At 43.3% G+C, this 288,358-nt stretch overlaps 2 protein-coding genes across 4 annotated transcripts in view; one reads left to right on the top strand and one right to left on the bottom strand.

Moving 5' to 3' along the window:
* The window catches only part of CD40LG (CD40 ligand), a 199,045-nt gene extending 182,098 nt beyond the window's left edge, over window positions 1-16,947 (top strand). Inside the window, exons 7-8 of the mRNA XM_056540320.1 lie at window positions 6,922-6,975; window positions 13,739-16,947. Of these exons, the coding sequence (XP_056396295.1) occupies window positions 6,922-6,975; window positions 13,739-14,115 (431 nt within the window). The 3' untranslated portion in view covers window positions 14,116-16,947. The remainder of the gene's footprint in view (window positions 1-6,921; window positions 6,976-13,738) is intronic.
* Window positions 16,948-45,003: 28,056 nt separating this feature from the next.
* On the bottom strand, window positions 45,004-258,084 carry ARHGEF6 (Rac/Cdc42 guanine nucleotide exchange factor 6). Of its 3 annotated transcripts, none has more exons than XM_056540316.1 (22): window positions 257,897-258,084; window positions 235,973-236,056; window positions 230,286-230,370; window positions 223,170-223,297; window positions 218,451-218,652; window positions 216,375-216,445; window positions 215,412-215,506; window positions 208,784-208,879; window positions 203,591-203,713; window positions 183,131-183,269; window positions 177,427-177,486; window positions 145,350-145,496; window positions 144,339-144,425; window positions 132,514-132,592; window positions 111,832-111,971; window positions 110,425-110,580; window positions 96,462-96,482; window positions 80,957-81,050; window positions 78,348-78,437; window positions 69,500-69,599; window positions 53,052-53,106; window positions 45,004-47,383 (listed from the first exon to the last, which is right to left on the bottom strand). In XM_056540316.1, the coding sequence occupies exons 1-22, from the start codon at window positions 258,059-258,061 to the stop codon at window positions 47,261-47,263; spliced, it is 2,340 nt and encodes a 779-aa protein (XP_056396291.1). In that variant the 5' UTR covers window positions 258,062-258,084; the 3' UTR covers window positions 45,004-47,260. The 3 variants fall into 3 exon arrangements, with proteins under 3 accessions (XP_056396291.1, XP_056396294.1, XP_056396293.1); XM_056540319.1 differs by lacking the exon at window positions 257,897-258,084 and adding an exon at window positions 241,816-241,875; XM_056540318.1 differs by lacking the exon at window positions 96,462-96,482.
* Window positions 258,085-288,358: the final 30,274 nt, after the last annotated feature.

Here is a 288,358-nt window from a genome sequence, read left to right as displayed (position 1 = left end):
GCTTGCCATCAAACCAAGAATGGCTAGTTATTGGAGCGTTTTTTTTTTACATTTATAAATACAGTAACTCAGTCAACATATATGATTGCTTCAGAGGCCGGACGTGCTTTGTCAAATTCTTACTGGACCTTAGTCAAGCACCGGTTCTTTAGTAGGTACTATCGGATCATTATAACTAAGACTGCAGCAAGTTGCGTCTCTTGAACCTTTGCTGGCACAGAGATCCCTTCATTTCTGGTGGTCAAGTGGCCTTAACCTGTTGGGGACGAAAGGCGTATGCATACGCCCTTGCGTCCTGGTACTTAAGGACGAAGGGCGTATCCATACGCCCGTGGGAATTTCGGTATCAGCAGGCACCCCGTGCAAATGCCCGGGGGGGTCATTAGACCCCCCCCCCCCATGTCGGCAATCGGCGCAAATTGCAAGTGAATTCACACTTGCGATTTGCGCAGATTCCGGGTCATTACGGGTCTATGGTGACCCGGTGACCCGGAATAGAAGCGGGATCGCGGTTGTCTAAGACAACTACGATCCCCCTGAAGCGATAGGAGTGAGGTGGCAGGGGTGCCACCCTTCCTATCCCTGCTATTGGTGGTCTAGACGCGACCACCAATAGCAGATCGGGAGCGGAGGGGTTTACTTTCGTTTTCCCCGTCCTGCCCACCCACAATAGGCGGGCCAGAATGGGGAAAACGAAGAGGACCAGGCGCCGATGTCCACTTACCCCTCCAGAGGCTGCGGGCGACGGGGATCGGCGACGGAGATCGGCGCGGGCGGCGTGCGGCAGAAGAAGACGGCTCCTTGGATCCTACAGAAGCCGGTAAGTTGCCTAGCAACATCTGGAGGGCTACAGTCTGAGACTGTAGCCCTTCAGATGTTGCAAAACTACAACTCCCAGCATGCCCAGACAGCTGTTTGCTGTTTGGGCATGCTGGAATATGTAGTTTTGCAACAGCTGGAGGGTTGCAGTTTGAGACCACTATATAGTGGTCTCTAAACTGTATCCCTCCAGATCTTGCAAAACAACAACTCCTAGCATGCTCAAACAGCTCTTTGCTGTCTGGGCATGCTGGGATTTGTAGTTTTGCAACATCTGGAGGGTCACAGTTTGGAAATCACTGTGCAGTGGTCTATAAACTGTAGCCCTCCAGATGTTGCAAAACTGCAAATCCTAGCATGCTCAAACAGCTGTCTCACCATGCTGGGAGTTGTAGTTGCGTAACCTCCAGCTGTTGCATAACTACATCTCCCAGCATGCCCTTCGACGATTAGTACATGCTGGGAGTTGTAGTTTTGCAACAGCTGGAGGCACACTGGTTGGAAAATTCTGAGTTAGGTAACAGAACCTAACTGAAGGTTTTCCAACCAGTGTGCCTCCAGCTGTTGCAAAAGTACAACTCCCGGCATGCACGGTATGTCAGAACATGCTGGGAGTTGTAGTTTTGCAACAGCTGGAGGCACACAGGTTGGAAAATACTGTAAGGTAACAGAACCTAACTGAAGGTTTTCCAACCAGTGTGCCTCCAGCTGTTGCAACAGTACAACTCCCAGCATGCACTGTCAGTGCATGCTGGGAGTTGTGGTTTTGAAACAGCTGGAGGTTTGTCCCCCCATGTGAACGTACAGGGTACATTCACACGGGCAGGTTTACAGTCAGTTTCCTGCTTCAAGTTTGGTCTGCGGCAAGTTTTTTCGCCGCAGCTCAAACTCCTAGCGGGAAACTCACCGTAACACGCCAGTGCGAATGTACCCTAAAAACACTACACTACACTAACACATAATAAAGAGTAAAACACATACATATACACCCCCTTACACTGCCCCCCCCCCCCCCCCCACTCGCCCAGTAAAAATGAACTCCCAGCATTTCTGGACAGCCACTGACTGTCCAGGCATGCTAGGAGTTAAGCAACAGCTGGAGGTACCCTTTTTGGGAATCACTGGCGTAGAATACCTCTATGTCCACCCCTATGCAATTCCTAATTTAGTCCTCAAATACGCATGGCGCTCTCTCACTTCAGAGCCCTGTCGTATTTCAAGGAAACAGTTTAGGGCCACATATGGGGTATTTCCGTAATCGGGAGAAATTGCACTACAAATATTGGGGGGCTTTTTCTCCTTTTACCCCTTTTGAAAAGGAAAAGTTGGGGGTTACACCAGCCAGTTAGTGTAAAAAAAAAAAAAATGCTTACACTAACATGCTGGTGTTGCCCCATACTTTTTATTTTCACAAGCAGTAAAAGGAAAAAAAAGCTCCCCAAAATTAGTAATGCAATTTCTCCTGAGTACGTAAATACCCCATATGTGGGCGTAAAATGCTCTGCGGACGCACAACAAGGCTCAGGAGTGAGAGCGCACCATGTACATTTGAGGCCTAAATTGGGGATTTGCACAGGGATGGCTGATTTTACAGTGGTTGTGACATAAACGCAAAAACAAAAATACCCACATGTGACCCCATTTTGGAAACTATACCCCCCACGGAACGTAACAAGGGATATAGTGAGCCTGAACACCCCACAGGTGTTTAACGAATTTTCATTACATTTGGATGGGAAAATGAAAAAAAAATGTTTTCGTTAAAATGCTGGTGTTACCCCCAAAATTTGTAACCCCATTTCCTCTGAGTAAGAACATACCCCATATGTGGATGTAAAGTGCTCGGCGGGAGTACTACAATGCTCAGAAGAGAAGGAGCACCATTGGGATTTTGAAGAGAAAATGTGTCCGGAATTGAAGGCCACATGAGTTTACAAAGCCCCCATAGTGCCAGAACAATGGACCCTCCCCCCCACATGTGACCCCATTTTGGAAACTACACCCCTCGTGTAATGTAATAAGGGGAACAGTGAGCCTTTACGCCCCACATGTGTCTGACAGATTTTTGGAACAGTGGTCCGTGAAAATGAAAAATTATATTTTTAATTTGCACAGTCCACTGTTCCAAAGATCTGTCAAACGCCAGTGGGGTGTAAATACTCACTGCACCCCTTATTTAATTCTGTGAGGGGTGTAGTTTCCAAAATGGGGTCACATGTGGGGGGGTCCACTGTTCTGGCACCACAGGGGGCTTTGTAAACGCACATGGCCCCTGACTACCATTCCAAATGAATTCTCTTTCCAAAAGCTCAATGGCGCTCCCCCTCTTCTGAGCATTGTATTTCGCCCGCAGAGCATTTTACATCCTAACATGGGGTATTTCCATACTTAGAAGAGATAGGGTTACAAATTTTAGGGGGCATTCTCTCCCATAACCCTTTGTAAAAATTGTAAATTTGGGGAAGAAACTGCACTTTAGTGGAAACATTTTTTTTTCATTTACACATCCGATTTTAACGAAAAGTCGTCAAACACCTGCGTGGTCTTAAGGCTCACTGGACCCCTTGTTACGTGCCTTGAGGGGTGTAGTTTCCAAAATGGTATGCCATGTGGTGGTTTCTGCTGTTCTGGCACCATAGAGGCTTCCTAAATGTGACATGCCCCCCAAAAACCATTTCAGCAAAATTCACTCCAAAATCCCATTGTTGCTCCTTCCCTTCTGAGCCCTCTACTGCGCCCGCCGAACACTTGACATACACATATGAGGTATTTCCTTACTCAAGAGAAATTGGGTTACAAATTTTTGGAGGCTTTTTCTCCTATCACCACTTGTAAAAATTCAAAAACTGGGTCTACAAGAACATGCGAGTGTAAAAAATGAAGATTTTGAATTTTCTCCTTCACTTTGCTGCTATTCCTGTGAAACACCTAAAGGGTTAACAAACTTACTGAATGTCATTTTGGATACTTTGAGGGGTACAGTTTTTATAATTGGGTCATTTGTGGGGTATTCCTAATAGGAAGGCCCTTCAAATCCACTTCAAACCTGAACTGGTCCCTGAAAAATTCAGATTTTGAAAATTTGTGAAAAATTGGAAAATTGCTGCTGAACTTTGAAGCCCTCTGATGTCTTCCAAAAGTAAAAACATGTGAACTTTATGATGCAAATATAAAGTAGACATATTGTATTTGTGAATCAATATATAATTTATTTGGAATGTCTATTTTCCTTACAAGCAGAGAGCTTCAAAGTTAGAAAAATGCAAAATCTTCAAATTTTTCATCAAATTTTGGAATTTTTCACCAAGAAATTTACCACTACCATAAAGTAGAATATGTCAAGAAAAAACAATCTCGGAATCAAATTTATAAGTAAAAGCATCCCAGAGTTATCAATGCTTAAAGTGACAGTGGTCAAATTTGCAAAAAATGCTCCCGTCCTTAGGGTTATAATAGGCTCCGTCCCCAAGGGGTTAAAATTGCTCTCGGTGTCTTGCCAACTCTGTTGTTTTCCTCTAGCTGTGTACCTGAAATGTTTCGTGCTTTTGCTTATCTTGTTACATTTTGCATGCCCAAGCATTTTCTATTCTTTCAATAACTTTATCTAATATATCTAATACAGGAGAAGAATATTGTTGACTGGAAGTATAGTTTTACGTATACATGCAAATTAGCATTTCTATCATAACATACAACAGCATTTTATGCAAAGGTTACACTGTGTCATGATAACTAAACATCCTGTTTGCAGAAAGTTTTAACCAAGATACAATGTGGAAAATCTGAGCATATTCTAATAATAAAACCTAAATTGGCTTTGGTGTCACATCATTTTTAATACAAATACCTTAAGCAATTTTGCTGCTATATTTTTAATTAGGTTAAAATTGTAAGTATTAATATGACTAAAACTTATAATTTTGTTCTGTTTCCCAAACCACTAGTCGCCATAGTTTCCTGTTTATCATCTGTACGCCATGACGTGATGTCCATGAAATGTCATGTGATTGCGGCAGTCACCGCCATATAACGTGATGTCAGTTGGGCCTTCTCATGGATATCGTCACTTACAGATCATAAACAGGAAGGATCGATGACCCATAAGGAATGGGGTGAGAAAATGTCACAGTTATTAACATCAGTAATTTAGAATTTAGTTGGTTTTCCAGTTTTACATTTAACCTCTTTGAGACTCAAAGGTGGAAACTTACGAGGGTGAATTAACACATTGCAGATTTGTTGCGGAAATTATAGCAATTATTCCATTCCTTGGAGCTTGTAGAAGTCAATATTTATCAAACTGTGTGAGAGAAAAAAATAGTTATTTTTCCACAGCAACCAATCACAGTTCAGCTTTCACTTTACCAGAGCTCATTAGCTGAGCTGTGATTGGTTGCTGTGGAAAAAGCACTCTATTTTTTCTCTCACACAGTTTGATAAATCTGGGCCAATGAGTTTACAGGTAAAATAACCCAGGTAAAATAATGCAGATGACTGCAAATTCTGCTCATGTGTGGAAGATGTATAACACATAATCCATTTGTGTGTGCATTTCTCTAACTCAATATATTATACAGTCACATAGTTCTGGTATTATATTGTATGGCACCTCTCGGTTAAATGGGCACTGCCAACATAAACTACTTTTTATTTTTTAATAAATTATTTAAAAAATTATGCAACTTTACAATTTGTTTCTATTAAATATTTTTAAAGTTCTGCCCACTAGGGTTCTCCCTAGTCACTGTGCCCACCAACTGTGACAACACTCCTGCACAGTCGGAACACAGGAAGTGGGGGCGGGCTTAAAACTGTACTTCATGCTCCTGGCCTGTCAGTCACTGTGCAGAGCGAGGCTGAGTGTGTGAGCTGTGAGTTTGCTTTTACTGATAGGGCAGGGAGAGCAGACTGAGAGGCAAAGCCGCTCTTAGTAGTCTGCCATCTCCTACACAGACAACTCTGCAGCCTTTCTTCATGACTGGCGAAAACATGATGGAGATGAGGGGAGGATAGTTGGAGTGATGTACTGTAGATGTATGTGTGTGCAGCAGTGCTTAGTGTATGTATGGCTGCGCTGTGTGCGCAGAAGAGCTGAGTGTGTGTAGTTGAGCTGTGTGTGCAGCAGTGCTGAGTGTTTATAGCTAAGCTGTGTGTGCAGTAGAGATGAGTGTATGTGTACCTAAGCTGTGTGTGTAGTAGAGCTGAGTGTGTGTATGGCTGGGTTGTATGTTATAGTAGAGCCCAGTGTCTATGGCTGAGTTGTGTATGCCGTAGAGCTGAGTGTGTGTATGGTTGAGCTGTGTGTGTGTGTGTATGGCTGACCTGTGGGTGTATTTGAGCTTTTATACTTCCCTCTTCTCTGTGTAGCTACTGTTGAGTTAAGAGAGGAGAGCTGTAGAAAAAAAAAGTCTGCAAATGACTGGTTGGTGCTGTCAGTCTGGCAACTAAGGGACAGGAATTTTACAGCAGTGAGGATATTCATCATCACTGCTGCCTAGGAATGCTTACAGAATTCAGGAGAACAGCAGGTGCCTATACAGCAGTGTTTCCAAACCAGGGTGCCTCTAGCCTTTGGCTGTCTAGGCATGCTGGAAGTTGTAGTTTTGCAACAGCTGAAGGCCCTTGGTTGGAAAAAACTGCCATACAGAAGAACGGGGATGCATACAGCCACAGAAAAAAAAAGACTGGACATGATCGGAGACCATCACCAAGTATCACCATCACCATTATTTTTTTTTTTTTTTTTTTGGCTCAGTACAGGCAGGTACTCTTCACTTAAAATATATTGTGATATAATTATCTAAAAGACGGAACTATATCTTTAACTGCAATATTCGAGGACCTTTTAATGGCTCTTTAATTGGTTTCTAAGAAATTGTCCTTAATGATCAGCTACTAATGATACTCTGCCGCTTATCCTATTATACTTCAAGAATTTACATCCCTTCCTTCTTAGTTTTTCCTCATTGCTTTGTCCTTGGGTTTCAAACAATAATCGGAATGGTTTAAAAAAAATGCGCCTTAGTAGATATTCAGTATCAATCTATTAGTTAGATATTTTTTTTTACTTTGCCGATCTCATCAATATATTATTCATTGCAGGAGAAGTCGTTGCTATACATCTTGTGGGAGACAGACCCAACAGTACCAAAGATGGTAAGTGACAATGTGAAAAATCTACGTAGATAATCATATAACTAGAAAGTGCCATTACTACTCTATTGATCTCAAGGCACCATATTATTCTCTACACTTGACTTGGTATTTGCCGTTAGGCAGCTCTGGGGAATGGTAGCCTGCTGGAATAAAAAAAAAAAATCCCATAAGAATACACTGGACAATGTATGCTCATATGTATAATATTTATTTACAGAGGAGGATAACCAGGGAGAGACAAGCGCATGATGCTAGATGTGCAAGTGAATGGTTATGGCAGTGAATGAAATTTAAATATGCTACAAGTTAGGACTATAAAATGTAAAGGTAGCTCAGTACTTTAACAATGTAGTCCAATCTGCAGGCATCATGTTATAGAGCATGAGAAGGTGAGCAGATTTCTATATAGTTTTATAGGCAAAGATTCGGTGGAATTGGTCTAAATCTATACTCATTCTAGGTTTATAAGTCGAGTGAGTGAGTATCACATATGGGCAGTTAAAAGTGCAGCCTTAATCTGACAGACAACCTCTGTTCCTGCCTTTTGGGGAGCCCACCTCCTTAATAAGGTGGCCCCAACCACGGTGCAGGTCCATATGACACAAAGGTACAGGATGTAGCGAAGTCAAAGTAATGAAGAACACTATATGGACATCAGGGAAAAGGTCAGTTCGGAAAGGGTTAACAATCAACAGAGCAGCAAAAGAAACACAAACAGGAAATGCACAAAAATACATTTAAACAGGATCAGACAAGCCAAGTTGGCAACTGAGAGAGCAGAGCAGTACTAAATCTGAATGCAATAGAACAGCCAAAGGCAAGCAAGGGCCACACAAGACAGACTTCAAGCTGATGAGAAAGGCTCTAGGCGGGGCTGCAGCATGTCCAGTTTATGCTGTTAATGCTTTGATATTCCTGGAATGTAAATAAAGCAAATACATTAACTACAACAGCGAGGGTTGAGAATTTCTTCATTGCAAGGTACAGAACAGCAGGCAAAAGAATAGTCAAAGGTTAGCAGAAGTCAGATACCCAATACTAGCAGGAAAGAACAAATGCTGGTGATAGAGATGTGAGCTGCAATCACAAGCAAAGGCTAGAGGCTAAGCAGGGATTTAAATATACCACCTCTGAGGGTGTAATGGCCGACGCCACAGCTTCGGAGTGCAGCAGGCAATGCCTGGCCTGGTTCGATTGTTACAGTGGGCTTATCAGTGATCGACAGCTATTTCTAGATGCCTACTTATACAGGAAAACCTGTCTATTACTGATTGGCAACAAGAACAAAAGGAAAGAGCTCCGTAGTGTGATAACGTAATAGCAAAATATAATAAAGACCAGAATAACTGGTGCTCACAAACGGTGGTTGTACTACGCCAAGTACAACAATGGTGACAGCGTGTAGATAATATGCAGACGGGAACCTGCAGCCGCTCCTAAGACAATGTACAACAATCAAACGAACACCTTTAGGGGGATTCTCAGGATCAAGCCAGGCGCATGGATCTCATTCAAAGATAAGAAGGTTTATTACCCATGATGCAACGCGTTTCGTGGAAAACCGCTTCAACCTGATGAAGCTGTTTTCCGCAAAATGTGTTGCATTGTGGGTAATAAACCTTCTTACCTTTGAATGAGATCCATGCGCCTTGCTTGATCCTGAGAATCCCCCTGGAGGTGTTTGTTTGATTGTATTACTGATTAGATGGCTAGCTCTACTGAAACTTTTCCCTCAAAACTATATATGAATCTTCTCGCAAATCCTGCTCTGTAATAATACCTGCAGATTGGACTGCGTTTTCAATGTGATATGCTTCCTTTAAAGGAGTAGTATCATAGAATAAAACTTTTAGATCACAGGGGGTCCGAGCACTGGGGCCCCTGCAATCTCCTGTATGGATCCCCAGCTCTCCCATGGAGCAGCGCATCACAACCCCCAACTGAAGCGGGGGCCACCATGCCCGCTCTATATATCTCTATGGGAGATCCATTCGGCGCTGCTATCTTTGGCTCTCCCATAGAGTTATATTGAGGGGGTGTAGCGGCCCCAGCTTCAGGCGGGGGTAATGATGCACCACTCCAGAGGAGAGCAAGGGCTCCATACAGAAGATCCTGCAGATAGGGGATGTTTTACTCCATTTGATATCTCCTTCAAGGATTACACTCCAAAAATAAGGTGTGATGCTCATACATTCCCCATTTCTGTATGTGAAGGTCTATGGACCCATTAATACACTGATCGAAAATAATAAAGGGAACACTTAAACAACACAATGCAACTCCAAGTCCATCACACTGCTGTGAAATCACACTGTCCACTCAGGAAGCAACACTGACTGACAATCAATTTCACATGCTGTTGTGCAAATGGAACAGACAACAGGTGGAAATTATAGGCAATTAGCAAGACTCCCCCAATAAAGGAGTGGTTCTGCAGGGGGTGACCACAGACCACTACTCAGTTCCTATGCTTCCGGGTTGATGTTTTGGTCACTATTGAATGCTGGCGGTGCTTTCACTCTAGTGGTAGCATGAGGTGGAGTCTACAACCCACACAAGTTGCTCAGGTAGTGCAGCTCATCCATGATGGCACATCAATGCGAGCTGTGGCAAGAAGGTTTGCTGTGTCTGTCAGCGTAGTGTCCAGAGCATGGAGCCGCTACCAGGAGACAGGCCAGTACATCAGGAGATGTGGAGGAGGCCATAGGAAGGCAACAACCCAGCAGCAGGACCACTACCTTCGCCTTTGTGCAAGGAGGAGCAGGAGGAGCACTGCCAGAGCCCTGCAAAATGACCTCCAGACGGCCACAAATGTGCATGTGTCCACTCAAATGGTCAGAAAAATACTCCATGAGAGTGATATGAGGGCCAGACGTCCACAGGTGGGGGTTGTGCTTACAGCCCAACACCGTGCTGGATATTTCACATTTGCCAGAGCACACCAGGACTGGCAAATTCGCCACTGGCGACCTGTGCTCTTCACAGATGAAAGCAGGTTCACACTGAACACATTTGACAGACATGACAGAGTCTGGAGATGCCGTGGAGAACGTTCTGCTGCCTGCAACATCCTCCAGCATGACCGGTTTGGCGGTAGGTCAGTAATGGTGTGGGGTGGAATTTCTTTGGGGGCCGCACAACCCTCCATGTGCTTGCCAGAGGTAGCCTGACTGCCATTAGGTACCGAGATGAGATCCTCAGACGTCTTGTGAGACCATATGCTGGTGCGGTTGGCCCTGAGTTCCTTCTAATGCAAGACAATGCTAGACCTCATGTGGCAGGAGTGTGTCAGCAGTTCCTGCAAGAGGAAAGCATTGATGCTTTAGTCCAGGTCTGGGATGACATTCCCCAGGAGACCATCCGCTGCCTCATCAGGAGCATGCCCAGGCATTGTTGGGAGGTCATACGGGCACGTGGAGGCCACACATACTACTGAGCCTCATTTTGACAAAGTTGGATCAGCCTGTAGTGTGGTTTTCCACTTTGATTTTGAGTGTGACTCCATATCCAGACCTCCATGGGTTGATAAATTTAATTTCTATTGATAATTTTTGTGTGATTGTGTTGTCAGCAAATTTTACTATGTAAAGACGAAAGTATTTCATATGATTAGTTCATTCATTCAGATCTAGGATGTATTATCTTGGTGTTCTCTTTTTTTTTTAGAGCAGTGTATTTGAGAGTAATTGTAAGGTTAGAATTTTCAACATGCCTTTTGGACACTTCGCTGCAGCATGAATCAGCACTTGTTATTGGTTTGATGATGTGGATATCTATAAAAAAAAGAAACTATGTCTCTCATTGCACTGATACTTATAGAACTGAGTCAGGTGATTTTGATGTGACAAATAGTCTTCAATATGAGTTAAATAGGTTACCTATCACAAATGTAGAGTGACAACATAGGAAGTCAGTGGACACATGATTACTGTAATTTTCACTTGCCAATTCATGAGCAGAAACACAACTGCTCAAGATATACTGGTCTAGCAGACGACATAAGCTGCCAATCAAAACAAACAAATAATAATGAAACTCTTGATTAAGTAACTAATAAAGAGTAGGGGAGTGAATACATTTAAAACATAACTTTTACTGAATCCCTTTAAAATTATATCAATGCTGCATCCCATTGGGGATAGCAAGGTGCACTTGCCAGACAATAATAATCACTGTCAACTCCAGGCTCAAGTGGATCCGTGGATCATGTGTATCCAAAATGAGCCTCAAGTGGAAAAAATGTAGTTAAATTCGTATTAAATTATGTCACAAATAGTAAATGGTGACCTGACTCAAAGGTTTCTCAAGAAATTATACATACGATCCACAGAAATTATACACACGATCCACTGTTCCACTTGAGCCTCGAGTCAACAGTAATTATTATTGTCTGGTAATTATTATTGTCTGGCAAGTGCACCTTGCTATCCCCAATGGGATGCAGCATTGATATCATTTTAAAGTGATTCCGTAAAATTTCTGTTTTAAATTTATTAACTCCCCTACTCTTTATTGGTTATTTACCAAGAGTTTCATTATTATCAATTCATGAGGAGTATGTACGAAATATAATTCTTGAAATTGTTCATTCACAGCCTTCCCCTCATAGATATGCATTGTTTGTCAACAGCACATTCCCAGTTTAAGTAGAAAGTTGTGCGTCTGTCAAACAACGATTTTAATGTCAATATAAAAGATGCACAACAAACACTAGTTTGTTGGCTGATCTCTGGGATGTGAATGAAGGTTTTGAATATTCACCCACTGGCCCATTTGTGGGGAGCTATTGAGATGTTTTAAGATGCCTTATGCTATAATGAATAGAAACTAAATGTTTGATTCTATAATGAACACTGACCCTATGTAGTGAAAATATATAGTTGGTGTTTAATTGTGTATGTATTAGTCATGATTCATTAGATGTTGTCTTGTTTGTCTTCATCGTAATCTACCAGAATGATTGTTGTGAGTCAGAAGTATGTAGTAGAGGAGATTTATAGTACACATTGCTCAGCCCACACAATGACATGTAAACACTTTCGATTCATGACTACAGTAGGTGGTCTTCAGATACGATCCGAAATTTGGTTTTCATTGTTTGTTGCTAAGGAAGATAATGGTAGGAGGTGAAGCCCACATAGCTTACAGGTTGTCTGTCCATAACACTGGAGACCGCAGAGTATAGTAATTCTGAAAGTATGAAAGGCTGTAAATGGGATTTGCTACCCAGTCACACAGCATGTTTGTTTTATCTGCTTCTATATACCATACATTGTGTAGTTATAGGTACTTTTTTTTTGGCTCATTCTATAGCACAATATTTCAAAGAGGAAGCAAGTTTGTTATATGGTGTCTCATGTTGGAGATGTTATTTAAATGCAAGAAGGCTATGATCTTAGACGTAATAATGAATGCAGGTTGCAGACACAACTTAAACAGTAGAATTTACTCACAGCTGGCAATTTATATTACTTATGACAGTCGTCTTATAGTTGGTGCTAGAATTTGGTCTCTTAAAGATTCAGATTGGTATCCTGTATCTAAGTTAGCTCACCAAGGTAGAGCGGCTTATTGGGGATCCTGGCACCCAGAACCTAGAGAACATGCTCTGCCAACAACCCCGTCCCATCACCATGGCCACTCATGTCCCTAAAGATCATTGTTTGGGCCGATATCAGCAACTTCTCAGTAGACTTTGGATAGTGAATGAGAACACAGAGGAAAACAATGGAAATCATTTAAAACTAGGTCACAGCTTAGATATGTTACCAAAGTGACTCACAAAAATACAAAATGCAAATATGTAATTTGCGGTTGATTGTTTCTGCATGATATCTTATTTCATCCTATCAATATATAGGGGTCATATCAAGTTTACTAACCATGCATTATGTTTCCTGACTGTCAGCTCTTCTGAGTATCCAGGACATAAATGTAGAGTACATGAATGTCTTATACAAACTGGAGTCCATGCTTTATTTCACCATATTACAAAAAATAGCCCAAAGGCTCTGCCAGTGTTGAGGACTAGTAGCCCTCCCTCACGAAAGCTTAAAAGGACCACCTATGTCTTTGTCCAGCCTAAGCATCCCTTAGGTCTCAGAATTTGTTGACCCCCTAGATCATTGAGAAGGAGGCAAAAAGTTGACTTGTGTCCAAGGGCACCCAGAAGAATCTTGGAGGGCGGTCCTACACAGTGATTGACGACTGTTGGTGCACAATTGTGCATATAGAGAGCTGTCAATTACTGAGTAGGTCCATAGAGGAGAGGTTTACATGAATAAATGGCATTTATCCTGGAAATTACACCATGTGAACTAGGTCTTCTCCTTCTAATTCCATCATTCTGCTTTGTTTACAGCAGTCCTGACACTTATGAAGTCCTAGCATACTGTATTTCACACAGCCGACACGTAAACTCTATTCTGATAAAGTGCAACAACTAGAGAGCAGTGCTTTATATAGATGGTGTCTTTGATTTGACTGATCATATCTTCATTGCTCCTTGAAGAATCAGACATGGAAGCTACCTATAGGTGGCACTAGAGAGACTTTTACCCCGGGAGCATTGCCCTATCCACTAGATCTCAATATGGAGAAACAGTATCTTTTAAAAGATAATAATAAAGCAGAAAGCTCAGGATGAGCAATGCAATAGGTCCCCTCAAGCTTGGATAATAAATGAGGTTATGCAGAGAAGACACTGAAATTGTTTGAAGAATGCAACCAGTCCCTTAATATGTATTGATTTCTCTCTTCACAGCTCTTCGCTGGCAAGAAAAAGGGTATCTAACCACAAAATCTCAGATATCACATACAAATGGAAAATTACGAGTGGAAAGTCCTGGCGTATATTATGTGTACTCCCAAGTCACTTTTAGTGCATCTACACAGTTCCCAAAGGCTCCATTTGTGCAATACCTCTATATGCAGAGACCGCATGAAACGGAAAGGCTTTTGTTGAAAGGAGCGAATACCCTTGTATCACAACCCTCTGGCCTGCACTCATCCCAGTTAGGAGCCGTGTTTACATTCAAGAAGAACGATTTTATATTTGTTAACGTGACAGATCCATCATGCATCGATTACAGTCCTGAATATACGTACTTTGGTATGTTCAAGCTCGCAGAAACATCATGATCTGTAACCTACATTCTAATATAGAAGTTCGACGCATCGGTCATTTGTTGTGTGTGTGTTTTAGTTAAAAACAGATTTCTTGGTATTGCTAGATACAAAAATTTCATATGGCAACTACATTGAGTATGACAACTTTTTCTAAGCAGTTCTACTGGCCATAAAATGTTTTACTCTATTAGTTATAGACCTCATGCGCATGGTTACACCTATACATCAGCAAAGTGCCTACAGTTCTGTGATCTGCATCGCCATGCTGCTGTATGGTGGCTCCATGAGGCACCATATGGTTCCATACAAGAATACCTCAGTAATAGGCATGTGATGGAGAATTCAATCAATATTTTTGTAAGAAAACAAATTTGGAAGCATATGGAGGTAGGATTCAGGGTTTTTTATGAGCACCATACTACTGGTCCACACAACATGGATCTGTAACACACCACCATGAGTACTTATCTAGGCACTGTCACTTAAAAAAAAAAAAAAAAAATTTGAAATGTCATAGAGACTAATTACTAGATGTCTTTACATTATGTCAAAGGGCTTTTTTTATGTGGCAGGAACACTTTAACTATGCAAAAGACTCAACCCAGCATGCATGTGTGCTCAGTTTAGAGAGAGAAGAAAGTTGCTGCCAGTTGCAATGGTTTATCTCCCTGAGAATAAAAGCATCAAGCATCAGTTGAGATCACACTGCTTGAGCCTTATCTTATCTTCTTGACATCTGCCATCAGGAAAGAGTTGGAAGGCTTCTATTTACCTTAAATAGTGGCTGACCCACCAAAATGTGTGAATACAGTTGATATGTATCTGGGTGTAGGTAGCTTTCCCTAGTTTATCTATGCCAATCTCTGCCATAAGCTAAGAATGTATTGGGATGTAATCATAAACTTCTTCCTTGGTCTCACCAGTCAAGGCACTTTTAAACAGGCCAATCCGTACACCATAACAAGTGTCAATCTCCGAGGTGGGCAAAGGCTTCAAAAGGCTTGATCAACCATTTGCCCAGGGCGTTGTGCAGCCGATAGCAATGATTTGATTGGCAACACATAAGATTCAATCACCCGAAAAATGAGCATTTCTACAAACATTTCCCAATAATCAGTCCAAGTAAATCCATGACTGTGAGATAATTCTATGTATAAATATAGATCTACATAAATAAGAGCATAGCTATAGAGGTACAGAGGTAGGCCACAGAGGAAAATACCATGCAAATGTTATAGCTGGAGCATTGTAGGTGCCAAAGTTGATAGCGATTTTTCATCGGGGCCCAAGTTACACCTCTGGTTTTTAGGATCCCTAGAAATTAATTTCTAAAGGTGTGGAAAAAATTAGAAGATGTTCTCTTAACATTTTTCTTGCATATAATGTTGTAGTTCTGAATGAAGGGTTGAAATGTGTAGTAAAGAATGTTGAGTTCAGTTAAAAACAAAAACAAAATGAAATTATAAGACACATTCCAATGCCAATGGTGTAAAGTGTACATGCTACCACTATGTGATTGATGTTTTGATCTATACTTTGATAAAGAAATATTGTAAAAAGACATAACATACAGTAAAGAATTCCTTTGTTAGTCTGTATACTTCAAAAGCATCTTTCTCATGACATCTGCCCGCCTCAGGCATCCCTGCATTTTTTAAATTCTGAGTCTTCATACTTTCTATGAACCCGATCAGCCCTGAAGGGTATGCCCACCTATTTGACTCCTTCAGTGTATTTACAGTAAAAGAAACTTTACAAATAGTCTTGACTAAAACTATCCTGAAACTATCCTGCTGATTTGTGCAGATAGCTCCTGTGTTACCATGTCCCTTCTATCTAGCAAATGACTGATTGCAACATAAGACTAAACACGACTGCAAGATTGGACTTAACCCCTGCATTCTTCAAAATGGAGCCAGTCTCTTTCCTCTCAGTGCTCAGTTTCCCACCTTCTAAGACATACTAATCTTGGCAGTGACGGGCCACTCAGTAAATCAGCAGCCACAGGAGTGTCTCACCTCAACCGGTGATTGGTTCACCGGGCCATCACCGCTAAGACTAGTACGTCTCAGAAGGTGGGGGTGAAGCGACAGGCCCTGAAGAAGAGACAGGCTCTGTTCTGGAGATCATGGTTGGTCCCAGTAGTCAGACTCCCCAGACCTTACCCCCAACCGCACAATCAGACACTTATCCCCTATCCTGTTTATAACCCCTTTAAGCATACTGGCCAAGGATATGCCAAAAGAATACCCTTTAAGTGTACGGTGGGATTTATAGGGGCTTATTGACAAATGCAGTATGTGCATCAGAAGCTTTGCCAAACATGAAGTAGAGCATGATGTGAACGGAGTCTTATTCTTATTATTTACACAGGAGATAAACCATATTCTTTTCTCCTGCAGGAGAAATGTGGTCATTCAAATGATATGAGCATTGTTAATGGCTCTCTCTCCTTAATAGAGCATAAGGACAGGGTTTGTCCTCATTGGACCATCCCTTATGCTCTTATATACAGCACTACATTAGAATGTCGTCCCAGAGAAGTCAGATTATCTTATATCCCAGGCTTTGTCAACTGTATTGACACCCACCATTACTTAATAAAAAAGTGAAGAAAGTGTTTTACGTTGGGTGTCCAAAAAATAAATCTGTGCTATGACTAAATGATATGCAATCTCTATGAGATACAAATGCAGGGTGGTTAGAAGGTATATGACAAGTTGTATAGACAAGAATTTCTTTGCTTATTATGTACATTATAACTATTTATAACTTCATTCAATTGTTATATTCTTATCAATGCAAAAGAAATAAATTGTACAGTTTTTAAGTTATTGCCACTTATGTACATACAAATAAAAAAGTCATATATAGTTTATCAGGTTTGCAGTCTTGTGTTGTTTGTCTCACAGGGGTTATGGACTATGGACCTATTTCACTTTTTTTTTTACATGTTCAAACCCTCAGATTTGCAATCTCCAACCTGCTACTAGTTTCAGACTTTTCTCATGTGATGTGGATACTGTGAATCCCGGACCCTTCTAGTTCTCATTTATTAGCTAGCACAATCTTTTTGTTGTTGTTATTATTCAACATTTTCATCAAACAATAAATCACAACACAGTAAACAGGAGGAGAACAATTCCCAGGCAGTGAAACAAATAAAGAGAGAGAGAAACCAGATATCAGGTTTTCCGTAGACATGGCAGAAGAGAAAATAAGGTGTACAAATTAATAAAATACAACAAAATGTCTGATACTGTACATAATATTCATAGTATAAACCCGAAACAGCAATATCTTTTGACAGGTTCTAGGAATATACAATATAGAAAAGGCAAAGCAAGGAGGGTGTTCTCAGATCCAATATTGCTCTATATGCAGCACTTCGAAGGAGTTACATAGGGGTATGACCCCTGATTTTTTGTTCAAGGTACCAAGTTGTATATAGAAAATGTCCCTTAAACAGCTCCACATCTGTCTCCAGGTTGTGTGTTGTTTTACAACTTGACTCTATTCACTTCAATGGAACTGAGCTGCAGAACCACACCCAACCTGGAGACAGACAGGGAGTGGTTTAAAATTGCTTTGTTTTTCTATTCCTGGATAACCCCTTTAATGGTCAATTGTGTGCTAGAAGGGTGGCTTTGACCCAGTCCATGCAGAGTAGAAAACACAGTTTCTCCAGAAAGAGTTTAGCAATCAGGTTTATCCATTTCATCAGGATTGTTTTTCGTGCTGCTGGCGAGACCATGTGTAAGAGTTTTTTGGTACCTTTGTCACACCTGTAGGTTTTAGTTTCCACCCAGCCAAACAGTCCCCACTTGCCGCCAAAAATGCTGGATCAGAGCACATGACCACAAACAAGGAGAAATGTCTGCCGGGGAGTCTGTGGGATAAATGCCCAGTTTATGACCTATGAGTGGGGATATGTACGTACTACGAAGAGTCCTAAGAGTAATTTCTGTATATTTTGTAGAAGGGAGGGTTTTCAAGGAATGTTCTGAATATTTAGCAAGTCTTTGTTGTCAAAGAGTACGTTCACACATGCATATTTATGCTGCAGATCTGCCACTGCAGATTTAACTGCCATTGACTTCAATGGGAACAAAATCTGCTACAGCAGAAAATAACGCACATGTGAATGCACCCTAAAGTAGGGAACTCGGGGGCCAGACAGAGAGGCCTCTTTTTGTGGAAGTATAATCAAATTCAGAGAGCAGGTATTTATAGAAGAGTGATATTTGTCCCCTACCAGGCGTGAGATTTGTCACAAGGGAATAAAAGAATGGATCCAGCTCTGCGGTAGAATAGGTGTAGGTAGTCGCAAAATGCCTGGCCTGGAAATAGGCGAAAAGAGAAATGGTCAGTGGGTCTTGTTTGTCATGCAATGTTTGAAGAGGTAGCAGACATTTGATAGAAAAGTCCAGTATGTGCAATAGTGTACAGAAACCCTTCGCATGCCAATGTCAAAAGACCAGATCCAGACAGCTATTTTGAAATCGAGTGACTAAGAGTGACTAACAAAGATTTGAATGGGTCCAGTGATTTGAGTCTGCAAAGAAGATTGTCTATAACCAGGATTGAAAGAGCTAAATAGGGTGACACTCCCCCTAACTTGCACAGTAAAAAAAAAAAGAAAAATAGCCAGCACAACTACCTAATACAGGTGTGCACGCTGCTGTTGCAAATACAAAGTATACAAAAAAGAAGGTTGCAGCAGCATTCTTGGTCAAAAAAATGGAGGCGCATTCCAAGGAGACATCCCAGGAAATAATGAGGGATCCACACTGCATTATATTATCTGCACTTCAGCTTAAACTTTCTCTACATTTTCGGACCTATAGTTGAAATGCTTTGGAGTTAGGACATAGGTGGTTTGTTTCATCATGATCTTGTCAACGATAATAGTGGGGCGCCTGCCGAAAAGTGACCTCTACAGAACAGGAAGTGTCAGATTATTAGTGGCCAGAATTAAAAAAGCACAAGGTTTCAGTGTTCCTTTTTTTTTTAATATGAAGCAGCACAGTGGCGTTGCGACCCGGGTGCGGGGGGTGCGGCCCCACCAAGACGCTCCGCAGCAACCACCCCCCCTCCCCAGCTACACCGACACCCCCCAACTGTGCCCGACCGGCCTCCCATCCGTCAGCAACCCCCCCCCCCCCGCCTTCACCTGCGCTGTGTGTGCGGTGCGCCCGTCCGTCAGCAACCCCCCCCCCCCTTTCACATGCACTGTTCGCCCGTCCGTCATCACACCCCCCCTCACCTTCACCAGCACTGTGCCCGGCCTCCGCTCCCACGTCTGCGCCGGCCTGACGTCACACCGCATGGCCGCGCAGGAGGACGTCAGTTACGTCACTCGCAGGGCGCCCGGTGAGAAGGAGCGCTGCGCTGGATGGGTGAGTGTGTGTGTATGTCTCTCTGTCTGTCTCTATCTATGTTTGTGTGTGTGACTGTGTGTGTGTGACTGTGTGACTTTGTGACTCTGTGTGTGTGTGACTCTCTGAGTGTGTGTGTGACTGTGTGACTCTGTGTGTGTGTTTGTGTGACTCTGTGTGTTTGTGTGTGACTGTGTGACTGTGTGTGTGACTCTGTGTGTGTGTGTCTGTGAGTGTGTGTCTCTCTGTGTGTGTGTTTGTGTGTGTGTCTCTCTGTGTTGTATGTGGTTTTTTTGTGTGTGTGTGGGGGGTTGAACCAGCGATCTAATGTGGGGAGACTTTGACCCATTGTGGGGAACCTGCGGCCTAATGTGGGGAAAGTACTACCAAATGTGCGGAGTCTATGCTACCTAATGTGGGGAGTCTATGCTACCTAATGTGGGGAATCTGTGCTACCAAATGTGGGGAGTCTATGCTACCTTATGTGGGGAGTCTATGCTACCTTATGTGGGGAATCTGTGCTACCGAATGTGGGGAATCTATTCTACCTAATGTGGGGAAACTGCTACCTAATGAGGGGATTATGTGCTACCTAATGTGGGGAAATTGCTACCTAATGTGGGGAATCTGTGCTACCTAATGTGGGGAAATTGCTACCTAATGTGGGGTAACTGGTACCTACCTAATGTGGGGGAACTGGTACCAAATGTGGGGAATCTATGCTGCCTAATGTGGGGAAAAGATGCTACCTAATGTGGGGAAACTGCTACCTACCTAATGTGGGGGAACTGCTGCCTACCTAATGCTCCCCCCCTGGCAGTAGCACCCTCATCATCCACCAGCAACACCCCCCCCCCCCAGCAGCACCTCCATCAGCAGATCCTGATGGTGGATGATGGCGGTGCTCCTGCCAGGAGGATGATCCTGCCGATGGATGATGGGGGTGATACTGCCAGGGGGGATGGCCAGTAGCACCCTCATCATCCTCCAGCAACACCCCCCCAGTAGTAGCACCCCCATCATCCACTAGCAACACCACCAATACCCCCCTCCCGTGGTAATAGCATCAGCTAACGGATGTTTAGGGGTGTTACTGCGGTTGTGGTATTATATTCAGAGGGTGCACTGTATGGCAACGTTATATTCAGAGTGGTAGTATTATATTCAGAGGGCACAGTTTGTGGTTGTATTATATTCAGAGGGCACAGTGGGTGGTAGTATTATATTCAGAGGGCGCAGTTTGTGGTAGTATTATTAGAGATGAGCGAACTTACAGTAAATTCAATTCGTCACGAACTTCTCGGCTCGGCAGTTGATGAGTTATCCTGCGTAAATTAGTTCAGCTTTCAGGTGCTCCGGTTGGCTGGAAAAGGTGGATACTAAAGATGAGCGAACTTACAGTAAATTCGATTCATCACGAACTTCTCGGCTAGGCAGTTGATGACTTTTCCTGCATAAAATAGTTCAGCTTTCCGGTGCTCCGGTGGGCTGGAAAAGGTGGATACAGTCCTAGGAGACTCTTTCCTAGGAATGTATCCACTAGAGATGAGCGAACTTACAGTAAATTCAATTCGTCACGAACTTCTCGGCTCGGCAGTTGATGACTTTTCCTGCGTAAATTAGTTCAGCCTTCAGGTGCTCTTCAGGTGTTTTCCTAGGAATGTATCCACCTTTTCCAGCCCACCAGAGCACCTGAAGGCTGAACTAATTTATGCAGGAAAAGTCATCAACTGCCGAGCCGAGAAGTTTGTGACGAGTTGAATTTACTGTGGTTCGCACATCTCTAAGTATTATATTCAGAGGGCGCAGTGGGTGGTAGTATTATATTCAGAGGGTACAGTATGTGGCGGTATTATATTCAGGGGTACAGTATGTACCAGATTTATATTCAGGGGTACAGTATGTGGCAGATTTATATCCAGAGGGCGCAGTTCGTAATAGTATTATATTCAGAGGGCGCAGTGGGTGGTAGTATTATATTCAGAGGGTACAGTATGTTGTAGTATTATATTCAGTGGGTACAGTGTGTGGCGGTATTATATTCAGGGGTACAGTATGTGGCAGATTTATATTCAGGTGTACAGTATGTGGCAGATTTATGTTCAGAGGGCACAGTGTGTGGTAGTATTATATTCAGAGGGCGCAGTGGGTGGTAGTATTATATTCAGAGGGTACAGTATGTGGCGGTATTATATTCAGAGGGTACAGTGTGTGGCGCTATTATATTCAGGGGTACAGTATGTGTCAGATTTATATTTAGAGTGTACAGTCTGTGTTGGTATTATATTCAGAATGTACAGTGCGTGGTAGTATTATATTCAGAGGGTACGGTGTGTGGAAGGTTTATAATCAAAGAGTGTAGTGTATAGTAGTATTATATTTAGAGGATACAGTGCCTGGCAGGTTTATAATAATAATTGTTTTCATATAGAGGATGAGAATGCGCTGACATAGTGAGGAGACGTCTAGGTGTCACATTCTGCAGAGAGAAGTTTTAGCTGGAACAAGTCCTGGCGGTATGTACCATCTGAATTAGATAAGGAAAGACTATAGAGAAGACGTCACCTGTAGTCACTGATATCATTGTGTATTCCCCTCACTATAGAGAAGACGTCACCTGTAGTCACTGATATCATTGTGTATTCTCCTCACTATAGAGAAGACCTCACCTATAGTCACTGATATCATTGTGTATTCTCCTCACTATAGAGAAGACGTCACCTGTAGTCACTGATATCATTGTGTATTCTCCTCACTATAGAGAAGACGTCACCTGTAGTCCCTGATATCATTGTGTATCCTCCTCACTATAGAGAAGACATCCCTGATATCATTGTGTATTCTCCTCACTATAGAGAAGACGTCACCTGTAGTCACTGATATCATTGTGTATTCTCCTCACTATAGAGAAGACGTCACCTGTAGTCACTGATATCATTGTGTATTCTCCTCACTTTAGAGAAGATGTCACCTGTAGTCACTGATATCATTGTGTATTCCCCTCACTATAGAGAAGATGTCACCTGTAGTCACTGATATCATTGTACATTCTCCTCTCTATGTCCTATCAGAGCTGTAGTCACTTGTCAGTTCTACAGTTATGGTCAGTGAAACTACAACTCCCAGCATTACCTCACCACTGCTCAAAGGGGTACTCTACTGGAAAACATTTTTTTTTTTATCAACTGGTGCTACAAAGTTAAACAGATTTGTAAATTACTTCTATTTAAAAATCTTAATCCTTCCAGTACATTTTAGCTGCTGTATAAGCGATTCACAGGAAGTTATTTTCTTTTTTAATTTCTTTTCTGTCTGACCACAGTGCTCTGTGCTGACACCTCTGTCCATGTCAAGAACTGTCCACAGTAGGAGCAAATCCCCATAGCAAACCTATCCTGCTCTGGACAGTTCCTGACATGGACAGAGGTGTCAGCAAATAGCACTGTGGTCAGACTGGAAAGAACTACACAACTTCCTGTGAAGCATACACCAGCTTATAAGTAATGTAAGTATTAAGATTTTAAATAGAAGTAATTTAAAAATCTGTTTAACTTTCTGGCACCAGTTGATATAAAAGTAAATGTTTTCCAGTGGAGTACCCCTTTAAGTAATTCTGGGAGCTGTATATTTAAATAGTGAAAACTTCTTTAACACTTTCCTATTCTGTGGCAACTGGTATATCTGATTATTATACTAGAATTTCTCAAAATGCACTACAACAGTGGTGTCTGTCACAACAGGCTAAAAACTTACTGGGGGGAGGGGGTAGGTATGGGGGTGACATCATTTTCTACCGCACCGGGTGACACCAACCCTAGCAACGCCACTGAAGTAGCATTAAAAAATTTTAAAGCACCACTAAAAATGCTTAACCCCATAAGAGCAGAGCCTGCTTTGGCTTTGAGGACACAGTCACATTTTATTTTGGCATATGTGTTTTTTTTCCTCCTCATCTATAAGAGCCATATATATACACTGCTCAAAAAAATAAAGGGAACACTAAGAAAACACATCCTAGATCTGAATGAACGAACTAATCGTTTGAAATACTTTCGTCTTTACATAGTTGAATCACACAAAAATTATCAATGGAAATCAAATGTATCAACCCATGGAGGTCTGGATATGGAGTCACACTCAAAATCAAAGTGGAAAACCACACTACAGGCTGATCCAACTTTGATGTAATGTCCTTAAAACAAGTCAAAATGAGGCTCAGTAGTGTGTGTGGCCTCCACGTGCCCGTATGACCTCCCTACAACGCCTAGGCATGCTCCTGATGAGGTGGCGGATGGTCTCCTGAAGGATGTCCTCCCAGACCTGGACTAAAGCATCTGCCAACTCCTGGACAGTCTGTGGTGCAACATGGTGTTGGTGGATGGACAAGACATGATGTCCCAGATGTGCTTAATCGGATTTAGGTCTGGGGAACGGGCGGGCCAGTCCATAGCATCAATGCCTTCCTCTTGCAGGAACTGCTGACACACTCCATCCACATGAAGTCTAGTATTGTCTTGCATTAGGAGGAACCCAGGGCCAACTGCACCAGCATATGGTCTCAAAAGGGGTCTGAGGATCTACTCTCGGTACCTAATGGCAGTCAGGCTACCTCTGGCAAGCACATGGAGGGCTGTGTGGCCCCCCCAAAGAAATGCCACTTGATGTTCTCTGGCAAATGTCCTGCACGATGTTGGGCTGTAATCACAACCCCCACCTGTGGACGTCTGGCCCTCATACCACCCTCATGGAGTCTGTTTCATACCATTTGAGTGGACACATGCACATCTGTGGCCTGTTAGAGGTCATTTTGAAGGGCTCTGGCAGTGCTCCTCCTGCTCCTCCTTGCACAAAGGTGGAGGTAGCGGTCCTGCTGCTGGGTTGTTGCCCTCCTACGGCCTCCTCCACCTCTCCTGATATACTGGTCTGTCTCCTGATAGCGCCTCCATGCTCTGGACACTACACTGACAGACACAGCAAACCTTCTTGCCACAGCACGTATTGATGTGCCATCCAGGATTAGCTGCACTACCTAAGCCACTTGTGTGGGTTGTAGACTCCGTCTCATGCTATTACTAGCGTGAAAACACCGCCAGCATTCGAAAGTGACCAAAACATCAGCCAGGAAGCATAGGAACAGAGAAGTGGTCTGTGGTTACCACCTGCAGAACCACTCCTTTATTGGGGGTGTCTTGCTAATTGCCTATAATTTCCACCTGTTGTCTGTTCTATTTGCACAACAGCATGTGAAATTGATTGTCAATCAGTGTTCTTCCTGAGTGGACAGTGGGATTTCACAGAAGTGTGACTGACTTGGAGTTACATTGTGTTGTTTAAGTGTTCCCTTTATTTTTTTGAGCAGTGTATTTTATTTTTCCATTTACAGACCCATATGAGGGCTTGTTTTTTGTGTGACCAATTGTACTTGGTAACGACCCCATTTCTTTTTTCCATAAAATGTACGGTGCAATGAAAATATATTATTTGTGGGTAGGGGATTGAAAAGAAAAACAAGTAATGTATAGTGTCAATTAGCTTGGTTGACTTATAAATAAAGTTTTATATTTTATATACAGTTGTGTGGGTAGTTAAAGGGGTATTCCAGGCTAAAACATCTTATCCCCTATCCAAAGGATAGGGGATAAGATGTCTGATTGCGGGGGGCCGGCCGCTGGGACCCCCCGCGATCTCCCTGCAGCAGCCCGTATTCTATGCGTGGCTGTGTCTGCTTTTTATGAAAGCTCCGGGCTTCCAAGACGGGTACGTGACGTCACGCTACGCCCCCTCCATTCATTTCTATGGAAGGGGGCGTAACGGCCGCAACGCCTTTGGATAGGGGATAAGATTTTTTGGCCGGAATACCCCTTTAATACTCGCTTTTCTATGTAGACAAATTACACTAGGGATTACTGTCGTCTCGAGCCTTTGCAAGCTTGCTGTGCAGCTCTAGGCAATGTGTTGCAGGTCAGTTGATCCCAGGGGGGGCTTCACTGTTTCTGGTCTTCCCTGACAAGCCAGTCTGCAGACTGTGCTGAGATCATGTGACAGTGGGGGACGCATTAAAAGCTGGCATGGCGGGATGTAAAAAAGGGGCCATACAAAACAGCTGGCCTGCGACGCGTTGTCTTGGGCGACACAGCAAGCTGGGAAAGGCTTGGGAAGACAGTTATCCCTAGTGCACAAGAGTACAGACGCTCCAGGGGCATGCCAATACAAAAAACGACCAATACTGTGCACATAGAGGAAGGAGATGCGGATCACTCACCACTTCTGCCGTGCTATATTCTTTATTCCATTGCACAGGAATTCAGACGCTCCATGCTCATGACAGGTAATACAAGTTCATTGACACCATACAAAACGTGGCATCAAGGGCACATGTCTTAGAGGTATTCCAGTATTTTTTAAAAACTTTTAAGTACAAACATCAATTTTCTTTCTTTTTTTAATTAAGAAAAAAAAACACTTTTTTACTATTGTCACTGTCCCCATGGGATCTGCTTTATTGTTTCTGCAAAATGTGCAATTACCCTGACATTCTGGCCATTTGTGAAGCTTTTACAGTGCTGCAATGTGACAGCTACCAATGATGTAAAGGTTAAAAGGTTTCCATGTTCCCTCTTATCCAAAATGTTCCTAAAATATAGCCCACATATAAGAGACAACACCTATTATAGGGCTTATATTAATCACATAAATTATTCTGCATCCAATAACAATATTCAAACAACCACAGCAAAATATGCAGAACACCACAGTATAATCCAAATATAATCTCTATCAGTGTCAATAAATAAAAACAATGAAAATGGGTTCAAAAGAGGTTCTCCCCCATAGCTTTATTACCCTGTACATATTATCCAAAGTGCATACATAAATATGTAGATGTAGGTACAAAACAGGTTCAAAATGTGCAAACAATATTGCTACAAAGCACAAATATGTATGTAGAGAAAATAGCAAACTACAAACTGCATAGAAAGGATGCAAAACCTACCAAATGGGCGCAAGACAGGTGCCTGGGAGGAGACCATGTGCCCCAATGTTCACTACATGCTTTGTCAGGGGGTGTCTCTTACCTGTACAACTACCCAGAGGCATAGCGCGGGGGGTGCAGGGGGGGCCGGCCGCACCGGGCGCAACATCTAGGGGGGCGCGCTCACACTCGCAGGTCTCTGCCCCTGCATGGCTCACTCACTCTCTCTGCAGTGCTGGCTGTGCGATTTCGATCTGAGCCGCCGGGACCAGGGGGCGGGGCAATGGGGCAATTGCCCCCCCGAGATTGTTGCCCCTCTTCCTGAACTATTGCATGGTAGAGCGGGAGCTGTCGGCTGTCCTGCTCCACCACCCCTTTCTCACGCCCGTCACCTTGCTATCACACGCCGCAGCTGCTCCATTCCTGCAGTCAGTGAGAGCCAATCACGGCAGGCCGGCACAATGACATCACATCATCGTGCCGGCGCCCGGAGATCACGTCCCCGCGGCTCTCACTGACTGCAGGAATGGAGCATCCGCAACGTGGGAGAAAGGTGACGGGCGTGAGAAAGGGGAGGGGGGAGCAAATTATAAGTGAGAGGGGCAAATGATGAGTAAGGGGCACATGTCAGGGGGGCATTATATGTGGGGGCACATGACAGGACCCCCCCCCTGACATGTGCCCTTCACATATAATGCCCCCTGTCCTGCCCCCTCAGGGGGCATTATATGTGAGGGGCACATGTCAGGGGGGCATTATATGTGAGGGGCACAGGACATGGGGCATTATAAGTCAGGGTCACATGTCAGGGGGGCATTATATGTTAGGGGCACAGGACAGGGGGGCATTATATGTGAGGGGCACATGTCAGGGAGCAATATATGTGGGGGCACATGACAGGACCCCCCCCCCCGACATGTACCCTTCACATATAATGCCCCCTGTCCTGCCCCCTCAGGGGGCATTATATGTGAGGGGCACATGTCAGGGGGGCATTATATGTGAGGGGCACAGGACATGGGGCATTATATGTGAGGGGCACAGGACAGGGGACATTATAAGTCAGGGTCACATGTCAGGGGTGCATTATATGTGAGGGGCACAGGACATGGGGCATTATATGTGGGAGCACATGACAGGGGGGCATTTTATGTGAGGGGCACAGGACAGGGGACATTATAAGTCAGGGTCACATGTCAGGGGGGCATTATATGTGAGGGGCACAGGACATGGGGCATTATATGTGAGGGGCACAGGACAGGGGACATTATAAGTCAGGGTCACATGTCAGGGGGGCATTATATGTGAGGGGCACAGGACATGGGGCATTATATGTGAGGGGAACATGTCAGGGGGGCATTATATGTGAGGGGCACAGGACAGGGGACATTATAAGTCAGGGTCACATGCCAGGGGGGCAATATATGTGGGGGCACATGACAGGGGCCCCCTGTCATGTGCCCATATAATGCACATATATTGCCCCCCTGACATTTGCCACTTACTTATAATACCCAAAGTCATGTGCCTTGGATCATCTCAGGGTATGGTTCCATTTTGATGTTTAGTTTTTGTTCTTGATATTTTTTGTCGTTTACAATGGTTGTGAGACGACATATAATAGCATGGCCCATGCTAGGTTACTACATTTGTAGACTTGTATTCATAGACCTGCTGAAAATGTGGAGAATGTGTAATGTTCGCACTCAATAAAGTGTTTGAAAAGAAACTTGTATTTAGATGCATTTTACTTCAATTACATCAGTATTTTCATAACAAACAATACATGTGCTTAGGGGGTAAGGGTTTCTTTACCTAATCTAGTGGAAGAGACTCGAGTGCTAAAATCCACGGGTTAGGGGGCGCAAATTACTTGCCTTGCCCCGGGTGCTGACAACCCTCGCTACGCCACTGCAACTACCTATTTTTGAGACCTCTTGCCAAACAAAATAATCCAATACAGCTACATAGTATAATTATCCCATTTGTGATGCAGTATTGTGTGAACATCAGCCGACTCTAGTCCCACCCATTTAGAATCTTATATTACATAGATAGTCCCATGGGATGAGCCCCAAAGATGTTCAAATTATTGTAGAATACTGTAGATAATGAGATGCACCCAACTTACAAAATAATTTGGTGTTCGTGCCCCCAGAAATTAAGCTAGTGCGTACCATACAACCACATCATCAAGCAACCCATATGCAGCCATGACAGGGAAATCGTATCACAAAAAGGGGAAAAAATTATCTACGTAGGATTTTACTTTATTAATCTTTAAAAATTGAGTACAAATGGTTTAAATACAGTTTTATTTATTCTTACTAATAAGCTATCTGTTTTTAAAGGGGTACTCCGGCGCTTAGACATCTTATCCCCTATCCAAAGGATAGGGGATAAGATGCCTGATTGCGGGGGTCCCGCCGCTGGGGACCCCCGTGATCTTGCACACGGCACCCGTTTATAATCACATATAATTACTGTCGATCACTGGGCCGGAGCATTGTGACAGCTGTCATGCCCCCTCCCAAAGGCTTGCATTGAGGGGGGAGGAGTGTGACATCACACAGGGCGGAGCCTTGACGTTACAATGCTCCGGCCCTGTGATCGACAGTAATCAGACCTGGAGTGAACACGCTCTGGGGACTGATTATAAACGGGGTGCGGTGTGCAAGATCACTAGGGGGTCCCCAGCGGCGGGACCCCCGCATCAGGCATCTTTTCCCCTATCCTTTGGATAGGGGATAAGATGTCTAAGAGCCGGAGTACCCCTTTAAAATGCCTCTAAGACACGGTGTCATATGCAGACCATAGCCCTCTTCTTCTGTAATATGAACACATGGATATCTACCCTCTACCTGAAATACAGCAAAACAAGTATCCTCTTTTTTTTGCTAGTTAGCCATGGCTCTTTACCCTTCTTGTCTCTTTAGGCAGCATGCTTTATATGTCTAGCAGACAGCAGTATAATAGAGGCATGCTCATGAGTGGAATAATCCAAACTCTACAGCTTTAACAACCTTATTAACGCTACATCTATGTAGGGTGTTTTGAGCTGTGTATCATAAAAACAGAACATCAAGATATTGTCACGTCTGGTAAAGAACAGTGCAGCCTCGTGCAACCACCCGTCAGTCCCTACCTGCTTGTATTGTGGTGTCCTTCATATAAGGATATCCTGGCTAATGTCTCAATTTTTACATCAGTGTTGAGGGTTAGCCATATGTCACTGTTTACATCTACCACAGTAGTGCACCTAAATTTATGTATTACTCCATATGTTACACATCCACACCTTTCATCTGGTGTAGGGTGCCATTGTGGCACTTGTAGTACTTGTAGTCTGCTGCAGGCATCCGCCATTGTATGCATTTTATGCTGGGGATTGCATTTAGCAACGGACCACAAGGGCAGGATCTGCTCCCCCAGTATATATGCACAAACTGCATTTGGGATTGAGCACCTCCTGCTTTTTGAGACCACATTGTTTCTTCTTGTTGTTTAAATCTTATACTTGGAGGTGTGTAAACTCCACATTTAATGTGCCTTGATCACTTTCTAGGCAGCATTAAGGTCCACCTGTGAGGCCGGCAACATATCAGCCAACTTGGGTGGGGCTTATAGCCTTCCTCCCTCCTCCTATTGTATGTGTGCCCATCCATACTGGAGGTAACTGGGAGCAGGCTGTGAGTCGGACCTAATGCCGCTGTAATTGCCCACTGGCCCCTGGTATTTACCCTTCTTGTCTCGGCACAGATAGGTTTAGTGTTAGGTCCCGTGCCACTTGAGAAACCTTGTTGTTGGTGTGCGGGCTCAGGTATGTCCTTCATAGAAGGATATACTGGCTAATGTCTCAATTTTTACATCAGTTTGAGGGATAGCCAACGTCATTGTTTACATCTACCACAGTAGTGCACCTAAATTTATGTATTACTCTATATGTTATACATACACACTTTTAATCTGGTGTAGGATGCCATTGTGGCACTTGTAGTCTGCTGCAGGCATCCCCCATTGTATGCATTTTATGCTGGGGATTGCACTTAGGAACTGGCTACAAGCACAGGATCTGCTCGCCCAGCATAAATGCACAATGGGATTTGGTGTTAAACACCTCTTGCTTTTTGAGATCACGTTTTTTCTTCTTCTTGTTTAAATTGTATTGTGATGTCCCAGCACTAATAGCTGTCCTGTGGCTTTGGACTGTCTCGGGCAGCTTGGCAACACAAGGTGTTGGGCCCACCAGAGTTTCACAAATCAATTATGTATAGTGTCTGATGATATATTTTCTTAAATTAATTATTTTATTGTTATAAGTATATATGTTTTCCATGTTCCTGTGCATTTAATTGAGAGCAGTGAACCCCATGTGACCCTGCCTGTCAATGGGAACCCCTAAAGTCTCCCCTGTATAGTGTAGTGGGGGGGCGAGTTGTCGTCTAGTAGAACGCAAGCTGAGCTAGTGTGTGGTTCAGGTGTGTGTGTCGTGTGCTCTGAGGAGAGGCCTACTTCAAATCTAATCTTTCAACTGTTCATCCTGCAAGTATTACTCACAAGGAGGAAGTTCATGCCCTTGTGGAAAAGTCTTCAGTACCTTGACAGGACCCTAACTACCAGGATTCAATCTTCCGTCACACAAGTCAGTATAAATCTGTTTGGTGTAAGCACCACAAGTCCCAGCAAGGCAACAGGGCTCCCAAGGGGTTACGCTGTTTTCTCTAACCTAAAGACAGCTATTTGTGTAATACCATCTGCACCCAGCTTAGTAAAGACAGTTATCCGTAACCTGATGTCAGTGTGTTCATTTACTCACTGTGTCTGGCCCAGGTGAAGCTGTCCCCAACCTCGGACCATGTATAGAATAATGGTGCCATGGCGTCACAAAGTGATCAGGTATTCATACCAACACCCTGGGGACACCACATAACTTGGTGTCACGAACAGGATAATCCCTCATCGTGCTCTGACGCTACAGTATGATCTGCCCTGAACGAGTGGCCCCCAACTGGGTGACAGTCCCTGCACTGGGATATGTGCCCAGGAGTTTATCATTCAGATAAGTCAGACAAGCTGGGACAAACCCAGCAGACATGTAAAGGACAAAATCAGAGTTCTAAGAACAGAAAACAAGCCAAATTTTAGAAAAATTTGATTCAGCCGATTCGCCAAATTTTCCCAAAAAATTAGGTTCGATCGTCATTTATTTGCGGCAAATTTCTATTAATAACGTCCATTTCTGGGCTACATACAGTGGGGATCAAAAGTTTGGGCACCCCAGGTAAAACATTTTTATTAATGTGCATAAAGAAGCCAAGGAAAGATGGAAAAATCTCCAAAAGGCATCAAATTACAGATTAGACATTCTTATAATATGTCAACAAAAGTTAGATTTTATTTCCATCATTTACACTTTCAAAATAACAGAAAAAAAAATGGCTAACTTTTGTTGACATATTATAAGAATATCTAATCTGTAATTTGATGCCTTTTGGAGATTTTTCCATCTTTCCTTGGCTTCTTTATGCACATTAATAAATTTTTTTACCTGGCTGCCCAAACTTTTGATCCCCACTGTAGAGCCTCCTCAGAGGTGTAAAACACTTTGCCTTGCCGTAACACGAATAGGGAGTGTGCTGGGGTAGTAAAATAATACCGTTATTCAGTATGACATGCAGATTACAGGCATCGCTATTAGAATCATTGCTGCAGAACGGCACAATGACAGAGTCTGGATGTGGCAGCAGGGTTCAGAGACCATATGGTGTCACAATTGAAGATATTAAAGAGATTTTTTTTAATAGTCAATTGAGATTAACAAGTTTAATGTGCAAGCAGCATGAGGAGATTATATGGTGGCACAATGACAGAGCCTGGTAATTGGAATGAGCAAACTTTAAATCCTTTTTTTGAGGACCCATTGGAAGGCATCGAGGTGAGCTACCGCCTGTCCCAGCACCCCCCCCCCCCCCACCGATACTCATGACTGAGTGTCCTGGGGGGCCCGAAGCGTTTCTTTTGAAAAACATACTGTATTACATCAAGATTCAATATAACAGGGAGATCACATGGCGGTACAATGACAGAGCCTGGAGGTGGCAGCAGAATGATGAGACAATAGGGCAGCACTATGATAAAGCCTGGATGTGGCAGCAGTATGAGGAGACCATATGGCGGCACAATGACACAGCCTGGAGGCGGTGGCAAGCTATGTAGGCTGCAGAGCGGCACAATGACAGAGCCTGGAGGTGGCAGCAGCATGATGAGACCATATGGTGTAAAAATGACACAGCCTGGAGGTGGCAGTAGCATGAGGAGATCATAAGGGGAGCAGCAGAATGACACAGCCTGGAGGTGGCAGCAGCCTATCTAGGCCGCAGAGCGGCAACATGAAAGAGCCTGGAGGTGGCAGCCACATGAGGAGACCATATATATGGTGGCAGAATGACACAGTCTGGAGGTGGCGGCAGCGTATGTAGGCCGCAGAGATGCACAATAACAGAGCCTGGAGGTGGCAGCAATATGAGGAGATCACATGGCGGCACAATGGCACAGCCTGGAGGTGGCAACCTATGTGCCGCAGAGCGGCACAATGACAGAGCCTGGAGGTGGCAGCAGAATGAGATCACATGGTGGCAGAATAACAGAGCCTGGAGGTGATGGTAGCCTATGTAGGCCACAGAGCAGCACAATGACAGAGCCTGTAGGTGGCAGCAGCATGATGAGACCATATGGCAGCAGAATGACACAGCCTGGAGGTGGCAGCATTCTATGTAGGCCGCAGAGCGGCACAATGACAATGACAGAGCCTGGAGGTGGCATCAGCATGTGGAGATCATATGGGGGCACAATGACACAGCCTGGAGGTGGCAGCAGCATAAGGAGACCATATGACGGCTGAATGACACAGCTTGGAGGTGGCAGCAGCATGAGGAGAATGACACAGCCTGAAAGTGGTGGCAACCTATGTAGGCTGCAGAATGGCACAATGACAGAGCCTGGAGGTGGCAGCAGCAGCATGAGGAGATCATATGGTGGTACAATGACAGAGCCCGGAGGTGGCAGCAGCATCAGGAGTGAAAGTGACCCAATGACAGAGTGGGGCAGTGGGTGGCAATACCAGTACCCACTGATGAAGGTGGGAGAAAGAAGTAGCACTTGGCATCAGATGTGTGGCATCAGGCGGGTGGCAGGATCAGAATACTTGCTGAGCCAGGTAGGCAGAAGAAACCGGTCACTTTTGTCAAAGTGTTGGTGTGGCACCATGGATATTCTAGTCTCATGCATCAGGCATTGGTGGGTGGAAATCCTGGCTGATCCAAGCCTGATTCATCTTGACGAAGGTCAGCCTCTCCACATTTTTGGTGGACAGCCGCACTAAACAACCATTCTGATGCCACACTACTGGCCAGGCAGGACAGCTTTTCTAGGTCAAAAATCCAGTGGATCTTCAATATGGGTTGGCAGGTTCATGTCCAAGTATGCAGTATTCAGGTCCTGCTCAAGGTCTACCTGCTGCTGCGGATTAATTGCTTCACTATGCAGGCGAAGAAAGCTACTCATCAGCGACTGTAGACTGTAGAGCTGGTACTACTCCTGCCACCTTACCCCTCCCCAGCAACCATGGCATTGGAACGTGAGCGCAGAGGGCCCTGACAAGGCATTGTTTCCACCATCTGTTGTAGGAAATGAAGCAGTGGAATGATGTTGTTCATCCCATAAACCTGGCAACAAAATAATGGGGCTTCCTCAAAGGGCCTGAGCAAACAGCAGGTATCCTGTATGAGCTGCCACTGGTTGACACTGAAGTTACACAGGGGAGTACCCCTATCCGCGTGGATCATCAAGTAATCGTTGATGGCCTTCCTCTGTTCGTATAGTCCGTCCAACATATGCAGGGTGGAATTCCAACAGGTGGAAATGTTGCATACCAGACTATGTTGGGGGTTGCCGTTCTGATGCTGCAGCTCAAGGAGGGTGTGCTTTGTGGTGTACGACTGGCTAAAGTGCATGAAAAGTTTCCAGGCCATTTTTAGGATGTCTTGCAGATGGGTGGAATACTTTAGGAACCCCTTGACATCCATGGCTCAGGCTTCCGTTGTCGGTCACCATGGTTCCCATTTTCAGTTGTCATGGAGAAAGTCATAATTTGATTTCTTGATGAATCACTTTGAGCAGTTACTCCCGTGTTTTTCAAGGCAAACCATGTGAAGAACAGCATGACACCACCATTCCCTGCACACTTGGTATGCTGGAGAGACACAGACTTGTCCGTGCAGTGGAGGCTGAGGATATGGTGGAGGATGAGGAGGCAGAGTCGGACATTGTCGCAGGACCAACGGCGTGAGAGCGTGGAGGCAGAAGCAGCGTGACCTTGCCAAGTTGCTGGTGTGGCTATGCAGGAACCACATTCACCCAGTGGGCCTTAAAGGATTTGTATTGTCCCTGACCGTAATTACAGCTCCACACGTCGGAGCTGCCGTGCACTTTGGTATGCACCGACAGACTCAAGGACTGGCCCACCTTCTGTTCTACATATACTGGCTGGTACTGCCCTTTTCGAAAATAAATTACGGCTTGGGACTCTCCACCTCTTCTCGGCACAAGCCATCAGTTCTCTGAAAGGTCCAGAGTCCACCACTTGAAAAGCAAGGGACTACAGCACCAGCAACTTGGACAGGAGCAGATTCAGCTTCTGCGCCATTGGAGTGGGCGCATACTGCTGTCTCTAGAAAATCGCTTCGGTGATGTATTGCTGCCGGAATGACTGACGAGAAGTAGAAGGAGCAGGAGCATCTGGACCAACAGAAGATGGGAATGACAGAAAGCTCCCTTCGGCTGAGGTGGTGGAGCCATGGCTGGCTGAAAAAGGGAGCAGCATGCCACTGGGTGATGCAGTGGTTGCTGCAGCAGGCTGGACGACCACATCAAAGCCACAGTTCTCCCAGGCCTTTATGGTGACGCTGCACATGTTGACACAGGGCCGTGGTGCCAACATTGGGACCCTGGCCACGCTTCACCTTCTGCCAACATAGCATACATGTGGCCATGTTAACCCCCTCTGGATGCTTGACAAGAAACTGCCACAGCGCAGAGTAGCTGATTTCCCCCCCAACGGTCTGCACTGACAGACTGTTACTGCCACTGACTCTGGAAACCCCTGCTCCACTATCTCCTGGGCAGGTAGGCTGCCGCGAAGCAGGTGCTCTATCCTGGGCACGTTTGGCCCCAGACTTCCCACTGTTGCCACCCTGCTGACTCCCAACCATGCTACCACCTTGTTGGCTCAGCTGCTGCTCTGCTCCTCTTCTCCTAACGATGATAAGCCCCTTCTGAACCCGGCTCCCAAGTGCAATCAGCTTCATCATCATCGAGTTGTGTCTGCACATCACTGATGTCATCCCCAAGTTCCTCATTGGTGTCTGTTTCAGGACCCTGGATGTTCACATCACTATATCCCACACCACTCTCTTCATCACTACTTGCCCGCCTAGCGGAGGAAGCAGCGGATTTCTCCTCCACATCTTAGCTGGGCAGTAGCTGCTGACTGTCCTCTAGTTAATCGTCCTCACTGTATAGTGGAGTTGAGCCTACAGCATACAATGCTTCACTGCGTGAGGGAACAGCATAGGACAGAGGCAGTTGGAGGACAGGGACTGCTCCCAGGCCATGCCAACCGAGGGTTGTGTCTGAGGAACCCACCGACTGTTGACTGGGGGTGTCTGATGTCACTTGGGATGAAGTGGATGACCGAGTTATCCACTCAATGACAGCTGCTGGGTTGCTGGTTGAGACACGATCACTGGCTGACACCGGGAGCTCAGACCTCTTGCTGCGACCTCTGCCTGTGCCTGATAAATTGAGGCCTCTGCCACTCCTCTGTGCATAGCCTGGCACTTCTCTGCCTGACATACTTGTAGGACAGTGGTGTGCGTACATATTTTACTTTTTTTAGAAAGTGTTTGAAATTAGTTTAAAAAAAAATAAGTTTTTTTGTTCGTTTTTGAAATTATGCTGAGAAGCAATTAGATCATTGTGCAAGATTGTAGATGTGCGACCATGTCTGTTTTCTACCTGAATTCACATTGTGTTTTCTACCTGAATTCACATTGTTTTCTACCTGAATTCACATTGTTTTCTATCCCCTCTTTTTTTTATTTTTTTGAACATGTTGTCTGCACTCTTCCCCACCCCCTCAGCCCAACCCTATATAAGTAGTAGTTAGTAGTGTTGCTCACGAATATTCGTAATGCGAATTTTATTCGCGAATATCGCATATTCGCGAATTCGCGAATATAGCACTATATATTCGTAATGATGAATATTCGTTTTTTTTTTTTGTTTTTTTTTCTTCACAGTACACATCACAGTGATCACCCCTCTCTGCTTCAAGCTTGTGCGGTGTAAAGAAGGCTCTAATACTACTGTGTGCGTGAATTTTCGCATATGCGAAAATTTGCATATGCTAATTTTCGCATATGCTAATTTTCACTTATGTTAATTTTGTATATGATAATTTTCGCATATGTTAATTTTCGCTTATGCGGAAATAAAACGAGAATATTCGCGAATATATGACGAATATTCATCCATATATTCGCGAATATTCGCGAATTCGAATATGGCCTATGCCGCTCAACACTAGTAGTTAGCTACACATGGGCCTTTTCTTTTCTGGCAGCCTCCCAGTCTGACTGGGAGAGCATGGTAAGTGAGCTGTAACATCCTGTTCACACTGGTGTGGTGCTGTGCGGCGTCCGTTGCTGCCGTGGCGCCATGTCTGCGGGGAGGTGCGACCCATGGACTGGTTTGAGTGGCATTCGGGCCGCTCTGCCAGTGGGTCGTTCCCCCTGTGGGCACTGGTGTCGCGGCGGTGGTGGTCGCCGCCCGGTGCTACGCCATTTTATACTAGGGACGTTAGGGACCCACTCTAAATAGGTGGCCTTGACGTGGCGAGTGGGCTTGGTACTTTTTGATCAAAACGTATATACTAACAACCTGTTAGTTTTTGAAATTATGCTGAGAAGCAATCAGATCATTGTGCAAGATTGTAGATGTGCACCATGTCTGTTTTCTACCTGAATTTACTTTTTTTTAGAGTATTAAGCATCAGAAATAAGCGCAACAATCTAGTGCGTAAGTCTTTTACTGCTTTTACACGTACTGCCCCCTTGTAGCTTTAACCAAAAAAAACGTAGAACTGCTGAATGCGCCTCAGTACAGTTGCACCAGAAATAAACGTAACAATCTAGTGCTTTTACGCTTACTGCCGCCTATTAGCTTTAACCAGAAAAAACGTAGAACTGCTGAGTACGTATATATTTAACTTTTTTTTTTTTAGTTATATGCCCCAGTACGGTTGCAACAGAAAAAAAGCGTACTCTCTCTCTGAACTATCCCTGCCTGCACTATGGTTGCTTGCAGTCTTTGAATAGGGATTACTCCCAGTTCTGCACTCAATTGGCAGACTCTGACAGAACAACTTCTGAAGTGCTACCACACAGTGCCTGCTCTCTCTCTAGCCAGAAGGAATGTGGGCTTGAGGTGAATGGATTCGCCACTAGACAGATCTGTATTGTCAGTAACAGTCTCTGCTCTGCTCTCTCAGCAAAATGAACATCTTCGGCAATGGCTGCAGAATATATAGGGCTGTGACATCACAGGGCTGGCTGCTGATAGGCTGCATGCCGCCATGTGATTCAGGGTGATCCCGCCTACCCACCATCCCAGAGTTCCTTGCCCCATGTCCTCGTACGTGTAGCCGCCATTTTAGCCCCCCAGCCCGCACAAAATGTAGTAAATGAAGCAAATGGTTACCAAGAAGCATGAGGAAATTCGAATTAATTCTGAATCAAATTTTTCATGAAATGCGGAACGAATTTGACTTCGTCAGCTTCGATTCGACCATCTCTAGATATAATCACTATGTATGGGGTTAAACACACATCACAGTATAACATTTTATCATTGCTTGTGGAGAATTTCCATTCTTATTTGGAATCTCATAAAAGTAAAGTTTATTTAAGGGAGGGGAAAAAATTAGGGGCTTTGTGATTCCGGGCTGCAGGAGGGTAGAACAGAAAACAGGCAGAGGTCAAACCAAGAGAGTTACCTCAAGTCCAAATCAGAAGGCAAGAACAAAGTTATGGAACAGGCAAATGGTCAGGATTCAAGGAAAGCTGAAAAGTACAAGGAACAGGTGAAGGCTGGAAAAAGGCTAATCATGGGCATCTGAGTAATGCAGATGTCCGCTCAAATATCTCGTCATCAGAAAGTGTAAATGTCAGCACCCCAGCTGATTGGCCTGCCACTGATTGACTAGCCAAGCTCTGTGATGCGCGGCTCTGCACCAAACAGAGCAGGTAGTCATGGTGTCTTCAGGATGCTCCTGGTGGCTCCCTGCTTTAATCGGACATGGTGAAGTAACGAGGTAAAGTAAATGTTTGACAGATATACAGTATAAGGGCTTGTTCACATGGGCGGATTAATTTTCAAACATGCAGCAGATCTCCCACTGCAAGTTTGAAAAGGGGCGGGGCCTCCGTGCGCTACCCGCAGCAGATTTGAAGTCAATAGGGTCTGCAGCAGATTTTCAACAACGGAGATTTTGCTGGAAAAAATCTGCTGCGGGAATCGCACAGAGACCCCACCCCTTTGCAAACTCACAGCGGGAGATCTGCATTTGAAAAAAAATTTGCTTGTGTGAATGAGCCCTTAACGACCATGAACGTGTATACACTTCCATGTGCCGTTAAGCAGGTATGGCGCCGGCTACCGACTCGAGCTCCCGCCATACCAGCCGGCCCCCAGCTCATTCTTGTAGCTGTCCGGCTATTAACCCTTTAGATCGCCGCTGTCAAAGCTGATTGCAGTGTCTAAAAGGTACCTTTAACTGCTCCCTGGTCCAGTGGGGTGGATGGCCCCCCACAGCGTGATCACGGGGGGGGGGGGGGGGGCGGGGGCGCGATCCACTGTAGAAGTAGCCAGAGGGCTTACCTCACGTCCTGTGCTGGCTGCGGCTCTGACAATGATGAAGCCTGTCAGGATTAGGCTTTATCAATCGATAAATTGATCTGTATGCGGAATCCAAGGATTCCCTGAAAGTCCTCTAAGGGGAAAAATTCCAAAGTCCAAAATTTCATATTTTTGGTCATTTTGTATAAATTTATAAAAGTGATCAAAAAGTCTGATCAAAACAATCAAACTATCAATACAAACTTCAGATTGTGGCGCAAAAAAAGAGGCCTCATACCTCCATAAACCGAAAAATAAAAAAGTTATAGGGTCAGAAAAGGACAATTTTAAACATACTAATTTTGGTGCATGTAGTTATAATTTTTTTAAAGTAGTAAAATAAAGAAAACCTATATAAATTGGGTATCATTGTAACTGTATAGACCTACAGAATAAAGATATGGTGTCATTTTTGCTGAAAAGTGCACTGTGTAGAATCAGAAGCCCCCAAAAATGTACAAAATGGCGTTATTTTTTTCCTGGGTTCGCCGTAAATTTTGTGGTGAAATGATTGATGTCATTACAAAGTAAAATTGGTGGCGCAAAAAATAAGCCTTCCTATGAGTCTGTAGGTGCAAAATTGAGCGTTATGATTTTTAGAAGGTGATGAGGAAAAAATGAAAGTAAAAAACGGAAAAACATGTGGTCCTTAAAGGGTTAAAGGGGTTACCCACCATAAGGTGATTTTAGTACTTACCTGCCAAAACTGGGTATTTCCTGTTTGATTAGATTTTTTTTCTAAACTACACATCCCATAGTTCCATGCTATCACTTTCCTTCATCCCACACATAAGCCACCACACCCATTGAAACACAGTGTTTTCTAAACAGGGGTCAGACTGAAAAGAAATTCAAAAAGAAAAAAACTTCCTATGTAGTATACAGCAGCTGATAAGTACTGGAAGGATTAAAAAATGTTTTAAATTTGTTTAACTTTCTGGCACCAGTTGATTTAAAAAAAAAAAACTGTTTTACACCAGAGTTCCCCTTTTAAGTATGATGACTACAGTGTTATTGTGTACAAAAATCAAATACTTATACATACATTTATATAAAAAAAAGATATTTATTGAAAATGTCAAATAGCAATAAAAAAGCAATAAAAAAACAAACAAGAATAGTAACCAAACACATCAAAACAGGTAAAACTGCTGTTTACAAAGTTATAGTACAACAGAAACGCATAGTATGTACACATTCTGTAAACAGCTCTAAAGCAATACATATACTACTATTATTATTATTATTATTAAACCCATGGCTTACCTTCCGTCTTAAAGGAGAACTCCAGAATATAAATCTTGTCCCCCATACTGCCGGCAGTAAAAAATAAAGATGTACATACCTTCCTACGCTCCCCCGGGGCCTCCGGTAACCAGCTCTGGCCTCCGCCGCTATCCTCTTCTTGGTTGCTGGTGGTCGGCGAGTCATACTGCACTCAGCCAATCACCGGCCGCAGTGAAGGCCCAACTCGGCCGGTTATAGGCTGAGCGGCAGTGTGACGTTTTCGGCCCCGGCAGCAGGTGCCGGTGTAGTGAAGAATTTTGTGTCTTGAAGCGTTCTCACACTGCCACTCAGCCTTTCGCCGGCTGAGTCGGGACTTGTCTGCGGCCGGTGATTGGCTGAGCGCAGTATGACTCGCTGACCACCAACAACCAGGAAGAGGATCGCGGCGGAGACCGGAGCGGGTTACCGGAGGCCCCGGGGGAGCGAAGGAAGGTATGTACATCTTTATTTTTTTTTCTGCCGGCAGTATGGAGAACAATTTTTATATTCTGGAGTTTTCCTTTAAGTATCTTTGGATTCTAGTGCTTGCATAAATGGTTCTGTAGGAAAATCACCATAAGTGATGTTCCACCTCTGTCATTGGGAAGACCAGAGACCTACATATATTGTTTATAGGATAGCTCTGTCCTAGAAGTAACTTAATTGATAAGAAATAGTGTAACGGTTGTACGTGCAGATTTTTTTTTGTGTGCATTAACACTACGGGATCATCATATTGTACAACAATGCTTCATTTACATGGGTGAGGTTCACAAAACATATCAGTTTGTTTTGTTTTAGAACTGGATACATTACGAAAGAGAAGATCATCATGCAATAAGTCACACAAAGGTAATCCAAGCAGACGCTACATGGTGGTACAGGTCAAAAATCCGAGATCATAAACTTTGTTGACTCTGAGAGTGAACTGGAGCAGGAGTATGCCTCCTTTGAAGACAAACCCTTTCCATGTGTCCTATAAGAGCATAAGAATGTCACAGATGGTGTAATGAGCTATGTAGAGACCCACTAACACAAGGTGGTTCTTATACATGGACCCAGCCCATCTGGGTATAAGCAAAGGACCATCCATGAATAACCAAATTACAATGTTTCCCCAACATTTTCTTTTTACTGTTGAACAACTATCAATGGAACATGGGGTGAGGGCGAACAGCCAGGGGCAGTGGGTGAGGATACCAAGGGGTGAGTGGGCAGCAGGTGAGGGTATGTCATATATAAGTATGTACATGGTTTCCAGGGCTTCTTCACACAAGGCTTCTTGTCACTGCTGCCATCCTCACTGCCAGTCTCAGTGATACATCATCCTCGCAAGAACTGTCATGCTCAGCCAATCACAGGCCGTAGCCATGTCCTGCTTAGTCAGTGATTGGTGAGGGGCCACTTCTTGCACGGACAACACACTACCAGGACGTAACAGTGACAAATTGGGTCCTGGAGGATCAGCACAAGAGCTGTGGGGACTTGGGGTAGGTGAGTATTGCTTCTGTATTATTTTTACATCACATATGTTCATTCTACTTTTTATGTAATATGATGTAATATGTAACATTTTTACCTCCATGTAATCCATTTAATATTTCATTCTTTACCATTTTAAAGCTCTCCCTGAAAGTGAATGGGAAACCATACCCATAGAGCTATTTTTGTACATGCTCTGCCCTGACAAAATTGGCAGGTCAGTTGAATATTAATCCAATGTGTATTGCCAGCCTAAGGGAAGGGCGATACGGTGCGCATCCGCAGCGTATCTCACGCTGCAGATGCGCCTATGGCAGAGGGACTGTAGAGTGAGCTCCCGGATGCAGTCGGGTGACTGTGTGTTCATTTGCTCATAGTGACGGATTTCAACAGTGGGAAATATGCTGACACACACAGAGCTACCTGGCCGCAGCCGGGAGCTCGCTCTGCAGTCCCTCTGTGACTGCTGCCCGGCGTGCCCCATGTGACCCTGCCCTTAATGTTAATAAATGTTGTTCAAGCCCACCAATTTCAGTTGAACAGGCTGACTACTTAAAGGGGTACTCCGGCCCTAGACATCTTATCCCCTATCCAAAGGATAGGGCATAAGATGTCTGATCAGGGTGGACCCGCAACTGAGGACCCCCACGATCTCCCTGCTGCACCCACTTGTCATCAGCCTCACAGAGTGAAGATCGCTCTGTCTCTGAAGCCTCACGATACAGGGGCCGGAGAATCATGATGTACGGCTCTGCCACCTCGTCACGCCCCATCCCCTCAATGCAAGCCTATGGGAGGGGGCATGACGGCCGCCAGGCCCCCTCCCATAGACTTGCGTTCAGACATCTTATCTCCTATCCTTTGGATAGGAGATAAGATGTCTAGGGTTGGAGTACCTCTTAATGCATTTGGGGGCTTCCTGACTGTCCCCTGTTCGCAGATGTTGGAGGAGAGGCGCATCAGGGATATTGGATTTCAACTACTTAATCCTTTTGTTTTGAGGGAAATAAGCTTTCTCCGTTCCTCAATGAGAACTTATGTACACTCAGCTGAGCCTGTCATGCAAGTGCATGAAGGGATCAGGAGAGTGTTTTGTTCAGTTTCCCAACCAGAGTGCCTCCAGCAGTTGCAAAACTACTACTCCCAGCATGCTGGGAGTTGTAGTTTAGCAACAGCTGGAGGCACACTGGTTAGGAAACAGTGGTTTAGCCAACAGTTATCTTATGTGTATGGGCAACTGTACTCCTTGAAGAAGCCAAACATTCAATTACTGTCTGCTGCTGATATATAATTTCATATAATATACAATTTCAGTCAGAGAACATGATGAATAGCTTTTCAAACAGAAAACATAAATCAGAAAAAAGTACATTTCCCTCTCAAAAATAAGTTACTTAAGGACGCAGTCGCCATTTAAATAAAACATGGCTCCTTTCATACAGAAAAGAAATTGTACTTTGTGCCGGAACCCAGCATGCTTTGCTCATATAAACTATTTCAGGACAGAGCTTATGATATGACCATAAAATAATATACATAAAATATGGTGGTTAGGTGGTTACATATAATACGAATACACATTTTATAACTAAGGAAACGAAAGATAAAACATATCACAGTCTCTGAGTGGACATTAAGAGAGAAAAAAAATGGACTTGTTGCCCACGGCAGGCAACCAACCACAGCACAGCTTTCAGATTTGAGAAATAAAAGCTGCACTCTGATTGGTTGCTACAGGCCTCAAGGCCAGCTTTAATAAATGAGGCCTGATATTATTTGAGACCTGCAGCCCCACTAGTATAAGCCATAGGCCTCATTCACACTACAGAGATTTCTCAAGGAATTTACACTTGTAGCAGCCTCCCATTGATCTTAATGGAATTATGCTACCTAGTTTACACCGATTTGGATTCCGCTGGAAGATTTAACACATTCAATCCTTTGGCAGAATCTGGTGCAATCCACTAGAGAAGATCATTTTTCAATGGGACGGCGCTTATAAGTGACTGCCCGTTGCCAGTTCTTGAGCACTGCGAACAGCACAGAACCACTGTGGAATTTCAGAAAATAATTTCCTGGCTGAATTTCCATCATGTAAACATACCCTTAAAGGGACTGTCCAGGAATAGAATGGCAAGTCTGCTTTCTGCCAAATAGAGTACTATACTGGACTACTGGTTGTGTATGTTACTGCAGCTCTAGTCCATTTATTTCCATTGAGATGAGGCAGAAAAAGTGTGGCATTGTATTTTTTTTTTTTTATTCTGCACAACTATTTAAAGGGGAATCTTTAAGGTTTTGGGAAAGTAATTTATACTATAATACCCTAGAAAATTGAGATGAGGCAGAACCCATAGACAAATGTGGCACTGTTTTGGTTTTTGAATTCTGCACAACTTTTTAAAGGGGAATCTTCGAGGTTTTGGGAAAGTCATTTACACTATAATACCCTAAAAAAAAAACCGTTGCTGGTTGTTGCAGTTACCCACTGCTATGTTCACTGTAAAAAGAGGGAACATTGGGAGGAAAGATAGTATTTAGAGGTATGATAGATATCAAACAAGAAACCAGCAGCACACAAAGTAGTAGTGCAAAAATAGTTGGAGGTTTATTGCATCATCCCAGTGTACAAAGAAGCAACGTTTCTGTGACCTCTCGTCGCCATTTTCAAGCTCCAAGCTTGAAAATGGCGACGACAGGTCGCAGAAACGTCGCTTCTTTGTACACTGGGATGATGCAATAAACCTCCAACTATTTTTGCACTACTACTTTTTGTGCTGCGGGTTTCTTGTTTGATATGAAGTTGTGAGCCATTCACCAAGGTCCACATCCAGCGTGCACCACCTTGTTTTTCCTTGTTCAAGCTGTGCTGCTTTTCTGGGACAGTTGTCACGCCCCCTCCCATAGACTTGCATTGAGGGGCGGAGTGTGACGTCACATGGGGGCGGAGTCGTGACGTCACGATCTTCCGTACCCGTGGTCGAGATGGACTCAGCCTGAGGACCTCCAGCGGTTCTGGAAGCCGCTAAAGGTGGGTGCCGCATGGTAGATCCCAGGGGTCCCCAATGGTGGGACTCCGGCCATCTGACATCTTATCCCCTATCCTTTGGATAGGGGATAAGATGTCTTTGGGCGGAGTACCCCTTTAATGCTGTGTAAATTATTGTACCTAAATAGTTGAATATCAAATCTGCAGTATAAGGTCTGCAGCAAACATTGTACATGTGAATGTACCCTGAAAAGGTATTTCTTTCTTTGACATTTATGAAATATCTACAGAATATTCCATAAATGTCTAAAAACAAAATCAGGTCCGCACATATCTCAAAGGCCCCTCAACCTGTTTCTGCCTGCTTGCAGCCAATGGAAATGGCCAAAAAGGCCAAACAGCCAAAATGGCATTAAGCCTGTGTCTTGTAACCAGTGTAGGTAATGGTGCATTATTGTTTACATAACTCCTATGAAAGTCAACTGGAGTGAAGAGAACTACATAAAACAGTCCATTCTCTGTCTTAGTGGGACCAGAGGGGGGGCCTGCAGCAATTATCCACAATTACATATCCTGTGGATAAGTATCCAAATGTCAAAATATCAATGTAAATAAAAACAACAATACACCAGTTTTAACAAAACACTGGAAAGTCTCATGTAGTTCATTTACATACCTAAACTATCTACCCCCAATAAATCATCTTTCACAAGGCACAACATTCAGTCTCCTGTTTTTAAAAGGTCACTTTATGGGTTTAGCATAAGAAGAAGTCACCATTACAGGCACAGCCTGCCATTCAAGAATACAAAGCTCAATGCACATGATACAAGGGGCCAATATATAAAGACAAGTCATGAAATGGATGGGCTTCACCTACAATCCAACCAATAATGTGGTCACTTTTAGGACACGGAAGAAAATTAGAGCTGGGGTATTGAGTATTATGGTAAATATTATCCTTTTTTTTTTTTTTTTTTTATAGGGGTGAGTGCTTTTTTTGTTTCTAAATGACCATTCATATTTCAATTGCAGAGGGAGTCAATATTGCACCTTTGACAAATATATAAATAATCAAATATTTTTGTGCTTAGAACAGTGTTTCTCAAGCAGGGTGCTTCTGGCTGTTGCAGAAAATGTCGTTTTGCCACAACCGGCTGTACCCTGCTTGGGAAAACACCAGCTTAGAACGTAGACAATAAAAAAGAAGTGAAGTTTATCTTAACTACAAAATGGCAATTCCTTCCCCTTACCCTGAGTCAATGTGACTATGTTACACACACTGGATACTTGGTGTCCAGTCAACTAGATGAAGGCCTAAAAATATAGTAACATAATGCCACTGGGTCATATTGATGTTCCATTGTTCATCTCAATGCTGCATTAGATATGGCTTTTCTTAAACTATTTCAGCCAATGATAAGATTATCCTCAGCCTTTAAAGAAGGTAGATTCTTAATGAAGACAACTCAGACCATGCTGAATATTATATTTACAGTATGACTGTAATAATACAGTAACGGAAGCCATTGCCTGGCTGTTCAAATAGTCCAGCTATCAATTTCCTTTAATATTGTTTTACTAGTGATTATGTTACTAGTGATAATGTTGTCCAGTTTACTGTAAATAAATATTATTAAAACAAGCAATCTCTGGGCCTCTACTTTATACCCTCCCGAAGGCTTGTATAGTGTGCACTTATTCACATTAAAATAAAACCAGTGGATTAGATGTATATACGGTATCTAGGTCAATGTAGCACTGTTCCCAATGTAAGGAACTTTTTAAAAGTAGGAGCCCATTGGTTTCAAAAACCAGAAAACCCCTTCAAGAGGCCACACAAGAATTCACCTAACAAAATGGCTGCCATAGTGTGATTAAGGTACACCAAACCTATAGAGGAAGAACAAATGGATTCCGCCATATATGTACACATGGCTCACTGTAACCCTGGCATGCTGAGAAGGGTATATACGACTGCACATTGGGTCATCCAAAGTTCTTTACATAAGGTCCTTAAAGAAAGTGATAACTCTTTAGAAAGTTAGGTGGTAACTAATGTGCCAGGTCATCACGTGCCGTCTCACTAGTTTGTTTCAACATTTTGCGGACCAACTTTTCCAATTCCTTTCTGGACTTCTGTTCTTCATCTAAACTTTGCTTCATCCGCTTATTCTCCTGTAAAGATAAATAAGCAATACATATCACTTTCTGGCAAATCATCATATAGTTACATAGTTCATAAGATTGAAAAAAAAAAAACAAGAGTCCATCAAGTTCAATCTATATCCCTGTATTTTAATTTACTACTTTTAAAAAATTATTACTTTTTTTAATAAGTATGTTTAAAATTGTCCACTTCTGATCCCCATAACACTTATTTTTCCATATATGCATCTGTTTGAGGGCTCATTTTTTTGTGCTGTGATCTGTAGTTTTTATCATTAACTTTTTTGGTTTTTATTGGGACTTTTTGATCGCTTTTTATTCATTTTTTCTGATAAACGAAGTGAGCAAAATGTTGTTATTTAAATTTAAAATATTTTATAAAAAAAATGGGAAAAGGGGGATGATTTAAAATTTTATTAGGGGAGGGGCTTCACATTTAGGATTTTTTAATTTTACATTTTTTAATCACAATTTTTAAGTCCCCATTGGAGATTATTACATGCAATTTTCCCAATGTCAAACACTGAACAATGCTATGACATAGCATAGCATTGATCAGTACTATTGATGTTCCACCTGTATAGGCTGCCGAACAGATGGTACAGAAGCAGGTAGGGACCCTTCTGCTGTCATGCCAGCTGATCAGGACCCTGTGAGCCCCCCGAACAGACTGAAAATACATTTTCCTGCTTTTAGATACCACAATCAAATTTGATTGTGGTGTCTAAAGGGTTACTACAGATTTACTACAGATATGGGAGCCATGTTGTCTCGGGAGTTCCACTTTTGACCCATCAGTCCACAGAACATTATTCAAAATATATTGGAAATTATAAAAGTTTTACTTATTAACCTATTATAGGGGTTGTCCAGCCCAATAACATGTATCATCTATAGATGGAGGATAGATGATGTATGAAATCTGGGGGGGGGGTTGTCCTACTGCTGAATTACTATCAATCACGAAAACAGGGTTTGAATGGAGTTAGAGTTATGTTAAACTTGTGTATACTACAACTTTACTAAGAATGACAGAGATGTACTTGAATACCTCTAAGTCCCAAAGTCCCATAGCTAGTAAATGGAACGGTAGTGGGCAGACGTGACCGCCACTTCATTCAGATGGGGGGGGGGGAGGCTAGGGACCCCTGTACCTGTAACTAATATAAGTCCCAATGGTTGGACCCCCAACAATCATTCATTTATCACCTATCTTGTGGTTGAGAGATATATGTTGTTTATGATTTGATATTACTTTTATATCAGTGGTTACCTGTTTGCTACTCTCCTATGAATCACAATTTGGCCTCGTATTTAGGCTAAAGAGGTTTTCAGCTTTTTGCATATTTTTTCACAAATAATATTGACTTTGTAGGACCTTGCTCTTGAAAATAGTTTTCAGCAATCTAACACTTCTGAAAAGTCTCCTTTATTTTGAGATGGAGGTTTAGAAAGTTCATTGCAACTTTTTCCCAGAATGATATATAATCAGTGTGATAAATGGTGTGTGGTGGTAGGAAGATAAGAAGAGTTTGGTCTGACTTACATTATGCTGTTCAGCTTGCCATGTTCAATAATCATTTTTGAGAAATGTGAAAATAAGTACTACATTTAAAGAGTGTGTGTGGGGGGGGGGGTCTACTGCAAGTACTCTTTTCAGCTAAATACATGTGTAGTGCGGGTGACACTGATGATAATAATACTTTCTTCCAATAATCTGCTATCTTCCATGTTCAGGCAGCAGGCTTGGTGCCCGGGCAGAGCATGCTGATGTCGCTGCTGCTTCCCCAAGCCTGCTTGCAGACAGGCCTAATGAAGCAGCAGCAGAAGCGGTGACGTTAGCATGCTCCTGGAGGTTCACCCATTTACGAAGCCTGCCACACAAACGAGGAAGATAATGGGCAAACTGGACTACAGATTGGGGATAGGCAAGTACTATTATTATCAGTGTCACCCGCACTACCAGCCAGGGCAGGATTAACGTAGGGGTGGATGGAGCGGCAGCTCCAGGCCCCTGCGTTAAAGGCCCGGTGGCCCGCACAAAGGGCCCGCTCAGACTGACCGCCGCAGCTCCCTACTCTCCGGCCCCGACCGCAGGGAGTGAAGTTTAAAAATAAAACCTTTCCTATGGGCCCCAGCGCTGCTTCCGACCAGCACCTCCTGGCCATTTAAGAGAGGGGGCTGATCATGTGCCAAAGACACTGCAGCTCCCTGCCCGCCCGACCCCTCCCCCGGCTGCTCACAGCAGAGCTGAAGAGACAGGAGAGAGACACACTGCCTCACAGATGTACAGCCTCTGCGGTCTGTATCTTCACTCCATGTGAGGAGCTCTGTCCAGTCTGACAGTCTCCGACCTGCAGAGGCGGCCATCAGTGCGGAAAAGAAGGTCAGAAGGTGACGAGCTCTGTAATTAAGTCCCAGTGGCCGGGCCTGGACTTATCCCCTATCCACAGCACAGTCATTGATATACAGCACTGTTTCCCAACCAGGGTCCCTCCAGCTGTTGCAAAACTACATCTACCAGCATGCCGTAGTTGTAGTTTTGCAACAGCTGGAGGCACCCTCGTTGGGAAACACTGATATACACTGACATAATACTGTTTGGCTATATACATTAATTGTGCTGTTCCCACTGCCCTGGCTGCTATATATATGCATGTATATAGTAGCCAGGGCAGTGGGTACAGCACAATTAATGTATGTAGCCCAGCAGTATTATGTCACTGTATAACAATGTCTGTGCTGTGTTCTCTGCCCTGCCTGGCACATATTACGTATATAATATATGTAGTATGGGCCAGTTCAGATGACACAGCACAGTCATTGGTATACAGTGACATAATAATGCGGGTCTATATACATCAGCTGCTCTGTGCCCTGGCTGCTATATATTATATATATATATATATATATATATATATATATATATATATATATATATATATATATACACATATAAACATAAGCTATATATATATATATATATATATATATATATATATATATATATATATATATAGTAACCAGAGCAGTGGGTACAGCACAGTCGATGTATATAGCCCCGCAGTATTATGTCCCTGTTTTCGCTGGCCTATACATGGGGACTAAAAAAGTGTAGAAAAAAAAGTAAATACATGCGATTTAACCCCTTCCCTAATAAAAGTTTGAATCACCCCCTTTTCTCATTTTTCAAATGAAATAATGTAAAAAAAAAACAAAAAAAAAACACTATAAACATGTGTGGTATCACCACGAGTGCAAATGTCTGAACTAATAAAATATAATGTTAATTGAGTTACACAGTGAAAGGCAAAAGCGTGAAAAAATATCAAAGTCCAGAAGTGCGTATTTTTGGTCGAAAAATAAAACACGGTCAAAAGGGGTCATAAAAAAAATGGTCCTGATAAAAACGTCAGATCACAGCACAAAAAAATTAGCCCTCATATCGCCCTGTATGCGGAAAAATAAAAGGGTTATAGGGGGTGAGAAGAGACACTTTAAAGCATTCTCATTTTTGTACAAGAATTTTTTTAAGTAATTAAACAGAAATAACCAATATAAAATGGGGGATCATTTTAATCGTATGGACCTACAGAATAAAGATTAAGAGTCTTTTTACCGAAAAGTGCACTGCATAGAAACGAACGCACCCCAAAAGTTGCTAAATGGTATATTTTTTTTTGCCCTCCTTGTATACTTGTATTATTGGTGATTAGGGTCTCGATGTACTGGACAGAATTGGCATCTCACAGACGATTGGATCACTATGTGACGTCTGCAGAAAATGATGCCGGGGCCTCATGTTCCAGTTACGCCTAAGGCCTCACAAACTCTAGAGCCGTGTCTGGTTAACAGTAAAAGAGGGCTGGCCCTGCGATCTCCCAGGCCGGCCCACAGGCTTACCTACGGCCCTGGTGGTGATGTGGCTGCGTAACCTGCTGACCTTCATGCCCCACATGACATCAATGTGGCGTATGAGACTCCTCCCCCCATTTGGCCAGCGCCCGTCAAGTTTAAAAAACTACTGTGTGTGCTGTAGCTGCCACCTGCCTGAGGTCCTGCTGCCGGCAAACATTACTCTCTGCCTCTGCCCCAGGAGTTTCCCCAAAAATATCACTAGTCCACCAGGCATGAACTGACTTGCCATTCAGGTGCACAGAAAAGCTAGGTGACAATGTCTCACCCAGCTTTTCCATGCTCCTGAATGGTATGTCTGCTTATAGTAGCTGAGCTATTATAAGAAGATATGCCACTCAGGAGTATGAAAAAGCTAGGTGAAACATTGTCACCTAGCTTTTCTGGCTTTGTGAATAGCATATCTGCTTATAACAGCTCAGCTATTATAGACATATTTGCCACTTATAACATATAGTCAAAGCTGTCTATAATAGCTGAACTATGATAAGCAAATATGCCATTCAGGAGCCCAGAAAAGTTAGATGACAATTTCTCACTTGGCTTTTTCATTCTTCTGAATGGTATGTCTGCTTATAATAGCTCAGCTGTTATAGACAGCTTTGACTATATGTTATAGGAAAATCTATCCATAATAGCTGAGCTATGATAAGCATATATGCCATTCAGGAGCATGGAAAAGCTAAGTGTTAAGAGCTTTTCCTTGTTTCTGAATGGCATATCTTCTTATAGCTGTACTACTTTATGTGGTGCTGGGTAATTGCTGCACCTAAAAGGTTTCCCTACCAATTCTGCAGAAATGATATGTCTGGAAGGAATCGTCACAGCCGTTCGAGCTAGATGGAAAATAAAATACAAGAGGACGACGCTGATGAGAGAAGATATTGCCTGTGAGTCCCACTAAGAAATGACATTACCATTTGGGCACTATAGATAGGCGGGGTTCACACTTGTGAAAATTATGCATATGAAATTGCTAGCATAGCCATAAAAGATGTTGGTGTGTGGATACTTTGCATATCCTTATAGATGTTGTTTGATCCTTTATTTCTCTAAAAAAAAACAACATTTTTTAGGGATGCATTGAGTGTGAAAGAGGTGGGGTGTGGCTAGGGTGCCCTAAGGCAACACTTCTCCGCGCCTCCTTTGACACATGCATCCCCTATGCACCGTGAATGGGGATTGTGATGTATGATCAGTCTGACATCCTGTGCATGCACCATGAATAGGGATTGTGGTTCACAAGTGGCAACACGTCACTGGCAAGCAAAGCCCTGCGTGTTAACCAAAGAAGCAGCGGATGTGACGTCACATTGGATAGGTGTTACAGTCTGGGGGGTATAGCAGACCCTCTACCACACCTCACACTTTTTTTTTTTTTTAGCTAAAGAACAGATTCTATAAAGATATGCAAGGTTTCCATACACTAACATATAATTTATTGTGCATGAAACATGTGACAAAATTGCTTTGTGTTGTGTTTTCATTTTATATACTTTGATATAAAAGGCCCATCACAATCTTCAGCGCCAGGCCCATGATGCTCTTAATCCAGCCCTGCTACCAGCCTGTACCAACAGGTTAGTGCGGGTGACACTGATGACAGATTCACTTGAAACAGCACACCATTCACCCAACTGAGGCCAAATCATTGAGTCTTATTGTCACAAATACAGTGATAGGATAGGTTTAGTGATAGTAATACAATATACTATAGGTCAATGTACAGGTTACATAAATAGATGAATTAGCTCATTCATACCTGTTTTAATTCTTTGACTTCATCTCGTAACGCATAAACTGTGTCTACAAGACTCCTGCAAGGCAAAAACTGCAAATTAGAATGATATCAAGAATAATCTATTTTTATTCTAATAGCACATTCACGGCAGCTATACAGCTGGTACCATGAAAAGCCTGGATGATAGTTCTAACTACAGAAGAAAAAAAGCTTTCATGCAGTAATAATCAATACCGAGTCAGAAAAGCCAAGATGCTTAAATGTAGTACTTCAATTGTCTTCTAGCTCTTGATAAATAACACATTTCTGAAATGAACAACTTTTTACAACTTGCTTGTTCAGCCAAACAATGCATCAAACAAATATCGATTATCGATACAACACTTAAAGAGAATGGGATCCATTAACCAGGAAAAGCTGCTGATTCAAAATTAAAAAAAAGCCCTCCACAGTATGAAAGGGGGCAGACAAGCTCAGCATAAATTGTGTATGTGTAACAATGAGCCTAAAAATATATACAGTATGATGAAGGCTAAAATACCTGCACACTGCACAGAGCTAATATAGCAATATAACAATGTTAAAGAGAAATTACTATTTCTCTATTACTATTTCTAATTACTACTCTACTTGCTTAAGCAAATTTTTCACATGCCTCTTTGAAAATGAAAGAAGCGATCTGATTGGTTGCTATGGGTAACTCAGCAACTTTTCCTCTGGACAGGTTTTGATAAATAGCCCCCATAATCTGCAGCAAATTTTACTACCATCGACTTCAATGGGTCTTCGGAAAGTCTGTAAATATGCCACTTTTGCAGATTTTATGTCCACCCATTAAGGTCAATGGAAGAAAAATCTGCTATGTCAGTGTGAACGTACCCTTATAGCTTTGTTCTCTGCCGATCCTCTCCTATTCTTACTGAAAATGTTTGAATAAATTGCCAACTGGGTGTTAGAGGTGTGTCCCTACAAGGTCTGAGACTAACCAATCAAAGCTTACAGTAATAGACAATGTAGGGACATACCCTAAACGGGTAGCACCCTAGTAAGAATAACATTGGCCCAACACTATAGGATTGGCACAACACTATAGCTTGGAAAAAAAGATGCTCCAGAATTGTTATTTCTTAAGAAATACAAGTATTGACTAAAACCGACAGATCAGGAGAGGCCATAGGTCCTCATTAGAGATGAGCGAACTTTTCAAAAATTCGATTTGGCCGATTCGCCGAATTTTCCGATAAAATTAGTTTTGATCCGAATTTTTTCGCGGCGAATTTATATTAAAAAAGGCTATTTCTAGCCTACATACAGCCTCTATAGGGGTATAGAACACTTTGCTGTGTTCTCAAACGCATATGGAGTGTGCTGGGGTAGTGAAATAATACTGTTATTCAGAATAACATACAGATTACCAGCATCGCTTTTAGAATCACTGCCGCACAGCAGCACAATTACAGAGCCTGGTGGTGGCATCAGTGTCAGGAGACCATATAGTGACTGAATGACACAACATGGAGGTGTTGGCAGCAGGAGGAGACCATATAGTGGCTGAATGGCACAGCGTGGAGGTGTTGGCAGCATGAGGACACCATTTAGTGGCTGAATGGCACAGCTTGGATGAGGCTGAAGCATGAGGAGACCATATAGTGGCTGAATGACACAGCGTGGAGGTGTTGGCAGCATGAGAACACCATATAGTGTCTGAATGGCACAGTGTGGAGGTGTTGGCAGCATGAGGACACCATATAGTGGATGAATGACACAGCCCGGAGTAGCCAGCAGCATGAGTAGGCACTAGGCCTTCACAATCCCTAAGATTAAAAGATGAATTAAGAAATTTAAACCGAAGATTTTGGATAGAGGGTACTACCTATGAGAAAATTTGAAATTCCCAGACCCAGGCCCAACAGCGGCATCAGTAACCCATATATTGCCTGAATGACACAGCCTGGAGTTGGCTGATGCACGAGTACACACCAGGACTTCACAATCCCCCCCCCAAAAACACAACAATTTTAGAAATTTTTTAAACAGGGCTTCACAATCCCCCCCAAAAACACCACAATTTTTGAAATTTTTGAAAAAGATTTTGGATAGCGGGTGCTACCTATGAGAAAATTTGAAACTCCCAGACCCAGGCCCCACAACGGCATCAGTAAGCCATATATTGTCTGAATGACACAGCCTGGAGTTGGCTGATGCACGAATACACACCAGGGCTTCACACTCCCCCCCCAAAAAACACCACAATTTTAGAAATTTTTGAAAAAGATTTTGGATAGCGGGTGCTACCTATGAGAAAATTTGAAATTCCCAGACCCAGGCCCAACAGCAACATCAGTAACCCATATATTGCCTGAATGGCACAGCTTGGAGTTGGCTGATGCACGAGTACACACCAGGGCTTCACAATCCCCCCAAAAAAACACATAGTATCCAGTGGATACGATTGTTTGGACTTTGACGGTATGGAGCACCTTGACAGCTTAACAGGTACTAAATTATACAATACTTGGATGCACCTATGCGCTATGCACTGATGAGGGCAGTAATATGCATAACTATACGCAGAAAAACTCTGTATTTTTGTAAAACACCAGCCGGTGGATTCTATTGTTTGGACTTTGACGGTTTGGAGCACCTTGACAGCTTAACAGATACTAAATGGTACAATACTTGCATGTACCTATGTGCTATGCACTGATGAGGGCAGTAATATGCATAACTATACGCAGAAAAAAAGATATATATTTTTTTTTTTAAACAGCCGGTGAATACTATTGTTTTGACTTGCACAGTATATAGCCCCCTTGACAGATTAACAGGTACAAAATGGTACAAATGCACTACAGTCCATTGAACAATCACCTATTTCTGAACAGCAGCAGGACCCAACAGTGCAGCACCACAAAAAAAAAAAAAATCCAGGGATTAAACCCTAAATTGCACTCTGTCACACAATTCTGAGCAGCAGAAGATTTGTGGAACAAATAAAAATAAACTCAATTGGGCTGAAAAATGAGGAGATAAGATGCTTCAGAAAGTTCAGGCAGCTTGGAGATCTGTATGAGGCAGCTGACAGCTATCTGCCCCTCTCTGCTGCAATGCTCAATAACGTGAATAGGAGGTTTAGCTATCAATGATCCTTCTCAGTGTAACAGCACAGCACTCTGCACTCCTGTCTTTCCGTTATGCTGATGTGACTAGCAGTTGCAGTGTAACGCTGTGGTATGAGCTATTCACACACACGCAGTCCCGTCCTCTCCATCTGAGTGCATAGATTAAATGAAGAGAGGCAAGATGGCCGCCAATTATATAGGGGCTGTGACATCACAGGGGTCAGTGAACACTGATAGGCTGCATCTCACATGTGGTTCTGGGTCAGCCCGCCTACCTTCATTCCCGCCGCAGTTTCCCGCCCTCCCATAATCCCCTGCCCCATGTACTCACATGTGGATCCGCCATCTTAGGTCTCCAATAGCCTGGAACGCTGTAAAATGGAGTTTAATGAAGCCATTCGCGCGATCGAACCGCGGCGATATTCGCATTCATTGCGCATCGAATTTTTCATGAAATTTGTAATGAATTCGGGTTCGTCAACTTCGATTTGCTCATCTCTAGTCCTCATCAATGGGAATCTGTCATAAGCTTTAACCCCCTCCAAACCACTACTAATCCCTTATAGTGCATTGAATAGATTTGTGAACATGTGCTAGATGACATTTGACCTTTACTTTTGTAAAAAATCAGCTTAGAAGATGACAGGTAGCTTCTCTTGATACAGATTTCACAAGACAGAGCTGCTATATATAAATATATGCAGAAGAAAGATTAACCCCTTCCCGACCTATGACATACCTGTACGTCATCAGTGGCAAGGTGTTCCCGACCCATGACATACAGGTACGTCATGAACATTACTGCCGCTACTCGCGGCATCCCGCAGCGCCCGGAAAGATGGTGGCTATCACTGATAGCCAGCCATCTTACCGTGCAACCACGGGGGGTTTCATCCCCCACCCCCCCCAGCAGCGTTTCCCTATGAAAATACTTAGCAGCGCGGTGTGTGAGTCCCGATCACGGGGATCGGGACACACACCGCTCTGCTAAGTGTCCCTGACCCGTCCCCCGGCGTCACTTACCCGTCCGAGCGGTGTCCCGAGCGGTCCCGGCGTCCTCCATGCGGTCCCAGCGGCGCTGCGTCCCGGAGGTGAGTTTCCGGCAGCAGTGCGGCATCTTCATTGGCAGCAGTGAGATCGCCGTAAAGCGATCTCACTGCTGCCTCTGGGAGTTTCAATACTGCAACTCCCAGCATGCCCAGACAGCCTTTGGCTTTCTGGGCATGCTGGGAGTTGTAGTTTTGCAACATCTGGAGGTCCACAGTTTGGAGACCACTGTATAATGGTCTCCAATCTGTGCTCTTCCAGATGTTGCAAAACTACAACTCCCAGCATGCTCAGTCTGTCCAGGCATGCTGGGAGTTGTAGTTCTCTAACATCTGGAAGAGCACAGATTGGAGACCATTATACAGTGGTCTCCAAACTGTGGACCTCCAGATGTTGCAAAACTACAACTCCCAGCATGCCCAGACTGCCCAAGCATGCTGGAAGTTGTAGTTCGGCAACATCTGATCCTTCAGATATTGCCGAACTACAACTTCCAGCATGCCTGGGCAGTCTGGGCATGCTGGGAGTTGTAGTTTTGCAACAACTGGAGGCACACTAGTTGGGAAACATTGTCCGTTTCCTAACTCAGTGCCTCCAGCTGTTGCAATTGTTGCAAAACTATAACTCCCAGCATGCACTGACAGACCATGCATGCTGTGAGTTGTAGTTTTGCAACAGCTGGAGGCACACTGGTTTGGAAACACTAAGTTTGGTTGCAAAACACTTGAAAGTTTATTACTTAACTTAGTGCTTCCAAACCAGTGTGCCTCCAGCTGTTGCAAAACTACAACTCCCAGCATGCACGGACCGCCAAAGGGCATGCTCGGAGTTTGCAACAGCTGGATGTTTGCCCCCTCCCCCCAATGTGAATGTACAGGGTACACTCACATGGGCGGAGGTTTACAGTGAGTGCTGCAAGTTTGAGATGGCGCAAATTTTGCGCTGCAGCTCAAACTCCCAGCGGCAAACTTGCTGTGAACCTCTGCCCATGTGACTGTACCCTAAAAACACTACACTACACTAACACTAACCTAAAATAAAAAGTAAAAAACACTACATATACACATACCCATACACAGTCCCCCTCCCCCCAAAAAAATGAAAAACGTCTGGTACGCTACTGTTTCCAAAACGGAGCCTCCAGCTGTTGCAAAATAATAACTCCCAGTATTGCCGGACAGCCATTGACTGTCCAGGCATGCTGGGAGTTTTGCAACAGCTGGAGGCACCCTGTTTGGGAATCACTGGCGTAGAATACCCCTATGTCCACCCCTATGCAAATCCCTAATTCAGGCCTCAAATGCGCATGGCGCTCTCTCACTTTGGAGCCCTGTCGTATTTCAGGGCAACAGTTTTGGGACACATATGGGGTATCGCCGTACTCGGGAGAAATTGCCTTACAAATTTTGGAGGGCTTTTTCTTCTTTAACCCCTTATGAAAAGGTGAAATTGGGGTCTACACCAGCATGTTAGTGTAAAAAAATAAATTTTTTACACTGACATGCTGGTGTTGCCCTATACTTTTCATTTTCACAAGAGGTAAAAGGGAAAAAAGACCCTCTAAATTTGTAATGCAATTTCTCCCGAGTACGGAGATACCCCATATGTGGGTGCAAAGTGCTCTGAGGGCGCACAACAAGGCCCAGAAGGGAGAGTGCACCATGTACATTTGAGGCGATTTGCACAGGGGTGGCTGATTGTTACAGCAGTTCTGACAAACGCAAAACAATAAATATCCATATGTGACCCCATTTTGGAAACTACACCCCTCACGGAATGTAATAAGGGGTGCAGTGAGCATTTACACCCCACTGGTGTATGACAGATTTTTGGACCAGTGGTCTGTGAAAATGAAAAATAAAATTTTTGATTTGCACAATCCACCGTTTCAAATATCTGTCAAACGCCAGTGGGGTGTAAATGCTCACTGCACCCCTTATTAAATTCCATGAGGGGTATAGTTTCCAAAATGGGGTCACATGTGGGGGGGGGTCCACTGTTCTGGCACCATAGAGGCTTCCTAAATGGGACATGCCCCCCAAAAACCCTTTCAGAAAAACTCACTCTCCAAAATCCCATTGTCGCTCCTTCCCTTCTGAGCCCTCTACTGCGCCCGCCGAACATTTTACATACGCATATGAGGTATTTCCTTACTCGAGAGAAATTGGGTTACAAATTTTAGGGTGATTTCTCTCCTTTTACCCCTTGTAAAAATTCAAAAATTGGGTCTACAAGAAAATGCGAGTGTAAAAAATGAAGATTTAGAATTTTCTCCTTCACTTTGCTGCTATTCCTGTGAAACACCTAAAGGGTTAAAACACTTACTGAATGTCATTTTGAATACTTTGGGGGGTGCAGTTTTTATAATGCGGTCATTTATGGGGTATTTCTAATATGAAGACCCTTAAAATCCACTTCCAACCTGAACTGGTTCCTGAAAAATTACGATTTTGAAAATCTTGAGAAAAATTGGAAAATTGCTGCGGAACTTTGAAGCCCTCTGGTGTCCTCCAAAAGTAAAAACTTGTCAATTTTTTTTATGCAAACACAAAGTAGACATATTGTATATGTGAATCAATATGTAATTTATTTGGAATATCCATTTTCCTTTCAAGAAGAGACTTTCAAAGTTAGAAAAATGCTAAATTTTCAAAATTTTCATGAAATTTTTAGATTTTTTACCAAGAAAGGATGCAAATATCAGTGCAATTTTACCAATAACATAAAGTAGAATATGTCACGAAAAAACAATCTCGGAATCAGAATGATAAGTAAAAGCATTCCAGAGTTATTAATGTTTAAAGTGACAGTGGTCAGATTTTCAAAAAATGCCCAGGTCCTGAAGGTGAAAATGGGCTGGGTCATGAAGGGGTTAAGCAAAATTTGTAGTAAAGACCCATAGAATTTTTTTTTTCTTTCAATTTTACGTACAATGGAATAATAAAAATAATTTCAAAGGAGCCCATAGCCATAGGGAACCTGCCCTGTTGAACATTGTATCTGATCTTCAGGCAGCATTATAGAAAAGCACCGGTGTATAGAAAAATATTCACCAGAGGATAGCTTCTAATGGAGACCAAAATCAAAAAACACGGAGCGCTCCCTGTGTGGAAACAATGATGGAATCGCAGTGATAGAGATCTTGTAGGAAACTCGCTCACCTGGTGAAGCACAACGCTCAGAAAAGTGTATAGAATCTGATAGACTGCAGCAGCTTCCCATGCCGGACAACGGACATGAAGACAATGGGGACGAGATGAGGCAGGAGAAGTGGAAGCTGGAACTGTGCTGTCAAGGAAGGAGGTAAGATGGATTCAGGATTACAGTATCAAATACTTTTATTCTTGTAACATGTGCATGCAACGCGTTTCAAACCAATCCGGATTGGTTTTGAAATGCGTTGCGTGCACATGTTACAAGAATAAAAGTATACAAGAATAAAAGTATTTGATACTACAATCCTGAATCTATCTTACCTCCTTCCTTGACAGCACGGTTCCAGCTTCCACTTATCCTGACTCATCTCATCCCCATAGAAAAATATTCAGGACAACTTGGATTTTATTCATTTTCATCTCCGATCATTCTATGCCTAGGAGTCTGGTGGGCAGTCGTACTCTGTGATTGAGTCACATCTCAGTATACAGAGACAGCTGTCAATCACTGATAAGACTGCCCACTTGGCTACTTACTAGAAAGAAAGAACAATCAAACAACAAAGTTTTATTCTTAAGGAAGTCATTAGGAATTACATCTATAAACAACATGTCGGCCTAAATTACTGCAGCCTTTAAAGGGGTACTCCTGTGGAAAACTTTTTTTTTTAAATCAACTGGTGCCAGAAAGTTAAACAGATTTGTATATCACTTCCAAAATCTTAATCCCTCCAGTACTTTTTAGGGGCTGTATACTAAAGAGAAATCCAAAAAAAGAAATGCATTTCCTCTGATGTCATGACCATAGTGCTCTCTGCTGACCTCTGCTGTTCATTTTATGAACTGTCCAGAGCAGGAGAAAATCCCCATAGCAAACATATGCTGCTCTGGACAGTTCCTAAAATGGACAGAAGAGGTCAGCAGAGAGCACTGTGGTCATGACATTAGAGGAAATGCATTTCTTTTTTGGATTTCTCTTTAGTATACAGCCCCTAAAAAGTACTGGAAGGATTAAGATTTTTTAATAGAAGTGATTTACAAATCTGTTTAACTTTCTGGCACAAGTTGATTTAAAAAAAAGTTTTCCACGGGAGTACCCCTTTAACTTATGGTAGAACAAACTGTTAATAAGAACAGAAAAAAGCGCAAGACTTTACATGCTTTCTTCACTCTTCTTTTGGTTTTTACTACCAAACTGACTTTTTTTCACGCAAAAATACATTTAGCTGGGGAATCTATATAACATTCGGTCTCTGCAGGGATGCACCATGTTTGCATAGCCAAGTTTTTCCCAAAGATATTCTACCATGTTATTCGGTGTTTGCAACAGTTTCTAGACTAGATTGTTTCCACACTCAGATACATACAAAATAATGAAATGTGTTCTATACATTATGAATTGTCATATATATATATATATATATATATATATATATATATATATATATATATATATACACTGCTCAAAAAAATAAAGGGAACACTTAAACAACACAATGTAACTCCAAGTCAATGACACTTCTGAGAAATCACACTGTCCACTCAGGAAGAACACTGACTGACAATCAATTTCACATGCTGCTGTGCAAATGGAACAGACAACAGGTGGAAATTATAGGCAATTAGCAAGACATCCCCAATAAAGGAGTGGTTCTGAAGGTGGCGACCACAGACTACTACTCAGTTCCTATGCTTCCTGGCTGATGTTTTGGTCACTTTTGAATGCTTTCACTCTAGTGGTAGCATGAGACGGAGTCTACAACCCACACGTGTGGCTCAGGTAGTGCAGCTCATCCAGGATGGCACATCGATGTGAGCTGTAGCAAGAAGGTTTGCTGTGTCTGTCAGTGTAGTGTCCAGGGCATGGAGGCGCTAACAGGAGACAGGCCAGTACATCAGGAGACGTGGAGGAGGCCCTCCTACCTCTGTCTTTGTGCAAATAGGAGCAGGAGGAGCACTGCCAGAGCTCTGCAAAATTACCTCCAGTAGGCCACAAATGTGCATGTGTCCACTCAAACACAAAGTCAGAAACAGACTCCATGAGGGTGGTATGAGGGCCCAACATAGACAGGTGAGGGTTGTGCTTACAGCCCAACACCGTGCAGGACCTTTGGCATTTGCCAGAGAACACCAAGATTGGCAAATTCACCACTGGCGCCCTGTGCTCTTCACAGATGAAAGCAGGTTCACACTGAGCACATGTGACAGACGTGACAGACTCTGGAGTCGCTGTGGAGAACGTTCTGCTGCCTGCAACATCCTCCAGCATGACCGGTTTGGCGGTGGTCCAGTAATGGTGTGGGGTGGCATTTCTTTGGGGGGGCCGCACAACCCTCCATGTGCTTGCCAGAGGTAGCCTGACTGCCATTAGGTACCGAGATGAGATCCTCAGACCCCTTGTGAGACCATATGCTGGTGCGGTTGGCCCTGGGTTCCTCATAATGCAAGACAATGCTAGACCTCATGTGGCTGGAGTGTGTCAGCAGTTCCTGCAAGAGGAAGGCATAGATGCTATGGACTGGCCCGCCCGTTCCCCAGACCTGAATCCGATTGAGCCCATCTGGGCCATCATGCCTCGCTCCATCCACGTTGCACCACAGACTGTCCAGGAGTTGGTGGATGCTTTAGTCCAGGTCTGGGAGGACATCCCTCAGGAGACCATCCACCACCTCATCAGGAGCATGCCCAGGCATTGTAGGGAGGTCATACGGACACGTGGAGGCCACACACACTACTGAGCCTCATTTTGACTTGTTTTAAGGACATTACATAAAGTTGGATAAGCCTGTAGTGTGGTTTTCCACTTTCATTTTGAGTGTGACTCCATATCCAGACCTCCATGGGTTGATAATTTTGATTTCCATTGATAATTTTTGTGAGATTTTGTTGTCAACACATTCAACTATGTAAAGACGAAAGTATTTCATACAATTAGTTCATTTAGATCTAGGATGTGTTATCTTAGTGTTCCCTTTATTAATTTTTTTTGAGCAGTGTTGAAGACATTTGATTACCTTGTATGTATCTGAGTGTGGATTCATTATTTTTACACCAACATACACTCCTATATATGTGTACTTTATATCAGTTTATATCATGCAGAGACTCTAGGGCAGGGGTACTCAACTATTCTTAACCCCTTAAGGACCCAGCCATTTTACACCTCAGGACCCGGCCATTTTTTGCACATCTGACCACTGTCACTTTAAACATTAATAACTCTGGAATGCTTTTAGTTATCATTCTGATTCCGAGATTGTTTTTTCGCGACATATTCTACTTTAACATAGTGGTAAAATTTTGTGGTATCTTGCATCCTTTCTTGGTGAAAAATCCCCAAATTTTATGAAAAATTTGAAAATTTTGCATTTTTCTAACTTTGAAGCTCTCTGCTTGTAAGGAAAATGGATATTCCAAATAAAAAAAAGATTTGATTCACATATACAATATGTCTACTTTATGTTTGCATCATAAAATTGACGTGTTTTTACTTTTGGAAGACACCAGAGGGCTTCAAAGTTCAGCAGCAATTTTCCAATTTTTCACAAAATTTCCAAACTCACAATTTTTCATGGACCAGTTCAGGTTTGAAGTGGATTTGAAGGGTCTTCATATTAGAAATACCCCACGAATGACCCAATTATAAAAACTGCACCCCACAAAGTATTCAAAATGACATTCAGTCCGCGTTTTAACCCTTTAGGTGTTTCACAGGAATAACAGCAAAGTGAAGGAGAAAATTCACAATCTCCATTTTTTACACTCGCATGTTCTTGTAGACCCAATTTTTGAATTTTTACAAGGGGAAAAAGGAGAAAATGTATACTTATATTTGTAGCCCAATTTCTCTCGAGTAAGCACATACCTCATATGTCTATGTAAAGTGTTCGGCGGGCGCAGTAGAGGGCTCAGAAGTGAAGGAGCGACAAGGGGATTTTGGAGAGTACGTTTTTTTTAAATGTTTTTTGGGGGGCATGTTGCATTTAGGAAGCCCCTATGGTGCCAGAACAGCAAAAATCTCCCACATGGCATACCATTTTGGAAACTAGACCTGAGGTGTTGACCTGAGGTGTACTATGGGTGAACTACAATGCTCAGAAGAGAACTACAATGCTCAGAAGAGAAGGAGTCATATTTGGCTTTTTGAGAGCAAATTTTGCTCGGGGGCATGTCGCATTTAGGAAGCCCCTATGGTGCCAGGACAGCAAAAAAAAAATACACATGGCATACCATTTTGGAAACTAGACCCCTTGTGGAACGTAACAAGAAATAAAGTGAGCCTTAATACCCCACAGGGGTTTCACGACTTTTGCATACGTATAAAAAATAATAAAAAAAATCACTAAAAGGTGTGTTTCCCCCCCCAAATTTCACATTTTTGCAAGGGTTAATAGCAGAAAATACCCCCCAAAATTTGTAACCACATCTCTTCTGAGTATGGAGGTACCCCATAAGTTGACCTGAAGTGCACTACGGGCGAACTACAATGCTCAGAAGAGAAGGAGTCATATTTGGCTTTTTGAGAGCAAATTTTGCTCAGGGGGCATGTCGCATTTAGGAAGCCCCTATGGTGCCAGGACAGCAAAATAACCCCCACATGGCATATCATTTTGGAAACTAGACCCCTTGAGGAACGTAAGAAGGCGTAAAGTGAGCATTTACCCCCCACTGGTGTTTGTCATATCTTTGGAACAGTGGGCTGTACAACATTTTTAATTTGCACAGCCCACTCTTCCAAAGATCTGTCAGACACCTGTGGGGTGTAAATTCTCACTGCACCCCTCATTACATTCCGTGAGGGGTGTAGTTTCCGAAATGGGGTCACATGTGTTTTTTTTTTTTTTTTTGCGTTTGTCAAAACCGCTGTAACAATCAGCCACCCCTGTGCAAATCACCTCAAATGTACATGGCGCACTCTCCCTTCTGGGCCTTGTTGTGCGCCCCCAGAGCACTTTGCGCCCACATATGGGGTATCTCCGTACTCGGGAGAAATTGCGTTACAAATTTTGGGGGGCTTTTTTCCCCTTTACCGCTTGTCAAAATGAAAAGTATAGGACAACACCAGCATGTTAGTGTAAAAAAAAAATAAACTTTTTACACTAACATGCTGGTGTAGACCCCAACTTCACCTTTTCATAGGGGTGAAAGGAGAAAAAGACCCCCAAGATTTGTTAGTCAATTTCTCCCGAGTACGGCGATACCCCATATGTGGCCCTAAACTGTTGCCTTGAAATACGACAGGGCTCCAAAGTGAGAGCGCCATGCGCATTTGAGGCCTGAATTAGGGATTTGCATAGGGGTGGACATAGGGGTATTCTACGCCAGTGATTCCCAAACAGGGTGCCTCCAGCTGTTGCAAAACTCCCAGCATGCCTGGACAGTCAACGGCTGTCCGGCAATACTGGGAGTTGTTGTTTTGCAACAGCTGGAGGCTCCATTTTGGAAAGAGTGGCGTACCAGGCGGTTTTCATTTTTATTGGGAAGGGAGGGGGGCTGTGTAGGGATATGTGTATATGTAGTGTTTTTTACTTTTTATTTTATTTTGTGTTAGTGTAGTGTAGTGTTTTTAGGGTACAGTCACACGGGCGGGGGGTTACAGCGAGTTTGAGCTGCCGCGCAAAATTTGCTGCATTGCAAACTTGCAGCCCGATACTCACTGTAAGCCCCTGCCCATGTGAATGTACCCTGTACATTCACAGGGGGGGGGACCTCCAGCTGTTGCAAAACTACTACTCCCAGCATGCCTGAGAATGTTTGGGAGTTGTGGTTTTGCAACAGCTGGAGGCACACGGGTTGGGAAACACTGAGTTAGGAAACAATGTTTCCCAACCAGTGTGCCTCCAGCTGTTGCAAAACCACAACTCCCAAACATTCTCAGGCATGCTGGGAGTAGTAGTTCGGCAACATCTTTAGAGCCAGATGTTGCCGAACTACAACTCCCAGCATGCTTGGAGTTGTAGTTTTGCAACATCTGGAGGACTATTTTGCAGACCACTAATACAGTGGTTCCCAATCTGTGCCCTTCCAGATGTTGCAAAACTACAACTCCCGGTATGCCAAAACTGTCCAGCCATGCTGGGAGTTGTAGTTCTGCAACATTTGAAGGGCCAGATGTTACAGAACTACAACTCCCAGCATGCCTGGACAGTAAGGGCATGCTGAGGATGTGTAGTTTTGCAACATCTGGAAGGGCACATAGGTCCAAAAACTGTGGACCTCCAGATGTTGCAAAACTGCAACTCCCAGCATGCCCAGACGCCAAGGGCTGTCTGGGCATGCTGGGAGTTGTAGTTTACAGGGTCCTATTACAGCAATTCATGTCGCTTGACGGCCCGACCGCGGCTGAAGATCTACTCACCTGTCGCCGCCGCCGTCTTCATCGTCTGGATCCGGGTCTTCAGGGACGAGGTAAGTACCGGGGCCGGTCCCCAGCACTCCCCCGTCCCCCGCCGCGTCCTCCGGTCTTCCTCCCGTCCTCTCCGGACTTTCAGGGGCCGGGCAGGGCGGGAGGAAGTAACCGCCCCCCCTCCTGCGATTGGTCGGTTAACTAACCGACAGATCGCAGGGGATCGGAGGAGGTGGCAGGTTTACCACCTCGCTCCGATACTTCAGCATGGTCCTGGCTGTCTGTGACAGCCGGGATCATGCGAAATTACCGGGCGGTCGGGTCCCAGAGACCCGATCAGCCCGGTATCGCCGCAGATCGCAAGGGCGATTTCCCTTGCGATTTGCGCCGATCGCCGACATGGGGGGCCTACATGGCCCCCCTCGGCGTTTGCCCTGGATGCCTGCTGAAGGATTTCAGCAGGCATCCAGTTCCGATCTCTGCCCGGCGAGCGGCAGAGACCGGAAAACGCCAGGACGTACGGGGACGTCCTGGGTCCTTAAGGCCCAGGGTGCGGGGACGTCCCCGTACGTCCTGGGTCCTTAAGAGGTTAATGAGGGTCCGATTATCCAGGTCTGCCACTGGTAAAGGTCCGAGCAAAGCACTGAGGCCTGATTCACACCTAGTGGCCGCAGTGCCATGAAGGAAATAGGTAAAAAGGCTGAAGTCGGGAGGATGTAAATGTACTGTTTCCTGTATTTTCTGAATACTACCAGAGACTATACTCCTGATACTCCTGAATAAAATACTGCTACATGCTGTACCCCTGAATATAATACTACTTCACACTGTACCCCTGAATATAATACTGCCACACACTGTACACCTGAATATAATACTGCTACACGCTGTACCCCTGAATATAATACTGCTGCACACTGTAACCCTGAATATAATACTGCCACACACTGTACCCCGGAATACTGCCACATACTATACCCCTGAATATATGACTGAAGAACACTGTGCCCCTGAATATAATACTGCCGCAACCTATGCCCCTGAATATATTACTGCAGCATGCTATGCCCCTGAATATATTACTGCCACACAGTGTGCCCCTGAATATATTACTGCAGCATGCTGTGCCCCCAAATACAGTATATTACTGCTGCACGCTGTACCCCTGAATATAATACAGCCACACGCTGTGCCCTTGAATATTACTGCAGCATGCTGTGCCCCCGAATATTACTGCAGTATGCTGTGCACCTGAATATATTACTGCAGTATGCTGTGCCCCTGAATATATTACTTCAGTATGCTGTGCCCCTGAATATATTACTGCAGTATGCTGTGCCCCTGAATATATTACTGCAGTATGCTGTGCCCCTGAATATATTACTGCAGTATGCTGTGCCCCGGAATATATAACTGCCGCACGCTGTGCCCCTGAATATATTACTGCCACACGCTATGCCCCTAATATATTAAATTCATATGCTGTGCTCCAGGTATATTACTGCCACACGCTGTGCCTCAGGTATATTTCTGCCACTTGGTATGCCCCTGGTATAGTACTGCCACACGCTATACCCCTGGTATAGTACTGCCACACGCTATATCCCTGGTATAGTACTGCCACATGCTATATTCCTGGTATAGTGCTGCCACACGCTATATCCCTGGTATATTACTGCCACACAATATGCCCCCAAATATAATTTTAACACACACTGTGCCATGTACCGACTAATTATACCATAAAACAATTAATGATGCCACTGTGCCCCCCAGAATAAATGATGCCACCTTTCCCCCCAGAATAAACAATGCCACTGTGCACCCCCAGAATAAACGATGCCACCGTGCCCCCCAGAATAAACTATGCCACCGTGACCCCCAGAATAAATGATGCCACCGTGACCCCCAAAATAAATGATGCCACTGTGACCCCCAAAATAAATGATGCCACCGTGCCCGCCAGAATAAATGATGCCACCGTGCCCCGCAGAATATATGAAGTCACTGCGCCCCCAGAATAAATTAAGTCACCATGCCACCACATAAACTGTGTCACTGTGACTCTTCAGCTGCTGCAAATTACAACTCCCATTATGCACAGACAGACTGTAATAATGGGAGTTGTAGTTCTGTAACCTGGAGAGTCACAGGTGTCACAGAATGACTGCTCACCTGACAGCATAGGCTCCCCGTCCCAGGTCTCACGCTGCTCCGGCCTCTTCTAGTCAGGCCTGGCCAGAGCAGATGATGAAGGTAGCGCTAATCGCGCCGCCTGCATCACAAGAAAAGCGCCGGGCAAGGAGCACAGTGCTCCCTCGCTCCGGCCGCGGCTATTCATTTGTATTGGTGAGTTAAGACACCTATACAAATGAAGGAGGGGAGAGCAGCAGGTGGTCCACATGACTGGCGACCGCGGTCCGGATCTGTATCGCGGTCCGCCAGTTGAGTATGCCTGCTCTATGGTGTTGCTCCATTGGCCCATAATTTGTATACACTCCCTCCCTTTTTATTGCTATTAATAAAGATTGGATTTGATTTTATGTTTACAAGTGACTCCCATTTTAACTTTGTTAGTTTAGTGGTGTTTATGTCATGGAGGTCACATCTAGATGCCTTCTGTAATTTTTTGGGGGGTGCATTTTATGCTATTATGCATTAACACAGTGACTTACATTTCCTAATAATTCTCTCTTCTCATTTGCTTGTTTTTTTGGAGATACAGTACATGTTGTTCTGTACCAGTTCACTGTATTCCAATAAGGTAATCCCCTATTATCCAGGTAAAGAACAACTTACTTTTCCTCAGGGACAGTTTGCCCATTGCTCCTCATGTCATCAATGATTAGATTCTCATCCTCAAGTAACATGACCTGTGGAGCAGAATCTTTGCGGGTACCTGTAACAGAATAACAAGTGAGTCATGGTCAAATACAATTGTATAGAAACATACCTTCCAACTACATTTCTTTTCTATTATCTGCCGTTTTCTGGATTCTAGTCATTAGGTTATCATTAAAGCTTATCTGTCATATTAAAGAACAAATAATGCTTAGATAAGTTACTCACTAGGTCATTTCTTTACATATCTTTTTTCATGTGTCTAGCTTCTGTATGTGGCTCACAAATCCATCTGTTCTGCTGCTCACTCATTCTGACATTCACTGCTCAGGAAGGGGCATGTCTGAGGCAAGCACTGAGCCCCACCCTCACTCACCATGCATTCACTTCCTCCCTGAGTCTGTTGTGCTGGGTCTCTTTATCCAATCACTGCAGGCTGCTCTGTAACCTCTTCGCTCTGTTTTCAGACAGGAGTCTGATAGACAGGACAGGAGTAAGTACAGAGGAGTGAGCACTAGACTCTTCCTCACTTACTGGACTTTGTCCATGCCTGTACTTCAGCTGGGACAAAGATGATGCTGCAACTAGGAAGGATTATGGGGTGGAGATTTATCCAACCTGAGTAGAGGAAGAGTGGTGCAGTTGCCCATAGCAACCAATCAGATTGCTTCTTTCATTTGTACTAGGGCCTCTGAAAAATGAAAGAAGCAATATGATTGGTTGCTATAGGCAACTGCACCACTTTCTACACAGGTTTTGATAAATCTCCTATTTTCTGGGTGGTATGGGGACCTCTAGTGATTTGCCGGTAAAGTCTACAGGAATCCAAACAACCCGAAACATTACATCTGCTGTTTCATGGAATTGAAGATTGACATCCTTTGAGGACTTTTACTGAGTCTGCGCGCAGGGGAACCCGCCTTCTCGTGCTGCTTATATACTGCAAACAGTCCTCCTATCCCGACCTCCTATCCCGACCTCCTATCCCGACCTCCTATCTCGACCTCCTATCCCGACCCCCTATCCCGACCCCCTATCCCGACCATCCCGTCCTCCTATCTTGACCTCCTATCTCAACCTCCTATCCTGTCCTATCTCGACCTCATATCACATCCTCCTAACTCGACCTCCTATCTTGACCATCCCGTCCTCCTATCCCGTCCTCCTATATCGACCTCCTATACCCCGACCTCCTATCCCGTCCTCCTATCCCGTCCTCCTATCCCGTCCTCCTATCCCGACTTCCTATACCGTCCTCCTATCCCGACCATCCCGTCCTCCTATCTCGACCTCCTATACCCCGACCTCCTATACCCCGACCTCCTATCCCGACCTGTAATATGCGTACCAGGTATTGAAATATCTCCAGCCATACGGAAGTTATGTGGGAACATACATTTACCATTGATTTGGGACTTTAAACAAAAACCCGACCCTCACAAATGGGGGTAGTTAAGGGTTAAATTAACTATCCTATATTTTAAGTGAACATATAAGTAACATGTGACCAAGTATTATCGAAATATCTCCAGCCGTTTGGAAGTTATGCAGTAACATATTTCCCATAAACAACCCCTTTTTCACCCCTTTAAGGGTGGGATTTCAAAAAATCCTTTCTTATAAAAACAACACCTGTGCAAAAATTCAGGTTTCTAGGTCCAAGGGTTTAGGCTGGGCGTTGATGAGTCAGTGAGTCAGGTCTTCTCCTTTTATATATAAGATGTATATATATATATATATGTATGCATGTTCCCTATGGACTTATAAACTGCTCAACCGATTTTGATTACATTTTCAGGGAAACTATAGTATAGTCTGAGGATGGTTTCTGTAATATTTGGCTGCGATCGAACGAGGGGGACGTGACACTGCTGATATAAGAGAAAACTATGATTCGTCATAGAAGCTTTCAAAAAGAAAATCTGTGTTGCCCATAGCAACCAATCAAAGCGCAGCTTTCATTTTACCTCAGCAGTATAACAAATAGCAGCAAATCACAACTCCGCTTTCATTTTACCTCAGCAGTATAAGAAATGGCAGCCAATCGCAGCGCAGCTTTCAGTTTACCTCAACAGTATAAGAATTGGCAGCGCAACTTTCAGTTTACCTTGACAGTATAAGAAATAAAAGATGAGCTGTGATTGGTTGCTATTAGCAACAACAATTACAGGGGAACTCAGTGATGTGAGTCTATGTAAAAATAGATGTATGTATGTATGTATGTTCCCTATGGACGTCAAACCGCTCAACCGATTTTGATTACATTTTCAGGGAAACTACAGTATAGTCTGAGGATTGTTTCTGTGAATTTTGGTTGTGATCAGATGAGGGGGCATGACAACTACTAGACCGAATTTGATAACATTTTGAAGTATACGTGCTGTGCAAGTGAGACAGACTGTGATTGTGTGAAGTCACAATATACTCAACAATGCCACTAAAAAAAATTTCAATTGGATGAAAACATCCAAAGCAACGAGAATGAGGGGAAAAAAAGAGCCGATGAAATGGAAGAACAACACGAATCTCGACTTGACCAAAACCGAGACAGAGCATGAACATCAAGAGCCGCTGAAACGTAGAAACAACGCAAATCTCAGCTTGAGCAAAATTGCGACAGAGAATCAATTATCCAACAGAATTTTTTAATTAGTTGGAGCCAGCTGGAATGCCACCACACATTTTGACATTAAGGATTACCGGTGATGCTCATTCAAAATTTGAACGCGCCAAAACTGTGCAACGGAACAAGACTGGTTATCAAAAAATTTACATCAAATCTGATCGAGGCAAAAATCATCAGCGGCAAATTCAAAGCGGAAGACGTGCCGATTCCGCAAATACTGATTATTGCCAACGATTTACCTTTCGAGTTCAAGCATCTTCAATTCCCTTTGCATCTTGCCTTCGCGATTACCATCAACAAAGCACAAGGACAATAATTAACTATTGCTGGATTGAATTTTGAAAATTCATGTTTTTCACATGGCCAGTTGTATGTTGCTTGCTCGCGAGTTGGCACACCAAAAATGTATTCATTTATACACCAAATAAAACCCCCAAAAATATTGTGTATCCATTAGCATTACAATAAAATAAAATTGAATTCACAGTTGACGTTAAATATGTGTCTTTTCTTGGGTGCAGCAACGTGTGCCGGGTACTGCTAGTCATATATAACGTTTTTGATTCTGACAGTGCCCATGTAGAGAAGAATGAAAGACGAGTGCATGAGATGACTGTCATCCCAACGGCCAAAAGGAGCAATGCATCATTGTGGAATTGCTTTTTACTAAAGCCAATTTACCATAGTTGTCTTTTATTTCTAGTCCAACCATAAGTTCTGTGAATGAAGAGATTGTGTTGGCAGCCCACACAGTTCAGTATTTTTGTACTGAAAATATTTCAACACAGAACTGCTATGTAGTAGTAGGATATTGTGATGGAGAATACACTTGCATAGATGTAAAGCTTTTGCACACAGCTCACATTGTAAAAGTTACATTTTTGTGGCAGAAGAGCTATTGATTTAGAGATATTCTTGTTTTCTAGCCCACACAGGAAGCAACAAGATTAACATCTCTCACGTGCATATTTAGAAACTTTCTCTGACTTAACCCATCCAATTTCACGTCTCTAAGACCATATTCACAAAATAATACAAAAATAACAAGAAACATTTTTATAGAAAGAAATTTGCCACTAACCTAACAATAGTTCATAGATATGTCTAGTTAGAACGTACACTCACACAAGCAAAAAAAAACTTCTTTTTAAACGAAAAAAAAAAAACAGCTATTCCACAATTTGCTTAAATTTTTTTTTTAACTGTGTATACCATACACTATAAATAAGATGTTTTCTCATTTTTTATACATTTAAAAAAAAAAAAAATATTTGACTTTGTGTCCCATATTCCACGACCCATAACATTTATATTTGTCACCAATATAACTGTATGATGAATAAAAATTTTGCCGGAGACGCCATAGTATTTATTGGTATCATTTTGGGGCTAATGGGATTTTTGGGTTATTTCTTTACCAATAAAACAGCAATTCTGTTTCATTTCTAGGCATACACTGTTCTTATACACAGCAGATCAAGCTGTGGGGGCTCTGATGGGTTTACAGAGACAGCCCCCTCACACTATAAAATTATTTCAATACTGATGGGTGAAGCGGCTGGGATCTGAGTCAAATGGTCATTCCCATCTCAACAGTTATGCCATAAATGCCTAAGAGATTAAAGGGGTTCTCCGGTGCTTAAACATCTTATCCCCTATCCAAAGGAAAGGGGATAAGATGCCTGATCGCGGGAGTCCCGCCGCTGGGGACCCCCGGGATCATGCACGCGGCACCCAGTTTGTAATCAGTCCCCGGCGCCTACAGGGCGGGCGGCGTGTGACGTCACGCCTGCTCCGGCGTGTGATGTCACGCTCCGCCCCGCAATGCAAGCCCACCTCTGTGACTTGAACCCACGTCTAAAATGGCATCCAGTACATGGCTCTGTACAGCCTGGTTGTGATGGGCAGACGTGGCCAGGATTATTACAGTTTGCCATTTACTTACCTACATTAGAAGTTAATGTAAGTTATGAAGACAGCATTGTTTGCTGTGGCAGCATAGAGACAGGCCCCAGAGGTGCAGTGCAAAAGATGTCTGGATTGGAATATCCTTTTAAGGATCCACTATTTGTTCATCCAGCAACCAGCAGGAGAATTTCCAAACTGCCTGCTGCTGTATTGGTGCCTTACCCTATTCATTACAATAAGCCGAATGAAGTCAACTAGATACTCGGCTCATTTTCTGACCATATCTGGCGTTTCACCAGGAATGAAAACCGCAGCAGACCATAGTGTGGTATGGTCTGGATCTGACAGCAGGTGGTTTTGAAATGTTCCCACCAGATCCGGCTGCTGGATGCACAAATCGCGGTGTGCATGCACCGTAAGGGTGCATTCACACCACAATTCTTTCATACGGTGACTGGATCATAGTATACCACGGTTTTCAATCCGGTCACAAAACCAGATACAGGGCAAAAATGAGACGACCGAAGTCACTAACTCCAGTTGGCTCAATCAAATGAATGAAATGCAGACCAGGTACGGCTGGGATACGGAAGCACCCGGTTTTCACATCTCCCAGCCGGATCCGGTCACCATATGAAAGAATTGTGGTGTGAATGCACCCTAACTCTGACCCTAACACCCAAACCCAATGCAGCAGGATGTCAGCTGCATGTTATATTCAAATGAATTGTGTGTCAATAACAGACAATAAAGGGTTTCTATACTTACAACTAGGGATCGACCGATTATCGGTATGGCCGATATTATCGGCCGATAATCACGATTTTGGGCATTATCGGTATCGGCAATTACCTTGCCGATAAGCCGATAATGCCCCGACCCACCGCACCACGTAAGCCCCCCCGACCCACCGCACCGCGTCGCACCCCCCACCGTAGTGCTGGGCGGTATACTGTATTGATTTTTGCCCATACCGCTATACCGGTCGGGCCCCTCCCCCACCCTCCGAGTCAATAAAAAAAATTAAACTTACCCGTAATGGGGGTGGTCCGGGCCATCCATCCTTCCTTCCTGTAGTGTCCGGCGGCATTCCGGGTGGAGGGTGAAGCGGTCCGGGCTGTCCTTCTCCGGGGGTCATCTTCTCCACTCCGGGCAGGCTCCGGCCTAGTACGCTGCATAGACGCCGCTACGCCGTGATGTCAGGTGCGTCGCTGCGCACGGGCGTCACTGCGCAGCGGCGTCTATGCAGCGTACCAGGCCGGAGCCTGCCCGGAGTGGAGAAGATGACGCCCGGGGAAGAAGGACAGCCCGGACCGGTTCACCCTCCACCCGGAATGCCGCCGGACACTACAGGAAGGAAGGATGGCCCGGACCACCCGGACAGGCAGGGTGAGAGAAGCGGATGGTGGCGGCGGCCTATGGCACCGCAAAAGCCACTGCAGTGCATTGATTTAAAGCGCCCGCTTTAAATCAATGATTTGCAGCGATGTCGAGGGGGGATAAATAGCCGATAACTTATACCGGAATATCGGTATAAGTTATCGGCTATCGGCCCCAACCTCCACAGATTATCGGTATCGGCCCTAAAAAATCTATATCGGTCGATTCCTACTTACAACCATTTACAGTAAAGCTCCATGTTCACCCTGAGGTATGTGAACAGAATTTCCATTCGCAGGATTCCACGAGCTGAGAATCTATCTGGCGGCTGCTGCCAAAATACTTTGGCGGTAGGACTGCGCTGCCTTGCGCTGTCTCCACTGACGGCAATGCAGTTCAGCACAAAGAATGAACATGTTTTTTCTTTGTGCACATCAATTTTAGTGGCAGAATTGTCCGCTGCTGAAATTCCGCAATGAGAACCGCAGAAGACCCATTCACACTAACGTTAGGGGCACACACCGCGGCATTGTGTACCAATTCCTCATTGTGAACATACCCTTACTAAGGCACAAGTTGTAGCAATAGTACATATCAAGCTTGTCTGCCTAGATGGGACAGTACCGCTACTACTAAAAAGCAATCCTTGGCTGATGCTGGATGCCTAACCCTAATGGCAATGATTCTCTCATAAATCATTTTCTTGCTCCTGCTTCAACGGGTTTCACCATAACAGTTTAGGTCATCAGAGAGCTGGTATATACAGGATAAAACAGCAAATCTGTACCCCTAGTAGATTGTCATGTTACCAGCTGCCAGCTACTGGAAGCATGCACACTTCAAAGCAATAACCCCACCACATATTAAATTATATATTAGAATGTCAGACTCCTCGCTGATACATGCTTCAACAGTCAGTCTATATCAAACTCCTAGCACTGACACAGCGATCAAAGCAGCACAAAGGTCACTGTCAAGGGAAACAAACTCTTGTTTATATTGACTTGTGTTGACCCACAGATCACTGCCAGACATGGAAAAGAATACAGCCTCCCAATCAAGATTCGGAGAGCACTTCAAGCTCCTCTCCTTGTTGCCTCCCAATCAACCCTTAGTCCTCTATGCACATTGCACTGCTGTTAGCCATTAGTCCCCTGTTGGCCCCATATGCATTGTAGCTACACAATTAATATGAATGCTTTATTATATTTTTTAAACATTGCATTTTATGAATGGATTAGTTTGCCTCAATAGCTTGGGCACTGTCAGATTCAAAATCGTTATGTATCATGTACATCTAGACAAACAATCTTTCTAATATACTTCATAAAGAAATTTTAATTCCTTTTTTATAAAAATCATGGCTTACATAAAAAAATACAATGCAGAACATAATTCTGTCCAGATATAGCATAATCCTTGTCATAGCTGAAGCACAGGTAAGGTGGACAAAATTCAGTAAGTGAGGGCAGGACTAGCACTTCTCTGTGCTTACTGCTGTCCTATCAGATTGCAGCATGAAAACAGAAAATAGGGGGTTACAGAGCAGGCTGCAGTGATTGGATGAATCTGCTGTGCCAGCAGATTAAGGGAGGAAGATGAGTCATGCAGAGTGAGGACACGCCCCAACCAGCACAGAGTGACAAACAAAGTGAGCAACAGAAAGAAGGTATTTGGGAGAGAAATATAGGTGCTAAGCACAAAAATTATATGTATGTGATTAGGATTAGGTACGGAGTAACATATAAAAAAATTTTGTGGGCTATGACACATAAGCTTTAAAATGGTACTCAAGTGGAAAACTTTTTTTTTTTTTTTTTTTAAATCAGCTGGTGCCAGAAAGTGAAACAGATTTGTAATTACTTCAATTTAAAAATCTTAACCCTTTCAGGTGTATCAGCTGCTGTATTCTCCAGAGGAAGTTATTTTCTTTTTGAATTTCTTTTCTGTCTGACCACAGCGCTCTCTGCTAAAACTTCTGTCCATGTCAGGAACTGTCCAGAGCAGCATAGGTTTGCTATGGGGATTTGCTCCTACTCTGGACAGTTCCTGACATGGACAGAGGTGTCAGCAGAGAGCACTGTGGTCAGACAGAAAATAAATTCAAAAAGAAATTAACTTCTTGTGGAGAATACAGCAGCTGATAAGTACTGGAAGGATTAAGGTTTTTAAATAGAAGTAATTTACAAATCTGTTTAACTTTCTGGCACAAGTTGATTTAAAAAAAAAAAAATTCCACAGGAGTACCCCTTTAATTCTGCCCCATTCCTAGGTATAAACAATCATTTATTAAATGGATCAAGAATATGACATGGATAAAGAATACAGTCATACAAAATACAGTGACAGCATTAATTCAGATCTTAGCCTCGAAATAAAGACAAACACTGCTGTAACCTCACAGAACAATAGAACAAAGTCTATTATGAAATTATAAAAAAAATACTGCACAATTAATTATTAAAGACTCATTGCATTGTATCAAAATAGAATATAGCTTAAGAAAAAATACAAACGCTACTGTGACATCATGAATTTAGAACAAGGCAACTAAGACAAACACAATAGTTATGACCTATGAGAAAATGAGAAAACAATCTCTAGGTAAAGACACAAGTTCTCGTTTATGAAAATAGTAAGACTGTCTTTTCTGCCCATAGTAACCAATCACAGCAGAGCTTTGATTTCTTAAAACGCCTTTCCAAAATGAAAGCTGAACTCTTATTGGTTGCTATGGGCAAGAAAAGACAGTTTTATTGTTAGGCAGTGTTTATAAATAAGACCGTCTAATGTGATATTATTAAACTAGAGCAAATGTTATTAATGACTACACAGGTGACATGACAAAAGTGATCAGTGATAATGAAGAAGCACACAATAATGTCCACCTACCCGAACTAAGGCTTTGGTGAAAGCCAGCTCCTGTGCAATATGCCTCAATCACTCTGAGGATCTGTGCGTCTTCTTCTAAAGCTACAGTGCCTGCAAGGATAAGCAGAATAATACATCTCCATGCATATAGAATCAATCTATTGGAGGTTTACATTTTAAACATTTTAGAGATGATAAATAATAGCTTAGCACAGTTTGGACTCATGAAGGAAATCCAAGTATTCATTTAGCTCAGTAAAACCTAAAGGCCTTGGGGGGAGCCATAGGTACCAGTTCCAAAGCTCAGTGCTTAGCAGTAGACCACAGCGTGAAACTCTTGGAGTAGCAGCTTTTGATGTTCAGTTGATCAGCTAAATATCACATACTCCCAAAATTAAAATGAAAAACATCATGTTAAACCTGTTATTTGTTTGCTACAAAGTTGTGTTCATACAGCAGTCAGCATTGGGCCTGACGCGCTGGGGGTTTGTTAACCCTAACGTGGCCAGAGCTGAGTTCCAGAGCGCTGGACAGCTCCTGAAGGTTTGCTATGACAGTGTTTCCCAACCAGGGTGCCTCCTGCTGTTGCAAAACTACAACTCCCAGCATGCCCAGACACCCGTAGGCTGTCTGGGCTTGCTGGGAGTTGTAGTTTTGCAACAGCTGGAGGCACCCTGGTTGGGAAACACTGCCATAGCAAACCTTCAGGAGCTGTCCAACGCTCCGGGACTCACCTCTGGCCAGGTTAGGGTTAACAATCCTCCAGCGCGTCAGGCCCGATGCTGACATCACTATGGCACATGTGCAGATGAACCCCCGGAGCGAGGACCAACCACGCATGCGCCCATCACGGCATCCGATTCGCCTAAAGCAGCCCAATCCGCATTCAGCTTAGAAGAAGCTGAAAGTAAGGAGGGTGCGCGCTGATGACGACAGAGGTTTCCGTCGCGCGGGAGGCGGGCACGTATGGAGCGAGGGGCAGGCCGGCCTCCAACACACCACCCTCCACGGTGACGTCCCGATGGCAAGATGGCGGCGGAAGAAAAGAAAAAAAGTGGTCGAGGCTAGGCAGGAAGCAAATGAAGAAACCAGCTTCCGGGTCTGGAAAAAAGGTAAGTAAAACACCACATACAGAACCGTTAGCAACATGAAAAAAGCCATAATAACATATAGCCACAGAACTAACTAACTGCCAAAAGTAGGTTAAGGCAGTGGAGAACCCCTTTAAGGGCAGGAGGGGTGTTAGGAAATATAATCTGAGTTAGTTTAGAAAATATGGTTTGATGACAGGTACTCTTTAAACTACCAGGGGTAGAGCCCATCTGTCATGCTGATATATGAGCACCCACAATCCCAGCTGTAAAAAGATGGTGGGCTAGAAGCTCTCTTTAAGGAAATATGCAGTGAAAACAATGTATCCCCTATCCACAGATGTCCTTTAATGACCACCATGAAATAGACTGGGCAATAGTGTGGGTGAACATGAGTCCAACGAGGGGTCACTTACTTAAATATGTCCAGTAGGTCCTGAGATATGTCCCCCAGAAGATCCTCCGCTAAATTCACTGAATCGCACAAAGGGGGCGTGGCTTTGCCGACTGAATTTACATATTCATTGTTGGTGACTCCCCTTCACTAGAATATGGAGTCATTGAATATGTAAATTGAGCTGACTGAGCCCAGCCTCCTGTGCACAACTTACTGAATTTAGCAAAGGATCCCCTGGGGGGAGATATCTAAAGACCTACTGGACTTATTTAGGTATGTGACCCCTTATTGGACTCCTGTTCACCCACACTATAACGCAGTGTATTGGGTTTAGTGTGGGTAAACAGGCTGACCGTTTTCCCGTAGGAGGTTAACACAACAAGTTAAGTAATAGCATGCACATTTTGAGACCATTCTTCAGCGTTTGACTCTCCATTGGCACATGTTGTTGTGTAGCGTTTGCCCCGGATGATGGCTGTTCAAAAATACAGTCTTTGTTCTATATCTTCTAGCATGCAGTCTCCAAAAAATTACTAAAGGGATCTGAGCTCTTGTTTCCTCATTAAATGAAATATGCTCTAGTATGAATTGCATTTGAATATCTGCAAATTCACAGTAGGCAGTAAGATCTAACTGTACATCACAGCTGTCAATGCTTTTATGCTGGTGACTATCTTGACTGTCTAAACTTGAATAACATCAGATGTTGTATTTGCATATGAACAGATATGCTTACTTAAGTCTGCTTTGCATAGCCCATAGTGACCGCTCTCCCCTGTATTAGGCAACGTTATGAAAGAATCATATACTTGCTAGCCAGCATTTTGTAATAATAACATTGCTTTTCTTTCTTGCATAATGAGAAACGTTCAGAACTTGCAGAAATGTCTCAAAGTAGTTCAGCCATTTATTTCAGCTTGCCCCAATACTTGTTTGGGTCTGGTGCACATCAAAAGACAGAAAATCGGGTAAACAGATCATGGTAGATTCTAGGGCTACGGCCTCCTCGGCAGTTTCAATGGCATTACATTTTCTATTTTCATAGGCAGAACATGCACAGAAATGAACAGAAACCAAACTTGCAGAACAGTTATACCAACATCAGAGAAAACTACTGGTAAAAAAACAAAACCGCAACATACTTTTCCTAAAGGCAGAGTCATCGTCAGATGCTTTCCTTTCAGGTTTTCGCTTAGGAAGGAATTTCTTGACATTTTTAGGGCTTTTGCTGGAATCCTGCAAAAAGGTTTCAAGAATTAAGAAACAGACATTTAGTCTCCAATTATTCATTCAATGTGATGTGTGAAGTGTTAAAGCGCAGATAGAAAAAGGGTAAGATCTGACAAGCTAAGCGATGCTTTAAGGACATTACTTGTAGTAGGCGAGAAGCCTGCACTCTCTAACAATTCAGAGGATTTCTCAAGTTTTATGTACATATTCTTTAACCATTGTATAAAGTTAAAACAGGTGTTTCAGACTATACACTGGGATACTGGAAAAAAGTTATTCCAATGTATATCGCGGCATATCCATTGTAGGCCCATTGACTTAAATGTGGGAAAGTGTTGTAGACTATATTATAGAGTCTGACAAAAATGATACATTATGGCTTTCAAAATTCTTATATAAAAAAAGCGTGCATTAAGCATATATGTAGGCTGCATTATGGTATTAAGAACTACTGGGATACCATTTTTTTTTTTTTTTTTTAAGTAAAGAAATAATATATAATCACAAAAGAAAAGAAAAAATCCGGCACTCTCTCTTTAATCCTAGTAGGTGATACATGCAGTAATGGGATGAGTGTTTGCAGTTAGGTTTGGTCCTGTGAGTGGTGCTACACGCTGAACAATAGAGAGCATAATGGAATCACATAAAGAAGGAAGCGGAGCAACTCACCCAGGCGGAAGGTGGAACGGGGGAATCAGGCGTCGGGCCACAGCCATATCGCACTTTATGGTGCTTTGTCAGGCCCCTGCGACCTTGCAGGGGCCTGACATAGCACCATAAGGTGCGATACGGCTGTGGCCCGACGCCTGATTCCCTCGTTCCACCTTCCGCCTCCCCGCTTCTACGTCGCTTGATCGTGACTTGACAAGCTATATCATCTTTGACCGGGTGAGTTGCTCTGCTTCCTTCTTTATGTGATTCCAAAGAAATAACAATATTTACTAAAGTTGTAAGTAGCAATGTAATTGTGTAGAATGTTGGAATGTTCCTAAAATATGGTGCAGAGGTGTTGGTTAGGCCACATTGTCAACAGTTGTCATGTAAAACCACTAGCAAACTGCAGGTTGCTGGTTATGGTTTATAGCTTGCCAATTCAAGTGCCATTTAAAGAAAAGCCATTGCCCATCACCCTACTTAAGACATTGCTATTGCAACGAAACATGTAGGGGGTTTGTGTTGTTTAATTTTTAATAAAGTGGATTAGTGTGCTAGTAATTCTGCAGGCTATGAGGACCTTAAAAATACTTAACTAGAGCATATGCCCAGTGACCTTAAGCACATAGGTGACTTATAGCACATAGGGGGCTTGTACCACACTTAATCGCAGTTTTAAAGAGTGTGACAAACATTATATATTTAATTAAGGAACTCAATAAAAGTGAATTTTTAGGGGTAGGGATATATATTAAGGGTTTTGTTTTGACCCCCAGCATTTTGCCTGTGGTCCAGTTGCTCATTTAAAGAACAGGATGTCAAAACAGTCTTTCTTGTACTAAATCTGCAAGAAATTTTAAAAGCTATGCATCCTGTATCTTATCAAAATGCTCAACCAATGGGTAATTCTGAGAATATTTTGGAATTGTCCTTTAGTTTACTCCGATATATATCACAAAATGGGTTGAAGCAAGAGCTGCCTTTTAAAGGGAATGGGTCATAAGAAAATGGCCTTTGGTTTAAATTGAGTTTTCATGTTAAACAAGAATTTGGGGGGATTTTTTTTCAAATTTTTTTCATTTTACTATCTAGATTAAAAAATAATTTGGAAACCTTGCAGTTTTTATTTTGGCCATTAAGCTTTACAATAGGCTGATACTTTCTGTTCTGTAAAGAAAAGTTTTCATCAATCTCCTCCATGTCATCAAAGGCAGGATTACAATGAAAGGTGTCAGGACATTCACAATAGGTGATTGTCACTGCTTCTCTCCTTGCACGCACAGGTTACAGAGTATTCCAGTTTATGTTTTCCTATTTGGCTGCTGTAAAGCATATCTACAAATGCAGTTTACACAGCAGAGTAGAAGCACAGGCAATATGGTTGTCCCAACATAATAATGTACAAATAAATAATATAAAATGATACACCTTTTCAATTTACTGTTTTAGTATCTGACTCTAATCAGTAAAAAAAAAAAAAAAAAAAGAAAGAAAAAGAAGAATAGGTAACATATTCCCTTAACATTCCCTAAACTTTTTTTTTTAACAGAATTTGGAAGAGATCCTTCACTGCAGGATCCATGGTTTATAGACAACATTAAACAGGACCTGTACCATTCAGATGAATTGGTGACACTACTGGGCATTCTCTGAGACCTTTTCCGTGGTCATTCTACAAGGGATGGGGATGCTGATGTCTGCTGTGAATGCTGGTGGAACCATTGTTATCTATATACTGGTGTCACCATGCACTGTAGTCTTCTCTGATGAAGAAAGGCAATACTGGAAAATTATTTGTACAGAACAGGAAGTCTTAGCTTATTTTTAAGCATAGTGGCTAGAAAGGGATCTAAAAGATTTCAAAATTATTTTAAAATAGATTGTAAAGTGAACAATTAGAAAAAACATCACCAAAAATTCTTTAAACATATGATTAACATAATCACATGATTTAAACAATAGTACATTTTTTGATGAAACATTTGCTTTAAAGGTTGGGTTCACAGTAATGAAAACTAAAATATTGCAATTTAATAGATACAAAGGAGCAAAAAAGTATTTAGTCAGCCACCAATTATGCAAGTTATCCCACTTAAAAAGATGAGAGAGGCCTGTAATTTTCATCATAGGCATACCTCAACTAAAGATGAGCAATTTTTTGAAAAAATCAGATTGACATGCAGATTAGAGGCATCGCTATTAGAATCACTGTCATAGACAGCACAATGACACAGCCTGGAGGTGGCATCAGTATAAGGAGACCATATAGTGGCTGTATGACACAGCGTGGAGGTGGCGGCAGCATGAAGAGACCATATAGTGCATGAATGACCCAGACTGGAGGTGGCGGCAGCATGAGGAGACCACATAGTAGCTGAATGACACAGCCTGGAGTTTGGAGCAGCATGAGGAGACCATATAGTGGCTGAATGACACAGCGTGGAGTTGGCGGCAGCAAGAGAAGACCAGATAGTGGCTGAATGACACCACCTTGAGTTGGCGGCAGAATGAGGAGACCATATAGTGGCTTAATGACATGGCCTGGAGTTGACAGCAGCATGAGGAGACCATATAGTGGCTGAATGACACAGTGTGGAGTTGGCGGCAGCATGAGAAGATCAGATAGTGGCTGAACAACACCACCTGGAGTTGGCGGCAGCATGAGGAGACCATATCGTGGCTGAATGACAGGGCCTGGAGTTGGCAGCAGCATGAGGAGACCATATAGTTGCAGAATGAGACAGCCTGGAGGTGGCAGCAGCATGAGGAGAACATATGGTGGCAGAAGGAGACAACCTTGAGCTGGCATCAGCACGAGGAGAACATATGGTGGCAGTATGAGACAGCCTGGAGGTGGCATCAGCAGTGGGGATGAGCGAATTGAATCTGACAAATCCGAGTTCGTTACGAATTTCAGGAAAAATTTGATTTGCAAACAAATGTGAATATTGCCGAAATTCAATCACGCAAATCGCTTCACAAAACTCCATTTAGTGTGATCCAGGCTCCAGGGCATCTAAAATGGCGGATCCACATGTGAGGACATGGGGCAAGGAATCCTTGGAAGGCGAGAACAAGGGTAGGCGGGATGACCCTAACCACATGCAACATGCAGCCTATCAGCAGCCAGGAACCCCTGTGATGTCGCAGCCCTATATAATCGTCAGCCTTCTTGTGGCCAGTCACTTCAGCCTTTTATTGCAGAGAGATAGAGGGGACAGACAGCGCTGTGTGTTGCACAGAAAAGCATTTTTCCAGCAGCGATTCACTTCCCAGTCACATCAGTGTTCTGTTGCACAGAGAGAGAGGGACAGAGAGCAGTGTCTGTTGCACAGAAAAGCATTTTAACAGCAGAGATTCACCTCCCAGTCACAACAGTGTTCTATTACAGAAAGGTACAGAGAGCAGTGTGCTGCACAGTGTGTTCCACAGAACAGCAATTATTCACCTAAATCCTGCCTAGAAGCACTGATAGAAAAGGGAGTGAGACAGAGAAAAAGTGCAGTTTTGGGTGTATTACACAGCTGATGTTGTACACAAATACTTTTTTAAGCGTATTGGTGAGCACTGTCCTCCCCTCATAAGTGCATACCACATACGTACATCCAAAGGGTGTACTGTTCCTGTTAAAGTCTTAAGAGCCTAGATACTGTGAAAGGCCAGCCATAAGTACACACTGTCTGGTGTTGTACACAAAAACTGTTTTAAGCGTAGTGGAATGTATTGTACTCCCCTCATATACGCACTAAGAATGACAGGCAGAGAAGTGCCAGGAGTGGCAGAGGCCTAAATTCATCAGGCAGAGGTCGCAGCAGACTACGGGCTAGTGGCAGCAGGAGTCGCAGCGAGAGGCAAGAGCTGCCAGTATCAGCTAGCGGTTGTGTCTCGACCATCAACCCATCTGCCGTCATCGATTGGTTAACATGGTCATCCACTTCATCACAAGTGACATCTGATACCCCCAATCAACAATTGGTGGGTTCCTCAGACACAACCCTCAGTTGGCATTGCCCGGAAGCAGTCCCTATACTCCCATTGCCTCTGTCCTATGCTGTTCCCTCCCCCACAGAAGTATCTTATGCTGTGGGTTCAGCTCCACTATTTAGTGAGGACGATCTAGAGGACAGTCAGCAGCTACTGCCCAGCCAAGAAGTGGAGGAGACATCCGCCGTTTCCTCCACTAGGCGGGCAAGTAGTGATGAGGAGAGTGGCTTGGGAGGTGGTGTTGCGAGCGTTCAGGTTCCTGAAGCAGACACTGTTGAGGAACCTGATGAGGACATCAGTGACGTGCTGACACAACTCGATGATGAAGCCGATCGCACTTGGGAGCCGGGTGCAGAAGGGGCTTCATCATCATCAGGAGAAGAGGGTTGGAGGTTGCCCATGAGGCAGCAGCAGAGCCAGCAAGGTGGTAGCATGGTTGGCAGTCAGCATGGTGTCAGAAGTGGAAAGTCTGGAGCCAAACATGCCCGGGGTAGACCACCTGCTTCGTGGCAGCCTACCTTCCCAGGAGGTAGTGAAACATGGGTTCCTGGAGTCAGCAGCAGTAGCAGTCAATCAGTGCGGACTGTTGGTGGGAAAATCAGCTACTCAGCGGTGTGGCAGTTTTTCATCAAGCATCCGGAGAAGGTTAACGTGCAAGATGTGTCAGCAGAAGGGGACGCGTGGCCAGGGTCCCAATGTTGGCACCACGGACCTGCGTCAACATATGCAGTGTCACTATAAAGCGGTCTGGGAGAACCGTGGTTCCGATGTGGTCATCCAGCCTGCTACATCACCCAGTGGCACGCCACTCCCTGTTTCAACCAGCCAAGGCTCCACCACCTCAGCCGAAAGGAGCTGTGTGTCAAATCCATCTTCTGTCGCTCCAGATGCTCCTGCTCCTCCTACTTCGAGTCAGTCATTCCGCCAGCAATCCATCAGCAAAGCCATGTCCAAGAGACAACAGTATGTGCCCACTCGTCCAACAGTGCAGAAGCTGAATGTGCTCCTGTCCAAGTTGCTTGTGCTGCAGTCCCTCCCTTTTCAAGTGGATAGTGGTGGATAGTCCCAAGCCATAATTTCTTTCCAAAGAAGGCAGTACCAGCCCTGCACAATTTTGTGGAACAGAAGGTGGGCCAGTCCTTGAGCCTGTCTGTGTGTACCAAAGTGCACGGCAGCGCCGACGTTTGGAGCTGTAACTACGGTCAGGGACAATGCATGTCCTTTATGGCCGACTGGATGAATGTAGTTCCTGCACAGACACAAAAGCAACTTTGACAGGTCACGCCGCTTCCGCCTCCACGCTCTCAGGCCGTTGGTCCTGTGACAGTGTGCAACTCCTCCTCCTCATGCTCCCCCGTGTCATCAGTCTCCACTGCACGGACAAGTCTCAGAGCCTCTACAGCATACCATGTGTGCAGGGCATGGCGGTGTCACGCTGTTCTTCACATGGTTTGCCTTGGCGTACGGAGTCACACAGTGGAGGAACTGCTAAAAGTCATTCATGAAGAAAATGAATCATGGCTTACTCCACAAAAACTGGAAATGGGAACTATGGTGAATGACAACGGGAAGAACATCTTGTCTGTGCTGCGACAAGGAAGCCTGACACAAGCGCCCTGCATGGCTGCATCTAGGCTGCATCATTCAGCCACTATATGGTCTCCTCATGCTGCCGCCAACTCCAGGTTGTGTTATTCAGCCACTATATGGTCTCCTCATGCTGTCACCAACTCCAGGCTGTGTCATTCAGCCACTATATGTTCCCCTCATGCTGCCGCCACCTCCACGCTGTGTCATTCAGCCACTATATGGTCTCCTCATGCTTCTGCCACCTCCAGGCTGTGCCATTCAGCCACTATATGGTCTTCTCATGCTGCCGCCAACTCCAGGCTATGTCATTAAGCCACTATATGTTCCCCTCACGCTGTCGCCACCTCCACGCTGTGTCATTCAGCCACTATATGGTCTCCTCATGCTTCTGCCATCTCCAGGCTGTGCCATTCAGCCACTATATGGTCTTCTCATGCTGCCGCCAACTCCAGGCTGTGTCATTAATCCACTATATGGTATCCTCATGCTGCCGCAAACTCCAAGCTGTGTCATTTAGACACTATATGTTCTCCTCATGCTGCCCTCACCTCCATGCTGTGTCATTCAGCTACTAGATGGTCTTCTCATGCTTCTACCATCTCCAGGCTGTGTTATTTAGCAACTATATATTCTCCTCATGATGCCGCAAATTCCAGGCTGTGTCATTCAGCCACTATATGTTCTCCTCATGCTGCCGCCACCTCCACGCTGTGTCATTCAGCCACTGTATGTCTCCTCATACTGATGCCATCTCCCGGCTCTGTCATTGTGCCGCTCTGTGACAGTGATTCTCATAGCGACGCATCTGATCTGCATGTCATACTGAATGACAGTATTATTTCACTAACCCAGCACACACCCTATGCCTGTTACAGCAAGGCAAAGTGTTCTTCACCCCTATTGAGGTTCTCTGTAGGCCAGAAATATCCGTTTGCAATAGGAAAATTTAGCGAATCAGCCAAAGCTAATTTTTCAAAAATTCGCTCATCTCTAATCAGCAGCATCAGTAGAACTTGGCATCAGATGTGTGGCATCAGGAGGGTGGCAGGATCAGAATAGTAGCTGAGGAAGGTAGGCAGAAGAAAACGGTCTCTTTTGAAAAAGTGTTTGTGTGCACAAGTATTGAGGATATGCATTACGTAAAACGTAACTTTTAATAATATTCTTAGGATAAATTACATGTACCCAACTTTTTAAATCAAACAAAAGGAAAGGTGTGAAAAAAACACCTACACCACCAAGTATTTATGTGTGTACCAAAGTGCACGGCAGCGCCGACGTTTGGAGCTGTAACTACGGTCAGGGACAATACATGTCCTTTATGGCCGACTGGATGAATGTAGTTCCTGCACAGACACAAAAGCAACTTTGACAGGTCACGCCGCTTCCGCCTCCACGCTCTCAGGCCGTTGGTCCTGTGACAGTGTGCAACTCCTCCTCCTCATGCTCCCCCGTGTCATCAGTCTCCACTGCACGGACAAGTCTCAGAGCCTCTACAGCATACCATGTGTGCAGGGCATGGCGGTGTCACGCTGTTCTTCACATGGTTTGCCTTGGCGTACGGAGTCACACAGTGGAGGAACTGCTAAAAGTCATTCATGAAGAAAATGAATCATGGCTTACTCCACAAAAACTGGAAATGGGAACTATGGTGAACGACAACGGGAAGAACATCTTGTCTGTGCTGCGACAAGGAAGCCTGACACAAGCGCCCTGCATGGCTGCATCTAGGCTGCATCATTCAGCCACTATATGGTCTCCTCATGCTGCCGCCAACTCCAGGTTGTGTTATTCAGCCACTATATGGTCTCCTCATGCTGTCACCAACTCCAGGCTGTGTCATTCAGCCACTATATGTTCCCCTCATGCTGCCGCCACCTCCACGCTGTGTCATTCAGCCACTATATGGTCTCCTCATGCTTCTGCCACCTCCAGGCTGTGCCATTCAGCCACTATATGGTCTTCTCATGCTGCCGCCAACTCCAGGCTGTGTCATTAAGCCACTATATGTTCCCCTCACGCTGTCGCCACCTCCACGCTGTGTCATTCAGCCACTATATGGTCTCCTCATGCTTCTGCCATCTCCAGGCTGTGCCATTCAGCCACTATATGGTCTTCTCATGCTGCCGCCAACTCCAGGCTGTGTCATTAATCCACTATATGGTATCCTCATGCTGCCGCAAACTCCAAGCTGTGTCATTTAGACACTATATGTTCTCCTCATGCTGCCCTCACCTCCATGCTGTGTCATTCAGCTACTAGATGGTCTTCTCATGCTTCTACCATCTCCAGGCTGTGTTATTTAGCAACTATATATTCTCCTCATGATGCCGCAAATTCCAGGCTGTGTCATTCAGCCACTATATGTTCTCCTCATGCTGCCGCCACCTCCACGCTGTGTCATTCAGCCACTGTATGTCTCCTCATACTGATGCCATCTCCCGCCTCTGTCATTGTGCCGCTCTGTGACAGTGATTCTCATAGCGACGCATCGGTTCTGCATGTCATATTGAATGACAGTATTATTTCACTAACCCAGCACACAACCTATGCCTGTTACAGCAAGGCAAAGTGTTCTTCGCCCCTATTGAGGTTCTCTGTAGGCCAGAAATATCCGTTTGCAATAGGAAAATTTAGCGAATCAGCCAAAGCTAATTTTTCAAAAATTCGCTCATCTCTAATCAGCAGCATCAGTAGAACTTGGCATCAGATGTGTGGCATCAGGAGGGTGGCAGGATCAGAATAGTAGCTGAGGAAGGTAGGCAGAAGAAAACGGTCTCTTTTGAAAAAGTGTTTGTGTGCACAAGTATTGAGGATATGCATTACGTAAAACGTAACTTTTAATAATATTCTTAGGATAAATTACATGTACCCAACTTTTTAAATCAAACAAAAGGAAAGGTGTGAAAAAAACACCTACACCACCAAGTATTTATGTGATGCAAAGATCTCTAAAAGGTGGAAGGGAACAACGTATTGTAAATTGTAGCAGGTGGGGGTAAAAACTTCCCCTGTAAGGCCTTACTCTCGCCCTATTAATTCCCTTTGTGGCAATTGCTAAAAAGGGCGACCCCACACAGGAAACTCTCTATTTTCACCTAAAAACCCTGTGAACTGGCAGTGTTTGTAGGTGGAAATAGGGAGAGGTTCCTGTGTGGGGCCACCCTTTTTAGGGCGAGTAACACTAGCCAAAAAGGGAATTAATAATGCGAGAGTAGGGCCTTACAGGGGAAGTTTTTGCCCCAACGGTTACAATGGACCATACATTGTTCCCTTCCACCTTTTAGAGGTCTTTGCATCACATCAATACTTGGTAGTGTAGGTGGCACATAGTGTTTTTGGAACACCTTTCCTTTTGTTTGATTTAAAAAAAATTTTGTGTACATATATCTTATCCTAGGAAAAGTTACGTTTTAGCTAATGCATATCCTCAATACTTACTTGTGGTCTGATGCAGAGGAATGTCTAACTGGGGAGCAACACCTTAAATACGTTTTGCACTATCCATATTTGTAAAGTGTTGGTTTGGCACCTGAAGCATCAGGCATTGGTGGGTGGAAATTCTGGCTGATCCATGCCTGATTCATCTTCACAAAGGTCAGTCTCTCCACATTTTTCTACTATTAGCTTTTCAGTTGTTGTACAGACCAGTGCTGCAGCACACAGTTGCTGTGTACTACACCCAAAATTGCACTCTCTCTCTCAATCGCACTCTCTTCCCTATCAGGGCTTCTAGGCTGGATTTGGGCTTGAGGTGAATCGCTGCTGTAAAAATGCTTTTCTGTGCAACACACACTGCTATCTGTCCCTCTCTCTCTGTAATAGATGCTGGGACTAGTCGCAAGATGGAGACCGATTATATAGGGCTGTGACATCCCAGTTGTGGCTGGCTGCAGACCTTTAACTTCTTCTTTAAGAGTCTCCTCTGTCCTCCATTAATTACCTGTATTAATGGCACCTTTTTGAACTTGTTATCATCATAAAAGACACCTGTCCACAACCTCAAATAGTCACACTCCAAACGCCACTTTGGAGCTGCCGAGGGACACCAGAAACAAATTTGTACACCTGCACCAGGCTGGGAAGTCTGAATCTTCAATAGGCAAGCAACTTGGTGTGAAGAAATCAATGGTGGGAGCAATTATTAGAAAATGGAAGACATACAAGACCACTGATAATCTCCCTCCATCTAGGGCGCAATGCAAGATCTCACCTTGTGGTGTCAAAATGATCACGAAAAAGGTGAGCAAAAATCCCAGAACCACACGTGGGCACCTAGTGAACGATTTGAAGAGAGCTGGGACCAAAGTAACAAAGGCTACCATCAGTATCACACTATGCCATCAGGAACTCAAATAATGCAGTTCCAGACGTGTCCCCCTGCTTAAGCCAGTACAGTACATGTCCAGGCCCATCTGAAGTTTGCTAGAGAGCATTTGGATGATCCAGAAGAGGATTGGGAGAATGGCATATGGTCAGATGAAACCAAAGTAAAACTTTTTGGTAAAAACTCAACTCGTCATGTTTGGAGGAGAAAGAATGCTGAGTTGCATCCAAAGAACACCATACCTACTGTGAAGCATGGGGTGGAAACATCATGCTTTGGGGCTGTTTTTCTGCTGAGGGACAAGGACGACTGATCCGTGTAAAGGAAAGAATGAATGGGGCTATGTATCGTGAGATTTTGCATGAAAACCTCCTTCCATCAGCAAGGGCATTGAAAATCAAACATGACTGGGTCATTCAGCATGATAATGATCCCAAAGACACCACCTGGGTAACGAAGGAGTGGCTTCGTAAGAAGCATTTCAAGGTCCTGGAGTGGCCTAGCCAGTCTCCGGATCTAAACCCCATAGAAAACATTTTGAGGGAGTTGAAAGTTTGTGTTGCCCAGCAACAGCCCCAAAACATCACTGCTCTAGAGGAGATCTGCATGGAGGAATGGGCCAAAATACTAGTAACAGTGTGTGAAAATCTTCTGAAGACTTACAGAAAACGTTTGACCTCTGTCATTGCCAACAAAGGGTATATAACAAAGTATTGAGATTAACTTTTGTTATTGACCTCATTTATTTTCCACCATAATTTGCTAATAAATTCTTTAAAAATCAGACAATGGGATTTCATGGATTGTTTTTTCTCTCTATGTACCTCATAGTTGAGGTATACCTATGATGAAAATTACAGACCTCTTTCATCAACTTGCACAATTGGTGGCTGATTAAATACTTTTTTGCCCCACTGTATAAAGATTGGCATTTCTTTTTTAATCTACAGTCCACAAAAGTCTAAGGAAATTTGTCAGTGCACACACTATATATTATATGTTGGAATTACTGCAGGTTTTTTTTTCTATACAAAACGTGCGCATTGACAACTACTTTTCCATAAATGTTAATGGAAAATGTTATTAGATTAAAATAAATAAACTGACCTTTTTTACTATACTGCAGTATTTTTGTTTTGATTCTACACTGTGTGATCACAAACTAAGGGTCTTTTATTTTGGTAGCTTGTTATAGTTGCTTATTGATTCCTTGAAAAAATGTAATTAAATAGGAAGTGTGTACAGTCACTATTTTCACAGTCTAACACAGCATTCGGTGTAGTCTGCACACTGCTTACTATGTGTACTCAGCAGAACATCTTTATGTGTTATAACAAGTTATGTGGGTTTCAAGAATTAAAATAGAACTGTAAATGTCGTCTTCTGCCACTATGACATTTATTGTAATTATACTATCTTTATCTTATAGAATTATTTCCACCATTAAAGGTGATGGTTCACAGGAGAGTTTTACTTTGCTGCTTTTTCAGCAGAGATCAGTAAATGTTAATAATAGTACTAAGAAGCCAGAACTGTATTTAAAGGAGCTACCCATCTTCATCTTCAAAATGCATCACTTTACTGGCTTATAAATTATTATTTTTTTAAATCAACTGGTGCCAGAAAGTTAAAGGGGTATTCCAGGCCAAAACTTTTTTTTATATATCAACTGGCTCCGGAAAGTTAAACAGATTTGTAAATTACTTCTATTAAAAAATCTTAATCCTTCCAATAGTTATTAGCTTCTGAAGTTGAGTTGTCATTTTCTGTGTAACTGCTCTCTGATGACTCACGTCCCGGGAGCTGTGCAGTTCCTTTGGGGATATTCTCCCATCATGCACAGCTCCCGGGATGTGACATCATCATTGAGCAGTTAGACAGAAAACTTCAGAAGCTAATAACTATTGGAAGGATTAAGATTTTTTAATAGAAGTAATTTACAAATCTGTTTAACTTTCCGGAGCCAGTTGATATATATAAAAAAAGGTTTTGCCTGGAATACCCCTTTAAACAGATTTGTAAATTACTTGCAAATAGAGATGTAGGTCTTAGCACCTTCCCCTCAGCTGTACGGCAATCAGGAAAATCACATTTTAGCTTCACACAGTTCTTAAAGAGCCATACCTGACATGACCTCGGTGCCAGCCACAAAGAAGTATATAACATCCAACACGAAGAAACAAGTAGTGGAGCACTCACCAGGTATGCTTCTGTCAGAGGCTTCTTTATTATGAAAGTTCATAGCAGGTTACATGCAGGAGAGACAGATGGAAAGGACGCGGGGGTATACAAATCAGCGACGGGCCTTTTACGCGCTGAGGCACTTCGTCTGGCTGAAGTACTTCAGCCAGACGAAGCGCCCCGGCACGTAAACGGCCCGTCGCTGATTTCTATACCCCCGCGTCCTTTCCATCTGTCTCTCCTGCATGTAACCTGCTATGAACTTTCATAATAAAGAAGCCTCTGACAGAAGCATACCTGGTGAGTGCTCCACTACTTGTTTCTTCGTGTTGGAGATTTGTAAATTACTTCTATTAAAAAAAATCTTAATCCGTCCTGTACTTATCAGCTGTTGTATGCTCCAGAGGAAGTTCTTTTCTTTTTGAATTTCCTTTCTGTCTGATCACAAGTGGTCTCTGCTGACACCTCTGTCCATATCAGGAACTGTCCGGAGCAGGATAGGTTTGCTATGGGGATTTTCTTCTGCTCTAGACAGTTTCTATAATGGACAGAGGTGTCAGCAGAGAGCACTGTGGTCAGAAAGAAAGAAAATAACTTCCTCTGGAGCATCCAGCAGCTGATAAGTACTGGAAGGTTTAAGATTTTTAAATAGAAGTAATTTTAATCTGTTTAACTTTCTGGCACCAGTTGATTACATTTTTTTTTCAGTGGAGTACCCCTTTAACCTGTTGATACTGTTGCAATTCTATCAGAATGTAAGAGCCAGAGATGGGTCATGATTGGCCCTAAATGGACCTGGGCAGGTGACTTCAGTCCTCTATACGCACTATATCAGTGTTTTCCAACCAGTGCCCCTTCAGCTGTTGCAAAACTACAATTCCCAGCATGACAATATTTGGCTTTCCAAACCAGCGTGATAAAAACATGTCCTTTTAGATGCAAGTTTGCATAGCACATATACATTCTTATAGCATTAAAAAAAAGCAAACTTACATTTCTTACTCTACATCGTAACTAGCAACGCTCTTTGTTAATGCAAAATAAGGCAGAGAAAAGCAAAGACTGCCTGCAGACACAGCACTAGAACACATAGTAGACCACTTAAGCAGAGCCATATTTCTATTCTTTTCCATTGACACCCTTTATTAGTACCTAACTGCATCTTTAAAATCCACTTTAAATATTCTAAATAATTTTTCACATTTGTCCTCCCAGTTAAGGAAAAACTGATGCTAGAATCCAAACACATTCATAGAAAAGAACTTTGCCAGGTGGTTTTGTAACCATATAGTTTATGCATGACATTTTATACCTTTATTATTTTTTATTACCAATCACCCCTTGGAGAACAATTTCTTTAAAGCGTACCTGTCACTTAAAAAAATCTTTGTAATGTCCTAGAGACATGTCAAAAGTTTTAATCAGCTGGGGTCTGGGTCACAGCTCGTTCTCCATCGATCAGGAGAATGAGCTGGAAGAAGTCTGCACGGTTATGCTCTCCTCTCCCTGCTATGTGTCATGAGATTGAGATATGCTCCATAGACTGACATTGGGAGTGTATTACCGGGAGACACCATGCTGGGCATGAACTTCTACCAGCTCGTTCTCCTGATCACTGGGGGTCTAAACATTCAAACCTCTCTATGACATAGTTTTTCCAAATGATAGTGCCCATTTAGGGTGTATAAGCATGTACAGTATCTTGCGCATATTTCATGCACAGGATTTAAAGCTGCAGGTTTTATGCTGCAGAGTTCAATGCTAACTAATTAACTGAACAAAGCTTTAAATCTGCAGCTTCAAATCCTGCACATAAAATATGCTCAGGATACTGTACGTGTGAATAGACCCTTGAAGACGCTCAATAAATTACCTATAAATATAAGTCCCTGAGTCAACCTCTTGTGTGAAAACTTTAAAGTTGGCCTTACACTTTTCCATATTTTATGAAGTAAACTGCTTTCTATATTGGGGCGTACGGATGTCACAGGAGTAGCAGGAAAAACTTTGCAAAAGGTATTCTTAACACATATTTACAGTATTTGTAACCCAAGATCTATGGAATGCAAACCCCTGTGGGCATTGTAATGCCTCCCATTAGTGGTCATCCTGCATCTGTTACCCATGTAAAACACAATGATAACTCAGAGATGAGCAAATAAAAAATTTAAGATTTCTTACTAGAAGAGGACTCAGGGACATACATCTGGATTACATTCTGACTTACAGTGGTACTCCCCTACTTAAAACTTATCCCATATCCCCTATCTGCAGGAGGTCCCAGAGGTCTGATCCCTCACAATCAAATCATGTGCATGGAATGGCGCTCCATGCAATGTCTATGAATGCGCTGGAGGTGCCCCAGTGCAGTATCTTCAGAGCTCCCATTGAGAATGCATGGAATGTGTGCCGACACATCGCACCATGCACAGTTCTCCATTCTGGAGATTGCGGGGGTCCGTCCTTTGGGACCTCCTGCAGATAGGAGATTAGTTTTAAAGTAGTGGCGTAATTAATTTTTGGCTTAACTAATTTTTTATGATGATTTGAATCCATCATATTTTGCCTTATTTTGCATGGATCACACTGGGACTGGCTAATATTAAGACAGACAGAAGCAGGAAATAAGCGAGGAGGAGAAGCTTTTTGATTGCAGCGTAATAGTTTGGCTCTACCCTTACCTTTAGGATATAAGACATCCTCTAAAATAAATATGTAGAAAGAGAAAAGAATATAATGTAAGAAGAGTGCAGATGAAAATGACAGTAATTACTTAACCACCTATTCCAAGAAAAGTATGCAGTGATATGAAGAAACAGCTTTCCTGTGTGTTCTGTGGTGTGAAGATAAAGGCGACTCAGCTAGACATTGTTTAACGGTTTTTCTCATTCTTCCAAAGAATATATTGTGTGAAATTGTGAGTGCGACACTATGAGAAGTAACTTCAGGTACAGTTTACCATTCATTTAGTTAAAGTCAAAGACAAAAAGAGACTGGGTGGGCTTGGTACAAGCTTTGATGAATTATATGTACTATTTTAAATTTGAAGTCACTAGACTTGCACATGCATTTGAGCAATCTGTCATGACTTAAAGGAGAAGTGTCATGGAAAAAAACGTATCCCCTATTCGCAGGAAGGGATCGTGGTAAAGGGATCGTGTATAGCTCTATGGGAGAGCTGAAGATAGCCGAACGGCTCTCCCATAGAGCTATACGGAGGGTGTGTGGCGGCCACCGCGTCGGACCCCCACGACACTTCTCCTTTAAGAGAATTAACGGAAACCTACACCAGTTTTATGCTGCCCAAACTGCGGGCAGCATAGAACTGGTGTAGGGATCGTGATTCCCGCACACTATGATTTACTCTGAAACACTCAGGCATTTCAGAGAAACCATAGTTTAAAAATGGCACGGGGACCTGGGTAACTAGTCATTAGAGTGGATCCCTGTGGCTGTGCTCTGTCCTACCAGCGCTAAGTGATGCATTTCTCCCTATCTGAATCACTAAGTACTGGTGGAGCAGAGAACAGCCGCAGTGTCGGCGTGGTGGGACACTACTGTCGAGACTAGTTACCCAGGTCCTGGTGGCATTTTTAAACTCTCTGAAATGCCCAAACGTTTCAAAGTAAACCATAGTGTCCACTCTCTGCACAAGTTTTATCCTGCCTGCAGTTTAGGCAGCATAAAACTGGTAACAGGTTCCCTTTAACAGATATGTAACAGTACCATTATGCAAACAAATGATCTTTAAAAATGATGACATATTGCTAGGATAGTCCATCAAACTGATCAGTGTTAACCTCTGGGACCCCCACCATTCCCAAGAATGAAAGGGACAAATCACTGGTGTAGCGCTGTGGCCTTTTTAATGATTTTCCGTGCACAGTGGTGACCTTGTCTACTTAACTGCTCAGGGAACTGCATCTGGCCCAAATCAATTTACAAAATGTGAATAACCCTTTGAGATACTTAGCAGGTTCTTCTACTCATTAGAAATATGGAGCTATCTGTGCAAGACGCGCAATTTACTTTGACCTGTAAGGGAAGAAGTTACAGAGCCCCTGTTGAGCTATTTTAGGATAAATGTTCACAAAGGCCATTAAGATACTAAGATACTTCCTCCTATTGCTACTATAGAAGAGGTGGATGGAGCTATTTGACCAGAAAAACCTCACTAATTCACCAGCTACACAAAGCAAAGCAATACCTCTATTTTTTACCTTGTAGATGCCGTTCTGCTTACAGACACAACTTTTTTTGCTGATAAAAGGACATAAAGAGGATATCCACTAATGGGCTATTCTGCGGATATCAATGTATTACTGGTGGTTCCCACCCAACAGCATTTCAATCTCAGTAAATTAAACTGAGCGTGGTTGAGCTGCAGTACATGGCAGGTACTGCAGTGATAGTGTTGTAGCCCTAAATCAGAATACTGGGGGCAAGACCCCACTGATCATATTATGAACTCTTTCAAAGAAAAAAACTAGTTGTGTTTGGTGTCAAAAAGTATAATATGATATACTGCAAGTCATAATTCTAATAAGCAGTAATACCAGCTCCCTTCTTTACATCATTGGTGAATGTGTTGGATAGGGTTTGTCAATAGACGTCAATGGATACATCTAGATATAGAATTCTATATGATTTTCAAGAATAGAATCATCTGAACTTGATGGGTGTAAAAATTGTGATGTCAATGCAGCCTTACTTATCACTGTCAATTTTATCATATAATGTACAGTAGTCCCTCAAGTTACAATATTAATTGGTTCCAGGACGACCATTGTATGTTGAAACCAGTGTATGTTGAGACCAGAACTCTATGGAAACCTGGTAATTGGTTCTGAAGCCACCAAAATGTCATCCAAAAATGGGAAAAAGTGAGGATTAAAGAAAAATAAATAGATAACTAATAGAAATAAAGCAAATCCTTACATATAAAAGTAAGAAAGATCTGGTGGGAGCTGTAAATCACTGTCTATTTCAGTGTTTCTCAACCTGAGTGCCTCCAGCTGTTGCAAAACTACAACTCCCAGCAAGCCCGGACAGCCTTCGGCTGTCCGGGCATGCTGGGAGTTGTAGTTTTGCAACAGCTGGAGGCACCCTCTTTGGGAAACACTGGTCTATGTAGAGGACAGGAGCTTCTTCAGGGTCCTGTACACAACACGCAGTGTCCTAAAAAAAGGAAAATGGAGCTGCCCTCACCTGATGCCCAAAGGAGAAGCTAACCCTGGCACAGGTAAAGAGTACAGAACATGTAATACCTCCCTGTACTGTAGGGGGCGCTACCAGACACCAGTCAGTGCATACACTTCAGTAATACAGGGGTTTTACCAGTGAAATATCCATTCTGATTGGTCGGTTCTTCCAGTCATTGACACATTTTGCAGATTCCATAGCATTGTATGTTGAGTCTGGTTTCAAGTTACAATGGTCCAGAAAAGACCATTGTATGTTGAAACTATTGTATGTTGAGGCCATTGTAAGTTGAGGGATCACTGTATTACAAAGGCCAAAAAAAATATTTGTAGGAGAAAATTAAAAAAAACTTTCTTGATATTTCTTTATTAAAAATGTTGCATACTTTCTATTCTACAGCCCATACAGTTTGTTGTCTGAGCTCTACATTCTCTCTCGCTTTGTAAAGGTACGTTCACATGCTGGAATTTCTGAGCACACGGCAGAATTTCCACGGTAGATGTTTCTGCCACGGAAATCCTGATTCCGGAGTCCGCAGAAAGAATAGATATGTCTATTCTTTCTGCGGAGTCCAAACAGAAATGCACAGCACATGAGACGGCAAATTTCCAAGTGGTCCTAGTGCCGACATGTTCTGCTGGCGCTCCACTCTCAGGGGAATGTCCGCACAGAAATTTTCCATGTGGACATTCACCCATCTGAACAGTCTAATTGTGTGTTTTCCTTCATATGTCAATGCCATATGAGCTGTCCTCCAAAGTTTCTCTACCCAGTTTCAATTCTTTTAGTTGCTGTGAAACTCACTCACCCTCCCTGCTGCTGATCTCTACAACCATGAGAGCAAAAGGTCCGTCTGACATATTTATCAGCTAAATGGTAGGATATTTTTAAAGAGTACCTGTCATCACAAAAACTTTTTGTATGTTATTTAATGTATTAGAAACAACTTTCTAATACCTTGTCATAAAAAAATTTATATTTATACATTCACCGTATATACTCGAGTATAAGCCGACCCGAGTATAAGCCGAGACCCCTAATTTCAACCCAAAATCCCAGGAAAAGTTATTGACTCGAGTATAAGCCTAGGGTGGGAAATACATCATCCCCCCCTGTCATCATCCAGACCCGTCATTAACATCCTCATCATCATCACCGCCTGTCATCATCCAGACCCTCATCAGCATCACCTGTCATCATCCCCACCTCCCTTCATCATCCCCTTGTAATCATCCCACACCCCCCCTTCATCATCCTCTTGTCAACATCCGCCCTCAGTGGTCTACAACCTGCGGACCTCCAGAGGTTTCAAAACTACAACTCCCAGCAAGCCCGGGCAGCCATCGGCTGTCCGGGCTTGCTGGGAGTTGTAGTTTTGAAACCTCCGGAGGTCCGCAGGTTGAAGACCACTGCGGCCTTCGACATCATCCAGCCCCCTCTCGCCCCCTTTAGTTCTGTACAGTACTCGCCTCCGCTCGGCGCTGGTCCGGTGCTGCAGGGCTGTCCGGTGAGGAGGTCGTCCGGTGGGATAGTGGTTCCGGGCTGCTATCTTCACTGGGGGCGCCTCTTCTCCGCGCTTCGGGCCCAGAATAGAGGCGTTTCCTTGACAATGACGCAGAAGTACGTTGGCAATGAACGTACCTCTGCGTCGTTGTCAAGGCAACGTGACTATTCTGGGGCCGGGCCCGAAGCGCTTAGAAGAGGCCTCCCCGGTGAAGATAGCAGCCCGGAACCACTATCCCACCGGACGACCTCCTCTCCGGACAGTCCTGCAGCACCGGACCAGTGCCGAGCGGAGGCGAGTACTGTACAGAACTAAAGGGGGTGAGAGGGGGCTGGATGATGTCGAAGGCCGCAATGGTCTTCAACCTGCGGACCTCCGGAGGTTTCAAAACTACAACTCCCAGCAAGCCCGGACAGCCGATGGCTGCCTGGGCTTGCTGGGAGTTGTAGTTTTGAAACCTCTGGAGGTCCGCAGGTTGAAGACCACTGCGGGTGGAGAGTTCACTCGAGTATAAGCCGAGGGGGGTGTTTTCAGCACGAAAAATCGTGCTGAAAAACTCGGCTTATACTCGAGTATATACGGTACTTTGACTTTTATATATATATAGTATATATATACATATATATATATATATATATATATATATATATTTTGACTTTCCGCAAGTCTCTTATAGAGTTGTGACACTGATGAGCACAGCGCAGCTCCCCGCCTGTCAATCAGACGGTAGCTAGCGCTGTGCATGCTGCATGGCACACCTCAGCTACACTGAACACTGCCTGCAGTGAGCAAGGTTTGGAAAGAGGATTATGAAGGAAATACTGGGCAAAAATGAAAAAGAAAGCTTTAGCAAGTAACGAAGAGGGTAACATACCAGCGGCATAATATAAAGCAAAGGAGATGGTGGCAGGTACTCTTTAATGAAGACTATTTATAAAGTTGCTGCATTTTGCCCATAGCCTTTAAGGAGGTATTGTGTCCATCACTGTTATAAAAACTGATATGACTACTAGGTCTGTCACTGCTAGGAAAGCACTGGGATTGTGACCAAGTCTGGATTATTTAATAAAAAAATTTTTTGCAAAAAGGACCAAAAAACGCCACAAATGGTGAAAAAACAATGAAGCCAGATGTTAGCTGTAAATTAATAGGGATTTATGAAACTTCAAACCCAATTGGCTTTTGTTTTATTTCTTTGGCGTTTTTTCACTTATCTTTAGCATTTTTCTGGGGTTTTGGGGAATGTTGAGAGTATGACCATTTGTTTGGGGGACAAAATCTTGGCGTTTCTCTTCCATAGAACTCTATTGGAGGAAAACAACGTCATAAAAAAATTCCATTACAATTGTCGTTTTTTTTAGGGCATTTTATCTCCCCAGTTCTTCAAAAGAAATCCTAAAACCATGATGAAAGAATCACACGACTTGCCATGATAAAAAATCAGGCGTAAAACTGAAACAGATAAAAAACGCCAAGACTGAAACCTACTATTTTTGAAAAAACACCACAACAATTGCATCTTGGGAGTGCAAAAATGACAGGACCGTTTTTTTTAAGGGAATTGTTTTCAGGTTAAAAAAAAAGTGGAAACTTCGCTTTTGGCTATGTTCACACGGCAATGTCCACACGGAAAATCTCTGTGCAGTCATTGCCCCTGAACGCGGAGCGCTGGCAATGCGCTGTTTCATAGACGGCACTGCATTCCGCACAGGGTCAGCAGAAAGAAAGAATATGTCTGCAGACACCGGAATTGAATTTCTGCGCCAGATGTTTCCAGCGCAGAAATTCTGCTATGTGAACAGCGCAGCAGAATCCTATTGAAAACAATGAGACTCCGCTACTGTGGAATCGCCCTGTGGAATTCCAGTGCGGCATTCCACATGTAAATTCTGTCACATGAACATAGCCTTATAGGCACTTGGGCGGTATCATATTGGCTGTCATTTTGTGAGCTCTGAGACTGGCTCTGTTTTTGGTAGAGACGAGCAAATTTTTTTTAAATTTGATTCGGCTGATTCGCCTAATTAAAAAAATAAATAAAATGATTCGATCCAAATAAATTCTCTGTGACTTTTTATTAGTAATGTATTTTAATAATGTGTTTAATAAAGTGTGTGTGTTTCACTTTTTTTTCTCTATTTTTTAAAATGTTTTAGGTAGTACTATTCCATGATGGGAATAGTAGTACCTGTGCTAATAGATAGATCGCCCCGGGTGGCACTCCTGAAACCTGTTGCGATCGTCCTGTATAATGTATAGATGTGGGCGGCTTTCTCGCATCTATTCACAGGATGATTGCATTGGGTGTCAGGAGTGATACCTGCTGTGATCTGTTCTTAACTGCAGGTACTACTGCTCCTAACATGGAGCACACTCTGCTCCATGCTGGGAGCTGTAGTACCTGCATTAATAGACAGATTGCAGCAAGTGTCACTTCTGACACCCGCTGCGATCGTCCTGTATAATGTATAGATGCGGCCGGCCTGCCCGCTCTTCTCTGGTCCCACTGTAGTATATATACCTATCATTCATATTTCCCGCAGAGAGCTGTGAGTGGCTGGAACCATCTGGCCAATCATAGCTCTCTGCAGGAAATATGAATAAGTGATGTGAATTCTATTCACATCACTGGCCGGCTGGAGTATAGTGCAGAGATGCGTGCGCAGGAGAAAGACGCTCCATTTCTGCAATAGATAGGACAATTGCATCGGTGTCAGGAGTGATACCTGCTGTGATCTGTCTATTAGTACAGGTACAACAGCTCCCATAATGGAACACTCCCATGCTGGGAGTAGTAGTACTACCTAGAAAATGTAAAAAAAATTGAGAAAAAAAAAGTGAAACACACACACTTTATTAAATACAATATTAAAATACATTACTTATAAAAAAATGTACAAAATGTATTATGAAAAATATATTATTTTTACATTTAAATGGCCCCTTTCTACATTTTTATTATTGTCGGCTAAATTTTTAGGTCCCTGCCCGCCCACATAAATTGATCCCTGTTTAAAAATTAACATAAACATGAACAATATTAAAAATGGGGCTAAAAAAGTAAAGTGAAAATAAAAAAAAATTATGATTTAGAAAGAAAACAAAAAAAAAAAAAATGTAATGCACTCCGCATTCATTTTTAATATTGAGCACTGAATTTTCTGGTCCCTGCACTTTTTAAAATATTTTTTAGGTAGTACTACTACTCCCAGCATGGAAAACACTGTTGCATGATGGGAGTAGTAGTTCCTGTACTAACTCACTCCCGACACACGATGCGATCGTCCATTCTATAGCAGAGCTGCGGAGTGGCTCTATACAGCGATAGAATCTCTGCACTATACTCCGGGCCAGCCAATGTTGTGAATAGAAATTCCCATTACTCAGTCATATGTTCCGCCCAGAGTGGAGATTGGCAGGATGGTGGCAGTCAATCACAGCTCTCAGTAGAAAATATGAATGAATGAGTGGCCGGAGTACAGAGCAGAAATGCGAGTGCAGGAGAAAGCCGCTCCACATCTCAGGGATGAAGAATGGTCGCAGCGGGTGTCAAGAGTGGTACCTGCTGTGATCTGTCATTAACTGCAGGTACTACTGCTCCCAACATGGAGCACACTCTGCTCCATGCTGAGAGCTGTAGTACCTGCATAAATAGACAGACCGCAGCGAGTGTCCCTCCTGACACCCGCTGTGATCCTCCTGTATAATGTACAGATGCTGCTGGATGCTCTTCCATGGTACCCTACACTGACGTATATATACACCTATTCATATTTCTCACAGAGAGTTGTGATTGGCTGGAATCATCTGACCAATCACAGCTCTCTGCGGGAAATATAAATAGGTGTATATATACGGCAGTGCAGGGGACCATAGAAGAGCGGTACGCCGCAGAAGTGACACGGGTGATCTGTCAATTAGTACAGGTACTACTACTCCCATCATGGAACAGTGTGTCCCATGCTGGGTGTAGTAGTACTACCTAAAGAGTGTTAAAAAAAAAAAGTGAAAAACACACACACACACACTACATTTTTGAGCATCAGGGAATAGAATGGCATGTCCATGCTGTCCTCTGTGACAGCGCTAGAAGATGACTGGGCAGCATGCAGGGAGGAAATCATACATATACACATGGGGGGAATACAATGAATATACTTAAAGGGGTACTCCTTTGCTCAGCGTGCTGAACGCTGGAGCTGGGAGCTCGTGACGTCATAGCCCAGCCCTCTCATGATGTCACACCCCGCCCCTCCCAATAGACTTGCATTGAGGGGGTGGGGCATGACATCATGAGGAGGCGTGGCTATGATGTCACGAGCTCCCACTGATGGCTCCAGCGTTCAAAACAGTTTGTTCCAAACGCTGAGCAGCGTACTCCGTACTGGCCATTCAGGGCTCCCAGCGGGGAATTTAAAAATGAAAGTAAAAATACCCCCCTTGCTTCTCCTTCGTATCCACCCGTACCAATCATCAATGTCTCTTAAAGGGGCCTCGAGGACCCTCTTCCTATTGAAAAAACTAAAGTTGGATTCAAAATGGCTGACTTCAAAATGGCCACCACCCATCTTAAAAAGTTTCCCCCCTCACATATACTAATGTGCCACAAACAGGAAGTTAATATCACCAACCATTCCCATTTTATTAAGGTGTATCCATATAAATGGCCCACCCCGTATGTTTCTATGAAAAGTTAATAAAGACATACTTTGAAAAAAAAAAGAAAGTAAAAATACATTGTATATCGCAGGGGACTGGAGCATGCCGCCCGCTCCCGTTTAATAACTTCTGATTGCATCGGGTCTCAGAAGTGAGACCCAGTGCGATCAATCCCTCAGCCCCTTTACTACAACCCCCATCATGGAACAGAGTCTGTTCCATGATGAAGGTAGTAGTACAAACACTAATGTAGCCTCCCCAGCTGTCGGCAGACTCCGGCAGCCAGGGAACTACTACTCCCATCTTGGAAAGAAGTACGTTCCATGATGGTAGTAGTAGTAGTCCCGGCTGCAGGAGTCTGCCGACAGCTAATACCAACGGATGAAAAACTGATGCAAATGGATGCCACTAAATGGCATCCCTTTTGCATCAGCTTGTATCCTTTATTAGAATGGTCCGTTTAGGACAGGGGTCTGCAACCTTTAAGACAAAAAGAGCCACTTGGACCCGTTTCCGAAGAAAAAAAAAAAACTGGGAGCCGCAAAACCCCCCTCCCCTCTGATGCCCTGGTTGGGATACACTGGCATACACACACAAAAGGGACTACAACTCCCAGCATGTGTCATTCAGGAGTCTTCAGTCTGTGGTATAACACCAGCATGCAGCCTCTATAGTCTACTGGGAGTTGTAGTTCACCAACACCTCTATTGTATCTTAGTAGTCTCCTGGGAGTTGTAGTTCACCAACACCTCTATTGTATCTTAGTACTCTCCTGGGAGTTGTAGTTTACCAACACCTCTATTGTATCTTAGTATTCTCCTGGGAGTTGTAGTTCACCAACACCTCTATTGTATCTCAGTAGTCTCCTGGGAGTTGTAGTTCACCAACACCTCTATTGTATCTTAGTATTCTCCTGGGAGTTGTAGTTCACCAACACCTCTATTGTATCTCAGTAGTCTCCTGGGAGTTGAAGTTCACCAACACCTCTATTGTATCTCTGTAGTCTCCTGGGAGTTGTAGTTCACCAACACCTCTATTGTATCTTAGTATTCTCCTGGGAGTAGTAGTTCACCAACACCTCTATTGTATCTCAGTAGTCTCCTGGGAGTTGTAGTTCACCAACACCTCTATTGTATCTCAGTAGTCTCCTGGGAGTTGTAGTTCACCAACACCTCTATTGTATCTCCGTAGTCTCCTGGGAGTTGTAGTTCACCAACACCTCTATTGTATCGCAGTAGTCTCCTGGGAGTTGTAGTTCACCAACACCTCTATTGTATCTCAGTAGTCTCCTGGGAGTTGTAGTTCACCAACACCTCTATTGTATCTCTGTAGTCTCCTGGGAGTTGTAGTTCACCAACACCTCTATTGTATCTCTGTAGTCTCCTGGGAGTTGTAGTTCACCAACACCTCTATTGTATCTCAGTAGTCTCCTGGGAGTTGTAGTTCACCAACACCTCTATTGTATCTTAGTAGTCTCCTGGGAGTTGTAGTTCACCAACACCTCTATTGTATCTGAGTAGTCTCCTGGGGGTTGTAGTTCACAAACACCTCTATTGTATCTGAGTAGTCTCCTGGGAGTTGTAGTTCACCAAAACCTCTATTGTATCTGAGTAGTCTCCTGGGAGTTGTAGTTCACCAACACCTCTATTATATCAGTAATCTCCTGGGAGTTGCAGTTCATACACCAGTGTTTCCCAACCAGGGTGCCTCCAGATGTTGCAAAACTACTACTACCAGCATTCCCTGGTTGGGAAACACTGGCATACACACACATAAGTGGGACTACAACTCCCAGCATGTGTCATTCAGCAGTCCCCATCCCCCCATCATTCCCAGTATGATATTTATTCCCCTGCAGTCTTTACATCCCCAGCCTGTGTAATATGTCTCCTCACACATAGAAATCTTCCCCAGCCCCTGCAATGCAGTATGTCTCCTCTCCCCTCAACCGCTCTGTGTTTCCCCTGTGCAGACATGAAACCTCCCCGTGAAAAATTAGGTCCTGTCTGTACAGAGCTGGGGGAGGGGAGGAGCTTTTCCCCCCGTGAAAACATGAAACCTCCCAGTGAAAAATGAGGTCCTGTCTGTACAGAGAAGGAGGCGGGAGGAGCTGTGTCCGTCCTCACTCTCTCACTGTCTCCTTGTATTATGCAGAGCTGCGCTCTCGCGCTCTTCATCCTCCGTGAGGGGGCGTGGCTTCATTATCTGCAGACGTGCGGTCAAAAAAATCAAACTCATGGTTCTGCCCTCGATCCTCCCCGCTGTAGCTTCGGAAAACGTGCCCCTCCCTTTTTCACCTGACACCGGAGCCGCGGCAAAGATGTAAAAGAGCCACATGCGGCTCCGGAGCCGCGGGTTGCCGACCCCTGGTTTAGGTGGTAAGAACAGAAAATATGAACTTTAGCGATCCAAAAACGTGATGGACATACCTTTTTTTAATAAAATTTTGTAGGGTACCATTAAAAAAAATATTAAAAAAGATACAGAAGTGATGGAAAAAACAATTTTAATGAATTTTTAAACAGGTATCCATTTATGTGGGCAGGTAGGGCACTAAAAATGTAGCAGACAATAATAAAAATGTAGTGTGTGTGTTTTTCACTTTTTTATTTTTATTTTTTATAGGTAGTACTACTACTCCCAGCATTGAACATATTGTTCCATGATGGGAGTAGTAGTACCTGTACTAATTGACAGATCGCCTGTGTCACTTCTGACACGTTGCAATCGTCCTATATAATGTATATATGGTTCCCTGCACTGCCATATATATATATATATATATATATATATATATATATATATATATACACACACACATATTCATATTTCCCACAGAGAGCTGTGATTAGCCAGATGGTTCCAACCACTCACAGCTCTCTGCAGAAAATATGAATAATAGGTATATATACGGCATATACTCATAATACAGTGGGACCAGAGAAGAGTGGCCACCCGCCCACATCTATACATTATACAGGACGACCACATCGGCTGTCAGAAGTAACACCCGCTGCGATCTGTCTATTAATGCAGGTACTACAGCTCCTAGCATGGAGTAGAGTGTGCTCCATGCTGGGAGCTGTAGTACCTGCAGTTGAGGACAGATCACAGCAGGTACCACTCCTGACACCAGATGTGATCATCCTATCTATTGCAGAGATGCGAGCGCAGGAGAAAGCCGCTCATATCTATACATTATACAGGACGATCGTAGGGGTGTCGCTAATGAAGAAATTTTTTATTTAGAATCGAGTCGAAGTTCGTATTTAGTCCGAATCCAATTTTTCATGAAATTCGGAACGATTAAGACTTTTGTCAGATGCGATTCGCTCATCTCTAGTTATTGGGACACTATTGATACATGGCTGACACAAAGTACCAACTTTCTACATGAGGTAATTTCTTTAGTATACCAGTATGTCACAACACATTTTCCAGTCTACATTAAAGTAAAAGCCACTAATATACCATAAGTGCTGACTAAGAAAGGGCTTAGGCATTTTATCATCTAAAATGTGTTAGGCCTCAGACCTCTCACTGAATGTAAACTGAAAAGTTCACCACATGTGAAGAGAGACCCTCGGGAGGATCCAGGCCTCCCACATACTTACTTTATGGCTTCACGTTTGTCATTACAGACAGGAAGTCTGACACTTTCCATAAAATCACATGTGAGACGTTGTCAGCTTCTAGATGATAAAATATGGTCTAAGCAAAACGAAATGCTTGGGTGACCTTCAAAACGCTTCCTGTTTTCTAGCTGCACAGTAACAATGGGGGAGATTTATCAAAACCTGTCCAGAGGATGAGTTGCTAAATTGCCCACAGCAACCAATCAGATTGCTTCTTTCATTTTTGAAAAGGCCTCTGAAAAATGAAAGTAGAGAACTGATTGGTTGCTATGGGCAACTCAGCAACTTTTCCTCTGGACAGGTTTTGATAAATGTCCCCCAATATGATTCTCCAATTACCATACAAATACTAATAAAACATAAGCAAAACCTTTATGCAATTATTACCACCTTGTATATCTATTAACACGGGGGTAGCTATATAGGTGGCAGAGGTAGCAGTCACACCGGGGCCCTGGTGCCTAAGGGGGCCCCAAAGCACATCTGCCCCATAAGAGACCAGTATTATAATTGGCATATGGAGCCCTGTTTTAGAATTGCATCAGGGCCCAGAAGCTACAAGCTACGCATCTGGCTATCATACTGCTTGTAACCCAGAATTAGCAATTCTATAATATATAATGCTCCCAGAATACCTTCCATTTGCTCCCCACAAACTCTGAAATTAACCCCTTGAGGACACAGACAATTTTTATTTTTTTTGCACCCTGATCTGTAGTTTTTATTAAAATCATTTTTGTTCAGATTTTTGACTTTTTGATTGCTTTTTATTTCATTTTTGTCTTTACATGTTTTTCTGGCACCTCCGGACACTATTTGAACTCATTGGACATCTGCGATCTAGCTTTGGGTCCTATGAGCCCCACCCCCCTGAACCCACCGGCACCTCCATTTTCTTATATATGTCATGATCTGCATTGCTTACAGCATCTAAATAATTTGTGGCTGAGATCAGTGTGGGCGCTGATGTCCTCCATTAGTGGTGAGTTACCGATAATCTTTTGCTATGAAGCAAGCACAGCTCATAGCCCTGTGTGCAAAGTAGCATGCTGCAGCACCTTACACTTACGGCATGTGTGCTTAAGGTTGCATTTTCAGCCCCAAGGGTTATTATTAAAACTCTCTCAGAGTAACAGCATTATGTTAAAGGGGTGTTCCAGCCCTGTACAGGGATAACCCTGGCACTTTCATAGACAATGAATGGAGTGCACGCTGACTCACTGCTCCATTCAGTCAGGAGAGCTGGTGCCCGGTTCTCAAGATCACAGGGAGTCTGACCTCTGTGGATTGTGGATAGGGCATAGGTTTTTAAGGACTGGAATACCTTTTCAAAGAATGTTTCATATAAAGTATTCAGCTTTTTAGGACCTTTAGGTATTTACTGAACAGTCACCCCTGAAGGTGGAGAAATAACGAAATAATTCTGGGCATTACCCATTTTAGTAAGTCACATGTCCCATGTTTCACAAAGTAATCTGGTAATTTTGGTCAGGGTGTGATTACGGTTGTTTTGCAACCTATTCAAGCTGTAACCACAACACAAAGTAGCAAAACTGAAGTTGCAATCTACATTTGACTAAATATTACCAAGTGTATCTATAAAAGTGTGAAATAATCTATATCAGCAGCTGTAAACGTTCATACCTCTTTATAGCCAAGTGCAGCAGAGGGTCTGAGGGGAGGAGCTGGCCGGAGACAACTTAGAGTCCAGGTTTTATAGATTTTGGGAGGCTCCAGGGGACCACGAGGAATTACCGACATGGTGTGATGAGAAGAAGGGGGGTTCTTTCGCTCTGTAAACTGGCACATTAGATACAAGAAGCAAAATCAACATAACATTTCTTGGTCCATTTTTCAAAAAAACGAATCTAATGGACGGGGATGATATATGCTGTGGGTGCCCTTAGTTTGTAAAATAGTATTAGAAGGAGTTGTCAAGTTGTGATCATTTCTTTTTGCTCCAGATGTTCAGCTGATCGCAGGATTTTTGGGTCTCTGCTGTAGTTCCCTGAACAGCCGGAAACACCTCTGTGCAAGGAAAAACATTACAACCCCTTCACATTTAGGATCAGTGGCTTCCTGGCCATCAGACCCCACTACTCACAAAAGATAATACATCTTGGAGCATACTCTCAGTGATCATATATGGCAGTATATGAAGTCTATGGCAGATTTTCTGTTAAGCATGATGGGGGAGATTTATCAAAACCTGTGAAAAGGAAAAGTTGCCCAGTTGCCCATAGCAACCAATCAGATCACTTCTTTCATCTTGCAGAGGCCTTGCTAAAAATGAAAGAAGTGATCTGATTGGTTGCTATGGGCAACTGGGCAACTTTTCCTCTGGACAGGTTTTGATAAATCTCCCCCGATGTGCCTGTGCTTTCATGTTATCTTACAAAGGGAAGAGATGTTTATGTTGTTTTTAAGAATGTCTGTGTAAGATGGGGGGCATGGAGGCGGTGTAAAACTGGAGGAAAAGGAGGTCTGGCATATGGGGGTAGAATGTGTGAAGGGTACATAGGAGGAATCAATGGGAAACGGGGGCATCTGTGAGAGAAATGGGTTTCAAACACAAAGATCACATCACAGAGCTAATGCAAGTGAATGGCTGTGACCCTGACAAACTGTTGCAAGAAATCCATCCACTGATTTCTTACAACTGCTAGGTTGATTTCTTACGACTGCTAATTGTCCATATAATGGAGCTAATTTTTACCCACTATGGCAAGTAAAATCTGTGACAGAAATCCAAGACTACCCTTAGAATTTCTGCCATGTATTGCACTTTGCACATTGTATTTTATACTGTGAAAAGAACTGAATAGAATGGGGGGCATCTGCTAAGAGACAGGTATCATGTGTTTTACCTCCAGACAGATTCACTTTAAAACTTTCTAGCCATAGGTAAGTTCCTAATGTTAAAGTATCTCAGTCAACAATAGTGCTAATATAGCAATTGGTTATACAAGTACTGAACAGGTGAGATGCGAACTAGAACATGCTTTTTTTTTTTTTTACTAACCACTTATTAGTTAGATCAATACTACTTACTGAGTGACCCGGCCAAGATGGCGTCTTACACAAAGAGGTGTGTGAACCAGGAGACTTGGTTAGCCTGCACAGATGTTCAAGCCATTCTTGGCAGTCCTGACTATTATTGCAGTAGATTACAATGCGTTCTACCATATGACCTGAAAGGAAAGTTAATACATTATATTAGAACATAGTCTTACTCAAATGGGTGTTACAGAAAAAGGAACTCTTATTTTACTGGATTTGTTCTGTACTTGTCCTTCTTTGGAATACTTTGTGCTGTCCCGTTTAGTTGAAAAAATTACTGATTTAGGTAGGGTAACATGTAGCGCATCTGCAGTGTATTGCACACTGCATTGATGGCCGTCACTAGAGTGAGCTACCTGCTGCATCTGTGTTTCCTGTGTGTCTGCACATAGCAGCAATCCACTGCTATGAGCAGACACATGGAGATTTGCGAGTCTGTAGTAAACTGCGTGCGCATGCACAGTTTACTCTCACACATCGCAGCCATTCTCCGCCTAGCTCAGGGAGCAGGGGGGAGCGACAATGATCTCTGTAAGTAAACTGTGCATGTGCGCACAATTTACTGCAAACTTGTAGATCCCTGTATGTCTGCTCGTAGAAGCAAACTGCTGCTACTAGGAGACACACAGGACACATGGGTGCAGCAGGTAGCTATCCAGGGACCAACTGATCAGAACAAGAACAATATATGCGAGATGGTCCCTTGATTTCCATTATTAGTGTCATGTGGGAGAAGTGCGCACTTCTCCCAGTTTGTTCTAGTAATTGGTTGGGATCTGAACATTCAGACTCTGATCAAAATTTTTGATATGTTTCTGCAAAATATTTAAAGTGCCAATTTAAATATGTAATTCAGGTCTATAGCACAGATCCTACATATCTTTAAAATGGCCAAGTAATACATGCAGCCATTTTGTAGGCTAAACTTGTTTTTTTGACAGTGTGGCATGTGATTTGATTAAGTAGTATAAAATGTTGTTGTGGCATGTATTGAAAATATGCAGAGACTGTAGGCTCCGAATCAATGGATACAGGCATAAGATAGAAGTTTAAAAGATAATAGGTCGAGGGTAGAAGGAGGAGGGAGGACATATGTGGAATAAAGAATAAAATGTTTTATGTAAATTGGCTTTAATATGGTTGATGGTGTAATGAAAATTTCATCACACTGCTCTAGATAAGGGCAACACTATCAAAAAGGATGATAGCGCAAAAAAAAAAAAAGTACAACTGAAAAAAAAAAATAACTAATTTAAAATATTGATAAAGTAAATTGTCTTTGTAACTATAAGGCTAAGTTTCCACTTTTTGAGCCAAAGCCAGAATTGTATTCAAAAGGAATAGGAGGAAACAGCTGGTTCTGGGATAACCCGGCGAGGCTACCGCAGTATTCCGGCAGAAAAATCCGATTTGGGCTAGAAGGCGCACACCCGAGAGTAGTGACCAATAGCAGACTTTATTAAGTTATACAACTTGCAGTGCTAATGGGACAACGCATTTCAAAGGTTCCTCCTTCTTCTTCAGGTCCTGTAAGTTCTATAACTTAATAAAGTCTGCTATTGGTCACTACTCTCGGGTGTGCGCCTTCTAGCCCAAATCAGATTTTTCTGCCAGAATACTACGGTAGCCTCGCCAGGTTATCCCAGAACCAGCTGTTTCCTCCTGTATCTTCACCGCTGGGCACAGCGGGACCGACAGCCGGCAGCCTCCCAATACTGCAACCTGTTACATGCGATCGCCAGTGTTGTGCCTGCCTGCACAAAACCCATAGGTGAGCAATTTTCCAATTTTGGGACAACTGTCCAATCTCAAAAACTGGGATTAACTGTACTATATAGCGCAATCTCAGTTTTTTTCCCCTCTCCTCCTTCAAAAGGAATAGGACATATAAAAGAAGGACTTACACTTCTCCTCCCTTATGGATCCACTTTTGACTTTGGCTCAAAAACTGCAGTGGCAGTATTCCAAAAACTGCCAGAAAAAAAAACAAGTGGAAACCTAGCCTAAGAGGTATGGTGATGAGTAAAATACACATTCTGAGAACATCTGTGGGCTAGTCCAGACCGATGTGGCTACTTCATAATAGCATCACATCCTCTTGGAGAGTCGGGGACAAGGCTTTAATAATATATACAATACAATGGAAAGGACTATCAATGTAATTGTTATAGAGATTTAAAGTATGTTTTTTTTCTTTTTAACTAATTATATTACATTTATATTTTTCCTCTATAAGAAATAAATTGTAAGAAAATTGTCATCAAGGAGGCCAGAATCCAAAGGTTATGAGGGGCCCTGGTCTAAAGAAAATCTTATATGTAAAAGTGGGAGCTGTAGTTTTGCAAAAGTTTGAGGCACTCTGGTTGGAAACATTGGCCTATGTGCTGCATACATAGAGGTAACTGTAAGTTGCATGTCTATATACGGTGCATGACAGACATGTAAGTAAAAGTCAACACAACAGATCATAACAACTGCAACGGCATTTCCAAAGCTATTAAACCTCGGAGATGAACTTTCTATGCTATGTAAATTCTCCACTAGTTATGTGCTATTCTATACATGTAAATAAATTTATGATATTAATGTAAATTTACTCTACATTGTACTCGCGTCTTATGAATATTATTCAATGACTGTTTCAATATCTAAAATGCATGTAACCAGGCACTTATCTTTTATAAAAAATTATTTGGGATATGTTTCAATATCTATATAAAATGTATTTAACCCTATAAATGTAGAAATGCTTTATTCTATGAAATGTGCTTGAATATATGATTAGTGCTATTAATAAAGCTTTATAAACCCATCAGCCATAACATGAATACCACAGCCAAATATTGTGCACCAACATCCATAACAGCAATACCACCCTCTAATATTGTGTCCCATTAGCCATAACATTAATACCACCACCTAATATGTTTCACCAGCCATAACATAATTACCATCTCCTAATATTGTGTCCCTGCAGCTATAATATTAATACCATTGCCTAATATTGTTTCTGCGGTTGAACTCGACGGCCTCTTGTCTTGTTTCAACCTTACAAACTGTTACTATATTTCCCTTTGGAGCATTCTGGGTTTTGTTTTCTTTCTTTGTAAACAATGATATTCTCAAAATTCACAACTTACAGTTACAGTTATTTTACACTGCTCTATAAGCGCTTTAGGCACTGTATACATGACAAAGTTTCAGAAAAATATTACCCCCAATAATATACATTGCAACCAGGTATTGTTCCAAATGTAAGGAAAAGAAATATATCCAAATCAAGCGGTATAAACAGAGTTTTCCAGCAGAAGCGCATTTTTTCTGTACAGAAGCCACACATTCCACAGAGTAGTGAAACGGGGTACATGCACGTTTTATTCTATTATACCCTTAAAAACAGTACAAAAGCAGCATACATAGCCGTATCAATGAAGAGCTGTATAAACAAAGCGGTTTCCAACAGGCAATCCCCCTATTTCTCACATTAGACACTCATAAAAGTAACACAACTGTATATCTAGGGGCTATATCAATGAATAGAGACGCCTCCATGTAAGGGATCTTGAATTAGTTGTGTGTGGGATCTAAAACAGATCACTTATAGTATCGTACATTGCATAACATTAATACCACACCTAATATTGTGCTTCATCAGACACAACATTAATACGACCTCTTAATATTGTGCCCCATCAGCCATAACATGAATACCACCGCCAAATATGTTTCATCAGCCATTTTTTAGCCTAAAGTCTATCTGCGTGTTATACGCCGATAAGCTGCTGCAGTTCAATGCTTTAAAGCAGGCGCTTTAAAGGAAAACTCCGATGCATCCCCCCCGGAAAAAAAAATTATGCCATAATGTAGCCCATTAAAATACCTTTTGATGGAGCCCTCAATCGCGTAGAAGGGCCCAGCCGTTTTCGCGTTATGTGCCTGGCCCGCGCTGTAAAAACTACATCTCCCAGCATGCCCGCTCGTAACATCCGGACAGCTCCTGCCTGTATCTCCCCTGCTCGGCCCCCTCCAGAAATTATAATAAATCACGGCCCCTCTGCGTTTGCTGAGCTGAGCCTATGGCAGCTCAGCTCAGCGCATATATTAGTGAGGGGGGAGTAGCCGACTCCGGGCTGGGAGGCCGGCAGAGCCCACAATGCCTCATGGGAGGTATGAGTCACCGGGCTATGTTGCCGGCGGAGCGCTCGGAATAAGCGGTCGAGCGTCATCAAATGCAGGTAAAGGACCCAGCTTCCGGTCGGCGGAAAAATGCAGGAGAAGACCGGGAAAAGGGCCATATGGAAAGCGCAAGTATATTAGAATGTTATATAACTTTGCTTGATGCTTCTTTTGCCCCAGAAAAGATTTGCATCGGAGTACTCCTTTAAATCAATGAACTGCAGCAGCTTTTGCAGGTCCAGAGACTTGCCTTCTCTCCCCGATTCTCTGCCCCTGCCTATCCTGGGGTCCAGAGACTGCCGGCGCCGCTGCCCCATTGCCTCCCCCATCCCCGGTTTTTCTGACCCCGCAGAAGCCCCCAGGAAAGGCAGGGGGAGAGAGGCCGTCGCTGCCCGCTTCTCTCCCCCTGCCTTTCCTAGGGTCTAGAGCCCTGTGGCCGCCACTTCTCTCCCCCTGGCTATCAGCACCGCTGCCCCATTGCCTCCCCCATCCCCAGTTTTATAATTACCTGTTGCCGGGGTCAGGTTCGCGCTGCTTCTGGCTCCGGTGTGGCATCTCCTGCGTCGTTGCTATGCGCTGTGCAATGACGAGTTACGTCGCGTTGAAGACGTCACTCGTCATTGCGCTTCGCAGCGCATAACATTTACACAGGAGACGCAAAACCGGAGCCAGAAGCAGCGCGGACCCGACCCCGGCAACAGGTTATAATAAAACCGGGGATGGGGGAGGCAATGGGGCAGCAGCGCCGGCAATTGGGCAGCGGCGTAGATAGCCAGGGGGAGAGAAGCAGCGGCATCAGGGCTCCAGACCCCAGAAAAGGCAGGGGGAGAGAAGCGGGCAGTGACGGCCTCTCTCCCCCTGCCTTTCCTGGGGGCTTCTGCGGGGTCAGAAAAAGTGTATCGGGGTATACACATGCACACACACGCACCCTCATTTTACCAAGGATATTTGGGTAAAAAACTTTTTTTACCCAAATATCCTTGGTAAAATGAGGGTGCGTGTTATAGGCCGATGCGTGATATACCCCGATAAATACGGTACATAACAAAGATTCATGAAAATATTGTGCTAGCCAAGTAATATCCAGGGCAAATGGGCACTGTGCCTATTGTAAGTAAAAGAAATGTGTCCAATTGTAGAAGATTTAGTAACATATAAACTTAAAGAAAATACTATAATAAAAAACAATATTAATGTTATATACAGTCATGGCCGTAAATGTTGGCACCCCTGAAATTTTTCTAGAAAATGAAGTATTTATCACAGAAAATAATTGCAGTAACACATTTAGCTATACACATGTTTATTCCCTTTGTGTGTATTGGAACTAATCCAAAAAGGGAGGAAAAAAAACAAATTGGACATAATGTTTCACCAAACTCCAAAAATGGGCTGGACAAAATTATTGCACCCTTTCAAAATTGTGGAAAAAGAATATTGTTTCAAGCATGTGATGCTCCTTTAAACTTTACTTAGTCCTTGCACTGTGTGTGCCACACTAAGCATGGACAACATAAGAAGGGGAAGAGAACTGTACGAGGACTTGAGAACCAAAATTGTGGAAAAATATCAACAATCTTAAGGTTACAAGTCCATCTCCAGAGACACAAAAAGTTTTGAACCCATGGCACTGTAGCTAATCTCCCTTGGCATGGACGGAAGAGAAAAATTTATGAAAGGTGTCAACGCAGGATAGTCCGGATGGTAGACAAGTTCCAAAGATATTCAAGCTGTCCTGCAGGCTCAGGGAGCATCAGTGTCAGTGTGAACTATCCGTCGGCATTTAAATGAAATGAAACGCTATGGCAAGAGACCCAGGAGGACCCCACTGCTGACACAAAGACATAAAAAAGCAAGACTACATTTTGCCAGAATAAACTTGAGTAAGGCTGGGTTCACACTACGTTTTCTCCCATACGGGAGCGCATACGGCAGGGGGGAGCTAAAAGCTCGCGCTCCCGTATGTCACCGTATGTGCTCCCGTATGTCATTCATTTCAATGAGCCGACCGGAGTGAAACGTTCGGTCCGGTCGGCTCATTTTTGCGCCGTATGCGCTTTTACAACCGGACCTAAAACTGTGGTCAACCACGGTTTTAGGTCCGGTTGTAAAAGCGCATACGGCGCAAAAATGAGCCGACCGGACCGAACGTTTCACTCCGGTCGGCTCATTGAAATGAATGACATACGGGAGCGCATACGGTGACATACGGGAGCGCGAGCTTTTAGCTCCCCCCTGCCGTATGCGCTCCCGTATGGGAGAAAACGTAGTGTGAACCCAGCCTAAGCCAAAATCCTTCTGGGAAAACGTCTTGTGGACAGATGAGACAATAATAGAGCTTTTTGGTAAAGCACATCATTCTACTGTTTACCGAAAATGGAATGAGGCCTACAAAGAAAAGAACACAATACCTACAGTGAAATATGCTGGACGTTCAATGATGTTTCGGGTTGTTTTGCTGTTTCTGGCACTGGGTGCCTTGAATGTGTGCAAGGCATCATGAAATCTGAGGATTACCAATGGATTTTGGGTCGCACTGTACAACCCAGTGTCAGAAAGCTGGGTTTGTGTCCGAGATCTTGGGTCTTCCAGCAGAACAATGACCCCAAACATACGTCAAAAAGCACCCAGAAATGGATGTCAACAAACCGCTGGAGAGTTCTGAAGTGGCCAGCAATGAGTCCATGGGAGTAACATGGATGGGCACTATAGCGCTTATTTAGTGTTGTGTGGTATTTGTTATTTGTTCATATGAGGGCGAAACAGAGAAGTCCTGCTATATAGTACATTACAGTGTTTTGGTACGATATTTTACCATTTAGGGCATACTTTTAGTTTTGCACAGGGTCTAAAATTTGCCCTGCCTTGAGTGTTGTAAGAGACTGAGAGGGATCCCTAGAGGCACAATGTGCAATGTAGAGGAGCAAATCTGAAACACATATATTGGTTATCTTCCAAGTTAGGGTTTTGGAGAGGTCATGAGGCCGATACATAGAGTCTTTAATGTGGTTGATCCGCTGGAGCCCCAAAACTGTTAACATTTGGGGTTGTTTTTAAAGCACCCACAACTAAATGTGACCTGATTGTTATTTTAAAGTTTTCAATTTAATCCTGAATAGTTGGTTGTGTTTACAAATCATTCAACAACAACTAATGGAAAAGCTAAATAAATAAATACATATTAAATATTAATAATAAGGGAATGTTATACATTTTTCATGTGGTAAGAAACAGATTTGTGTTGGTTATTTCAGGAATGGAATACTATAGAGTAGGGCTGCAGCAACGATTATTTTAATAATCGATTAGTGGTCAATTATTTTATCGATTAATCGGAAAAAATTTAAAAATGCCAAAAAAAAAGGGGTTCAGCTGATTCTACTTGAAAAACTATGTGCAATGGCCATATTAAAAGTTTCTAGCATGTGATAAGACCAAACAGCAGCATTTTTTTTTTTTTTTTACGTTTACGCCGATTGCTGTACAGGATCATTATTAAAGGGGTTCTCCCTTGTTTATACAGGTTTTTTTTGTTATTATGTTTGTGTGTATAAGTATGTGTTTTTTTATGTGTGTTGTGATTATGCATAAATGTATTTTCTTACCTTTTGTGAAGATCCGGAAGCTGGCCCTTTTTTCTTCCAGTGGCTTGCTGTGTAACCTCGGCCTCCGCCATGTTGTGTTCGGTAAGTGGGATGTCAGGGGGTGTGTTCTTGCTTCTGTCCTTCCTATCTTCTGACGTCCGAGGCAAATATTTTCTTCCTGTCTCTTCCATGGCTCAGCGACGAATCTGCGGCCTCTTCCGCTGCATGCGCAGGTAGTTTTTTTTTTTTTTTTTTAACCAATAAAGTTTTTTTGTCTAATTGACAAACTGTCTGCGCATGCGCGAGTACGCAAGTGCTACGCTAACAGCGTAGCGTACGTTAGGTCTACGTTAATAGCATAGCTTTGTGCAAGCGCAGACAGTTTGTCAATTAGACAAAAAAAACTTTATTGGTAAAAAAAAAAAAAAACTACCTGCGCATGCGCCGGAAGAGGCCGCAGATTCGTCGCTGAGCCATGGAAGAAACAGGAAGAAATGATTCGCCTGGGACGTCAGAAGATAGGAAGGACAGAAGCAAGAACACACCCCCCGACATCCCACTTACTGAACACAACATGACGGAGGCAGAGGTTACACAGCAAGCCGCTGGAAGAAAAAGGGGCCAGCTTCCGGATCTTCACAAAAGGTAAGAAAATACATATATACATAATCACAACACACATAAAAAAACACATACTTATACACACATAACACACAAACATAATAACAAAAAACAGTATAAACAACGGAGAACCCCTTTAATGATACTGTACAGAAACCAGCGTAAATTTGATACTGCCGCATGGGTAACTGTCTGAACTATTAAAAAAAATGTTAATGATTCCCTAATATTTTAATAGTTCAGACAGTTAGCCATGCGGTAGTATCAAATATGTAAAATAAAAAATTATTTTACTTTTTTTGTATAGCAATAGGAAAAGGGGAGCTAATTTTTATTGGGGGAGCAGTAAATTTACCTTTTTTTTCTTGAGTTTTTTTAATATAGCACTCCTATACACATGTGTATGTGCAGACTGCAGACCATTGCTTTTACAGACCCCTTTAGACAGCAGTTATCGATTTTAATCGATTACATCGATTAATTGTTGCAGCCGTACTATAGAGCCACTATTATAAACTTTTACACTGCCTGCAGTTTCTTCATGGTGTGGCCCTAAACATTGCTACAGAGGTGAGGGCCCCTACGTATGTGTATGGAGAAGCCATTAGCTTACAGTCACGTGTCTCAGCACCTCTAGAGAATGCAGCCTGTTCTTTAATAGTGAAGGTGCAGTAAGTATAAGGCCAGCATTTGTGAGAATGCCAAAGAATTGTGCAGTGTTTAAAGTCAATTCAGTGCTACAGTGTAAATGACTAGAAGCAAATTGCTTCACGTCTCTGGAGGTGTATGGTGGGTCCTGTGATGTTTGTTCATGTGACAATGATTGGCAAAACCTGAAATACTTTTACTCTAGTATTTACTATGTGTTCATACATGTCCTATTAATATTACTGTCACTGACAATGATTAATGCCATTATTTATCATGTGCTATAAATATATAACATCATTATTATTTTTATTATAGTATTATATGTTACTAAATCTTCTACGATTGGACACATTTATTTTACTTACAATAAGCAGAGTGCCCATTTGCCCTGGATATTACTTGGTTAGCACAATATTTTCATGAATATTTGTTATTTACACTCATGGCCGTAAATGTTGGCACCCCAGAAATTTTTCTAGAAAATTAAGTATTTCTCACAGAAAAGTATTGCAGTAACACATGTTTTGCTATGAACATGTTTATTCCCTTTGAGTGTTTTGGAACTAAACCAAAAAAGGGAGGAGAAAAAGCAAATTGGACATAATGTCACACCAAACTCCAAAAATTGGCTGGACAAAATTATTGGCACCCTTAACTTAATATTTAGTTGCACACCCTTTGGAAAAAAAAAATAACTGAAATCAGTCGCTTCCTATAACCATCAATAAGCTTCTTACACCTCTCAGCCGGAATGTTGGACCACTCTTCCTTTACAAACTGGTCCAGGTCTCTCTTATTGGAAGGCGCCTTTTCCCAACAGCAATTTTAAGATCTCTCCACAGGTGTTTAATGGGATTTAGGTCTGGACCCATTGCTGGCCACTTCAGAACTCTCCAGCGCTTTGTTGACATCCATTTCTGGGTGCTTTTTGACGTATGTTTGGGGTCATTGTCCTGCTGGAAGACCCAAGATCTCGGATGCAAACCCAGCTTTTTGACGCTGGGCTGTACAGTGCGACCCAAAATCCATTAGTAATCCTCAGATTTCTTTATTTTTTTTAAACTGTAATTTTTATTAAAGAATTTTCAGAAGTACAATCCAAACAGAAAATAAACATAGCATAGACAGTATAAGGGCAAGGCCCATGAATAATCAGTGCAAAAGAAAGCAAAAAATGAACAAAGAACAGGGCCAGGGCAAGCTAATACAGCAACTGAAAGCGCTTCAACCCCCCAGTACTAAAATGGAGGACCGGGACTACAACTGCAATCAGCATATAGATATGATACAAACCAGTAATCAAACAAACGCCAATACACCAGCAGGGTAGACATAGGGCCTGGGCCCAAAATCAAGGGGGGAATAGGGGAGGGAAGACAAACAGGGGGAAGCACAAAAACCCACGATAAATGACAAAGTCACACATAAGGAAGCAGGCATAAAAAACAGGGAACAGAAAGATAAGGAAGAGTAGAAGAGAGGAAAAAGTTAAGGCGGTTGTCTATCAGAGAAACTATCCCAGGGTTCCCAGTCAGAAATTAAGGAAGCAATAGAATTATTCAAGGAAGCCGTTAAAGATTTCAAAGAACGAATCTCACGTATATGAGATAACAGGTCCAACTTAGTAATAAGAGTTTTCGCGGCTAAAATAGAGCATAAAGAGCCGAAACATCTTCCTAGACAGAGCAGGATGAGAAAGTTGAAGATAAACAAGAGGGTCAATGGGTACCAAGACTCCCAGTACCTCAAAGAGCAGCTCCTGCACTTTAATCCAATAGCCCACAATGATAGGGCAGGACCAAAATATATGAAACACCGTGCCCAAACCAACTCCACAGCGCCAGCACTGAGGAGGGATGTCTGGGTTCAATCGATTTAACAACTCAGGCGTATAATACCAACCCATAAGCAATTTTTATTGGGTTTCCTTATAGGCCATACAGATGGACGCCCTCAAAGCCCGTTCCCATATGACCCTCCACTGAGGAACAGTAATAGTAGCATTGAGTGCGTCCTCCCAATGATCCATGTAACGGTGCAATACTGGGACATCTGGGGGAGGTTGAATAAGCAGAGAGTAGATGTCGGAGAGGAGACCCCTCGTCTGAGGCCCACCACGGCATAACCTTTCAAAACCAGTGGGCTTAGAGACCACCAAGGAGCCGATGGTAGTGGACATAAAATTCTGCAACTGTAGATAGTGAAAGCGCTCAGACGAGGGGAGATCCCAGCGAGATTGCAATTGAGCAAAGGAAAGAAGTGAGCGAGATAGAGGATCCACAACGTCTGCCCAACTGAAGAGACCCCTAGACCCCCACTCCCGCACCATGATTGCGGACCGGCCAGAGGGAAAGTCAGGATGATAGAGGAAAGAACGTAGTGGGGAGGAAGGAGAGAACAGCTTGAATTTCACAGAACAGTATCCCCAGACATATTTAGAAAACGCCATAGGGCTTAATAGAGGAGACAAAGAAACAGTAGACACAGGAAGGGACCAGAGAAGCGTATTGGGGTGCAGAGGGGCCAACCAAAGCTTCTCCAGCTCCATCCAGCGGCTATACGCATGGTAGGAGGACCACGCCACGAGATGGCGCAGATGGGAGGCCCAATAGTACCTAACTACATCAGGGACAGCAAGACCCCCAAACGCCCAACCGGCCATCATTACTGACATAGGGAGCCGGTGCCTCTTCCCATCCCAAATGAATTTAAAGATAGCTGTTTGAAACGAGCACAGGGCAGATAATGGTACATGGACCGGTAACGTCTCGAAAAAATACAGACATTTTGGCAGAATAGTCATTTTCACTGCCGCGATACGACCGAAAAAAAGATATATACTGCGAGCGCCATTTCTCCAAAAGAGCACGGAGTTCCCGAAAAAGGGGAAGATAGTTGGTAGAATAAAGCGAGGAGTAAGTAGAATATAGACCCCCAAATATTTAATAGCAGATGGAGACCACTCAAAAGAGTAGTTGGAGCGAAGGAGAGTAGAAAGAGATAGTGGGAAGTTCAGAGGGAGCGCCTCAGTTTTAGAGAGATTCACTTTATAGCCAGAAACTACACTGTAAGTATGAAGAGCTCTATAAAGACTAGGAAGAGAAAGTAAAGGACAAGTGAGAGTAAGAAGGACATCATCAGCTAATAGGCAGATCTTGAATTCCCTGTCATGGAGAGAAATACCAGTGATGTCCGGATCTCCCCTAATCATGGCAGCTAAAGGCTCAATACACATGGCAAAAATCAGGGGGGGACAACGGACAGCCCTGACGAGTCCCATTAAACAAAGGAAAGGTCGGAAAAGGAGCGTGCAGGAGTTTCAGAGAAGCAGTGGGCGAGGAGTAGAGACCCCGCAGAGCAGTTAAAAAATTACCTGTAATACCAAACTTCTGAAGGTGGCAAAGAGAAATGGCCAACCCAGTCTATCGAAAGCCTTCTCGGCATTAAGGCTAAGAATGAGCGCCTGATCAGTCCTCCGATTAAATCAGGTCAACAAGGTCCACTACCCTTCTGGTGACCGGGGATGAAATCCACCTGGTCTTTATGGATCAGGGACGGGAGAAAGGAGCAAAGCCGGACTGCTAACACCTTAGAAAATAGTTTCAAATCAGAATTGAGGAGGGCAATAGGCCGATAACTAGAGCAATCGAGAGGATCCTTACCAGGCTTAGGTATCAGGGTGATGAGGGAATGCAAAAAGGACTGTGGGATCCCCGCCCCCCCATAAAGGAATTAAAGAGAGGAACGAGCCTAGGTATTAGGATAGAGGCCTTGTAGTAGAGATATGTGAAACCGTCTGGGCCAGGGGAACGACCAGCAGGGAGGGACTTCAGAACCTCCGAAAGCTCATCCCCAGTGATGGGTGCATTGAGGACCTCACGATCGGCCCCCGACAAGGCAGGCAAGCCGTACCGTGAAATATAAGAATCAAGGGCTGCAGCCCGCTCCCCCGGTCAGACGGAAGCTGTGAGGGAAGAGAGTAAAGTTTAGTGTAGTAATCCACAAAGAGACGAGAAATATCAGCCGGATGATAGTGAAGGACATCGGAAGAATCTTTGAGGGCCGAGGGAGATTGAGCAACCACCCAGTCTCGGAGGCGCCTGGGCAACATCGTATGTGCCTTATTGCCCTTTTCATAGAAGCGCTGCTTGGCAAACAGCAGTTGGCGCTCTTCTCTATGGAGGGCCAGGTCACCAAGCCTCGCTCGGGCTGCTACCAAGCTCCGTAAGATTGACAAAGTGGGAGTAAACAGTAAAAGAGCCTCCAGGCGAGCGATCTCCGCACGGAGTTCCCAGGAGCGAGCCAGAGCGTCACGCTTGAGTCGTGAACCCAAAGCTATACAATGCCCACGGACCACAGACTTATGGGCCTCCCAGAGGATAGCCTGAGAAGACACCGAGCCCTCATTATCAGCAAAATAGTCCAGGAGACACTGTTGGATCGACTCCCGGGAAGGCAATGACTTAAGAAGGGAGTCGTTCAGTCGCCAGTGGCAAGAACGTAGAGAGGAAGGAGAGGAGAAAGAAAGAAGAACAGGACAGTGATCAGACCAGGAGCTGGGGTCATGAGAAGCGGCAGAGAGCATGCGCACCATAGGAAGGTTACCAAAAAAATAATCAATACGCGTATGCAATTTATGGGGATGGGAGTAAAAACTAAAGGAGGTTGATTAATCCGCCATAAGTCATACAACGACGAAGCACGGATTAGCCGCCGAAAAATAGAGGCCAAGAGCAGCTGGGCGGGAGTAGGGGAGAATGACGATCCAGGGAAGGAGAAAAGACCAAGTTAAAGTCCCCTCCCAGTAACCAAGCGGAAGAAGAAAGTTTATAGAGCCTATCAAGGACCCTACGTAGGAAGGGGATTTGGGAAGTGTTGGGAGTGTAGACATTACATAGCAGAAGTGGGACCACACCCAGAACACCCGCCATAACCACATAACGCCCATGGGGATCAAGAAAGGAAGAAGAAACCTGCAAGGGGCAGGTCCTAGATACTAAAATAGCTACGCCAGCGGTTTTCCTGTCAGAAACAGCAGAGTAGACCTGGGGGAAAAAAATGTTGTAGAAATTTGAAGGAGCCAGAATGGTGCGTCTCCTGGAGAAAAACAATATCGGCACAGAGCCCGACTAACTCTCTCTGCAGCAAACGCCTCTTAGAGGGGGAGTTCAGTCCTTTAACATTCAAGGAGATGCACTTAACCATGGTGGGGAAGAGGGAAAGACAAACAGAGTAAGAAAGAGCATACTCACAGTAACAGCCAGAACAGGCTTCACAGAGCCACAAGGGAGAGTCCGGGGCACCTGTATCATGAGGAGAGGTATCAGAAGAGAGCAACCTAAGGTAGGGAAAGGACAAAAGAAGAAGGGAGACCAGGAGAAACAAAGGGGGACACATACAGACCACAAACTGACAAGACACCAGAAAACAAATAATAAACAACACTCAGCAACATAGTAAACCATTGACCAATCAGCCAATGCAGAGGCCAAGACCACCTGAGTGGACCATGGACCACGGCATGGGCAGCCCATTGCTATGGCCTCGAGAGGGGAAGTGGAAGAACACCACCAAGGGATAACCGTCAGAGGAGCAAAGCACCCCACTCCAAGGCCATAGCAAAGGAACACTTAGAAACAAAAACCCAGTGGTGACCAAAAAATGCAAGAACATTATAAGAACAGGGGAGAGATAGCAACAGCATAGAGTCTCAAAGAGGCTCGCAACCAGGGTGGATCCAAAAAACCCAAAAAAGTCCAGGATCAAGGGCACCATAGGGAGGACTTTGGAGCTCCATCAGCATCTCAGGGGGGAGCCCGAGGGGGAAGCCCCAGGGGAGGACTTGCGCTGGGTTCCGGCCCTGCAGGGCTGGACAGGCTGCCACACAGGAGGCAGGTGAGGGGGGGGGGATATCAAATCCAAGTCCATCATCTGAGGAACCGGCAGCTCCAGGGTAGAACAAAAGGCCTGGAGGTCTAAATAGGAGCGAAGAACTGGGGAGCGTCCATCTCTGCGGGCATGGAGACCAAATGGGAAGGTCCATCTGTACGGCACATGGTGAGAGCGGAGGACCTCCAAGAGGGGCTGCAGTAGTCGTCTTTTATGAAGAGTCAACCAGGATAAATCCTGGTAGAGTTGAATAGGGGCTCTGTCAAAGTCGAAATTGCATGAAGTTCGAGCTTTAGCCATGATGGCCTCTTTAACTTGAAAATCGTGCACAACAAATGACATCCCGCGGTGCGCCCGTGGTGGATTTAGGGCAAAGTGCGCGGTGGGCCCGATCCAGCTTGATCCTGTGGGAGGTGGGTTTGCCAAGGATAAGGTTGAAGATAGCCTCCAGTGTTACAAAGAGGTCCTCCCCACGGGTAGCCTCCTGCAGACCCCGCACCCTGATGTTATTATGCCTCCCCCTATTGTCAAGATCCTCAACGTGCGCATGTAAATCCCCCAGAAAGTCCTTTTGAGAAGCAATAGTAGAGTGAAGCTTCGCAATATAAGCCCTAGTTTGGTCATGGGCATCCTCCAGGCCATCCACCCGGTCAGAAACATGCTGGAGATCCTGGCGCATGGAGGAGATTTCCGCCCGGCAAGCATCTTTTACTTCAGCACTCAGGGTGCGAAAGTCATCCTTAGTGGGAATTTGAGACAGGAGATGGCCCAGGTCAGGGAATGTGGAGGAAGGCAGAGATACCCCCGCACAGGGCAGGTCAGACTCCAAAGTAGCATCCCAGGGCACGGGTACAGGCACCGTTCCAGCGGCCGCCAGCGGCCCAGGGGGGCGAGGAGTCCCCTGAGGAGAAGAGTGGAGCGCGCCTGAGGGCAACATGGCGGACCACTTCTGCCTCTGTTTAGGGGATCTGAGGGAAAGTAGCAGGCGGCAAGAGGGTCCAGCGGAGGGGGTGAGGCAGACACCCGGGCAGCTTTTACAGGCACCACTGAAGAGGGCTGAGAGGGGCCCAGAAGTCCCAGGGAAGGGCACAGTAGAGGGGGAGGCTGAGCAGTGTGGAGTAGCTGTGGACCGCAGGGAGACCTCAGGAGGAGATGGCCAGGACTTTACTAAGCCTCAGACAGTGCCCCAGGAGAGGAGGACACCGCAGAGGGTGGCGGCAGAGCAGCACTGGCAACAGCTGCAGGTCCCCAGGGTGAGCCCCCCTGCACACTCACAACACGTTATGGCAGCCCGGGGACAGGAGGAGAGTTCACAGCAGGGGAATCAGCAGCCGGGAGAGATTCCGGTCCCTGTGCAGTAGCACAGTGTCCAGGATCCGAGGCTTCAGGCGAGGACGGAGCTCTGGCAGTCTGCAGCAGCAGGAGCGGTGATCCCTCTTCAGGCTCCGGTAACTGCGGGCAGCAGGCAGGTGGGTCCACAGAGTGTGTGGAACGGGAGTGCAGGCCCAGGGCCGGCCCCGTAATGGCGGACAGTGAAGAGGGTGCAGGGACAGAAGGCGGCTGGAGGAAGCGCTGGATGCCCCCTAAGGCAGGGGTATGTAGCCGGGAAGGTGCAGAAGGGTTCCTGGACCGTTTAGAAGTCCTCCCCATCAGAAGGCAGGGTAACCATAAGGGTTTTCAGGCTATTTTCAGGCCAGTGGAGCGGGAGCTCTCTCAGCACACGGCCATCATCATCGGCACCAAGCCCCCCCAGTAATCCTCAGATTTCATGATGCCTTGCACACATTTAAGGCACCCAGTGCCAGAGGCAGCAAAACAACCACAAAACATCATTGAAACTACACAATATTTCACTGTAGGTATTGTGTTCTTTTCTTTGTAGGCCTCATTCCATTTTTCGGTAAACAGCAGAATGAGGTGCTTTACCAAAAAGCTCTATCTTGGTCTCATCTGTCCACAAGAGGTTTTCCCAGAAGGATTTTGGCTTACTCAAGTTCACTTTGGCAAAAAGTAGTCTTGCTTTTTAGGTCTGTGTGTCAGCAGTGGGGTCCTCCAGTATCTCCTGCCATAGCATTTCATTTCATTTAAAAGTCAACTGATAGTTCACGCTGACATTGATGCTCCCTGAGCCTGCAGGACAGATTAAATATTTTTGGAACTTGTTTGGGGCTGCTTATCCACCATCCTGACTAACCTGTGTTGACGCCTTTCATCAATTCTTCTCTTCCTTCCACGAGCAGGGAGATTAGCTACAGTGCCATTGGTTGCAAACTTCTTGATAATGTTGTGCACTGTGGACAAAGGCAAATCTAGATCTTTTAGATCTTCTAGATTGTTGATATTTCCCCACAATGTTCATTCTCAAGTCCTCAGACAGTTCTCTTCTCCTCATTTTGTTGTCCATGCTTAGTGTGGCACACACAGACACACAATGCAAAGACTAAATGAACTTCTCTCCTTTTTATCTGCTTTCAGGTGTAATTTTTATATTGCCCACATCTGTTACTTGCCCCAGGTGAGTTTAAAGGAACATCACATGCTTGAAACGATCAATAATAATTTTGTCCAGACCATTTTTGGAGTTTGGTGTGACATTATGGGAATAAACATGTGTATAGCAAAACATGTGTTACTGTAATCCTTTTCTGTGAGAAATACTTCATTTTCTAGAAAAATTTCGGGGGTGCCAACATTTACAGCCATGACTGTATATAGTACCTGAAACACTTATGGAGTGGGTGCATAATAAATGTAACTATAAATTGTGCACTTTGAAAGTATTTACCTTTGGGTATGTCCAAACAGTGCAGATTTGAAATGTGTTGCAGGACTTGGTCTCATGCACATATTGTATAAACAAACTATTCATCTGTATTGAGGTATTATCAGATTATATCTACAAGTGTGGATATACCATAAGACCTCAAAAGATCTAATGCAGGGGTCTCAAACTGATGGCCCTCCAGATGTTGCAAAACTTCAACTCCTAGCATTCCCTGGACGCATGCTGGGAGTTGAAGTTTTGCAACATCTGGAGGGCCACCAGTTTGAGACCCCTGATCTAATGGAATGTTGAGTGCATTTTTCAATTACCGTATTTATCGGCGTATAACACGCACTTTTTAGGCTAAAATTTTTAGCCTAAAGTCTATGTGCGTGTTACACGCCGATACACCCCCAGGAAAGGCAGGGGGAGAGAGGCCGTCGCTGCCCGTTTCTCTCCCCCTGCCTTTCCTGGGGTCTAGAGCGCTGCTGTCGGCCTTTCTCTCCCCCTGGCTATCGGCGCCGCTGCCTGTTCTGTCCCCCTGACTATCGGTGCCGGCGCCGATAGCCAGGGGGAGAGAAGGGGCAGCGGCACCCATTGCCGGCGCCGCTGCCCCGTTGCCTCCCCCCATTCCCGGTGGCATAATTACCTGAGTCGGGTCCGCGCTGCTGCAGGCCTCCGGCGTGCGTCCCCGGCGTCGTTGCTATGCGCTGAACGGCGCGGCACATGATGTCAGTGCGCCGCGCCGTGCATAGCAAGGACGCAGGGGACGCACGCCGGAGGCCTGCAGCAGCGCGGACCCGACTCAGGTAATTATGCCACCGGGGATGGGGGGAGGCAAAGGGGCAGCGGCGCCGGCAATGGGTGCCGCTGCCCCTTCTCTCCCCCTGGCTGTCGGCGCCGCTTCTCTCCCCCTGGCTATCGGCGCCGGCACCGATAGTCAGGGGGACAGAACGGGCAGCGGCGCCGATAGCCAGGGGGTGAGAAGGGCCGACAGCAGCGCTCTAGACCCCAGGAAAGGCAGGGGGAGAGAAGCGGGCAGCTACGGCCTCTCTCCCCCTGCCTTTCCTGGGGGTGTATCGGGGTATACACGCGCACACACGCACCCTCATTTTACCATGGATATTTGGGTAAAAAACTTTTTTTACCCAAATATCCTTGGTAAAATGAGGGTGCGTGTTGTAGGCCGGTGCGTGGTATACCCCGATAAATACGGTAATTTATTCCTTTTTGTTCTCGTATTGTTTTCCTATCATCTAGTTAGGGACAAACTTCAAATGGCACCTAGGAATATTCTTTTTTTTTTTTGGTCATTTTTGGAATGGAATTTTCCTGACTGTAATTTACAAATAAAGAAAACAAAACAGAAAAATGCTCAAAATAATAGACTCATTGCTAAACCCCCGCAAATTTGTGTGATGTTTATTTTAGAAATTAAACTCTACTATTGGAGTTTAAAACTACAGCAGTAAAATTACAAACACTAGCAGTGTAGCTCACATGGTCTACTACTAAAATATACGCACTCAGGAATTGTATGTTTGAATTGATCCCGCCTGACATAGATAGCGACATTGAAGATGTGTAACCTTACAACTCATCAGAACATTACATGTTACCGGGAGCCTAAGTATATACCATGATTTTCAGCACTGCCCTTAAATTACACTGGAAGTGACTTCATTATAGAATGTGAGCATGTATAATTCTTAGAGATGAGATCCATGCCTTAGATTTATTTTGCCTATGCTACTTACTTGTGTTCTCTAGCCACCCTTTTATTGTATAAAATCAGGAGTTATATTAACCCCTTAAGGACGCAGGGTTTTTCAGTTTTTGCATTTTCGTTTTTTCCTCCTTACCTTTTAAAAATCATAACCCTTTCAATTTTCCACCTAAAAAATCCATATTATGGCTTATTTTTTGCGACACCAATTCTACTTTGCAGTGACATTAGTCACTAGTTTACCCAAAAATCCACTGCGAAACGGAAAAAAATAATAATTGTGCGACAAAATCAAAGAAAAAACTCCATTTTGTAACTTTTGGGGGTTTCCGTTTCTACGCAGTGCATATTTCGGTAAAAATGACACCTTATTATTCTCTAGGTCCATACGGTTAAAATGATACCCTACTTATACAGGTTTAATTTTTTCATACTTCTGGAAAAAATCATAACTACATGCAGGAAAATGTATACGTTTAAAAAAAGTCCTCTTCTGACCTCTATAACTTTTTTATTTTTCCGCGTACAGGGCAGTATGAGGCCTCATTTTTTGCACCGTGATATGAAGTTCTTATCGGTACCATTTTTGTTTTGATCAGACTTTTTGATCACTTTTTATTCATTTTTTTATGGTATAAAAAGTGACCAAAAATACGCTTTTTTTGGACTTTGGAATTTTTTTTACGTGTATGCCATTGACCGTGCAGTTTAATTAATGATATATTTTTATAGTTCAGATATTTACGCACGCGGCGATACCACATGTTTATGTTTATTTACACTGTTTTATTTTTTTTATGGGAAAAGGGGGCTGATTCAAACTTTTGTTAGGGAAGGGGTTAAATGATCTTTATTAACACTTTTTTTTTACTTTTTTTTGCAGTGTTATAGGGACCTATAACACTGCACACACTGATCTTTTACACAGATCACTGGTGTGTATTAACACGCCTGTGATCAGTGTTATCGGGGCTTGACTGCTCCTGCCTGGATCTCAGGCACGGAGCAGTCATTCACCGATCGGACACTAAGGAGGCAGGTAAGGTCCCTCCCGGTGTCCTGTAAGCCGTTCGGAGAAAGGGGGGCGACGCTATGCAGAGATGGGGGCGTAGCCTAGTGAGGCTCTGCTAGAAAAGGGGCCTGGCACCTGTCACTTTACTTCCGGTGGGCGGTTTGACAAAAGGTATCCCCTCTCTCTACTTGTATGCAATACTCCTTTTGTTACAGATTACCTATTCAAATATAAAATAATACAAACTCACCTGTAATCTCAAAAGCATTACAACTTGAATCAGTCTCCTCCAGCTTAACCACTGACATGCCAGTTAGTGGTAATTTCCCCTTTAAAAAAGAAAAAACTCATGTAAGAAGATGCACTGTCATTTTATTAGTTCAGGTATAGTGATGGTGTTTGACAGCTTAGAGACAGTTTACTAAATGCAAGGTACACCAGCCATAAATCACACAGACAAAGCAATCCTCTCTATGACACACTGATGCACATTCATGAATGTGGAGTCAAATTCTGGTTGGTGTAAGCCCTGAGTATGAAGACATGGAGTTGGGGTTTGTAGAACGTGCATACGTGCAAGGAATGGCTGCAACAGTCTTATGGAGCCTATGTGTCTAGATATATATACAGCAACAGAAGAATGCAGCAGCACACTGCCAGCACAAGGATATAGGTGAAACATGAAAATGCAGTTAAAACATGGAGAGCTATACAGCTATGGTGTAATAGATGCAAATGTGAAACTATGAAATAGTGAGGCACTTAGCTCGCAAATTTGTCTCCGCCGGCGGTCAAATAGCTTGGACCTTCCCACCAATATATATATATACACACATACAAACACACAGTATATGGGCAACAATGAGGAAATAAATACACACCAGCCAATGGTCACTGTAACCAGGATTTGTAACTTACAGTTGTAAGAAGCAATATGTATACATACAATTCTCTTTTTCTTTTCATGACTACACAACAAATGACACTTAGGCCAGAAAATTTAGCGCATATTTTAAAATATGCAAAGATTATTCTGGAAAATGAGTCCGCAGTCAGTGTAAATGGGTCACATTTTCCATTATGTAAACCCAGCCTTAAGATTTGTTGGTCAATATACAATCTTATAGCTAATGTGTTGCTTCTCCAAAGTGCTGACCACAATTTTTGATGCATTGCTTTCTACGGTCTAAAACTTGAACATAACAGAAAAGCGAATGATCTAGGTTTGCTTTACTGCCTTTGGGCCACATGAATTGTAGCCTGAGGTCCTTTTGGCCAGCAATTAAAGGGGTAAATCACCCTTATGACTTTAATGGCCTATCTTTCCAGTGCATCTGCTGATCCGCTGTTTGAAGGGGTCATAGCACTCTTCAGACAGCAGATCGGAAGGGGCACTGGGACAGGGGCAACACTGCAGAACCCTGCAATGCCGCTACTAAAAGTTTGGCAATGCAGGTATGAGCAATGGAAAGAGTAAAGTTGAGTGAACAAAAACCAGTGAACCCAGTTTTGGCCAAAACTTTAGGAAAATTTGGATCAGCTTCGGCCAAACCTGGTCAAATGGTGCCAGCACCATGGGAGAATTGGAGAAGAAAGCATTCACACATGACCTCAGGGAAACCCAGAATACCTTGAAAAATGGGAACATTTTAGGACTGCTTGTTAAAAGCTATTGTTCTTTACTTGTCAGACACAAGACCTGTTGCTACTCCCAAAAAGGGATCATTTTTGTACTAATTGGAAAAAGCCATAGCTTCTTGGAATAACTGTGCATGCGTATTAACATCGGCAGGCAATTGCCAACAATAATTTTTCGACCTTTATTTCATTTTAAAAAGGATGCAAGTCCACTAGTGCAGTGTGTTTTTAAACCGGCTGTTAGTTACTAATAGGCACCATTCATTTACCCATAAATGTTGCCATAACTTTGACATTAACATAGCATTAAAACAGTTCAACAGTACTTGGATGCACTTCATAGTGTTGCAGGGATTTTTTTTTTTGAAAGGAGTCAGCAAATTATTACAAAAAGCCAAATATGCAATATGAAATCAAAATGAGAGGCAAAAGGTGTGGCAACGGGGAGAATTAAGCAGGTATAGCGAGCCACAAGGCTCCACAGTTAAGAGAGCATGAGAGTAGAAACATGAAACCTGATAGCATGAACAGAAAATTTACTAGAAAAACACCACACTGTTACAAAGGACGGAAACAATGTAAAACAACAAGCACAGGACCAAACACAAAACAAGAATAGACACGGACAAACAGCACAAAGGGGAAAATGACCACAAAGAACCAGAGACCTAGGAACCGAAAAGAGAGGAAGCGTCTGACCGAGAGGAGGAAAAATAGGGAAAATGCAAAGGAGCAACACATCCACACTACCACAACCCACCTACACAGAGACCTATACCGACAGGAGCACAGAACTCCGCTCATGGAAGTCAAGTGGCTCCTACACGAGCCACATCTACCGGGAGGACAGCCAACAATTCCTCCATATGACTGGTTTGAGCAATTTCCGCAAACCATTCCTCCAAGGTGGGGGGGGTCTGGGGACTTCCACCTCCGAGGAATCACCGTTTTTGCTACCAGAAGCAGATGCCGCGCCAGGGACTGCTGATATTTGGCCTACGCCATAGGGAACATAAAAAGCAATGCCGCCTCTGGCGTGCAGGGAACATGCACACCCAAAATCTCAGAGGTAACCTGGAAAACCGTGCGCCAAAAGGGGGTCAATTTACAGCACCCCAGACACACCAGACGTGTGTCATCGTATCCTCTGCAATCAAACAGTGCCAACAAACACTAGGCACAGAAGGATACCAACAATGTAAGGTCACCGGTACATGGTACCATCTAGACATGATCTTGTAACACGGTTTCTGGGCCTTGGTGGCGATTACCACCTTAGGAGTAAGGAAAATGCTACGGAAAAGGAAAAGTCTTGCACAGCTCAACCTCCCAGGCATGACAAAATGCCGGCAGGGATCGGGATTTGGTAGACAGTAGTAGGTCAAAGACAATAGAAGTAGAGTTTCGAGGGTACGATGAGGCAAGACAAAGGCGTTCAAAGGATGTCAACTCACGATGTAACTAAAAATGGTCCGGAAGTGAGGAGAAAAAATTATGCAGCTGAAGTTATGCAAAGCGAGCCCGCCGAGAGTAAGGCCTGTCATTCAGCAATTCCTCCAGGTATTTAAGTCTCCCACTAATCAAAACATGTCAGAAGTGGAGGGCTTTGCGCCAAAGAAGTCTCCAGCAGAGGAGGCTCCAGGCGAGAACAGCGGGTTATCAGTCACAGGGAGAAGATGTCCCTGACGATCTATCAAACTACTCCCCACCCCTGCAGCATGTAGAGAAGCTAGAGTATGGCATGTGGAATAAGAGGATGGGAATTGATCTTGCCGAGTCGGGGACCAAGTCCATGGGAGAGTGGCTAAGGCTCGGGGGGGAGATATCTTGAGCTAGGCAGACGCACAACTTGGAGCCAGCGTTATGCGACCAGTCAAGGACATGAGCATGTACACAAGCCAAAAAGTACATGCGGCAATCTGGCAGGCCAGTCCCCCCAGATAAGTTAGACCTGGAGAGAAATAGTCTGTTAAGCCCAGGTCATGCCGTTGACCAGACGAATAACCCCAAACACCGTTGTCCAAGGCACCAAAAAGCAGCAGGGATATATATGGGTATAGTCTGCAAGAGATATAATAAACGTGGCATAAGGGTCATTTTTTAAATGCTCATCCGACCGAACTAAGAGAACTCCCTCCTATTCAAAGAAGCCAAATCCATACGAAAAACGTGCCAGCAGGGAAGAAAAGTTTAGGGAGAACAATTGGGAAAGGTCTGATGCGATTTTAGTCCTCCAAGTAGGAGATACTCTGGTAAGGCCAGCTGAAAGGGAAGATAGAACGAAGGGAGGATTCTATATGTCCAGGCAAGGAAACATTAAGAGCTTCAGACTTTGAAAAATGTATCTTAAAGTTGGACCAAGCACCAAACCCACGGATACGCACCAAGAGATTAGGTAATGATATTACAGGGTCCATAAGATAGACCAACACGTCTGGAAAGGCAGAGCACTTATACTCGTGACCACCCACAACCCCACCGTGGATGCTGGAGCCTGCCCTAATTTCTGCCAAAAGATGTTCCATGACCAGGACACACAGAAGAGGGTAGAGGGGACAGCCCTGCCGCGGGCCATTTCTTAAGGAGAAGGGATTGGACAGAGAGCCATTCATTTCCAAACGGACCGCTGGGGAATGATAAAGGGCCATAATCTTTTCCGTAAAAATAGGTCCCAGCCCAACATGGTGCAGAGTTTGTGCCAGGGAGGACCAGGAAATGCGATCAAAGGCCTTCTTGGCGGCAAGGGAAAGAATCATCAAGGGCAATCTCTGGCTTCCCACCCCGGCACAAAAGCCACTTGATGGAACAAAGTCGGGAGACTAGATTTCAGGCAGGTCACTAACAACTTGGAGTACATCTTAAGGTCCACATTTAGAAGGGAGATGGGACGGTAATTCCCACAAGACTGAGAGTCTTTCCTGGGCTCGGGAGGACCACTATGTGGGCCAGGGCAGAAGAGGGAGGGGTAGGATTAGAAATAGAGACAGTTGAAAGCCCGCAACTTAAGCGGGAAGAGGGAATCAAGAAGGATCTTGTAGACTTTGGCCGTATAGTCATCCGGGCTGGGGTTCTTCCCGCCCGGAAGGTCCTTAATGACAAGGCATAGTTGCTCCAGGGAGAAAGGAGCCTCCAATGCTTCCACTATGTCCGAAGACAAAAAAAAAAAAAAAGGCGGTGAGGGAGGAGAAGGAGAAGCAGGAGGAGAAGGGAGATTATACAAATCAGAGAAAAAGGCATGAAAAGTGGAGGCTATATCCTCAGTAGAGTGGACCACAGGGCCGGTAGGAGAACGAATACAAGGGATGTGTGTTTGGGCCACTCTAGTATGCAGAGCTCTGGCTAGCATACGGCCACTTTTATTGCCATACTCATAGAACCTACTGCGACCCATCTGAAGCCAGCACCCCCAGGACTCTTCTAACAAGCGTTTCATCTCAAGCCTAGCCAGTTGAAGGTCCCGAAGAACCAGCTGAGAAAGCGAGCGCTTATGGGACAATTCAAGTTAAGAAACTAAAAGGAGAGCCTTACGCAAAGCCTGGGCCTTGCCCTGTTTAGCTGGGAGCCGTGCTTAATGAGGACGCCACGGAGGACACACTTAAGCACCTCCCACTGAAGGAACGGGGTAGTAGGGTCAGCAGCGTGATCTCTCATAAAATTTGAAACCGTGGCAGTCAGGTCAGCCATACAAGGCAGATCCAGTAGCAAAGATTCGTTCAATATGCACGACCAAGCCAATTTAGTCAAAAATGGAAGATGGAGAGAGCAAAATACAGGAGCATGGTCCGATCACAAAATGTTTCCAATTGAAGAGGACACCACCCAAGAAAGGGCACTATGTTGAACCAATACATAATCCAGGCGACAATAAGACCCGTGTGGGGAAGAGAAGAAGCTATAATCCCTGTCCAAAGGATGCTGCAAGCGCCAATCATCATTCAGCTGCAAGAGAGCAAGAGCCTGTTTCACATGCTTAATAGTAGCATAAGACAAACTGGAGTGACCCGTGGAGTTATCCAGGGTGGGATCCAGAGACAAAGTCAAATCCCCACACAGGACCACAGTCCCCGGTGTCAAAGGCAGGGCTAAATCAACAAGATTAACCAGAAAGTCTACTTGACCCTGATTAGGGGCATACGCATTAATGAAAGTAAACGTCCAACCTCCCAGGGATAAAGACAATATCCAGTATCTGGCCTTCGGGTCTAAAGCAACATTAAAGCGGCACTCCACCCCTAGACATCTTATCACCTATCCAAAGGATAGGGGATAAGATGTCTGATCGCAGGGGTCCCGCCACTGGGGACCCCCGCAATATAGCATGCAGCACCCACCTGTATCTGCTTCTGGCAGTGCTGGAGATTCTGGCTCCCGACCACGGAAGATCGTGACATCACGACTCCGCCCCCGTGTGACGTCACGCCCCCTCCCATTGACATGCATTGAGGGGGCGGGGTGGGACATCATACGTGGGCGGAGTCGTGACATCACTATCTTCTGTTCCCGTGGTCGGGAGCCAGAACCTCCAGCGCTGCCGGAAGCAGATACAGGTGGGTGCTGCATGCTATATTGCGGGGGTCCCCAGTGGCGGGACCCCTGCGATCAGACATCTTATCCCCTATCCTTTGGATAGGTGATAAGATGTCTAGGGGTGGAGTACCGCTTTAATGTTGCTTTAGACCCGAAGGCCAGATACTGGATATTGTCTTTATCCCTGGGAGGTTGGACGTTTACTTTCATTAATGCGTATGCCCCTAATCAGGGTCAAGTAGACTTTCTGGTTAATCTTGTTGATTTAGCCCTGCCTTTGACAGCGGGGACTGTGGTCCTGTGTGGGGATTTGACTTTGTCTCTGGATCCCACCCTGGATAACTCCACGGGTCACTCCATGGGATTAGACATCTTATACCCTATCCAAAGGATGTCTAGGGGTGGAGTACCCCTTTAAGGATCTGATAAGCAAGGAACCTACGAAAAGCAATAGCATCCCCCTTAGCACGCACCAGCAGATTATTAGCATAAAATCAGAACTACTGCCGTAGCACATTCTAAAGAAGACGATGTTCCAAGACCAAGAAGACCAAACACCGAGGGAGAAACCCGGACGGGGTCTCCAACCTACGAGGGGGAAGTGGAAAACAGAAAAGCAGGAGGGGAGCCCAACCCCCAACCCCCCCCCCCCCCCCCCCCCCCGTAGAAAAGGGACAACAGATCAAGGCCAAATGTGGCAAAAATAAAGCGAGAAAATCATGGAGAGAGATAGTGAAGGCAAAAAAGCATGGAAAAAGGAGCAAGAATGCACAACACACAGAAGAGAATCAAGGCATCTCAGGGAAAAGTGCTGCAAATCTCCTCAAACCGGCATAAATGAGGGGAAAAAAACACAAAGGTAGAACCCACATCAGCAATACAATCAAGTAGCTGGAGTAGGTCCCCCGGGATGAGGAGGGAACAGCTTCCCAACAGGTAACCAGCCTTTGACGGCAGGGGGCCCCTACAGGGGAGTCCTGAGCAGGGCTGTTTAGGGGACTTCTGACGAGACCTTTGGATAGGCCACTTAGGGGCAAAGGATGCAAGCATGGGCCAGTCCGACAAGGAGATGGGGGGGGGGGGATATCCAAGTCCTGTAGGAACCCAGGTAGATCATCTGGAGAACACAAAGTGTATATCCTGCCATCCTTCCACACCATGAGGGCGAATGGGAACCCCCAGTGGTAGGAGGTCTTTCTCTCTGAGCACATCCAATAGCGGCCGGAGGGCCACACGTTGAGCCAGCATGTGGCGAGACAGGTCCGGGAACAGTTGAACCTCGACATCCTTGTAGAGAATCCGAAGCCTAGCATGTGCCAGGCATAAAATGTCCTCTTTAACAGCGTAGAAGTGTACCCAGCAGATGACATCCCTGGGGTGCCGATCATCAGGATGAGGGGGGTGCAAGGCTCTGTCTAGCTCAACATGGGCATCTGGGGGTCTGTCTAGAAGATAATTGAAAATAGCCAACAGGGCAGAGTGCAGTTCATCCGGGCCAACCATCTCAGGCAAGCCATGCAGGCAAATGTTATTTCGCCTGTTGCGATTTTCCATATGAACCAAGTGCTGCTGCAACACGAAAAGCTGGTCACTGTGCCGCTGCACCATTTCCTGAAGAGCTTGAACAGAAGCAACGGTAGAGTCATAAGAGGTTTCAACTGCAGTTGACAAAGTGGACACTTCAGTATGGAGTTGAGCGAATTCTTGTTTGCACTCCGCCACTAATTGTTTAGCCATAGAGGAAAAATCCTTTTTAGTAGGTAATGAAGCAATTAATGAGCAAAGGACTGCCAGGGTAACTGGGTGGTCCAATCCAGCTGAAGGAGATTGAGCAGCTGAAGAGGGGCCCCTAGGAGAGGGCACCATGGAGGAAGGGCTCACAGGACCCGGGGGAAGGGACCTGAAGAAAGGCGGTGTGCCCTGGAGACTAAGGGGTGGTCTTCTGGCCCTGGGAGAGAGGCCCCTGCATCATGGCCCATAGCTGACTGAGGCAGTTCAGTGGGGAATGGCATGTCCCCTATACTGGACAGGGAAGGAGGGCACTGTGCAGGGGGGCCATCAGGAGGAGCCCGAGGACCACTGAGGAGATGAGGTGCCACAGCAAGCTGATAGCCTGGGCAGGGTGTGGGCACTATACAGAAAGCCACCACCGGTGGGTGGCTCTTCTCCGTAACGGGGGGCCACTCCAAAGGCGCCAGGGCAGGCTGGAGGTTAAAACACAGGAGTGTGGGGAATCTGAGCAGCCCAGGGGGGAACTCTATTGCTGGGAGAGGCTGAAGAAGGCATATCCAGAGGAGTCTGAAAGGTGGGTGCAGCAGGGTTCCTCTGCAGGGAGGGCTTGTCACAGCCTATGGAGTTGGAGGCCAGGCAGAGTGCCAGCGGGGATGGCGAAAAGCTCACCTGACAGTCCCCGTGAGCCACAGCAGCAGTGTTGGTGTCCCATCACCGTGCTGGGGGAGAGCCTAGAACGAGAGCCTCAGCAGCGCTTCCAGTGCATTTTGCACAGCACGCCCAGTGATCTTCCGGATGTGGCTGCAGAGAAGCAGGAGGTTCTACATGGTTCTACTTGGCAAAATGTACATGTATAATAAAGATTTTCAAGGAAGAGAATAGGTATTTTCCCTCTGCTCCACTTCTGGTTTAATGTGAGACTAGCAAACTTTGCCAGGGTAGCAAACCCTCAGCAAGATTAGCCAGTTTTCACACACCCCTCTCCCCCGAATGCCTCCTCTTCTCGGCTTAGCTGCCACCTCTCATTTTCCCTGAACCTTCTCCACCCACTTACAACTTCTCCAAACGCAAGTCTTGGTGTATTGTCTATATAGATGAGCTTTGCTAACCTTGTATCCAGTAAACCGCATGCTGCGCATGTGCCTAACACCACAAGGCAGACTAGAGAGGTTTGCTAACCAGATAGGCTAAGCACACACACAGTGCCATCACTTTAGCTACTGTTATCCCCCTATCGGGAATCCTTGTTCAGAAATAAATACATTAATCTAGTGCATTAAAGGAGCACTTCTGTGGAAACGTTTTTTTAAATCGACTGGTGTAAAAATAAAAGTAAAAAAAGTTTTTAAAAAAAGTTAAAAAAAATGTGAAAACCCCCCTCCTCCAATAAAAACATAAATTATCCCATTTCCCTATTTCCCCTCCAAAAAGTGTAAAAAAATATTTGATATACATATTTGGTATCGCCGCATGCGTAAATATCCGACCTATTAAAATAAAATGTTAATAATACCGTACAGTGAACGGCGTGAACGTAAAAAAAAAAAATGAGTCCAAAATAGCTGCTTTTTTTTATAACATTTTATTCCCCCAAAATATAATAAAAATATTTTAAAAGTTTTATATAAGCAAATATGGTATAAAGAAAAAGTACAGATCACGGCGCAAAAAATGAGCCCTCATTACGCCGCTTATACGGAAAAATGAAAAAGTTATAGGCCTTCAAAATAGGGGGATTTTAAACGTACTAATTTAGTTAAACAGTTTGGTAATTTTTTTTAGCGCAACAGTAATAGAAAAGTATGTTATCATGGATATCATTTTAATCATATTGACCCAAAGATAGAGGATCTTCCCCTCTCCATAGCCAATTCGCCTGATTTAGACCTACAAAGTTGGTCTGATAGAGATATCACCCACTTCAGACATATAATGAAACACTCTGAGATCATGTCTTTCGAATTGATTCATTCAAGTTATCATATTAATAATAGCGAATTTCACAAATACCTAATTATTAGACACTTTATGAATACAATTAAGCCTACTTAGCTTAAATTGGATAGTGGTACTTTACATTATTTTTCATCCCCTATAAAAGGCATAAAACCTTTATATAACTTGTATACTAAAAATGATACATTTTACAAAAGCTACCCATTCCGGTTATGGGAAGGTGACTTAGGATTAGACATAGAAACAGAAGACGGGCAATACGCCTTTAAATATATACATAAATCCTTTCAATGCTCTTCTCATATTGAATCCGAGTACAAAACCATCATCAGATGGTACTTTACTCCTGAAAAAATTGCGAAAGCTTATCCTGGTTCTTCAAAATTTTGTTGGAGGGGTTGTGGTCAAAAAGGTACTCTCCTTCATATACTATGGAACTGCCCAATCATCCAAATGTTCTGGTTAGAATGCAAAAATCTCTTGACGTCTCTATTTAACTGTTCCATTCTGTGGAATCCCCAACTAACCCTTCTTTATATAGATTTACAAACTATACCCCCTCCACTATGAGAATTATTTTGCATTATCAAGATAATTGCTAAAAACACATTGTTGAGTAACTGGAAGACTCCATTGGTCCCTTGTTTTGATATCATCCTGAATAAAATAAATACTACATATTCATTTGAAAAGGTTATAGCTAGGGGTTCTGGAAAGTTGGACAAATTTAACATCAGATGGTCTTCATGGTCTTTGTCCTCTCATTGTAGAGATATTTAGATTAAAAGTGATTTTTCCACTGACATGATACTTACAAAAAGACATTATGTTACATGGGGCACATTGACATCCATTATTAGAGTAATATAAATAATATATATATATATATATATATATATATATATATATATATATATATATATAACATTATTGGTACGCACGCATTCTACTATGCAAGTTATCTCGGAGAGGTTATATTTCCTTTATTTTTATTTATATTACTTTAGTCTTTTTATTTCTGTTTTCCTTTTGGTTTGGTTAAACAACTGCCTATCTTATATGTAAGATTGAATCGACAATCAAGTCTTCCTATATGCAGTAAACAACTGTTCACTGTTTTTGTTGTCGTAAAATAATAAGTTGACAGCTGCGCCTGTCCTTTATACATGTTTGTTTTTTTATTTTGGTAAAATTCAATAAAAAAACTATTGAAAGAAAAAAAACATTTACAGCGTGAAAACGAAACCTTCCAAAATGTGCTAAATTGTGGTTTTCCTTTTAATTTCCCCACACAAATAGTACTTTTTTGGTTGCGCCATACGTTTTATGGTAAAGTGAGTGATGGCATTCCAACGGACAACTGGCCACGCAAAAAACAAGCCCTCAGACTAGTCTGTGGATGAAAATATAAAAGTTATGATCTTTTGAAGGCGAGGAGGAAAAAACGAAAACGGAAAAATAAAAATTACCTGAGTCCTTAAGGCCCATATTTCCGCTCAATCAGCAAAATCTTCCAAAGTTACATCAGATTACAGGAACATTGACTAGACTGCTTCTCCTGTCTAAAGATGTACTTCCATAAGCTACCTTCAAAGTATATGTATTGCACTGAACATTAAAGTTGTCCACCAAAACCCTGGCTGCAAGAAGTCTCATTCATGGGCTTTGTGTAAGGGAACAGCTTCATTGAAAAAGGAAATGCAGAGGTTCCCAGAGGGATATTGCAGAGGTTCCCAGAGGGACATTGCACCACTCAGCCACATGACATATCAAGGACAATTACCCATATCAGGGACAAGTCCACATTCAGAGGAGCAAAGGCGGCAGAGCTTGGTGGGGAGGAGAGGGGTCTGAAGCAACTAGAACAGATTATAATAAGAGACTATCTTCTGACTTATAAAGGAAGACAAACTCTGGAGCAGTGGTCAGACTAAGATCAGATGATATAGGTGTCACAACAGAAGGGATTAAAATGCGCACAGCTAGTATATTGCAGGTGCATTCCCATTATATGTTCAATAAACTCAGGCATGCACAAACCTTTCCTGAAAAAATTAATAAATAAAGAGTGCTATTGTGGTACAGACCTATTATAAGTCATATGTGTCATGATGGCTACGGTTTTAGCCTTTGTGTTTCCCTGAATCTGTGTGATCTATATAAAAAAAGAGGCAATTATAGGAAGTAAACAAAGAATCTCCACAACTCTCCACAGTACAATACCTGATAAATAAAGCCGCTCATCCGTGGACTGGCAGACAGCATTACAAGTGCATTTGGGAACAACATAAAATAGCGTTCTTCTTTTTCCTTGATTAGAGAAGACAGATAACATACAATCAGGGTAACAGAAATAGACAATTGATCAGGAACATGCTCCGTACAGCGTCAGAATACAAATGCCAACAAAAACACTGGCTGTACTGGGGAGATTTATCATTTAGCTATCTGGTCTAACTGCACTAAAAATGGCATTTGGCATGAAAGGTAAATTTAATTAAGGTCATTGTCATCTTTTCTCAAATAAATGTCTTTTCAATCCCCATTTAGGGGACATTTTAAGCCCATGCAAAGAAATGCCCACAATACACCTCAAAATGCCAATTTGGGGTTGAAACTACAAAAGCCCTGTTCCTCAGAGCTCCGCTTCATGGAACAATCCTGCTACGAACAGCACATTAGGGTAAAGTAATCTCTGATAAAAATAAATCTCGGGGAGATGAATGGAAATGCTTGGACTACAGCTTAAAGAGTACCTGTCATCAAACCATATTTTCTAAAATAACTCAGATTATATTCCCTAACTACTCCTAACAACCCTCCTGCACTTAAATTTTTTTTTTCCAAGCTTTAAAAAGCTGTGTATCATACCTTTCCTCTTACTCACATTGTGTAAGCTCCAGGCAGGAGAAAGTGGTCATTCCCCAGCAGGCACAATGTTACTGAAGCCTGCGAGAGCTATGCCTCGCCATGCACTTCCTCAGGTTGGTCTCCTGCCAGGCCGGGAGGAGACCAAACTAACTGTTTGACTTGTGCAGGGAACAGAAGAGAGCCACCCAGTGGCCGTTTTTTCTATCACATTAAAAACATATAAAGGTTGAGAATTTTAACAGCAAGTAAATAGCGAAGTTTCATATAATTACATAAGGAACAATATATTAAAAGTTTAATTTGGTGACAGGTTCTCTTTAATGCATATGACCTATAGGGAGCAGTGCAGAATCTGTTATGTACCTCATTCGCTCCACATTGTGCCATAACCTGTGACATATACACAACACTTCCTAATGTCTTAATGTCTTCTCCTTCCCAACACTTGATAGGTTCAGAAAGTATCTGTAGTTCCAACTGCTTTCTCTTTCGCAGGTCTTGACATTGTGCCTAAAACAAGGAAGAATACAGATGAGTTTTACTGAGCAATATAATTGACAGCTCACTATATTCACAATCTAAAATTATTATTTATCACTGATGTATGACAACCAACCCTGCCCACATCTGCATAGGGATGAGCGAACCAAATCTGACGAATCCAAATTCGTTACAAATTTCAGGAAAAATTGCGCGAATCGCTTAATTATATTCCATTTAGTGCGGTCAGGTTCCAGGCCATCTAAAATAGCGGATCCACATGTGAGGACATAGGGCAAGAAATCCTAGGAAGGCGGGAACAAGGGTCGGAAGCATGACCCTGAATCACATGCAGCATGCAGCCTATCATCAGCCAGTCACCCCTGTGATGTCACAGCCCTATATAAATCGGCAGCCATCTTGCAGCCAGACATTTTAGCGTTCTATTGCAAAGAGAGAGGAACAGAGAGCAGTGTGTTGCACAGAAAAGCTTTTTTACAGAAGCGGTTCACCTCAAGCCCAAATCCATCCTAGAAGCAATGATAGGGAAGGGAGAGAGATTAAGAGAGAAAGTGCAATTGAGGTGAATTGCTGCTGTAATACACCCGCAAGCCCACATCCATCCTAGAAGCACTGATAGGGAAGGGAGAGTGATTGAGAGAGAGTGATTGAGAGAGAAAGTGCAATTGTGATTTTATTACAGCAGTGATTCACCACAAACCCAAATCCAGCCTAGAAGCACTGATAGGGAAGGGAATGAGATTGAGAGAGAAAGTGAAATTTTGGGTGCAGTACACAGCGACCGAGTGCTGCAGCACTGGTGTGTACAACAACTGAAAAGTTAATAATAGCAAGCCAGTTAGGGTGAGCAGAGCACTAAAAGCGTATTGTCCTCTATTAAGTGTAACCTGTGCGTACATCAAAGTTGTGTACCATTTTGTTCCTGTTAAAGTCTTAAGGGCCTAGTTACTGTGAAAGGCCAGCCAAAAGTACACCCCTGCTGGTGTTGTAGACAAATACTGTTTTGAGCGTACTGAAGCACATTGTACTCCCTCATAAGTGCATACTACATACGTACATCTAAGTGGTGTACCATTTTGTTCCTGTTAAAGTCTTAAGGGCCTAGTTACTGATAAATGTCAGCCAAAATATCACACTTGCCCAAAAGTACACCCTTGCTGGTGATGTAGACAAATACAGTTTTAATCATACTGGAGCGCATTGTACCCCCCTCATGAGTGCATACTACATACGTACATCTAACTGGTGTAGCATTTTGTTCCTGTTAAAGTCTTAAGAGCCTAGTTACTGTGAAAGGCCAGGCAAAAGAACACCCCTGCTAATGTTGTAGACAAATACTGTTTTAAGCGTTTAGGAGCACAATATACTCCCTCATAAGTGCATACTACATATATACATCTAAGTGGTGTACCATTTTGTTCCTGTTAAAGTCTTAAAGGGGTATTCCAGGCATTTTTTATTTGACTATGTTACAGGGGCGGTAAAGTTAGTGTAGTTCATAATATAGTGCCTGTACCTGTGTGTGACAGTTTCATCACAATTCTGTGATTTTCACCCCACTATTTATTTTTAACAGCATACAAAATAACTGTTGTGTCGGATTTTTCCCAGCTTGCAATGCAGCTCAGACCTGACTCACTAGTCAGCTGATGACAGGGAGCCTGTCTGCTTCAATGGGTGGAGTGATCACTTGGTGGGAGAGAGATCAACTGCAACTAATGCAACAGCTGTAGGCACCCTGATTGAAAACCACAGGTCTTTTGTTTCAATGGGTGGGGTGGCTGATGTGTGGGAGGGAGGAAAATGGAATTAAGGGATGTAGTCAAAAAAAGAAAAGTCAAACAGGAAATACAAGTTCGCAAAAAGCTAGCCACAGTGTTATTGTAATCTCACAACATAGCCATTTAGCCCCAAGACAAGTGTAGATCCTTCCTAAGCATGTCCATTACTGCCTGCCAGGTATGTACTAAAATCACCTTATGGTGGGTAACCCCTTTAAGGGCCTAGTTACTGTGAAAGATAAGCCAAAAGTACACACCTGCTGGTGTTGTAGACCAATACTGTTTTAGGCATAGTGGAGCGCATTTTACTCCCCTCATATACGCACTAAGGAGTAGGAGAGGGTTGCAGGTTGCCCGTGAGCAACTTTGACAGGTCACACCGCTTCCGCCTCCACGCTCTCAGGCCGTTGGTCCTGTGACAGTGTGCGACTCCGCCTCATCATCCTCCACCGTGTCCTCACCTTCCACTGCACAGACAAGTCTCAGTGCCCCTCCAGCAAACCAGGTGTGCTGGAGGGGCCATGTCACGCTGTTAGTCACATGGTTTGCCTTGGCGAACAGAGTCACACAGGGGAGGAACTGCTAAAAGTCATTCATCAAGAAATTGAATCATGGCTTACTCCAAGAAAACTGGAAATGGGAAACATGTAACCGACAACAAAAAAAATATCTTGTCTGCGCTGCGACAAGGATGCCTGAGACATGCACCCTGCATGGCACATGTGTTCAATCTGGTTGTCAAGCGGTTACTGAAAAGTTCACCCCATCTGCAAGACATCCTAACAATGGCAAGGAAACTTTGAAAGAACTTCAGCCACTCATACACCGCAAAGCACACCCTTCTTGAGCTGCAGCATCAGAACGGTATTGCCCAACATAGTCTGATTTGGGACGTTTCCACACGTTGGAATTCCACCCTCCATATTTTGGACCAACTATACGAACAGAGAAAAGCCATCACCGATTTCTTGATGATCCAAGCGCATAGGGGGACTCCCCTGTGTAACTTCAATGTCAACCAGTGGCAACTCATAAGTGACACCTACCGTTTGCTCAGGCCCTTTGAGGAAGCCACCTTATTAGTTAGTCGCCAGGAATATGGGATGAATGACATAATTCCACTGCTTCATCTACAACAACACGTGTTGGTGCACTGGAGACATGGCGCCTACATCTCCAAGCCACATGAGCCGCTAGTCATCTGACAGGAGAATTATTGGACCCTCGCTACCGTCCCAGAATGGGGGCCTTTTTTAGACCCACTGAGAAGGAGGACAAACTTACCTACTACAGAGACATCCTATGTAGTCATTTGGCTGATGCCTATCTGCACCATCGCCCATTCTTTCGCAGGGGTGGGGTGGCGGGACCAGTACCAGCTCCATCAGCAGCAGCCTGAGTCTACAGTTGCTCATGAGTAGTTTTCTTCACCCGCATAGTGAAGCAACTCATCAGCAGCAGGTAGACCTGGAGCAGGACCTGAACAAGCAGGTGGTGGCATACCTTGACATGACCATGCCAACACACCTGGAAAATCTGCTAGACTTCTGGCCAGCCAAACTTGTTTTGTGGCCGCAACTAGCAGAGTTTGCCCTTGAAAAGCTGTCCTGCCCAGCTAGTAGAGCGCCTTCAGAGCAGGTGTTTAGTGTGGGGCAGGAACCATTGTAACCCGAAGGAGAACTCGTCTGTCCAAGAAAAATGTGGACAGACTGACCTTTGTGAAGATGAATCAGGCATGGATCAGCCAGGATTTCCACCCACCAATGCCTGATGCATCAGAATAGATTGACCATGATGCCACACCAACACTTCACAAATATGAATAGTGCTTAAAGGTTAGCTCCCACCATCATGTTTTTTTTTTTCTGTCCCTGCCTATTGCCCTTCTATCCCTAACACCCTCCCTGCCTTTATTTATTTATTTTTTACTATTTTAAAATGGCATTTAGTCTGCCTGGTAGTGTGCTCACTACCAGGCAGACTTCCCCAGCAGGCACCACGTCACTGATGCCTGCTGGGGGGGCCAACTTCCGCCCTAAGTTCTCCTAACAGGGTGCCTCCAGCTGTTTCACCACTACAACTCCCAGCATGCCCTGACATCTATTGGCTGTCAGGGCATGCTGGGAGTTGTAGTGGTAAAACAACTGGAGGCACCCAGGACAGTGAGCCAGGAGCCGATGCGGGAGGGACGGGTGCCGGGGGAGCCTCTTCCTGCCGCTCGGTGAGGAACAGCCAAACCCCCCCCCCGCGCGCCCCCCATCCCCCCCCCCCCCCGTACCTTGCAGCAGCGCCCCTCGTACCTTGCAGCAGCGCCCCATCCACCCCCCGCACCTTGCAGCAGCGCCCTCCCCCCCCCCCCCGTACCTTGCAGCAGCACCCCCCGCACCCCCCGCACCCCCGTACCTTGCAGGAGCAGCCAACCCCCCGCGCCCCCCGTACCTTGCAGGAGCAGCACCCCCCGCACTTTGCAGCAGGGCCGTCGGCGAGTGCGGGAAGCCGATGCGCAGCCCTGGCTTTTACTGCGCCTGCGCAAAATTTCGACTGATGCCCTGCCGGAATCAGTCGGAATTTTGCTGTGACGTCACTCCGCACTGTATTCGGCCACTAGGAGGGCGCCCCCTAGTGGCCGAATTTCAAATTGCTTTTAAAATGTTTAAAAAGCATTTTTTTTTTATAAAAGTATATTAGAGATATGTTGTAGTACTTAAGTACTACAACATATCAAAAATAATTTTTCATGACAGTGCCCATTTAACAAATTTAAGGCACTGCTCCCCAGTTACAAACAATTCTCTGCATCAGACCACAAGTAAGTATTGAGGATATGCATTATATAAAACTTAACTTTTAATAATATTCTTAGTATAAAATATATGTACCCAAGTTTTTTATTTTTTTTAAATCAAACAAAAGTAAAGATGTGCAAAAAACACCATGTGCCACCTACTCCACCAAGTATTGATGTGAAGCAAAGACCTTTAAAAGGTGGAAGGGAACAGTGGGGGTAAAAATTTCCCCTGTAAGGCCCTACTCTCGCATTATTAATTCCCTTCTTGGCAAGTGTTACTCGCCCTAAAAAGGGCAGCCCCACACAGAAACCTTTACCTATTTCCCTATACAAACACTGCCATTTGCCAGGGTTTTTAGGTGGTAATAGAGAGAGTTTCCTGTGTGGGGCCGCCCTTTTTATGGTGAGTAACACTTGCTAAGGAGGGAATTAATAGAGCGAGAGTAGGGCATAACAGGGGAAGTTTTTACCCCCACCTGCTACAATGGACAATATGTTGTTCCCTTCCACCTTTTCGAGGAAAGTGTTACTCATCTTAAAAAGGGTGGCCCCACACAGGAACCAATCCCTATTTCTACCTAAAAACCCTGGGAAATAGCAGTGTTTGTAGTTGGAAATAGGGAGAGGTTCCTGTGTGGGGCTGCCCTTTTTAGGGCAAGTAACACTTGCCATGAAGGGAATTAATAATGCGAGAGTGGGGCCTTACAGAGGAAGTTTTTAACCCCACCGGTTACAATGGACCATACGTTGTTCCCTTCCACCTTTTAGAGGTATTTGCATCACATCAATACTTGGTGGTGTAATTAGCACATTGTGTTTGTTGCACACCTTTCCTTTTGTTTGATAAAAAAAAAAAAAAAAAAAAAAAAAAACAACATTTGGGTCCATATATTTTATCATAAGCATATTATTAAAAGTTACGTTTTACGCAATGCATATCCTCAATTCTTACTTGTGCACACTAACACTTTTGCAAAAGAGACCGTTTTCTTCTGCTGTCAGTGGCTGTGTAATTCAGGCACTATATGGTCTCCTCATGCTGCTGCCACCTCCAGGCTGTGTCATTCAGCCACTATATGGTCTCCTCATGCTTCCACCACCTCCAGGCTGTGTCATTCAGCCACGATATGCTGCCGTCAACTCCAGGCTGTGTCATTCAGCCACTACATGGTCTCCTCATGCTGCCTCCACCACCACACTGTGCCATTCAGCCACTATATGGTCTCCTCATGCTGCCGCAAACTCCAGGCTGTCATTCAGCCACTATATGGTCTTCTTATGCTGCTGCCACTTCCACGCTGTGTCATTCAGCCACTACATGGTCTCCTCATGCTGCCGCCACCTCCACGCTGTGTCGTTCAGCCACTATATGGTCTCCTCATACTGATGCCACCTCCAGGCTCTGTCATTGTGCCACTCTGTGACAGTGATTCTAATAGCGACACCTCTGATCTGCATGTCATACTGAATAATAGTATTATTTCACAAACTCCGCACACACCCTATGCGTTTTACAGCAAGGCAAAGGGTTCTAAACCCCTACTAAGGCTCTCTCTAGGCCATAAATAGCTGTTTTTAATAGCGATTTGCCACAAATAAATTCGGACTGAAACAAATTTTTGGGGAAAATTCAGCGAGTCGGGCGAATCTAATTTTTCAAAAATTCGCTCATCTCTAGTCACCAACTACACTATTTCATACTGAAAATAAGCCATTTATGTAGCATTGCATTCTGTTTATAATGTCAATAAGAAATAGATTCAGCTTTTGACATATAGCAGAATCTGTTTACGTTTACATTTGTTTAGCCTTTTCAAAAATATTAACATCATATGTTAAATGAAAACACAAATGCTGAGTGAACATGACCTAAGTCTGCTCCGTAAAATGAGGACTTTTGTAGTTGGATGTTACAATGATGAAATTATGAATTAGGGAATTATTTGTTGGTTTTAATTTTTTCTGTTAAAACATGTTATAATATATGACACAGGAACATCATACAAAATATAAACTACAGGCACCATATCATAGTCCAAAATGACTTGTACAGGCAACAAATTTTAAAAAAAAATTTTTTTTAAACACGCAAATTGAAAATATGAAATACAACTGTTTTGTCATGGCATGGTTAAAGGGGTTGTCCAGGATTGTAAAAACACTTTTTCTTTTATTTGCCTAAACAGCACCACTCCTGTCCACAGGTTGTGCCTGGTATTGCAGCTCAGCTCCATTGAAATGAATTTGACTGAGCTGCCGTACTACACACAACTTGTTGACAAGATCAGTGCTGTTTTTGCACAAATAGAAGCAGCACCTTTCTAATACAGGACAAACTCTTTAAACTGCATAATAAATGAGTGATTTTTGGCTTTGTAATTAGATAAATAATGATAATCGGACACCCGAACATCAACCCCTTCTATCATTCCTCACATCATCCGTTCATATAAAGCAGCAATGATTCTTCTGAGGAGTGGCTGTTCTTAGTGAAATAGCCTCCTTGACATTCTTAAGCCAATGTTACAATTGTATTGCCTCTTCAGGACATAGGGCGTATGGATACGCCCTGCATTCAGAGTCCTTAAGGACCGAGGGCGTATTACCGGCGTTCTGCAGCGTTTCCGGGTCATCAGGGACACGTGTGACCCTGTGACCCGGATATAGATGGTGACTGGTGGTGTAGTATACACCACCAATCACCATCCGTGCTGTAATGGGGGCTGGCATTGTGGCCACCCCCCTCAGTACAGTTGTGATTGGTTGGCCAAAGTGGCCACACCAATCACAGTGTAATGGGAGGGGATGGTGGGGGCTAGGAGCATGTTGCTGCCATTTCACAGAGATCTGGCAAGCAGGACGGAGCCCCGTGCTGCCTACTATCCCCTGACTGTAAAAAAAGTGCCCCTTGCCCCCTTTCTGTGTCCCCTTGGCACAGAAATCCCAAGGGATAGCTTTAGATTTAGGTAGGGACAGGTTAGGGTTAAAAAAAAAAAAAAAAAGTTTTTGAATTTTTTTTTCAGCGTACCTCAGTGGGTGTCCGTGGGTCCGTAGCACCTTTAGCTGCGTGACCCCGGCCCTGCTGGGTCGCTGCAGTCTGCCGCCAGCCTTTTTTTTGGCGCAGATCTTTTTTTTTCCCTAAGCGTGTGTGCGGACCCTCTTAGTTATAAAAGAGCGGTCCGCCACAGTTTGTTAAAGCCCACCCGCCGCTGAGCAGTCCCGTAGTACTGATCAGCGTTTTTTTTTTTGTGGTGCCGGCACTTTTTTCACGTTTTCTAGCGCTTTTTTGCACCCATAGGCAGTCCGTGCCACCAGTAGCAGGCGTGTACTGTGTGGCCGGACCTTACCTGTGTGTGCGGCGTGCCTCACTGCTGTCAGTGATTTATCACTGATCAGTGGTTTTTTTTGTGGTAAAGGCACTTTTTTTGGTTAATGCATATTTTTTTTTACACCCATAGGCGGTCCGTGCCACCAGTAGCAGGCGTGTGCAGCCTACCTGTGTGTGCAGCCTAAAACAGAAAAGGAATCCAAATTGACACCTACAATTATAAATGGCCACATTCAGCTACATGGTGTCTATCATGATCCTTCACTAAAGACGGAAAACTCATATCACAGTATACCACAACCAGAAGAAAAAAAGAGTTTGCACACTAATAAAATATAACTTTTAATATAGTCATTACACATATAAAATATAAACCAACTGGATACAACAAGCGAGGGCCTCCGAGCTTATGCCGAGCAACCATACAGGGAACAATACACCCCACGGATACTTGGGAGCACTACTAGTCTCAATAATGACTATAAACCATGTCTCATCTATATAAGTGGGGTACCTTTCCTACGCCTCTTCAGGATGAAGTGCAAACTGCTACTAACCTCAGATAAAGGTGCAGGATATCCTATTGGAATAAGGTGCTTAACTGGACATAAGTCCTAGTTTTAAAGTGCATGGTGCTGTAAACATAGTCTATAGGTAGGATCTAAAATGCCAATATCTTACCCATTTGTGTATTGCTCTACCGTCCCCAACGCCGTTTCGTAACCTTTCTCAAGGGGACTGCTGCTCTGTAGGGAAATGGCCCGCAGAGCGTTTTCGGCGGAGGAGGCATATGCCATAATTGCCTCCAACACCGAGAGCGGCTCAGAGGACGATGAAGACCCCACCTTCCTTATTTCATCGTCCTCCTCATCATCTAGTTCTGATGATGAGCCACCAAGGCGGCGGAGATGCCGCCGTGCGGCGCCGCAAACCTCCTCTGTCCTTGATCCTGTGCCCCATGCTAGTATGAGTCCCCCTGGCGCTCATACTAGTGAAGCCCCCCTGCCAAGGTCACTGGTACCTCGTACCGGAGAACTTGTCTGGGCTGAGCCAGCGGACCACGAGCCCGTGATTCCTGAGTTTGTTGGCCACTCAGGAATCAAGATTAACATCGCCGGGTTCACTGAAAAGTGACTACTTTGTTAATCTAATGGTTACACAGACGAATCTGTATGCCCAACAGTTCGTCGCCGCTAACCCGGGCTCACTTTTAGCTAGACCCGGCGGCTGGACTCCAGTCGATGCAGCCGAATTGAGGACCTTTTGGGGCTTCGTGCTGCATATGGGTCTAGTTAAAAAACTCAGTGTCAGGCAATATTGGAGTGGGGACGTCTTTTACCAAACACCCCTCTACAGTATGACCATGGCATGTTCCCGGTTCAAGGCCATTCGGAGATGTTTGCATTATGCTGATAATGCGGCATGTCCCCCCCGAACTGATCCCGCGTATGACCGCCTGTATAAAATCAGGCTGGTCATCAATCACTTCGGGGCCAGATTTTGGGAGGCCTATGTCCCTGGAAGGGAGGTCGCTATTGATGTGTCTCTCATCAGCTTTAAGGGGAGACTCAGCTTCCGGCAATACATCCCTACCAAGCGAGCGCGGTACGGCGTGAAGATGTATAAACTTTGCGAGAGTACCTCCGGGTACACTTGCAAGTTTATGGTGTATGAGGGACGAGATTCCCGCATTGAACCCCCAGATTGTTCCTCCACTCTGGGTGTTAGCGGGAAAATCGTTTGGGGCCTTTTGCACCCATTGCTAGAAAAAGGTTACCACCTTTACGTGGATAACTTTTATACTAGTATCCCTCTCTTCACATCCCTCGCCGCCAGATCCATGGTCGCTTGTGGGACAGTCCGGAAGAATCAAAGAGGCCTTCCTTCCTATCCCCTGCAGACTCCTATCCCCCGGGGTGAGTCCCGTGCCTTTTCCCATGAGAACCTGTTGTTGGTCCGGTATAAGGACAAGAGGGATCTCCTTATGCTCACCACTATTCATGGGAATGGCAGCACCCCTGTCCCTGTGCGAGGTACCGTGGGACCGGTCCTCAAGCCCGACTGTATTCTGGACTACAATCGGTATATGGGGGGAGTTGATCTTTCTGATCAAGTCCTCAAGCCATATAATGTCATGCGGAAAACAAAGGTATGGTACAAAAAAGTTGCGGTCTAGATGGTACAGGTTGCCATGTACAACTACGCTGGCAACACAGGGACATACGTGGAGTTTCAAGAGGAAGTTCTAAAGGCCCTCATCTATGGTGACCGCCAAAGAGCGGGTAAGAGCACCTCTGGAACTTCAGGTCCCCGGATCGTCCCCGGCCAACACTTTCCAGGTGTGATCCCCCACACTGGAAAGAAGGTACGATCTCAGAAGAAATGCAGAGTGTGTCACAAGGGGGGGATTCAGAAGGACACCACCACTCAATGCGACACTTGCCCAGATAATCCGGGCCTCTGCATAGGCTGCTTCAGGGAGTATCACACTTCCATGGAGTACTACATTTTCCATCCTACGCCCTAATTTTCATTCCCCACAATTCAACTCCAATGTACCAGTTCAGGGTACATTGTCTTCCAAATTTTATACCAACCCCCCCCCCCCCCCCCCCCAAAAAAAAAAAATATTTTTCCCAATACCCCCAATATCATTACTTATTTTTCCCCCTAAAAAATGGGTCATGGGACACAGAGTCAACAGCATTGGAGGTTTGCAGTTGCCTCAAATGCGCAACGCTCTCTCTCCCCACCTGAACGGGGTGCGCATTTGAGGTAACAGAATAGGGACGGCCCCACACATCCCCTTCCCAGAATGATGCAGAGTATAGGGTTTGGGGCGGGCATCATTTTTACTTTTGGCTGTACTCTGGGTCATCATTCTGGGAAAATAATTGGCATATCAGTACTAAAATTGCAATTTTCTTTCCCCCCCATAGTACACTTCATCCATTCCTGGAAAATAAATGAAGGGAACACCTGTCTGTTCCAAATCTCCACTTAACCCTATACACCTTCCCTAGGGGGTGTACTGTTTGTAATAGGCTCACATGTGGGTGTTCCTTTCTTGTATTTTCCTCTGAATGTATGTAACTGTTAGGTCCGTAACAAACATCCGCCTCAAATGCGAAGAGTTCTCGCTGAGCTCTGTCGTATTTCCAGGCGACAATTCGGAGTCACATATTAGTTGTTCCCATTAAGGTGAAGCAGAGCATAGGTTGAAAATTGCAATTTTCAAAAGCTACCCTTCATCCATTCCTGGAAAATAAATTTAGGAAACGCCCGTGCCTTCAAAATGTCCTCTTTACCCCTATACCCATTCCTCAGGGTGGGTACTTTCTGTAATGGTGTCACATGTGGGTGTTTAATTTTTGTATTTTCCTCGGAATGTATGTAACTGTCAGCTACTGATATGCCATAGGCCACAAATACAAACTGACCTCTATGACTTCTGAGCCTTGTTGTGCGCCCGCCCAGCACGTTACCCCATATGTGGATGTATTTTCATAGTCAGGGGAAAAAGCCCACCAAAATTTGTAACCCAATTCCTCATATTACCCCTTGTGAAAATGTTAAAAATTGGGTAACCCCAGCATTTTAGTGTAAAAAAATCTAATTTTTCAATTTATGGCCCACTTTTCAAAAAACCTGTGAGGTATTATTTCCCACTGTACCCCTTGTTACGTTCATTGAGGGGTGTAGCTTCTAAAATGGTGTCACATGTGTTTTTTTTTTGCTGTTGGGGGCTTTATAAATGCACATGACCCCCGACTTCAATTTCAACAAAATTTTCACTCCTTCTATTCTGAGCATTGCAGTGCGCCCACAGAGCAATTTACATCCACATATGGGGTATTTTTTTTCTCAGACAAAATTGTTCTACTAATTTTGGGGGCATTTTGCCCTATTACCCAATGTGAAAATGAAACATTTGGGGTAACACTATCAATATAGTGCAAAAAAAAAAATCTAATTTTTCACTTTTATGGCCCACTGTTCAAAAAACCTGTGAGGTGTAAGTACTCACTGTAACACTGTTACATTCCCCGAGGGGTCTAGTTTCCAAAATGTAATGCCATGTGGTTTTTTTTTTTGCTGTCCTGGCACCATAGGGGCTTCCTAAATGCGGCATGCCCCCAGAGCAAAATTTGCTTCCAAAAAGCCAAAATGTGACTCCTCTTCTGAGACCTGTAGTGCGCCAGCAGAGCACTTTTCACCCCCATATCGGGTGTTTTCTGAATCGGGAGAAATTGGGCTTCAAATTTTGGGGGGTATTTTCTGCTTTAACCCTTTGTAAAAATGTAAAATTTTTGGGAAACCAAGCATTTTAGGTAACATTATTATTATTTTTTTTACATATGCAAAAGTTGTGAAACCCCTGTGGGGTATTAAGGTTCACTTTAACCCTTGTTACATTCCCCAAGGGGTCTAGTTTCCAAAATGTAATGTAATGCCATGTGTTTTTTTTTTTTGCTGTCCTGGCACCATAGGGGCTCCTAAATGCGGCATGCCCCCAGGAGCAAAATTTGCTTACAAAAAGCCAAATGTGACTCCTTCTCTTCTGAGACCTGTAGTGCGCCAGCAGAGCACTTTTCACGCCCATATGGGGTGTTTTCTGAATCGGGAGAAATTGGGCTTCAAATTTTGGGGGGTATTTTCTGCTATTACCTTTTTTTTTTCATGTAAATTTTTTGGGAAACCAAGCATTTTAGGTAACATTTTAATTTTTTTTTACATATGCAAAAGTCGTGAAACCCCTGTGGGGTATTAAGGTTCCCTTTACCCCTTGTTACATTCCCCGAGGGGTCTAGTTTCCAAAATGGTATGCCATGTGTTTTTTTTTATTGCTGTTTTGACACCCTAGGGGCTTCCTAAAGGTGACATGCCCCCCAAAAACCATTTCAGAAAAATGTTCTCTCCAAAATACCCTTGTCGCTCCTTCTCTTCTGAGCCCTCTACTGCGCCCGCCGAACACTTTACATAGACATATGAGGTATGAGATTACTCAAGAGAAATTGGGCTACAAATACAAGTAAAAATTTTCTCATTTTACCCCTTGCAAAAATTCAAAAATTGGGTCTACAAGAACATGCGAGTGTAAAAAAATGAAGATTTTGAATTTTCTCCTTCACTTTGCTGCTATTCCTGTGAAACACCTAAAGGGTTAAAACACTGACTGAAGTGGGGTATTTCTAATATGAAGACCCTTCAAATCCACTTCAAAACTGAACTGGTCCATGAAAAATAGCGAGTTTGAAAATTTTGTGAAAAATTGCTGCTGAACTTTGAAGCCCTTTGATGTCTTCCAAAAGTAAAACCTCATCAATTTTATGATGCAAACATAAAGTGGACATATTGTATATGTGAATAATAAATTGGAATATCCATTTTCCTTACAAGCAGAGAGCTTCAAAGTTTGAAAAATGCTAAATTTTCAATTTTTTCATGAAATTTTGGGATTTTTCACCAAGAAAGGATGCAAGTTACCATAAAATTTTACCACTATGTTAAAGTAGAATATGTCATGAAAAAACGATCTCGGAATCAGAATGATAGATAAAAGCATTCCAGAGTTATTAATGTTTAAAGTGACAGTGGTCAGATGTTAAAAAAAACGCTCTGGTCCTTAAGGCCAAAATGGGCTTGGTCCTTAAGGGGTTAAAAGCCAATGTTACAATTGTATTGTAATGAACCTTCAGATTGAATGGTCCAGCAGGCTATTCACTCCAAGTAGTTAAATTGTATATATAAAACCTTAGGTTTCCATTCAAGAAATGACAAGAGTAAGTTACTTTTTTCATTTCACATATAAGCTGTCAAATTCATGCATTTTCATTCATTTATTCAGCTTTCAGTGAAATAGATGTTTTTTGACTCACCTTTAACCCCTTAAGGACCAAGCCCATTATGACCTTAAAGGGGTACTCCTGTGAAAAACTTTTTTTTTTTTTTTTAATCAACTAATCAACTGGTGCCAGAAAGTTAAACAGATTTGTAAATTACTTCTATTAAAAAATCTTAATCCTTCCAATACATTTTATGGGCTGTATACTACAGAGGAAATTCTTTTCTTTTTGGATTTCTCTGATGTCACGACCACAGTGCTCTCTGCTGACCTCTGCTGTTCATTTTAGGAAATGTCCAGAGCAGCATATGATTGCTATGGGGATTTTCTCTTGCTCTGGACAGTTCCAAAAATGGACATCAGAGGTCAGCAGAGAGCATTGTGGTCGTGACATCAGAGAAATCCAAAAAGAAAAGCATTTCTTCTGTAGTATATAGCCCCTAAAAAGTACTGGAAGGATTAAGATTTTTTTAATAGAAGTAATTTACAAATCTTATAAAGTAGAGAAAAGATAGTGGCTATGGCACCTAACGGTCTGTTAAACAATGCAATGAATAGAATTATAAGAGGTCCCACAATTATCCAAGAAAATGTATAGTGGTTGTCCATATACATGAAGAATGTCCTGCGTAACATTGGTGCCTGGACAGAATAAATGCAGTACAAAAAATGCCAGTAATAAAGAAAAGGGGTTCGGCAACTCACAGTAAGACGCTAGCTGCTAATCGACACGAGGTCCGTCCATGGGGCAGGAGAAGGTGAGGGAAGCTCAGGAGGCGATTAACCGGTTGATTTCGTGCACATGCACTTCATCCGGCCTCTAAAATTACGTCATCGCAACCCCACTTTTTCCCGGATATAAAAGTGGGGTTGCGATGACGTAATTTTAGAGGCCGGATGAAGTGCATGTGCACAAAATCAACCGGTTAATCGCCTCCTGAGCTTCCCTCACCTTCTCCTGCCCCATGGATGGACCTCGTGTCGATTAGCAGCTAGCGTCTTACTGTGAGTTGCCGGACCCCTTTTCTTTATTACTGGCGTAATTTACAAATCTGTTTAACTTTCCGGCACCAGTTGATTTTAGAAAAAAGATTTCCACAGGAGTACCCCTTTAAGGACCAGGGCATTTTTTGCACATCTGACCACTGTCACTTTAAAGGGGTACTCCAGCGCTAAGACATCTTATTCCCTTTCCTAAGGATAGGGGATAAGATGCCTGATCGTGGGGGTCCCGCCGCTGGGGACCCCCGTGATCTTCCACGCCGCACCCCGTTAGAATTCGCACCCCATTAGAATCCCCCTCCTTAGGCTTGCATTGAGAGGGCGGGGAGTGATGTCACACGGGGGCGGAGCTGTGACGTCACTATGCTCCGTCCCCGTGATCCCCAGTAATCAGCTCCAGGGGCTGATTCTAACGGGGTGCGGCGTGGAAGATCACAGGGATCCCCAGCGGTGGGACCCCCGTGATCAGGCATCTTATCCCCTATTCTTTGGATAGGGGATAAGATGTCTTAGCGCCAGAGTACCCCTTTAAGCATTAATAACTCTGGGATTCTTTTACTTATGAATTTGATTCAGAGACTGTTTTTTTGTGACTTATTCTACTTTAACATAGTGGTAAATTTTCATTCATACTTGCATCATTTCTTGGTGGAAAATTCCCAAATTTCATGAAAAAATAGAAAATTTTACATTTTTCTAATTTTGAAGCTCTCTGCTTGTAAGGAAAATAGACATAACAAATAAATTATATATTGATTCACATATAAAATGTCTACTTTATGAGTACATCATAAAGTTGACATGTTTTTACTTTTGGAAGACATTAGAGGGCTTCAAAGTTCAGCAGCAAATTTTCAAATTTTGCATGGGGTGCCTGCTGAATGATTTCTGCAGGCATCCCGGTCTGGTTTCCACCCGGCGAGCAGTGGGGACTGGAATTTCCATGGGCGTACCTGTACGCCCTGTTTCCTTAACGGGTTAAATATGCATGCTCATATCGGTTTAGTGTTTATTACAGTAGAAAAAAATAAGAGGAAAAACAATGCTGAGTTGCATCCAAAGAACACCATACCTACTGTGAAGCATGGGGGTGGAAACATGCTTTGGGGCTGTTTTTCTGCTAAGGGACCAGGAAGACTGATCTGTGTAAAGGAAAGAATGAATGGGGCCATGTATCTCGAGATTTTGAGTGAAAACCTCCTTCCATCAGCAAGGGCATTGAAGATGAAACGTGGCTGTCTCTTTCCACCCGGGCAATGAAGGAGTGACTTCGTAAGAAGCATTTCAAGGTGCCGGAGTGGCCTAGCCAGTCTCCAGATCTCAACTCCATAGAAAACCTTTGGAGGGAGTTGAAAGTCTGTGTTGCCCAGTGACAGCCCCAAAACATCACTGCTCTAGAGGAAATCTGCATGGTGGAATGGGCCAAATTACCAGCAACAGTGTGTGAAAACCTTGTGAAGACTTATGGAAAACGTTTGACCAATGTCATTGCCAACAAAGGGTATATAACAAAGTATTAAGATGAACTTTTGTTATTGACCAAATACTAATTTTCCATCATAATTTGCAAATAAATTCTTTAAAAATTAGAATGTGATTTTATAGATTTTTTTTCTTATTATGTCTCTCATAGTTGAGGTATACCTATGATGGAAATTACAGGCCTCTATCATCTTTTTAAGTGGGAGAACTTGCACAATTGGTGGCTGACTAAATACTTTTTTGCCACACTGTATATAATCTACAGTGCCTTGTGACATGTATTGTCTCCCTGTTTTTTTTACTGACATTAAAATTGATTTTAATTTGTTTTCAAATGATCAGTTTTAATCCATTTGATTTACACAACATGCCGACCCCTTTAGGGTGCCCAATTCGTTTTACCCTCACATAAAAGAGGTGACATATCCTAGAGACCTGTCATCACGTTATGAGATGAGAATATTTCTTTGAACCAGTTTGCAACCAGCACTTCAATTTTGATAATTTTCGTTAATGATGTACTGTAGGGTATTTAACGTAACTATGTTATGTGTTAGTTCTATTAGATCTGTCATGTTAATCTTAGAAAGGCAATATTCTTTGAAACCAGGACCTGATTGGGGTGCCTAGGGCCCATAAGTAAAATTGACTCTAGGTACCCACCCTAAAGCTACATGCATATATTACCTGTTTTACCCTTTTTAGACCTTCAGGATGCAGCAGAAACACCAGGAATTTACAGTCATTTGCACAAACTGATGTGTTTTTCTACAATTCTGTGCATATCTCAGCAAAATGCAAAGATGTGCCTTGGTGCTATATAGGGGATCTACATGTTCACCTGTGGGCCAGTCCGAGCCTGCCAGAAATGTTATAATTTTTAAGGGCATAATAAAGTTGTATTTAAAGGGGTACCATGCCCCTAGACATCCGCTGTGTACCATCCATCACGCCCCCGCCCATAGACTTGAATGGAGAGGCCTTAGGCTTCCGTGTTTATGAACGCCACAGTTCCAGCCCACAATCCAACATATTATCCCCTATCCTTCGGATAGGGGATAACATGTTTAGGGGCGAAGTATCCTTTTAAACTAGGTTGTGCTGCACTCACAGTACTTTATTATCATTAGATTAGAGATTTATATGCCCAATTTTGCAGCTTATTTTGCTAAAGGTGGCCATACACTTTCATTAACTGTTGGCTGAACAAATAGTTAACTCTACTGACCTCCCCATACACATGAATGCTTAGCATGGCCAAACATGCAGGTTTTTATTACAGAGGGGTAAGTTGCAGTCATTGAGCTCTGATGGTGGGTTATCTCTCACAGAACAATAAGTTTGAACAGTAAAACTCCAACACACACATACATTCAACACACAAATAGTCCTTGCAAATAACTCAAGCAGGCTATTCTTAATAAAACATGGTAATTTATTATTTGTGCGGAATCTGCTCAGAAATGTATTGTCATCTAAGACGGTGCATTTCCGAGAGGTAATAGAGCTGGTTTGTTGCCCACAGAATTTTCTGGCCAGAAATTCCAGCATGTAAAAGGGCCCTTAGAGCATTTCAAAAGACACCAGCTGCTCTAAGAAGTGACCAACAAGGACCACCACACATACGCTACTATAGTTGGTTGTGACTGTTCATAACTATATCAGGTGAGTACTGTTTTTCCGAAACCTGAATGTTATTACCCTACTACTTTTTTTTTTCTTCTTCTTTCTGTACTTCTAGTACAGATAGTACATTGGTGCCACAAAGCTTTAAGTTCCCCCACTCTGGTGGGGGCCGTGATAGCAGCAATATTGGTTGTGGCCCAGCTTTTTCATAAATACATGCTGACACAAAAGTCTTTTTAGGAAAATAATAACCGTACCCATAGTAAGCAGTTTGAGGCTCGCTAGCCGTATAGGAAAACCCAGACAAGTGTCTTCACAATGGGTAAATTATTTCAGCAACAGAAGTCTCTTCGCCTCTATCTGCATCATCACACTTTCCAGCACTCCTATTTTCTGAGAAACACACTTGTCCTGTGATCATGAGGCAGCCATCGCAGATATGTTGTGGTATTTCATACTAGAAAACCCAACCTCATGGGGAAACAGCATTTCTTTATACAAGGGGCAATCCCCCTTGAAGTTATTTTGCACAGAATTACATGTGTCAGTTGAAGAATCTGTCATTAAATGAATGTAGATTTTTTTTAGGACTTGGGAAAATAAGACGAGCTTTCATTTCAGGGTCAGATACGTGCACACATTGAAACACACTTACACCACACATAAGAGTATATAGAACCCTTCTGTAGGTCAGAGCAGCCTAGCAGACTTTGAACATTCATTTATTACTTTGGATGAATAAGAGGGGCCAAGTGGCGGTATGCTATCAATCGGAGGCTGAACGGTATTTGCCATTAGGCATCCATGGACCTGTGCCTAGGGTAGCAGTGCTAGGGGCAACACTTCATGGAGTTGTGACCCCCAAGTTGAGCCAATGCTTCAGTTGGAGTTGTGGTAAGTGAACTTTCTGCAGGACCACCACCAAAAACATCACCACCACCACCAGCCTGGCGAGTATCCTTAGAGGGGAACTACACTGGAAAACATTTTATATATATATAAATCAACTGATGTCAGAAAGTTGAACAGATTTGTAAATAACATATTTAAAAAAAAATAAAAAAATAACCATTCCAGTACTTGTCAGCTGCTGTATGTTCCAGAGGAAGTTATTTTCTTTTTGAATTTCTTTACTGTCTGACCACAGTGCTCTCTGCTGACACCTCTGTCCATTTTAGGAACTGTCTAGAGCAGAAGCAAATCCCCATAGCAAACCTATCCTGCTCTGGACAGTTCCTAAAATAGACAGAGGTGTTAGCAGAGAGCACTGTGGTCAGACAGAAAAGAAATTCAAAAAGAAAAGAACTTCATGTTGAGCATACAACAGCTGATAAGTACTGGAAGGGTTAAGATTTTTAAATAGAAGTAATTTACAAATTTTTTTCATTTCCTAGCACCAGTTGATTTAACCCTATTAACCCTTTAGACGCGGCGATCAAAGTTGATCGCCGCGTCTAAAAATGAAAGTAAACGCTTCCCGGCAGCTCAGTCGGGCTGATCGGGACATCGCGATGAAATCGCGATGTCCTGATCAGCTAGGATGTGAGCGGAGACCCCCTTACCTTGCTCCATCGCTTCCGATCGGCGTTTGAATGCTCCCAGCCTACAGGCTTGAGCAATCGAGCCCCTATTTCGCTGATCCATGCAAAGCTATGGCTTTGCAGGGATCAGGGTAAAAGATCAGTGTGTGCAGTGTGATAGCCCACTATGGGAGCTATAACACTGCAAAAAAAGTGGGAAAAAAAAGTTAATAAATGTCATTTAACCCCTTCCCTAATAAAAGTTTGAATCACCCCCCTTGTCCCATAAAAAAAAACCTGTAAATAAAAATAAACATATGTGGTATCGCCGCGTGCGGAAATGTCCGAACTATAAAAATATATCATTAATTAAACTGCACGGTTAATGGCGTACGCGCAAAAAAATTCCAAAGTCCAAAATAGCGTATTTTTGGTCACTTTTTATATCATGAAAAAATGAATAAAAAGCTATCAAAAAGTCCGATCAACGTTTTCTGCAGCGCTGGACTCCGTGGACCGACTTCCTGTCATCCCCTGAGTATCGGGCCATGTCTCTGTCGTCCCCCCATTTAGTTTCGCTACCATCCACCACTGATACTGCCCTTCCTCTCCTGTGAGGGTCTCCCCCCCTTTTTTTTTTTTTTTTGCTAGTCTCCCTTCCTTTGCTTTGGGCTCCCTCCTTCCTTCTCCTCTTTCCCCCCCCCCCCCCCCCGGACTATTCTCTTTGGGTCTTTGTGGCATCCTTTACCCCCACTCCCCCTCTCCCTCTCAACTCTCTTCCGACTGCTTCTGCTCTGTTCCTTCCCCCTCCATTCTCCCCTTTTGTGTCTTGTCTATGTGTGGTTCTTTTCCTTTTTTTTTTTTTTTTTGGTTTACATTGGTAGTGTATTAGGCCTCCCCACCAGCCTGACCCATTTAGACTTAGGTTGTAATATGCTAGTTTGAGTGGCTGGGGCCTGGTTTGGATGGCATGGGTTCCAGCGGTTGCCTACTCTAGACCCTTAAATGGATACTCGAATGAGACATCGCTCCCCACCACGTTGGCTAGATGTCCTTGATTGTTTGTTTATTTCTTTCACATTGTCAAAGGTTCCCCCGACCTTGCTAGTTATACGTTATCCCCGCTGTCTCTCTCTATCTGGCCTTCACCTATGGCATCATGGCCTACGTCAGTGTACTGCATTGACTGGGTCTTACTAGCCTGCCTATTTAGTACTATCCAGCGCATGATGGTGATTGTTTATGCTTCAGTACTGATTGCATGGAATCCTGATACCAGCTATCTGTATTCGATTGCCCGCTTCTACCGCCCTGGGGCGGATGTTGTATATGTTATCAATGTTTAATAAATCTTTTGAACCGTTAAAAAAAAAAAAAAAAAAAAAAAAGTCCGATCAATACAAATATGGTACGGATAAAAACTTCAGAACACGGTGCAAAAAATGAGTCCTCATACCGGCCTGTACGCGGAAAAATAAAAAAGTTATAGGGGTTAGAAGATGAAAATTTTTAATGGATACATTTTCCTGCATGTAGTTATGATTTTTTTTCCAAAGTACAATAATATCCAACCTATATAAGTTGGTATCATTTTAACCGTATGGACCTACAGAATAAAGATAACATGTTATGTTTACAAAAAAATGCACTGCGTAGAAACAGAAGCCCCCAAAAGTTGCAAAATGAAATTTTTTCTTCAATTTTGTTGCACAATGAATTTTTTTTCCGTTTCTCCGTGGATTTTTTGGTGAAATGACTAATGTCACTGCAAAGTAGAATTGGTGGCGCAAAAGATAAGTTATCATATGGAATTTTATGTGCAAAATTGAAAGCGTTATGATTTTTAGAAGGTGATGAGGAAAAAATGAAAATGCAAAAACGGAAAAACCCTGCGTCCTGAAGGGGTTAACCCAGTAGTCCACACTTACATTATCCCCTGCACACCATGCATGAAAATATAGATATCCAAACTGTATCTGTCAGGAGCCTTCATAGTCATGGGACGTCGGAGTACAAAAGAATGGGGACCTAATTTTAATGTCATCCATGCTCCACCTCCTTTTGACAATGTCATGAAGGGGAGGGGCATAGAAAAAAATCACATAAAGCACAGGCCGGCAAAGGGTTGGGAAACCTGATGCAAAAGCTTAATAGAAGAAGCAAGCTGCCAATTAAATGTTGTAATTTCTAAACTGTTTTTGTGTCAAAGCATATTTGTCATATCACTGAAAAAAAAAATGCATATATATTTGTACTCATTAGCTCATGTACATTCTTTATATGTTTTTTATGGCTTCTATATTTAGCACACAATTCCCTCTGTTCTGCTGCTCACTCATTCTGACATCCACTTCTAAGGAATGAGCATGTCCAAAACAAGCACTAAACTTACCCTCACTTACTATGCATTCACTTCTGTCCTGCTCTGTAACCCCCTCCGTTTTGTTTTCAGATAGGAGTCTGATTGGCATGAGAGAGCACAGAGGAGTGCTAGTCCTGCCCTCACTTCCTGGACTTTGTCCCTGTCTGTGCTTCAGCTGGGACATTTATGATGCTGCAGCCAGACAGGATTAGGTTTTGGATGTATGGGGACTCCTAGTGGTCTTTTGTTATAAGCCATGGTTTCTTTAAAGGGGTATTCCGGGCAAAAACATCTTATCCCCTATCGAAAGGATAGAGGATAAGATGTCTGATCGCGGGGGGCCCGGCGCTGGGACCCCTGGCGATCTCTCTGCAGCAACCCACATTCTATGCGTAGCCGTGTCTGATGTTTTGGAAACCTCCGGGCTTCCGAGACGGGGACGTGACGTCACGCCACGCCCCCTCCTTTAATTTCTATTATGGGGAGTAAGTGCCCCTCCAGCCCATTGGTGCACCAAAATGGTTTTGTATAGTGATCTGGAGTATACCCAGTGGTGCACATTTCTTTTTTTAAATGAGACTTAAATCCATGCCATGGTAACAGCTAAAGCATCATTGTTATGAAGTTCTGAAGTAATTTTCCAAATTTACCTATAGATAAACTTTTCCCTAACTACAGAAGGCATTGTATGAACATTTTTACATACATTTTCATGTTACATGTTTCCATCATAGACCAATTGTCAGTACGTTAGGGAATTTTTATTTTTAGATTCAATAAATATAAAGAAAACCACAAGGTGTGACTGGAGAGAAACGAAACTCCACCCACACAATATACACATATGGGAACTCATCATATCTCAGCAAGAACCGTATAACAAACATAATCCCTGCTGGATTAGTCACTTTCCAGGACACACAACAAGGTATGTGTTATGCTCTATTGATCAGTAAATCAATACAAAGAACTGACTCAAGCATATCAGATGGTTATAATGGCTGAAACCACCTGAAAAAACATCATCATTGGATCATCTATTGAAATGAAAATGTATGAAATAATGTAGGCTTCCCAACAGTCAGGGACGGGTGCAGTGACTAACAGGTAGAAACAAACAGAGCAACGTTTTGCGTTACACGCTTCTTCTGGCTCACTCTGAGCCGGAAGAAGCGTGTAATGCGAAACGTTGCTCAGTTTGTACCTGTTTGTCACTGCACCCATCCCTGCCAATAAAGAAACCGTAGATTACAGTGAGTTGCCGTCCGTTCCATCTCTACTGATCCTTTAACTTCCATCTAAACCATCTCTCTTACATATTTAATTGGGAACCCTTCATTTGTTCCAGGCTAAGCCTGGACAACCTTTAGATGGACAACCTTCTAGCTGTCAGGCTGTTCCATACAACAAATTGTTGACAAACAGAATCCACTCCAGAGAAGTCTTTAAGGCAATGCCAAATCTACTATATTTGAAATAGTCATTTGCAGAGAGGAGTGATTACCTCCTTATACTCTTGCCTTAATCAACCCCCCAAAGAAGAGGTGGGAACAAGACCTAAATGTAAAACACAGGTATTCCCAGGTGGCACCACTGTTGTAGAACAGTGTCAAAGGGGGCCACCACACCACACTACGTCACTTAAAGTTCTACACAGATCACATTTAGTCCCTGAATGCCATGTTTACAACATCTTTTGCACTCGTTGTCCTCGCTCCACAGTTGTATCTTTTTGGGACCAAGTAGTAAGGCAAATTTTTCAAGTCCCAAATTTTCTCAGGGACTTTTTGATTGATGGCCTATCATAGAATCCCCACCAATTAGCTGTTTGGTGCCCCACGCTACACAGTGACCAGGACTTGAAGCCCTGTCCCATTCACTGTATAGTGGTGGTGCTGAGTAACTTGTTTGCTTGCTTCAGCATAGGTAAGGAACCTATTAGACACCTGTTTATGAGGTTAGGGCCATTAATTCATATAATTTGTTGTTAGAGAAGCTTTTGAGGCAGTGTGTGATTTATAGACCCCCTGGTCAAATAAAAGTAAGATATTCTGCTAGATGAGGAAATAGCTAAAAGTACATAAAAAAGATAAAGTTATCATCATGGGAGACTTTAAACATGAAACCTTGGGATCTAGCAATCACCAGTCAGTGTGGTTTAATAGAAGAACAATGAAGAGTCACATGACACCAAAAAAATAGTTTTAGATTTCAGAATAACTGACTGAAGTGGTTTCAATTGAGTCCAGGAGAAATGTGACTACTTAAAAGTTGCATTATTGAAGACAACAAATAATTGCCTTGGGCTTGTCAGTAAAAGTAAAAATAGGAAGAGACCAAAGTAGCCAAAATCATAAAAAGAAAAAAAAAAAGCTAGCATAATGTTTACGTACAAAAAAATAAATAAACCCCAGAGCAATGAAGATACACAATTTGATAAGATTAGGCAGAAAGAGGCACAGCAAGTTATAAGAGCTTCTAAAGCACAGGCAGAAGATAAAGTAGCTGTCAGTGAAAAAAGGGGATAAGACATTTTTCATATATATAAATGGAAAAATCATCTCCGCCTGTCATCATCCCCCCCCCCTTCATCATTACCCTGTCATCATCTCCGCCTGTCATCATCCCCCCCTTCATCATTACCCTGTCATAATCCCCCCATTCATCATCACCGCCTGTCATCATCCCCCCCGTCATCATCCCACCCCCCTTCCTCATCACCGCCTGTCATCATCCCCCCCTTCATCATTACCCTGTCATCATCCCCCCCTTCATCATTACCCTGTCATCATCCCCCCCTTCATCATCACCGCCTGTCATCATCCCCCCCTCATCATCCCACAACCCCCTCCCCCTTCACCATCACCGCCTGTCAATCCAGTGGTCTTCAACCTGCGGACCTCCAGATGTTGCAAAACTACAACTCCCAGCATGCCCGGAAAGCCATCAGCTGTTCGGGCATGCTGGGAGTTGTAGTTTTTAAACATCTGCAGGTCCGCAGGTTGAAGACCACTGCGCCCTTCGTCATCATCCAGACCCCCTTTAGTTTTCTACTCACCTCCCCTCGGTGGGAAGGGAGGGTGAGCTGGTCCGGGCCATCTATGCTGCAGGGACCGTACGGTGGGGAGGGTTAGTCGTTCTGGGCTGTCCATCTTCACCTGGAGGCCCTCTTCTCCGCTCCGGGCCCGGCCCCGGACTAGTGACGTTGCCTTGACCACAACACACAGGGACGTTTGTCCCTGCGCATGAACGTCCCTGTGCATCACCGTCAAGGCAACGTCAATAGTTCGGAGCCGGGCCCGGAGCGGAGAAGAGGGCCTCCCGGAGAAGATGGACAGCCCAGAATGACTAACCCTCCCCACCAGACAGTCCCTGCAGCATAGATGGCCCGGACCAGCTCACCCTCCCTTCCCACCAAGGGGAGGTGAGTAGAAAACTAAAGGAGGGGGTCTAGATGATGACGAAGGCAGCAGTGATCTTCAACCTGTGGACCTCCAGATGTTTCAAAACTACAACTCCCAGCATGCCCGGACAGCCGATGGCTTTCCGGGCATGCTGGGAGTTGTAGTTTTGCAACATCTGGAGGTCCGCAGGTTGAAGACCACTGAGAAGGGATTGACAGGCGGAGAGTTCACTCGAATATAAGCCGAGGGAGGTGTTTTCAGCACGAAAAATCGTGCTGAAGAACTCGGCTTATACTCGAGTATATACGGTATGTAGAATATGATAAAAGACAGCCGACTACCTCAATAAATACTTCTATTCAGTTTTTACAAAAGAAAATAAAGCAAAAGGACCTTAGTTAGGGAGGAAAATTAATGATTCATTTGTCTTTACAGAGAAAGAGGTTTGACGTCAGCTGTCTTAAAGCACAACTGTCATGAAGTTTGGGGCATATAAATTAACCATAGTCTGTGTATTGTGTATAGACCAGTGATTCCCAACCGGGGTTCTGCACTGCCCGGGGTGCTGCGGGATTTTGCAGTGAATTTCAAATTATTTATTTTTTTTATTTCCCGCCACAGCCTGCGCGCCTGTGACTCACGGCACCGCAGGGGGGAAGGGAAGCATGCATGTGTACTGCGCATGCAGCGTCTCTCGGCGTCCCCCAGTGCCCCCCAATGCGGTGCAGTAAGCCAAAAATGGTGCCCTGCTGAAGAGAGGAAGATGCTGTGGAACTGCAAGCTGCGCCCTGTGCCAGCTTGCTTAAGGTACTGTACCCTTTCCACCCCTCTGTTACCACCCCCTCCCTGTCACCCATGTTCACCTCCCCTGTCCACCCCCCAGTCTACCCTGTCACACATGTCCACCCCCCTATTCACCCCTCTGTCCCTTTGTCACCCCTCTTTTACCCCCCCTGTCATCTATGCCCACCTTGGCCACCCCTCTGTCACCCCTGTCCATCCCTTTGTCACCCATATTCACCCCCCCATTCACCCCTCTGACCACCCCCCAGTCTACCCCACTGTCACCCATGTTCACCCCCTATTCACTTCTCTGTCCCTTTGTCACACCTGTCCACATCCCGGAGGCCCTGTCACCCCTATCCACCCCCCAGTCTACCCCCAATCTACTTCCTGTCACCCATGTCCACATCCCTATTCACCGCTTGTTCATCCCTGTCACCGCTTTTAACCTCCTTGTCATCCTTGTCCATCCCCCCTGTCTCCCATGTCCATCCCCCCTGTCTGCCATGTCCATCCGCCGTCTGCCATGTCCACCTTGGCCACCCCTCTCTCACCCATGTCCCCCCCTCCCCCCTGGGCAACCCTCTGACCACCCCCCCAATCTACCCCTCTGTCAACCATGTCCACCCCTATTCACCCCTCTGACCCCCTGTTACCCCTTTTCACGGCCCCTGTCTCCCATGTCCACACCCCCTCTCCCTTGTCCACCCCCCTGTCACCCATGTTCATCCCCCCCTGTCCACCCCCCAGTCTACCCAGTCACCCATGTCCACCCCCCCCCCCCTATTCACCCCTCTGTCCCTTTGTCACCCCTCCTTTATACCCATTGTCATCGTTGTCCACCCCGTCACCCCCCCATCTCCCATGTCAACACCCCGTCATCCATGTCCACCTTCGCTGCCCCTCTATCCACCCCTCTGTCATCAATGTTCACCCCCCCCAGTCTACCCCTCTGTCTACCATGTCTACCCCCCTCTTCACCCATCTGTCCATTTGTCACCCCAGTCCACCCCTCTCTGTCCACAACTCTTTTACCCCCTTGTCACCCTCCTGTCATGTCCACCTTGGCAACCCCCCTATCCACCTCTCTGTCACCCCTGTCCATCCCCCTGTCACCCATGTTCACTCTCCATTGTCCACCCGACCAGATCCTTGTCACCCATGTCCATACCCTATTTACCACTCTGTCCCTTTGTCACCCCTGTCCACCCCTCTATTACCACCTTGTCACACCTGTCCACCCGTCACCCCCTACGCCCCCCCCCCGTCACCCATGTACACTCTTCTACACCCCCGTCACCCATGTACACCCCTCTATCACCCCCTATGCCCTCTGTCACCAATGTACGCTCCTCTACACCTCTCTGTCACCCCTTACAGCCCCGTCACCCATGTACACTCTTCTACATCCATGTACACCCCTGTCATCCATGTACACTCCTCTTCATCCCTCTGCCACCCATGTACACTCCTATACACCCTCTACACCCCCCTGCCACCCATGTATACTCCTCTACACCCCCCTGCCACCATTGTACACTCCTCTACAACCCTCGGTCACCCATGTACACCCCCTCTGTCACCATGTACACCCCCTCTGTCACCCATGTACACTCTTCTACACCCCTCTGCCACCCATGTACACTCTTCTACACCCCTTTCACCCATGTACTCTTCTACACCCATGTACACCCCTCTGTCACTCATGTACACTCCTCTACACCCCTCTGTCACCCATGCACATTCCTCTACACCCCTCTTCCACCCATGTACACTCTTCTACACCCATCTGTCACTCATGTACACCCCTTTGTCACCCATGGACACCCCTCTGCCACCCATATACACTCTTCTACACCCCACTGCCACCCATGTACACTCTTCTACACCCCTCCGCCACCCATGTACACTCTTCTACACCCCTCTGACAACCATGTACACTCTTCTACACCCCTCTGACAACCATGTACACTCTTCTACACCCCTCTGCCACCCATGTACACTCTTCTATACCCCTCTGACAACCATGTACACTCTTCTAAACCCCTCTGACAACCATGTACGCCCCTCTGTCACCCATGTACGCTCTTCTACACCCCTCTGACACCCATGTACACCCCTCAGTCACCCATGTACACTCCTCTACACCCCTCTGCCACCCATGTACACCCCTTTGCTTTGTCACCCCCTAAGCCCCTGTCACCTATGTACACTCTTCTACACCCATCTGTCAACCTCTATGCCCCTCTACCACCCATGTACACTCCTCTACACCCCTCTGCCACCCATGTACACCCCTCTGCCACCCATGTAGACCCCATTGTCACCCCTTACAACCCACTTTCACCCATGTACACTCCTCTACACCCCTCTTCCACCCATGTACACTCCCCTACACCCCTCTTCCACCCATGTACACTCCTCTACACCCCTCTGTCACCCATGTACACTCTTCGACACCCATCTGTCACCCATCTGCACCCCTCTGTTACCCATGTACACTCCTCTACACTCCTCTGTCACCATTGGAAAAAAGAGTGCGGAACCTAATAGGTTTGTTTTGCAGGTTTAATGGTGAAGAATTGTGTCTGGAAGAAATTGTCCTCATGGCCAGGGCAGATGGAGAAGAAAAGGGCTGATTAGAGAAGACTTCATTTGTGAGTTGCTGTCTAAAGCAGCACTTTAATCTACATACCCACAGATAAATAGATATTGTGCATTTTATGTATGGCAGCGATTTTCCCTTGTTTATTTTTTTTTTCTCAACCTTGGTAATTTAGAAAAAAAAATTTTCGGAGGGGTGCCCCGAGCCGAAAAAGGTTGGGAAACACTGGTGTAGACTATTAATCCAGCATTACTTTTACTTTCTTTATTCCAGTTGTAATTACCACAAAAAAAAAAAAAAAATGTCTTTGCAGTCACTGACAGTCGGATAGGCGTGGCCAGGGGTTCGCTATGCCCTCCTGCCACCACGCCTATCCCCTATACCTCAGAGCTGGGACTGCTGTGTTATTGACACAGGTCCCGGTGCATGCGCCCCCTTTTATGTGTGCGCATACGATAGGAATTTACGCAGCAAGCACTGGCTACCCTGGCCAGCACTCGCTCCTGCTGTCTGACATCGCTGCCGGTACAATGATAGAGGCAGGGAGCTCTCTAGCATTGCACAGGCACACGGAGATGTGAAACAGCAGGAGCGGGCGCTTGGTGGGGAAGAGATAACTCCTCTTCTTTGTGTGTGCCTGCATTCACTAGAGGCAGAGCTAACTCGCTCCCTGCCTCTAGCATTGTACCTGCGGCAATGTCAGACAGCAGGAGCGAGTGCTGGCCAGGGGAGCCAGCGCTTGCTGTGTAAAAATCAAAGGCGGCGCATGCGCCGGGACCTGTGTCAATCACACAGCAGTCTCAGCTCTGAGGTATAGGGATAGGCGTGGTGGCATGCGCCCCCTTTAATTTTTACACAGCAAGCGCTGGCTCCCCTGGCCAGCACTCGCTCCTGCTGTCTGACATTTCCGCAGGTACAATGCTAGAGGCAGGGACCGAGTTAGCTCTGCCTCTAGTGAATGCAGGCACACACAAAGAAGAGGAGTTATCGCTTCCCCACCAAGCGCCCGCTCCTGCTGTTTCACATCTCCGTGCGCCTGTGCAATGCTAGAGAGCTCCCTGCCTCTATCATTGTACCGGCAGCGATGTCAGACAGCAGGAGCGAGTGCTGGCCAGGGGAGCCAGTGCTTGCTGTGTAAATTCCTATCGTAGGCGCACACATAAAAGGGGGCACATGCACCGGGACCTGTGTCAATCACACAGCAGTCCCAGCTCTGAGGTATAGGGGATAGGCATGGTGGCAGGAGGGCATAGCGAACCCCTGGCCACGCCTATCCGACTGTCAGTGACTGCAAAGAAAAGTGTTTTTTGTGGTAATTACAACTGGAATAAAGAAGGTAAAAGTAATGCTGGATTAATAGTCTACACACAATACACTGACTATGGATAGTTTATATGCTCCAAACTTTATGACAAATGCGCTTTAAGGACTCAGTGTTTTTCAGTTTTTACATTTTCATTTTTTCCTCCTTACCTTTTAAAAATCATAACCTTTTAAATTTTCCACCTAAAAATCCATACTATGGCTTATTTTTTTGCAGCACCAATTCTGTTTTGCAGTGACATCAGTCATTTTACCCAAAAATCCACGGTGAAATCAGAAAAAACAAAACATTGTAGCTTGAAGAAAAAAATGCCATTTTGTAACCTTTGGGGGCTTCCGTTTCTACAAAGTGCATTTTTTGGTAAAAATGACACCTTCTCTTTAATCTGTAGGTCCAAACGATTAAAATGGTACCCTATTCATATAGGTTTGATTTTGTCGTACTTCTGGAAAAAATCAACTACATGCAGGCCAATTTATACGTTTTAAAATGTCATCTTCTGACCCCTATAACGTTTTTTATTTTTTTGTATCTTGGGCTGTATGAAGGCTAATTTTTGCGCTGTGATCTGAAGTTTTTATTGGTACCATTTTTGTTTTGATCAGACTTTTTGATCGCTTTTTATTCATTTTTTAATGGTATAAAAAGTAACAAAAAATATACTATTTTGGACTTTGGAATTTTTTAACGTGTACGCAATTGACCGTGTAGTTTAATTAACAATATATTTTTATACTTCGGACATTTACACACACGGCGATATCACATATGTTTATATTTATTTTTATTTACATAGTTTTTTTTTTTAGGGGAAAAGGGGGGTGATTCTGACTTTTATTAGGGAAGGGGTTAAATCACATTTATTAACACTTTATTTTCACTTTTTTTTTTTTTTGCAATGTTATAGCCACTATAACATTGCACACACTGATTTCCTACACTGATCACTGCCATGCATTAACATGGCATAGATTAGTGTTATTGCCGCTTGACTGCTCCTACCTGGATCTCAGGCACAAAGCAGTCATTCGGCGATCAGACACACAGGAGGGATCCTCCTCGTGTCCTGCAAGCTGTTCGGGACGCCGCTATTTCACCACGGCGGTCAAGAACAGCCCGAATGAGCTGCCAGGATGGTTTCGGTTTCACTTCAGACACGGTGGTCAACTTTAATCGCTGCGTCTGAAGGGTTAATTCTGGGCATCACCGCGATTGGGGATGTCCGGTATTAGCTCTGGGTCCCGGCAGTTGGTGGCCGCCGGGATCGACCCGATATGTTATATCGCGGGAGCCGGAGCAGGACGTAAATAAGTACTAAAGGATAGGCTTGTGAAACATGATCAGAGCCCTTCAGTTTCTTTGCCCTCCATCCAGACACAGGTGGCACATTCATTACACCTTTACTGCCCAGACCATTTCCAGGCACTTAGAAGAAAATTTGATGTCATGGTGCCCATCACATGTCCTGCCATTGACAGCCAGCTACAGGCACCACTGTTTGCTGTGGTGAACGAGAAACCTGGAATTCTATGGACTGGGGCTATTTCGTCTTTAGAAACTAATCCAGGTTCTGCTTGGAATCCACGTATGGTCAGGTTCAATTACGGAGGCCTCATGGTGAGCACTTTAATCCTGTCTCTGCTGTGGAGTGACACACTGCCCCAACTCCTGGCGTGATGATCTGGGGAGCAATTGCATACAACAGATGGTCCCCCCTCATAGTGATACGAGGGACAAGAACAGCTCAGTGATACGTGCTTGGTACCCTGTGGCCACATGTGTTGTCTCTTAGCAGGGCTACCAACTGGAATTTTTCAGCAGGATAATGCTGACCAACATACAAAATGCTGAGAACTGGCAGCTGCTATCCTGGAGAAGCAGCTACCAGGGTGACATCAAATTCTAATTACAAAATGACTAGTAGAATATATGGGAGTTTTGCCTTAGTCAGACATCCCCTCACAATAGAAGTGAGCATCCAGCATTGTTTCACTCTACGTAAGTGGTGAAATGTCAGGTGTGATTCACTCTGCTCAGAACCCAATCACTATATATAAACATGTGGCTTCTGACGACAAACTAATCTTACCACAAGAGCCTTGAATGATGCAGTGCTTCGCAGAACATCTTTATGATCTGGATGTGCTTCCTATAAGAAGAAGAAAGAATCATTGCTAATGTTTAGTTTTTCCTACTGATGGAGACAAGATAATGTGTAATACAACATATAAACCACTATCCCCATACTGTCACATACAATTCAACAAAAAGGACAAATTTAAGGGAGGCTTTGATCGTAAAATATTTTCTCTCATCTGGCCAGATGTTTAACATTAACATTTATACAATGCAGCAAAAAATAAAAGTAAACAATATGTAAAGCCCAATCCTGCGAGGCCAGTTGGCACAAATAAGTACCCATTGGATCAACTAGACAGAGCAAAGGATACACACTTTGGTGGCTTCGCCAGATACAGGGTCAATGTCTCAAGATGCCAGCTGCTATTCTTGAACCAGACAGTATCTCCACAAGAGAGGTGATACAATCTTACCAAGCTGGAAATCAAAACCAAACAAACTCATTCCTCTTCGTGTCCTTTAACTCATAGTGCTAAAATTCAGAAGGTACAGTAGTACAGAAATTGCAAAAATGGACTAAACTCCTTCTCTCTTTGTTTGGATTGGCTCATTTATTGAAAATGATGAGCTTTGCAAAATAGCTTTACCTATTGCAGACCCAACGCCTGCTCTTAGAACATGCAGATGTCCAGAAACTTCAAACAGCTTCTGTCAAATTCTTTTGGCTGAAGAACAGGCCTCATATATCTTATAACAAATTGACTCTGCCAAAAGACGAAGGAGGGCCGCAGTTTCTGTGTATCAGAGAATATAACTTGGCAGCCTTAGGCAGGTGAGGGATTGGATCTCGAACACAAACAGATTCTCCAATTTAGAGAGCAGAAACGAGTTAGCTTCTTGAGTATTACTCCACATGAAATATAGTCCGACACATTTTATCAGAGTTTGTTACTGTGAGATACAGTCACTTTTTGGAAGGCAGTGTGAAAAATGTATAAACTACCGGATTGTAGGACAAAATACAAGTGGATCCTGCAGGAAGGAGAAGTAGAAGTCCTTTCTTTTATATTTCCCATTCCTTTTGAATCCACTTCTGGCTTTGGCACAAAAAAAAAAAAGAATTTATTTACCAGAAGGCTAATATTTCTCAAGAGGTGCAGGATAAATTCCAAAACAATAGAAAAAAAGATGTGGTGTGCCACGGGGGTGCAATGTGAAGTGTATGGGGCAGATGTTGTAGCCCAGCGGCAGATGGTATTAACCCCTAAATGTTTGTGACGCCAGGGCGAGGTTTGCCTATGTAACCACCCGAAGGTAGCTCCGCTAGTCCTAGTTAGGCAGGGCAACTAAGAGTGCAAGGCCAGGTCAAAATGTCCAATTTACCACAAAATAGCACCAGTACAAGAAATAAAGCAAAATAGTGCCCTTGCACTGCTCTGTAGAAGGAAAAATAGTTTTTTTTGTAAAGGTTGTAAAACATGACAGAAATTATATAAATATGGTATCGCTATAACTGTACTTTTCTCTCACTGTAGAATTGCATTTTCCCCTCTCCAGTCCACAAATAATTATTTTGGTTTCTAAATACATTATATGGTAAAAATAAATGGTGCATTTAAAGGGGTATTCCAGCACTTAAAAACATATCCCTTATCCACATATATTTTATCTCTTGAAAAAGGGGTGAACCCCCGAAACGCATTAAAGGGGTACTCCACTCCACAGCGTTTGGGACATTTAGTTCCAAACGCTGGTGCAGGCTTCGGGGGTCACCACAACCCCTTGTGACATCATGGTCTGATCTCCTGTGATCTCCCTGCTGCACCCAGCGTTTGTTTAGAGCGTCGGGTGCAGCGTCGGAGGCTCATGACTTCACAGCCGTGCCCCGTTCCTGACGGCACTGCCATGCCCCCTCAATGCAAGTCAATGGGAGGGGGCGTGACGGCCGTCATGCCCCCTCCCATAGACTTGCAATGAGGGGGCATGGCCGTGACATCACGAGCAGAGCACGCCCGTTATGCCACGCGCCTCTGCCCTTCCAGTCATCCGGCACGGAGCGAAGTTCGCTCCATGCACTGGATGTCTGGGGTGCCGCAGCCGAGATCGCGGGGGTCCCCAGTGGCGGGACCCCCCCCAATCAGACATCTTATCCCCTATCCTTTGGATAGTGGAGAAGATGTCTAGGGGTGGAGTACGCCTTTAAGCAGGAAAAGCACAACTTGTCCTGCAAAAAGAAGAGTATTTTTTTAAAATGGAAAAATAAAAAAAAGTTAGGAAAAAACACTTGTCAAAAATAGCATCCGGTGGGATGGAGCTAAAGAGATGGCAAATAAATCAAAAAAGGGTCAGGGATGTTTAAATAGTTAAAGCTCAGTGATATATAACTAGATCAGCGCACAATACTTCTGCTGTGCACATTTCCTCTATCTGTAGTGTTAACGTCATAGCGTAAGCTTTCAAGTGTTGGGACTAAGATATCAGAATAAAGCAGATTGCTGAGTGCTGTGGAAAATCAATGCAGTCTTCTCAGTTGTTTCTACGGTTTCTTCATTTACACAGGGAAATAGCGGCGATGTAAGGCAATATGGCTATTATTCATATGTAAATAAGGCTGTTTATGTAGAAACATTCTCCACATCTTCCTGCTGACTGAAGACTAAGCCATTCTCATGCACAGCAGCTTGCTATCCTAAATTTGTACATAGAACAATTTCACAGTTATATTTGTTCTATAGCAGTAAATCAGATTCTCAATGTCTATCCTAGAAGTGACAGCTTGTCACAGCCTATACATGCCTATAGGCTATCTGTAACATATCATTCAATAAAGGCAGAAATATCCTATCCTATTCTACAAAGAGTGAGAAATCTATTACTTAAATAATACAAACACCAGAGTAGAGTTCTACAGGTATATTTTACTAGGATCACAGCACACAGTAAGCAGCGATATACTGAGAATACAGAACAAACAATCCCAGCTCCCCAGACACCATTCTTCTGGAGAGATCACAATTTATGTTTTATTAAAAATCACTAGAATTTTACCAATTCCTCATATGGTATCCTATAAAATATAATAAAACGTCCTCAGTATGAGATGAATAAAAAGGGATCAAAAGAAACCAGAATTGATCAAATCTAACATATCCAAACACATTTACATTTTAATCGTTTCTCGGGGGCCTTCGCGGTATGCTATGTGGTTGTTTGCTAGATGTAGCTATATCATAAGAAATTGGTGCAAAATAAACCTCCTTCTACAGTATATAGGCATTGCACATGGATAATTCATATGCCCATGTAAGACGTTAGAAGTTCTGGAATAATAAATGTATGTACAATTTAGATTCCAGGAATAGATACTTTGTATGTTTTTACCTCACCGCTACCTGAATGATCTGTGTGCAGCTGACAGTATTTTTTCACATCCATATATCACAGTTTTGGGCATCAATGCACAAGCAGAGTTCGAGTGGGTTCAAAGGTGAGCCACCACAGTGATAAATAAATATGTCTCATGCATGAAAACTTATCCCACATAGGAGCGCGTCACAACCCCCGCCCAAAGTGGAGGCCGCCACGCCCCCTCCATTAAGCTCTATGGAAGAGGCGAAGGTTGCCAAACAGGCTACAGTACAGGGCCTCCATACAGGAGATCACAGGGGGCCCCAGCGCTCTAAAACTTATCCCCTATCCTTCAGATAGGAGATAAGTTTTTATGCATGAGACTTATATTTCATTGTACGACCAGTGAGAAGTCACCTATAATCTTTCCTAGAGAAAAACATGTCATAGTGAACACACTTAAATGGGTATTCCGCCCCTAGACATCTTATCCCTATCCAAAGGATAGGGCATGAGATGTCTGATTGCAGGGGTCCCGACGCAATCTCCCTGCTGCACCAGGTGCTCGTTTAGAGCATCGGGTGCATTGCCGGAGGCTTGTGATGTAACGGCCACGCCCCACTTGTGACATCACAGCAATGCCCCCCCAATGCAAGTCTATGGGAGGGGCCGTGACAGATGTCATGCCCCACTCCCACAGACTTACATTGAGGGGGCCCGGCTGTGACGTCACAAGCGGGGCATGGCCATGACGTCACGAGCCTCCACCCCACATCGCCAGTCATCCAGTGAAGTTCGCTCTGTGCAAAGGATGTCTGGGGTGCTGCCGCTGAGATCGCGGGGGGCCCTAGACATCTTAGCCCCTATCCTTTAGATAGAGGATAAGATGTCTAGAGGCGGAGTACCCCTTTAAGCATTCTTTCAAATATTAATATTTTCCCCCCAAAGGAACTACTTAAAAATTTAAACTTGAAAAAAATAAGTTTATATGCTTAAAAGCGCCCTATTCTGATCCATATTCACTTTTTATTCTTAAGTCTCTGGAGGGCTCAATCTTGTGTTTCAAGATCTGTCGTTTTTATTGGTACCATTTTTTGTTATATTGGACTTTTTTTTTCTTTTCTGATATATCATGTGACCAAACATGAACAATTCTGGCATTAAGTATTTTTTTTATTTATGGCATTCACTGATTGTAAATATTGTTTTGTAATCGTTCAGACAATTTAGCATGTGGCAATGCCAAATATGTTCATTGTATTTGTTTTTTTAAATGATTTGTACCCATCACAAAAAACTTTTGCCATGTTCTAGAGACGTGACATGTCAAAAGTTTTCATTGGTCTGAATGTTCAGACCCCAAACAATTGTTAGTACCAGCAGGGAAAAAAGGATAGCGGACTTACACTGTACGTTTGCCTCTCTTAGTGTTATCTTCTCCAAGCTAGTCCTAGGTATTGGATTGCGGTCTGAACACCCAGACCCTGACCGAACAAAACTTTTGACATGTCTCTTGAACATGTCGAAAGTTCTTTAAATTGACAGTGCCCATTTTATTTATAAAAAAAAAAAAAATGAAAAAGGGGGTTCATTTTAATTTTGAATATTTGTTAAAAAGAAACTGACACCCTGTTCACCTGCACTAAACCCAATATACTGGGTTATAGTGCGGGTGAACAGCTTTACAAAGAGGAGTCACCTACTTAAATCCATTCACTATTTCCTGAGTTATGCCACTGTAATCTTCCTGCTGCATTACGCTCCAGCTTTAAGGGCTTATAATATTTTTAAACACTTTTTTTTATTATTTTTAACACTTAACACTAAGCCCTGTTAGGGAAATTTTTAAGCAATCATTGGATTGCTTATACTGATTAATGTAATGCTATTGCATTCATCAGATAGATAGGTGCTCTGCTAGTACAGCCTGTCTGAGGCAGGCTGTATTATTAAAGCCAATTTGGTCAGCACTGAGGCCTTCAGAAGACCTCCGGCTGCCATATTAGCAGATCAGACATTTGGCATATGTCATCTGGCCTTTTAAATGGCACCATCAGTATTTAAGGGATTACATGACCAACATAAGCATGTTGGTCATTAACAGTGAGAGGCGGCTGCTGTATGCAGCTTCTGAGCTCACGTCTTGATGACGCTTATGGTGTAACTGTATGTCATGTGTCACTAAATGATTACAAGGAACACTCTAGGCACGAGGGTAAGGATCCTGACACATGGATTCTTTCTTTGGTGTTCTTTGAATTCCTTTTTCATGCATTGTCTAATTAATAAAAGTCTGTTCATACCTCACACCAAACATTCCAAAGAGATGCTGCAACATCAATAAGCACTTTAAAAGAAGCATTTACCTCCATGTGTCTTTCCAGTTCTTGAAGGGAATTGACATATTTCTCCAGCCTCATAAAGGGCCTGCTGAGACTTGTGGTCAGCAACATAATTCCTGGGTTACTGGCTCCTTTTCCCTCCATAAACTTCTCCAGTTCATCACTAATAAAGAGAAGGTAGCATGGTCACCATCAGCTAAGGTAATTTCATTATACTATAGATATAACTAGAATAGTATGCGCTGTATAGGGTCCCATACTTGCATTATGTGGTGTTCATATACATGAGTTTATCATTTACAATATAGGTCTGAAGTCCCCCAGTAACTGTAAAAGTGTACACATTTGTATACAAACTATTCTCCATACTTCAGTATATGAAGGGTCTGAACCATGCGCAGCATCTGGTTCCCTCATCATGAATAACTAAGATTTATTTTAAAACACTGCAGCGTTTCAGAGAAATACTTAGTTTTAAGCCTAGCTGTGGTAAAGGTGAAGTGTGTAGGAAGTGGTCTAACTGGCTTCCCCCCTGCTCAGCTTGGCTTGATTGATAGTATAAATCTGCTGACAGACTCCCTTTAAAGAGTACCTGTCATGATCTTGTTAACCCCTTAAGGACGCAGGGTTTTTCCGTTTTTGCATTTTGATTTTTTCCTCATCACCTTCTAAAAATCATAACGCTTTCAATTTTGCACATAAAATTCCATATGATGGCTTATTTTTTGCGCCACCAATTCTACTCTGCAGTGACAATAGTCATTTAACCCAAAAATCCATGACGAAACGGAAAAAAAAATTCATTGTGCGACAAAATTGAAGAAAAAATGTCATTTTTTAACCTTTGGGGGCTTCCGTTTCTACACAGTGCATTAAAAATAACACCTTATCTTTATTCTGTAGGTCCATACGGTTAAAATGATACCCTACTTATATAGGTTGGATATTGTCGTACTTCGTTAAAAAAAAATCATAACTACATGCAGGAAAATTTATATGTTAAAAATTCTCATCTTTTAACCCCTATAACTTTTATTTTTCCGTGTACGGGCCGGTATAAGGACTAATTTTTTGCGCCGTGTTCTGAAGTTTTTATTGGTACCATTTTTGTATTGATCGGACTTTTTGATCGCTTTTTATTCATTTTTTCAGGATATAAAAAGTTACCAAAAATACGCTATTTTAGACTTTGGAATTTTTTTGCGCGTACGCCATTCACCGTGCGATTTAATTAACCATATCTTTTTATAATTCGGACATTTCCGCATGCGGCGATACCACATATGTTTTTTTTATTTTTTTATTTACACCGTATTTAACGTACGTGGGCAGCGTATGTATCTTGCCAGAGGCTTAATACACTAGGATCTACAGCCTGTTTTTCCAACTGTTAACGGGGAACAAGTTGAACCTAGTCAAGAGGGAGGTTACATACCGCACGTGGAGAATAGGGGGGTTTATCTACGGTAAACACCTTCTTGAAAACTAACATCTCAAATCTCTGGAAAGAGAGGGCTCCTCTGTGTGTAATCTCCTGCAGGGAATGGTTTCAGCCTTTCTTCCAGGAATGGGAGAGAGGAGTGCGGTTGAAGGACCTCTGTATGCCTCATGGATATCTTCCGGCTTACGCTATCCTGACGCTGAAGGCGATATGTTAGTGGGGTCTGGGAGTGTGGGAGATCAGGACCCAGTCAAGACAGTTCCTTGACAAACGGGTTCTGTTGACCCACTTCCAGAAGCCTCTGGTGCTCAGCGACTGCCCAGGTCAGGATCTGAGGGTGGGGTTGTATCTTTTGAACATGAAAAGGATCCCCCAGAAGTTTTGGGACTTGGCCTGGCACTGCTTTCAGGGGAAGCTATATGTGAAAAAAAGGTGCCATAAAACTTACCCATTTAAATATTTGGTGTAGTTCTAATTATATAGAATAAAGGCTGTGTGTCAAAAAAGTGGTTCTGAGACCAACAAAAGAAAAGGGGAATTTAGAATATAGAAGCAGCCCCCCAGTCAATCACACTAGATAAACACTTGTTCTATACAACAACTAGTAGGTAAGTATCAAAATAATACCCCCTTACTATTGGGTGAATAGCAAGGGCGTATTATTTTGATATTACAGTGGGGATCAAAAGTTTGGGCACCCCAGGTAAAAATTTGTGTTAATGTGCATAAAGAAGCCAAGGAAAGATGGGAAATCTCCAAAAGGCATCAAATTACAGATTAGAAATTCTTATAATATGTCAACAAAAGTTAGATTTTATTTCCATCATTTACACTTTCAAAATAACAGAAAACAAAGAAATGGCATCTGCAAAAGTTTGGGCACCCTGCAGAATTTATTGCATGCACTCCCCCCTTTGCAAAGCTGAGATCTGCCAGTGTCATGGATTGTTCTCAATCATCATCTGGGAAGACCAGGTGATGTCAATCTCAAAGGTTTTAAATGCCCAGAGTCATCTGACCTTGCCCCAACAATCAGCACCATGGGTTCTTCTAAGCGGTTGTCTAGAAATCTGAAACTGAAAATAGTTGGCGCTCACAAAGTTGGAGAAGGCTATGAGAAGATAGCAAAACTTTTCAGATGTCAATATCCTCTGTTCGGAATGTAATTAAGAAATAGCAGTCATCAGGAACAGTGGAAGTTAAAGCAAGATCTGGAAGACCAAGAAAAATATCAGACAGAACAGCTCGCAGGATTGTGAGAAAAACATTTCATAACCCACGTTTGACTGCACAATCCCTGGCAGACACTGGAGTTGTGCTACACTATTCCACTATAAAGAGATACTTGTACAAATATGGTCTTCATGGAAGAGTCATCAGAAGAAAACCTCTTCTACATCCGCACCATAAAAATCAGCGTTTGAACTTTGAACATATAGACAAGCCTGATGCATTTTGGAAACAAGTTCTGTGGAACGATGAGGTTAAAATTGAACTTTTTGGCCAGAATGAGCAAAGGTACGTTTGGAGAAGAAGGGGAACAGAATTTTATGAAAAGAACCTCTGTCCAACTGTTCAGCATGGGGGTGGATCAATCATGCTTTGGGGTTGTATTGCAGCCAGTGGCACAGGGAACATCTCACGAGTAGAAGGAAAAATGTATTCAAAAACATTTCAGCAAATTTGGGATGCTAACTTGATGCCATCTGTGAAAAAGCTGAAGTTAAAGAGAGGATGGCTTCTACAAATGGATAATGATCCTAAACACACCTCGAAATCCACGGGAGATTACATCAAGAGGGGTAAAATGAAGGTTTTGCCATGGCCTTCACAATCTCCTGACCTCAACATAATTGAAAATCTATGGATAGACCTTAAAAGAGCAGTGCGTGACAGACAGCCCAGAGATCTCACAGAACTGGAAGACTTTTGTAAGGAAGAATGGGCAAAGATACCTCAAACAAGAATTTAAAGAGTTTTGGCTGGCTACAAAAAGCATTTACAAGCTGTGATACTTGCCAAAGGGGGCAGTACAAGATATTAATTCTGCAGGGTGCCCAAACTTTGCAGTTGCCATTTTTTTGTTTTCTGTTATTTTGAAAGTGTAAATGATGGAAATAAAATCTAACTTTTGTTGACATTAAGAATGATATAAGAATGTCTAATCTGTAATTTGATGCCTTTTGGAGATTTTTCCAACTTTCCTTGGCTTCATTATGCACATTAATAAAAAAATTTACCTGGGGTGCCCAAACGTTTGATCCCCACTGTATCTAGTGTGATTGACTGGGGAGCTGCATCTACATTCTAAATTCCCCTTTTCTTTTTCCCCTTGTTGGTGACAGTACCACTTTGACACATTAAAATACTTGGTGGTGTACTGCTAATTATATAGTGTTATGACACCTTTCTTTTGCTTTTCACAAGTCTTGACCAGTAAAGTGAACTACTGGTTAACGTATAACCATATCTTTTTACGTAATTATTAGTTTATGAAGCTATATGTAAGGGACAACCTGAAGTACAGGAACTCTGATGACCAGGGATGTCCTCGAGAAGAGTGTGGGGACACGCTGGAAAGCATGGACCAATTCCTGCTTCATCGTCCCTTAATTATTGGGGTTTACAACAGGTCGGGTGCTTCCATTGGCTGAAGACAACTTGCTGGCCTTACTTATTCGGAGTAGGCTTATGGGGCATTCAGGACCCTGGGTGGCCGAGACCAGGGCACTTAATTTAGTGGTTAGGTGCTACATGTGGAACACACAGTGTTTAGTGTCGACCCAACAGAAAATCCTCTCTGAGGTGGAGGTTTGTAGGAATGTCACCGGTGACCTCGGGAAGATCAGGTCTTTGGAGTATGGCAGTCTTGGTACCAGTAGGGCCTCTCTCCTATGGCGAGGTTTTTCTTTTGATGTGCTCTAGGTATTAGGCCTTTTGGGCCGAGTACCCTTATTTTGGTTAGGGGCAGTGATATAGGAACAGGGATAGGGTAAGTGTAAGGTTAGTTTAATGAAGAGATAGAGATAAAGTGAGAGGTATGGTAAAGTATGGAGAGTTCAAATTTATTTATATCAGGATTGCTATCCTTCGACCCCGGTGGTGGGCTAATACATGGACACCCTAGCTTTTTGTTTTGTTTTCAGAATGTGAATGTTGAAAAAGGGCTTACAGGCACTGAACTTGGGCCTATAAATGGTTTGTATTATTTTTATGTGATTTGTTATGTTGTTCTGTATAGGTAGTGATAGAATTGGGTAGAAGAAACTCCATTTTGTCTTCTAGAGAATCAATTTTTTTTAAGTCTAAGTGACTGCATTCTATCATTCTTGTTTTTTTTACATAACTCCTGTGTTTATAGACTAGAGACAATTAGCATCTTATATTCAAGGCTAATGGGATACAAGGGAGGAACATCTTATCCACATCTTATCAGATGTGTCCTTGAAACAATGGCTTGTTATGTATTCAACTTTTGCTGACTACGCAGATGATTTACTGTTTGCTGTCTTTCATACAATTTAAAGTTTACTGCGCATGCCTTTGTACAAGGAAGCTTATTTTAAGTAAATTGCCAGTCTTAGAGACTGCACTTGGCTTGGTCACAGCAGTTGTGTCTGTGTCTTGATTTGAGTGACTTGATTGAGCAGGTGGCGCTGGGGGAGGGTGGGGGGACTGCAGCCCCTTACAAGTCTTCAGCGCACAAATTGGGCATCCAGCAACAGAAGACGTCTCAACCTTTGGGGTCGAACCGAACAGTAGGTAGTTGGGTTTTAGTTAGGTTGGGTCTGGGATTTTGGGTGGAGCAAGAAATGAATCGTGTGCGGACTTGATGTTCTTTTTGGGTGGCCTGGAGTGAGTCAGTTATAGGACAAGACTGTACTGTTTGGACTCTGACCCTCATCCAGATGTGAGTGGTGTGGGTGATGGGTATAATTAGACTTAATTTACTGTATTAGGTTTGTTACTAATTATTTGTATATTTGCTTATAATTTAAGAATGTTTACACTGTATATATTGTATATAAAATCTTTGGGTGTATAGTTACGTTGATAGTCGGGCCAGTTTACTTAAGTTGGAATGAAAAATAAAAAAATATCAAATTGACGTTATTTTTCAGTTATAGCAAAGTAAGCTATGTTTAATTTGTTTATTTAAAATAGGGGAAAATATTATTTATAAAAAAATAAATAAAAATTAAAACATTGTGTGTGTATGTGTATGTACATGTGTGTGTAGTGTGGTGTGTGGTAAAATACATTTTCCAAATCAGTGTTTATTTTTGTTATAGCGTAGCAAAGTTAGCCCCACTTTTCTTTAAATTTAATATAATAAAGAAAGAAAAAAAAAATCTGTCCAAGTCGAAATTTATTTATGTTATAGCAAAGTAAGCAAAATGTATGTTATTTATAAATTTAAAACTATTATTGTTTAGTATAATATGAGTGTTTGTGTATTAAAACAGGTTAGTTGTGTGTGTAGTTATTTATAAAAAAATAATAATAATTTGTTCCAAGTCGGAGTTCATTTTTGTTGTAGCATAGTAAGCTGTATGTATTTATTTTGTCTATTAAAAATAAATAAAAAATTCTAGTGTATGCTGGGCTGGCTGGTTAGGTAGGTTTTTGGTTCAAAGATGGTTTTGTGTTTTAGTTATAGCTGGTAACGCTTATTTTTCAGTTTATTCTTCAGAAATTGAAAATTTGTATTTATGTTTATAATAATGGTTTGTATTTTTGTAAGGTTTTATATTTTCATAATAAAAGAGTTTCAGTGTGAGATATGACTGGTTAAGGCTGCACCCCCCCCCCCCCCCCCCCATGCATTTCCTGATAGGGATGAGCGAATCGAATCTGACAAATCCGAATTAGTTACGAATTTCAGTAAATATTCATTTTATCATTTTACTACGAATCCAAATATCGCCACGATTCTATCGCACAAATCGCTTTATTAAACTCCATTTAGTGCAGTCCAGGCTCCAAGGCATGTAAGATGGCTGCTCCACATGTCAGGACATGGGTGCAAGGAACTCTGGGAAGACGGGAAGACGGGTAGGCGATATGACCCTGAATCGCATATGGCCTATCAGAAGCCAGTCACCCCTGTGATGTCACAGCCCTATATAATCGGCAGCCATTTTGCAGCCAGTCATTGCAGACATCAGCGTTTTATTGCAGAGAGCGAGGGACAGAGAGCAGTGTGTGTCGCACAGAAAAGCATTTTTACAGCAGCGATTCACCTCAAACCCAAGTCCAGCCTAGATGCACTGATAGGGAGGGAAGAGAGACAGAGAGAAAGTGCAATTTTGGGTGTACTACATAGCGACTGTGTGCTGCAGCACTGGTGTGTACAACAACTGAAAAGCTAATAGTAGCCAGCCAGTTGTGTGAGCAGAGCACTAAAAGCCATAATCACCTGCTATTAGTGCCTAATACAGGTTGCGGAGGGTATTGTCCTCTATTAAGTGTAACCTGTGCATACATAGGTGGTGACGATTTTGTTCCTATTAGAGTCTTAAGGGCCCAGTTACTGAAAAAGCCCATCCAAAAGTACACAACTGCTGGTGTTGTAGACAAATGTAGACTGTTTTAAGCATAGTGGAGCGTATTGTACTCCCCTCATAAGTGCTTACGACATACGTACATCTACGTAGTGTACCATTTTGTTCCTGTTCTAGTCCTAAGGGCCTAGTTACTGTGAAAGGCCAGCCAAAAGTACACACCTGCTGCTGTTCTAGACAAATACTGTTTTAAGCGTAGTGGAGCGTATTGTCCTCCCCTCATATACTCACTAATTATGTCAGGAAGAGAATTGCCAGGACATTCAAAGAGGAGGAGTGGCAGAGGCCTAAATTCATCAGGTGCAGGCAGAGGTCGCAGGAGACTAGGGGCGAGTGGCAGCAGAAGCCGCAGCAAGAAGCCTGAGCTCCCGGTATCAGCTAGCGGTCGTGTCTCGACCAGCAACATCTGACACCCCCAGTCAACAGTCGATGGGTTCCTCAGACAACCCTCAGTTGGCATGGCCCAGGAGCAGTCCCTGTCCTCCCATTGCCTCTGTCCTATGCTGGTCCCTCCCCCACAGAAGAATCGTATGCTGTGGGTTCAGCTCCACTATTTAGTGAGAACGATCTACTAGAGGACAGTCAGAAGCTACTTCCCAGCAGAGAAGTCGAGGAGACATACGCCGAAAATTTGATGAATCGGCCGAATTGAATTTTTGAAAAATCCGCTCATCTCTATTTCCTGATTTTGGACTTCTGCCAGGTCAGCAGGAATCCAAAGTCTGTGCAAGAGATGGGGGGATATATGCTCTGGACAAGTAGGGAGACACCTAGTGGCAGCTTTTTTAAACAAAAATAAAACATAGAAAACTTCATTTTTCTTTAAACAAAGTACATTAGATTTTTTTTATTAACTATAAGGAGTGCAATAGCAAAAATGAGCTTTTATGATAGTGGCCATTTAAGGAGAATCTGTCAGCAGTTTTGAGTCCAAACATATGTTGAAGGGTTTTTACTATGAAGCAAAAGGAAAACTGTAGTGGTATATAACGTATCTCCTTTACAAAGGATAAGTGATACGTTATAGATCGCGGAGGGTCTGACCGGGGTCCCGGATCCCCTGCCTCCCCCCGTGATGCCTGCCTGTGACTCCGCTAGTCAATAAAGAATCATTGGATGGTGAGTGCAGTCCCATGTCCTTTTCTTTCATAATTATTGCACACACTCTGTTTGGACTTTGCACCGCCGCAACCTATTAATATCCACGATCGCCTGTCCGACCCCTGACATATGCTTGCACACCCTAGTCCTGCTAGTGCCGGGCCTTCAGTTTCTTTTAGTTTACAGCTGTAGTAATGTTTACAAAGGCCTGAGCATGTTGTAGCAGGGAACATCACTTGTCATTGTAGCATCACTTGTCATTTTCTCCTCCTCTACCTTTTTCTGTATGTACAGTTATGGCCGTAAATGTTGGCACCCCTTACATTTTTCTAGAAAATGAAGTATTTCTCACAGAAAAGGATTGCAGTAACACGTGTTTTGCTATACACATGTTTATTCCCTTTGTGTATATTGGAACTAAACCAAAAAAGGGAGGAAAAAAAGCAAATTGGACATAATGTCCCACCAAACTCCAAAAATGGGCTGGCCAAAATTATTGGCACCCTTAACTTTTTTCAATGAACTGGTGCCAGAAAGTTATACAGATTTGCAAATTACCTCTATTAAAAAATCTTAAATCCTTTTAGTACCTTTTAGCAGCTGTATGCTACAGAGGAAATTCTTTACTTTTTGAATTTCTTTTTTGTCTTGTCCACAGTGCTCTCTGCCGACACCTCTGTCCGTGTCAGGAACTGTCCAGAGCAGCATAGGTTTGCTATGGGGATTTTCTCCTGCTCTGGACAGTTCCTGATACGGGCATCAGGTGTCAGCAGAGAGCACTGTGGACAACACAAAAAAAGAAATAAAAAAATATAAAGAAATTTTCCTCTGTAGCAAACAGCTGCTAAAAAGCACAGGAAGGATTAAGATTTTTTAATTGAAGTAATTTACAAATCTGTTTAACTTTCTGGCACCACTTCATTTAAGAAAAAAAGTTTTCCACCGGCATACCCCTTTAATATTTGGTTGCACACCCTTTGGAAAAAATAACTGAAATCAGTCCCTTCCTATAACCATCAACAAGCGTCTTAGGCCCCTTTCACACTATAAAGTTAAGAGACCCATTATAAGCTTCAGTTAGGAAAGCCTTAAAAACGGATGTTAAATGGCCGTAAAAAAAATCCCATTAAAGTCTATGGGATTTTTTGATTATCCGTTATAGTCCGTCAGGAATAATGGATGTTATTTGTGACGGGGAAAATAACGGGACATGCACTAATTTTTCTTTCATCACAAGAAACGGGGAAATTAATATCCGTTATTTTTAACATTGAAATCTATGGCAAACAGATGAGCCTTTAGTCATCTGTTTGCACCTGGTTTATAATATCCGTTATTACTTCTGAGCATGCTCAGAAGAGGGGACATCAGCAGACTCCTGCAGTGCTGAGGGACTACTACTACTCCCATCATGGAACAGACTAGTTTCCATGAAGGGAGTAGTAATTCCCTGACTGCGGGAGTCTGCCGGTGGCTGGGGAGGCTACATTAGTGTTTGTACTACAACCCCCATCATGGAACAGATTATGTTCCATGATGGGGGTTGTAGTACAGGGGCTGAGGGATTGATCGCACCAGGTCTCATTTCTGAGACCCGATGCGATTAGAAGTTATTAAACAGGGGAGTGGGCGGCATGCTCCCCTCTTCTGCGATGTACAATGTATTTTACTTTCATTTTTAATTCCCCACCGGGAACCCGGCTGGGTTTTCAAATAGAAGCGTTGCGAAGGGGAAAGACATATAGAATCGCTGGGGGTGGGGTATATGTCTGGCCCCCACAGCGCTTCTATATATCTTGCTCCCCACAGCGCTTCAATATATCTTGCCCCCCGCAGCGCACTATTATATTCCCCCCCCCCCCCTGCAGCGCTATCATAAGCCCCCGGCAGTACTATAAATGAAAAGTATTCTATTAGCAGCGTATCGGGCCAGGAAGCCGGCCAGCCAGATGCGTTGCTGAAAGAGTACTTGTCTTTCATAGCGCTGCAGTGGCATGCACATAAAAGCACTGTGGGGACCAGATAACACAATATGTGCGACCCCCACAGCGCTTCTATAATCATATGACTCCACAGCACTATGAATGAAAAGTATTCTAACAGCAGCACATCTGGAAGGCCAGATGTGCTGCTGATAGAATACTTTTTATTCATAGAGCTGCAGAGGCATATGATTATAGAAGCGCTGTGAGGTTCAGACATATATACAGATGCCACAGCAGCGCTAGCATTATATATATCTGGCCCCCACAGTGCTTCTGTGTACATATGCCACCGCAGCGATATGAATGACAAGTATTCTTTCATCAGCGCATTGGGCAGGCTGGCTTCACGGCTAGATGCGCTGCTGTTACAATACTTTTCATTCATAGCGCTGCAGAGGCATATGATTATAGAAGCGCTGTGGGGGCCAGACATATAGCCTTATCTGGCCCCCACAGTGCTTCTATGTACATATGCCTAGCTTCCCAGCCCGATGCGCTTCTAATAGAACTACTACTCCCATCATGGAAACAAGTATGTTCCATGATGGGAGTAACATAGTAACATAGTTCATAAGGTTGAAAAAAGACCAGAGTCCATCACGTTCAACCTATATCCCTAATGAGTCCCTACTGGGTTAATCCAGAGGAAGGCAAAAAACCCTCATACTAGAGGTAAAAAAAAATTCCTTCCCGACTCCAAATATGGCATCAGAATAAATCCCTGGATCAACGTTCTACCCCTATAATTCTAATATACATAACCAGCAATGTTCTTACTCTCCAAAAATGCATCCAGACCCCTTTTAAATTCTTTTACAGAGTTCCCCATGACCACCTCCTCCGGGAGAGAACTCCACAGTCTCACTGCTCTTACAGTAAAGAACCCCCGTCTGTGCTGGTGTTGCAACCTTCTTTCCTCTAAACGTAGAGGATGCCCCCTTGTTATAGATACAGTCCTGGGTATAAACAGATCATGGGAGAGATCTCTGTACTGTCCCCTGATATATTTATACATAGTTATTAGGTCTCCCCTAAGCCTTCTTTTTTCTAAATTAAATAACCCTAATTCTGATAATCTTTCTGGGTACTGTAGTCCTCCCATTCCCCCAATCTTTGAACCCTCTCCAGCTCCACTGTATCTTTCTTGTACACTGGTGCCCAGTACTGTACACAGTATTCTATGTGTGGTCTGACTAGTGATTTGTACAGCGGTAGAATTATTTCCTTGTTGTGGGCACCTAGGCCCCTATTGATGCACCCCATGATTTCATTTGCCTTGGCAGCAGCTGCCCGACACTGGTCACTACAGCTAAATTTACTGTTAACCAAAAATCCTTTTCCACGTCAGTCGTCCCTAGTGTGCTCCCATTTAATACATAATCCCAGGCCGTATTTTTCCTCCCCATGTGCATTACCTTACATTTATCAGTGTTGAACCTCATCTGCCACTTCCCAGTCCAAGCCTCCAACCTACTGTCCTCTACTGTGTTTACCGCTTCACAGAGTTTAGTATCATCTGCAAAGATTCCTACTTTACTATTCAACCCCTCTACAAGGTCATTAATGAATATATTAAATAGGACAGGACTTAAGATTGACCCCTGTGGTACCCCACTAGTTACAGTCACCCAATCAGAATAAGTACCATTAATAACCACCCTCTGTTTCCTATCACTGAGCCAGTTACTTACCCACTTACACACATTCTCCCCCAGCCCCATCCTTCTCATTTTATGCACCAACCGTTTATGTGGAACCATATCAAATACTTTGGAAAAATCCAGATATACGACATCCAGCAATTGACCATGGTCCAGTCTGGAGCTCACCTCCTCATAAAAGCTGATCAGGTTAGTTTGACAGGACCGATCCCTCATAAAGCCATGCTGATATGGAGTCATACACTTATTTTTATCAAGATACTCCAAAATAGCATCTCTTAGAAAACCCTCAAACAATTTACATACAACAGAGGTTAAACTAACAGGCCTATAATTTCCGGGGTCACCTTTTGTCCCCATTTTAAATATTGGCACCACATTTGCAATGTGCCAGTCTTGGGGAACAGTCCCTGTTACTATAGAGTCCATGAATATTAAAAATAGAGGTCTGTCTATTACACTACTTAATTCCTTTAGAACACGGGGGTGAATGCCATCTGGACCTGGTGATTTGTCTATTTTGATTTTTTGTAGGCGGCACTTTACTTTTCCTGGGTTAGACAGGTGACCTGTACTGGGGAGTTTACCTTATCTCGCTGTATTTCCCAATGCATTTCATTTTCCTCGGTGAATACAGTGGAGAAGAATTTGTTTAATATATTTGCTTTTTCCTGATCCCCGTTTATAATTTCTTCTTTATCATTTTTTAAAGGGCCTACACTTTCATTTTTGACCTTTTTGCTATTTATATAGTTAAAAAACATTTTGGGGTTAGTTTTACTCTCTTTGGCAAGGAGTTTTTCTGTCTCTATTTTTGCGGCTTTTATCTGTTTTTTTTTTACATATTTTACATTTTTCTCTATAGCTTTTTAATTCTTCTTCACTGCTGTCCTCTTTTAGTAGCTTAAATGCTTTATTTTTGTCATTTATTGCCCCCATAACATTTTTGTTCATCCATATTGTTTTTTTTTTTTGTTTTTTTCGAATTCAAAAAGAAGTGTATTAAGGACCAATAGTAATACAAAAACATTAGAAATGTCATCCGCCAAGATATACATCTTCTGACAGGAAAGCATATGTAAACAATTCTGCATGAGATGGCAGCAATACATTGACAATGAGGAGATACAAATAAAGGCAGCAAATAGGCATATGAGGAGTCCCGGGAGCTACGCCTCCCAGTCATCCCGTACACAAGAAAGGGACGTGTAGCAGCCAATGCAAAAATAACAATAAGAAACATGAGAGCAAGTAAACCAGCATAATCAAGCCGGGTAAACAATAAATGATCAGTAGGCGGAATATGGGCAAGGAAAGACACTATAAGCCCGTAACATATCAACTAAATCAAACAAAAACAACACCGAGAAGGGAAGACTAAACAACACAAACCGAAGAAAAGAGAGACGGAGAGGGGAAAAAAAGGGAAAGGGGGGACAAAGAAGGACACACTGGGGGAAAGAGGGAGGGGGAACCCGGGAAAGGGAGAGGAACTCTACCGTGGAGAGGGACCACCAGGGCCAGGGGCATCCAACCAGCTCCCAAAAAGTGCGTCCTCAGGACCCCACCTCAGGGGGACAGGTTCAGGGCACCGCAGGCGGGGGAGTCCAAAAACGCAGACCACGGCATCCAGGGCAGCAAAAAACGCTCACATTTGGACGCCGTCTCCGCCATGCACTCCTCCATCCCATGTATATAGATTACTTCACGGACCCAGTCAGAAATTGTCGGGGGTTGGGCAGATTTCCACTTTCTAGGTATGACCCTACGTGCCGCGGAGAGAAGAATACACACCAAGCCCGCCTTCATGGGTTTGATCGAGCCCGGGAGCATCGACAGCAATACAGCCTGTGGGGAACGGGGAACAGCAATGTCCGTCACCCTCTTAATGATCTCCAGAACCCGCGACCAAAATGGGAGAAGAAGGGGGGCAGTCCAGCCAAACATGAGACATGGTCCCGGGAGAAGCGCCACATCTCCAGCATACATCTGAGATGGAGGGATAAAAGCGGTGCAACAATGCAGGTACACGATACCATCTAGACAACACTTTAAAGTTGGTCTCTTGTAATTTCACCGAGACCGAGGCACCATGACAAAGGGCATAAGCTTTGGTCCAATCCTGCCGGGCAAGAGTGCAGCCCAACTCCCGAGACCATCCCCCCTGATGAGCCAAAGGTTTAGAACAGGTATGATCACGTAAGAGGGCATAGTGAACAGAGACCAAACAACCAGGGGGGTCAGTACTCAAACAGAGGGACTCAAAGGGGAGCGGGGATCTATGAAGGTCCAGTACCTGCTTCCAATTAGAGTAAAAATGGGCAAGTTGCATATATTGCCATAAGTGAATGGGAGCTGGGGACATCCATATTGGTTTTCTTTTATTTATGACCCTTTTATTCCCTAAGGTATATACATCTTACAGTGAGAGCTTAAGATATTTTTAAAAGTCTCCCATTTAGTGTCAGTATTCTTGTTTTTGAGGACATTACGTTCATTCCATTTTTGGTAAACAGTAGAATGATGTGCTTTATCAAAAAGCTCTATCGTGGTCTCATCTGTCCACAAGATGTTTTCCCAGAAGGATTTTGGCTTATTTAAGTTCATTTTGGCAAAATGTAGTCTTACTTTTTTATGTCTCTGTGTCAGCAGTGGGGTCCTCCTGGGTCTCCTGCCATAGCGTTTTGTTTCATTTAAATGTTGACGTATAGTTTGCGCTGACACTGATGCTCCCTGAGCCTGCAGGACAGCTTGAATATCTTTGGAACTTGTTTGGGGCTGCTTATGCACCATCCGGACTATCCTGCGTTGACACCTTTTATCAATTTTTCTCTTCTGTCCACGCCGAGGGAGATTAGCTACAGTGCCATGGGTTGCAAACTTCTTGATAATGTTGCGCACTGTGGACATAGGCAAATCTAGATCTCTGGAGATGGACTTGTAACCTTGAGATTGTTGATATTTTTCCTCAATTTTGGTTCTTAAGCCCTCAGACAGTCCTCTTTCTGTTCTCCCTGCTTAGTTTGGCACACACAGACAAACAATGCAAAGACTTAGTGAACTTCTCTCCTTTTTATGTGCTTTCAGGTGTGATTTTTATATTGCCCACACCTGTTACTTACCCCAGGTGAGTTTAAAGGAGCATCACATGCTTGAAACAATCTTATTTTTCCACAATTTTGAAAGGGGGCCAATAATTTTGTTCAGCCCATTTTTGGAGTTTGGTGACATTATGTCCAATTTGCTTTTTTTCCTCCCTTTTTTGGTTTAGTTCCAATACACAGGAAGGGAATAAACATGTGTATAGCAAAACATGTTACTGCAATCCTTTTCTGTGTTCATTTTCTTGAAAAATGTCAGGTGCCAACATTTACGGCCATGGCTGTATCACCTGCAACCTGCCGAGCCCAGAAGAAGAACAGCCTACAAGCAGTATCTACAGCAGCATTTAGGCCTGGTTCACACCCAGCCAAATCCAGGAGTGGGTCCAAAACACAGAAAAAAGATGCAAAAAACTTTTATCCTTTCAGTATAGAATACAGTATAAAGTCCACACTCTCACACAGAGCTCTCCCTCAGTGCTACACATCCCTACATCTTCTCCCTTATCTCTGTCTTCCATCCTACACGTGCTCTCTGTTCTGCTAATAAACTAACATATTCTAAAATCCGAACCTCTCACTCCAGTCTCCAAGACTTTGCTCGTGCTGCACCAGTTCTCTGGAATGTGATGCCCCAAACCCTCAGACTTACACCAAACATCTACAGTTTTAAATATGCCCTAAGGACACATCGCTTCAAGCAGGTGTAAGACATCCCCTAATTGGTCTTCCTACTATCACATTGCCCGTTTGGAGATCTGTGATTCTTGGAGACATCAAAAATGCAATATTCAGCAGTCTCCTCCTATGCACTACACACTTAAAGGAGTACTCCAGTGCAGTAAAAAACGTATCCCGTATCCTTTGCCCCCCCCCCCCCCCCACGATCTCCTGCACAGCATACCGGCAGTCCCCAGGAAGGCTCTCCCTTAGAGATACACAGAAGAGGCATATTGGCTGCCGCTTTGTGTGGGGGTCAACACGCTTTCTTCCTGGGGTCTGTCGGGGTGCCATGGAGGAGATCACAGGGGGGTCCAAGCGATCTAAAACGTATAAGTTTTACTGCACTGGAGTACTCCTTTAACCCCTTAAGGACCACAGGTGTTTCCGTTTTTGCACTTTCGTTTTTTCCTCCTCACCTTTTAATAATCATAACCCTTTCAATTTTGCACCTAAAAATCCATATGATGGCTTATTTTTTGCGCCACCAATTCTACTTTGCAGTGACATCAGTCATTTTACCCAAAAATTAACGGCGAAATGGAAAAAAAAATCATTGTGCGACGAAATTGAAGAAAAAATGCCATTTTGTAACTTTTGGGTGCTTCAGTTTCTACACAGTACATTTTTCGGTAAAAATGACACGTTATCTTTATTCTGTAGGTCCATACGGTTAAAATGATCCCCTACTTATACAGGTTTGATTTTGTCGTACTTCTGTAAAAAAATCATAACTACATGCAGGAAAATGTATACGTTTAAAATTTACATCTTCTGACCCCCTATAACTTTTTTATTTTTCCACATATGGGGTGGTATGAGGGCTAATTTTTTGCGCCGTGATCTGAAGTTTTTAGCGGTACCATTTTTGTATTGATTGGACTTTTTGATCGCTTTTTATTCATTTTTTCATGATATAAAAAGCGACCAAAAATACGTTATTTTGGAGGTTGGAATTTTTTTGCGCGTACGCCATTGACCGTGCGGTTTAATTAATGATATTTTTATAGTTCGGACATTTACCACATATATTTATATTTATTATTATTTACATGGTGTTTTTTTTTATGGGAAAAGGGGGGTGATTTGAACTTTTATTGAGGAAAGGGTTGAATCACATTTATTAACTTTTTTTTACACTTCTTTTTTTGCAGTTATAGCTCCCATAGGGACCTATAACACTGCACACACTGATCTTATACTCTGTTTACTGCAAAGCCATAGCTTTGCAGTGATCAGGGTTATCGGTGGTCGATTGCTCAAGCCTGAATCTCAGGCTTGGAGCAATCAATCGCCGAGGCGACATGCCGGAGGCAGGTAAGGGGGCCTCCGCTCGCGTCCCAGCTGATCAGGACACCGCATTTTCACTGCGGTGGTCCCGATCAGCCCCGCTGAGCAGCCGGGCACCATTCACTTTTGGTTTAGATGCGGCGTTCAACTTTGAACGCCTCGTCTAAAGGATTAATAGCGCACGGCACCGCGATCGCTGCTGCGTGCTATTAGCCCCGGGTCCCGGCATCAGATACATGCCGGGACCGACCCGATATGACGCGCAGTCACCGTGCGACCCCGCGTTATATCGCGGGAGCCGGACAAGGATGTAAATATACGTCCTTGGTCGTTAAGGGGTTAAGTAACCTCCCCTATTTATAAAACATGGTCAGACCATTGTATCAATAAAGCACTTTCTGCCTTTTGTCTCAACCCCATTCCATCTAGTCCGTAAGCTCTCGCAAGCAGGGCCCTCACTCCTTGTTTGAATATTTAGTGTGTATTATATTGTAATGTCTGATACTTGTCTTTATTTGTACCCCTAAAATTTTAAAGTCCTGAGGAATCTGTTGACACTATATAAATAAATATAATTTTTATAAAACTTTCCATTAAGTTTTACCTGTGTTTTTCCACTCTTGGATTTGGCTAAGACTATATACCGTATATTGACCAAAATAATAGGCCTGAACCAAGTCTAAAAGTATTTGGGCAATAAATTCCTGAAATCTCTTTTAAAGTCTGCATTAAATTTGTGTCCTGAATTAACTTTAGGCTATAGTTTTATCTCCCAGTCTGGCCCTGGCTATCAAATACTGTTAATGTCCTTTTTCCTAGAATAAAAAGTAAGATTCTAAAGCTGGATAACATCACTTGACACCTCTTGAATATAATTGCACATCTATTATGTTGAAGAACCAATTGGGCTGATTAAGATAGGAAAGGCTGTTATTTCTGAAGGGTCCTTCTTTAGTTCTGTGACTTGCAGCATCGCCATCACTGGTGTGACCACATCCCTTCTTCCCAATGACACCAGTATCACAATACCTGCAACTGTGAGAAGTTAGTTGTAACTGCTCAAAGGGGTACTCTGCCCCCAGATATCTTATCCCCTATCCAAGGGATAGGGGACAAGATGTCTGATCGCTGGGGTCCCGCTGCTGGGGACCCCCGTGATCTCGGCTACAGCACCCCAGACATCCGGTGCACGTAGCGAACTTTGCTCCGTGCCGGATGACTGGCAATGCGGGGAGGAGGCTTGTGATGTCACGGTCACGTCCCGCTTGTGACGTCATGGCCATACCCCCTCAACGCAACTTTATGGGAGGGGGCTTGATGCCCCCTCCAATAGACTTGTATTGAGGGAGCGTGGCCGTGAGGTCACGAGCGGGGTGCAGCAGGGAGATCGCGAGGGATAAGATGTCTAGGGGAGGAGTACCCCTTTAAATCTACAGCTGCGGTCCACATTATCAGCCCCTTGGATGTTTTGTACATATAAAAAGCCAATATCTTTAGAATTAAGTGGATATGGACCAACTTTGTCCAAATAGCATGTCCAAAAACACTCAACAAAAAAAAGTTAACATGTTGATGTACAGGGTGGGCCATTTATATGGATACACCTTGATAAAATAGGAATGGTTGGTGATATTAACTTCCTGTTTGTGGCACATTAGTATATGTGAGGGGGGAAACTTTTCAAGATGGGTGGTGACCATGGCGGCCATTTTGAAGTTGGCCCTTTTGAATCCAACTTTTGTTTTTCAATAGAAAGAGGGTCATGTGACCCATCAAACTTATTGGGAATTTCACAAGAAAAACAATAATGTTCTTAGTTTTAACGTAACTTTATTCTTTCATGAGTAATCTACAAGTTTCTGACCACTAACCATAAAATGTGTTCAATGTGCTGCCCATTGTGTTGGATTGTCAATGCAACCCTCTTCTCCCCCTCTTCACACACTGATAGCAACACCGCAGGAGAAATACTAGCACAGGTTTCCAGTATCCATAGTTTCAGGGGCTGCAGAATGGGCAAAACAAAAATTGGAACAGGACCCTCACTTTACGCAGAAGATTTTGTTCAGTGATGAGACAAACTTTTATGTGAATGGTGAAGTTAACAAACAAAGCCACCGCTATTGGTCTGACACTAACCCACATTGGATAGATCCCTCCAAGACTGTTGGAACACAAAAATTGATGGTGTGGTGTGGTATATGGGGTACAAAGATAGTGGGGCCATTCTTCATCATTGGAAACCTCAAGGCCACTGGATATGCGAAATTGCTACATGATGATGTGTTTCCCTCTTTATGCACTGAAGCTGGCACGTTCCCTGAGTTTCTCCAGCAAGATGGTGAACCACCACATTATGGGTGTCAGGTCCGAGCATTCCTAGATGAACAGTTTCCTGGAAAGTGGATTGGCCGTCATGGGTCAGTTGAATGGCCCCCAAGGTCTCCCGATCTGACCCCCTTAGACTTATCTTTTGGGGTTTATCTGAAGGCAATTGTCTATGCTGTGAAGTTACGAGATGTGCAGCACCTTAAACTATGGATACTGGAAGCCTGTGCTAGCATTTCTCCTGCGGTGTTGCTATCAGTGTGTGAAGAGTGGGAGAAGAGGGTTGCATTGACAATCCAACACAATGGGCAGCACATCAAACACATTTTATAAGTGGTCAGAAACTTGTAAATAACTCATGAAAGAATAAAGTTACGTTAAAACCACGCACATCGTTGTTTTTCTTGTGAAATTCCCAATAAGTTTGATGTGTCACATGACCCTCTTCCTATTAAAATAAACAAAGTTGGATTCAAAATGGCTGACTTCAAAATGGCCACCATGGTCACCACCCATCTTGAAAAGTTTCCCCCCTCACATATACTAATGTGCCACAAACAGGAAGTTAATATCACCAACCATTCCCATTTTATTAAGGTGTATCCATAGAAATGGCCCACCCTGTATATATAATCATTTCTGTAAGAAAGCATATGAAATGGACACGATTAAAAGGCACCTACCCTCGAGATACTTAGGTAACACAAACATTGGCAATAATAAAAGCCTTCAGGCATTTTTGTTGCCATCTGAGCCCTTCTTTTGATATGTCTCTTGGTAGATCTTTTTATTTTTTACACTGCAGTATGTGTGTCTATGGGTCTCTTTCTATGGCAGATAATCACTGAGATGATTGATATTGATTCAATGGATATTGATTCATTTTATTCACTATTATTGATTGACTGTAAGACCCATGCACAGAAAGTGTATAAAAGTTTACCACATGTCTGTTTTTGATGCTTTAAAAAGACTCCGGAAAGAGTCGAAACATTGCTGTTGTTCACATTATGATGGAATTTAAAAAAAAAAAAAATCTTTCACATTTTTTTTTAAACTAATAAAGAGTGCTGCATTAAACTTTTTTGGTTATCTCCAAGCAGGTTCAGTAAGTACTTTATTTTAGGAGATATTTTACACAGTGTACTTTTATTTCAAGGTGCCAATAATGTTGGCCACAACTGTAATTTCCTTCACTGAGCTGAATAGTATAAGTATCACTGAGTCATAGTATAGTGGGTTTAAAAGTCCAAATGTACTATATAACTAGCAAGAATAATGTAAGAGCCTTACCTGTGCTGAGTGAGAACATTGACAGCTATTGGGTGATTTGCACAGTACGTCAAATATAAAGACTTGAACTGATTAAAAAGGGTCAGAAAGCTTCCTCCAATTTTTTGATGATTTTCTGGCAATCTGTAAGAAATACATTTAAGTGCGTATTATTAGCATTGCAAGAAAGCTCAAACAATGAGGTGCTGCAATTTACTCATATATCCTGCATTAAATCCAGTTCTCATCAATAAGCTCAGGTAATGCAGAGGCAGGGAGAGGAGAAGGAGGTATTGATGACTACGCAATGAGCAGTGGGTTCTTAATGCCATATGCCACTATATACAGCGCTACATTTATATAAAACTAAAAATGTACGGATAGAGGATAAACAGATTAAGGCTTCTTTCACACTATGAGCATTCATCTGTTATTAATTGTCTGTTTTAAGTGTAAAAACGGATGTTTAATAACGGATGAAATAACGGGTGCTAACGGATTAATAAATATTCATCCGTTAAAAGAACAGACTTGTTTCCATGATGGGAGTAGTAATTCCCCAGCTGCGGGAGTCTGCAGACAGCTGGGGAGGTTAAATTAGTGTTTGTAATACTACCCCCCATCATGGAGTCTGTTCCATGATGGGGGTTGTAGTACAGGGGCTGAGGGATTGATCGCACCGGGTTTCACTTCTGAGACCCGATGTGATCGGAAGTTATTAAGCAACTTTCACTTTTGAATCCCCCACGGGGAGCCCTGAATGGCCGGTACTGAGGAGCCAATCAGGGCTCCCAGCAGGAGATTTAAAAATGAACATTGTGACTAGCAGGGGGGATATATCTATATATGTGGGGGGCAAGATATATAGCGCTGCAGGGGGCAGACATATAGCCTACATATCTAGCCCCCAGCAGCGCATTAGATATGACCCCTGCCGCGCATTTAAAAATATATACCCCCGCAGTGCATGTATAATGTAGCCTAGCAGCACTTCTATATACATATGCCACTGCAGGCTATATGTGAAAAGCATTCTAGCAGCAGCATCGGCCGCCTGATGCTGCTGATAGAAATAGTTTTCATACATAGCGATGCAGGGATATATGTATATAGAAGCACTGTGGGGGGCAGATAACGCTATATGTCTGCCCCCCCCCCCCCCCCCCCCCCCAGTGCTTCTATATACCTTTATACCTGTAGCGCTATGAATGAAAAGTATTTCTATGAGGAGCGCATAGTGCCAGCAGCCGTCTCCTGACAGTATGCACTCCTTATAGAAATACTTTTCATTCATAGCGCTGAAGGGATATATGTATATAGAAGCACTGGGGGGTGCAGACATATAGCGTTATCTGCCCCCCACAGCGCTTCTATATACCTATGCCCCTGCAGGCTATGAATGAAAATATTTCTATAAGGAGTGCATAGTGCTGGCAGCCGTCTCTTGACACTATGCTCTGCTAATAGAAATACTTTTCATTCATAGCCTGCAGCGGCATAGGTACATAGAAGCGCTGTGGGGGGAGGGGGCAGATAACTCTATATGTCTGTCCCCCCCCCCCCCCCCCCCCCCCAGTGCTTCTATATACATATATCCCTGCAGCGCTATGAATGAAAAGTATTTCTATAAGGAGCGCATACTGTCAGGAGACGGCTGCCGGCACTATGCGCTGCTAATAGAAATACTTTTCATTCATAGCCTGCAGCGGCATAGGTATATAGAAGCGCTGTGTGTGGGGGGGGGGGGGGGGGGGGCAGATAACTCTATATGTCTGCCCCCCCCCCAGTGCTTCTATATACATATATCCCTGCAGCGCTATGAATGAAAAGTATTTCTATAAGGAGCGCATACTGTCAGGAGACGGCTGCCGGCACTATGCGCTGCTAATAGAAATAGCGGCCGATGCCGCTGCTAGAATGCTTTTCACATATAGCCTGCAGTGGCATATGTATATAGAAGCGCTGCTAGGCTACATTATACATGCGCTGCGGGGGGTATATCTAATGCACTGCTGGGGGGCTAGATATATAGGCTATATGTCTGCCCCCTGCAGTGCTTTTAATATACATATGGCCCCTGCTAGTCACAATGTTCATTTTTAAATCTCCTGCTGGGAGCCCTGATTGGCTCCTCGATACCGTCCATTCAAGTTAAACACACTGATACATCGCAGGGTTGCGGAGCATGCCGCCCGCTCCCCTGCTTAATAACTTCACATCGCATCGGGTCTCAGAAGTGAAACCCTGTGCGATCAATCCCTCAGCCCCTGTACTACAACCCCCATCATGGAACAGACTCTGTTCTATGATGGGGGTAGTAGTACAAACACTAATGTAGCCTCCCCAGCTGTCTGCAGACTCCTGCAGCCAGGGAATTACTACTCCCATCATGGAAAAAAGTCTGTTCCATGATGGGAGTATTAGTAGTCCCTCAGCACTGCAGGAGTCTGCTGATGTCACCTCTTCTGAGCATGCTCAGTAAAAATAACGTCAGTTATAATAACGGGCATTAACGGGTGTATTTACTAACGTCCTGTCGGCCATAGACTTCAATGTTAAAAATAACGTCTGTTAATTTATCAGTTTCTTGTGACGGAAAAAAATGAGTGCATGTGCTGTTAATTCTTCCATCACAACTAACGGCCGTTATTCATGAAGGACTATAACGGATCATAACGGATAATCAAAAAATCCCATAGACTTGAATGGGATTTTGTAACGGACGTTTAACATCCGTTATTAAGACTTTTCTAATGGATGTTTATAACGGATCTTTTAACGGATGAATTTTATAGTGTGAAAGCAGCCTTACAGTTCCAGAAAATAATATCATAGAACAGTTGTCTCCAAACTGTGGAGTTACAGCTGTTGGCTGTCCAGGCATGCTGGGAGTTTAGGTCCACAGTTTGCAGGAATATGTCATAGAAGATACTATAACAATTGGGATTCCAGTAAAAAAAAAAAAAAAAAAAAAAAAATAAGAGCTACATTTTCACTTAAAACATGAGAAATGTAATAAACTGTAATATCTAGTGACATCTAGTGGAAAAGTTAATTATTACACTACAATGACATAGTGCACAGGGAACAGACTTTTGTAGCACAACAGCTTCAATTTGAATTGTCAGACACCTTGTGTGTGGCAGCTTCAGGAACAGCTTGCAAGACTGCTATTCCCATCACATTTTTATTGATACGTTTGTCACAAGACAGCAGCAAAGAATCAAGTAACTATAGCATTCATAATGCTATGTGCGGGTTTTAATGCATTACTATGGACTGCAAAGGTAGTGCTATATGAAGGCAATGTCTAGGACCAGCTGCTAGTACAATATTAGTTAGAATTGTAAATGTCACAACAGAATTTGTCACAAGGATTTGTGTCATGTTACACATTGCAATATCTGGAATGCAGGAATTGCAGGAATCTGCTGGGCATCAGGTCTCCTGGCTATCAATTTAGAGACAATAAAACTCGATATATGTGTATATATATATATGTGTATATATATATATATATATATATATATATATATATATATATATATATGAACCACTCAATTTTGGTGGGCCTGGATGACCATGAAATGTGTATGGGGGCCTCCTGACTCTCCTTCACCAATGGCAGATGTTGGCAAAAGAGAAGGATCCAGCAAGTGGATATCAACATGCCCATCCTTTTGTTTTCAGGGTAAATTGTCAGTAGAGGTGTCTAGCAGCAGATTCCTCCCTATTCTCTATTTAAGAGTATATGCATGTAATAATACATATTATTAGTATCATCTAATAGCACTTCATATCATCCTCGCTTCATTCTTTATTATCTGTTAGATAACGGCTTTTATCTAAGCTTCATGTCTCTGATGTTGGGTCTTCCCCGGATACTCACAGAGCCGACCTGAAATAATCTGGACTTTACAACAGCTTTACAGCCGGATCTATGTTATCATATTGTAACCTGGTCTTTTTAATATGTAATGACTCTGTTTATTATTCCATGTACTCTTATTTTCTTATTCTCAAATATCTGCTTTAAAGAAAAATTCTTTAATAAAAAAAGTTATAAAAAAAAAAATGAGTATATGCATGTTTAGCCAAGCTGAGCGTGCATGTGTAGGTGTATGGGGGGGATCTGGAGAATTCGTTTTTAGTAGCCACTGGCAACAAAAATGTATGCACGACAGCAAGGACTCCTGCCAAAGGTAAACTCCATACTGCTGTATGTTGAACAGTGATGCAGTACTGTATGCATCGCTGCTCACTTACCATTATCTGAGACAGTAATGAGAGCACCCAGCCTGGTGAATGTATGATACACTTAATGTTCAGCGATACATACAGCATCCTGACTCACCTCACAAACCCCATGCGCATTCACTGAGCAAGGTGCAAAAGAGACAGGTCCTGGGAATGTAGTGAGCGGCAATGCACACAGTACAATGCATGCATAGCTGCTCATGTCCACTTTTCTGGATCGAAAGCCAGGGACATGCTGCATGAAGTTGCACTCATGTTAGCAATGGCTACATTTGTATCTGAAGTGTATGGCCAGCTTTACTCTCCATACTCATTCTGTTGAGTTATTAAAATGCACATTTTTTTTATTACAACAAAGAACTAAGGTCTCGTTCACATTGCCGTAAGACTCTGCTACTGGGAGTTCTGTTGGCAATCCAATCAGAACGACGGGAGTTTAGCGGAGAAAAAAAAGAGATTCTTTTCTCCGCTAAATTCCTGTAAAATTACCGGATCACCAACAGACTCCATGCAAGTGAATAGGGTTCATCAGGACCCGACAGTATCAGTTTGCACCTGACCCGGTTCAGGGTCCCTTCCGCTTGAAGGAAAAAAAAAAAGAGCCGATGCAAGAGGCAATGTGAAACTAGCCTTATAGGTACAAGTGAATAACTGAATAGAATATTTAACAACATGACAGAATATTATAGGGGGAGATTTATCAAAATTTGTGCAGAGAAACAGTGGTGCAGTTGCCCATAGCAACCTGTTAGCTTCTTTAATTTTTTAGAGTTTTTTTTTTTTTCTTTATTAAATAAAAGAAGCAATCAGATTGGACACTATAGGCTACTGGACCACTCTTCCTTTACACAGGTTTTGATTAATCTCCCCCATATGTATCTTATATTCACTTAATATTTTCAAACTGTATTTGTTGGAGGGAAAAATCAAAAAATAAGTGGTTTTATAGATTCTTACTTTGCACACTCTTCTAATGCCTGACACAGCGTCTGCTGAAATGTGCAGATTTCCTCAAAATTTCCTAGCAATGACATGACGTCTCCAGCACTTAACCTGAAAAAACAAAAATATTGCATCATTTTTTTTTTAAACTGAACAATTTTTTTTTTTAAATGAACTGGTTGCAATTATTATTTTTGGAATATTATTTACGGTATGTATATTACACCATTAGTCGAAAGTTCACACTGTGTAAAATGTCTGAGATATTTAATTTTAAGTGCAAATTTTTCTTGTGCGTACTTGGCTAAAAAAAATAAAAAAATGGGGCTGTAATAAATTATGATTACATATAAAAATGTGTGAATAAAATAAAATATGGCTGAAATTTTTACACACAGTTTAAACTTAGGAAGTAAGCAGTAAGATAGATTAAAGGGGTACTCTGTCCCTAGACATCTTATACCCTATCCAAAGGATAGGGGATATGATGTCTCATCACGGGGGTCCTACCGCTGGCGACCCCCGCAATCTCTCCTGCAGCAACCTCTGTCATCACCCCCTGTCTGATGACTCACGATACAGGGGCTGTATCGTGACGTTACGGGGCGCGACGTCACAATACTCAGACTCCGGTCATCAGACACTGAGCAATCTTCGCTCCGTGAGGCTGAAGACAGGGGGTGCTGCAGGAGAGATTGTGGGGGTCGCCAGCGGCAGGACCCCCTCGATAAGACATCTTTTCCCCTATCCTTTGGATAGGGAATAAGATGTCTAGGGCCAGAGTACCACTTTAAGGCTATGAGATAGATTAAGGCTATGTTTACGCGGTCGAATTTTAGTGCAGAATCCGGCGGAAACATCTGACACGGAAATTTTTATTCCGGCAAGAAAGAATTTTTATGCCGAAAGAATTGACAAGTCTAGGGAATCTGCTCGGATATACATTGCCGTCTATGGAGACAAGGAATGTTTTGCCGACAACAGCTGTCTGCGGAATGACCTATCATAGCTGTATCCAAGACCAGCCAATAATTGTATTCATTTTTGACAATTAGCTGACATCTGGGGCAGTGGTCTTGGAACTTTGGACCTCCAACTATTGCAAAACTACAACAGCTAGAGGTTCACAGTTTGCAGACCACTGATCTAAGGAGTTTTAAATAAAGGGCTGTGAAAAAGGATGCGATCTGATTGGTTGCAATGGCCAACTGCTCCACTTTTCCTCTGCACAGGTTTTGATCAGTCTTCCCTTAATATATCTTTTAAGTAGCTTTTTCTTATACAGAGTTACAAATCCACAGCCTAGACTGCGATACATTAAAGTAAAACGGTCATCTGTTCACCCACACTAAACCCAACACACTGGGTTATAGTGGGGGTGAACAGGAGTCTGATGAGGGGTCACTGACTAAAATATGTACATTAGGCCTGGAGATATGTCCCACCGATATCTTCTCTGAATTGCGTGCTGGAGGCGGGCCCCGTTGGCTCAATTTGGTCACGTGAGCGCATTGCCGACTGAGCGCTCATGTGATTATCAACAATTAATATGCAAATTGAGCCGACAGGGTTTGGATAGGTTTGGCTAAATCTCCCGCTTAGTGCCCAGACAAGCAACAACTGTGTGGATGAAACATGTCTGAAGGCAAAGTCATAAGGAAAATAAATATAGATATTGGTATTAATTACAGTGTGTCAAGGGTTAATGGTGGATATCAGTGTGATTGCTGATGTCCACCATTAGTGGAGGGTCCCCAGATGCTGAGACCAGGAGTATATGAAGCGAGCACAGCTTTAGTGATCACTTTATAGACTGTAAACCTGCTGCAATGTACATGTACGGTGCTGTGCGCCAATTACCAGGACACTGACATGTATATTGAATGTCCTCTAGGGGTTAATTGTGAATGTAGGTGCAGTGACTGCGTAGTCAGGTAGTACAACATGGTCTCTGAAGCAACCAAAATATCAGATGTGTTGTTTCAACTCTATGAAGAAAAAAATGTAGTCTAAGGGTACGTTCACACAAGCGGATTACCGGCAGAATTTCTGCTGCATATTTGCTGTGGAAAATCAGCAGCGGATTTTGCTACCATTGACTTCAATATGTCCGAAGGAAAATCTGCAAATCTGCCTCTATTGCAGATTTTATGCTGACCCAAGTCAATAGTAGCAAAATCCGCTGAGGATTTTCTACAGCAAATACGCTGCAGAAATTCTGCAGGTAATCCGCCTGTGTGAACGTACCCTAAAGCTATGTTAACTCAATGGAATTTCCACAATTCCACACAAATTACATTCTGCAAAGCTTGCTCGATTGAATTGCGTAAAAAAAAAATTATAAGACTGGTCTTTTAATTTTGCGGAATGCATAAAGCGGAATTTCCACAGCGCAAATTTTGCTTTGTAAGGGTATGGTCCCATGTAGCGTATATGCAGCATATTTTGCTGCATATTTTTTTGCAGCTGATTTTGCTACCCATTGATCTCAATGGATAGGACAATACGCAACAGCAGATACGCAGCAAAATACCCTGCATATACGCTATGTGGGACTGTACCCTTAATGGGACATCAGAATCCCATTGAAGTGAATGTACAGTAAGTTTCTGGGGAATTTCCAGTGGAATTCTTCTGCGAAATTCATCACATGATCCTACCCTAAGTCGGAGCTTAAAAAAGGATTTGTAATGTGCCTGACTATGCCCACTTTAGAAAAACTGATGTGCATAGTGTAAACCTTGGATCATTCACATGTAAGTACCCTTTGAATATTTGGTGGCAACTCGAAAATTTTGGCGTGAAATGTTTTGAATATGTTCTTCAATATTTTTATGGCTTAAATTATAGGGTTCTCTTTTGGGCTGTTTATAGCTTAAAATATGGCTGTAAAATTGGCTGTGTTTTGGCAGGTATTTTGGGCTGTAATTGGTTCAAAGTGCCTCCCAATTGCAAACAGCCTTTCTTTTGGCTATCAATTTAGCTACTGCTAAATGGTTTAAAACATGTAAAAAAAATTTTTTTTTAAAACCACTACAAAAACTGAAAACAATAAAAAGGCCAAAAAACTGTCTCAAAAAACGGAGCCTTACATAGAGGATAAAAAGAGATCTGCTGACTAATCACTATATATAACCAGTCCCAGGTATTACATGTTATAATGTTTTTACATTATTATATTCTGTGGTAAATCTGTTTTCTTTCAGTGCAAAATAATTTCAAATTTACAACAACAAAAATCCCACAACTACTCATCTAATTCTCCTAATAATCGAATTTCCCAATTTACAAGATTTCAATTGGCCATATCTAAATGTTTTAGTGCCAAAAACAAAGCAATTCATCTTCCAAGGAGTATTATTGGCTATTAACTGCTGGGAATAATGCTATACCTCTGACCTCATTATGCTAAGTGTCTTATGAATATTTGATATCAGATATTACGGCACACAATAGACACCATTCCTCTACTGGGATGTAAAGGCTTGTGTGAGAAGTTTTTTTTTTTTGGCGACCACTAAGTGAACCTAGACTGATATTTTAAGAAACAGCATGCATAACAGTTTTATAAAAGATTTCTATAATTCTGCTCAGTATGTTACAGACTAGCCAGCTAAATCCCAGTGTGATTGTTACGTTATGCGCTCAGGCAACACACGCTGGCGGTGAGCGCACGGTCCCCTTATCTTCTGCTGCCGACGGCGCTGGCACTCGCATCGCGGGACACACCCGCATGCGAGCCCCAGTCCGTCACCTTCCGGTGTTTTTCCTGCCTCTGCCTCTCTGCTCCGGCGTGCGTGTCCCCGTCCCCTAGGGTGCGTGCGCGCCGGAGCTTTAAGATTTAAAGGGCCAGTACGCTCATTAGTGTAATCCACCTGTGGCTCATTTATAAATTCCTCCACCCTCCTCCGTTCCCTGCCGGATCTTTGAGAAAGCGTTCCTCTGTATTACCTTGCCGTGTATCAGATCTCTTGCCCTTGTGACTTGACCTTGCGCCTCTGCCAGCTGCCTACTGACCTCCTGACTACTCTACTGTGCCGCCTGCCCTGACCTTCTGCTATCCAGACTACGAGTTGCCTTATCCCTCCTGTGCCTCGCATCTCCTCAGCCGACTGTGTGGTCGAGCCGTGCCAGGGGTAGGGACCTGGGTGCCACCTGCAGCTGCAAGTCCATCCCGCTTTGCAGCGGGCTCTGGTGAAAACCAGCAGCACCCTGGTACGGTCCGAGTCATCTGCCACACAGGTCCAGCGGATCCACATCCACTGGGGTTCCTGTCTTCAGAAACGTGAGTGTTACAGTGATATTGTGTAGTCTATTCCTGAGAGGGCATATCAAACATGTATACAATATCATGCAACCACAGTACTGCAATCTCAGCAATTAAGATTTTTTTTCAATAATCACAAAGCCCCTGCATATACTAAAATACAATGACTGGAAAAAAAATAATGGCATGCTATTACTGATTAGACATTGGGCCTTGTCATAAGAGCGCGTAAAAATGCTTCCCCGCTGCCCTATAAAAAAAAGACTCTCAAAGGCTACTTTTGGATATTGTGCCTCTAAGAAATTGCTGACAACTAGACATACCTCTTGGACAGACATGAAGACATTTTGCCCAATTGACAGACTTTGAGAGGGGATACATCACTAGACTAAGAGAAAAAGATAGTGGTTCCAACAAATTACCTACAATCTGCTGTTCTGATTAAACTATTAGGATGTACTGGGAGCAGTGGTTACATAAGGGCATGCACATAAGGTGAACAGGCTCCAGAGGGCAGAGACAGACCACCAGAAGAGAGGATCGTTTCATCCAACAAGCACAAGCAGCTCCCACAGTTTCCTTGTTCACCATACAGACACATGAGGCACCTTCATTACACACCAAATTTTCTTCATGGACCATTTTCAGACGCTTAGCAGAAGGAAATTTGGTTTCACAGCACCCGTTAAATGTCCTGCTATTGACAGTCAGCCACCATCCCCTTTGCAGTGGTTCTGTAAACAGGAAACCTTGACTACTACAGACTGGTGACAATTCCAGGTTTTGTTTAGGTTCCAACCATAGCCAAGTTCGGATATGGAGACCTCATGGTGGCCCTTCAATCCTGCCTTAAAGGAGTAGTCCAGTCCTGAAAAACTTTTCCCCTATCCTAAGAATAGGGCAAAAGTTTCACATCGAGCGGGGTCTGACCGCTGGGGCCCCCCCGCAATCTCCTGTATGAGGCCCTGGCAGCCCGCGGGAAGGGGGCGTGTTGACCATCGCACGAAGCGGCTGCTGACACGCCTTCGGCAATCTCCGGCTCTGCCATAGCGCTGTATTGAGGGGGGGTGTCGGCCGCCGCTTCGTGCGGTGGTCAACACGCCCCCTTCCCGCGGGCTGCCGGGGCCCCATACAGGAGATTGCGGGGGGCCCCAGTGGTCGGACCTCACGCGATCTGAAACTTATCACCTATCCCTAGGATAGGGGATACGTTTTTCAGGACTGGACTACTCCTTTAACTGTGGTGTAATGATCTGGGGAACCATTGTATATGACAGTCAGTCACCCATAGTAGTGATACAAGGGACACTAACAGTTCAGTAATATATGCATGAAATACTTTGGCCACATGTGTTGTCTCTCATGGCAGGGCCTATTCAGTAGGATAATACTCGCCCACACATCCAGCAAAGGTTTCACAGGAATATTACCAGATGGCAACACTCCCTTGGCCTGCTTGGTGACCAGATTTATTACCAATTGAGCATTTATGGTAAGCCAGCCACTGCAACTTATGAGTGTGCGGAATCTACAGACCCAGCTGTGACATCTGTGGGCAAATGTGCCTTATGGAACCTGTATGCCTTCATGGTCAACCAAATCTCATCTTGTATCCAGGCTAGAGGCGGCACAACAGGGTACTTAACCCTCTATTCACTAGTACACTTTTCCCCAATAATTGTAACCTTTTGCTATAATATTTGTCATCACTTACCTATAGCACCCTTTCGCACATAGAACATTTCACCAGGATTAGGGTACATGCACACAACGTTTTTGCAATACAGTTCCCGTATCAGGTTTTTGATGAAAAACGGATTCCTCAAAACCTGACTAAATTGTAGCAAAATGTGTGTACAAATTTCATGTGTGTACAAAATGATGTACGGTTGCATCTGTTTTTTAAGAAAAAATCTTATACGTTTTTAACTTTTCACTCCATTTTGAATAAAGTTTCACTTGTTTGAAAGTCAAAGTCTTGCAAAGTCAAAAACTGTACGGTGAAAACCGGATGGAACCGTACGAAAACCGGATATACGTACGCATATACAGTTCTGTACGGTTCCCACTGACTCCCATGTTAAAACTGTATACGGTTTAATACGGTTTTTCACCCGGACCAAAAAACGTGGTAGACTACAGTTTTGGGTACGGGTAAAAAAAAACAGACAAAACCGTATAAAAACGCAAAATGGACTAAACCGGATGATACGTTTGACATACGGTTTACAATGTTAAGTCAATGCATACGGTTTTCTATACGGTTCTGTACGGTTTTTAACTTGATATAGTGTATGGTGAGATCAGTCACTTAGGCAATTCATCTGCCAATTTCCATAAGAGTGTAGAGAACAGTAAAACCTGGCCTTAACTCACTTGTCATATGTCTGAAGAGGCCTGAGGTAAGTTGTCAGCAGTATCTGAAGTTCTTTTGCATAGCTCCGCTCGGTTTCCAGAATATTCTGTACAACCTTTTAAATGGAAAAAATTATAATATTCAGTTTACAGAGTTACAGATAATAATCCAGATATATCCCTAATAAATAAAGGTATTCTTCAGTCTAACCAGTCTATTGACTATAATAGGTACATGCGTTCTTAAATGGTAACGCTCATTAAAATTTTTTTTGCTATTGCACTCCTAATGGTAAAAATATTTCTAATATACTTTGTTTAAAAAAACAAGTTTTCTCTGTTTTATTTGTGCTTAAAAAAAGCTCAAGAGCACATTCCCCCCCCCCCAATCTCATACACAGACTTTGGACCGAAGGTCATACACAGGAAGTGCAGCCTGGAGTGCTGAGGGGGGGGGGGGGGGGTCCAACATTTTTTTAAACAAAGTATATTAGAAATTCTTTTTATTTACCCTAAGGAGTGCAATAGGAAAAACATTTTTAATGAGAGTGCCCATTTAAGGTGGCCATAGATTTTCAAACTTTGTTGGCTGAACTTTATTATTTCTTCGGACTGTCCCATCCATATAAACATTTGTCATGTCAAACGGTCAAGTGTCCTCTATGGAGAGGAAAGGGGTGTATAGTCAGATGCCTTTGGCAGCAGTTTGGTCGACTTTTGTCTAAAGCATATGGGCATTTTTATTGTAGTAGTGGATATGAAAGATGGGTCAACCACAAGAACCACACTAGCAGTGTACATACAATGGCGCATGTTAATGCTGGACATCAGACTGGACATTTGGACATTTTGGTAGCTGTTTCTTAGGTTCCTTCGTAATTTAAATTTGTAGGTTCAGTACACTAATATATTAAAATAATCTCCTGCAGAATAAAGCTATTATTTATATAAATTAGACTGTTTTATGAGAAATGACTTGCTTACCTCTGTGTAATAGTTCTTGGTTAGCTGAGCACTGTCACAAACTTTCAGTCCTTTAGGGGAGAGTGGTTTATCTGGAAGAGAGGATGAATTCATAAGACAAACTGAGCTAAAATGACAATACTGGTGGCAGGATTATTAGCTAAATCCTATGTCAAAGTGCACGTTTATCTTTAGTGAGCTTCAGCGCATTTAGTTTTACATGGTGATAGCATTTCTTGTTATGCACTGTATCCCAAAAGTAAGGCAACCCCATATTAATCTTTGTTATGAATGGAGTAGTGAGTTGTGCATGCACCCCACTGCTCCTTTAATTGTCTATAGAGCTGCTGAAGATAAGAGTACAACGCTTAGCTACCTTTGCAGCTCCAATAGAAAATGAATGGAGCGGAGGCACTCATGCACGTCCCGTGGCTCAATATATAACATAGACACAGGAACCCATTTTGGAGGGTGGTGGGGTTCCAGCAGTCGGATTACTCCATGATCTGACATTTATCCCCTATGCTGTGGATAAGATATGTCCTTTTAACTCTGAATACCCTTTTACAGTAACTTTATCCATTCTCATGCTCTTCTGTACAGGCAATATGAATGATGGCATTATCTAAAGAAGAAAATGTTGAGATCACCCTCATTTCCAAAACACAAGTGTAATATCACAAATTACAGCTAAAATACTTCTTTCAATCATGTTCTTTTCTGTCATGGTTGTTGATTTTAACATGGCAGTACTCTTTTTTATTGCAGATTTGCCATATATATGGGGCTGACATATAGTATTAGCCCCAGTTACAGGGAAGATCCAGCATTTTATCATTACCCAGAAGCCTTACAGCTGCCAGATAAGCAGAGTACACAAAACCCTTTGAGTGCAGAGTATACAGAGACTGGCAGGCATAGTAATATAACATCTCTGCCTTTCTTCTGGAGAGTCCAGCAATCGCTGACAGCCATCTCTCCCCTCCTGCAGATTCAGACAAATTTAGAAGAGAATGAAAAATTTGGTGGCGCCTTCCCCCAATAAACTGAATATGCCAAAATGTAATTAACAAATGGCTTTTATTAGGTTAAAATGCAAGTTAGTTGTTTCGAACCTGTACCGGGATCTTCGTCCGGCAGTGTGTATTACAGACACAGAGCGCTCCAACTTAAATATAAAAAACATTCAAATGCTAGGTCATCGGGTCAAAAGTAAAAAAAAATAGTAAAGTATAATACGGTTCTTGTATAATACAGTATAAAATTGGGATAAAAGTAATACCCATTACAATATATAGGTTTGCCGCGCTGGCTTCTGGCATTGGCATACAGCGTGGTTCCCGCTGGTCCGCGATGCGGCTGAGTCTACTTGGGTTGAGCTGGAATTGCTCTTTCTAATATATAGGTTTGTTTAACAACAGTTTTCAACCATTGCATAAAAGACAGTCATGAAATTGCATAAAGCCACATATAGTTTCTTATTCGGGATATTCTGCAGCGTTGCAGTTTATTAAGGAAGGCGCCAAAGACATCCAGCCTTTTACCTTTTTCATACTCTTCTACACTATACCGTTACCTGGAGGTTACGGTGAAGGACGCTGAGGGAGCCACCCCACCAGACCTACAGACTTCGAGCGAGTCTACATGCCCGCAAAGGTGTTGTGCTCTTAGCACAACAATACACGGCAAGGTGCAGTAATCTGCACACGGCATTTTACCATTGCAATAATCCACTAGGAGCACATTTCTCTTTTTTTGTCTTATTTCAGACTTGCAGAGACACTTGTCATTCTTGTGGTTAAGAAACATAACAATTGCCAATACTTTTTCTCCAATGAGCCTTAAACGACAATATCATGTAAAAAATCTTATCCCCTATGCAAAGGATAGGGGATAAGTTTTAGATCACGGGGGGTCCGAGCACTGAGGCTCCCCGGGATCTCCCGTTTAGAGCCCCGGCTTCCCTATACAGCGGCGCGTCATAACCCCGGCCCGAGTACACAAAACCCTTTGAGTGCAGAGTATACAGAGACTGTAAAGCATGGGCCACCATGCCCCCTGCATATAGTTAAACTTGTCCTTTAACTTTATACTTACCATTAGGCTTACATTCTTTTACATAGTTACTGGGGAACCAGCCCATTTTGCCATTCAGTGTTCCTTCCCACCAGCCGCCATCTATTACTTTGGTGACATGGATAGTGTCACCTTTGGAAAATGACAATTCATCTTCATTCTGCTGCTTGAAATTAAACTTTGCTTTCACAATTAACTGAATACTGCCATTTCCTGTCATGTCCTGATATGAAACAAAAAAAATATGATAAGAACTAGTAAATACACAAGTAAATCACAAGACAGAGCAGAAGAAATGAATACAGTTCAACACTATGATGCTAAACCAATCCCTCTGCTCTTTTGCTAATTTTATTCTAGTTTTCTCAGCTGTGAAGTATATTTGTCGGGTCTACTTTGTTAAGAGAGAGCATATAATAAAGGGGGAAATGCTGGATATATATTTTGATACAGTATTTTCATTTGAAAAGTGGTTTAAATAAAATTTTTATATTGAATATATTTACTGAGAATTGTTGGGGATATTTATTTTCCCTTTTACTATCTGTAATGTCCCAGTAGGGGATATAGTCCCATACAGTACCGAGTCCCTCTGTGTCCTAGGGGCTCTCCTGTAGCGTCTCCCCCATAGTATTATATGTATTAGGTATAAAAGGACCTTTGAGTTAGTCACATGATAATGTGGTCACATGTTCAATTCACATGTTTGTTACCCAGAGAGCACCAGGTGACCTGCAGCTTGACCTATGGCAGGGATGCGGAAACTGTATCACCCAACACCCGGGACATGCAGTTCCGGGCAGGTTAATTCTTCAGACATTTAGCCCTGCTTCAGGCAAGTAGGGCTAAATGCCTGAGGAATTCACATATAACAGGGCAATCATTCTCGACCCTTCACTTAGCTCCTAGAGACTGCAGCTGTATGTTGCAGCCTATAGCAAGTCGCGCAGGACGTCGGCGTCCCGACATAGGCGCGTGCGATGATGGCACTCATTGCGCAAACCTCCGTCAGGGAAGAGGATGCGGTCCAGAAACATAACCGCTAACCCCCTGACCCTGCCAGAGCACACATGGGGACGGAGGACAGGTAAAAAGCAGGGGGAGGGGGTTTGGTGAATCAGTGAATGATGTGGCAAAGGAGGGGAGGATGTAATATAATTGCACGGGGGGGCTGAAATATAATGGCACAGGGGGGCTGAAATATAATGGCACAGGGGGTTGAAATATAATGGCACAGGGGGGCTGAAATATAATGGCACAGAGGGGGGGGCTGAAATATAAAGGCACAGAGGGGGGGGCTGAAATATAAAGGCACAGGGGGGGCTGAAATATAATGGCACAGGGGGGGCTGAAATATAATGGCACAGAGGGGGGCTGAAATATAATGGCACAGAGGGGGCTGAAATATAAAGGCACAGGGGGGGCTGAAATATAAAGGCACAGGGGGGGCTGAAATATAATGGCACGGGGGGGCTGAAATATAATGGCACGGGGGGCTGAAATATAATGGCACGGGGGGCTGAAATATAAAGGCACAGGGGGGGCTGAAATATAAAGGCACAGGGGGGGCTGAAATATAAAGGCACAGGGGGGGCTGAAATATAAAGGCACAGGGGGGGCTGAAATATAATGGCACGGGGGGGGCTGAAATATAATGGCACAGGGGGGCTGAAATATAATGGCACAGGGGGGGCTGAAATATAACGGCACGGGGGGGCTGAAATATAATGGCACGGGGGGGCTGAAATATAATGGCACGGGGGGGCTGAAATATAATGGCACAGGGGGGCTGAAATATAATGGCACAGGGGGGCTGAAATATAATGGCACAGGGAGCATCAGAGAAGGGGGAATATAATGGCACAGGGGAATGATATGGCACAGGGTGTGATGTGTCAAACTATGTAAGGGCGTCACCATGAAAAGTTTGGAAAGCTCTGACTTAGGGAGTATAATTGTTTAAATGGGAGCCCTACCTGCCTACCTGATGGGGGTCATATCTATCTGGAACCTGTCTACCTACTGGGGGAGCTCTACCTAATGGGGGTCATTTCTATCTGGGGCCCAGTCTGGGAGCCCTACCTTTTTACCAACTGGGGGGACATATATATGTGGGGCCCACTTTACATACAAGGGGAGCCCTTCATGTCTGTCTACGTGATGAGGGGACGTACCTACCTGAAGGGGGGACTACCTATTTAATGGGGCATACTTATCAGGGGCCCTATCCACCTAATGGGGTGACATACTGGTCTGCCTATTAAGTTTCTATTAATAAAGACCTTATTTACGCACTATTTTGGTTGAAATTATTTTATGTATCAGGACAAGTGGATCGTCATGAGGGACAAGTAGATCGTGTTATTTTTTAGTCCCTTGGACAAGTAGTTTTTTTTTTTTTTTAATGTCCACACTTGCTCGGCCCCCCTTTATAAGAGGGGGAGGTACCAGAATCTCTCTCATCCACCACACTTTCTGCTGAGGCCAAGTCCAGTCCAGATGTCTCAGAGCCAGTGTCCAGCACACCTGGAGGCCTCAAGCCTAACCTACAACCACATGTCAGTAAGTCAAGTCATCTATGTCTGCTGTCATTATCTTCAGTCAAGTCAAGTCTATTATAGTAAGCGTGGCTGTGCTAAAGTCAGTCAAGTTACTGCAAGTCTTAGCAAGCTGCAAGGTTCCCTCCATGTTACTGGCCACCTCTCTGGGATCCTGGCTGAGCTGTAAAGACTGTTACCATCTGTCTACCTCAGTAAAGCTACTGTGAACCCTAACCTGGTCTTGGACTATTATTACCCTGCCTAACCTCGGGATAGCGGAGCTACCTTCGGGTGGTTACTTAGGAAAACCACGCTCTGGCATCATGAACATTTAGGGGTTAATAACATCTGTCCCATACACCTCATCGCTCCCCCGTGGAACACCACATATTTATATTTTTAAAATAATCCTGAAATCTTTCAGTAAACCTAAAACTTGCAGTGAATTTTGGTACTCTGCATGTGGCAGTGTTTATGGATGGGACCCTCCCTCAGAATAAGTATACAATACTTCCGGCACTTACCAGTTGCATTAAAATAGTTTATTCACATCTTTAGTGAATAATAATCAGGACATGTAATGTTTCACAATGATTAGTAGTCATGGGTGGTGGATAAACGCTTGTGTCTTTATATCAGAGAAAAATATGTATTTATTCTGTGCATATGATGTAATGTTTTTTCCGAGTCAAGCTGACACTGCATGGTATCAGAGGGGTTAATAGCACTACACACGCATTAGGTTTACTTTTAAAGGGGTACTCCGTCACGCCCCCTCCCATAGACTTGCATCGCAGGGGTGGGGGGTGACATCACACGGGGGCAGATTCGTGACGACACGATACTCCGGCCCCGTGGTCGCCACCCAGCAGTTTGTGAGATGGCAGCGCGGTATGCAGCTCAAAGAGGTGGGTACTGAATGCAAGATTGCGGGGGTCCCCAGCGGCGGGACCCCCGCGGTCAGACATCTTATCCCCTATCCTTTGGATAGGGGATATGATGTCTTAGGGCCAGAGTACCCCATTAAAGCCAAAATCACATCAGGTGTAGGGTAAGGAAAGTCCATTTAAGGCCCTTCTCACCTGTCCCTAACCGAACACAAGTCAAGTACTAGTTTAGAACGTGAGTTGAGAGAGAGGCAGAGACCAAGTTTATCCCCTGGCCTCTTCCACACTGACAGGGTGTCCACTGTTCACTGCATTCAAAGGGCACTTTCAGGAGAAGTGTAAAGGGGTACTCTGCCCAAAGGATAGGGGATAAGATGTCTAATCATGGGAGTCCCGCCACTGGGACCCCCTCCGCGAGCTCTGTGCAGCACCCAGCATTCTAAACAATAGGTTTAGAACGCTGGGTTTCCACGTCACGCCCCCCAGAATTCCAAGTGCGACACAGGTGCTGCACAGAGATCCCTGCTCCCCCAACCACTCACAGAGAAAGCCTGAGTCCTGCTTCCCCACTAACTTAAAGCCTGAGTCCTGCTTATCCACTCACTTGAAGAAAGGCTGAGATTCCTGCTCCCCCACTCACAGAGAGAGCCTGAGAGTCCTGCTTTTTTCACCCTCTCATACAGAAATCTAAGGCTGGGTTCACACGGGACAGGCACAGAAAAAAAGTGCAGACAATCTGCAATTTTGACTACCGGCGGGCGATAGGACTGCTCGGAAATACGCAGTCTCATAAACAGCAATGCCTTTCCTTGCAGACTTCTGCCGCATGATCAGTGCAGCAGAATCCCATTGAAAATCAATGGGACTCTGCTGCAGTGGAATTTCCATGCAGAATATTCATGCAGAATTCTGCACGCAAATTCTGCCATTTTGCTCCCCCTGTCCTCTCACAGAGAAAGCCTGAGATTCCTCCTTCCCCCTCACAGTGACTGACAGCTTGTCTTAGTATTTGTAAACAGAGAACTGTCAGTCACTGTGTGGGCAGGGGAAGCAGCAGGTCTTCCCTCATCTATATCCATGAAAATGCTTAATGCTTGCTGAGACTTGAACAAAGATCCGCACGAGCCATCCCCTGTAGGAAACACTGTGGTCACTGGCGGCTGTAACTAAAAAATGCTTATACTAGAACCCCAGAAACGTGTGGTAGCTTACACATAGAAAACAGGCTACTGTGAGGAAGCAAATATGTTAATAATTTACAATTCAGATAAACCCCATTAAAGTGTAAATAATGCTCATAAGCAGAGACATACCATCGGTTTCGACTGCCTTCGTAGTACTCGCGCTGAACTATCTGTTCCCTGAGTGTTTATCTGAGAGGATGCTGTAAAGCTATGCGACTGTGAAGTCCTTCGAGAACATGGCCTCTTCAATGACTCTTCTGGTGTGCATATAAATACGAATATAAAGTAAAATTAAGAATAATGGAAAATATTTAAAAAATAAACAAACTTTATAGCAGAGAAAGTATAATAGTTTCTCATATTTACATAGAGTAACTCTTACACCATATGCAGGGTATTTGCTGTTACTACTGACAGAAGCATCTAGATGGTTAAATAACCAGCATTAGAGCTACCTCCAATGCTGGTTTACGGACCACAGCTGAGCATCGCCAGGTATGATGAGAGTTTGGCTCCAGAGCCGGCTTCATGCATCCTTAACCCCTTAAAGCGCAACTGTCACGAATTTGTACCCCCATAAACTAATCACAGGGTAACAAAGTTCTTTAGAATTACTCTCCAGATATACCTTTTACTGCTTTCTAGCAGCTTTTATCAGGCAACAAAATGCTTTATAAGACAGCCAGCAACAGTCTGATAGCCGTGGCGACCGCGGGCCATAGCCACGCCTATTTGACTGTTGCTGGCTGTCTGTGTGATTGGTCACAGCACATAGGCCCCTTTATTTTCCTTATCTGTGGCGGCGAACATACAAATGTATAAGTAAAACAAGTGCCCGTTCTCCTATTCTCCTATTAGGTTACAGTGCCGTCACAAGGGGTTGGTTTACATAGCAAGAGCAGAGCATTACACTGCGCACTGGGGCCGGGAGCGAGCGCTTGCTATGAAAACTAGCCGCCCGCAGCGCCGCTGATGTAATCACAGCATACAGGGGCCATCAGGAGAGAGCGCTTGTGGCCCGCAGCACCAGGAGACAGTTTTCTTCACATCTCCAGCACTGCAGGCAGCTAGTTTTCATAGCGAGCACTTGCTCCCGGCCCCAGTGCACAGCTTAATGCTCTGCCGCTTGGTATGCAAACTAACCTGCTGTGACGGCACTGTAACCTAATAGAATAGGAGAACGGGCATTGTAAGCTTATAGAAGAGCGGGCACTTGTTTTACTTAGACATTTGTATGTTCGCCGCCACAGATAAGGATAAAAAAGGGGTCTATGTGCTGGGACCAATCACACAGCGATCCTAGCGATGACATACAGGAGATAGGTGTGGTGGCCGCGGGCCATAGTCACGCCTATCAGACTGTTGCTGGCTGTCTTATAAAGCATTTTTTAGCCTGATAAAAGCTGCTAGTAAGCAGTAAAAGGTATATCTGTAGAGTAATTCTAAAGAACTTTGTTACCCTGTGATTAGTTTATGGGGGTACAAATACGTGACAGTTGCGCTTTAAGGACCAAGCCCATTTTGACCTTAAGGACCAGGGCATCTTTTGCAATTCTGACCACTGTCACTTTAAGCATTAATAGCTCTGGGATGCTTTTACTTATAAATCTGATTCAGAGATTGTTTTTTTGTGACATATTCTTCTTTATTTAAGTGGTAAAGTTTCGTCCACACTTGCATTTCTTGGTGAAAAATTTGAAAATTTAGCATTTTTCTAACTTTGAAGCTTTCTGCCTGTTAGGAAATTGGACATTCCAAATAACTTACATATTAATTCACATATACAATATGTCTACTTTATGTTGGCATCATAACGATGACATGTTTTCACTTTTTAAAGACATTAGAGGGCTTCAAAGTTTAGCAGCAGTTTTCCAATTTTTCACGAAAATTTCTAAATCTGAATTTTTCAGAGACCAGTTCAGTTTTGAAGTGAATTTGAGGATCTTTATGTTAGAAATCCCCCCACAATGGACCCCATTATGAAAATGCCTCAAAGTATGCAAAATGACTAGAGATGAGCAAAATTACAATGATTCAATTCATCATGAACTTCTCAGCTTGGCAGTTGCTGACTTTATCCTGCATAAATGAGTTCAGCTTTCAGATGCTCCGGTGGCTGGAGACTTTCTCCTAGGACTGTATCCACCTTTTCCAGCCACCGGAGCACCTGAAAGCTGAACTCATTTATGTAGGATAAAGTCAGCAAACGCCAAGCTGAGAAGTTCTTGATGAATCGAATCACTGTAACTTCGCTCATCTCTAAAAATTACATTCAGAAAGTCTGTTAACCCTTTAGGTGTTTCACAGGAATAGCTGCAAAGTGGAGGAGAAAATTCAATATCTTCATTTTTTACACTAACATGTTCTTGTAGACCCATTTTTCAAGGGGTAAAAGGAGAAAAAGCCCACCAAAATGTGTAACCTAATTTCTCTAAAGTAAGGAATTGCCTCATATGTGGATGTAAATGCTCTGTGTGTACACTACAGGGCTCAGAAGGGAAGGAGCGACAATGAGATTTTGGATAGCGCATTTTTCTGAAATGCTTTTTTTTTTGGAGGGGGGAGGGGGGGCATGTCGCTTTTAGGGAGCCCCATGGTGCCAGAACAGCAAAAAAAAAAAAAAAACACATGGCACACTATTTGGGAAACGACACCCCTCAAGGAACATAACAAGAGGTATATTGAGCCTTAACACCCTACAGGTGATTGATGAACTTTCATTAAAGGGGTATTCCAGGTAAAAACTTTTTTATATATATCAACTGGCTTCAGAAAGTTAAACAGATTTGTAAATTGCTTCTATTAAAAAATCTTAATCCATTCAGTACTTATGAGCTTCTGAAGTTAAAGGGGTACTCCGGTGCTTAGACATCTTATCCCCTATCCAAAGGATAGGGGATAAGATGCCTGACCGCAGGAGTCCCGCCACTGGGGACCCCCGTGATCTTGCACGCGGCACCCCGTTTGTAATCAGTCCCTGGAGCATGTTCGCTCCGTGTCTGATTACCGGCGATCACAGGGCGGGCGGCGTGTGACGTCACGCCTGCGCCCCCGTGTGACGTCACGCTCCGCCCCTCAATGCAAGCCTACGGGAGGGGGCGTGATAGCTGGTGTTACCCCAGATTTTTCATTTTCACAAGGGGTAATAGGAGAAAAAGCCCCCCAAAATTTTTAACACCATATCCTATGAGTGTGGAAATACCCCATATGTGAATGTAAAGTGCTCTGCGGGCGCACAACAGGGCTCAGAAGAAAAGGAGCGCCATTTGGTTTTTGGAGAGAGAATTTGGTTGGAATAGAAGCTGCCAGAACAGTAGACCCCCCCACATGTGACCCCATTTTGGAAACTTCACCCCTCATGGAATGTAATAAGGGGTGAAGTGAGCATTTACACCCCACTGGTGTTTGACAGATCTTTGGGAGAGTGGGCTGTGCAAATGAAAAATAAAATTTTTCATTTTCACGGACCACTGTTCAAAACATCTGTCTGACACCTGTGGGGTGTAAATGCTCACTGCACCCATTGTTAGATTCTGTGAGGGGTGTAGTTTCCAAAATGGGTCCACTGTTCTGGCAGCATGGGGCTTTGTGAACGCACATGGTTTTCAATTCCATCCAAATTCCCTCTCCAAAAGCCCAATGGCGCTCCTTCTCTTTAGAACCCTGTAGTGCGCCAGTAGAGCACTTTACATCCACATATGGGGTATTTCCTTACTCAGAAGAATTGGGGTTACACATTTTTGGGGGGCTTTTTTTTCCTATTACCCCTTGTGAAAATCAAAACTTTGGGGTAACACCTGTGGAGTGTTAAGGCTCACTATACCCCTTGTTACGTTCAGTGAGGGGTTCATTTTCCAAAATGAGTTTTATTTATTTTTTGCATTTATGTCAGAACTGCTGTAACTATCAGCCAGCCCTGTGGAAATCACCAGTTTAGGCCTCAAATGTACATGGCGCACTCTCACTCATGAGCCCTGTTGTGCGCCTACAGAGCACTTTACGTCCACATATGGGGTATTTCCGTACTCAGGAGAGATTGTGTTACAAATTTTTCATTTTACCTCTTGAGAAAATGAAAAGTATGGGGCAACAGCAGCATGTTAGTCTAAAAAATAATTTTTTTTTTATAACAACATGCTGGTGTAGACCCCAACTTCACCTTTTCATAAGGGGTAAAAGAAGAAAAAGCCCAACAAAATTTGTTAGGCAATTTCTCCCGAGTACGGAAATATGTGGCACCTAACTGTGGCATTGAAATACAACAAAGCTCTGAACAGAGAACGCCATGCACATTTGAGGCCTAAATTAGGGATTTACATAGGGACGGACCCATATGCAAGTATTACACTTGCCTCCAATACCAAAAATACCCTAAAGAAGTGTTTCCCAAACAGGGTGCCTCCAGCTGTTGCAAAACTCCCAGCATGCCTGAACAGTCAATGGCTGTCTGGCAATACTGGGAGTTGTTATTTTGCAAGTTGGAGGCTCAGTTTTGGAAACAATGCTGTACGAGACGTACAGGGGGTAACTGTGTAAGGGTGTGTATATGTAGTGTTTTACTGTAGTGTTTTACTTTTTATTTTGTGTAGGTGTAGTGTTTTAGCATACATTCCCAAGGGTGGGGTTCAAATTTACTGCAGCTCAAACTTGAAGCGGGAAACTCGCTTTAAACCCCCACCTGTGTGAATGTACCCTGTACATTCACATGGGAGGAAAAGCAAACCTCCAGTTGTTGCAAAACTACAACTCCCAGCATGCACTGACAGACCGTGGAGGCTGAAGTTGTAGTTATGCAACTCAGTGTTGGGAAACACTGAGTTAGGTAACAGACAACCGCAGTGTTTCCGCACCAGTGTACCTCCAGCTGTTGCAAAACTACAACTTCTAGCATGCATGGTCTGTCAGTGCATGCTGGGAGTTGTAGTTATGTAACAGCTGGAGGCACACTGGTTGCGAAACACTAAGTTAGGTAGCAAACCCTAACCCAGTGTTTCGCAACCAGTGTGCCTTCAGCTGTTGCAAAACGAAAACTCTCAGCATGCACTGACAGCCAAAGGGCATGCTGGGAGTTGTAGTTATGCAACAGCTGGAGGCAGACAGCACTCTCCTTCTGCTGTTGTATAATACAATTCTAAGCATGCACAGCTAAAGGGCATGCTGGGAGTTGTAGTTATGCCACAGCTGGAGGCACAACTACAACTCCCAGCATGACCTTTGTCTGTCTGTGCATGCTGGGAGTCGCAATTATACAACAGCTGAAGGCACTTCGGCTGTGCATGCTGGGAGTTGTTGCTAACAACAGCAGGAGGCACAGCCTTACCTCCTGCTGCTGGTCCTAGAGCCCCGATCCCACTGCTGACACCGGGGATCAGGGGCCCCAGCTGCCAGTGTCCACTCCCAGCACCCACTCTCGCCCTCCGAACTAGAGGCAGAGCGAAAGCCATTAGTGACACCCCCAGCAGGAATCCTGATTCGTTGTCCGGTAAGGGCCAACGAATCAGGACATTCGTGGTAAAGGGTGATTGGTGCTGGGGGGGGGGGGGGCTCAGGACCACCCCCCCCCCCCCCCCTAGGGCTATGCACAAGATTTACATTTTGGATTTTGTACACATGCTTTGATATGTAGGGTTTTTCCTTAGCTGAAATCCACCACATTTTCTGTGGAAACCTTAGTAAATATGTTGGGTTTTTGTGAAAATGTTGGGGACACATCCCTTTTCTGATATTACGTCCCTTTTCCCGATGACCACGCCCTTTTTCGGGTTCTCTCAGTAAAATGGAGAGTTGGTTGGGTTTTTTTCATTTCTGGCGCAACGAGACAGAATTCTGGCACAATGAGACAGCATCTGTTGCGATGTGCCAGAATCTGGCGCACAATCTGACAAAGCATGTCGGATTTACAATAGTAAATCAGGGACAATGGGTAGCAAAATACACAGCTGATTTTGCCACCCATTGACTTCAAAATACAATACGTGTCTCCATACCCTTAATGTGGTCATGAAGTACACATACATCATGGGCCATAAGGAGGTTATAAAGTGGACAGGACTAAGTAGGATTGGCCACGGCCTCCTGTGTCCTAAGTGATTTAATATAATAAATGCCGGAAATTGGTGTAAATTGTAGCTGAAATATGTGAGAGTTTATTGCTGGCATACTGTACTGTCCGTTTCTGTGTTTTTGCATTTTCCTGTTTTAGGTCTTGTTCATACATTGTTTTGTGTCTGAACAGTTTTTTTTTCTTTTTGCTAATTCTCCCTGGTTTGGGAAGACTTAACCCTTCAACACTGGGAGGATATATATAAGGCCTCTTCAGGTGCTGCTGGCTGCTGATAATTAGATATACTCTAATGTATATGTAATTAGATGTACTCTGACCATGTACGGTTTATTATGCACTTTAGTTTTTGTCTGTTTGAGCATATTTCCTGAGTTTTAACCATGGTTATCTGCCCTGTTTGATATATAGATGTTATCCTGCTTTGTTTTAGTATATTGTAAGGTTTTAGTATTTGTGTACGTACGTTCTGTAATTACCTTGATATATCTTAGTCCATGTTCACACTGTGCGTTATGTCAGTCCTGTTTTTACCTTGTTTATTCCTGCTACTCCTAGGATAGAATTTTGTTCTGAGCCTTGTGCTAATCCATCTATCTAGGAGTGAGTGAGTGAGTGAGTGAGTAAGTATTGTGCCTGTAACAGTGTTTGCTTGTATTTAGTATTTTTTGTTTCCGCCTAGGCTGGTATCCTGAACAGTCTGTGCAGAGTGCCCACTGGCTAAGAGTCTATTTGGCTTTGGTATTGATGTCCCTCCATGTTTGGAGTGGGGTGTTTAGTGTGTTCATTGTTCTGAGTCCAGTGTGAACAATACTCTTGATTTTCTGACCCTTTATATGTTAGTATTTATATCCTACACATCTGAATCCAACATATGTTTATTTAAAGCATTACTGTCATTAAAAAATGTTTTTTGATCAGCCAGGGTGAGGGAGTATAGCCCTCAGATGCATGCTTATCCTGATTCGACCTAATGATCAGCAGTGGTCTGAACATCCAGACCCCAACTGATCAAAGCTTTTCATACGTTCTGCAAAAATTTGACAGAATTCACTTCACTGCAAATATATTGAGGCTTTTGACTTCCCTATTTATAATCTGCAGGACAGGCCAATATCACACAGATTCCAGTGTGGTGTGCCCCTTTTACCTTCAGTATCTCTGAGCGGTGGTACTCTTACCTTCAGTAGCTCTGTTGACAGCAGTAAGTGTGTTCAGTATCTTAGAGAAGTTCTCGCCAGCGTAAAGGTCATGTGCCTCAAACAGCTGTGGAAAAGCACAATTCCTATGTATTAGTTCAATATGTATCTGCTTATTTCTACAAGCTACACTGTATTCCAACCTCAAAATTGCAGAAACCCATCTTTTTAGGGTAACCGCAAGTGATCCGTCACCATTATCCTCTGCTGCCTGCCAGTTACTTGTTTTAGAACTTAAGATATTTCAGATATTTGCCTAAAGACATTCTGTAATCTGTCAATCTAGTCTGTCTGTAATCTGTCAATCTAGTGCTCCAAATAGGCATCCGACCTCCACTATTCACTGCAGGAGTGACATGGTGCATGGGTGCTACATGAAACCTTCTAACCTCGATTAGGGGAGGATGTGCCATCTCTGGACACCTCGGAACACCCTAAAAAAAGGAGCAGGGCATGTGTGGCTGTAGATAGGACATTATACAGCCAATCAGACACTAATAGAGAAAAGTGGGAGGCCAAAAACAGATATAAGAACAAACAAGTTGCACCAAAGTAGAATTTTCAACAAGCAAATACTGTTGAATTCATCAATTTAATGTTACAGAACTGGAAGTTGAGAAGATTGATACATAGTTTAGTGGAAAAAAAGGTTCAGTATAACTTGTAACTAACAGACTGAAGTCCCTGCTCACTCTAGGCTTAGGAGTCCAGTGTGAAGTCCTGCTAAGTAATTGACAGCATTCCCTGTATAAGTGTGCATACAGAGAGAGCTGTCAGCCAAAGATAAGAACCGCCCACTGGACTCCTAGGCCCAGAATGAACAGGGGCTTCAATTTATTAGTTACAAGTTATACTGAATCTTTTCTCAATAAAGTGAATATCAATCTGCTCAGTTCAAATGTCAAAGAAGTTGGTTCTGATGTGCTTAGGTGCTGCTCAGTCCTACCTGATTCTCGATTTGCTTTTTTTAGAAGTCATCTCTTCACCTGCAATGCAGCAGTGCTATGTATGGTACACTTATTTTGTTATCTATGAAGGGAATCTGCAGCTCATTTGTTAAAAATGTTTCATTTCATTTCAATCTGATGAAGATTGGGTAGCAATTATCTTGGCTCTTTTCCAGTTATCCTGTTCTATGTATGTATCTAGCGGGACAGAATTCCATAGGTGGTTTCACCATTAAATGCAGCACAAGTGGCGGTAGAATTTACCTGCTGAGTGTATACACAAGAGAAAGTGGACAACTTTGATTTGATCCTAGCAAATGAAAAAATACAATTTCTAGAAATACTATACAAAGAAACTTTCTGCCTTCTTTCACGTTAAGCAACTTATTATACAGCTGTAGGACAGATTTTTTTCTTACTAATACTGCAAATATTTAGCATAACACAATGGCTCACTGTTTAGTAATAATCTTTCATTGGCTAAATAAAGAGGAGCAAGAATGTAAAACCTGACTCTGTAGTAGTTAGCAAATAACTAACAACATGATGTCCTTAAGTGTTTTGTTAGTGTTCTTTTAATGATTGTTTAGACTGTTTACTCATTTTATAGTTTACTGGACTTTAAACTGGCACCAGTTTATTCCCCGTCCTCCTCCCAGGGACTAAAAACCAAATATATAAATACAAAGATACAGAATATTCTGCAGCAACATGCCAGAACTAGAGATAACCAGCCAGTCAAAATATACCGTCATTCCATGTCATACACATTCCTGACAAGCCACAACAGCTTGTCATGTATAACCAATAGAAAAACAAATAAAAAGATGGTAATGTTCACATTTCAACATTAAATATATATACACATCAACAGTGAAATTGCAACTTTAAAAAGGACAAGTCGTAAGGTTATACAGATCGAGGAAGCAGTAGGTGTTGCACTGACTGGAATTGAGGTTTACCCTCTTCCGTAATGTCTTGGATACAATGATAGCCAAAAAAAATTCTGGTGACCACATGGGAAATGCCATGAAGGGGCCTTCACAAAAGGAACCTCTCACCAGTGCTATTCCAGAGAATATGGGGCGGGTAGGCATAATAAACAGTAGCTGGACACCTCTAGTCTTGTCCTGTGCTTTCCAATATTCCACAATTTCCCTGATTTACTATTGTTAACCTGACCTGTTTAGTCCGGTTGCATGCCACAAATTGTGTCTGCGCCAAAATAAACCTGACAAACCTGAAAAAGGGGCATGGCCGGACTGAAAAGGGGCGTAATCAGCTAGAAAAGGGCGTGGTTTCACAACCCAACCTATTTACTATTGAATTCAAATTGGCAGATTAAAGGAAGCTAAAGCTATAATAACTATTTGAATCAGGACTGCTGCCAGTATAACAGGGTACATGGTTTACACCAAGAGATTTTAAAAATGTATCATTTTTCTCAGAAAAAGTGCTCAAAACTTTATGACAGACTACCGTAAAGAAAATTTACAGTACTTACCTCTTAAGGGTAGGGTTATATTTTACGCTGCAGAACCGCCGATGACTGACGCCTCCAGCTGTGCCTGCCTGCTCGTAGCAGCAATCTGTGAATCGCTGCATGCACGCGCAGTGTACTCGCAGACATTGCGGCTTTTCCCCCTGCTCCCTGAGCTAGGCCGAGAGCAGCCGCGATTAGTGTGCATGAACTGCACATGCGCACAGCGACTCGCAGAGACACATAACAGATTGCCGCTATGAGCAGGCACAGCTGGAGGCACATCGTAGGGTCCATCATTGGCAGATCAGCAGCGTAAAATATGCTGCGGATCCGTTCTGTGTGACCCTACCCTAAGAGAGTCTTCTATGTTAGAAAACCCAAAGTCATATACTCGAAGACATTCTGATTTTAAGGAGTGAAAGTGTAGAGAAAATTTTTTAATTACCTCTGTGCTGCCTGGGCTGCAAAAACTTCAAGTTGATTTTTTTTTAATTTTTTTAACTCACCTTATGTTCCCCCTTTGCGCCGCAGTGGCTGAGCACACTGTCATGTAAGGAGCCTGGGCCCCGTCTTCTCCCTGTTGCCCGGGCTCCTTACATGACGGCGGAACATCGCTGTGGCCGGTGATATGCTGTGCGCAGTATGACTCACCGTCCCCAGGAAGAAGACCAGCACTGGAGGACTGGGACACCGATATCGGCGCAACGGGGGGAATGCCGGATGGTGAGTTAAAGTTTGTTTTTTAAATTTTTTACTCCAGTTCTCCTTTAATAGAGGTGTTTTTTTGGTTCAGGATCTCATGGTCACAGTGGAGATCAGTTACAAAGAGCATCTCTTTCTCTGGAGGACCTGTTCTGTATCAGATAGACAACCCATTGATTGGAATAAGCACTATGCAGGGATATTCTGGCCACATAGATTTTGTTTTTTATATTGGACTTGCTATTGAAATAAGGCATACTCACCTGCCACCAATGAGCGTAGCTGCTATGATGATGGCTTCCATTCCCTGCTGCTCCTGCTTCCTCTGGCACATCATTCCTGAGAAAATACCCGCTCAATCAATGCCCACTGGGGCTGACCCTCCTCAGCTTGTGATTGGCTTATCAGGCATTTGTTGCAGAAAAAACGCATCAGAGGAAGCAGGAAACAACAAGTTTCAGGAGTCATTAGAATGGAAGCTTCAGGGGCTTTTTTTTTTTTTTTTAAATCATCCAATATAAAATATTTTCATAGAGTCCATTCTAAAATAAATTGTATACCCAGGAAAGTAAAACAATTAAATGTCTATTTGGGGCATTTAATATTGGGAGTTATTCACCGAAAAGGCCGCCAATGTCTGATTGGTGGAGTGGTGACAACCAGCACCAATGTTGATCAGCTGCTTCGGCACATGAACAGTGAACCGCCAGAAGCAGTTGGCTCCATTCATTATACATGGGAAAAATATAATAAATTATATTAAATTATATTTAAAAAACAGTCCTCAAAAGGTACATAGGAAATGAGAAAGATTAGCTCAAGTAAATATATTAGAGATGAGCGAACTTACAGTAAATTTGATTCGTCACGAACTTCTCGGCTCGGTAGTTGATGTCTTATCCTGCGTAAATTAGTTCAGCCTTCAGGTGCTCCGGTGGGCTGGAAAAGGTGGATACATTCCTTGGAAAGAGTCTCCTAGGACTGTATCCACCTTTTCCAGCCCACCGGAGCACCTGAAAGCTGAACTAATTTATGCAGAAAAAGTTATCAACTGCCGAGCCGAGAAGTTCGCGACGAATCGAATTTACTGTAAGTTCGCTCATCTCTAAAATATATTAATAATATTTAATTTATTGAATAGTTGTTAGTATAGGAGACTGGGATCTAGTGCAGGGCCCTGGTGCAGACTCCAGTAAAACAAAATACATTTTGTTTTACTGGAGTCTGCGCAAGGGCCCTGCACTAGATCCCAGTCGCCTATACTAACAACTATTCAATAAATTAAATATTATTAATATATTTACTGGATATAATCTTTCTAATTTCCTATTTACCTTTGAGGACTGTTTTTTATATAATTTTATAACTTATTATATTTTTTCCACATATATATTTTGTGTGTAGTTGCACAAGTAACCTTGGGTACATACTCCGCCTTAAAGGGGTACTCCAGTGAAAAACTTTTTTTTTTAAATCAACTGGTGCCAGAAAGTTAAACAGATTTGTAAATGACTGACTTCTACTAATAAATCTTTACGCTTCCAGTACTTTTTAGCGGCTGTATGCTACATAGGAAATTCTTTACTTTTTGAATTTCTTTTTGGTCTTGTCCACAGTGCTCTCTGCTGACACCTCTGTCCGTGTCAGGAACTGTCCAGAGCAGCATAAGTTTGCAATGGGGATTTTCTCCTGCTCTGGACAGTTCCTGATACGGGCATCAGGTGTCAGCAGAGAGCACTGTGGACAAGACAAAAAAGAATAGAATTTCCTCTGTAGCATACAGCTGCTAAAAATTATTGAAAGGGTAAAGACTTTTTTATTAGAAGTCATTTACAAATCTGTTTAACTTTCTGGCACTAGTTGATTAAAAAATAAATAAATAAATAAAGTTTTCCCACGGAGTACCCCTTTAGGTGAGCTACACTATTCCCTTTTTCCCTGTTTCCATTCATTATGTAGTGGTGTGCTGGGTTACTGCAGCATATCTCCCATTGAAGCCTTGGCACCATGCTGATCAGACATTGATGGCCTATCATTTGGCATGAAGACGTGTTAATAGTTTTAATTGGCTGGAGTTTCAATGATAAACCCCCCCCCCATAATTACTGTGCTCTTTACACCATGGCCCACAACAATTTTTGGCCCGCTACACAGGAGGCACCATTATAAGTCTTTAGTCTAAGGAAGTTGTAATCTTGGGAGTGAAGAGGGCAGGCATGTGCTTCTCCTCCCCCATTCAGATGATCAGTGGGGATCTCAGCACTGAGACCCTGACCAATCAAAACATATGGCATGTCTCTGTGAAATGTCATAGGTTTTTTAAAAGGTCAGGTACACTTTAATAAAGATCTTAGGAGTTAAAGTGTAGCCCATCCTCAAATTCTTTGCATTTAGCGATGATTTAGATGCTGCATACATACAGTACGTCATGAGTGATCTAACCTAGCTAGAGCATACATAGCCTTCTGATGTTACCTGCAGGCCAATTGTAAACCAGCTTCATGCATAATAGAAAGGTAAGTGATAGGAACACTCACCTCGACGCGGAGAGAACTACATGCTCTTAGGAACTCTCGGATGTTTTCAAGGCAGTCGGCTTCACTTTTTGGTTCTGAAACAAACTTAAAACACAGAGAAAATGGACAATTACAAATAATTGTTTTATTACCAAATATCTGTCATTGCAGAGATAGAGAGAAGAAAGAAAGAAAGGAAGGAAGGAAGGAAGAAAGGAAGGAAGAAAGAAAGAAAAGAAAGAAATGAGATGGACAGACAGATTACATACATATGCTATACCAAGCAGTGTATTAAAAAATAATGACACAGTGAATGACAGATGCCCATTTGGACTGAACGTCATAAGGATAGCAGTAGGCTTCCATGGTTTCCTTGGTAACAAGTACCAGCAATAACTACTAGTTACAAACTATTTCCTATATATGTCTTGTGTATTAAATAGGTGCTTTAGGAACATAAATGTATATACTAGCGACCTGTCACAAGTTTTGATCCGCAGGGGCCTGAGTGTTCAGACCTCCACCAATCAGGAGAACGAGCTGAAGTCTGTGCTGCCGCATGCTCCATTCCCTGCTGTGTGTGTCACATGATGGAGACATGCTTTAAAGACTTCCATTACGAGTGTGACGCGGAGCCGGGAGAGGAGGTGTTGTGTGCAGTCTTCTCCTGGCTCATTCTCCTGAACAGTGGAGGTCTGAACACTCAGACCCCTGCTGATCAACACTTTTGAAATCTGCTAGGACATAGTTAAATAGCCACTGTCATTTGGAAAAAACTAACAAAAGCTTATGTCCTTATATATTTACTGTTAAAGCTAGCAGTAAAGGGAGGAACAATTTATCCCTTCCATTTGGTTTATGTGGACAGAACAAATAAGTGTATGGCCCCTTTCACACTGCCGTTGTGCCCTGTTGGAGATTGTCTGTCAGGCACTTTTATTTTTTTTTATTTGAGCCCTTATTGGCTGTTAATCCAGATGGGGCACAATGGCTCCGAACAGATCCCATTTACTATTATGGGGTCCGTCGGGTGCCATTGTTTTTTGACAGGAGTAACGGGAGAAAAAGACGTTGCATGATGAATTTCTTCTCCCGCTATTCTCCCCAGGTTTCCTGACGGACGTCGCACTGCTGTGTCACAACAACAGTGTGAAAGAAGCCTAAGGGTTTACACCATGTTTTGGGCATCTAAGATACGGATACAGCAGCATGTTGTCAAAATGGGGTGCCAACATATTCATGCTCGGACAGGCATGGTCCCCGTTTATTTTAATGACCCAGAGGTTTTTAGCTAGTGACAATGTTTAAGTCATTTCTAGTCATGGCAAATCCTTCTTTTAAGTCTGAGCCAATACTTAAAAATACAGTCAGAAAATGACCCAAACCTAGCTGACAACTTTTGGGTGATTGAAATGAATGGCCATGGCTGTAAAAGAACAGACACACTGGCATCCATTTTGACATAACTCTGACTCTCAGATGCTCAAAATGTGTTTGGGTAAACCCCTCCTACACCTATAAACATCTACACATATTTAGGTTATGTTCACACCCCAGAATATCCGCATGCTAAATCTCTGTGCAGACATTCAGCACACTGTGGGCGCCATAACTTGCCGGCACTAGGACCACATGGGAATGTGCTGTCTTATAGACAGCAATGCATTCCGTGTGGATTCTGCAGAAAGAATGGACAGGCTAATTGTTTCTGCAGACGTGTGCACAGAGCAGCAGAATCCCACTGAATACAATGGAATTCTGCCGCTGCAGAATCTATGGCGCAGTTTCGGACATATGAACAAGGCCTAACAGAATGGGGAGATTAAGGCTGGGTTCACATATGTCCGGCATCCAGCATAGTTTCCCTCAGGCATGCATTGAAGGGAAACTGATGCTAAAACTGATCCCATTCATTTGAATGGGACAGTTCACAATCATCCAGCGTCTCAATTTTGACACTGGATGATTGGACACGCTGGACGGCACCAGACAGAGGAACGCAGCTTTCGTTGTGTCTAGAAACAGAGGACGCCAGATGCCATACTACGGATGACAACTGATTCACGTTGTCAACAGTTATGGCATCAGTTGTGTCGAGATCTAGGCTGAGTTCACCTATGCCGGACATATGTCAACCAAGCCTTGCAGAAACCAGCATAAGGTAGCCAAATGTAAAAAGAGGTACATGCCTCCTATACATATAATCCATAAGTGGCTGTCCATGACGCCTATGAGTTGGCATATATTTGTGCAATATTTATTACAGTACATTGTTGGTAAAGCGAGAGGCCATGCCTTCCTTGCTAAACACCACCCACATTTCTCATCACATTTGAATGCACACAGAATTTGTGGAAAAATTTGCTGCTTTTGTACATTCCGGCATACACAGCTTAATACATTTTCCCAAACATGTTTAGTACTAATAACTCATGCATTTCATTTTGATGTCTTTCAGAAGAATGACTGCCCCAGTAGTTTATTATAACCATTGATAAATACACCCAGATATAAGCATTTATAGGAGTTGGCTGTTTTTATTAGGCTATGTTCACAAACAGAGGTTTGGACCTTTTTGATGTTGTTTTCATTCATTTATCTGTCTATCGGTTGTTTGCTGTGAATTTTCAAATCCTAAAAGCCCTGAAATCTGCATATATTTTTCTTCCTGCCATCTGTGGATAGAGCTTTGAAAAACCTCATCTGAATATATTCTACTGTATACTGCATTTTCATGTGGACTCGGCACTAAAATCTATCATCAATTAGCCGTACGGCCCTATAACCAATCTGTAGAAGCTATATAAAGAATTATTATAACACCGCTTATACATATGCAGTAGCTGTCTATACTTGTCAATACATTCCCTCTCACACCTTAATGTGAATGCTGCCTCTATTAATAATGTAGTACTTTATTACAATAATGTATCAATAATTCAAAGCATATTTAAGTGCTATGTATTAACAATAAGTTAGGCTGTTTATATCAAATTTGGGTCACATTTCTGACTAGACAATAGTGTACCAGTGCATACTGTAATGTATTCAAAGGTTGCATCCCTGCATCTCCTTTTTTATTTATTTATTGTTTTTACAGCATGTCCTCAAAAGACAACAAAGTAAAAGTGCAACGTGATCAGATTTCTAGGCAAAAATAGCCACTAAGTTCCTTGGATTTGTCTGTCGGAACTAGGAGACATCAGGATGGTCCCTACTGGCTTCTCCCCATCTTGCCTCCCTCCCTCAACCCAAACAGGAAAAGATCTATCAATAAGGCATATGGGGCGGGAAGAAGCCGCTGGAGACCATCCAGACCAATCAGGCAGCAAGAAGGTGTAAACAGGTTCAATTTAAAGGAAATGTGTTGCCTAGATTTTTTATCAATATATTGAAAACTCAGTGGGGGAGATTTATCAAAACCTGTTTGGAGGAAAAGTTGCTGAGTTGCCCATAGCAACCAATCGCTTTTTTCATTTTTCAGAGGCCTTTCCAGAAATGGAAGAAGCGATCTGATTGGTTGCTATGGGTAACTCAGTAACTTTTCCTCTGGACAGGTTTTGATAGTCTGAGGAAAAGGTATTTCAGATGAATAGCCATGTGTTCTGTCACAAAACTGCAAAAGATTATTTCTTTGTATTAACTCATGAATGCAGTTTGGATAAATGTACATGAGCATCATAAATCTTCTGATCTAGTGTAGATGTGCACATATTGTTCACTGCACTGCATAGTATTCCAAGACAGCTGTTGGCATCCCCTATGGTAGTTGTCTCCAAACTGTGGACCTCTAGATGGTGCAAAACTACAACTTTCAGCATGTCGGGAAAGGCTTTTGGCATCACTTATGACAGTGGTCTCCAAACTGTGGACCTCTAGATTTTGCAAAACTACAGCTCTCAGCATTCCTGGACAGTCGTTGGCATCCCCTATTGCAGTGGTCTCCAAACCGTGGATCTCCAGATGTTGCAAAACCACAACTCCCTGTATGCCCGGACAGCCGTTGGCATCCCCTATGGCAGTCTCCAAACTGTGGACCTCCAGATGTTGCAAAACTACAACTCCCAGCATGCCCAGCCAGCCAATTACAACTTCCGGAAGGTTTACAGTTTGGAGACCACTGCCATAGGGTATAAATTACAGGTCACGTATATAAAATTGGATTTTTTTTTTTTTTTTACAATTTGGGAATCCAGAGTTTGTAAAAGGGATTCCCCCACTCAGGACCCTCATCTATTAGCTGGAGCAGAGAGTGGCTACTTAGCATGTCTCTGTTTCTCTTTCTAATAGATATACAGACAGTCTATTGGTTTCACTGAGAATCATATTGTGCTTCAATTCTCCTGGGGTGGCACTGCAGGAAATCTAAAACCTTAAAGCGGGTTCCCCTTGTTGACAGTTGCACCCTGTCAAAAGCTTACCATTGGAGGACTCCTCTAACAAATAGAGATAGTCCAAAGCAAGAAACATTACATCTTTGACAATGAATAATTCTGCCAACACCAGATTTCCAGACTCCTGAATGGCAAATCTGCCCAAGCAGTAATATAGGAATGAGAATATATGGGTTTATAACCAAGGGTCAAGTCCTGGGGAAAAAAGTGCGGGAACTCACCCATGATTTCCACACGAGCTGGTCCTGTAGGACTCCTGCAAATGGGAACAGTGTTCCTGCTCTGGAAAAAGCGCAGGAACTCCGTTCCCGTGTGTTCCTGCAGGACTTTAGCCCTGTTTATAACCCTGGGAAAGCTAAGGGACAACCCCTGTAGGAGATGTAATAGTAGTCAGACTAGCTGCTATATATACACACACACACATATATATATATATATATATACACATACATACATACATATACAGTGGTCCCTCAAGTTACAATATTAATCGGTTCCAGGACGACCATTGTATGTTGAAATCATTGTATGTTGAGACCAGAACTTTATGGAAACCTGGTAATTGGTTCCAAAGCCCCAAAATGTCATCCAAAAATAGGAAAAAGTGAGAATTAAAGAAAAATAAGTAGATAACTAATACAGATAAAGCAAATCCTTACAAATAAAAGGATAAAAGATCTGCTGGGAGCTGTAATCACTGTCTATGTCAGTGTTTTCCAAGCAGGGAGCCAAAGGCTGTCCGGGCATGCTGGGAGTTGTAGTTTTGCAACAGCTGGGGGCACCCTGCTTGTGAAATACTGGTCTATGTAGAGGACAGGAGCTTCTTCAGGGTCCTGTACAGTACACAGTGTCCTAAAAAAGTAACATGGAGTCGCCCTCACCTGGTGTCCAAAGGAGCAGCTAACCCTGGTACAGGTAAAGAGTACAGAACATGTAATACCTCCCTGTACTGTAGGGGGCGCTACCAGACAAAAGTCAGTGCATACGCTTCAGTAATACAGGGGTTTTACCAGTAAATTGCCCATTCTGATTGGTCAGTTCTCTCGGCTATTGACAAGTTTCATAGATCTGGACTGTCTTTGTCCAGATTGTCATTGTATGTCGAGTCTGGTTTCAACTTACAATGGTCCAGAATGTTGTATGTTGAAACTATTGTATGTTGAGGCCAATGTAAGTTGAGGGATCACTATATATATATATATATATATATATATATATATGGAGTTCACCAAAAAGCAATTTAACAATGTAGGTTTACTAGTGAATTATTTGTTTTTTTAGGCAGAAACGCTGTATAACAGTCATTACCCCCAGCTCTCCTGCACATTTATACAGCACAGAGCTCAGCCAGCTGAGTTACTTAGATAGCCCTATGACCTATCTCTTCCAATATGACACAATCTATAAAATCTGCACAGAACAAATAGCAAGGAAAGAGCAAAGAAAGGCTCATAGAAAACATCCACTGACCTTGTAGGTAGAAATTTGGGGGACACAACAGCCTCCAGTGAAGCAAACAACAGTATATACATTCACTGACAGGAAGAGAAAGCAAACTGGGTTGGAAAATTCCTCTGGCCAATAAGAAAGTCACAGAGAATTCACCAATTGCAGTTTCTACACAGCTACCAATGACTGTCAGTCTTCTATCTCCAGCTTCAGGAAGGGGATACAGTAACATAACACAAAATGATACATTGTATCACTTGAACTGCAAATGTTACAAAATGTATCAGCAGGATAAATAACTAAACTAAAACCGATCTCTGCTCTGTTTGTAAATATCATTTCTGGCTGATAACACAGCTTTTTAGGCGGTATGGAACAGCAAGTCATAGCAGCTATTATTTTCCCCAAACTATATAATCTATCATGACATGCTTATATTTGTAGTTCCCCAGCAGACAAAGCTCTCTTTCCCTGCAGACACCACAGGCGTGTCAATCATTCTGATAGAAAGGAACAAGTCTTTGCTGTGATAACTAGATCCCAATATCCAATCGTTTTTTCTCATCCAGTTGTTACAGAACTGCAAATACCAGCATGGCTACTGGCTCTGGGGGCAAGCTGGGAGATGTGGATTCACAATAGCTGGAGAGCAACAGGTAGAAGACCACTTGTATATATTGATAAAGTGATCACTTCTAACACATCTATAATCTGGAAATTCGGATTTAAAAAATGTATTTTCTTTAATTAGAGCAGTGATTTCTAACCAGGGTGTCTCCAGCTGTAGCAAAAATACAACTCCCAGTATGCCCAGACATTCTGGGAGTTGTATTTTTGCTACAGCTGGAGGCACCCTGGTTGGGAAACACTGGTTTAAAGGGTTAGTGTCATTAATATAAACTATTCACATGTCGTTAGACATGTCAAATGTTTAACTATACCGAACACACAAGTGTGTATAATTGGGCACACAGAAATAGTATGGGGGTGTACTTATATTATCACCCAACAGTACTATATTGGCCTAAATATTGGGACCAGTATAAATCTGCTATATGCAGTATATACAATACAACTACCTACAGGAATATCAATCTTTATTGGTTAAAAAGACACTAAATATAAGATTGCAGCTGAAAAATGGATGTCTCTCACTTAAACATTGACAGGTAAGTAAGAAAAGTGTTGAATATGGGGGTATAAACCACCCACTATGCATTATAGGGTTAATCAGTGCAAAACATCTTGTAAACAAAGCCCATGCTGGGGATCGAGTTACCCACATGTATAACGCAATGGTACACACAAGGAGAGGCATCCGCGCCTACCATCATTTCAGACCAAGCGTCCTCCTTCTGGGGGTCCATATTCAGCATTTTACTTACCAGTACAGTGGTCCCTCAAGTTACAATATTAATTGGTTCCGGGACGACCATTGTATGTTGAAACCATTGTATGTTGAGACCAGAACTCTATGGAAACCTGGTAATTGGTTCTGAAGCCACCAAAATGTCATCCAAAAATAGAAAAAAGTGAGGATTAAAGAAAAATAAGTAGATAACTAATATAGATAAAGCAAATCCTTACATATAAAAGTAAGAAAGATCTGCTGGGAGCTGTAAATCACTGTCTATGTCAGTGTTTCCCAACTAGGGTGCCTCCAGCTGTTGCAAAACTACAACTCCCAGCATGCCCGGACAGCCGAAGGCTGTCCGGGCATGCTGGGAGTTGTAGTTTTGCAACAGCTGGAGGCACCCTAGTTGGGAAACACTGGTCTATGTAGAGGACAGGAGCTTCTTCAGGGTCCTGTACAGTACAGACAATGTCCTAAAAAAGTAACATGGAGCCGCCCTCACCTGTTCAAAGGAGCAGCTAACCCTGGCACAGGTAAAGTGTTCAGAACATGTAATACCTCCCTGTACTGTAGGGGGCGCTACCAGACACCAGTCAGTGCATACGCTTCAGTAATACAGGGGTTTTTACCACTTAATGCCCCATTCTGATTGGCCAGATCTTCCAGCCATTGACAGGTTATGCAGATCTAAACTGTCCGTACATTGTATGTTGAGTCTGGTTTCAACTTATAATGGTCCAGAAAAGATCATTGTATGTTGAAACTATTGTATGTTGAGGCCATTGTAAGTTGAGGGAGCACTGTAATTGTTTACGTGAGAGACATCCATTTTTCAGCTGCTGATATTTTTTTAAATCTGATATGTAATGTTAAAAGATTAGAGATTGCACCAGGTCTCAGTTCTGAGACCCGCTGCAATTGAGAATAACTGCGCTTTACTCCCCAGCTGGCTGCACAATCTGACTCCATTTACTCCATTAGAGTCTACTGAAGGCTGGCTATTACTCACAATGGCAGAAGTATCAGGACTGACACCAGGGGCGATCTAAACTTTTTATGTCTAAACAACATGGTAAAACTTTATTTTAATGCCACCTAACATTTTAACCCCTTAAGGACTCAGCCCATTTTGGCCTTAAGGACTCAGACAATTAAATTTTTACGTTTTCATTTTTTCCTCCTCGCCTTCTAAAAATCATAACTCTTTTATATTTTCATCCACAGACTAGTATGAGGGCTTGTTTTTTGCGCGACCAGTTGTCCTTTGTAATGACATCACTCATTATATCATAAAATGTATGGCGCAACCAAAAAACACTATTTTTGTGGGGAAATTAAAACGAAAAACGCAATTTTGCTAATTTTGGAAGGTTTCGTTTTCACGCCGTACAATTTATGGTAAAAATGATGTGTGTTCTTTATTCTGAGGGTCAATACGATTAAAATGATACCCATTATTACATACTTTTATATTATTGTTGCGCTTAAAAAAAATCACAAACTTTTTAACCAAATTAGTACGTTTATAATCCCTTTATTTTGATGACCTATAACTTTTTTATTTTTTCGTATAAGCGGCGGTATGGGGGCTTATTTTTTGCGCCATGATCTGTACTTTTTTTTTGATACCACATTTGCATATAAAAAACTTTTAATACATTTTTTATTATTTTTTTTTTTAATAAAACGTATTAAAAAAGTAGGAATTTTGGACTTTTTTTTTTTTTCGTTCACGCCGTTAACCGTACGGGATCATTAACATTTTATTTTAATAGTTTGGACATTTACGCATGCGGCGATACCAAATATGTCTATAAAAAAAATTACGCTTTTTGGGGGTAAAATAGGAAAAAATGGACGTTTTACTTTTTTATTGGGGGAGGGGATTTTTCACTTTTTTTTACTTTTACTTTTACATTTTTTTACATTTTTTTTTTACACTTGTATAGTCCCCATAGGGGACAGATCAGTGTTTTCAGTCATCTTCTGCTCTGGTCTGCTCGATCACAGACCAGAGCAGGAGACGCCGGGAGCCGGACGGAGGAAGGAGAGGGGACCTCCGTGCGGCGTTATGAATGATCGGATCCCCGCAGCAGCGCTGCGGGCGATCCGATCATTCATTCAAATCGCGCACTGCCGCAGATGCCGGGATCTGTATTGATCCCGGCACCTGAGGGGTCAATGGCGGACCCCCGCGAGATCGCGGGCGTCGGCCATTGCCGGCGGGTCCCTGGCTGCGATCAGCAGCCGGGATCAGCCGCGCATGACACGGGCATCGCTCCGATGCCCGCGGTTATGCTTAGGACGTAAATGTACGTCCTGGTGCGTTAAGTACCACCGCACCAGGACGTACATTTACGTCCTGCGTCCTTAAGGGGTTAAAGGGGTTATTCAGGGATAGAAAAACAAAGCTACTTTCTTCCAAAAACAGCGACACTCCATCAGGTTGTATGTGGTATTACAGCTTCAAATACTTCATAGGAACTGAGCTGCAATACCACACACAAGCTGAGGCCAAAAATGGGGCTATTTCTAGAAGAACACAGCTATGTTTTCTATCCCTTGATAACCCCTAAATGTCTTCTTTTCTGAAGAAATGCTGCGCCCAGTAAGCTGGGAGTCAATAGTGAAATATAAAGCACAATACCTACAATGCTTTCTTTTTTGCTGTCGTATTTTCTCCCTTTTGTGGCATTATTTGGGTCAGTGCAAGTTTTTCACAAAGGCAGCATGTTATGTCTATGATGATGTTTTTTTATCTAGTCTATGGCATTTTTTCTCCTATCAAAATGCACAGGTTAAAAAAAATACATTTGTCAATGTGCATTTTTTCTGCAATTTTTTTCCTCACATTCTCCAATAAATCATAGGATTTAAGAATTTACATGACTTGTAATGAAAAAAAGACTAGTTGGAAAAAAATTACACAGAAAAAAGGCATATACTAAAACACACAAAAAATTGGACAAAAAAAAAAAGCCACAAAAACTGCATCGCGGAGGAAACATAAAAAACGGCAGCTGTTTATGTTCATACAGAGTCAAAATTCACTATTGTATTTTGTTTCACATGTGTATTTTCCTCTGTATTCGGCAAAAAAGTGTCCCCATTCATTTGTGCCTGCATTTCTGCCGATTACTGAGGAAAATGGACATAAAATATGACAGCAAATTTTACACTGTGTGAACATACCCTTAAAGGGGTATTCCAGGAAAAAACTTTTTATATATATATATCAACTGGCTCCAGAAAGTTAAACAGAGTTGTAAATTACTTCTATTAAAAAATCTTAATCCTTTCAGTACTTATCAGCTGCTGAAGTTGAGTTGTTTTTCCTGTCTAAGTGCTGTCTGATGACACCTGTCTCGGAAACTGTCCAGAGTAGAAGCAATTCCCCATAGCAAACCTCTTCTACTCTGCGCAGTTCCCGAGACAGGCAGAGGTGTCAGCAGAGAGCACTGTTGCCAGACAGAAAAAAACAACTCAACTTTAGCAGCTGATAATTATTGGAAAGATTAAGATTTTTTAATAGAAGTAATTTACAAATCTACTATTTACAAATATACTAAGAAAAAAAAATGTTTTTGTACCTTCTATAATTTACAAATCTGTTTAACTTTCTGGAGCCAGTTGATCTGTAAAAAAAAAAAAGTTTTTTCCTGGAATACCCCTTTAAGCTGTGTGGGGGGCTTGCTTTTGCGTAATAATCTGTATTTTTTTATTAGTACCATTTTGGGGTAGATGGCATGTTTTGATCAGTTTTAAATCCTTTTTTTTCTGTAATGTGATATGACCAAAATCAATAATTCTGGCATTGGGTTTGCTGTTCACCACGAAGTGATCAATAACATTATATTATAATAGACAAGATGTTCCAGCACATTTATCTAAAAGGGGTATTCAAATGTTTATTAAGGTGATTTTTATATATTTTTTTAAACACTTTTTACTGTTTCATTACACCAGTTTTTGTCCCCCTAGGGGACTTTTATTAGCAATTCCAATTGCATTACATTGAACTGTTAAATTAGTGATTTACTAAAGCAGCCTTCTTCTGACAGGCTGTAATGGCAGATCTACCATGGCAGGCGATGAGGTCTTCAGAAGGCATCCAGCTTCCATGGTAATTGATTTGCACCCAGTGATTACATTGCAGGGGTGCCAATGGGAGATCTGACAGGACAAGAATCTGTCATACAACTGCCTAAATGTTGCGATCTTTATTGATCGTGGCATTTAGAGAGCTGAATGATTGTCATAAGTGTCAACCTCTGACAGTGAGTGTTGGCTGCACCCTGAGTGCACATCAGCTAACCAGGAACAGGTTCCTGAGGCAATCTTAGTTTGCATTCACATCACAATTGCACCCTACGGCTGCCAGATCCCGCTGGGGAGCAGGAAAACCGGGCGCTTCTGTACCTCAGCTGGACCGGAACTGAAATCCATTCACTTTAATGAGCCGACCAAAGTCAAACAGTGTCTCCGGTCGGCTCATTTCTGCCCAGTATCTGGTTTTGTGACTGGTCTTAAAACTGTCGTATGCCGCAGTTTTAGGTCCCATAATCTATTTATACCCAGGACTGATCCTCTACATTTAGAGGGAAGAAGGTTTCTACACCAACACAGATAGGGGTTCTTAACTGTAAGAGCAGTGAGACTGTGGAATTCTCTCCCAGAGGAGGTGGTCATGGTTAACTCGGTGAAAGAATTTAAAAAGATGCATTTTTGGAGAATGATAACATTACAGGTTATGGATTCTAGATTTATAGGACAGAAGGTTGATCCAGGGACCTATATGGCCATATTTGTTACTATGTCAGAAAACTGAATACGGGGCAAAAATGAGCTGTCCAGAGTCACTATCTGACTCTGGTCGGCCCATTGAAATGAATGAGATACGAGCCCGTTAGCTCAAAACAGAGCCAGTTGCTCCTCACCCTGCAAAGCCATATGGATAGATCACTACCTATTTCTGTATAGGAAGAGATATATATTCCTTACCCCCAATCCGTTCAACTGTTCCCGAGATATAGCACAATCCTGCAATATGTAAATGATCTCTTATCTGCACTGGGCAGGTTTGAGGACTATCTGCACCTCTAAAGGCTGAACAGATTGGTGTAAGGAATACATTGGGTTTTACTCTGGATCACACACACTAACCACCTGTGTATTAGGATTAGGTGGGGGGGGGGGGTCGATCCATCTGTCAGATTCACGTCATTGTACTACTGGTAATACTTTTGGTTGTAAGCATTGAACCCTATTGCACTCTACCTTATCCTTACTTTCTTATCTCATGCAATTTAGTGTCCATCCATATAGCTGCAAAATAAAAGGATCCAACGCACAGTACAGGATGATAAACATGTATATCAGAGTACTGGTCCCTGTGTCCTGAAAAAAAAAAAGCTATGCAATGTTTCAACTCAACAGACCATGATTGAGAAAGACTATGCTAGGTTATAAATGACATAGTTTGGTGTCATTATGGGATTTTCTTTGGATTGCTGCCTTCTATCCACTTTTGCTGGTATACCAGCTGCAGGAAGTGATCCCACACTGTATTTAGATGAGGAATGTATAGGCAGGGCTCTCACCGTCACAACAGAGGTGGAGCTGAGATCTGGATTTCAGAATATGAGTTCATTCAAACACCATGTTGCTTTGTGTAAAATCTAACTTCCTTCTTTCTGCAAATGTGCATTGTCCTCTCTTCAGTACAACACTTCACAATTGATGAATGCAACACTGAGCAATACCAAGGCCTCATGCACACCGCCATATTAGAACAGAGCTTTCTATCTGTACCCCCATGCATGCAGCATTACATAGGTATTCTGGGTGTTTTTAAAGGACAACTGCAGCAGCATTACACTTATAGGGGATAAGTGTTTGATCGCCGGGGGTCCGACCGCTGGGACCCCCCCCCGATCTCCCTAACGGGGCGCCGCCAAAAGCGCTAAGGCGCATAGCGTCGGCCTAGAGGTCGACGGTGACGGCCCGTCTCCTCCCCGTCCCCATACAGTTCTATTGGGGATGCGGGGAGGCACGAATGCTGCCTCTCCCATAGAGATGTATGGAGGAGGCGTGCCAGCTGCAACGTCATGCTGTGGCTGGCACGCCCCCTGCACGGGACAGCCGCGGCCCCAGCGTTCGGACCCCCCGCGATCAAACACTTATCCCCTATCTTGAGGATAGGGGATAAGTGTTTGTAACACTGCAGATGTCCTTTAAGGGAGAACATATCATATGTAAGCAAGGCACAGTTATTCTAAGTATCTGTAATATGCTGCAGCAGGCAGGCAGCAATGCCATGTGCATGGACCCTTATCTATTTCAGAGGGTATTCACTTCACTTGACAATGTTCAGATGTACGCTAATGGAAATGAAAAAATAAAAAAGGGTTATCCATACATTTAAATGGGCACTGTCAGATACAAAAACTTTTGATATGTTGTAAAGCATGTATAAACCAATAGGTTTTGCAATTGCTTTCATTTGAAAATTTTCAGTATTTCAAACTGAAAAAGCCCGTCAAACAATTGCCCCCCTGCCTGCTTGGACATATACTAGTCCGGCTGTGTCCATGCATCATCACCTATGTCATGGACACTTCCTTGATTGACAGCTGTGAGCGCAGGGCTCACATCTGGAGGAAAAATCCTCCCACTGTCAGCTTGTGTCCCCGCTACTGTCAGTGAGGACATGATGGGAGTTGTAGTTTTGCTAATGCTAGGGGAGATGTGAGCAGACAGCTCACTGAGGGAGTGGGCGGAGACCAGCACCGTGAGGCCACGCCCCCTCCCTTTGAGAGGAATTCAAACTAGTGTGCTAAATTAAAACTGTAATAAAAAAATAAATAAAGGTGCTAGACACATAAAAATTAGATGTATATGGTCAGGATTAGGTACTAAGTGATATATTAAAAAACGTTTTTTTGTTGGATCTAACAGGTATGCTTTAAGGGTTGGAATATATTTAGTGTATGTTTAAATGGACACCGTCAGATACAAAAACTTTTGATACATCTTGGCAAAACATTAACCTTTCTAATAAACTTCATAAGAAAATGTTATTCCTTTTTTATAGAAATAATGGCTTTGTCCAAGCTGAAGCACAGGCAGGGACGAAGTCCAGTAAATGAGGGTGGGCTAGGACTCCTCTGTCTGATAGGAAAGAAGAGAGCACAGAGGAGTGCTATCAGACAGGAGAGAGCACAGAGGAGTGCTATCAGACAGGAGAGAGCACAGAGGAGTCCTAACAGACAGGAGAGAGCACAGAGGAGTCCTATCAGACAGGAGAGAGCACAGAGGAGTCCTATCAGACAGGAAAGAGAGCACAGAGGAGTCCTATCAGACAGGAAAGAGAGCACAGAGGAGTCCTATCAGACAGGAGAGAGCACAGAGGAGTACTATCAGACAGGAGAGAACAAAGAGGAGTCCTATCAGACAGGAGAGAACACAGAGGAGTACTATCAGACAGGAGAGAGCACAGAGGAGTCCTATCAGACAGGAGAGAGCACAGAGGAGTGGAGTCCTATCAGACAGAAGAAAGCACAGAGGAGTGGAGTGCTATCAGACAGGAGAGAGCACAGAGGAGTGCTAGCCCACCCTCACTTACTGGGCTTTGTCCATGCCTGTGCAAAGCCATGATTTCTATAAAAGGAAATACAAATTTTAAATAATGAATTCCCACTTTTGCCATTGAAAAAGGGGGTTCTCCCCGAAACGTGTCTGGCTATTAGCTATCAACCAGTAATCCACTTTGCCATTTCTAACTCTTGACAAGGATTGATTCTCCATTCTCAAGCGCTGGAGTCCCCTGCTCAGCGGACCACCATTCACTGAGTAACTGCCACAGCACGAGGAAGCGACCGCAGCGAGTGATCTGCATATCCCCTCTCCCACGATCCCACATCCCCGCTGCTGTCAACTCATACATCCAGGGCAGGACGCAGCTCCGACCCACCTGCCACCACAGACCTACATGCCAGGATATCCACAACAAAGACGGAACACCTAAGAAGACTGCAGGTATTTCTACCAGGCCGAGTGCGCTGTGAGCACCCATGCCAATCTGCACAACACTATATTTCATCGTATTCATTCCTTACGCATTAGACTGCTACAAACCACAATTTTATTTACAGCGCTGCTACTATTTTTTGATTCTAACTTTTTCCTTGTTAACCCCTTAAGGACTCAGACAATTTTATTTTTACATTTTCGTTTTTTCCTCCTTGCCTTCTAAAAATCATAACTCTTATTTTTGTGACCAGTTATCCTTTGTAATGACATCACTCATTTTACCATAAAAATGTATGGCACAACCCAAAAAATACTATTTGTATGGGGAAATTGATAAGAAAACTGCAATTTTGCGATATTTTGGAAGGTTTCGTTTTCATGCTGTACACTTTACGGTAAAATAGACCTGTTCTCTTCATTTTGTGGGTCAATACGATTAAAATGATACCCATGATTGCATACTTTTGTATTATTATACCGCTTTAAAAAAAAACAAAAAACTTTTTAACCAAATTAGTGCTTTAAAATCCCTCTATTTTGCTGACCTATAACTTTTTCATTTTTCCGTATAAACGGCGGTATGAGGGCTAATTTTTTGCGCCATGATCTGTAATTTTTTTTATACCATATTTGCATATACTGTATAAAACTTTTAATACATTTTTATCAATTTGTTTTAAATAAAATGTTATAAAAAAGCAGCAATTTCGTTTTTTGTTTTTTTTACGTTCACGCCGTTCACCGTATGGGATAATTAACATTATATTTTAATAGTTCAGATATTTACGTATGTGGCAATACCAAATATGTTTATTAAAAAAAATGTACACTTTTTTGGTGTAAAATGGGGAAAAACTGACAATTTATATTTTTATTGGGTAGAGGGGATTTTTTTTAAATGTTTTTACTTTTATTTTTTACACTTTAATAGTCCCCATAGGGACCATTTATAGCAATCATTTGATTGCTAATACTGTTCAGTGCTATGCATAGGTCATAGCACTGATCAGTGTTATTGGTCATCTTCTGCTCAATCTCAAACCAGAGCAGAAGATTCCGGGAGACGGATGGAGGCAGGTGAGGGGATCTCCGTCAGCCATTACAGATGATCGGATTCCCGTGGCAGCACTGCTGGAGATCCGATTGTCCACATTAAGTGCCGCACTTCTGCAGATGCCGTGATCTTTATTGATCAAAGGCATCTGAGGGGTTAATGGCGGACATCCGCGCAATCGCGGATGTCGGCCATTACCGGCGGGTCCCTGGCTGCTATCAGCAGCTGGGACCTGCCGTGCATGACCTGAGCATAGCTCCGATGCTCGCAGTTATGTATAGGATGTAAATGTACGTCCTGGTGGGCTACGTACCACCTCACCAGGATGTACATTTACGTCCTGCATCGTTAAGGGGTTAAAGACTGGTACCATCATTTTAAAACCATTTTTTATGTTGCATTATGCTATACTGCTTTTAACCAATATATATCTCATTATCTCTGTAACAAGGGCCCTGCTCAGAGACTGGATTTTTTTTACCGACTATATTGGCAATATATATGAATAAAGCACATTATATTTAGATACCAGCCACATCTCCCATCTCATTTTTTCCCACACACACACATTAGCACAAAACAGTAACTGTGCCTAGAGGTCTGAATTTCTGAATTTTATTACTAGTTCCTTTTAGCACTACGGGTAAAGTATATCTCAGCACCTGGGCCCAGTTGAAGGGGTAATCCGGCGCTAAGACATCTTATCCCCTATTCAAAGGATAGGGGATAAGATGCCTGATCAGGGGGGTCCCACCGCTGGGGACCCCCATGATCTTGCACGCAGCACCCCGTTAGAATCAGTACCCAGAGCATGTTCGCTCCAGGTCTGATTACTGTCGAACACGGGGATGGAGCATTGTGACATCATGGCCCCGCCCCCGTGTGACACCACGCTCCGCCCCCTCAATGCAAGCCTATGGGAGGGGGCGTATCCTTTGGATAGAGATAAGATGTCTTAGCGCCGGAGTACCCCTTTAACCCCTTGGGGACGGATCCCATTATGACCCTAAGGACGGGAGCATTTTTTGCAAATCTGACCACTGTCACTTTAAGCATTAATAACTCTGGAATGCTTTTACTTATAAATTTGATTCCGAGATTGTTTTTTCGTGACATATTCTACTTTATGTTAGTGGTAAATTTTCAGCGATACTTGCATCCTTTCTTGGTGAAAAATTTGAAAATTTCATGAAAAATTAGAAAATTTTGCATTTTTCTAACTTTGAAGCTCTCTGCTTATAAGGAATATGGATATTCCAAATAAATTATATATTGATTCACATATACAATATGTCTACTTTATGTTTGCATGATAAAATTGATGAGTTTTTACTTTTGGAAGACACCAGAGGGCTTCAAAGTTCAGCAACAATTTTCCAATTTTTCGCAAAATTTTCAAAATCGGAATTTTTCAGGGACCAGTTCAGGTTTGATGTGGATTTGAAGGGTCTTCTGGTTAGAAATAACCGATAAATGACCCCATTATAAAAACTGCACCCCTCAAAGTATTCAAAATGACATTCAGTAAGTGCGTTAACCCTTTAGGTGTTTCACAGGAATAGCAGCAAAGCGAAGGAGAAAATTCAAAATCTTCATTTTTTACACTGGCATGTTCTTGTAGACCCAATTTTTTAATTTTTACAAGGTGTAAAAGGAAAAAAATCCTCTCAAAATTTGTAACCCAATTTCTCTTGAGTAAGAAAATACCTCATATGTGTATGTCAAGTGTTCGGCGGGTGCAGTAGAGGGCTCAGAAGCGAAGGAGCAACAATGGGATTTAGGAGAGTGAGTTTTTCTGAAATGGTTTTCGGGGGGCATGTCCCATTTAGGAAGCCCCTATGGTGCCAGGACAGCAAAAAAAAAAAAACACATCGCACACTATTATGGAAACGACACCCCTCAAGGAACGTAACAAGGGGTACGGTGAGCCTTAACACCCCACAGGTGTTTGACAACTTTTTGTTAAAGTCGGATGTGTAAATGAAAAAAAATAATTTTTCCACTAAAATGCTGGTTTTTCCCCAAATTTTACTTTTTTACAAAGGGTAGTAGGAGAAAATGCCCCCCGAAATTTGTAACCCCATTTCTTCTGAGTATGGAAATACCCCATGTTTGGACGTCAAGTGCACTGCGAGCGAACTACAATGCTCAGAAGAGAAGGAGCGCCATTGAGCTTTTAGAGAGATAATTTGTTTGGAATGGAAGTCGGGGGCCATGTGCATTTACAAAGCCCCCCGTGGTGCCAGAACAGTGGACCCCCCACATGTGACCCCATTTTGGAAACTACACCCCTCACGGAATGTAATAAGGGGTACAGTGAGCATTTACACCCCACTGGTGTTTGACAGATCTTTGGAACAGTGGGCTGTGCAAACAAAAAAATAAAATTTTTCATTTTCACGTACCACTGTCCCAAAAATCTGTCAGACCCCTGTGGGGCGTAAATGCTCACTGTACCCCTTATTACATTCCGTGAGGGGTGTAGTTTCCAAAATGGGGTCACATGTGGGTATTTATTTTTTTGCATTTATGTCAGATCCGCTGTAAAATCAGCCACCCCTGTGCAAATCACCAATTTTGGCCTCAAATGTACATGGTGCGCTCTCACTCCTGAGCCTTGTTGTGCGCCCGCAGAGCATTTTACGCCCACATATGGGGTATTTCCGTACTCAGGAGAAATTGCGTTACAAATTTTGGGGGTCATTTTTTTCCTTTTACCTCTTGTGAAAATAAAAAGTAAAGGGCAACACCAGCATGTTAGTGTAAAAAATTTTTTTTTTTACACTAACAGGCTGGTGTAGACCCCAACTTTTCCTTTTCATAAGGGGTAAAAGGAGAAAAAGCCTCCCAAAATTAGTAGTGCAATTTCTCCCGAGTACGGAGATACCCTATATGTGGCCCTAAACTGTTTCCTTGAAATACGACAGGGCTCTAAAGTGAGAGAGCGCCATGCGCATTTGAGGACTAAATTAGGGATTGCATAGGGGTGGACATAGGGGTATTCTACGCCAGTGATTCCCAAACAGGGTGCCTCCAGCTGTTGCTAAACTCCCAGCATGCCTGAACAATCAGTGGCTGTCCGGAAATGCTGAGAGTTGTAGTTTTGCAACAGCTGGAGGCTCCGTTTTGGAAACACTGCTGTACAATACGTTTTTCATTTTTATTGGGGGGGGGGGGACAGTGTAAGGGGGTGTATATGTAGTGTTTTACTCTTTATTAGGTGTTAGTGAAGTGTAGTGGTGTTTTTAGGGTACATTCACACTGGCGGGTTACGGTGAGTTTCCCGCAGCTCATACTTGAAGCAGGAAACTTGCTGTAAACCCGCCCATGTGAATGTACCCTGTACGTTCACATGGGGGGGGGGGGGGGCAAACCCCCAGCTGTTTCAAAACTACAACTCCCAGCATGCACGGTCAGTCAGTACATGCTGGGAGTTGTCGTTTTGCAACAGCTGGAGGCACACTGGTTGGAAAACCTTCAGTTAGGTTCTGTTACCTAACTCAGTATTTTCCAACCAATTAACCTCCAGCTGTTGCAAAACTACAATTCCCAGCATGTCTGATCACAGAAGGGCATGCTGGGAGATGTAGTTATGCAACAGCTGGAGGTACGCAACTACAACTCCCAGCATGCCAAGACAGCTGTTTTCTGTGTGGGCATGCTGGAATTTGTAGTTTTGCAACACCTGGAGTGCTACAATTTAGAGACCACTGAACAGTGATCTCCAAACTGTGGACCTCCAGATGTTGCAAAACTACAACTCCCAGCATGCCCAGAGAGCAAACAGCTGTGTGGGCATGCTAGGAGTAGTAGTTTTGCAAGATCTAGAGGGCAGTATAGAGATCACTGTGCAGTGGTCTCTAAACTGCAGACCTCCAGCTGTTGCAAAACTACAAATTCCAGCATGCCCACACAGCAAACAGCTGTCTGGGCATGCTGGGAGTTGTAGTTTTTCAACATCTGGAGGGCTACAGTCTAGAGACCACTATAGTGGTCTCAGACTGTAGCCCTCTAGATGTTGCTAGGCAACTACTCACCGGCTTCCTCTTCTGCCGCACGCCGCGACAGATCTCCGTCGCCGACCGCCGATCCCCGTCGCTCCGCTGCCTCCGGAGGGGTAAGTGGACTCCGGCGCCGCTCCTCTTCGTTTTCCCCGTTCTGCCCCGCCTATTGTGGGAGGGCAGGACGGGGAAAACGAAAGTAAACCCCTCCGCCCCAGATCTGCTATTGGTGGTCGCGTGCAAAGTGTGAGAATAGTTAGCACCCTATTACATGACCCAAGTTCTCCATAAAAAAATATAAAGCCCTTTAGGGGTGTTACTCGTTAATATAAAGCCCTTTAGGGGTGTTACTCGTTAATATAAAGCGCTTTAGGGGTGTTACTCGTCAATATAAAGCCCTTTAGGGGTTCTACTCGTTAATATAAAGCCCTTTAGGGGTTCTACTCGTTAATATAAAGCCCTTTAGGGGTTCTACTCGTTAATATAAAGCCCTTTAGGGGTGTTACTCGTTAATATAAAGCCCTTTAGGGGTGTTACTCGTTAATATAAAGCCCTTTAGGGGTGTTACTCGTTAATATAAAGCCCTTTAGGGGTGTTACTCGTTAATATAAAGCCCTTTAGGGGTTCTACTCGTTAATATAAAGCCCTTTAGGGGTGTTACTCGTTAATATAAAGCCCATTAGGGGTGTTACTCGTTAATATAAAGCCCTTTAGGGGTGTTACTCGTTAATATAAAGCCCTTTAGGGGTGCTACTCGTTAAACAAACGTTAACTGTAAAATGATTCCTCTACTTGAAGATAAAAGTGCACTTGCAGATAAAAGGGTACTCTCCATTGAAGAATTTGTGGCGTGTTTAGGAATGTGTCCTTATTGGGTTAATACTTGCATCAACACAGTTCTCACAAGTTCAGTACAAGCTTCCTGACTGTTCCTGCCATGGGCAATAATACACTAAACATGTATGTGATACATAAGAACACAATGAGGGCTGGCTTGGCTTAAAGGGGCATTTACCATGCGGGAAAGTGAAATATATTGCTCCCTGTTATCAGCCATGGGAAGTATTACTAATTGGAATTTAAGTAGAGTTCTTAATTGGAATTTGAGAAGAGTTCCTAGTTGGTATTTATGTGCTGATCACGCCTTTATTTTACTTTCTCCAGTTCTGCTCATCCCCTCTTATACTTGTGTGGATACAAATAGAGGCTGTTTTATACATTTCTCTAAATATTTACTCAACATAACTTGACCCTAGAACATTTAAAAGCCCCATATAAACTTTGCATAACTCCCAGCATACTCTAGCAAAGTGTTTCCCAACCAGGGTGCCTCCAGCTGTTTCAAAACTACAACTCCCAGCATGCCCGGACAGCCGAAGGCTGTCCGGGCATGCTGGGAGTTGTAGTTTTGAAACAGCTGGAGGCACCCTGGTTGGGAAACACTGCTCTGGCAGGCTGGGAGTTGTAGCTCCTAGAAAGCACAGTACATTCTGATGGTTTTCTATACCTGGGAGTGTGACTCCAGTAGTTGGACATTATCTACAAAGATCAGGGCGTTTCCCTCTTGCTTGGAGCTTCATTTCACAGTAATATACAGTAATAACTATGGTAAAAATCTAAATAGCACAATCATGTCATGCTGGGGTTTAACCCTATGCTTACCTTGTCCACAGAGCCAGGGAGCAGCCTGTTCATCAGCTTGCACAGCACCACCCCATCTTTTAGAGAACACTTTAAGAAGTCTATTGGGTCACAGATGTTCTTCTTGGGGGAGTTGAGGACCCCCAGAGAGATAAGCCAGGTGACAGTCTGCTCCTCCGGGTTCATGGCTGTGCTGCTGGGACTAGAACAGTGTAATGTACCCACATCCTGATTACATCTCAGGCTTCTTCCTTTTTCTGTGCACAGGAAGCTGCTGCTGCTTATGTCAGTCACTAGTGTGTTCTGCCCCAGACTTGGGTGACTTCTGGGAGGTACTGACTGTGAGAAGTGTGAGCACATCATAGATCAGGGTTTCCCAACCAGGGTGCCTCCAGCTGCTGCAACACTACAACTCCCAGCATGCCTGGACAGCCCTCCATGCTGGGAGTTGTAGTGTTGCAGCAGCTGAAGGCATCCTAGTTGGGAAACACTGTCATAGATCATTCCCTAGCACAATGAGGGACATTTATCAATGTTTGCTTATGTATTCTCTTTTTTAGTCATTTTTTCCTTACTTTTTTTTGCTTATGTGTGACTTATTTATCAAGTGGTTTCAGCCTGTTGATAATTTTCTTTCACGTAAGCAATTTTTCCTTTTTTACTTTGGTAGTGGCTTTTTCTGCTCCATGTTTGAGCTGGAGTAAATTTAGTCAATTTTTAACCCTGTTGCGACTTTTTTTTTTGCGCAGTTGCGACTGTCGCAGTTAATAAATACCTGACTACCCGTAGTCCATTTTAAAATTATTACTAAGTAGTTAATTTTTGGAAAACTTGCTTTTCTCGCTTTCCAGTCAAAATATCGCACGAAAAATCGCGTAGTTGCAGTTGCAACAATTTTGCGACAATTATAGTAAAGAAAACCTGACTAAACCCGTTGATAAATGTCCATAAATGAACACTCTCCTCTGCTAAGGTGTTTTGGTTTATCTATGTCTGGGAAAGTTGGGTGGTAACTAATATGATCACAGATGTTGTTACTCAGCTTTCCTGGATCCCTGATTGTTAAATCCAATTAGTTAAGCAGAAATACTGAACAGGGTAAAGGCTAATCCAACAAACGGGCTGATTTGGTGTCTAGGTAAGCAGTGACATTTGTGGGTGCCCTAATGATGGTTACCCAGAAGTATTCCTGTCCCTTCAAACAACTTTTGACAGGACATAGGGGGAGATTTATCAAAACCTGTGCAGAGGAGGAGGGGGTGCCGTTGCCCATAGCAACTAATCAGATCACTTCTTTCATTTTTAAAGAGGCCAGAGAAAAATAAAAGAAGTGATCTGATTGGTTGTTATGGGCAACTGCACCCCCTCCTCCTCTACACAGGTTTCTATAAATCTCCCCCATAGTGGTGAAGTTATGCCTCTGTTCTGTGTGTGCATCAGGAGACGAGCTCATAGGCTAAAGGGGTTTAAAACCTGTGCAGAGGAAGAGTGGTGCAGTTGGCCATAGCAACTAATCAGATCGCTTCTTACATTTTTTAATCCCTTAAAGGAGTAGTCCAGTGGTGAACCCAGTGGTGAACGACTTATCCCCTATCCTAAGGATAGGGGATAAGTTTGAGATCGCGGGGGGTCCGACCGCTGGGGCCCCCCGCGATCTCCTGTATGGAGCCCCGACAGCCCGCGGGAAGGGGGCGTGTCGACCTCCGCACGAAGCGGCGGCCGACACGCCCCCTCAATACAACTCTATGGCAGAGCCGAAGCGCTGCCTTCGGCAATCTCCGGCTCTGCCATAGAGATGTATTGAGGGGGCGTGTCGGGTGCCGCTTCGTGCGGAGGTCGACACCCGCTATCTGGCCGGAGAGCCTGGCCCCCGTACAGAGAGATCGCAGGGGGCCCCAGCGGTTGGACCCCCCGCAATCTCAAACTTATCCCCTATCCTTAGGATAGGGGATATGTTTTTCACCACTGGACTACCCCTTTAAGGACTCAGCCCATTTGGGCCTTAAGGGCTCAGACAATTTTATTTTTACGTTTTCGTTTTTTCCTCCTCGCCCTCAAAAAATCATAACTCTTTTATATTTTCTTCCACAGGCTAGTATGAGGGCTTGTGTTTTGCGCGACCAGTTGTCCGTTGTAATGCCATCACTTAATTTACCATAAAATGTATGCTGGAACCAAAAAAATGCTATTTGTGTGGGGAAATTAAAAAGAAAACTGCAATTTTGCAAATTTTGGAAGGTTTTGTTTTCATGTCGTACAATTTACGGTAAAAATGACATGTGTTCTTTATTCTTTGGGTCAATACGATTAAAATGATACCCATGATAATATACTTTTCTATTACTGTTGCGCTTAAAAAAAATCGCAAACTTTTTAACCAAATTAATATGTTTAAAATCCCTCTATTTTGAAGACCTATAACTTTTTCATTTTTCCGTTTAAGCGGCGGTATGAGGGCTCATTTTTTGCACCGTGATCTGTACTTTTTATTGTTTACCATATGTGCTTATATAAAACTCTTAATCCATTTTTCATTTAAAAAAAATTGGAATAAAATGTTCTAAAAAAGCAGCTATTTTGGACTTTTTTTTTTTACGCCGTTCACCGCACGGTATCATTAATATTTTATTTTAATATATTAATAGTTCAGATATTTACGCACGCGGCAATACCAAATATTTATATAAAATATTTTTTTAACAGTTTTTGGGGTTGAAATAGGGAAAATGGGACAATTTACGTTTTTATTGGGGGAGGGGGTTTTTCACTTTTTTTTTACTTTTACTTTTATTCTTACACTTTAATAGTCCCCATAGGGGACTATTTATAGCAATCATTCGATTGCTAATGCAGTTCAGTGCTATGTATAGGACACAGCACTGATCAGGGTTATCAGTCATCTTCTGCTCTGGTCTGCGGGAAGGCAGATCAGAGCAGAAGAAGCCGGGAAGGCAGCGAAGGCAGGTGAGGGGACCCCCGGCTGCCGTGCTGGATGATCGGATCGCCGCGGCAGCGCTGTGGGCGATCCGATCATCCATTTTCGTGACCACGATGCTGCAGATGCCGTGATCTGTATTGATCACTGCATCTGAGGGGTTAATGGCGGACATCCCCAGGATTGCGGATGTCCGCCATTACGGGCAGGTCCCTGGCTGCGATCAGCAGCCGGGACCTGCTGCGCATGATCCGGGCATCGCTCCAATGCTCGCGATTATGCTTAGAATGTAAATGTACGTCCTGGTGCGTTAAGTACCAGCTCACCAGGACGTACATTTACGTCCTGCGTCCCTGAAGGAGATATCCCATGCAGCAAAGAAAAAAAAATAAATACCAAGCCATTCCATAGTATATTCACCTATCACCTCTCTGACATGTTTGTGATTTTTTTTTTCCGGCCCCCATTCACCGGCTATTCAGCTGATAAATTCCAGTTACTTCCTGGTTATGGTGGCTATGCCTGTGATCTTAAAGACTACATTTCCCTGCATGCACTGCTCACATTTCCTGCTCTCAGCTGCCTGAGCAGAGAGCTTGTTACCACCCCTAACTTAAGTTAGTCACTCCCACAGCTCTGCTAGCTCACTCCCACATAACATGGAGCTCCAATCATAGCCCTATACAGCAGGGTGGCCACGAGGAAACAAAATGTAATCTCAGTGCTCAGAGAGAGGGACCCTGGAGTTGAAGCTGCAGTTTTACACTGTAAAATCCCTCCCTCCCCCTCCTCCTCTCAGTGAAACAGCTTTACAGTGGCACAATCACCTCCCCCCTTCTCTGCCCTGCACTCCTCTCTCCCCAGTGCTCAGTGTGACAGCTCCCTCCCTTCCCCCCCCCCTCTCCTCCGTTCTCAGTGTAAAAACATTAGCAGGGAGAGAATCAGCCTGTTTGCTGGGGCTACTATGATCTGAATCAGCCGGGATATAGGCAGTGCTGCTCAGCCAATCACTGCAGAACAGAGGGAGGACAGTGTGAATATTCATCAGATGGGAGGGGCTAAGGCCGAGCTCAGGCAGCTCTCTGCAGCACAGGGGTTTTCTGGGTAATTGTCACGTCACGGCCCCGGGATGCTGCTGATAACAGCCTGAATAGGGGGTCGAAAGTCATGAAAACCTGGAACAGCTGAATTTCCTGTCAGACAGAAGAATGCAGAAAAAGCTTGTTTCTAAGCAGCATTGGTAATGGAAGTGATTTACAAACCTATATAACTTTACCTTCTGCACTAAAAGCTGAACAATTTTTTACTGTGAGACTTGTCCTTTAAGGGGTCAAAGAGGCCTGAGAAAAATAAAAGAAGCAAACTGATTGGTTGCTATGTGCAACTGCACCACTCTTCCTCTAGACAGGTTTTGATAAATCTCCCCCAAGGAGTCCATCTCAGTGGCGTGGACAGAGCTGGGAGAGAACGAGCTTAGTGGGCACTCAGCATTGGGACCCCAACCAATCAAAACTTTTTTTTTTTAAGTGACAGTGCCCATTTAAAGGAGTATTCTCATCTCTACGAACATATTTGTACTTGAAGGGCACTGAAAGTGAAATATTTTACTCATCGCCTAGGTTACAGACCACCACTCCACACTAGGGGGGAATTTATCAAAACCTGTCCAGAGGAAACGTTGCTGAGTTGCACATAGCAACCAGTCAGATCACTTCTTTCACTTGTGAAAAGGCCTCTGAAAAATGAAAGAAGCGATCTGATTGGTTGCTATGTGCAACTCGGCAACTTTTCCTCTCTGGACAGGTTTTGATAAATCTCCCCGTAGAAGTTAGGCTAATGTATGTGTGGTTTGTGTGTATAGATATGTGTGTATATATATATATATATATATATATATACATACATACAGTACAGACCAAAAGTTTGGACACACCTTCTCATTCAGAGTTTTCTTTATTTTCATGACTATGTAGATTCACACTGAAGGCATCAAAACTATGAATCAACACATGTGGAATTATAGACATAACGAAAAAGTGTGAAACAACTGAAAATATGTCATATTCTAGGTGGAAAGTGTCCCCAAGTGCAGTCACAAAAACCATCAAAAAAACATGGTAGAATATCTGCTAGGAAACCACTGCTAAGGACAGGCGACAAACAGAAGAGACTTGTTTGGGCTAAAGAACACAAGGAATTGACATTAGACCAGTGGAAACCTGTGCTTTGGTCTGATGAGTCCAAATTAGAGATCTTTGGTTCCAACCACCGTGTCTTTGTGCGACGCAGAAAAGGTGAACAGATTGACTCTACATGCCTGATTTCAACCGTGAAGCATGGAGGAGGACGTGTGATGGTGTGGGAGTGCTTTGCTGGTGACACTGTTGGGGATTTATTCAAAATTGAAGGCATACTGAACCAGCATGTCTACCACAGCATCTTGCAGCAGCATGCTATTCCATCCAGTTTGCGTTTAGTTGGACCATCATTTATTTTTCAACAAGACAATGACCCCAAACACCTCCAGCCTGTGTAAGGGCTATTTGACCAAGAAGGAGAGTGATGGGGTGCTGTGCCAGATGACCTGGCCTCCACAGTCACCAGACCTGAACCCAATGAAGGCAAAAGGGTTAAGCAGTGCTAAGCATCTCTGGGAACTCCTTCAAGACTGTTGGAAGACCATTTCAGGTGACTACCTCCTGAAGCTCATCAAGAGAATGCCAAGAGTGTGCAAAGTAGTAATCAAAGCAAAAGGTGGCTACTTTGAAGAACCTAGAATATGACATATTTTCAGTTGTTTCACACTTTTTTGTTAAGCATATAATTCCACATTAGAGATGTCACAAATTGTTTGCTGGCGAACAGTTCCGGGTGAATTTAGCATGTTCGCATCGCCGGGCGAACATATGTGAAGTTTGATCTGCCCCCTATACTTTAACATTGCAGTAAACTTTGACCCTGTGAGTCAGAGTCAGCAGACACATTACAGCCAATCAGCAGCAGTCCTTCCCTTCCAGACCCTCCTACCTCTTGCACGGACGCCATTTTACCCTCATTCAGCATGCTGCAGGCTTAGGAAGTGGAGGTTCAGAGAAGCTGCTCCTGCTGTATAGGGAAAGCGATAGCTAGGTTGCTGCTAGGTGGTGTATTCAGGGTCTAGTTTACTTCTAAAGCACTAGTGTAACATCTGCTTTAAGGACAGCACCCAAAAAAGCCCTTTTTAGGGCTGAAAGATATCAGTCCGTGTGTCTTGCAACAGCTGGAGGCACCTTGGTTGGGAGGGAACCGCTGGTTAAAAGGGGTACTCCAGAATCAAACTTAAGTTCCTTCAAGCAACTAACTACTACAGTATTCAAAGGGCTGAAATATATCAGTCCGTGTGTTTTGCAACAGCTGGAGTCACCCTGGTTGGGGACCACTGGATAAAAGGGGAACTCCGCTGGCAAGCTTTTTTTCTTTAAAGCAACTAACTACTACAGTATTCAAAGGGCTGAAATATATCAGTCCGTGTGTTTTGCAACAGCTGGAGGCACCCTGGTTGGGGACCACTGCTTAAAAGGGGAACTCCGCTGGCAAGCTTTTTTGCTCATTGTCACACTAGTACAAATCACATTTGGTGCGACAGTTGTTCAAATTTAAAAAAAAAAAAACTTTTTTGGCTGTTAAATAAAACCAGTCGTCACTGTCAGTTCACGTCAAAGTTACCAGTTTTTTTGACTGCAGGGCAAATTGTGTCACCCTAGTGCAAATCACATTTGGTGTGACACTTGTGCAAATTTAACCAAAAAACTGACAGGCATTTTTGGTCCTAGAATGGCCAGTGTTCAGAGGCCACGTACCCTGAACCCCCAAAGTTCTGAGGACTTAGTTGACTGGCTATCACAAGACACCCAATCTTCTACAGCTTCCGCTCGTAACCTTGACACACCATCCTTCTCCTCCTCTAGCTTAGCTTCGGCCACCTCTCATGCTACCACTTGCCCGCCTGCCTCCACCACCAACACTAGCACCACAGCAGCTTTACTTGATTCGTCAGAGGAGTTATTTACACATCAGTTTGAAGACATGAGTGATGCGCAACCATTATTGCCAGAGGATGTAGTTAACAGGGATATGTCTCAGTCAGGCAGCATTACACACATGGACGTACGGTGTGATGATGATGTTGTACCCGCTGCTGCTTCCTTTCTTGAGGTGTCAAATAGCATTATAGAGCATTATATCCTGCATTATAGAGTCTTCTGGACTTTATGATAATTTAAACTTGAATTTTCAAGAGTACTAACCATTACACAAAGAAACGCTTGTTGCGTGTGATTTTTAACTTAAATTTTCAAAAGTAAAATACAGAGAGGGAAGAACTGTTTCTTTATTTGATGAAAATTTTTATTTAGAAAAGAATTTCTTAGTCTGTTTCTCCGTCCTGCATTATAGTCTTCTGGACTCTTGGATATGCTCTTGTTCTTATATTTCAGCCATGTGTACATGCCAAATTTTTCTGGCCTCTGGTGCTGCACTTTTTCTGCTGCTGCAATTTTTCTGGCCACTGCTTTCATCTTGATTTGATGAAAAATTTTATTTTGAAAAGGATTTCTCTGTGATTTTCCACGTCCTGCATCATACAGTCTTCTGGACTTTTGGATATGCGCTTGTTCTTATATTTCAGCCATGTGTACCTGCCTAATTTTTCTGGCCTCTGGTGCTGCACTTTTTCTGCTGCTGCAATTTTTCTGCTGCTGCAATAGGGGGGTTCTAACTATGTGCTGCCTAATACGGGGGAATCTATGTGCTGCCTAAAGGGGGGGATCTAACTATGTGATGCCTAAAGGGGGGCTCTAACTATGTGCTGCCTAATATGGGGGAATCTATGTGCTGATCTAACTAAAAGAATTTAGGAATAATAGGTGATTTATGCCCTTTATGGATTAAAACCAGACTCTGCATCAACTATGTAATTTTCCATGGGAGTTTTGCCATGGATCCCCCTCCAGCACGCCACAGTCCAGGTATTAGTCCCCTTGAAACAACTTTTAAATCACTATTGTAGCCAGAAAGAGTCCCTGTGGGTTTTAAAATTCGCCTGCCCATTGAAGTCAATGGCGGTTCGCGAACATTTGCGGAACATTTGCGGAAGGTGTGTCCAAACTTTTGGTCTGTACTGTATATGTGGTGAGGGTGTGATGAGGGCAGATGAGATTACCCTAGGAGCAGATGGCATGAACCCCTTGTGTTTGTAACGCCAGGGCGTGGTTTTACCTCTACACCACCCGAAGGTATACTGCTGGATCCTGGGCTAGGCACGGGGGCAAATAATGACTCTGATGCCAAATTACGGAACAACGGTAGCTTTACTGAGTCAGACAGGGGTAATAGTCTATACAGCTTGGCTAGGCCCAAGGAGGTGACCAGTGACTTCAGAGACCGCAGGGCTTGCTGGGACTTATAGTGGACTTGATGCAGGACCACGCTGCCTTGAGACAGACTTGACTTGGACTGACTTGACTGAGACCGACTATGACAGGCTTCACCCCGTTTGTAGCTTACCAGGCTTTGACTTGGACCTAGGGGGTAGTGGACTTGTGGATCCGTGGCTGCATGGTTGACATTAGGCCTCTTGAGGACACCACCAAACACTCTCTCCAGACTTGACCTCATTGCAACTCAGCACTAAAGAGAAAGAGGAGGCTCCACCCAGGGCTTATATGAAGGAGACTCTGGTGGGGTCCCATATTACACCCTTAGGTCACATGGTCATTGGTACCTTACTGGATTACAATCACATGACAACAGGTCTAAAAGGCATAACACATTTTATATACAATACTCTATATAACAAGCTTAGAAGCAGATATAATAAGGAACAGGTGCATGGGGGGCCCAGGGCTCAATGTATGGAGGCTGCCTAACAGGGCAGCAAGGGTACAGGGGTGCAACTCCTGTACTGGGCCACCACAAACTCCCACCTCTGAACAACAGCCATCCTCGGCGTCCAGTCCTGGAGGGCGGACGACATTAAAGTGACCACTGGGGCCTGGTGATAACAAACAGTTCCTAGGGCATTTATGCCGAATGTCCTTCTCAGGGCTGGTGAATAAATAACAAATAACTGGGGACGAGTCCATGTGGCATTGATGGTAATGTCCTTACATGCTCCATTTTTGACGAGGGTATTTGAAAACTGGAATTATGACACGTGGAATCTACATATTTAATTCGGATTGGGCTGCCGGAGGCATTTTACCCGAATGCCTTAGCTGCTGGGGCCCTTCGGCTATAGCTACTTCTCCCCAGAACACTATACACAAGGATATAAATTTTTAGACAACATAACAATATTACCTTTATACATGGTAGCTCTGTCACTCTGGCCAGTACACGAAGGACAGGAAATTGATTAGATATAAGACATTACTGACTATTGTAGACTGGGTAATATACATTGGTTAGCTACAGTCCTGACTAGACATGGCATTTGACTAGTTTATATACACACAATGCTATGTACAACACTGTCTTTACATGAACTGACATTAGCATTACTTATGCTATACTGACTATTATACAAAGGTACTATCACTCTCTGTACCTGGCTGTTAACTGTCCCTGTGTTGACCTTTGGGAACTGCGCAACACCACCTATGGAGAATCAGGAACCCTCGGAGCTTCTGGAGCTTCAGCCGGATCTTTTTCAACGAACTCAGAAGCTCGAATTGGTTCAGAACTCGCTGGACTCCGGATCGCTGGCATTTGTATTGGAGACATTGGATATATCGGAGACATTGTTGGCACTCTAGAGACAGGCAAATACACTGGAGCCAATGGAGACAGAGCAGGGACTGGCGTGTTTACTAATGTTGGTTGGGTTAGTCCCTGGGTCAGAGGCAGACAGAATGCTGGTTGACTTGGGGAGAACATAGGGAAATACATGGACGGGTGGATCTCTACGCCAGGAACATACTCCCTCGCCGGTCTGACATCTGGAGGAGGCAGTGCTGAGAGCACTGGTAAATATTCTTTAAGACAGATCTTAATGCGATTTCGGTGGACGACTTGTGGCTCATACCCAGACTTCTGAACTTCGTACACATTGGACTCGGGATAGGGTATAGCCGTCACCGTATAGGGTTCTGTCTCCCAGATGGAATATAATTTGTTAGTACTCGGAAACTTCTGTAGCCAGAATTTATCACCCACCTGGAGTGGTTTGGCGGAGGCATGGCGGTTGTAGTCTTCTTGGTGTCTTTGTTGGGCCTCACCCATTTTCTTACTGACAATCTCCTTGGCCTCTTGAATCCTCTGATGGTCAGAAACCCACTCCAGGGACGCTTGTGGAGAATTGTTGATTGGGGCCTGCAACCCAAATGTCCGGTCTTTCGGCAGTTGCCCATGTCATCCCATCATCAAGAAGAAGGGGGTGTATCCGGTGGAGCAGTGCACTGTATTGTTGTAAATTTCCAACAACTTGGGTAGTAACCGAGGCTATTCTTCTTGCCTTGACACAGAGGCAGCTCGCAGCATATGGATGAAGACTTGGTTGATACATTCACAGAGCCCGTTCTCCTGAGGGTGATAGGCAGTGGTCCGGAACGTCTTGCAGTCGTGGAATTGACATAGTTCTTGGAAGAGTTGGGGCTCGAAGGCCATTCCACAGTCAGTTTAGATAGACTCCGGACACTCAAGGGTCTGCACCCATTTGGAGTAGAACATCTGGGCCGCTGTCTTGGCTGTGAGATCTTTGACGGGTACGACAACCCATTTAGAGTAATGATCCATCATGGTGAGAGCATAGGTATACCCAGACTGGGTAGGAGACAATCTCACATGGTCTAGCACGACCAACTGGTTGGGTCTGTCACTCTGGATGGAGTGAAGGGGTGTTCTTTCGTCCTTGCACACCTTCTTGGTGACGTTACAGACAGCACATTCGCTGCACCATTTCTCAATGTCGCTCCACATTCTGATCCAATAGACTCTTCGCCTGACAGTGGCTTCGCTCTTGTGGACTCTGAAGTGTCCTGACTGGTCATTATATGCGTTGAGGACTATCGCCGCATCTCTTCGGGGAACCAGTATCTGATGAAGTCACCAGAGAGCGGATCCAAAGAATTTTGGTACAACAGTCCTTTGTGCACAAACAGTCGCTTCCTCTGTCGCCACAGACATTTCAACTCATATCCCCCATAACTCGACTTTCATCTTGGAGAGTCTTCCAGGTGTATAGGTCTTCTTTAACCCTTTTGGACCTGGATTCACCATCCATGAGGGTGGTCACAACATACTGGTTCACAAACCGTTGATAAAATGGGGGCATCTCCATGTCTTACCACACGTCCTTGGCAGGTGGTTCTTCGCCGGGGGTCATCCGAGACAGTACATCGCCATTGACGTTTGACTTGCCGCTTCTGTACTTGATGGTGAAGCTGTAATTAGCTAATCTTAATACTGTTCGTTGGCACTCAACTTGGCAGTGTTCAGGTGGGCCAACGTGTTATTATCCATGTAGACAGTAAATGGCGTGGCAGCCAAATAATCCTTGAATTTTTCTGTCACAGTCCATACCAGGGCGAGAAGCTCCAACCTGAATGAGCTGTAATTGGCATCGTTCTTCTCTGCTCCAGGTTACGGCTGGCTCTTGTGCTTCCTGGACTTGGGACAGAACAGCTCCCAGACCTTCAAAACTGGCATCAGTTTATAGCTGGAATGGCTGACTGTAGTCTGGATAAGCCAAGATGGGTGGTTCTGTCAGCAGACGCTTAAGAGCTTGGAACGATGTCTCTTGCTCTTCGGCCCATTCAATAGGTAGTCTTCCATTGTAATTCTCCTTCGCTATACCCCGTAGGAGAGCTGTGAGGGGTTCTACAATTTGGGCAAAGTGTGGGATGAAGCGGCGGTAGTAGCCGGCGAATCCCAGGAAGCTCCTGACATCTTTCACCGTGCCAGTTCTTGACAGCATCCACCTTTTCAGAATTTGGCTGGACTCCCTTTGTGCTGGCAACATGTCCCAAGTAATGGACTTGAGGTTTGATCTTCAACTCATGCTTGATCAAGACATGAAAGACATCTGACAGATGACTGAGGTGTTCCTGGTGAGACTTAGAATACACGATGACATCGTGCAGGTACAACAAGACACTTTGGAAATTCAAATGACCCAGGCATCTTTCCATCAGACGCTGGAACGTAGCAGGGGCATTACATAGCGCGAACAGCATACTTTAAACTTGATCAACCCCATGGGTGTCAAGAAGGCTGCCTTCTCCCGATCCTCCATGGCCATGAGCACTTGCCAGTATCCGCTGGTCAAATCCAATGTGGAGAAGTAAGCAGCAGACCCGAGGGCAGTAAGCGACTACTCGATCCTTGGCAAAGGATAAGAGTCCTTATGTGGGACATTGTTTAACTTCCTGTAGTTGACAAAGAAGCAGATAGTTCCGTCTTTCTTTTTGACCAGGACAAGTGGCGCCGCCCAGGTACTCTGACTTTCTTGTATTACATCTGCCTCTTTCATGTTGGTCAGCATCTTCTTGACAGCCTGGTACATGCCTGGCACAACCGGGCGGTGTCTCTCCTTCATAGGTGAGGTGTCGTCAGTGATGAAACATTGTTGTTTTCCCAGTGGGTGGGGTGCTTGCTGAATGCTTCATGATATCTTTTAGCAACATTGATGACTCCATCGACCTGGTCTCTTGGAGTAGTGGCATCCCCAACCTGGAACTGTGCCCACCAGGGCTCTGGGGGTTTAACACTGGATCCATCGGTAACTTGAGCAGTATTCTGTCGGGCCACCAGACGTTCTGTCACAATGTCCTTTGGCTCTTAGAGGTAGAACTGAGTCACTGGCATGTATTTGGGTAGGACAGTAGCAGAATCAGAAAGGTTTACTAACCGCACCGGGACCCTCCCGTAGGGTGACAGTGACGAGACTTCTCGCAGCTCGGACAAGAGGATGATCTTCTTACTGCATAGGTTCAAGCAGGGCCTGAAAGTCCCTATTCTTGACTCCGGGATGTGCACGACACCAGATGATGGTCTCCACGTTGGGTTGTAAGGTTATCGACCTGATGTCTTGATCTCGTACTCTGCAGATTTCACTTTGCTTGTTGGCAAACTTCTGCTACGCCAGTAGAACTTTCAAGTGGTGCTGAACAGCCTGCTAGTCTGAAGGGGACATATGGGGAAGAGAGGAATACAAAGCATCTAATATCTCAGTGAAATAGTTTTTCATAATATTCATCCCAAATATAAACTCAGTAGACCTTATCTGTCACATTAGTTACAATCACTCCCTGCCCGGTAAGTACATGCTCTCCCAGTTGAATAGATGGCTCCCAGTATCCATGTTTGGGGACTGGTTTCCCATTACCTACAACGACCCTGAAATTAACATCATCAGGCTCACACAATAATCTAGCATCCCAATGTTGGTAGAAAACACGTTTAGATATGGTAGACACTTGTGACCCGGTATCTATCAACGCCTCTAAAGGTACACCTTCTACATTAACTGTTACAAGGGGCAGGAGGCGACATAAAGAGTCCTGATTTAGGTCGTTCGTGGGTTGGACCTTATGACTGTTTTCCTGAAGGGCGGTCCTTGACCTCAGGGTGAATCCGTTTCAATCCCAGCACTGCATTTTCCAATGGCTGGCTTTATTATAATAGATGCAGAAAGGTCTATGAGTCCCCGAATACCTATTGGGTGGAGGATTACGGTAATTTGGATTGCGGGGAGCAGGAGCAGGTTTCCTAGGTAACGGTGGTTCACGGTCAGGTGGAGCAGGCCGGATGGAAAGCTCCTTAACAGCCTTGGTCAATTGCTCAATGTCCTGCTTAATGCTCTGTAGATCTAAGGCTGTGATGACTGGCAAAGTGGGTTGCACTGGGGGCGGGGACAGGGGACTGTGATGGTATAGGCCTGGCTACCGCCCCTAGTGGCTCTTGAACAGGTGCAAGGGGAGTACAAACTTCTGGCTACTGGAGCAGGTGATGACCTTGCTTCTGGAGATGAAGGGGTGCTGGCGCCCAGGTTGATCTGTGGTGCTGGGTTCAGACATCCCGTTGCTTTTTGAGTGCGCTGTCGCTTTAAGAAGAATAAGCTGCATTCCCCATTAAGATGGCTGTTGAAGTGCTGCGGCTGGTAATACAGTGGACACTCGCCCTCTATTTTGCAGGTACCCTGTGATAAACAGTATTGCAACCAGACTTGCGGACAGTAACGTGACAGTAATGACAGATTCGGGCACCGGAGACTGGGTACCATTGATCGTTTGTGTTTCAGAGTCTGTGATGCACTGTGGACTTTGTGATTGCCAGCCGGAGACGAGCACAGCAGCCGGTACCTCCAATATGGTTTTGGTCCGGTCAGCAAAATGCTCCCCTGGGCAACACAGGGTGGCTCTTTGGTTCCTCCTCACCGTATTGAAGAGCCATCACCACTGGGGACTGACGGCGCAGAGCTGCAACTGCTCGCAGGTGCGGTAAACCCCAGACCAGATTAACTCTCTCAGGTACAGACTCTATACAGTTCACAATGGCAGATAACAGTCTTTTCTTCACCTCCCCCAATATTTCACAAGCGCCTCGGATTAAAAACTTCTTACTGACAAAGTCCCGTACACTTTGTGGTGCAATTTTTGTTGCACACTTGTGCGTTTTACTCTGCAATACTGGACACAGTTCAGACTGGTGTGGGGACTTTCTGCATAAGGCGCACACCTGTATCCTTTTCGTAGGACGCCAAAAGTTGTGGTGAGGGTGTGATGAGGGCAGATGGAATTAACCTAGGAGCAGATGACATTAACCCCTTGTGTTCATGACGGCAGGGCATGGTTTTACCTCTACACCACCCAAAGGTATATTGCCGGATCTTGGGCTAGGCATGAGGGCAAATAATGACTCTGACGCCAAGTTATGGAACAACGGCAGCTTTACTGAGTCAGACAGGTGTAACAGTCTATACAGCTTGGCTAGGCCCAAGGAGGTGACCAGTGACTTCAAAGACCACAGGGCTTGCTGGGACTTATAGTGGACTTGGACAATTTGATGCAGGACCACGCTGACTTGAGACAGACTTGACTGGGACTGACTTGCCTGAGACCGACTATAACAGACTTCACCCCATTTGTAGCTTACCAGGCTTTGACTTGGACCTGGGGGGTAGTGGACTTGTGGATCTGTGGCTGCGGTACCTCACTGGGTTACAATCACATGACAACAGGTCTTAAAGGCATAACACATTTTATATACAATACTCTATAGACAAAGGAACAGGTGCAGGTGGGGTGCAGGGGTCACTGTATGGAGGCTGCCTGTCAGGGCAGCAAGAGCACATGGGTGAAAAAATAAATAAATACATATATATATAAAAAAAAAAATCACCATATATATATATATATATATATATAAAAATATATATATATATGTATATATACCCCTTAAGGACCGCTCCCGTTCTATAACGTGGGGCCACGGCGTGGCCCCGCATCATAGCGGGTCGGGCCCTGCCTCTAACAACGGCCGGAACCCGTGGTTAATAGTGTGCAGAACTGATCGCGGTGCCGCGCGCTATTAACCCTTTAGACGCAGCGTTTAAAAATGGACACCGCGTCCACCGCGCCGATTAGCTCTGGGAGATGTTCGGGATCGCCACGGCGAAATTGCGGCATCCTGAACAGCTTACAAGACAGCCGGAGGATCCCTACCTGCCTCCATGCTGTTAGATCGCGGAATGACTGCTCAGTGCCTGAGATCCGTGGTTTCTTATGAGAAACCACTGATCAGTGGTTTCTTATGAGAAACCACTGATCAATGTAAAATATCAGTGTGTGCAGTGTTATAGGTCCCTATGGGAGCTATAACATTGCAAAAAAAAGGGGGAAAAAAGTGAATAAAGATCATTTAACACCTTCCCTAATAAAAGTTTGAATCACCCCCCTTTTCTCATAAAAAAAACCCCAAAAAACAGTGTAAATAAAAATGTGGTATCGCCGCGTGCGGAAATGTCCAAATTATAAAAATATATTGTTAATTAAACCGCACGGTCAATGGCGTACGTGCAAAAAAATTCCAAAGTCCAAAATAGTGACTTTTTGGTCACTTTTTATATCATGAAAAAATTTATAAAAAGATCAATAAGTCCTATCAATGCAAAAATGGTACCACAAAAAACTTCAGACCATGGCGCAAAAAATGAGCCCTCATACCGCCCCATACGCGGAAAAATAAAAAAGTTATAGGGGTCAGAAGATGACAATTTTAAACGTATACATTTTCCTGCATGTAGTTATGATTTTTTCCAGAAGTACGACAAAATCAAACCTATATAAGTAGGGTATCATTTTAACCGTATGGGCCTACAGAATAAAGATAAGGTGTCATTTTTACCGAAAAATGTACTGTGTAGAAAGGGAAGCCCCCAAAAGTTACAAAATGGCGTTTTTTTTTTCATATTTTGTCTCACAATGATTTTTTTCCGTTTCGCCGTAGATTTTTGGGTAAAATGACTGATGTCATTACAAAGAAGAATTGGTGGCGCAAAAAAAATAAGCCATCATATGGATTTTTAGGTGCAAAATTGAAAGAGTTATGATTTTTTTAAGGCAAGGAGGAAAAAACTAAAATGCAAAAACGGAAAAACCCCGGGTCCTTAAGGGGTTAATGCAAAAAACGGAAAACCCCCGGGTACTTAAGGGGTTAATGTAAATGTTGGTGGCACCCCTTAAAATTTTTCAAGAAAATGACGCATTTCTCACAGAAAAGGATTGCAGTAGCACATGTCTTGCAATACACATATTTTTTTTCCCTTTGCGTTCGCACACTAGCAGTGCCGGCCAGGAGGAGAACAGTGCCATACAGTCCTACACCACTGCCAAACCCCCCCCCCCCCCCCCTGTACAGAATAAAAGAAGGACATTCCCTGAAAAAACAATAGGGCAGGGATTCCCTGAAAGAAAAATACAAAAGAGGGGTCTCCAGAGGTTGAGAGTCCTAAACTTGAAAGAAAAGGGGGGGGGGGGAATACTCACCTCAGTCTGAAAAACTTACCTAATGAAGTCTTCAGTCAGCTTTTAGTCACCTGCATCATGCCGGGCTGTAACAGCAAGACGAGCAGGGAAAGTAGGGGGACCCTGACCCATGAGGTACAACCCCAGGCACTGACCATTGGCGAGAGGGGGTTGACAGTACATCCACGGTGCCTGTGCCCCCTCAATCGCAAATGGGGAAACAGTGAACGCTACGTAAGAAAAAAGGAAATAAGAAACTAAACATCCCAAATCTGGAAAAAAAAAAATGTTTGACCAGGTCTAGGAAGTCCCGACCAGTGTGTCTCCTAAGACACTAAGCTAAAACTGATTACCTCAGGCTCTGTAGGCGGGTATATCCTGCTGGGAGGAGCCAACTTTTTTGTTACCATAGTGTCAAGTCTCCTAGCAACAACAGCATATACCCCAAGGTCTGTGTCCCCCAATGGAGCCGATAGAGAAATAAGATTGATTCAAGCAAGTGATGCTCCTTTAAACTCACCTGGGGCAGATAAAAAGGAGAGAAGTTCACTTAATCTTTGTCTGTGTGTGCCATACTAAGCATGGACAACAGAGAGAGAAGAGAACTGTCTGAGGATTTGAGAACAAAAATTGTGGAAAAATATCAACAATCTCAAGGTTACAAGTCCATCTCCAGAGATCTAGATTTGCCTTTGTCCACAGTGCGCAACATTTTCAAGAAGTTTGCAACCCATGGCAATGTAGATAATCTCCCTGAGCAAGGATGGGAGAGAATAATTGAAGAAAGGTGTCAACGCAGGATAGTCTGGATGGTGGATAAGCAGCCCCAAACAAGTTCCAAAGATATTCAAGCTGTCCTGCAGGCTCAGGGAGCATCAGTGTCAGTGCGAACTATCCGTTGACATTTAAATTAAATGAAATGCTATGGTAGGAGACCCAGGAGGACCCCACTGCTGACACAAAGACATAAAAAAGCAAGACTAAATTTTGCCAAAATGAACTTAAAGGGGTACTCCGGTGAAAACCTTTTTTTTTTTTTTTTAAATCAACTGGTGCCAGAAAGTTAAACAGATTTGTAAATGACTTCTATTAAAAAATCGTAATCCTTCCTGTACTTATTAGCTGCTGAATGCTACAGAGGAAATTCTTTTCTTTTTGAAACACAGAGCTGTCTGCTGACATCACGAGCACAGTGCTCTCTGCTGACATCTCTGTCCATTTTATGAACTGTCCAGAACAGCATATGTTTGCTATGGGGATTGTCCTTTTTAAGGAACTGTCCAGGGTAAAAGGAAGAGATGTCAGCAGAGAGAACTGTGCTCGTGATACAGCAAACAGCTCTGTGTTTCAAACGGAAAAGAATTTCCATTGTAGTATTCAGCAGCTAATAAGTACAGGAAGGATTAAGATTTTTTTAATAGAAGTCATTTACAAATCTGTTTAACTTTCTGGCACCAGTTGATTTAAAAAAAAAGTTTTTCACCGGAGTACCCATTTAAGTAAGCCAAAATCCTTCAGGGAAAACATCTTGTGGACAGATGAGACCAAGATAGAGCTTTTTAGTAAAGCCCATCATTCTACTGTTTACCGAAAACGGAATGAGTCCTACAAAGAAAAGAACACAGTACCTACAGTGAAATATGGTGGATGTTCAATGATGTTTTGGGGTTGTTTTGCTGCCTTCCAGCAAGACAATGACCCCAAACATACATCAAAAAGCACCTAGAAATGGATGGCAACAAAGCGCAGAAGAGTTCTGAAGAGGCAGCAATGAGTCCAGATCTAAATCCCATTGAACACCTGTGGAGAGATCTTAAAATTGTTGTTGGGAAAAGGCGCCTTCCAATAAGAGACCTGGAGCAGTTTGCGAAGGAAGAGTGGTCCAACATTCCGGCTGAGAGGTGTAAGAAGCTTATTGATGGCTATAGGAAGCGACTGATTTCAGTTATTTTTTTTTTACAAAGGGTGCGCAAACAAATATTAAGTTATGGGTGCCAATAATTTTGTCCAGCCCATTTTTGGAGTTTGGTGTGACATTATATCCAATTAGCTTTTTTTCCTCCCTTTTTTGGTTTAGTTCCAATACATACAAAGGGAGTTAACATGTGTATAGCAAAATATGTGTTACTGCAATCCCTTTCTGTGAGAAATACTTAATTTTCTTGAAAAATTTCAGGGGTGCCAACATTTACAGCCATTACTGTGTATATAGTTATTTATTTAAATTTTTTGGGGGGAGAGGGGTAGGAATATAAGGAGGAAGCAAATTTGTGAACCCTTCATGACCCTACGAATTTAAATTTGTGTCTTATATTTTCTTCCTCCTGAAGACACAAAACATTTTTATTCTTCCACTGACAAAGTTGTATTCGGGCTTATTCATTGCTAGATAAAGCAAGAAAAAAATTATATGTAGGGCAAAATTGAAAAAAAAAATTGGAAATACACAATTTTGTGGCGCAATCATTTTTGGGGAGTTCGCAATATGGTAAAACTGACATACAAACTTGAATAATTTGTGTGTTTTTTATGGTAAATTTGGCAAAACTGACATGCAAACTTGAATAATTTGTGTATTTTATTTTTTTTTTTACTTTTTTTTTTTTTAAACCTGAAAAAAAATAAAAATAAAACTCTGGTCATTGCCATGCTTTAACCAGCTATAAAGTTCTACGGAGGTGTGTTAGGGTTTATATTTTGCGCTGTAACTGTTTTGTGTATTTCTTGATTTTTAATCACTATTATTATTATTAATTATTATTCTGGGATGTGACCAAAAATCATCAGTTTTGGCGCTTGAAATTTTTTTGCGTTTACGCTGTGCAAGAGCTGGAATGTAATAATTTAATAGTTTGGACAATTATGTACGTGGTGATATCAAATATGTTTATTTATTTATTTTACAGTGTATTATTTTAAAAATGGGAAAGGTAGTTTAATTAGAATTCTTATTGGTGGAGGGGATATTTTCTAAAAATGTTTAAACTTTTTCTTTTTTCTATTTTTTTGCTGCTGTCCCATGATAAGTCATCAGAAGATGGCTTACATAGATCAATATAATGCTGTTGTAATGACTTTAATAGGTTTCTTTGGGTGTCCAGCATGCTGCACTATTTTGATATTTTTCACAGAACCTGCTTCCAATGCAGTTTGTAAATCTGCTCTAATGATGGAGCAGAACAATGCAAAAGACAACTTTGGTGCATATAAATCCTAGCCAAAAAAAGTTTTTTTATTCTTGAATTTAACTGTTGGGGGCTTCTGTTTCTACACAGTGCACTTTTTTTTGTAAAATTTACACCATGGGGCAGATATATCAAAACCTGTGCAGAGGAAAAATTGACCAGTTGCCCATAGCAACCAATCAGATCACCTGTTTTATTTTTCCGTGGTCTTTGTAAAAATGAAAGAAGCAATCTGATTGGTTGCAATGGGCAACTGGTCAACTTTTCCTCTGCACAAGTTTTGATAAATCTCCCCCCTTATCTTTATTCTGTAGGTGCATACGGTCACAGATACCCAATTTATATAGATTTTGTTTAATTTTACTACTTTACTACCAAAATTTGTATGTTCAATTGTCATATTCTGACCCCTATAACTTTTTTTTATTTTTCCACATATGGGACTATATGAGGGCTCATTTTATGTGTAAAGATCTGTAGTTTTTACTGGTACCATTTTTGTTTTGATGGACTTTTTGATCACTTATTAATTTTTTTATGGTATACTAAGTGACAAAAAATGCACAATTTTTTTTACGTGTACACCATCGACCGTGCGGTTAACTACCCTTATATTTTAGTTCTGACATTTATGCATGCGGCAGTACAACATGAATATTTTTTCTTACATTATTTATTTGAAAAATGAGAAAAGGGGGTGGATTTAAACGTTTATTAGGAAGGGGGTTCATTGACGTTTATTAACTTTTTTTTTTTAAACATTTTATTTATTTTTTAGTCCCCATAGGGGGACTTTGGAATCTTCTGATTGTATATACTGTTCAATGCTATGCCATAGATGATCATTGTTATCGGTTTTCTGCTGCTCCAGCCTGCATGGCTGGCTGGGAGAAGCAGAGGACCGATCGGTTGGAGAGGAGGCAGGTAAGGGGCCCCCCCCCCCCCCCGCTGTCCTCTCAGCTGATCAGGGCATCGTGATTTCATCGTAATGGTCCCGATCAGCTCTGCTGAGCTGCAGGGATCATTTTACTTTAGTTTCAGACACCACAATCAACTTTTATTGGGAGTCTAACAGGTTCATGCCAGGCATCGGACCGATCGGCTGTGCCCGGCATTAACTCTGGGCCCTGGCTGCTGATGGTGAGCAAGCCTCAAACCCTGGTAACAGGACCAGGGCGTATAGGTACACCCTGTGTCCTTAACGGGTTAAATAATCTAATGAATAACTTTTGTTGAATTGGGTGGCAGTCAGGCATGTGTTGTGCTGCTTTGTTCAACTCTATGGGACTTATGGAGCTAGCCCAGCACTGTACTTATTTTAACAGGCCCATTTAGTTTGAGGGACAGTGCAAATGTCTGAACACCACTCCATTCAACCTGGGGGACACAGGAACTATCTTGGAAATAAATGAATAAATTGACTACTAGTTGTTACTATTCCTCTGGTAAATGTGGCATGTCCTTCTACAAGCTGATCTGGCCATTCATTGCTGATAGTCAGAGCTGGATTAAGCGCATCAAGCTGTTGGTGTTGAAGATTTTGATGGGCCTTTTCATGGAAATATATAAAATTAAAACCCAAAGCATTTTTTTTTAATATAACTGTTTATTTATAAAAAAAAAAAATCAACATTTTTTTTAAACATAGAAACAATAGAAAAACATAGTAGAAGGTAAAGTTACTTGTCAGACCCCAGGGGTTGATATTGACATTTTCTATTTTATGGTATTTAAAATATTTAATTTGTTCACTAACGGAAACGTACAGTAATTGAATTTTTTTTCCACACGATTGACCAGCCTCCAAACATCTATTGTTATGTGTCCATCATAGGGTGACTGAACTGACATAACATAATTAGAGAAATGACTCAGCAGCCAACTGCACTTACATCGAATGACTTATATGTGGCGTCTTTTTGGAGAGGTTCTCTTTACTTGTCTTCTCTATACAACTCAGACAGCTGTGAAGACTTCTTCCAAACATGACTCATCTTCACCGAATCTGCAAGACAAATATCTTAGGATCTGCACATTTTCATCTCATTCCCCACCCTTTACCTACACTTAGTACCCCAAATAATAATAATAATGCCTTCCTTGGTTCCCTGCATATTAAGAGGGGGTAGGTAAGAGTGTGAGGGGGGGGGGGGGGGAGAAGGTAGGGGGATGGTGGTGTGAGAAGCTAATTCTGCTAGATTAGGAGCCCCCAGTAGGTAGGTAATTTCACCCTTATTAGGTAGAAGGTTCCAATAGTTAGGTAATTCTCCCTCCCTTATTAAGGAAAAGCCCCCATTAGGTAGGTATGTAATCATCTTCCCCTAGTAGGTTAAAGTCCTCAGTAGTAAGGGAGGTAGAAAATGTCCCCCTTTATGGTAGAAGCCTCCAGTGGGTAGATAGGGAATCCTCCCTATTAGGTAAAAGCCCCCAAGTAGGCAGGTAGGAATTTTCTCTATTAGGTGGATGCCCCCAGTAGGTAGGAAACCCCCCCACCCCGGTTGGGTAGATGCACCCAGTAGGTAGCTAGGGAATCCCCCCTATTAGTTAGAAACCCCCAGTATGTAGGGAATCCCCCATTAGGAAGAAGCCCCAGTAAGTAGGTAGGAAATTTTGTAAACCAGTCCTCAAAGGTACATATGGAAAGAAAAGACAATAGATCCAGTTATAATATAGATAACAATTTATTCAGATTAAAATATATGATCAAAGCCTCCTAACGCCCATCAATATATCAATAAGATATAATAAATAGTTCAGATGTGTATACACACTAAGTATAATAGTAGCAGCTGGGTAGAATAACGATTGACTAATGCGCTATTTGCTGGAAAAGTTCACTGCAAAGTTCAGCAATATAATATAATGTGGGCAAGTTCCATTGGTGCTGTATAATCGTTGGTGGTGTAATGGCACTTGTATGACACAGAGTTTAGTGCATGGCACAATTTACCGACCATGCGAATGCTGGGACAGCATACAGTCAGGGCTGGCATGGAGGCGTCCGGCACTAAGGATTGTGCCCGTCTTTTTGATGTTTCGGCAGTCTGCGGCTGGCACGGGATGGCGTCCGGCCTTGTGGGGAGATGATTGCCATGTCTGATGATGTGGAGACAGCGGTAAGTCCTGTATTGGTACAGGAGTGGATGCCGGCGTTCGCGTGTCAGTGATGCGCCCTAGTGAGAGTGGTCCCAAATCAAGGGGCATCCAGCTGTTGCAAATGTGAAAGTCCAAACTTATGGTTGGTATACAAGCTGAAGGGTACATAGGTGTAATTCTAGACGCGTTTCAAGGCTGCGGGCCTTTTCTTCAGTAGCGATTTTTTTTTCTTTCCTTATATCGCTACTGAAGAAAAGGCCCTCAGCCTTGAAACGCGTCTAGCATTGCACCTATGTATCCCTGCTACCCTTCAGCTTGTACACCAACCTGTATATAAACCATAAGTTTGGACTTTCACATTTGCAACAGCTGGATGTCACTTGTTTTGGGACCACTCTCACTCACGCGCATCTAGTGCTTCACTGACACGCGGATGCCTGCATCCACTCCCGCACCAATGCAGGACTTACCGCTGTCTCCACATCATCAGCCACGGAAATCATCTCCCCACAAGGCCGGACGCCATCCCGTGCCAGCCGCAGACTGCCGAGACATCCAAAAGCTTCATCAAACAGACGGGAACAATCCCTAATGCCAGCCCTGACTGTATGCTGTCCCAGTATTCGCATGGTCGGTGAGCGGTGCAGTGCACCAAACTCTGTGTCATACAAGTGCCATTACACCACCAACGATTATACAGCACCAATGGAACTTGCCCACATTATATTATATTGCTGAACTTTGCACTGCGCTACCAATGAACTTTTCCAGCAAATAGCGCATTAGTCAATCATTATTCTACCACCCAGCTGCTACTATTATATTTAGTTGGTATACATATCTGAACTATTTATTATATTTTATGGACACCATTTTTTATCAACTTTTTCTGTGACCTCTGTTGAGCCCCTTCGCCCGATGCAAGGGCCCTACTAGGGCAATTGGAGGCTTTGATCATATATTTTTATCTGAATAAATTGTTATCTATATTATAATTGGATCTATCCTCTTTCTTTCCATGTGCACCTTTGAGGACTGGTTTACATAATCAATTGCACAGTTGATTATACATCCATTTTTATTTATTCCTGGACTTTTGGGTGAAGGCATCACCAGTGACCTTGGGTTCATATCTCTGGTCCAAGTGAGCTACACACCTGTTTTTTTTTTCCTTTCTATCAGGTAGGAAATTCTGCCTATTAGTTAGAAGCTCCTGGTAGGTAGGGAATACCCCCTATTGCGTAAAAGCCCTCAGTAAGTGGTGTCCCCCCTATTAGGTAGAAGCACCATGTAGGTAGGTAGAGAGTCCCCCTATTAGGCAGAAGCCCCCAGAATGTAGGGAAAACAAACAAGATGTTTGAATACTGGTGTGTTATTTTTTAAGAGTAATGCTAAAATGTAACTCCCACCCAATATTAAGATGCAGTTCACACATTTGTTAACCATCAAATGTCAAGGGAGTTCTGTTCAAAAGTCCTATTAATTATAAATGGGTTCATGTATACAGTTATGGCCGTAAATGTTGGCACCCCTGAAATTTTTCAAGAAAATTAAGTATTTCTCACAGAAAAGGATTGCAGTTACACATGAGATGGATAGCAGACAGTGGGATGGATAGGTTAGAGAGGGGTCAGGACATAATGGTGGGTGGAGAGGAGTCCTGTGGGGGGAGGTTAAGAGCAGTGGATAAGGAGATCCATGGGTTGCAAACCAGCCGTAAAAATAAATGTATCCCGAAAAATTGTAATCTCAATAATTCAAAAAAGTTCCATTAGCCCCAATAACTACAATAAGCCCCATTAACTCAAAAAATCCCATTAGCCTCAATAACTTAAATAACAATGTTAGACCCAATAACGCTAAAAATCCCATTAGCCCCAATAACTTAAATAATAACGTTAGACCCAATAACTCAAAAAATACCATTAGCCCCAATAACTTAAATAGTACAATTAGCCCTTATAACTCAAAAAATAACATTAACCCTAATAACTCTGAAAATCCCATTAGAGAGACTATATGTGTAAAACTTAATGGAAATGTAAAGTGTATGTTCACAAATGCCAGAAGCCTAGCAAATAAAATGGGGGAGCTTGAGGCCTTGATACTGGAGGAACATATTGATATAGTTGGGGTCACTGAGACATGGCTGGACTCCTCGCATGACTGGGCTGTTAATCTGCAGGGGTTTACATTGTTTCGCAAGGATAGAATGAACAGAAAAGGTGGTGGAGTCTGTCTGTATGTAAGAAGTGGTATGAAAGTCAGTGTGAACGATGCCATAGTGTGTGATGATTCTTAGGATGTGGAATCACTGTGGGTAGAATTACAAAAGGAGGGAAATACTGAAAAAATAATATTTGGTGTAATCTACAGACCCCCTAATATCACTGAAGAGATAGAAGGTCGGCTGTATAAACAAATAGAGAGGGCCGCCCGGGCAGGTACAGTGGTAATAATGGGAGATTTTAACTATCCAGATATAGATTGGGGCCGGGGGCTGGCTAAAACTACAAAGGGGAGAAAATTCCTAAATTTATTGCAGGATAATTTTCTGGGCCAGTTTGTGGAGGACCCAACAAGAAGTGATGCCTTGTTGGATCTGATCATTTCCAACAACGCAGAGCTGGTTGGTTATGTAACTGTGCGGGTAAACCTTGGTAATAGCTACCACAATATAGTTACTTTTGACTTAAAATGTAGAAAACAAAGACAGACGGGGAAGGCAAAAGCATATAACTTTAAAAAGGCAAACTTCCCTGGGCTGAGAGCTGCACTACATAGACTGGGGGAGGTGTTCTCAAATACTGATACAGAAGGTAAATGGGACATCTTTAAAATCAACTCTAAATAACTATACAGCTAAATATATACCAAAGGGGAACAAATATAAACGATTAAAACTAAATCCTACATGGCTGACAAATTATGTTAAAAGAGCAATAAACAACAAAAAAATAGCTTTCAAAAAATACAAATCTGATGGGTCAGCGATAACATTTAAACAGTACAAGGAGCTTAATAAAATCTGTAAAAATTTAATAAAAACAGCAAAAATTCAAAATGGGAGACAGGTGGCCAAAGAAAGCAAAACTAATCCTAAATATTTTTTTTAGATATATAAATACAAAAAAACCAAGGACAGAGCATGTAGGACCCCTTAATAATGATAATGGGGAGGTTGTCACGGACGATCAAGAAAAGGCGGAGCTACTGAATGGGTTCTTTAGTTCTGTATACACTATGGAAAAAGGAGCTGACATTGGCCAGGTCAGTGCTGGCAACACATCATGTAATGTACTGAACTGGCTTAATGTAGAGATGGTACTAGGTAAGTTAAGTAAATGTAAGCAAATCTCCAGGGCCGGATGGATTGCACCCAAGAGTTCTTAGAGAGGTAAGTTCAGTAATATCTGTACCCCTGTTCATGATATTTAGAGATTCACTGGTGTCTGGTATTGTGCCAAGGGACTGGCGCAAGGCGAATGTGGTGCCAATCTTCAAGAAGGGCTCTAGGTCTTCGCCAGGCAATTATAGTCCGGTAAGTCTCGCGTGCATTGTAGGTAAATTGTTTGAAGGACTTGTAGGGGATTACATACAGGAATACATAGGGGATAATAGTATTATAAGTGATAGCCAGCATGGGTTTAATAAGGATAGAAGTTGTCAAACCAATCTAATTTGCTTTTATGAAGAGGTGAGTAGAAGCCTTGACAGAGGAATGGCTGTGGATATAGTGTTTCTGGATTTTGCCAAAGCGTATGATACTGTCCCTCACAGACGTCTGACAGGTAAGTTAAGGTCTTTGGGTTTGGAAACTTTAGTTTGTAACTGGATTGAACACTGGCTCATGGATCGTACCCAGAGAGTGGTGGTCAATGATTCGTACTCTGATTGGTCCCCGGTAATTAGTGGTGTACCCCAAGGTTCAGTACTGGGCCCGCTGTTGTTTAATTTATTTATCAATGATATAGAGGATGGTATTAACAGCTCTGTTTCTATCTTTGCAGATGACACCAAGCTTTGTAGCACGGTACAGTCTATAGAGGATGTGCATAAGTTACAAGATGACTTGGATAGACTAAGCGTCTGGGCATCCACTTGGCAAATGAGGTTCAATGTGGATAAATGTAAAGTTATGCATCTGGGTACTAATAACCTGCATGCATCGTATGTCTTAGGGGGGATTAAACTGGCAGAGTCACTGGTAGAGAAGGATCTGGGTGTACTTGTAGATCACAGACTACAGAATAGCATGCAATGTCAGGCTGCTGCTTCCAAAGCCGGCAGGATATTGTCATGTATAAAAAGAGGCATGGACTCAAGGGACAGGGACATAATACTCCTCCTTTATAAAGCATTGGTACGGCCTCACCTGGAATATGCTGTTCAGTTTTGGTCGCCTGTTCATAAAAGGGACACTGCGGAGTTGGAAAGGGTGCAGAGACGCGCGACTAAACTAATATGGGGCATGGAACATCTTAGCTATGAGGAGCGATTAAAGGAGTTACAATTGTTTAGTCTTGAGAAGAGACGTTTAAGGGGGGATATGATAAACGTATATAAAGTATATAAATGGCCCATACAAAAAATATGGAGAAAAAGTGTTCCAGGTTAAACCCCCCCCCCCCCCAAAGGACGAGGGGGCACTCCCTCCGTCTGGAGTAGAAAAGGTTTAGTCTAAAGGGGCGACACGCCTTCTTTACCGTGAGGACTGTGAATTTATGGAACGGCCTACCTCAGGAACTGGTCACAGCAGGAACAATTAACAGCTTTAAAACAGGGTTAGATACATTCCTGGAACAAAATAACATTAATGCTTATGCAGAATTATAAAACTACATCCCTTCCCCTTATCCCCTTACACCCTTCACTTCAATTCCCTGGTTGGACTTGATGGACGTATGTCTTTTTTCAACCATACTAACTATGTAACTATGTTTTGCTATGCACATGTTTATTCCCTTTGTGTATATTGGAACTAAACCAAAAAAAGGGAGGGAAAAAAAGCAAATTGGACATGTCGTCACACCAAACTCCAAAAATGGTCTGGACAAAATTATTGCCACCCTTAATTTTATATTTGGTTGCACACCCTTTGGTAAAAATAACTGAAATCAGTTGCTCCTATAACCATCAATAAGCTTCTTACACCTCTCAGACGGAATGTTGGACCACTCTTCCTTTGGAAACTGCTCCAGGTCTCTCTTATTGGAAGGATGCCTTTTCCCAACAGCAATTTTAAGATCTCTCCACAGGTGTTCAATGGGATTTAGATCTGGGCTCATGGACACGCAAACCCAGCTTTCTGACACTGGGATGTACAGTGCGACCCAAAATTCGCTGGTAACCCTCAGATTTCATGATGCCTTGCACACATATGGTTTTCTTTAGAAAAACGGATTGAAAACAGTATGGCAAAAACGTAGTGTGAACCCAGCCTAAGGGTGGGTTCACACTACGTTTTCTCCCATACGGGAGCGCATACGGCAGGGGGGAGCTAAAACCTCGCGCTCCCGTATGCCTTCGTATGCGCTCCCATATGTCATTCATTTCAATGAGCCGGCCGGAGAGAAACGTTCGGTCCGGTCGGCTCATTTTTGCGCCGTATGCGCTTTTCCCCCGGACCTAAAACTGTCGTCAACCACGGTTTGAGGTCCGGTCGTAAAAGCGCATACGGCGCAAAAATTAGCCGACCGAACCGAACGTTTCACTCCGGCCAGCTCATTGAAATGAATGACATACAGGAGCACATACGATGCCCACTTGCCCACTTCCATGCCTCTCTGGGGATCTTTTTGTACAGTCTGCTGTGCCTTAAGGGCCAGGCCAATTTTCACAGTAGGACCAGAGCGCTTTTTGCACATCTGAACACTGTCATTTTAAGCATTAATAACTCTGAGATGCTTTTACCTTTCATTCTGATTCCAAGATTGTTTTTCGTGACATATTCTACTTTATGTTAGTGGTAAAATTTTGTCGATACTTGCATCGACAACATTTTGAAGCTCTCTGCTTATAAGGAAAATAGACATTCCAAATAAATTATATATTGATTCACATATACAATATGTCTACTTTATGTTGGCATCATAAAGTTGCCATGTTTTTACTTTTGGAAGACATCAGAGGGCTTCAAAGTTCAGCAGCAATTTTCCAATTTTTCACAAAATTTTCTAAATCGGAATATTTCATGGACCAGTTCAGTTTTGAAGTGGATTTCAAGAGCCTTCATATTAGAAATACCACATATAAGACCCCATTATAAAAACTGAACCCCTCAAAGTATTCAAAATGACATTCAGTAAGTGTGTTAACCCTTTAGGTGTTTCACAAGAATAGCAGCAAAGTGAAGGAGAAAATTCAAAAAATGTTTTTTTACATGCGCATGTTCTTGTAGACCGAGTTTTTGAACTTTTACAAGGGGTAAAAGGAGAAAAATCCTCTTGAGTAAGGAAATACCTCATATGTGTATGTCAAGTGTTCGGCAGGCGCAGTAGAGGGCTCAGAAGGGAAGGAGCGACAATGGGATTTTGGAGAGTGAATTTTGCTGAAACGGTTTTGGGGGGGCATGTCACATTTAGGAAGCCCCTATGGTGCCAGAACAGCAGAAAAACCCCACATGGCATACCATTTTGGAAACTACACCCTTCAAGGCACGTAACATGGGGTCCAGTGAGCCTTAACATCCCACAGGTGTTTGACTACTTTTCGTTAAAGTCGGTTGTGTAAATGAAAAAAAAGAATTTTCACTAAAGTGCAGTTTTTTCCCTTATTTATCATATTTACAAAGGGTAAAGGGAGTAAAAGCTCCCCAAAATTTGTAGTCCCATCTCTTCCAAGTATGGAAACACCCCATGTTAGGACGAAAAATGCTCTCCGGGCGAACTACAATGCTCTGAAGAGGAGTCACATTTGTTGCACAGCTGTTGCAAAAGTACAACTCCTAGCATGCACGGTCTGTCAGTACATGCTGTGAGTTGTAGTTTAGAAACAGCTGGAGGTTTGCCACCCCATGTGAATGTACAGGGTACATTAACACGGGCGGGTTTACAGTAAGTTTCCTGCTTGAAGTTTGCGCTGACTCCTAGCGGGAAACTCACTGTAAACAAGCCAGTGCGAATGTACCCTAAAAACACTACACTACCACCTAATAAAAGGGTGAAACACTACATATACACCCCCTTACACTGTCCCTCCCCAATAAAAATGAAAAAGTATTGTACAGCAGTGTTTCCAAAACGGAGCTTCCAACTGCTGCAAA

Source organism: Hyla sarda, chromosome 9 (genome assembly GCF_029499605.1).
Source record: "Hyla sarda isolate aHylSar1 chromosome 9, aHylSar1.hap1, whole genome shotgun sequence".
Taxonomy (NCBI): domain Eukaryota; kingdom Metazoa; phylum Chordata; class Amphibia; order Anura; family Hylidae; genus Hyla; species Hyla sarda.
Note: the sequence above shows the minus strand (reverse complement) of the source record. Positions and strands in the feature narration are given on the sequence as shown.

Excerpts from the sequence above, each read along its gene's own strand:
- ARHGEF6 (XM_056540316.1), bottom strand. The coding sequence starts at position 258,061 with ATGAACCCGGAGGAGCAGACTGTCACCTGGCTTATCTCTCTGGGGGTC. Across the intron at positions 216,446-218,450 it reads AAAAGAATGTAAGCCTAATG|ATAAACCACTCTCCCCTAAA; the intron begins GTAAGTATAAAG and ends CCTCTCTTCCAG. Across the intron at positions 96,483-110,424 it reads CTGCACTTGGCTATAAAGAG|AGGATGTCTTATATCCTAAA; the intron begins GTATGAACGTTT and ends TATTTATTTTAG.